At 48.1% G+C, this 243,793-nt stretch overlaps 2 protein-coding genes across 9 annotated transcripts; both read right to left on the reverse strand.

Moving 5' to 3' along the window:
• Positions 1 to 79,801: 79,801 nt before the first annotated feature.
• saal1 (serum amyloid A-like 1) lies at positions 79,802 to 115,441 on the reverse strand. Of its 5 annotated transcripts, none has more exons than XM_072518981.1 (13): positions 115,359 to 115,441; positions 113,763 to 113,918; positions 113,098 to 113,211; positions 104,419 to 104,502; positions 102,127 to 102,206; positions 99,124 to 99,183; positions 98,031 to 98,146; positions 96,985 to 97,162; positions 95,188 to 95,270; positions 93,157 to 93,345; positions 90,259 to 90,482; positions 89,597 to 89,689; positions 79,802 to 80,496 (listed from the first exon to the last, which is right to left on the reverse strand). In XM_072518981.1, the coding sequence occupies exons 2-13, from the start codon at positions 113,886 to 113,888 to the stop codon at positions 80,410 to 80,412; spliced, it is 1,434 nt and encodes a 477-aa protein (XP_072375082.1). In that variant the 5' UTR covers positions 113,889 to 113,918; positions 115,359 to 115,441; the 3' UTR covers positions 79,802 to 80,409. The 5 variants fall into 5 exon arrangements, with proteins under 5 accessions (XP_072375082.1, XP_072375080.1, XP_072375081.1 ...); XM_072518979.1 differs by having other exon boundaries at positions 115,267 to 115,389; XM_072518980.1 differs by having other exon boundaries at positions 115,273 to 115,388.
• A 16,808-nt stretch (positions 115,442 to 132,249) lies between these two features.
• On the reverse strand, positions 132,250 to 242,441 carry hps5 (HPS5 biogenesis of lysosomal organelles complex 2 subunit 2). 4 transcript variants are annotated; one of them, XM_072518983.1, is made up of 23 exons: positions 242,249 to 242,441; positions 221,550 to 221,757; positions 217,960 to 218,070; positions 216,522 to 216,586; positions 215,063 to 215,255; positions 212,602 to 212,732; positions 208,482 to 208,697; positions 193,266 to 193,337; positions 193,091 to 193,179; positions 185,371 to 185,549; positions 184,532 to 184,690; positions 179,070 to 179,226; positions 178,604 to 178,727; positions 174,785 to 174,931; positions 164,810 to 164,881; positions 158,605 to 159,440; positions 155,996 to 156,116; positions 155,276 to 155,431; positions 153,174 to 153,293; positions 136,701 to 136,814; positions 135,087 to 135,193; positions 133,251 to 133,361; positions 132,250 to 132,718 (listed from the first exon to the last, which is right to left on the reverse strand). In XM_072518983.1, the coding sequence occupies exons 2-23, from the start codon at positions 221,652 to 221,654 to the stop codon at positions 132,447 to 132,449; spliced, it is 3,657 nt and encodes a 1,218-aa protein (XP_072375084.1). In that variant the 5' UTR covers positions 221,655 to 221,757; positions 242,249 to 242,441; the 3' UTR covers positions 132,250 to 132,446. The 4 variants fall into 4 exon arrangements, with proteins under 4 accessions (XP_072375084.1, XP_072375083.1, XP_072375086.1 ...); XM_072518982.1 differs by having other exon boundaries at positions 242,227 to 242,441; XM_072518984.1 differs by having other exon boundaries at positions 132,419 to 132,718; positions 133,076 to 133,361; positions 242,227 to 242,440.
• Between the last annotated feature and the right edge of the window lie 1,352 nt (positions 242,442 to 243,793).

Genomic DNA, 243,793 nt, shown 5'->3' on the forward strand with positions numbered 1-243,793 from the left:
GAGCACATACGACGCTAGTGCGGATGAGTAGGTTTTTTGAGGGGGTAGAGGATAGGTGTGGGCGGTGAGCGGGGAGGCTCACGAATCACGTCCACATGTTCTGGGCATGTCTGAAGCTAAAGGGGCTCTGGCAGGGGTTTGTGAACGTAATGTCCGAGGTGTTAGGAATAAAGGTGACCCCAAGTCCAGAGATAGCAATATTTGGATTGTCGGAAGACCCGGGAGTCTGGGGAACGAGAGAGGCCGACGTTTTGGTCTTTGCCTCCCTGAGAGCTCGGAGACAGATCTTACTTGGATGAGGGACTCGGAGACACCGAAAGCGGGGGTTTGGGTGAATGACCTGGCAAAATTCCTGAGGCTGGACAAGGTCAAGTTAGTCCTGAGGGGGTCGGTGTGATGGGTTCCCTCGGAGGTAGAAGCCGTTCATGGACTTCTTTAAGGAGGATTGAGGAGTCAGCAAAAGGGGAGGGGGTGAAGGGGGGAATAAGGGGGTTACAATGAGGAAGGCAGGATGGGAGGAGGGGGCGAGAGTGGGGAGTAGGGGGGTAAGTGGGTGTTGGTTATTCATAATGTTGCATAATTCTGCTGCGGTTTTGTTTTTCATGAAAATGCCTGGATAAAATATTTTTTTAAAAGAGAGGTTCTGTAGCCCAGTCAGTTTAGGCTTTCATTAATCACATGGCTCGGTATCATCAGCAAAACCAAGGGTGATCTGCTGGTAATATATTAACACTTACTGATAATACCAGGTTCTGTAACTAGGTAAAGAACAGCATTAGGATATAGTACCTCCTCTTAAAGGGCGGATGGTAAGGACAGTCTCTATATTTTTCAATGTTCTCAAAAGATTGCACTGGATACAAAGACAGAAGTATTTAATCATGTAAACCATAGGTTATGTTAAAACGGAATTCTGTATCTAAGGCTTTCAAATGAAACTGTTAGATGAATAAAGACTGAAGGCCAAAAATTCATCTGCCCTGATTTTTGGGTGCAGGAATGGTGATTTGGGATGGGCACATGCCCATTCATGTCAAGGTGCGCAACGCCCAACATTTGTGTACCCACCTCATCTGAGTTATTGTGGCACCAGCTGTTGTGCTTCTAACACTGTTCTCTGCATTTTAATGCTGCTGGTGAGCTCCATACATAGGAGGCGGCCACAATAGCATTGTTTGCTGATCATGTGGTACAGACAGCTTGCTCTTCTTCAAGTTGTTATGAGCTCCATAGAGACTTATGACTTTTAAAAAGAGATTCAAATTTCCAGTCGATAGCTGGAAGAATGACACAACAAGATTTCACATTTTAAAACTTTTACTCCAACAAATTATTAAAAGCACCGATAACTAAACACTATTTTCTTCCTGAAGGCAACTTACGCTTTAAATTACAAAGGGGAACACTTCTCTTTGATACTTATCATATTTCACACTCTCCACAGAATTACAGTCCTTATAGTAAACAGTCCACAGTTGCTCCCAGTTTCCAATGGGTTCCCGTAACCCCATTTCACTGAATAGCAGCTTTGAGTGACCATAACCAGGCTCTTTTTGAAGAGCTTCCTAACTTCACGACCAGCACAACAGCTTGTCCTGGCAGATGCTGCCAGACCTGCTGAGATTTTCCAGCATTTTCTCTTTGGTTTCAGATTCCAGCACCCGCAGTAATAAACTGGGGCTGGTTTAGCACAGTGGGCTAAACAGCCGACTTGTAACGCAGAACAAGGACAGCAGCGTGCGTTCAATTCTCGTACCAGCCTCCCCGAACAGGCGCCGGAATGTGGCGACTAGGGGCTTTTCACAGTAACTTCATGCATACTGCCCGAGTATTGGGCGCAGACGTGCATGATGCGCAGCTGGTGGTCACATATCAGTTGCACGTTCATCAAATGGAACCCCTTTCAGTTGGTGTAGAGTGGCCTGTCATCTGCAGGTGCTTGTAGGGGGACATGCATCCCGTCGATCACCCCCTGGACCCGGGGTATTTTGGCGATGGCAGTGAACTCCGTTGCCCGGGCATCCTTGTGGGCTCAGACCACATGGAAATGAATGTATTGAACCGACTAGGAATATAGGGCCCCCATGACAGCACGGATGCACCGAGGTCTGTGAGATCCTGGAAAGGTCCCTATTCGGCATCTAGAAGGACCTGTCACATAGATGTTCAGGATGACCATCACCTTGACGGCTACCGGGAGCAGGTGTCACCCCATATACCCACGGTGCCAAGTGTGCCATCATCTGGCAGATATGTTGCACTGTCTCTTTGCTCAGCTGGAGTCTTCAACGGCATGCCCGGTCCAGCAGATCCTCGAATGACAGGCGGTGCTGGTACACACTAGGCCTCATGTGGCGCCTCCTTCTCCTCCTCGGCCTGTTGAACAGCTCACCCTCCATCCTGGGCAGCTGCCACCTGTCCCTCTGTTGCACGCTCCGCTGCTTCATTGTCCTCGAGCAGTGCCAACTTGTACAGCTGCAGGGCTTCCCCAAGGGCTGCGGCGACTGGCAGGAAGGCCACCATTGCTAGTTGAACTCCAATATCCATTGTCTGCAAGAGGTGAAAGGCCGTCATCTTAGCATGGTGCATACCCACCCATAATAATAATAATAAGCTTTTATTGTCACAAGTATGGCCCCGGTTGGCACTGTGGACTCTGCACCCACATGCATCCCCACCAACCTCGCACCCCTGGCCCCATCAGTGGCTGGCACTGTGGAGGCCTCTGGCCCTGGTGCCCATCCCCGATGCCAGGGATACTTTCGGCCAGAAAAATACAATTAAAGAACTGGAGGTCAGACCCGGGGCTTTAATTGCATGCTGGAACTTCAGGATTCTCTCAGGATTTCGCTAGTCGCGGTCCACCTCTGTAGCTAATGGGCTAGCATACGGCTCTCCATATTTATACTACATCCCCCTTGCCCTCCGTAGCTGCCCCACTGCCTTCCCCATCCTCAACCCATCGAACTGCCGCTGTAACGTCTTTGTCTCTGCCAACCCCTCCTTGGTGGGGGCACTCGAATATTTCCTGTCCACCTCGACTATCCCATCCCACAACCATCCACACGCCTCCCTCCTCCTTCCTGTCTCTGTATGCCTTGAATGAAACAATCTCCCCCCCCGAACCTCCGCCTTCAACATCTCCCAAAATGTAGCTGCTGATACCTCCCCATTCTGATTCAACTCCATATAGTGGGGTCGGTGATCAGAGACTTTCCTCACAGAACCCCTTGTCCGCCAAATGCCCCGAGTCGGACCTCCATCCTGGCTTCTGCTCCTACCTCAAGCTATGTCTAACCTCCAGTCAGGGTGGCACATTGTCTGAGAGCACGGTTCCCGCATACTCCGACCCTACCGCCCCAACAACACCTCTTAACTCACCACAAAAAAGTCAGTCAATTCTGGAGTATACCTTATACACATGCAAGAAGCAGCAATACTCCCTCTCCCCGGGTTCCTAAAACTCCACGGATCCACCATTCCCATCCTTTTGATAAACCCTCCCAGCTCTTTCGCCATTCTCAACTGATAACTAGCAGATATGCCAGTGCTTACCTTGCAGACACCTTTTCAATTCTAAATGAATTAAATTGCAAGGGAGGGATGATGATTGCTTTTGGCACGATGAAGAAATAGATTCTTTCCAAGTCATCGAAAGTTTGGCAAGTGCAAGTACAAAGCCAAAACTACTACTACGACACACCAAAGAAAAAAATGTTAGTAAGGGAACTGTCAATAGACTGGCAATCCTTTTTCAATCACATCTGGCTATGCTGATCAACAGTTTTTGTCACTACTGTCCAGAGGAGAAGTTTCAGATTTTGAAAGAGAAGAGGTGGGTGAAAAGTCCTTTTGAATTTGAGATCCCAGAGTCAATTATTAACTTACAGCTGACTCCAAATGAAGAGACTGAACTTCTGCCCCTCACCTGTGACAGCACATTAAAAACACACCACAATGCCATGAGGCTGTCAGCATTCTGGAGTAGTGTCTCTGAGGAGTATTTAGTGCTGAGTAAAACAAGTATTTTGTTGCTTTGCCCTTCACAACAACCTACATGTGCGAGGTTGAAACTTCTGTCCTCACAAATATAAGGACAGCACAAAGGAACCGGCTGAACTCTACACCTGATATGCGCATTGCCATCTCCTCCTGTGAACCTGATTGGAGTGACATCGTGAGGACCAAGCAGGCTCACACGTCACATTAAAGGTAAGCGAAAATAGTGTGTTATGAAGGTCGACTGGCGTGGGTCGCGACGGTCGGCCAGCATGGGTCCCAGAGGTCGGTGGGTTGGTAAAACTGGGTCCCTGGGAAAAAACATATCTTGCGTCTTGAACAAATTCTTACTATGATCTTATTTGTTAACCATCTCCATAACTCCACAAACTTACCCTGCCCCACCTCCCCCTTCACTAGATCCCCCATCAAGGGGAATATTAACAAGATGTAGTAATTTGACAGTGATCCAACATCAAGCCCTATAAACTTGATTCTTGGTGAGTGTCATAACCCGCCCAGGATTCACGAGGTGGCAACGATTAAACTCCCATGAGCCTCCCAGAATATGAACTTCTCATTAAAAGGGATGGAGAACCCTAAACCGTGTATAGTTATCGTCTGCATAAAGTCGGACAGTTTGGGTACCGACAGGAGAGACACGGCTGGGATCTTTTGTGCTGTGTAAATAATAGTTGTTGTAATCAAACTTTATTTCCTTTCAACTACTCGTGTGAGCTTCTTTGTCGTCTACAAAAGTGAGGGACATTGGAGGAGCAGACAAGCTGTTTGTTTTCTAGCATAAAGCTATCCTAATGTTAACAATTGACAAGGAAGCTGAACTAACCTTGGCTATAGGAAATACTTACTACAATAACAGATAATCCATTTCCTACCTGCCTAGGGATGACAGATGGTTGCTCAACCTATTAACTGTTATTTAAAGATATGATATAAATACTTGGCTCTCGGTGCACAGCAACTGAAAAGCTGTCAGTAATCACAGGAAAATCCCATCGCAAATACACACAATGCTGCACGATTTAATAACTGCACCATCTGATAACTCCAGCTTAAATATTAAATTACCAACACACTACATCCATCACTTCCCTGTGTGATTCATTGTCCACTTCATAAACTCAGTTCTCTGCTTTCCCATTGAGTGAATTAGTAAAGATGATATGCAACTTCCCTGTATGCACTGAGTCAATGATCACAGTCAGAGCCACTGTAGGTGCACAGCATTTGCTATTGAGGGTCCAAGGGTGGTAGTGGGAACATTAGCCAGAGACCCTTCTCCTGATCAACCCTACTGATAGTGAATGTGTGGCTAATGGATGAGGAAATGATTGGGCTCAACTTGTGTCTCTGTGCAGAATTGAATATGGTGAAGGTGCTTTCTGCCTTGCAGAGCTGTTGACTTGAATTGGTGCCTTGGAATAGAGTCAAATATTTTTTGACTAGTGACTTAACTTGACAAAATTGACATGGTGAAATTCCTCAGTTGTTAATCTCAGCACAACACAGTCGATCAAAACTCTGGCACAAACCATGATGTATGTAATCCAGGAGAGGTTTGTTCTGCTGCCTGATCCCCCCATTGCCACCACTGATCAATTGCTTTGGAGACTGGGCTGCCAGATCCACAGCAGCAACTGACCGAGCAGCTTGTCAATCAGGATTCCCCATTCCCTCCTTTCTCACTGACCTTGTGGGAAAAGAGGTCTGTTTGTTGGCATCAATGGAAAAACCCCGAGGTAAAGGGTACAACTCCAAATCCTGAATTAAATAGGAGGTTTCAACCCAGTTCCCGTCAGCACATGCTGCCCACTCTGAAGTCCAAAGAAAAAGCTTTCCATCATTGTCCACAATCCAACCCTTCTGTGGCCACGCCCAGCCTGACAGTGAGCATCAATAGTAAACAGACTCACATAATCAAACACAGAACAACTGAAATAAAAATAGAACATGCTGGAAAAACTCAGCAGGTGGAGAGAGAAACAGAGTAAACGTTTTGAGTCTGTACAACTCTTCTTCAGAGCAATTGAACACTATGCAAAGGAAATGGATAGGGGTGAAGGACAGGGGAGTAAGTCATAAGCACACATCGTGAAACCTCAAGCCTGTTTCATGTATTACATGTACTAAGTGCATTAAATGCCAAAAGACTGAGGCCACTGTGATATCTTAGCATTATCTTTTTAACAAATTAAATGCAGTTTTTACATGTACCTACACTTGAAGAAACACCAATCTTTTCCGAATTTATAATTCTGAATGACTTCAGATATTAAGGGTGCAATTCTCCGGAATTTCTTTTTTATCTAGAAAATATTTTATTGAAGCATTTGTAATTTTCACAGTTTAACACATTCACATCTCTTAAACAACAGCGCGGGCCGAAACACGCAAAAACCATTAAAAAAACATCCCCTCCTACCCCCGCCCTATCTCCTGATTACCGTATACTAAGCTCCCTGTCCTTGTCTTACACAACCATGCCTCCCATTTTCCAACCCCCCCCCCCCCCCCCCCCCCCCCCTTGCTGCTGACGTTCAATTTTCCTTGAAGAAGTCGATGAACGGCTGCCACCTCCGGGCGAACCCCTGAATTGAGCCTCTCAAGGCGAACTTAATCTTTTCCAGCCTGAGAAACCCTGCCATGTCGCTGACCAACACTCCTGAATTTGGAGGCTCCGAGTCCCTCCATCTAAGCAAAACCCATCTCCGGGCCACAAGGGAGGAGAAGGCCAGAACATCGGCCTCCCCCCCCCCCCACACCCTCAGAAAATGTTTAAAGTGTGGTAGCGAGCAGAAATTGCCGCGAGCTTCCCGGCACATGGCCCAGCAAAACCGACAATGCAATTCAATGTTAATTCAAACTTAACTAGGCCTCACAGGCTTTTTGCCACAAATAATGCCTCACCAGCTGATTCACCGAGACCACGCTCACCAGCTCCTCGCTAACAAGGTGGAGCAGCACTTAAACTGCACTTGCTCAGCCAACCCCAGCCAGCTCACAACAATGGCGCTGAGGAGACCAGCCCCACGAATCGGGGACACTGACCTGGGAGGCTCCTGGACGCGGTGGAGACCAGGAGGGATGTCCTGTTCCCCCAGGGGTCCCGGAGGGCGAGCCACAAGGCAGCCAATGATGCCTAGAATGAGGTGGTGGCAGCTGTTCATTCGAACAGTATGACCAAGAGGACTGGCCAGCAGTGCAGGAAGAAGGTCAACGTTCTACACCGGGCAGCACGAGTGAGTAGGCACAAATGCCCCTCACCCCCTCCAAAGGGAGCATCCATCCCCAACTCTCCAAGTGACACTGAGTAGTCCCCCCCTCCCCTCTCTACCACCACTGAATCCCACATGTGGCTCACGATGCCTTCTCTGTTTCTCCTCAGGAAAAGCTCTCCCACAATCGGCGGGAGAGGGCCCAGACCGGCGGAGGGGTGCTAGACGTAAGAATCCTCACCTCATTCGAGGAGAGTGCCCTGGAGGTGACTGGGCTGGTTGAGGACAGGTCGGTCACCCATGCGGAGGCGAGGAACCACTGGGCTCCACCCGGAGGACCTGTCAAAAGTGAGTTGTTATTGCCTACTGTCTGACCCGTCCCTCCCACTGACCACATGTCCATTCCCCCGCATGTCCTCCAGCTGACGGCACCGGCCCATCCTGGGTGGTCCCGTCTCCTGACTCCGAGGAGAACACCTCGGAGAGGAGCTCCAAGGATGCCACCGTGATCTCGACACAGCTGTCATCCCCACCCTCCACCAGCGCAGAGACACACACCTCGGTGGGAAATGTCAGTGGTCAGGTTTCTGGGACACAATCTGGTGAGCACCACACTGCTGCTAATGTACATCTGGTGGAGACAGGAACTCCCAGGCGAGACAGCAGTCGGAGGTCTGCTGGATCCCAGGACCCAGCTGGGTCCCAGCCTGATGCTGAGCCTCTGGTAGTGGGTTACCCGGAGCTGATGGAGATGATAGGGAGCGGCCGGGACGATCAGAGGGAGCTGTCAGCGTCACTCCAGCAGATCCATAGCAGCTTGGAGGAGTCCCAGAGGCTACGGGCACTGGAGATGGCACCGGAAATGAGTGGCACCTAGGCCAACACTGCTAGGAGAGCCTGGTGCACAAAGTCGGCACCATGAGTGAAGGTGTCTGAGGCGTTGCACAGTCGTTAACAGTCATGGCTGAGGGTCTGGGCAGAATGACCGCCTCACTGGGGATGTGACCCAGTACTAGGCTAACCTTAATGAGGTTCTGCAGGACATGTCCCGCTCTCAGGTGGGAATGGCCGAGGTGCTGCGGAGCTTGGCCCAGTCGCAGGTGGGAATTGCCGAGGCGCTGCAGAGCATACCCCAGTCACTGAGGAGCATCGCTGAGGACGTCGACACAATGGTGCGGACCATGGGGAACCGCCAGGGCTGGCAGAGCCAGATGATGCAGGGGCAGCCGGGGCTCAAACCATCCCAAGGTGAACCCCAGGGCCCTATTTGCACCAATCGGGAGGAGCAGCCGAGTCCTATCCCCTGGGTGTTCAGATGTGGTGTTACCTCCCACAGTGTTCAACAACAGTGTCCAGGCATCAAGATGTGATTGGGATGCTAGGCAATAAATCCCACATGCTTCATGGCCAGTCCACCCACAGGAACCCACTTGGCATGTGCCAAGTGCTCACTTAACCACGATTGCCAATTCCCTATCAGCAAAAGCCTTCAGCCGCATAGCCAGAGGCGATAGTCAGTGGGAATTATGGATGATCAGTGGGGCAGATGGGCAGGGGGGGCAATAGTTGGTCCCGGAACGGATACACATGATCCAGGGGCTGGTATGGTGGTGCCGCAAGCGATTGCCCCCTGGTTGCCCCCCCCCCCCCAGCACCTCCCCCCACACCCCCATGGTGGCCCACTCCTGCGGAAGGTACCCCACCCCCCACAGTTCTGAGCACTGTGGTGGCAATCCTAGCACCCCTGGGCTCTTTGCCTGTGAGCAAAGATGGCTACTCACTTCCTCGGCTCCCCACAGAAGCCCTTCCGCCAGGTTTACGTTTTTCAAAGGGAGTACTAATCGGCGGCCGCGTGAGCACTTGCTGGGGAGGCTGCTGAATGATGGGAGGCTGTTGGATAAGGGGTGGCTCTCGTTGATTGTAAGGAAATGGGGCTTAAGTGGTGATAATTCATTTCTCGCCACGCTACGGCGAGATACCGATTTCGCCTACGGGAGTCGGCCGGTTGCATCGCAAAATGTTTTGTGCATGTGCCGGCTGGGAACAGGCCACACAAAAGCAGTTCAGTTATTCCATGTTCTTCAGGTTAAGGACCTGTGCAGAAGGAAGAAAGAAGAATGGCGCAAAAGGGCAGGTTAGATGACCTGGAAGGAAGAGCTTTTTGTTAAGTGTGTGTTCCGGGAGCGGGACAAAGGAGAGGGACAGGGAGAGTTCCCAAAAGGAAGTCCCAGGCAAGGGACAAAGATAGGGAACATAAATAGGTCCTACTAAGCAAAGTTAAAAGAAAGGAGCAGAGACATAGGCTCCAAATGGAAGGCCAAGCAGCAGGGAGCAGACTTTGAACGAAGCAGGCACAAGGAAAGCCCTGAAACCTGAGAAGTCTGCTAAAGGTTGGTGACTCCATTCCGCGGGCTATGGGTGCAAAGGTACCCCATTGAGACAGTGAAGTGCTGCTTGGCATGGCCGAAGATCTGGAATTGTGCTTGAAAGTTAATGCTCGAGTGTATTCAGAAATCCAGGGGAAAGGAATCTTGGAAGGTGATATAGAAACACTGTGAGGTAGATCAGTGTTGAAGCTGCCAGAGCTGGAGTAACCTTTGAAGAGAATTTTGAGGTGAGATCTTCAAAGGTGGAGACTGGAAGCCATCGTGTTAAAGATGAAGTTACAGTGAAATTGGTTGGCTCACAATATGCCAAACATCTGGGTGGGTTGTTGAGAAATCTATGGAACTTATTTTGGTTGCATCTGCAAACTATTGTGTGCCGTAGTGTGTCTGACCACAGTTCACCTGTTAATTCACATATATCTCATGCTAACCCTGAACATTAAGAGTATCAAATATATATTGCAAATTGTTTTATCTTTCTAAACATGTACAGTGTTTATTTTTGTTTGTTCAAATCCCGTGGAATCTTGTGACTTTATTCATTTAGTAAGTGTCCTGAATCTCAAACTTTATTTACTTAAAAAAAAACATTATTGGTCCTTAACCGGCTCGCCCCCATGTCCCATGCTCTGGCCAAGGATCGTAATGCTTGGGAAGAAATAACTTGTGATGACTTGGGGAAAAAATGACCTGGTTGCTATTATATGTCCCAAGTGCTTATGAACCAAACTGAAACAAGAATTTTTGACTTAAAAAGAGAGCAGGAAATTGGGGCTATCTAATTCTCTTGAAACACACTGGGCTGGATTCACCGTTTCTCAGGCTAAGTGCCGGCACTGCCATGGGAACTGTGGCGTTCACGAGGCCAAAATTGGGGGGCTAGCAGCCGCGCTGAGTAAAACTCCCGGCTCCCACAATATAAACGGTTGGAGAATGGCCGGGTCCGTGGCCACGCATGTGCAGGGTGACGGCCTGTAGCAGTGCCAGCCATGCGCAGACCAGACCAGCCAAATAGTGACGCCCTGGCCACCCCCTACCAGTCCCCCCCAGTCCTCGCTGAAGCCACCCACTGGCCAGCAGCAAACTATTCCTTCACCAGCAATCTGCAACCTTCTGAGACGACATGTCCCCCATGCGGTCAGGAACTCGGCCCATCGGGGGCAGGACATCAGGAGAGGGCCTTCAGGTGACGTGCCAATGCCGTTCCAATGGTGTGCGGTGTGCGACGCGATGACACCATTTCGGAGGGGACGGAGGAAAGAAAACCAGCGTCAAACCAGCACCGCCCCCGATTTGGGCCATACCCCCTGAACATGACATAAGAAAAGGTTTGTCTAATAGACCATACCCCTCTCAATTAATTGATGCAAATACGGCCAGTTGTACTTTGAGATTTTTTTTCTTGTTCTCATAGAATTATAGAATTTACAGTGCAGAAGGAGGCCATGCGGCCCATCGAGTCTGCACCGGCCCTTGGAAAGAGCACCCTACTTAAGCCCAGGTTACCACCCTATCCCTGTAATCCGACCTAATCTTTTGGACACTAAGGGGCAATTTAGCGTGGCCAAACCACCTACCCTGCATATCATTGGAAGGTGGAAGAAAACCGGGGCACCCAGAGGAAACCCACGCAGACATGGGGAGACAGTACAAACACCACGCAGACAGTCACCTGAGGCCGGCTTTGAACCTGGGAACCTGGAGCTGTGAGGCAGCAATACTAACCACTGTGTCACCATGCCGTTCTCCTAAATGTCCTCACACACAGGGCAGCACAGAGACGAAGTGGTTAGCACTGGTGCCTCACGCCGCCAAGGACCTGGGTTCGAGCCCAACCCCGGGTCACTGTCCGTGTGGAGTTTGCACATTCTCCCCGTGTCTGCATGGGTCTCACCCCCACAACCCAAAAAGATGTGCAGGGTAGGTGGATTGGCCACGCTAAATTCCCCCCTAATTGGAAAAAAAAATCGGGGAATCTAAATTTATACTAAAAATAAATAAATGTCCTCACAAACTCTCATCCTCTTCCTCTTCACCATACCCACTATGTTCAAATCAAGATTCAGCACATTGCTTTCTACTCCAATTCAATATTTCACAGGGTTTCTGAACTGTGGGACTCTATTTCACCTTCAAACTATTCCTTCACCAGCAATCTGCAATCTTTTAACACCAACTCTTCACATCATCGATCTATTTCCTAATTGACCTTGTATTCTGCTCCATTTCCACAGTTGCCTTTGATCTGCTCTAGTTATAGAACCTTGGTAAGGCCGCACTTGGAATATTGCGCACAATTCTGGTCACCACACAACCAGAAGTATGTAGAGGCTTTGGAGAGGGTGCAGAGGTGGTTTACCGGGATATTGCCTGGTCTGGAGGGTGTTAGCTATTCGGAGAGGCTGAATAGACTCAGATTGTTTTCATTAGAACAACGGAGGTTGAGGGGTGACCTGAAAGAGGTCTACAAGATTATGAGGGGCATGGATAGAGTGGATGGGCAGGCACTCTTTCTCAGGGTGGAGGGGTCAGTCACCAGGGAGCATAGGTTTAAGGTCTGAGCGGTAAAGTTAAGAGATGAGGGAGGCAGGTTTTTTACACAGAGGGTGGCGAGTGCCTGGAACGCATTGCCAGGGGAGGTTGTGGAAGCAGATACATTAACGGCATTCAAAAGGCATCTTGACAAATACATGGATAGGATGGGTACAGATGGGATAAGGCACTAGGAAATGCTGAGGGTTTTGACCAAGGGTGGTATCATGACCAGTACAGGCTTGGAGGGCCGAAGGGCCTGTTCCCGTGCTGTATTGTTCTGTGTTCCTTTGCCTTTTCACGTCGGTTTTGCGATTTTAAATAGTTCTTGATTTGAACGAGTTTTTGTTTGAGTTCCTGGTACTGTCTGATTGTCATAATGTAGCATTGCATTCACCACCAACAGCAAACAGCGTCTCCTAGCAATTTACTATTGTTATTGGATTAGTTTAAATTACAGAATATTTAATGAATCTTCATGTTTAAAAAGTGTTTGAATGCCCCAGCCCATTAATAAAAGGTGTCACGTACAAACTGTGACACTAATCCCACAATACGTGCTTGCCAATTATGTTCTATGTCTGTCCTCTCATTATTTGCACAATTGTTTCAATAAAAACTCTGATTGGATTGGGTGTTACGCTGCGTATCATCATGCCTCATCGAACAACATTCTGTTTACTGAAACTTCTTCTCCCAGAGGTGTATACCTAAAGATGCAGAGAGCAGGATAATGCAAGATGCAGAGAGCAGGATAATGCAAGATGCAGAGAGCAGGATAATGCAAGGCAGCAGAGTACTTGCACCTGGACCTCTCCAGGTACATCTTCAAGCCCAATTTCAGGTTACTATTCGGAAAGGAAGCAGGTCATCTTATGTTTAAAAGTGCCTTTCCAGTTTAGCTATTATACAGAGGCCAAGTAGGCTTCAAATGTGATCCTTACTGTGCTGAATTAGCTTAAGATCGTCTTGATCCGAGGTAATAAGGGTACTACAATTGTCCTTGACATTTCTGGGCTTGACAGGAGGCAAATCGATGTGTCCTGAATCCTGAGCAATCTCCAGGAGCTCATGCTGGAATGTTCAGTGTTTGGGTTTTGGGTGGATTTTTCTGACTTTTTCTCCCCAGTTCATAGTCATTTCCAATAATGCATAGATCATGGAACAATGACCTGTTTCATTAACTCTCTGCCCCTTTTTATATTGTCCTGTGATTGCCTTGGCTTCCTAGAGTGAGCAGGGAAGAGAGCTAGGCATACATCTGCAGGGGGCGCAGGCCCATCGCAGACAAGACTGTCCCTTCCTATCTCATTTTCTTGTCTGGGACTAACTGGTTTGTGGAAGTCAGGACAATTGTAGAAATGGGCAGAATCAACCTGAAACTAACCTAGAAGTAGTTGATGAAAATTTAAATAGGGTAGGGTGGGGTGGTGTGGAGATAAGATCTAGGGGGGAGGGGATTCTTTTCAGCTGCGAAGTTGTCTTGACCATTACTATTTGAGACAGCATTAACTCAAATTTTGAGCTCCAAAAGAGCAGCACAGATGACAAAACAATGTTACATGCTTATTGATGTCAAGATCACCTCTGCATTCTCCCAGGTAATGCTCACTGCACAGGCATGAGCATTCCCGCTGAAGTTGCACATGTGTGCAGCAACGTGGAAAGTATCACGCAGGACTTGTTCTGGAATAAATAATGTGTGCACAGCCACACAAAAACATTTAAAGGGACAGTGCACTCAAAAATTTGGCCACACACAATAAATGCGGAGTTCAACCTAGAGGTGAAGTTGAAACTATATTGTGGGAGGGTTAAATCGCTATATCACACTTTAAAACAGTCCTGTTTAGTGTAGCTGGAGAGGCCAAGAATATGGAGTGCCTATGTGACACGGGAGATCCATAATGCTTTATATGTCAGGGATATTCACCCATGCAGGGGGGAACAAAAAGTTTGAATGCTGAATAAGTGGCAGAGAAACAAGAGCCTGGAGGTTTCACGGGTGTTATACTTTAGGAAGCTAGGTGAAGGTTAGAGCTGGAATCAATCTTTACATATTTTATAAAGCATGTATGTTTACACCGATGTGCAATACGAGTAAGCACTTCCGAACCCAACAACCAAAGTTTCAGCCTGCTCCATTTTATATCTCCTTTGTAAATTCATTACCACATGCCCCGTTTGAAAGGGGCACTACTGACCAATGTAAAGGAAACTTAATGATTTCAATTAAAATGTAATTCCTGAGGTTCATAAAGCGCTCCAGCACCCTATGGCCCCCCTGTCACAGAAGGCCTCAAATGGTCCGGTGGGTGCAACGTGCTCCCTCACCGGGCACCTAGATGTGGATGTAGCTGGAGAAAAGAGGCAGGCAGTCAGGCTGAACAACCTCCTGGACTGCCTTCTGTCTGGACCTAATAATAACCACCTTGGCCAGGCAAGGAGCAATCCTATGAGGAGTGTTGTGTTGGGCGCTCTGGATCCGTGGAACACATACAGGTCACCAACACTTGAAATAGTGCAACACTATTTTATTGAGTCATTAACAGTTTAACATACTCTCACTGTGGGTTGACACGATACTAGCTTTAACTAAAGTCCTAACCAGTCGATGCACTCAGCACATGGTGAATGTCTGTGCTGCAGGCTGTGAGCTCTGTCCTACTAGGAAGCTGCAGCTCGAATGAGCGGGAACTCTGATGCCCCCTGTCTTTATAGTGCGTGTGCTCTAACTGGTGATTGGCTGCGGTGTTGTGTGTGTTGATTGGTCCCACTGTGTCCATCGGTGTGTGTGTCTGCACCATGATATACCTGTGTATATTATGACAAGGAGGGCCTCAGATCTGTACCCCCACCCCTCTCCTCCCCACACCAGATAACCAAAGATTAGGAGCATGGGTTGGAAATACAACAAAACATTGAGGAGCACCCCCTTTATATAATGGAAGAGGGGCTGAAACCTCACACACACTATGTAAATATGAATCATAGGCTGCAGAAAGTGAAGATGGCCTGGGCATCCAGGAATCCTGAGCACTCTATTGCACAAGACTGCTGTGTGCAAAACCCACCCAGCCAAATCCCCGATGGTCAAAGAGAGGTTTCTCGCATACTGAACCCTCCACCCCTGAGTCCCCGCAATGGCGTGTGCCTGGATGGTTGACGAGTGTGAGGAAATGGAGGTTGTGCAGCAGCCCATAGAGGAAACCGCTCCAAGTAGGGTGGAAAGACATGGACGGGATTTCCAAGAAACCACTCGGATTGTGCGGCTGAGGCTTCCGATGGAGATTATGGAGCCTGGCACCAATAGGAAGTTCCATCCAAATGGGGTCACCTCAATGGGAATGCTCGACATACCTGAGCCTCCTCTTCATCGCGAGTGCAGTCAAGGCCAAGCACCGCATTTTTAAGGCTCTTGCTGACTTTGGCCGTGAGCTAGACACTGCCCAACAGTGCACATTATGCTTGTTCTTCTGACGACATCCAGCCCACGCCTCCACCATCCAGTATGTTCCTGGCCCAGGTCACAAAGGTGGCCCACACCCGCTCTTCCACCACCTGCATGAACCTGTACTGATTGAGGTGCAGACTCCTGAATAGTGGTTCCTGGACAATAATTGCCACTCCCAGCAGGAAAGAAGTCTGGCTGAAAGTCCCCATAATCTAGACCCCAATCAGTTCCTGATAAAAGACAGACAGTACCTACAAGGATCCACAGAGACCCCAACCCCACCCCACCCCCAGGTTCCTAAATAGGAGCTGCATGTTGTGATCAAGGCCATATTGCTGGTGGAAGAAATATGTCACCAGCACACAACATCTAGGAGGACGCTAGGTGTATAGGTATCTCTGCAGGGTCAAAAAGTCACCACCCCGGGTGTAAAGAAACACCAGCATTTGATCTACCTCCCTAAATCGAAGATTCAACACTCCAGAAGAGGCCCAGAGCTCCCTTTTGTTCCAGAATTAAATCAACTAGTTTCTTCTCTAACTTAATGACAAAATCAGGGAAGCACCAAAGTGACCAGCCAGTACCATGACAGAGCTGCCACCAGTAGGTTTATGACTAATGCTTAACCCAGAAAGGACAACTCTCAGAGCAGTCCTATCCAGTGCCTTAGGCCTCCACCTCTTGCCAGTTTGCTGGCCTGGTTTCCCCAGCAGGACTGCCAGTTAGAGGAGACGGGTGGTGCTGTAGGGGAAAGGTCTGAGCTCCTCCAGCAGTGAGTCTAGCTACCACTGACCAACCAGGAAATGCAGGGCATTTTCTTAATTGATGGAGTAGATCTGCTGACACCCGCACATCCTCTGATGGTCAAAAGGATCCATTACCATGAGAAGTACATCAATCAACAAAAATCAAGAGGGTGCCACCTAAGCCCAGCCATGCTCAGCCAGTTTCCTCAATCTCCTCTGCAAGAGACACAGGAAAGGCTCCATGCAGATCACAATATCTGACCCCTGACAAACTCCTCTTGAGCGAAGGGGCATCATCAAGGAGTCTCAGTAGCATAAAAGCCAGACCTGGACAAAGAAATGCATCCCAAATCTGAATACCAGGGTCCCGAACATGTATTCCTGATTCACCCTGTTGAATGTGTTATCCTGACCAATGGACAGCAAGGCAGCCAATAGACCAGCCCTCGAGGAATGGTGGATCACGTCCCAGACCAAATGGATATTACCATGAATGGTTCAGCCTGGGACAGGTCAGAGTAAATCATGTGGGCCAGCATGATGCCATGCCACACAGCCATGGGTCTGTCAAAGTTCCTGTAGTCCATGCTGAGGAGGGAGTTGAGCAACAATGCTTAAGCAGGTGGAGATTGGCCCTATTGGGCACAAGGACAACGACAGCCAGGTGCCGAGAGAAGGACATCTTTCAGATGGCAGTCTTTCATTCAGGACCTGTGTGTCACTGTAGCATGCCTTCCCCACCAGTCTCCCTCACCTCCCATTTCTGGCATCTGGGATTCTGGACCCGCCTCCTTCAGTCCTTATGAAGGTGAATATGCTGGAGTCGGGATGGAGATTTTGCTAGCAGCCTACCAAGTCATAGGGCCTGACTCAGTCCCTCAACTCCCCCACCGTCGGCCTGTGGTGCAGGCTACCAAAGTGATCCCTCCCCATGGGGCTACAGTTGAAATCTCTCTCAAGGATTATTCCTGACCCCCACCCAAGACCCAAGCTTACATGACCCCGCCGGAGACCTGGGTTTGCGGAACCCACACACAATGCCTGGGTCTTGCCTGTGTCAGTGGAAGCCAGGTGAGTGGACATTTCTTCAAAGAAGTGCACTGTTTTAGTCCAGCTAAAGGAACATGCATGTTCACTAGAAGAAGCAGCCAATCCTCCAAGTGGTCAATGAGATAGAGCAAGAGGTCTAGCAAAGGCTCCTTGACACTGGGGCTAGCAAAATAACCACACAGCCCTACTTGGAGGCAGGTTGGCTGATGCAGACCCCTCCTTGTCATTCCAGAGGCCACATGTGTTTGTCTCCTATAATAGTGTGTGTTTCCTACAGGAAGCATACTGCATACTTACCATCCTTAAGGAGCAGGAATTTGGGAAATCTATGGTATGCCACCTTGCTGCCATTGATGCTGAGGTTGACAATGGTTACCTCCATGGCAAGAATAATGTGCAACCATCACCAACACCTTGCCAAGCAACCCCTCAGTCAAACCACTGCCACTTCCACATAGCCTGGCCTAGACCCAGCCTACCTGCCCTGTGCCCGAGATCTGGGCCTGCTGGACCACCACCTGAGACATGGACCTGCCGGACCCTGGGCTAAGTCCTGTGCCTGCCTGATTCCCAACTAAGACCTGGGTCTGCCGGACTCCTGACCAAGACCTGAGCTTGCCTGACTCCCGCACGAGACATGGGTCTTCCAGGCCCCTGCCCGATTCGTAGTCCTGCAGGACCCCCACCCAAGACCTGGGTCTGCTGGACACCTGCCCGAGATCTGGGCCTGCCGGATCCCTGTCCGCGTGACTTTGGCCCGCTGGACCTCCACCCAAAGCCTAGGCCTGCCAGACTGCCGCCCAAGGCCTGGCACTGCTTGACCCCCAGCAAAGACCTAGGACTGCATAACCCCCACCTGAGGCCTGGGACTGCCTAACCCCGACCATAGAGCTGGGCCTCCCTCACATTCGCCTGAGGCCTGGGCCTTCCTGACCCTCACCTGAGACCTTGGCCTGCCTGACCCCTGCCTGAGACTTGGGCTTGCTGGACTGCTGCCCAGGATCTGGGCCTGCCTGATCCCCGCCCATGACCTGTGCCTGCTTGGCCCCCAGGATTTATGGATCCCTGCTCGTGAGAGCCAGGCCTGCTTGACCGCTACCCAAAACCTAGACCTGTAGGGCCCCCGCCCAAGACGTAAGCCTGACGAACCTCTGCCCATGACCTGGGCCTGCCGGACCCCGTCCCATGACCTGGGTCTGCTTGAATCCAGCCTAAGACCTGGGTTTGCCAGACCCCTGTCTGGCACCTGGGCCTGCTGGATTCCTGCCCAAGACCTGAGCCTGCCGGATGCCTGCCTGAGACTTGGAACTGCTGGGTCCCCGCAAGAGTCCATGACTTGCCAGATCCCCAACTAAGACATGGACCTGCTGGGCCCCCCATCCGGGTCCAGGGCCTGCCAGATCCCTGCCTAACACATGAACCTGCTGGACCCCTGCCTCAGATCCAGGCCTGCCAGATACCTGACTGAGACTCGGGCCTGCTGAACCTCCACCCAAAACCTAGGTCTGCTGGCCACCACCCAAGACCTGGGCCTGGCATACGACCACCCATGACCTGGTCCTGTCTGACTCCCGCCTGGGACCTGTGCCTACCTGACACCCGTCCGAGATCGCGGCTTACCTGACCCCCACCCAAGACCCAAGCTTACATGACCCCGCCGGAGACCTGGGTTTGCGGAACCCACACACAATGCCTGGGTCTGCCAGACCCACGTGCAAGGCCTGCACCTGCTAGGCCCCGGCCCAACACCTGGGCCTGCTAGACCCCTGCCTGAGACCCGTCTCGTCAGTGTCCCACCAGCACCCGCATCCCGGGACACTCGTGCTCCGCAGCTCTCACTCCAAGTCCCACCCCCCAACAACCCACCTGCCAAACTCGATGGCTTCGGCATCAAACTTTCAGACGCTCAGAGCAGGGCCCTGTCCAGCCAGTCCTCCTGCAGAACCCTCGTAGTTGAGTTGGCACAGCAGCTCAGTGCACATAGACACCAAGGTATGAGGGCAGCGTCAATAAAATACCAGGCAGTTGGTCATCCTGAATTTTGCAGCAAGCACTACACATTTAGAGGCACAAAAAAGGAGGTCCATATGGTGGCGGTAACTTCTCCCTGAAGAGACCAAACAAGATCTTCAGCTCAGGGAAACTAGGGATGGACAATAAATGCTGGCATTGCCAGAAGCATTTTTTTCTCTACAAAATGGGGACTGGGGAGGGAATCTGCAATTTTATTCAACACCTCTACAAAAACATCATAAACAAATCTCTGGTTAAAGGGCAGCATGGTGGCACAGTGGTTAGCACTGCTGCCTCTGGCACCCAGGGCCCAGGTTCGATCCCACAGAACACCATTGCCGCAGCCTGCAAAGCAGTCATGCAGCTGCACATGCCGCTGAGTGCCCACTTGTGAACTTAGGCCACAGGTCATATGGGTGTCGCTCAGGCCACCCCCACTAGGTACCCTTGGGCGCCAGCTGACCCATCAGCTGTATGGACGCGCTCCAGCACAACCAGTGCCATTTTGTTAGCTGAGATGGTGTGTGGCGAGTTAAGTGTGTATATGTGGCTGCAGGTTGTCAGCCTCCTGAATATCGATCGCGTATCTGGCAAATCCAGCACCATTGCTCATAGGAGTCGCTGAATCAGTCCAGGTGCGGCGCCAGTTTTGCCGTCATGGAAGTCCAGGAATCCTGCGCCAGCATCAATACTTGCAATATGGAACAAAGTCCCATAGCGAGCACATTTAGCCCCGCGTTTCCTGGCTCTCGCAGTGCCGGGAAACACACGGCTATTGAACGTGACTCGCTTTGAATAAAGGGCCCGAATGGGGAATGTGCAGCCGAAGGCGCACATGGCCCCGTTTTTTTACAATGGGGAGCTTTGCTCACTGGAACTTCCCATTGTAGCGAGAGATCGGGAGCCATTTAAAAATGGCGTCCCGAACTCCGAGGCCCACAAAAAAATCCCCGACCTACCCTGAACCCAAATGTACTATGGGAGGGACCACCGGCCACTCCTCACACCTTCGATACCCACGCCAAGCAATCCAGTCCAATCGCGCATGCGCAATAAATGCCATCTTGACACTGCCAATCTGGCACCCTGGCAGTGCCCATGCCAGTTGGCAGTGCCTCAGCAATGCCAGGCTGGCACTGCCCAGTTGCCAGGCCAGCACTGCCAGGATACCCAGGTGGCACCAGCAGTGCCAGGACACCACCCTGCCCAAAGGGCATGCAGCTGTGGGCCTCCGATCCCTTTGAAGACCTCCACGAGCTGCTTTTCCAGTGCAGCGTGGTCAGAGGATCGCGCCCTTAGTCTCAAGAACGGAGAATCCAGCCACTCCCTCCAGGAGTATTGTGTGCAGTTTTGGTGTCCTTATCTGAGGAAGAATGTTCTTGCTATGGAGGGAATGCAGCGAAGGTTTACCAGACTGATTTATGGGATGGCAGGACTGTCATATCAGGAGAGACAAAGCAGGTTAGGATTATATTCATTGGAGTTTAAAAGAGTGAGAGAGGATCTCATAAGAACTTCCAAAATTCTAACAGGATTAGGTAGGGTAGATTCAGATGTTCCTGATGGTGGGAGAGCCAAGAACTAGGGATCATAGTTTGAGGATAAGGGGTAAACCTTTTAGGGCTGAGGTGAGGAGAAATGTCTTCACCCAGAGACGGCTGAATCTCTGGAATTCACTACCACAAAAAGTAGTTGAAGCCAAAATATTGTGTAATTTCAAGAAGGAATTAGATGTAACTCTTGGAGCTAAAGGGGTCAAGGGATATGGCGGGAAGGTGGGATCAGGGTATTGAACTTGATGATCAGCCATGATCATAATTGGTTAGCAGTGCTGCCTCACGGCATCGAGGTCCCAGCCCTGGGTCACTGTCCGTGTGGAGTTTGCACATTCTCCCCGTGTTTGTATGGGTTTTGCCCCCACAACCCAAAGTTGTGCAGGGTAGGTGGATTGGCCACGCTAAATTTCCCCAAATTGGAAAAAATGAATTGGGTACTCTAAATTTATTTTTTAAAAAGCCCTGATCATAATGAATGGTGCAGTAGGCTTGAAGGGCCGAGTGGCCTCCTCCTGTTTCTATTTTCTATGTTTCTAGTAATGGAGGTAGGTTACACCAGAAAGAAAGGAGGCGGGCCAGCCAAGGTTTGTAATTGGAGTTTCATCCCCTAATTTGAACAGGCTATTGGCACATTAAAAGCTTGTCCAAAGAACTTAGTCAGCAGGATGTTTTACTGTCAGCAATACATGTAGGGGGATGGTTTTCAGACAATTGTGGAGGTTCACTTGGAATTAGTGTACTCCAACAAGGCGTACTTGGGCAGTTCCCCAGGTGTATGGCCGTCTGGGTCTCCTGGGAGCTGATGGTGCTGCACTTGTTGTAATGGGCCAGGTGAGAGGCCTCACCCATGATCACTCAAAAATATTGTTCACCAACGAGTTCATGATGCTCATGTTCCTTGGAGGAGATGCCGGTGTCAGAGTGAACATGCTCCCTCATTGGTCGATGTAGATGGAGTAGCTCTCCTTCCTCGACCTTCACCGCTTCTTCCTGCCCTGTTCTGTCGGTTTCTTAATGACTTTCTTCGTTCCCTTCTTGGAAGCTGGTTTTGATCTTGGTTCTTCTCGTCAGCCATTTATGTGCTGTGAGAGACACAGTAAAGCAGACTAATAGTTCACAATGGCACAGCAGAGACCTGTAGGAAACAGGGAAGGTTGATTATCCTTGAAAAGAGAAAACTGAGTGTAATATATTAGATGTTTTAAAATTATGAAAAGTTTAGACAAACTGGATACAATAAAGTGTTTTTGTCACATACAAAATTTAGGCACAAGGAATTGCATTTTCAAATTGACAGCAGAAAATAATACAGGAGGAACATTTTAACCAACAGGCTGATAACTAAATGGAACATATAACCAGTACAGGTGATGAAACAAGAAACGTTAAGAAGGAAATAGACATTTTCTCATCGAATAGCTAGGGTTACTCCAAATACATCAAAGTGGAGAAATCAACCAAAACTGATGGCTGCCCAATTTCACTCTCCATTCAGCTTTGTCAGTTTGCAGGATGTAACAGACAGTAAAATTGATGTGCTTGGACAAGAAAAAGTGAGAGTAGGTGCGTGCATGCTGGAGAATGGGGAGGAGATATTTAATGATGTGAATGCATGTGAATGTGTCTTTGTGGACATTGTGTATACATTGAGATTCTACATCTGTGAGACTCTTAATTTCTGGCTGTTTAAATGCATGTATTTTATTAACCGACCAGCCTTAATGAAGGACCACAAACAAAGATTATTATTGAGATTGAAATTAGAAGATAAATTGTGGTTAAAAAGACTGCAGCTTTTCAGAGTAAGGAAAGACAGAATTCTAGACAAGGGGCGGAATTCGCTGTCTAGCGACGCTGGAAGCGTGAAACACGATTGGATGGAGAATCGCACGTCAGTTGACAATCGAGGCCGGCGCCAGGCATCCAATGGAATGCCATGCTCTGGTGCCCGGACAGCGCGGGAATGCGTTTCACGCTGCCATGGAAAGGCAAATTGTACAGCAATGGCCGTTAGCATATCAATAACAGGCCCGACCCGGTATTTCCGTCTCCCGCAATGCTCCACCTCCACCAGACAGAAACGACGCCTGTGTGGTTCACTTGTGGTATTTAAAATTGGGAACCTGGCGTCATGGCTGCTGAGGCTTTGAGAGGAAGTAAGCCGAGTACCCAAAGGCACAACTGTGGGCTGCCAGCTATGCTGCTGGCCGGGGTAGGGGGGCATCTGCCAGGGCTGGGGGAAGTTATGAGGAGCAACCAGGTTATGAGCCGTGTGTTCGGGGGTGTCTCCCCACCCCTCTTCCTGGGCACAGGGCGTTATTACCAAAGCCTGCAAGGTAGCCATCTGGCTGCACATCCTATTAATCGCCACTGAGTCCAGCAAATGTGCAGAGCGCCACTAGCCGGATGACTGATCCAACTGCACCTTGCAGGAGCTGCATGGTTGCTGACGGTGTAGGTGACAGCAGTGATGCAAAGTTGGTGTCATTCCCATACATGTCCTCCAGGGTGTTGCGGGGTTATCGCTCCAGATGGCCCCACCCTGTTGCCTGATGAGTCACAGAGTTGCAGCTCGGGACAGGGGTATGGCTGGTTCCTCATTGTCCAGTGGTGACCCTGCAAGACACAATAAAAGACGCATGCTTAGACACGAGTGGGCGGCTGTGGGGAGGACGGGTGACTCACGTGCCATTGGGACATTGCAATGAATCGAGAGCTCACCTGGCTGTCCCATGCCGATCTGTGGCTCGGCAACTGCCTGTTCTGCCATCCCGCCGACCAGATCCAATGCCCTCTGCTACGCCACGGTGAGGGGATACAGGTCCGGTGGGCCTCCTCTGGTCTGTTCTCGCTCCCGGCGATTGTGGTCTTCTCCTGGGAGAGGGGGACGGCAGATAATGCACAGTGTGAGATATTCAGATGCAGGTAGAGCAGGGAGTCCACAGCTGGTGACCTGTGTGTGTGCGGCACCCGGCCATGGCGGACAGTACGCATGTTAGCATGTGGTGCAAGGTGGGATGCGAGAGGGCTGTCGGTGGGTGGGGTTTAGTCACCCTATGGAGTGGGGTCTAGGGTGCTGACAGGGCACCAGGGTGGTGATACACCATGTCTGGCCTGGGGCGCCGCCCATCCTTACCATCGCTGCCCACCCACCTGCCTGGGTGGGTGAGGGTACAGGATGGTGAAACGGCACAGGAGTGGTGACTCACCCAGGTCGCCCTGAGGAGATTGTGCAGCTTCTTCCTGCACTGCTGCCCAGTCCTCGTGATGGGGCCTACGGCACTCGTGGCCTCTGACACTTGCGTCCAGGCCCGGTTGACATCTGCCCCGGGGAACAGAGTGCCCCACCTCTCCTCCAGCAGTGTCTCGCGCTCTGAGTCGGTGAACTGCGGGGCCACTCTTTGTGGTACTATTTTTGTGACTGGAATGAGAGTGTGTGGGTAGTGGGATGCTTCTGTGCAGCTCAGTATTGTCAGGCTCTTGAATGCCAATCCCGACAGCAACAAATTCGATGCCAGCTGGAATTGCACTAGTTCCACGTGGAGCCGGTGGTGGCCAATTTGCATGTCCTGAATTGCTTCGGGAGCGGCTCCACTATCGGAATCGTAGAACGGTAGGCACGGTAGCATTGTGGATAGCACAATTGCTTCACAGCTCCAGGATCCCAGGTTCGATTCTCGGCTTGGGTCGCTGTCTGTGCGGAGTCTGCACATTCTCCCCGTGTGTGCGTGGGTTTCCTCCGGGTGCTCCGGTTTCCTCCCACAGTCCAAAGATGTGCGGGTTAGGTGGATTGACCATGCTAAATTGCTAAAGTGTCCAAAATTGCCCTTAGTGTTGGGTGGGGTTACTGGGTTATGGGGATAGGGTGGAGGTGTGGACCTTGGGTAGGGTGCTCTTTCCAAGAGCCGGTGCAGACTCGATGGGCCGAATGGCCTCCTTCTGCACTGTATATTCTATGATTCTATGAACACCCGCGATTCAGTCCTTACGTAACTAGTCTCCAGAACGGAGAATCCAGCCCAAGGGGTTCCATGGTTTTGAGAAGTGATGAGTTGCAGTAGCAGACAGTGCAGATAATCTTGATTCAACATAGTGAAGAAGAAGGTTGCATGGAGTGACATGGAATGGAGCCCGGGACATACAAGGGGTGGGGGGGGGGGGGGGGGGGGATCCAGAAGGGTAGTAACTATACTCATATCAATAAAACAGAAAAACAATTTAGGTTGGAAGATACAAATGCAAAATGGCTCATGAAAATACTCAACTAGATTTTTATTGCAGGAGTACTAGAGTGAATTTTTAAAAAAAATATTTACAGGAGTGGGCATCGCTGGCTCGGCCAGCATTTGTTGCCCATCCCAAATTGCCCTTGAGAAGGTCATGGTGAGCTGCCTTTTTGAACTGCTGCCGTCCCTGTGCTGCAGGTATAGTTACAGTGCTGTTAGGGAGAGAGTTCCAGGATTTTAACCCAGCAACAGTGAAGGAACGGCGATATATTTCCAAGAAAGGCTAGGTAAATGACTTATAGGGAAACTTGCAGGTTATGATGTTCCTCTGTATTTACTGCCCTTGTCCTTTTGGTTGGTAATTGCCGTGGGTTTGGAAGGTGCTGCCTAAAGAGCCTTGGTGAGTTCCTGCAGTGCATCTTGTAAATGGCGCACACTGCTGCCATTGTCCGTCAATGGTGAAGGGAGTGAATGTTTGGAAGGGGTGTCAATCAAGCGGGTTGTTTAGTGCTGGATGGTATCAAGCTTCTTGAGTGTTTTTGGAACTGCACTCATCCAGACAAGTGAAGAGTATTCCATCAAATCCCTGACTTGTGCCTTGTAGATGATGAACAGTCTTTGGGGAGTCAGCTAATGAGTTAGTCACAGCTGGAGTCCTAGTCTCTGACCTACTTTTGTAGCACAGTATTTATATGGTTAGTCCAGTTCAGTTTCTGGTCAATGGTAACCCCCAGGATGTTGATAGGTGTTAGTGAAATCTCCCTGGATGCAAATCTTGGGTTTTATCAAATGCCAAGTTCAAATGCAGCCTAGACAATTTACCAAATACTTATAATTGTTCTCAGAACTCCTGTGGAAATTGTATTTGTGTGGTCTTTATCTAATGAATAAAGAAAAGCAGCAAATGGAATTCAATGAGAACTGTGAAGTAATGTTTTTGGGGAGAGCAAACAAGGCAAGGAAACGCACAATGAGTGGTAGGTCATGGTGAGGTGTACAGGAACAGAGGGCCCTTAGTGTGCATGTCCTTAAATTCCTGAAGAAAGCAGGAAAGTAGATACCGTGGTTAAGAAGTCCTTAAAGAAGTCCTTTGTTAGACACAACATAGAATATTAGAGCAGGGAGCGTATTCTAGAACTTTATAAAATACTAGGCCACAGCTAGCGTACCTGCACACAGTGCTGGTCATCAGATTAGAGGGAGGATGTAACCACACGAGAGATGGTACAGAAAATATCAAGGGGATGTTGCCGGGGATGAAGAATTTTTGCAATGAAGAAAGATTGAATAGGGTGAGGTTATTTCCTTTGGAACAGAGAAGGCCAAATGGAGATTTAATTTAGGTGCATAAAATTACGAGGGGCCTACTCAAGAGAGAGGATAGGAAGGACCTATTTCCTTTCGCGGAGAGGTCTCTAGCAAGAGGCATAGTTTTAAATTAGAGGATCAGTAGGAAGTAAAGAAAAAACTTTTTCACCCAGAAATTGGTGGGGCTCTGAAATCCACCGTCTGAAAGGGGTGTAAAAACAGAAACCCTTAACCCTTAAAATGTATTTAAATATTCATTTGAAAATTCTATATTCCACAAGACAATGGACCAAGAGCTGGAAAGTGGACCAATTGACCTAAATAGTTCTTTTTGGCCATTGTGAACACAATGGACCAAATTCTGCGCTGTAAATTTATATGGTTCTATAAAACCCAGCACACAATTGACCTAATTCATGTATGAAACTAGAAAGCCCAGGAAATAGAAATGTATTACAGATATATTGGGTCTACAAACTCCACACTTTCAGTACTTGGGCAGACAAGACAGTTGATTGTTGGTGTTGAACGCACAGCTATTTTCTACATTTGCGGAGCCCCCAGACAACACAAGTTAACATCCACTGAGTATGTCAAGCACAGAACAACAGTGGGAGTTTCCTTTACCATGAACAGTTAAACCTACAAATAAACAGCATCGCCATTGACAACTTATTTGCCCCGGAGGGACCGCTGAAATTTAATAATAATCGGGACTGTCAAACCATATTGTGTCTTCATACACATCAGTCAGGCTTGGTGCACCTGAGGTTTTGTACACTACAGTAAGCTTTTCACACAAGAATGATGCAGGATCTTCTGTTGCTTTAAAACAAATGATGTTCAATATGTTCAAAATGAGCACCCAATGCCTGAAGAGATCCCTCAAGGACCTGTCTCTTCATATAGTTCACTCTTCATCTCTGACTGAAAGAACTAAAGCTTCACAAGAAGCTGGATGGATAATACACATCTTTACAAGTTGATTGAGCATCATTGCCCGTACATTCATTTTAGATTTATCCCCCCCCCCCCCCCCCCCCCCCCCCCGACTGTGCTCTAGATAGTCTCTTTACTCACGGGGTCTTATTTGCCCATAGAAATCCCGAAATGATCTTGTTCACACGCTTAAAGAAGGACTTAGGGATGAAGATGGGAAGGCACTGGAAGGCAAACAAAAATCTGAGGAGGACCATCATCTTAACGGACTGCACCCTCCCCGCTAGAGAAAGCGGGAGCATGTCCCACCTTTTAAAGTCCCCCTCCATCTGCTCTACCAGCTGGGATAAGTTAAGCTTGTGCAGAGCATCCCAGTTTCGAGCCACCTATATGCCTAGGTACCGAAAGCTCTTCTCTACCATCTTAAGCAGAAGCTCTCCCAGTCTCTTCTCCTGCCCTTTAGCTTGGATCATGAAAATCTCGCTTTTCCTCTCGTTTAATTTATACCCCGAAAAGTTACCAAAGTCCCTCAGACTCTGCATGGCCTCCCCCATCCCTTCTAGTGGCAGATCATCCGTGTAGAGCGAGACCAGTTTTCCCTCTCCCCCCCGAACCAACCCCTGGCAGTTCTTTGAAGCCCTCAGCGCTATGGCCAACGGCTCTATTGCAAGGGCAAATGGTAACAGGGAGAGGGGGCACCCCTGCCTCGTCCCCCGGTGAAGCCTAGAATACTCCAACCTCACCCGGTTCGTGCATACACTTGCTACGGGGGCCTGATAAAGTAGTTTGACCCACCCTATGAATCCCTCACCGAATCCAAACCTTCTTAGCGTTTCCCACAGGTACTCCCATTCCACCCGGTCAAAAGCTTTCTCTGCATCCATCGCAGCCACTACTTCTGCCTCCCCTCCTTCTGAGGGCATCATAATAATGTTTAGGAGCCTCCGTACATTGGTGTTCAGTTGCCTGCCCTTAACGAAGCCTGTCTGATCCTCCCCTATCACCCCGGGGACACAGTCCTCTATTCTAGCGGCCAAAATCTTGGGCAGCAATTTGGCATCTATGTTCAAGAGCAATATCGGTCTGTAGGACCCACATTGTAGCAGCTCTTACTCCCATTTGAGAATGAGTGAGATCGAGGCCGGTGACATTGTTGGGGGGAGGGTCCCTCTCTCTTTAGCCTCGTTAAAGGTCCTTAGCAGGAGTGGACTCAACAGTTCCGAAAACTTCTTGTAGAATTCCACAGGATAGCTGTCCGGCCCCGGGGCCTTGCCCGACTGCATACTCCCTAGGCCCTTAACAATCTCCTCGAACTCAATTGGGGACCCCAGTCCCTCCACCAGATCCTCTTCCACCTTTTGGAAACCTCAATTGGTCCATGAATTGCTTCATCCCTTCCCCTCCCGCCGGGAGTTCTGACTCGTACAGTTTACCGTAAAACTCCTTAAAGACTTTGTTCACCTCCTCTGGGTCCAAGACCGTGTTACCTTCCTTATCCCTAACTCCCCCAATCTCCCTGGCCGCCTCTCTCCTACGAAGTTGGTGCGCCAGCATTCTACTCGCTTTCTCCCCATATTCATAGACTGCCCCTTTTGCCTTCCTCAGCTGTGCTACCGCTTTCCCTGTGGTCAGCAGATCAAACCTGCAGTCTCCGGCGCTCCTTCAGTAGCCCCGTCTCAGGGGTCTCCACGTAACTCCTGTCTACTCTGAGTGTCTCCTCAACTAGTCTCTCTCTCTCCGCTCTTTCTTTCTTCTCCCTATGGGATCTGATAGAAATTAACTCCCCTCTGATAACTGCTTCCAGAGCCTCCCAAACCGTAGTCGCCGTTACCTCTCCCGTATCATTTGTTTCCAAGTAGCTTTGGATGTTCCTATTTATCCGCCCACAAACCTCATCATCTGCTAGCAGTCCCACATCTAGCCTCCAGAGTGGGCGCTGCCCTCTCTCTTCACCGAGTCGCAAGTCCACCCAGTGCGGAGCATGGTCAGAGACTGCAATGGCCGAGTATTCCGTCTCCTCCACCCTTGGGATTAATGCCCTGCTCACAACAAAAACATTTATACGGGAATAAACTTTGTGGATGTGGGAGAAAAAGGAGAACTCCTTCGCCCTCGGCCGAGCGAACCTCCATGGGTCTACACCCCCCCACCTGTTCCATGAAACCCCTCAGTTCCATAGCCGCTGTTGGTCGCTTTCCTGACCTGGACTTTGACCGGTCCAATACAGGGTCAATGACTGTGTTAAAGTCACCCCCCCATGATCAAATTATGTGAGTCTAAGTCCGGAATTTTACCCAGCATGCATCTCCATGTCATCCCAGCTCGGGGCGTAGACGGGTTCCGCAGCAGCTCCAGTGCCACGGCGGTATCCGCGAAAACTGGCGGGCATTCCGGCAAAAGTTTGAAAACTTCCTGGTGGCATCCGAACGAGAAGAAGTGGCCGATCCTGAAATAACAGAGCTTCTCCTCACCATGGCCGGTGCCAGAGCAGAAGAAATCTTTAAAAAATTCAAGTTCTCCAAGGGGCAAAACAGGAGCGACTTCCAGGCAGTCCTGGACACATTTGGCAAATACTGTGAGGAAAACACATTCCAACCAGCAAGAAAAGGTAAGAGAAGTGCCAGTACTGACCACGAGGCCGAGATCCCGGAGCAGAGAACAATTTAGGTCAGCGGCCATCTTTCTACAGGGACTGCACTCAATCAGTTGCGCGGGAAGCACACAGAGCGGGGATGTCCGTTTGAGCATGCGCGAGAAGCCGCGCATGCGCAATCGCGAAAACGGCCCAATATAAAGGCACAGCGATCTGCGCATGCGCAAACGCTTCCTACGTGCTACGTCACGCGTGTCATGACGTCAGAGGCCCCGGACCACGCCTATTTAAAGGGGAAACGTCCCAAATCAAAGAAAAAATCTTTTAAAGCTGTAAAACAACCTTCCTTCACCTGGAATGACAGCACAATGCCGCAAATTGAACCAGGGAATGAAATTAACCTCCAAAGAACCCTGCAACAAGCAGTTACCTACTCCCAAACCGATGATTCCGACCTTGAATACTTCGATACCGACCTTTACATTTTCTCTGGACCTCACGAGCCCAATGCCAGCTCCAACGCAAACAGTGATGATATGGTCCTAGAAGACTACGACTCGGACGAACCTTTCACCTTGGGAGGCTACCCCAGTACCAAATCCGAACCTCAACTAGACGTGTTGCACATTGACGACCCCCGTATTGAATCCGATGTGGACGCGGATTCATTCTTCGGATTTGAGGATCGTCAGCCCAGAAGATATGACATCCCGACTCGTGAGTGCAGGATGATGCTGCAGCCTGAAACCAAGAGACAGAGAACGGTACAAGCCCACAGAGAGCGGCCTGCCGCCACACAGAGCGTGGTCCACGCACTGCTCCGGTTCCCGACTCTACGAAAGAAGACACGCAAGACTCCACACCGCAGTCCTTGCATGAACAAGAAGTGACTCCAGTGTCACAAGCCTCCGCAGCGAGCTCGTGGACAGCCTCCACGATAGAAGCAACGCAAGACTCCGACGCGCAGTCCTTGCAGGAACAAGACCATGAGTGTCTAGCAATCTCCTCTGACCAACTAGCGGCAGACGATGCAATTCTGTCATGCTCCAGTAAACAGCAAGAAGATTATGACAGTCTACCACGCTCCAGTGCACAGCAGGACGACCATGACGGTCTATCATGCTACAGTGAAGAACAAAGCGACAATGACAGTCCAAGCCCAAATGAAGGACAACAGCAAGGCAATGACAGTCCACCCACAGATGAAGACTCTGACAATTTACCCAACCCGAGTGAACAACAAGCAGCTACTGAGGATCTACCCACGGTATGTGAGACGAGTGACGACAGCATCCCACTTCCCATGCAAGATGTGCAAAGTGACAGATGTCAGCTAGTGTGTACAGAGGCACTCGACGATCTTTTTTCCTCTGGAAGGTAACTCAACAACTGATCTCAATTTTTAAGAATATCGTCGTTTCCCAATTTAATTTGAGAAATGTCAAATTCAAAGTCATCTGGATTTGGTTCTTCACTTTGAGTTAGAATCATTAAAACCTCCTCCTTTTGCTCTCCTTCCCTTTCAAAGTCTTTTAAGCATATTCACATGACACACTCGGTGAACTTTCCTTCTATCTGGCGTTCTTGCCACATAATTCACCTCACTTAATTTCCTTTCAATCTGATAAGGTCCACAAAACCTTGCGTTTAAAGGTTCACTGGTAATAATACTAAAACCTTATCTCCACTGACAAAATTACGAACTTTTGCTTTCTTGTCCGCTACCCGTTTCATCACATGTTGTGCAACCTTTAAATGTTGTCTAGCCAATTCCCCTGCTCTATTTAATTGTTTCACAAAATGTGACACGTAATCCAATAATGTAAGTTCCGACTGCTCACTCACCAATTTTTCCTTAATCAATTTAAGTGATCCTCTTACTACATGACCAAAAATTAGTTCAGAAGGACTGAATTTGGTTGACTCATTAGGTGCATCCCTAATTGCAAACAGTACGAATGGAATTCCTTTATCCCAATCCTCTGGATAATCTTGACAATAAGTCCTCAACATTGTCTTTAATGCCTGATGCCATCTTTCTCACGCTCCCTGCGATTCTGGATGGTACGCAGTTGATTTAAATAGTTTTATTCCTAAGATATCCATAACTTCTTTGAATAACCTTGAGGTAAAATTTGATCCTTGATCCGATTGTATTTCGGTGGGTAGTCGATATCTAGTAAAGAATTTAAGTAACTTCTCTACAATCTTTTTAGCTGTAATATTGTGTACTGGAATGGCCTCTGGAAATCTAGTAGACACATCCATTATAGTCAAAAGATATTGATTCCCACTTTATTTTTAGGAAGCTTATCAACCACAGTAGGCATCACTCCCACCTGCAATCCAGCTATATCATTACCCAAGATAAACTGTATTCCTGGACAAGATAGTTTCTCTATTGCTCCTACTACCACTTCACCACTCTTCACTGGACTTTCCAATCTTACCTTATCTAATGGAACACCGCTCTTCTCACCCTGAATTCCACATATTACCACCTTTTCTGGCAATATTCCACCCAAAATACATAACTCCTCATCTCTTACCATCAAAGATTGACTAGCTCCCATATCTCTCAAAATCGTGACTGCTTTACCTGCTCCTCCTGATACACATGAGTAAACTTTACCCACATGAAGGAATCTTTAATTTATGGGATCTTAACCTGTCAAACTACGCCAAGTTTGGGGGAAGCTTAGTTGATTAATCAAGTCCTGGCGCAATACGACAAGTTGTAAGATTTGTACTATTTGTAGACTATGTCAAGTTGTTCGATTCCTTGTATTATTCGACTGTGTATAGTTGAAGGAATTTATATCATCTCTGCTATTCGGTTATCAGTAGCACTTTGCGAATACTGGAACTCAGCAGAAATTTGCAGTATAAACTTCTCAGGTGCCAAAAGGAATTGTTTTATTTGTAGTCGCTTGATTACAATTTGAAAGTCATTTAAAAGGCAATTCGTAGACAATTCGAAGCTTTCAGAGAATTACAGACATTATCTTTCTTTGCTTAGGCAGACAGCTCGAAAGTAACTTTTAAAAGGTCAAAGTCTGGCAATGAAACATGAAGAGAGAGAGAAAGCTAATCTTCAGCTAAACTCAAACTCAAAGTCAAAAGTGGACTAACATCACTGACACAGACTGTTAGACTGACAGAAGCCCCAAAAGACATCTCTAAAATGGAGACTATAAAGGACAAAACTGACTAAACTAACAGAAAGACAACACAAAGACATCTCCTCAACACACACCCAAAGACAATACACCACAGACAACACACTAAAATGGCAGGCGGAAACTTTTCAGCTATACACTTTCATATCTGTCTTAAGTCATCTAATCACACCCCAATATAATCCTAATTGGTTTGGGTTAGACTCAAACACGTTTGATTTGATGGCAAGCCGTCCATCTTCAATGTGCAACATCAGCTTTTCTGACCCAGCTGTTATCTGCATTGTGAACAATGGTGCCTTCATGTTGCTGTGTATTCAGCCCTTGGCCTTGACAATTAGCACAAGCAGTGTCAAATTGTTTTGCAACTGTGCTGTTTTAATGTCACACTGTCTTTGAAAATATGCATTTGCCAGAACAACGGACCTCAGTAAAAGTGAATTATGCTGTATAAATGGGTATTTAAAACTGGGGCTCAACATTTATGCTTAAACAGCTATCTTTTACCTATACTAGTTGTATTCGAAATACCTGGCTTCTACACCACACAAGTAAATTCTTTAAAGAGATCTGGCACCTTCTTATCAATCACCTCCAGATCAGGCTGTACAATCTTTTTCATCTCCTTCGCTTCACTTGGGCTTATCTTTACCACTTTAACAAACCTCACTGTCTTATCCTGTTTTACCATATCAGCCTTCCCAGTGCTTTTCTTCAACCACCAACACTGTGACTTTACATGACCTAGTTTATTACAGTGAAAACATTTGAAACGTTTCATTTCTCTTTCACCCCCCAGGATTTCTTTTTTAATCTTAGGTACACTCTCCTTGTTATCTCCCATCAGACCACCTTGACCGCTACTACTTGAGTATTTCTCATGTCCCCAGTTTCTATCCCTCACAGGCTGAAACTGATGTCGGAAACCAAGCTTTGATTTATGAACTAATTCATAATCATCTGCCATTTCTGCTGCTAACCTTGCAGTTTTAACCCTCTGCTCTTCCACATGAGTTCTCACTACATCAGGAATTGAGTTTTTAAACTCCCTAAAAGTATAAATTTTCTGAGAGCATCCTACATTTGGTCAACTTTCAAAGCCCTTATCCACCTATCAAAATTGCTCTGTTTGATCCTTTCAAACGCCATGTATGTTTGACCAGGTTCTTTCTTTAAATTTCTAAACCTTTGTCTGCAGGCTTCAGGCACTAGTTCATATGCACCTAAGATGGATTTTTTCACCTCCTCATACTTCCCAGATACCTCCTCTGATGGTGATGCAAACACTTCACTAGCTCTACCTAGCAACTTTGTTTGAATCAGTAATATCCACATGTACTGTGGCCATTTCATTTGTTTAGCTGCTTTCTCAAATGAAATGAAAAAAGCTTCTACCTCCTTTTCATCAAACCTTGGCAGTGCGATTACATATTTAAATAGATCCCCACCAAGCCTTCGACTATGACGCTCCGGCTCATTATCCTCATCACTATCCTCAGACTGTACGTTTCCCTTTACCTCCGCCAATTTTAACTGACTGTCATATTTCATGGCCATTTTCCGAAGTTCAAACTCTCTCTGTTTCTCCCTTTCCTCTCTATCTCTTTCCCTTTTGTGGCCATCTAAAATGGCTGCCCGCAAAGAATAATGGGAATTGTGGCCAGATTTGGGACACAGACAAGCTGCAGCTTGTATCTTTGCAACCGGCAGCCCAGAAGTATGCAGGAATTCACATCTGCAAATGGGCCATTCAAGGCGATTAAAGTAACAATGGGACCATCAGGTCCATCACATCATCTTCCAGACTAGGCGGCACTGAGCTCCTGCTCGCCGCCCTCCCAGGATTGGCCACTGAGTGCCCACCCCAAAAGTGGAGAAGGTGGAGCCCTGAGAAGGTGGAACCCTGAGGAATTGATTGACAATGACCCAGAATCTGCCACAAAAGGGGCAGCAAAAACTCAAGCCAGTTAAAAGACAATGCAGCCATAATTTCTGTCTCTTTTGGGACCGGCCTGTGTCCACACCAACTGCAGAATAATGACCAGCCAAGTTCAAGACCCGCGATCACTACCTGGGAAAGACGAGCCGCAGCCGAGATGAACCTGACGATTTCCAGCCGACACACGTGGGGTCTCAGATAAAGGCCTTATCTACCTGCACAGAGCCGGTCATTCGGAAGTTAAGTAAAGGTCATCTTAGTTGATAGTGGTGCGTAGCCGCGTGTATCATTGCACATAGAGATAAGTCTTGTGCCTAACAATAAACTGTCTTTTGAACTAACATACTGGTTGTGTGGTCATTTGATCAATACAAGAAATGTACTCGCTGCTTGTGGTTTGATAATAGTGTGGCAACTCTGGTGGGACTCGATTAGAAGTGACTTGGTTACTCCGGGCGAGCCCACAACTTTGAATTAAGTTGGAAAAGGGAAAAGCGAACCACACGTGCAAGTTTTGTATCGACCAAATAACCGATTTTGGGAAGTGTGCACTAACCGCATGCGTAACTAACAGGGAAGGGTAAGGCAAACTCGTCAGACTTGCATGCAAATCTAGAGGGATTGCGAACCGGAATATAGCCATAAGCCGTACCCGTTGTTCGATCAACTCCTTATTCCCCTGTTCCAAATTAAAAGAAGAGAAGAGATGGCAGCGCAATTAGAGAAGATGATGAATCCGCAGCAGCAACCCAAGGTTACAGTAGTTGATAAGTCAGAGCAGTGCCCCGTATGGGAGGATGTGCTGAGGAAGTATTTAAAGGGGAAAGGATGGCCCCTTTGGTCGAATGTTTGTGCAAACACTGAGTCAGGCCCAGGAAAGATAGGACAAACTTGGTGGGAGGATCTATGTGAGATTTACAAGAAGAATGCAGTGAAATTTAGAAAGCCAATGGCAATAGTGTGTTGCTTGGCACAGTTACGAGGAACCGAGGAGATCGTAGAGACACTCGGCGGCCAATTAAGAGAGCAGAAGGAAGAAAATATGAGAAACAATGAGGAACTCCGGGAAATGTTAGCCGCTAAGGAAAGGGAAATTGCCGATGTTAAACGCGCCCATCAGTCCTGTATAGTACACCTTAGTAGCTTCTAAACCCAGTACGACAAGGCCTATCAAGACACACAACGTGCGGTCTTGGTAAGAGAGGAGACTGAACAAAAGGTCACTCAGCTAACAAACAGATGTGCCGATTTACAGGCAGCTTTAAGAGCACTCCACCAGGCCACTAAGGAGCTAAGGCAGAGTACCGCTGTCCACACCAAGTGCCAGTGAGAGATAGATAGACTCCAATCGCTACTTTCAGTTCAAAATGGCTTTATGTGTACCTCCGGGACAGTAGGGTCAGAGGAGGAAGAGATAGCCGATTGGGCAGAGTTAAAGGAAAGCGCGCAGATGCATGTAGATAGAACTGAAAGTCAAAAGCAACCGCCACCAATCCCAATAAGAAATGCACCAGAAGGACCGGCTACACAGGTCACACCAACCCCAGTGAGTAGTGAAACTTCCCCGGCACCCATGAATCCGGTCACTACAGAAAGGAGGGTAGGGAATGCCTTAGGTCCCATGATTACCGACACCACCCCGCTCACAGTAATCCAGTTAAGGGACGCGTGTAATGAAATCACCACATTTGAGCCTATTGCGGACCCGCATTGCTTCTTTGAAGAGGTTCGCCAACAGAAAATTATGTATGGCTTAGATGAAAGGGAAGAGGTTAAATTAATAGTGATGAGCCATAGCCCATCCATACGATCAGCTCTACCTGAGCCCCAAAATGTAGGAGGGGGGACCCTAGACAAAATGAAGGACGCCATACTAGCTGCTATCAGATACAATAAAGGGGATCCAATGGAGGGCTTGAACAAATGTAGACAGAGAAAAGGGGAACAACCAACTGCCTGTGCCGGTCGCCTGTGGATACATTTTAAGGCAGTATTTGGAGATTTAAACCGCGCTAACCTAGATGCTGAAGACACTACCAAATGGACCCGCACTTTAGTCTCCCACGCCACAGAAGCAGGTAAAAGGCTTGCGTAAACTTCGATCCCACCGAACAGGCACACAATGAAGCATGGGTACTGAGACATTTATCTAGGGCATGGTGGTGCGACCATCAATTCATTCAAAGACACGAGGAAAAGTAAACCGTGGTTTTAATCAGCTTAGAACAGTGCCTGCCTGCGACTGGTTCAATACTGGGAACTGCCTGCAGGTCAGCTGCTCTTTATACTTCCTCTTAAGGGGAGGAGCCATGGGCAGAGCCCGTAGATGCCCCAACATATCCCCCTGTGGGTGAAGCCACACAATGGCCCATAGGTGGAGCCCACAGGGTTAACAACATAACACAACAGCAGAACATGATACAAATGCACTGGTGAATTATTAGCACTATACATTCACCACATTCACCCCCTGTTAAAAAATGAAGCCCGGCGGGAGTGACGGGCTCATAGGTTCAGCCGGTCCGGTGCACGGATTGTGCGCTGCGATTGCCGAAGCACTGGTGTTGCAGCCGGTCCAGGTAGCTGTGGAAGTGGGTCCGGTGTGGGCACAGGCGTGGACTCCGGGAGCGGCTCTTCTGGAGTTTCATTCCTGTGGACCGGTGTGGCGGGTGGGAGGGAGCACGGGAGCCATGTAGGGATGGGGGCGCTGGACTTGGTAGGTTGGATGGGATATCGTGTGGGGGCTGCGGTGGTGGTGGTGGAGCCTGCGGGCGCCAGGTCCCGGAGAGAGACGGTATCTTGTCGGCCATCGGAGTGTTCGACATAAGCATATTGTGGGTTGGAGTGTAGGAGCTGGACCCTCTCTACCAGGGGGTCGGTCTTATGGCTCCGAACGTGTTTTCAGAGGAGGACTGGTCCCGGTGTCTTCAGCCAGGACAGAAGCGAGGCCCCTGAGCTAGCTCCCTTAGGGAAAACAAACAAGCGGTCATGAGAAGTCTGGTTTATTGCCGTGCAAAGGAGGGACCTGATAGAGTGGAGCGCATCGGGGAGGACCTCCTGCCAGTGAGAAACTGGGAGATTCCTGGATCGCAGCGTCAGTAGGACGGTCTTCCAGACCGCCGCATTCTCCCTCTCCACCTGCCCGTTTCCCCTGGGGTTATAACTGGTCGTCCTGCTCGAGGCGATGCCCTTACTGAGCAGGTACTGACGCAGTTCGTCGCTCATGAACGACGAGCCCCGGTCACTGTGGACATAACTGGGGAAACCAAACAGGGTGAAGACACTAAGCAGGGCTTTAATGACAGTGGGAGTGGTCATATCGGGGCAGGGGATGGCAAATGGGAAGCGGGAGAACTCATCTATGATTTTGAGAAAGTATGTATTGCGGTTATTGGAGGGGAGGGGCCCTTTGAAATCGATACTGAGGCGTTCAAAGGGCCGGGATGCCTTTACCAGGTGGGCCTTATCCGGTCGATAGAAGTGCAGTTTACACTCCGCACAGATTTGGCAGTCCCTGGTCATGGCTCTGACCTCCTCGGTGGAGTAGGGCAGGTTGCGGGCCTTGATATAATGGGCGAGCCGGGTTACCCCCGTGTGGCAGAGGTCATCGTGGATAGCCCATAGTCGGTCATCTTGCACGCTGGCGCATGTGCCGCGGGACAGGGCATCTGGGGGCTCATTGAGCTTGTTGTATTGTCGAACATGAAGGCTACTGATCGTTGGTCGGTGACGAGGGTAAACCTCCTACCAGTGAGGTAGTGCCTCCAGTGCCACGCGGCTTCCACGATGGCTTGGGCTTCTTTTTCGACCGAGGAGTGTCGAATTTCAGAGGTGGTGAGGGTGCGTGAAAAGAACGCTACCGGTCTGCCTGCTTGGTTGAGGGTGGCGGCGAGAGCGACCTCCGATGCGTCACTCTCCACCTGGAAGGGGACGGACTCGTCCACCGCGCGCATCGCGGCTTTGGCGATGTCCGCCTTGATGCAGCTGAAGGCCTGGCGGACCTCAGTTGCCAGTGGAAAAATGGTGGCCTTAATTAGTGGGCGGGCTTTGTCCGCATACTGGGGGACCCACTGGGCATAATAGGAGAAAAATCCAAGGCACCTCTTCAGGGCCTTGGGACAATGAGGGAGAGGGAGTTGCAGGAGGGCGCGCATACGATCAGGGTCGGGCCCTAGGACCCCGTTCTCCACGACGTAGCCGAGGATGGCTAGTCTGGTTGTGCGGAAAACGCATTTCTCCTTGTAGTTGAGGTTGAGTTTTTGGGCGGTTTTGAGAAATCGGTGGAGGTTGGCGTCATGGTCCTGCTGATCATGGCCGCAAATGGTAACATTGTCCAAGTACGGAAATGTGGCCCGCAGCCCGTACTGGTCCACCATTCGGTCCATTGCTCTTTGGAACACCGAAACCCCATTCGTGACACCAAAGGGGACCCGGAGGAAATGGAAAAGGCGGCCGTCTGCCTCAAAAGCCGTGTAGTAGTGGTCCTCCGGGCGGATTAGGAGCTGGTGGTATGCAGACTTCAGATCCACCGTGGAGAACACGAGTTCGTGTGCGATCTGATTTACCATGTCTGCAATCCGGGGAAGGGGGTGCGCATCGAGTTGCATGTACCGGTTAATGGTCTGGCTGTAATCAATTACCATCCGGAACTTTTCCCCGATCTTGACGACCACCACCCGAGCTCTCCAGGGGCTATTGCTGGACTCGATGACGCCCTCCCGCAAGAGACGCTGGACCTCGGACCTAATTAATGTCCTGTCCTGCATGCTATACCGCCTGCTTCTGGTGGCGACTGGCTTGCAGTCGGCGGTGAGGTTTGCGAAGAGAGGGGGAGGGTCGACATTTAGGGTCGCGAGGCTGCATATGGTGAGTGGGAGTAGGGACCCCACAAACTTAAGAGTAAGGCTCCTGAGGTTACATTGGAAGTCAAGTCCCAATAGGAGAGGAGCGCAGAGGTCTGGGAGCACACACAGTTTAAAATTACCGCACTCGGTGCCCTGTATCGCTAGGGTTGCAGTAGCGCACCCTTGGATTTGTACCGAGTGTGACCCAGAGGCGAGGGATACGGTTTGTTGCGTCGGGAATATTGGGAGCGAGCAGCGCCTTATCATGTCTGGGTGAATGAAGCTATCTGTGCTCCCGAGTCGAAAAGGCAGGACACGAGAGAGGGGCGACTGTAGGGGGCGTCGGTGGGTGGGAGGGCCTAGGCAGGAGCGGCGGGAGGACTGACCCTCCAGTGAGGTGCTGTGGGGGGGAGGGGGTAATGGTTCGGGCGCGCCTAGGGTTCCGGCGGGCACCAGGTCCCGAAGGGAGACTGTATCTTGCCGGCCGTCAGGGAACGCCACGTAGGCGTACTGGGGGTTAGTGTGCAGCAGGTGGACCCTCTCGACCAATGGGTCCGACTTGTGCGCCCGCACGTGCTTCCGAAGCAGGATGGGTCCGGGTGTTGCTAGCCAGGTTGGGAGCGAGGTCCTGGAGGAGGACTACCTGGGGAAGACAAGGAGACGTTCATGAGGTGTCTGGTTGGTATTTGTACAGAGCAGAGACCGGATGGCGTAGAGGGCCTCTGGGAGGACTTCTTGCCAGCGGGAGACTGGGAGATTCCTGGATTGTCGGGCCGTTCTGTTCTCCCTCTCTACCTGCCCATTTCCCGGGGGGGTTGTAACTGGTCATCCTGCTTGAGGCAATGCTCCTGTTGAGCAGGAATTGACGCAGTTCGTCGCTCATAAAGGAGGACCCCCTATCACTGTGTATGTACGCGGGGATACCAAACAGTATAAAGATACCCTGGAGGGCCTTGATGACGGTGGTTGCGGTCATGTCTGGGCAGGGGATGGCGAATAGGAGCCAGGAGTACACGTCGATCACGTTCAGGAAATACGCGTTGCGGTCGGTGGAGGGGAGGGGGCCTTTGAAGTCCATGTTGAGGCGTTTAAAAGGACGGGAAGCCTTTATCAGGTGCGCCCTCTCTGGCCGGTAGAAGTGCGGTTTGCACTCCACGCAGATTTGGCAGTCCCTGGTGACTGTCCTGACCTCCTCGATGGAGTAGGGCAGGTTGCGGAGGTCCTCGTGGAGGGCTCGGAGGCGGTCCACTTGTGCAGTGGCACATGTGCCGCGGGACAGGGCGTCAGGAGGCTCGTTTAGCTTCCCAGGACGGTACAAGATCTCGTAGTTGTAGGTGGAGAGTTCTATCCTCCACCGCAAGATCTTGTCGTTTTTTATCTTGCCCAGCTGTGCATTATCGAACATGAACACCACTGACCGTTGGTCAGTGAGGAGAGTGAATCTCCTGCCGGCCAGGTAATGCCTCCAATGTCGCACAGCTTCTACTATGGCTTGTGCCTCTTTTTCGACCGAGGAATGGCGAAGCATGGAGGGTACGGGAGAAGAAGACCATGGGTCTGCCCGCTTGGTTGAGGGTGGCGGCCAGAGCTATGTCGGACGCATTGCTCTCGACCTGGAAGGGGAGGAACTCGTCGATGGTGCGCATCGTGGCCTTTGCAATGTCTGCTTTGATGCGGCTGAAGGTCTGGCGGGCCTCCGTCGACAGGGGGAAAGTTATGGACTGGATTAGGGGTCGGGCTTTGTCTGCGTAGTAAGGGACCCACTGGGTAATAACTGAAAAACTCAAGGCAGCGCTTCAGGGCCTTGGGGCAGTGAGGGAGGGGGAAATTCCATAATGGGGTGCATGCGTTCAGGGTCAGGGCCTATAACTCCATTTCGCACCACGTAGCCGAGGATGGCTAGGCGGTCGGTGCTAAATACGCATTTATCCTTATTATACGTTAAGTTAAGGATTTTCGCGGTCTGGAGAAATTTTTGGAGGTTGTGTCTTGGTCCTGCTGGTCATGGCCGCAGATGATGACGTTATCAAGATACGGGAACGTTGCGCGTAAGCTGTCCCGGTCAACCATTCGGTCCATCTCACGTTGGAAGACCGAGACCCCATTAGTGACACCAAAGGGAACCCTTAATAATTGATAGAGCCGCCCATCTGCTTCGAAGGCAGTGTATTTGCGGTCACTCGTACGGAGGGGTAGCTGATGGTAAGCGGACTTGAGATCCACTGTGGAGAAGACCTTGTATTGCGCAATCCTGTTTCCCAGGTCGGATATGCGGGGGAGAGGGTACGCATCCAGCTGCGTAAACCTGTTGATGGTCTGATTGTAGTCAATGACCATCCTATGTTTCTCCCAGGTCTTTACCACCACTACTTGAGCTCTCCAGGGTCTGTTGCTAGCTTCAATGACCCCCTTCCCTCAGTAGCCTTTGGACCTCTGACCTGATGAAGGTCCGGTCCTGGGCACTATAACATCTGCTCCTGCTGGCGACGGGTTTGCAATCCGGGGTGAGGTTCGCAAACAGAGAAGGCGGGTCGACCTTAAGGGTCGCGAGGCCGCAGACAGTAAGGGGGGTATAGGGCCGCCGAATTTGAAGGTCAGGCTTTGCAAGTTACATTGGAAGTCCAACCCCAGGAGTGTAGCCGCGCAGAGGTGCGGCTGGACATAAAGGCGGAACTTGTTGAATTTCCTGCCTTGGACAGTGAGGTTTGCTATGCAAAACCCCTTTATCTCCACCGAGTGTGACCCGGAGGCCAGGGAGATTCTTTGGTTTACAGGGTGGGTAACAAGTGAACAGCGCCTTACCGTGTCAGGGTGTATAAAGCTTTCCGTGCTCCCAGAGTCGATCAGGCAGGACGTCTCGTGGCCATTGATGAAGACCGTCGTCGTTGCTGTTGCGAGTGTCCGAGTTCGATTTTGGTCCAGAGTCACCAAGGCCAGATGAAGCAGTTGCGGGTTTTGATCGGGCAGCGTGTAGTCGGCCATGCTGGGGGCCTGGGGCCCCATCCAAGATGGCGTCTCCCATGGGTCGCACATGGTGGTCGGGGATGGACAAAATGGCGGCGGGGATGGATAAAATGGCGGCGCCCATCCGACCAGCGTGGTGTCCGAGGGGCAAGATGGCCACGCCCGTGGGTCGCACGTGGCCCTTGGATAGGTGGGTGGTGGTGAGTGCTGGCCGCCTGGGGCCCGAAGCGAAGGTTGCCGCGCCGGTCCGGAGTCGCTGGAGACCGCGGCCACGGCTCGTGCCTGGCAGACCCCCACAAAATGGCCCATCTTGCCGCACCCTTTGCAGGTGGAGGTGCGGGCCGGACAGCGCTGGCAGGGGTGCTTCGCCTGCCTGCAGAGGAAACAGCGGGGCCCAACGGAGTTAGCGGGCCGTCTTACAGCGCAGGCCTGCGGGGACATGGGGAAGGTCTGTGGGGCTGCCGCTGCGGGATGCCACGCAGCCCAGGGGGCCACCGCACGGTCGGGCGCATAGGACTGTGTGTTTCTGGAGGCAACATCCATGGACCCTGCCAGGGCCCGTGCCTCTCTAAGTCCCAAGGTGTCTTTTTCTAAGAGTCTTTGGCGGATCTCTGAGGAGCTCATACCTGCTACAAAGGCATCCCAGATTAAAAGTTCCGTGTGCTCGCTCCCCGAAACTTGCGGGCAGCCACAGTTTCTGCCCAGCACCAGTAGCGCACGGTAGAACTCCTCCAACGATTCCCCGGGGCTTTGCCATCTGGTTGCAAGCAGGTGACGTGCCTAGACCTGGTTTACAGGGCAAATATAATGTCCTTTTAACAGTTTGATCGCAGCATCGAAGTCCTCCACCTCCTCGATGAGGGTGTAGATCCCAGGGCTTACCCTTGAGTGCAGGAGATGCAGTTTCTGTTCTCCTGAGGGGGTGCCTCCGGCCGTCTCGAGATAGCCTTTAAAGCATGCCAGCCAGTGCTTAAATATCGCCGCCGGGTTCTCTGCGTGGGGGCTAAGTTGTAGACACTCCGGCTTGATTCGGAGATCCATTCTTTCAGCTTAAGTCTAGTCTATTAAATTGATGCACGATCAATTACAATCAAAGACGAGGTAGTAACATAACATAGAGTACATAGAACATACAGTGCAGAAGGAGGCCATTCGGCCCATCGAGTCTGCACCGACCCACATTAATCCCTCACTTCCACCCAATAACCCCTCCCAACCCTTATGGACACTGCGGGTAATTTAGCATGGCCAATCCACCTAACCTGCACGTCTTTGGACTGTGGGAGGAAACCGGAGCACCCGGAGGAAACCCACGCGGACACGGGGAGAACGTGCAAACTCCGCACAGACAGTGACCCAGCGGGGAATCGAACCTGGGACCCTGGCGCTGTGAAGCCACAGTGCTAATCACTTGTGCTACCGTGCTGCCCTAAATGGAAGTCTTCTACATTTGAATAGCCCTTTGAAAATCGCTTATTGTCACAAGTAGGCTTCAATTAAGTTACTGTGAAAAGCCCCTAGTCACCACATTCCGGCGCCTGTTCGGGGAGGCTGGTACGGGAATTGAACCGAAGGCTTTAATAGACTAGAACTGTTCCCCAGCAGCTTCGGTACAGAAATGAGGGCTGCTGGAAAGGCACCGGTTCTTATACCGCGCCTGGCAGGGCGGAGCTACATACCAAACAGCCAATGGTAAACTCCTAGGTTTAACCAATGGTCTTCAGCCTCTCGGGTACTGTAATACCTGATAATACCACACTGCCACTGTCAGAGACATTTTTGCACAGACCCAGAGATTTCTCTTTCTCCACTCCTTTTAAAATTGTACTATTGAGTTTAGATTGCGTCCCCTCATATTTCCTACTTCGCCTCTTGGGAAGTTTCTGACCTCCATCCTACACGCATATCAAAGGTTTTTTGAATCAGAATGCCTGCTGCAATATGTTACTAATTTGTTGCTGGCTACAAAAACAAATCAGGAGCCTCTCCTGTTGTCAGGTGAACTGTTTAAATTGTTAAAAAGGCATTTTGGGGTTGGCGAGTGGGGTGGCCCTGGGAAGGTCCTTTTGAAATCGTGGATAAATTAGGAGAGGCCAACCTGGAATCGGCCATTCAAAAACAAGGAAAGAAAATTCAATACACATCATATTATGGGCATTAGAGTAAACCTTATTAAATGGATGCAGATGTTTAGAGATGTCATATTTTGTCTTGTGTCCATAGGTAAACAATGGCCACAATGGAGATTAAATTAAGAAGGAGAAAAGGGAAGCAGGTGTTGTGATGACAGAGGAAAAGCAAACAGTGCAATTTTTAAAAAAAGTATTGAAACAAAAGAACATAACAGAATCTAAAAGGAAAAAATATATGTCCAGCGCAACTAGCTAACCTCAGCATCAATGGACTGGAAGTGATAGAATCAGGAACTGTATTAGATAATGACGTGTAATGAGATTACAATGGTTGTGTTAGATGTGTGCTTGCATATGTCAACAGAATTGTCTCAATGGAGTTATTCACAATTAATAGACAAAATGATGTGAGAATTGTGAACAAAAGGTTGGAAACAGGTGCGGGGGAGGGGGGGGGGCGTGGAAAGATGGGTCTGAAGGGTGTAGGTCACAAAGAAAATGCAACCTGACAGAGAATGGCTAGGATTAGGGGCTCCAGCAGGCTTGGCAGGGATAAATATGATAGATATGGAAAACATGTGGGAGGGCGATGAGGGAATTAAGAGACAAATTAAAAGAATTATCAAACATAAACCAACAAGAGGATAGTAAGCTGAGAAAGCATCAGGACATGTTGGGTGTACATTAGGCACTGTTGTTGTACCTACACCCAATGGACTGCAGCGGGTCAAGAAGGTTGCTCACCACCACCTTCTCAAGGACAATTAGAGGTGGGCAATAAATGCTGGCCCAGCCAATGAAGCCCAGATCCTGTGAATGAATGGATAAATAAAACACTATTATCCACTGAAGGAGTAAAGAATCTTGAAATGATTTCAAGGTCTGATAAATTAAATAATATCTGTGAATAACAAGGCCAACCCAGAACCAAAATGTCATTAGATGCATCACATGCCGCATGTATATCATGAGATGAATACAATCCAAAAAGGACCAGATAATATGGAAAATAATCATATCCTCTACTTTATCCATGAAGACCAGTTGAAGAAGTTATTAGATTGAAAGGGATACACTGGTTACAATATGACATGCCAAAGTGGGAATGGCCAAACTTGGTCCCACTAAATGAGGGCAAGGGCATGATCATCAGCCTAGTGACATTGCACTTGCTGACAAAGAACTGAAATCATCCTTGAAAGTGTACAAGTTAGAGTCTAATTAAATTACTGAAGACTCTGGATTAGTCCCAATACACAAACAATGTGAAGAAGAACTATGCCATTTGAAGAATAGTGGAACTTGGACAGCACTGTATCTCGAATGCTGCACCCAAAAATAGATCACCTGGGTCAGTAGGGATGATGTGGTATCGAAAGAAACCACTTCAGACTCAGGTTAATGATTCATGAGGAATCATCAAATTATCAAGGATTCTGTTGTGGTAATATGTAAAGTGGCCTGTAATTTAGGCCCGATAAAATCAGACACTTTAAATTAAAAACTGGAAATTTTACATCAAGCCACAGCCAGCTCCAGCAAACAGCCTGATGGGAATTCGAACTTGGCCTAGTTCGAATACACAAACACAGATAAGCTGCCAGGACATGTCTGGATCTGTCCTACCAATCACCCAATTAGGTGAATTGAACATTCTGAATTCTCTCTCAGTGTACCCGAACAGGCGCCGGAGTGTGGCAACCAGGAGATTTTCACAATAACTTCATTGCAGTGTTGATGTAAGCATATTTGTGGCATTAATAAAGATTATTATTATGCAAATGCAACCAGTTGTCCTTGCTGCATTAGGGTTGCTCCAAGACCTGTCTCACTGGCATCATGCAAGGTGACTTCATCATTGACATCATGATACTTCAGCACTGGCATTTTCATCACTAGATGCCAGCAGGGGCTGGTTTAGCATAAAGGAGATTCTAAACAGCTGGCTTGTAATGCAGAACAATGCCACAATTCCCGTACCAGCCCTGGTTCAATTCCCGTACCAGCCTCCCCAAACAGGCGCCAGAGGTGGCGGCTAGGGGCTTTTCACAGTAACTTCATTGAAGCCTACTTGTGACAATAAGTGATTATTATTATTATTTTAGAGAATGCTGCTTCTTGTTCTGTGCCCCAATATAAATGCACGTCATTAGCAGTGAGCTTGCATAATCTTTCATACTCCCAACAACAAATTGGGCCAAAAATTTGCTAAATTGTTCATGATTCCAACAAATTGAAACCACAAGAGAAGAGGAAGGGTGCGGAAACCGATGGGGGGGGGGGGGGGGGGGTATCATCGACCGATCCAGAGGGCAGCAAAATGTACATACAGTTAGTCAAATGAAGGACAAAACAAACCTCTCTGTAAAATAAAGCAAATTAGCGCGGGTAAGAAAAATGTAATGTATATAAGCAACAACTGTTTATAAATATGAGAAAAGCCAATAAAAAGATTAAAAAAAAAAAAAAAAAAAATTGGGCTGTCAGACTAATTTGTCCTCTTGGTTTGAGTATCGTGCCATCACACAGTCTCAACCTTACTTTTGAGGGCTTTGCATTTGGATTGCCATGTTGAGCCACTTTGCACAGGCCTGTGAAGGTCATGATATTGCATGATGCACCAGTGTCCATCTGACACTTCTTGCTCACTTGATGTTCCCCTTCTGCGGTCATCATTCTAAGAGTCACAAACCATTTATCACCTATAGACCGAACAGACCCAGTGTTGTATGGTGTATAGTGCTCCATTAGACGCTTTGACTGACATTGGGCAGCACGGTAGCACAGTGGATAGCACTGTGGCTTTACAGCGCCAGGGTCCCAGGTTCGATTCCCCGCTGGGTCACTGTCTGTGTGGAGTCTGTACATTCTCCCCGTGTCTGCGTGGGTTTCCTCCGGGTGCTTCGTTTTCCTCCCACAGTCCAAAGACGTGCAGGTTAGGTGGATTGACCATGCTAAATTGCCCTTAGTGACCAAAAATGTTAGGAGGGGTTATTGTGTTACAGAAATAGGGTGGAAGTGAGGGCTTAAGTGGGTCGGTGCAGACTCGATGGGCCGAATGGCCTCCTTCTGCACTGTATGTTCTATGTTCTATCTCTTCAATGGCCATCTGTTTTGCTTCTTTCTAGCCAAACAGGTGTATGAAATGATTCAGCTTCTGGAATCTAAAATACCGATTTCCTCACATTGGACTATCCCACCTTTGTATGATGATCTTCGCAGTATGTTCATCATGCTTTTTGTCCGTGAACGTTCTGCTCTTTCAACATAACACAACTCTGCACATCTCAATTCAAAACTTCCCCAATACAACATGTGAAACACAATGCAATTTGTTATATTCTAGTAGTGTACAATCCAACATACTCCAACATAGCAGGCTAAATTAAGGAAAACCATTTCATTTACTTAAATCCTTTTTTTTTTGTTTTATTTCCACATGGACTCAATCAGCCTTCCTAGGGAGAACCCGGATATTTTTTATATTTGCAGGATATTGACTGAGCTTCACATAAACAGCTGTAAGGTTGGGGCATTTCAAATGATACTCGGTTTTAATTGAAGTCATGGAAAATATGAGATGTTTAATTAAAGATGAATTGATAGACTAGACGCTTTGTGATGCAGATAAACAAGGTGGTTGTCGAAAGATTAATGAAATGGAAAACTCAGTGAAAGATAAAGAATTTCAACAACAGTGCCGAGGTTGTTATTCAGGTACAAAAGTTGGGGTTGAAGAGACCCATCATTCTGAAGTGGCTATCTATACATAGAGGGGGAATTCTGAACTGAAATGGCTAACACTGAGCAGGGGGTGAATTCGGGACTGAGAGAAGCTGATCGTGAGGGTGGGGGGGTGGGGGGGGGGCATTGTGAACAAATGCTGGCTAATAGTTATGAGAGAGGGCTTTCAAAGCTGAGAATGTCTAATAGTGAGAACAGTCTGAATGGAGGCATCTGACTCCAGGAGAGCCAGCGGCACAACTATTAGCGACCTATGGCGATGTTGGACACTTTCTGCACCCCCGCTCTCTCCCTCAGCAGCCGCCACACTGGTTTCACAATTAAAAGCACAAGTGAACCATGTTGTCGGGAACTCGACCACACACGATGGAGGGTATACTCAATGTGAGACAGGAGTTTGTCTCCACAAGGACTGGTCACTTCTACCGATACTGTCATGGACAGATGCATCTGCAGCAGGCAGATTGGCGAGGATGAGGCCAAGTACGTTTTTTCCTCTTGTTGGTTCCCTCACCACCTGCTGCTGTTCCAGTCAAGCAACTATGTCCTTCAGGACCCGGCCAGCTCAGTCTGTGGTGGTACTACCAAGCCACTCTTGGTGATGGACATTGAAGTCCCCCACCCAGAGAGTATTCTGCGTCCTTGCCAACTTCAGTGCTTCCTCCAAGTGGTGTTCAACATGGAGGAGTACTGGTTCATCAGCTGATGGTGGTCGGTACGTGGTAATCAGCAGCAGGTTTCCTTGGCCATGTTTAACCTGAAGCCACAAAACTTAAAGGGGTCCAGAGTTGATGTGGAGGACTCCGAGGGTAACTCCCTCTTGACTGTATACCACTGTTCCACCACCTCTGCTGGGTTTTGTCCTGCCGGTGAGACAGGACATACCCAGAAATGGTGATAGTGGTGTCTGGGACATTGTCTGTAAGGTATGATTCTGTGAGTATGACTATGTCAGCCTGTTGCTTAACTTATGAAAGTTATATTGCGTGTACATTTTTGGCTATATGTATATTGCTGTTTATATTTGATCATTCAATAAAATGTTTATTATTTCTTAAATGAATCTTTTCTGCACCCTCTCTAATGCTTTTGTATCCTTCCTAAAGTGCAGCATCCACAACTGGATGCAATGCTCCAGCTGAGGCTAAACTAGTGACTTATACAAATGCTCTTGTCCATCATGTAATTCTAAAATAAGCAAGACAAATCTGCGCTATTTGCATGTGCGTAGCTATGAAAATAACAGACAAGGACCACTGACAAATCAAAACATGATGCATCAACTCATATGAATAGTGTAGTGGCTTTAAAATTAAGTCCGTAGGCCTCAAGAGATTCAAACAAACAAAGAGCTTTATTAGAAGATGTTAACACGACAGGCTGCGAGATTAGACTGCCTGTTTGCCCATGCAAATAGCCGATGATGTCATCTGCAATTAAGTCATGTGATCGGCCTCTTAAAGTGCCCCGTTCTACTGCAGGGCTGCTAGTGAGGAAACACTAGAAATACCATGAATACACAACACGTTCCTCCCCCTTTAAGTCAAAGGTCCTGTGGTAGTCACCACTGTTGTATTATATTGTATATACTGCACTGTATACGAGGGTATTACGGTAAGAGGCCCCTGTAAGAATCGGGGGTAGATCCCTGCCTGCTGGCTCCACCCAGTAGGCAAAGTATAAATGTGTGTGCTCTCCGAACTGCAGCCATTTTAGCAGCAGCTGTAGGAGGCCACACATCTCTGTGTAATAAAGCCTCGATTATTCTCTACTCTCGTCTCGTCGTAATTGATAGTGCATCAATTTATTACACAGAGATTTTACAAAGATGGATCTCCGCATCAAGCCGGATCGCCTGCAGCTGCATCCTCAAGCAGACAACGTCAAAAAGGACTTCGTACATTGGCTAGCTTGCTTTGAAGCACACATCGGATCTGCAACAGACCCAATCCCAGAAGCACAGAAGCTCCAGATTCTGTACACGCTGCTGAGCTCCGATGTCTGTCCCCTCATCCAGGACGCGCCTACCTACGCAGAGGACATGGCACTACTGGAGGAGAACTACGCTCAGCAGACCAACATGATCTACACCAGGCACCTCCTGTCCACGCGGCACCAAATTCCCGGTGGGTCTGTGGAAGATTTATGGCGTGCCCTGCTCGACCTGGTGAGAGACTGTGATTGCCAGGCCATTTCGACCGCTGAACATTCTAACCTGCTAATGAGAGACGCGTTCATTACGGGCAAAGGGTCGGCCTACATCCGCCAGCGCCTCTTAGAAGGGGCTACACTTGACCTCGCGGTGACCAAGAAACTAGCACTCTCACTCACAGTCACCTCACGCAACGTACAGGCGTATGCCCCCGACCGCACGGCCCACCCCTCCTGGGCATCGTGGATCCTGCCAGCGGCGACCCCATCGTGGACCCCATCAGTGACTACCCCCAGCCAACTCCACGCCTGCGCCGCGCGGCAGCCAACCAACCTCGGGGGACCCAAGTGCTACTTCTGCGGACAGACAAAACACCCCTGGCAGCGCTGCCCGGCGCAGAACGCGCTCTGCAAGGCCTGCGGCAAGAAAGGACATTTCGCTGCAGTGTGCCAGGCCCGCAATCTGCCCTACTCCATCGAGGAAGTCAGGGCTGTCACCAGAGACTGCCAGGTCTGCGCGGAGTGTAAACCGCACATCTACCGGCCAGACAATGCGTGCCTGAAGGCCTCCCGTCCCTTTGAATGCCTCAACGTGGACTTCAAAGGGCCCCTCCCCTCCACCGACCGCAACACGTATTTTCTCAATGGGGTCAACAAATATTCCAGATTCCCCTTCGCCATCCCATGCCCCGATATGACATCTGCCACCGTCATCAAAGCCCTCAACACCACCTTCGCTCTGTTCGGTTTCCCCACCTACGTCCACAGCGACCGGGGATCCTCATTTATGAGCAATGAGCTGCTCCAGTACCTGCTCAACAGGGGCATTGCCTCAAGCAGGACGACCAGCTACAACCCCCGGGGAAACGGGCAGGTGGAGCGGGTGAATGGGATGGTTTGGAAGGCCGTCCAGCTGGCCCTACGGTCCAGAAATCTCCCGGCCTCCCGCTGGCAGGAGGTCCTCCCCGATGCACTTCACTCCATTCGGTCGCTCCTGTGCACAGCGACTAACAAAACCCCCCATGAACGTCTCTTTGCCTTCCCCAGGAAGTCCACCTCTTGGGTTTCGCTCCCAATGTGTCTGGCAGCTCCAGGACCCGTTCTCCTCCGCAAGCACATGCGGCTCCAACAGGCGAACCCGTTGGTTGAGAGGGTACAGCTACTCCACGCAAACCCGCAGTACGTCTACGTAGCGGACCCCGACGGCCGCCAAGACACAATCTCCCTCAGGGACCTGGCACCAGCTGGGTCCCCACACACACCCCCCTCTGCCCCGGCACCACCCTCCCTTCCCCCAGCGCACCCCACCACAGCCCCCGCTCCAGGACAATCCGTCCTCCCCTTGGTCCCACCCGGGGATGAAGAGGATGTCAACACGCTCCCGGAGTCACTGACGACCGAGCCGACACCTGACTCGCCACCAGCACTGCGCCGCTCTCAACGACGGATCAAGGCGCCCGACCGTCTAAATTTGTAACCTTCTCTGAAATTTTAATGACAACCTGTATGTAAATAGTTTTCCACCACCCCCCGCTGGACTCATTTTTAACAGGGGGTGAATGTGGTAGTCACACTGTTGTATTATATTGTATATACTGCACTGCTTACAAGGGTATTACGGTAAGGCCCCTGTACTACAGGTATGGGGGTAGATTCCAGCCTGCTAGCTCCGCCCAGTAGACAGAGTATAAATGTGTGTGCTCTCTGAACTGCAGCCATTTTGGCAGCAGCTGTAGGACGCCACACATCTCTGTGTAAGTAAGCCTCGATTACTCTCTACTCTCGTCTCGTCGTAATTGATAGTGCATCAGGTCCCTGACACAATAAACAGTATAACATTAACAATAAATCAACAACAACAGTCAATAAATCAGACCTTCAGAGGCCATCATTCTGAACGTGGATGCCAGCAAACCTCAGGCGTCAGCCTTTTAGTGCTTGCTGCAAATTCTGGTGCCTTTTGCTTGTTTGGATGTCATCCGTGGTCATCTTAACTGGAAACAACATCGTGTTGAGGTTGACTCAGTGTCTGGTTCTCAACTGCTTTTGCCAATTGGATTGATTAGAGTCAGGTTGTCGAGAAGGTCCACAACGTCTCTTGACACAGCTTGATTTGGACTCTTGTCACCAAAACTTGATCCACATGTCTCCTCCATATTATATCATTTCAGGTTTGTACAGTGTAGGAGACTGGTCCTGTCTTTGCTAAAATAGTGGCAGGTATCCACTTTTTTCTTGTGGTAAGGTTCTTTTCCGAACTTCTTGACCCTGGTCGGATTCTCCATTTCTGAGACTAAGTGTTGACCCCAACGCAGAATTTGTGGACTTCCACGATAGCAAAACTGCCACCACACCTGGAACAATTCCGTTACTGTTAAGGGGCTAGCACCGGCGCCGTGTGGAACACAATCGATTCCAATGAAAAACGGTGCGGGATTCGCCGGGTCCGAGATTGACACTTGGGAAGCTGCAGCCGTATATACACATTACACTCCATACACACTCATCCTGCCAACAAAATGGCACTGGTTGTGCTGGGGCATGTCCTTACAGCTAATGAGGTGGTTGGGGCCAGAGGACACCTAGGAGGGGTGTCCTGGGGGGACATCCATACAACCTCTGGCCCCAAGTTCACAGTGGGCTGCAGCGGCGTATGTAGCTGCATGGCCGCCTTGCCAGCTGCGGCAATGGTGTTCCGAACCCGTCCACCCCGAGCCCACAGCCCACCACCTGCCACCCCCTGCTACTCCTCCCCTCCCTAGGCCTGGCAAAAGCCCCCCAGCGAGCAGGACAACCATCAGCAAACTATGATGATGTTGGACACTTTACGTACACTCTCTCCCTCCCTCAACACCCACGACGCCGGTTTCACGATTTTTAAAAGCACAACCGCGCCACCAGGAACTCGGCCGATCGGAGGAGGAGAATTGCAGAAGCCCCAGAGAATACCGGGTTGGTCCCCCTAATGGTATGCAACGGTGTTTACTGTACGTGTGTTCCGGAACGCATTGGCGCCGCTGTCGTGGTGATGGAGAATTGCGATTTGACGTCAAATCGGTGCCCACAGCAATTTTGGCGTTGGAACCGATTCTCCGGCCAATCGCGTTTTGCGATTTTGGCGTCGACCAACAGAGAATCCCGCCCACAATGTTTCGCCTTGTTCTCCCACCGTACGACCTGATCCCGCTGACGTTTCTCAACAACTTATTTTATCTTGGGTGGTTTTAGCAAATCGAATGCTGTGCGTAGACATCTAACCATTAGCAATACCAGAGAAACTGAGTTGCTGAGTGCGCAATATTCCTGTATGGGAGTTGGAATTGGCTCAAGCGTTTAGACAATAAACCTTATTATCTAGTTAGCTTAAATGAATGTTTCATCGTCTGTACAAAACTATCTGCCAGCTCATTTGTGGCATGATAAGGAGCGGATTGGATGTGTTCTCCTTCAAGTGTACAAACTCTTGCGAAATGAACTGTGGTCCATTATCACTCACGTGTTGATCAGGGTAACCAATCTGCTGAAGATTTCACCCAACCTCCCAACTGTTTTCTTTGCTGACGTTGTCTTCATGATGGCAACTTCAGGCCATTTCGAGTGAGCATTGATTAGAATGAGATACATACACTCTTCAAACGGTCCAACATGTACCCGTTACCAAGCCTCTTCTGACCATTGCCATGTGTGTAATGGAGCTAATGGTGGCAGGTTCCGTACTTTTGTGCAGGATGAACACATTTCCGCCTTCTCCTCAATTTCAGCTTCTAGCTCCAGACACCAAAAGTAGCTTCTGGCTATCTCCTTCATCCTTACAATACCACAGTGGTTTTCATGCAATTTATTTAACATACTTTTTCTTAGTACTGATGGAATGATGACTCTCATTTCCCAGTGGAGACAACCTGCCTGTACTGATAATTCACGGCTTCAAGTAGAATATCACTTTACCTCAGGGTTTGCTCCTTAAGTACTTCCTTGAAGCACTAATTCATAGAATTTACAGTGCAGGTCGGCGGCATTCGGTCCATCGAGCCTGCACTGGCCTTGGAAAGAGCACCCTACTTAACCCCACATCTCTTCCCCGTAACCTAACCTTTTGGACATAAGGGGCAATTTAGCATGGCCAATCCATCTAACCTGAACATCTTTGGACTGTGGGAGGAAACCGGAGCACCCAAAGGAAACCCACGCCGACAGGGGGTTGAAGTGCAAACTCCATAGTCACCTGAGGCCAGTATTGAATCCGGGATCCTGGAGCTGTGAGGCAGCAGTGCTAACCACTGTGCCACCGTGTCGCCCTCTGACCTCACTTGATAATTACTGGTATGCTTCTTAACTTGTCCTGCAGTTACAGGAGTATCTACTTGCTCAAAGTAGAAATGTTTCTACACAAACTGATCAGCGAACTACTTAATAAGGGTAGTCGGGAGAATCCATCTGCATTCCCATGAAGGTTTGAATGGTGATATCTGATTGTGTATGTGCTGACAAGAGCAATGCCCACCTCTGCATCCTGCTCACTGCCATTGATGGAACCCTGATATGAGGTCAAAGAGTTGTTGTTGGTGGACAACGGTCCGTCAATAAAGTAAATTTCCACCCATACAGGAATTGGTAGAACCGTTTTATGCCAAAAATATTTCCTATGGCTTCTTTCTCTGTCTGCATGTAATTGTTTTTGGTCGTATTCAAGGTCCTGGATGCGAAGGCTATCGACTTCTCTTCACCCATGGACGTTATGTGAAAAACCACCACCCCAACCCCATAAGGTAATGCGTCACATAACAATTGCAGGGGTAAATTTAGATCAAAGCGTGCCAGGACTATTGACTTGAGTAGCACCTCTTTGGCTTGCACAAATGCTCTCTCATGTTGATCCACCCATGTCCATCTTTTATTCTGACATAGTAAATTGTGTAGGTATTTTAGAATAGTAGCCAGATTGGGGCTTCTGTAATAATTTAGTAAGCCTAAGAAAGATCGAATTTGGTTGACATTTTGAGGTGCAGGTGCCTCGATAATGGCTTTGATTTTCAAAGACAACTTATGCAGTCCCTTGGCATCGATAGCTGACCCAGATATTCAATTGAAGATTGGAAAAATTCACATTTGCCTTTTTGGATTCTTAATCCACAATCTTCTCATTTCCAGAGCGTGGCAGATAAGTGGCAAAGATGATATTACTCATTCTTCCCAGAAACCAAGATGCCATTTAATTAACACTGGACATCATCTAATCTGCTTAAAATTTGGTCCATAGCTCATTGAAAAAATGCTGGTATAGAAGTGATACCAAATAGTAGTCTTTTACATCGAAAAAACCCTTTGTGTGTCACAATCATCAAGAACTATTGTGAATCTAGGTTCACGTTCATTTGAAGATATGCTTGACAAAGGTTAATTTTATTGAAGTGTTGGTCTCCAGCCAACCCAGCGAATAAGTCAATCAACCAAGAGCAGAGGGTACTGTTCTGCACATAGTACAGGATTAATAGTGACTTTAAAATTGCCACAAAAGTGTACAGATCCATCTTTTGTCACAGGTACGATCGGCATGGCTCAATCACTCACGTAACAGGTTTAAGGACTCCCGTTCTTCCCAGTCGTTTTAATTCTGCCTCTACCTTAGGTCTGATTGTGTACAATCAGCACCAATCTAGCCTTTAAGCATCTCATCTGACTTTTTTCCTTGATCTTCAGTTTTACTGAGATATCCCTCATGCTTTCCAGCTCATAGTTGAAGGCAATGGCATGCTTCTTCAAGATTTTGGCTAGACCTGATTCGGAATCGGTCATGAGATTTAATTTGGCCCAATTTAATCTGATCTTTTCCAGCCAAATTCTTCCCATTAGTAGTGGATAATTTCCTTTGACTATGTGCAAGAACAAATCCGCACTGTTGCATCAATATGATCCCTCAACAGTATATGTTTTTAACACTAATGTTGAGGGTTTCAGACCAAAATGTCGGAACAGTTTCTGGTACCAACAAATTGGCTGCCCAAGTGTCCACCTCCATCTTCACCAGCTGACCTTCCAGTAATGGAGTGACTCAGTAACGGTTTGTTTCACCAGCATTTCATTTTCAGACTGTGAATCAAGTTTCTTTTCACATCCTTTTTGTACCACATGGACGCTTTTTCCTTTATTGTTTCCCCACTTGACTTATTCAGCTTTTGACTTTTGCCTGAAGCTTGCTTCTTTTTCCAACAAATAAATTCATGTAGCCCTTTCTGTTACAATTCCTGCACGTCATCTTTGCACCAACAATCTGTTATTGAGTGCTCGGCTTTGGCACACCTATGGCAAGTGCAGGTCTGTGTTCAGGTTTCGGCCAACATCTTGTGAATTCTTGTGCTCAAACTCAACTTTTGAGCTTCTTTGGTTGCTAATTCCATGGATACAGCAATTTCCAAAGCTTTCTTGAAGGTCAGGTTGCTTTTGGTTAATAATCACTTTTGAATAGCTTCCCTCCTTAAACCACAAACAAATTTATTTCTGATGGCATCGTTTAACACATCCCTGAATTTGCAGTGTTCAGTCACTCATTTCATGGTAGCTACAGACTGTGCAATCAATTCACTTTCTTATAGGTTGTGCTTATGAAATCTAAACCTAAACCTTTCTGCAATGACTAAAGGTTTTGTGCAAATTGTGGCCCTGCAGTATTTCCACTATTTCATCGTAGGTTTTCATGCCTGGCTTTGCAAGACCAGTCAGGAGGTTAAACGCACCCCGCTCCCCCTCCCCCCAACACACTGATTATGCTCATGAAAGTTGTGACTTTTATATCTGCCGCTATCTTGTTTGCTTGGAGAAAATAGTTGAATCTCTGTGCATATGAGCTCCGTTGCTCTGAATTCTCATCAAACGGTCCCAAGGTGTCAAAAACTCCCGCCGTTTTTCACTATGGAAGGACCTGTGTGTGCACAATGTGCCACAAATTTTTAGCACTACGTTGTTTCCTCTTCCCCAAAACAAGGCAAACCTGAGCTCAGACTGTTTTTCCTTTCGTGTTTTATAACATTCCCAGCTCTATTTGTTGCTGCAGGGTACTTGCTACTCACAACTGCCAAGTTTGTTTCAGGCGGAGCATGTGGCGAGCTTATTTCCGAAGTTGTTTTCGTCAGATCCCTCGATGAATTTTCCTTTCCTCCGGTGGCTGCAACTTTTCTTTGACTTCCCCATCACCAGCTTTCATGTAGTAACAATTTTAATTATTTATTTTTCTCTTTGGGTGCCTATTAACGCTATTCGACTTTTTCAGGTGCCTACAAATTGTTTTTGCCTACCTAGCCGCCAGTTTTTATGTGGTGGTTTTAAAATTAAGTCTGCAGGCCTCAAAGATTCAAACAAATGAAGATCCTTGTTAGAAGATGTTAACGCATCTAAGATATTAGACTTCCCGTTGGCAAGCGCAAATGGCAGATGCAATAACGTCACTTGATTGGCCTCTTTGCCCCATTTCTACTGCATGACTGCTGGTGAGGAAACACTAGAAATACCATGAGCACACAACAGAGAACAGGACCCCAGCGCAAAAATTAAGTTTGAGCCTTGTTTATAATTAAATAATTATTAATTAATAAGTAGTGTTATCACAAGATTGGTCTTTAAACTCACACAAGTTAACACTAGGCATATTCCGAAAGGAATATAAAGTCCTCATGCAAACCTTAAGTTAAAAATGGCTACAAAAGAATGTATTTAAATCAGATTAGAGGAAAGTTTAGAAACCAAAGTTACACAAAATATATGGTTGTACGTCTGAAATAAGATTAAAGGAAAACATTAATAAGTTCATTGTTTGATTATCAAGATTAATTACATGAAAAGGTCAAAAATAATTAAGGCAAATTAAAGAATATGCCAGCAAATCAATGGGTGACGAGATCTGATTAACACGTGGAGAGGGAGTCTTGAACCTCTGCTAGAAGTTAAAAATCCCATCTCCAGAGACACTGTTAGCTAACCCTATTCTGACTAAAGATAAAAAGGTGCAGGCTTTCATGAAACTGATCGCCCATCAAAAGTCACAGAGGTCTTTGGGATCTAATGAGTATGCGTATGTTCTTTTGGGTTATCTACTTGAAATTAGTTTAAGTGTAGAAAGAAGTCAGAGATACTTATGAGAAGGCTTAATTGTATGGAGTTAAAATTCTTATACATTTTTAATTAACTAATTCTGTATTTATAATTCCATAATTCTTTATTACAACTCTACCAATTTATATTTTTCTTTAAATAAAACTATTTTGAATTCACTATCAGAAGTGCTTCGCCTTACTTGGCGGGTTTAAAGTCTCGTTCAAATCCTCAGTCAAAGTGAATTACTGGTGAATTGGGTTGAATTCATTTGGAATCTATCCAAAATTGCAACACTTTCGCTTTTGAGGGACTATACCTTGATTGTGCCCAAATCATCTCTTCTTTGAAGATCGCCCATTGTTAAAGTTCCCATTTTTCCTGCCAACCTTTGATTCCAATTTATTCAGCCCAGATTCATTGAAGTTGGCTTTCCCCCAGTTATTTTTCTTATCCTGGACTCTTATTTGTCCTTTTCCATAGTGTGCCTAAACGTACGATAATAGGATTATCATTTCCCCTTAAATGTTCGTCCAAGGACTGAGGTGAGGAGAAATTTCTTTACCCAGAGAGTGGTGAATCTGTGGAATTCACTACCACAGAAAGTAGTTAAGGCCAAAACATTGTGCAATTTCAAGAAGGAATTCGATATAGCTCTTGGGGATAAAGGAATCAAGGGATATGGGGGGAATCAGAGTATTGAATTTGATGAACCATTAATGGTGGAGCAGGCTCGAAGTGCTGAATAGCCTCCTCCTGCTTCTATTTTCTATGTATGTTTCTATCTATGTATGACACCTAATCCATCTAATTTCCAAGCAGTGCCTCCTTCGTCATTGGACTAGAAAAATACAGGAAAATTTTCCTGAACATACTCTCAAAACCATAGTGTCTATGTGTGCATGATGTTAACCTAACATCTATGCCCATATCCATTGTAACTATATAAAAGTATACCATGATATAAAGTTAAAAACTGGAATATAAATGAAAAATGACTAAATATCATACATCCGCTCTTTCCTTTTTGAAAGGAAAAAGCCCCAAACTATTCCTGATAGCTGTATCACTCAGCTTTTATACTCGCTCCGAGGCTCACAAAAAAATACCCGACCTCCCCCTCAGCCCGAAGACAACATGGGAGGGTCCCCCGGCCCCCACAACCAGGGAGAGATCAGATCAGCCTCATTATTTAAATTTTTATTTTCTGTGTACGACTGATATCTTTGTGCTTTCAGTGGCCTCTTTATGTGACTGTCAGTACCAATTATTCAATCCATTTTTATCCTTACATTATACACCAACTACACCTTGAAAACTGATCTATTATTGCAGGACCCAGAACTAGCAGTTAGGCGGTCCAAGAGTGCATCATTAACCAACGCGGCAGTTCCTTTATCACCATCTCTCATCTCACGGAGTAGCTTGCAACTTGAACTGTTGGCACTAACCTATGACATATATCAGTGCATCAAAGCATTTTCTTCCTCTATTCCAATACATATTACAAGACTTGAGGAGCTGCATCATGGTATTGCAAGTCTCTAACTGCTTCTTTCGGTTCAGCTTCATGGATGCACTCTCTAGAGGCTCAAGGCATCAGAACAGATATAACACAGCCCATGGTTTCACACCTTCTGATTATACAGTATAGACAAAAAGCCAAATCTTCTTCCTATTACTGGGCTATGAGTGGGCATGATCAAGCACAAAAACGGTTTATTAAGGCAGGACAACAGTTTGGAAACATAGTAGCTCCAATCTGGATAAAGTGTCAGAGTAAATCACAAATCAATTAAAATTGGAATCAGAGATACTAACATTTACAGATGTTGAAATTAAGCATATTCTGAGCTGCATCTTCCAGTCCAGTCAACATTATTTATGATACCAAGATAACAATACCTTCTGATTCCACCTGAACACATATCGGCATCTTTACATAATGTTCTATCATTTGCACCATTATCTTGGCCAATGACAGCAGCTTTTATCTTCTGAACCAATCTTCATGACACCGCAGAACTCCCAAAAAAAGAGATTATACATGCAATAGATGTGACAATCATCAGAGCCAGTGTCATTTCACCAAATCTGATTAAACCTGAGCAAAGTATCCTGGATACCTTACTTATAAAGTATCAAACATGCATTAGGAAGCAAGATAGTGAATGTTGGCCCGCTAATCCACCACGGTGATTAAGCAAGTTTTTCTCATCAATGTGACTTAGTACATCGCAATGAAGAGCAGGAACCTCCCACCACCCCCCCTCCGAGTTCACTTATTTCTTCCTGCCTGGTCCATACTGAAGGCAATTTGAGGTGCCCCACTGCCATGCTGACTGAGATCAGTTAACTAGGCAAGCAGGGGATTACTTTTAGAAGCTTCCTGTCTGTATAATTCAGTATTATAACAAGCAATGCACTTACCGATGACATCTTCAGAGAAAGTGGATTTCCTGGCCTCTAAGAGTAAACATGCACCAATTGAACTAGTATAACTGTACCACTCTTGCTTTACACAGGAGACCAGATTAGGCTTTCTGAAGACAGGCAGGGACAAAACAGACAGGATTACTTTTTACAGCCGTTTACACAGCTTTCTCAATAGCACTGCGTAATGCAGATATAGCCCTGGCAACATTGGCTGAATAATTAATTTAGAGTGATAGAAATTCTATATGAAATGTCACAGTGTGTTATATCTGTGCAGTGATATAAAATACACTAGAAGAAATTGGACTAGGCTACCATCTTGGATTTTAAAAATACTGATGCATTGTAAAATGTTTTTGCAACGGCTTGTTCCATTTGTCCACCACTTTAAAGCTTTCTACAACAAAGCTACTGTCTAACTTCCCACCGAGGCGTTAATGACATGTCATTCCTTCCCTTTTAGCATGCTTTTCAGTCAACTTTTCTGCAGGGGACTCCAGAACTTCCAGACCCCACCGGACTAAAGAACAGCTAATAAATAACATTTTTTTTCTAGTAGCCTGTGCTATTGAGATCCTGTGTTGGCATGCAGTACACCATTGAGAGAGAGCCTACATTGTCTGCTTTCTCTAATAGGCTGTGCACGGTCTACAGGCAAGCATTCTACTAGGTTCTTTCACCAATAGCAGTGCGTCACCCACAGGCAATTGTTATGTTCTGTCTACCTCCTCCAATCTAAAATAACTAGCAACAGGCAACAGTCCTGTTGGGAGTGATAAATACAAAGGAATCAGTTTTTTTTGAACAAGGAAGAACAAAAGGCATTTGGGGATGAATTTGTGTATCATGGGATCACTCAGGCTTGACCAAGTTGCTGGTTTAAGTTTTAAAAGTCATTGCAGTTAAAAAAAAACACAAGTGGATGTAGTAGAGAATGTGTCCTTTTGGCCGGTCCAGGAAGTTACCGTCTAACCTGTGGGCCAGCCCATGATAAGTTATGGAATGTGACCTTTGGATCAGGATAGAGTAAGTTGATGAACGATCTAGGAGTTATGTTGTGATAAAACTGATTGCCTGAACTCAAGGCAGGCTAAAATATACAGATGACTGAGCACTGCAGGAAAATTTCAGGAAAGAAAACAAATTTTGTGTGTTTTGGAATGAACCATGGGCATTTATTGTGTTAAAGGTCAGGATATTCCATGACAAATCTTTATTTGCGAACATACCAAACAAGGTATACAAGATAAAAATATTGTCAGTTAATTATGAGGCATCAGAAAGATGGTACAAATAACTGACAAAAACTGTGTATCTTTGGATTGCCTCTACATTGAGAGAGCAATCCCCTGGATGCATGCTTGAATGAATAAACTTTGCTTGTGTTAGCCACAGCTGACTCTGTGTCTTTGGATGCTTCACAATAGGGAACAGGTTAAAAATAAGGATTAGGGCTATAACAATATCTGGGAAGATTGAGAGGAGGTTCAATGGAGGCACTCAAAATTGAGGGATCTATACTGATAGTTAGCGGTTCCCAGTGACAGAAAGAATGAGAACCAGGTGATTGTCACACCGTTTGCAAGTCTCATCTCTTTTTTAGAAGAGTCATGAAGATTGGGTCAGAATTGAGCTCCAAGAGAGTATGGCGAAGTTGGATGGCCTCTGCTTCAATGCTAGGAGCCTTATAGGTAAGACTGAGATGTTAAGGGCATGGATTGACATGTGGATTTGTGACATTGTTGCCACCACAGAGGCATAGTTGAGGGAGGGGCAGGACTGGCAACTCAACAGTTCAGGATAAAGGACCTTCAAGCGAGACAGGGGAGGCTTTAAAAGAGGAGGTGGTGTTGCATTATTAAGGAGTAATTTCCTGCAGTAAGGAGGGACGATATCTTGTAATGATCTTCAACTGAGGCTTTGCGGCCAGAGTTTAGAAATAACAAAGGGGCAGTACAATGCTGGGAGCCCCCAAACAGTCAGCGGGCGATAGAGGAGCAGATAAGGAGATAATTCACTGAGGTGTGTAAAAATAGTAATATGGTAATTATATGAGGGGATTTCAACTTCCCCAACATTAATTGGGATAGTCATAGTGTAAAGGGTTTTGAGGGTGGATTTCTTGAAATGTATTCAGTAGAGCGTTTTATGTTGATATGTAGAAAGTCCATAAAGGGATGGTGCAGTGCTGGAGCTAAATCTTGGGAACAAAGCCAGACAGATGTTTTAGATGGCAGTGGGGGAGCATTTAAGTGATAGCGACCACAACACAGTACACCCTGTTTGTTATGGAAAAAGAAAATGATGGTCTCCAGAAAACGGGTTTTGAACTGGAGGAAAGCAGATTTTATTAAAATAAGGCAGGATTCTGCTAAGGTAGGCTGGTAACATCTTCTTGTGGGAAAATCTACAGCAGGGCAAGGGGGTGTTCCCTTTAGGTTGAAATGTAGGAGCAACAAGTCCAGACAACACTGGATGTCTAGGAATATTCAGGAATGGATAAGAAGGAAAAGAGGGGCTTTTAGCAGGTACAGAGGGAGCAAATTAGTGGGGGCCTTGGTGGAGTATATAAAGTGCATGGGGGAACTTAAGAAAGCAATTCGGACAGCAAAGCAGGCATTGACAGGTAAGATTAGGGAGAATCCCACGATAAAGGGAAGATAACCAGGGACATGCAGGGCCCATTTGGAACCAAGGTGACAATCTGCGCATGGAGCCGAGTGCAATGATAGGGTGCTAAACAAGCACATCACATCTTCATTTGGGAGGAGGTTGGAGGTCCAGAATTCAGGAGAGAGACTGTGAATTTCTTAGCATAGGGAGTGTGGAGGTATTGGAGGTTTTGGCAGGATGAGTTATATCCCAGGATGCTGTGGGAGACAAGGGAGGAAATTACAGGGGCTCGAACCCAAACTTTTAATTCCTCTCTGGCCACAGGGGAGGTGCCTGAGGTTTGGAGGACAGCTAATGTGGTTCTACTTTTCGAGAAGAGTGGTAGAGATACACCAGAGAATTACAGACCAGTCTCACATCTGTGGTAGGGAAACTATTAGGGAAAATTCTGAAGGAGAGAATTAATCTTCACTTGGAGAGGCAAAGTTTGATCATGACTTGGTCGGAGACGTCATGCCTAACACATTTGATTGAATTTTCGAGGTGGTGATTGAGTGTGTAGATGAGGGTAGCGCAGTTGATGTAGCTTATATGGATATTAGCAAAGCCTTTGACAAGGTCCCACATAGGAAAATGATAAAGAACCTAAAAGCATATGGAATCTAGGGCAACTTGGCAAGTTCCATCCAAAACTGGCTTAGTGGTTAGAGACAGAAGGTGGTGGTAGAAGGTTTTGTGTGTGACTGGAAGTCAGTGTCCAGTGGTATACCGCTGGGATCATTGCTAGATGAGAATTTTGGGTGTTGGTAAGTAACTTTGTGGATGGCACAAAAATTGGCAGGGTGGTTAATAGGGAAGAAGCAAACTGAACATGGGAAAAAACAAGTTGTTTGTGATCCAGGCCAAGGGGCAGGAGGAGAGACTGAAAGAGCTGCCGCTCAGGATGGTAGAGAAAAGTTTTTGTTACCTGGGTATACAGGTGGCCAGGAAATGGGATGCCCTGCACAGGCTCAACCTGACCTGGTTGGTGGAGCAAATGGAAGGGGACTTTAAAAGGTGGGACATGCTCCCGCTGTCACTGGTGGGAGGGTGCAGACCGTGAAAATGACTGTCCTCCCCAGATTTTTGTTTGTCTTTCAGTGCCTCCCCATCTTCATTCCCAAGGCCTTTTTTAAGCAGGTGAGTAGGATCATTACGGGCCTTGTGTGGACGAATAAGACCCCACGAATAAGGAGATCGCTGTTGGAGCGCAGTCGGGGAGTGGGGGGCCACTGAGGATACAGGACAGGGTGGTCTCCGGCACCTGGGTGGGGGAGTGGAAGTGTCGGATATCTACCAGGAACTACAGGAGGTGGAGGAAACCCAGGTGGAGGAGCTCATGGGCAAGTGGGATGAGGAGCTAGGTGAGGAGTTGGAAGCGGGTCTGTGGGCAGAGGTCCTGGGCAGGGTTAATTCCTCCTCATCATGTGCCAAGCTCAGCCTGATTCAATTTAAGGTGGTCCACCGGGCACACATGACGGCAGCGAGAATGAGCAAGTTTTGGGGGATAGAAGACAGTTGTATCAGGTGCAAGGGCAGCCCTGCAAACCATGTCCACATGGTTTAGAGAGTTCGGGCAAGGGTTCGCGAGGGCAATGTCCAAGGTGCTTAACACACGGGTGGTGCCGAGTCCAGAGATGGCGATCTTTGGAGTGTCAGAAAACCCGGAATTTCAGGGGGCGAAAGAGGCCGACGTCTTGGCCTTTGCCTCCCCAGTAGCCCGGAGACGGATTTTATTAATGTGGACGGACTCGAAGCCCCCGAGTGTAGAGACTTGGGTTAACGACATGGTTGGGTTTCTCAGCCTCGAGAAAATAAAGTTTGCCTTAAGAGGGTCTATGCTAGGGTTCTCTCGGAGGTGGCAGCCATTCGTCGACTTTCTCGGGGAAAATTAAAATGTCAGCAGCAGCAGCAATCCGTAGGGGGGTGCGGGGGGGGGGGGGGGTTGCTTCATTGGGATGGTGTGGGAAGACCGAGTTGCATGGGGTAATGTCTATTTAATTGTTATTGTATATTCCCTTTTTGCACTATGTAAATGTTCACTCTAGTTTGTTTTGTTATTATTGTTACTACTGTTTTATTATGAAAAATTCTGCAAAACCTTAATAAAAATACTTTTTTTTTTAAATAGTGAAGAAGGTCTTTGGTTGCACGAAGATATAGGCCCGTTGGTCAGATAGGTGGATCAGTGGCAGGTGGAATTTAACCCTGAAAAGTGCGAGGTGATGCACTTTGGAAGGAGTAACAAGATAAAGGAAAACTCATAGTCTGGCAGGACACCAGGAAGTTCAGTGAAACAGGGGATCTTGGGGTGCTTGCCCACAGATCCCTGAAAGCGGCAGGACAGGTTAATAGGGTACCTAAGAAGGCATATGGGACACTTGCTTTTATCAGTCGTGGCACAGATTATAAGAGCGGGAGGTTATGTTGAGGTGTTATAAAATATTGGTTAGGCCACAGCTGAAGTATGTGTGCAGTTCTCGTCGCCTTATAGGAAGGATTGGATTGGATGTGTTTATTGTCACGTGTACCGAGGTAGTGAAAAGTATTTTTCTGCGAGCAGCTCAACAGATCATTAAGTACATGGGAAGAAAAGGAAATAAAAGAAAATACATAATAGGGCAACACAACATATACAATGTAACTACATAAGCACTGGCATCGGATGAAGCATACAGGGGTGCAGTGTTAATGAGGTCAGTCCATAAGAGGGTAATTTAGGAGTCTGGTAACAGCGGGGAAGAAGCTGTTTTTGAGTCAGTTTGTGCGTGTTCTCAGACTTCTGTATCTCCTGCCCGATGGAAGAAGTTGGAAGAGTGAGTAAGCTAGGTGGGAGGGGTCTTTGATTATGGTGCCCGCTTTCCCCAGGCAGCGAGAGGTGTAAATGGAGTCAATGGATTGGAGGCAGGTTCGTGTGATGGACTGGGCGGTGTTCACGACTCTCTGACGTTTCTTGCGGTCCTGGGCTGAGCAGTTGCCATACCAGGCTGTGATGCAGCCAGATAGGTTGCTTTTTATGGTGCATCTGTAAAAGTTGGTAAGGGTTAATGTGGACATGCCGAATTTCCTTAGTTTCCTGAGGAACTTTAGGCACTGTTATACTTTCTCGGTGGTAGCATCAACGTGGGTGGACCAGGACAGATTTTTGGAGACGTGCACCCCTAGGAATTTGAAACTGCTAACCATCTCCACCTCGGCCCCGTTGATGCTGACAGGGGTGTGTACAGTACTTTACTTCCTGAAGTCAATAACCAGCTCTTTAGTTTTGCTGGCATTGAGGGAGAGATTGTGGCCGCTACACCACTCCACTAGGTTCTCTATCTCCTTCCTGTATTCTGACTTGTCGTTATTCGAGATCCGGCCCACTATGGTCGTATCATCAGCAAACTTGTAGATGGAGTTGGAACCAAATTTTGCCACGCAGTCGTGTGTGTACAGGGAGTAGAGTAGGGGGCTAAGTCCGCAGACTTGCAGGGCCCCGGTATTGAGGACTATTGTGGAGGAGGTGTGTTGTTTATTCTTACTGATTGTGGTCTGTTGGTCAGAAAATTGAGGATCCAGTTGCAGAGTGAGGAGCCAAGTCCTAGGTTTTGGAGCTTTGATATAAGCTTGGCTGGGATTATGGTGTTGAAGGCAGAGCTGTAATCAATAAATAGGAGTCTCACACTTCCGGGTGCGGCGATGACCAGCTAAGTCGCACGTTTCGGCAGCTCCCGGTGGAACGGACTTTTGGGCTCTTAATAAGAGCCCCAACGGCAATTTTAATGGCTAGAAGCACTGTGCGGTAAACCAGAAGGGAATCCCCCCTGGAAACGGATGGAAAAAGGAGAGGGAAGTGGCCAGATTGCAGTGGATCCTTTGGAGCAGCGGCAAGGAAGGCAAGCAAGAACCAAGATGGCGACGGAAGGTGGCAGTTTAACATGGGGCCTTGAACAACAAGAGTTTTTGAAAGGTTGCGTGGAAGAACTTAAAAAGGAAATGAAGAAGGAGCTGTTGGCCCCGATATTACAGGCGATCGAAGGGCTAAAGGATGAGCAAAAGACCCAGGAGCGGGAGCTTCGGGTCGTGAAGGCAAAGGCTGCCGAGAACGAGGACGATATACAGGGCCTGGTGGTGAAGACGGAGATGCACGAGGCACACCATAAATGATGTGTGGAAAGACTGGAGGTGCTGGAGAATAACGCGAGGAGGAATAATTTAAGGATTCTTGGTCTTCCTGAAGGTGCAGAAGGAGCAGACGTCGGGGCATATGTGAGCACGATGCTGCACTCGTTAATGGGAGCAGAGGCCCCGGCGGGTCCGCTGGAGGTGGAGGGAGCATACCGAGTGATGGCGCGAGGACCGAGAGCAGGAGAAATTCCTAGAGCCATAGTGGTGAGATTCCCCCGTTTTAAGGACAAAGAGATGGTCCTTAGATGGGCAAAGAAAACTCGGAGCAGTAGGTGGGAGAACGCGGTGATCCGCGTATATCAAGACTGGAGTGCGGAGGTGGCGAGAAGGAGGGCGAGCTTTAATCGGGCCAAGGCGGTGCTTCACAAAAAGAAGATAAAATTTGGAATGCTGCAACCGGCAAGACTGTGGGTCACATATCAAGGGAGGCACCACTACTTTCAGACGGCGGATGAGGCGTGGGCTTTTATTGTGGAAGAAAAACTGGAATAAGCGGGTTATTAAAAAAGAACGCTTGAAACAAAGTGGTGGGGCGAGTATGGGGGGCAAAGAGGGGGGGAAAAAGGGGGGGGAAAGATGAGTTTTATGTTATTAATCCTGCGATGCGGTAACTTTTCTCTCTTCCACAGGTGGTGGTGGAGGGAGGAAGGGAGGTGGAGGAGATGGGGCGTTGGCCATGGGGGGCGGGGCCAAAAGGGAAGCGCGGGCTTTGTTCCCGCGCTATGATAATCATGGCGGGAATAGGGAAGCAGGAAGGAGGGGGCGTCGCACGGTGCGAGCCGAGGTCACGGGGGGAAGCCGAGGTCAGCCAGAGTTTGCTGACTTCTGGGAGCAACATGGGGGGTGTAACTACGCTAGTGGGGGATCTAGCGGGGGGGGGGGGGGGTGGGAGGGGGGAGCTACTGGGTTGCTGCTGCTGGGGAGAGGGGGGAGCCGGAATGGGGTGGGGTGGGCGGGGGGGGCACCGCCTGGGGGGGACACAGCTGCGTGGGAACCGGATGAGGAGCTGGAAAAAGGGTATGGCTAATCGACAAGGGGGGGGGGGTAAAAAGCCCCCCAACCCGGTTGATCACGTGGAATGTGAGAGGGCTGAACGGGCCGATAAAGAGGGCACGAGTACTCGCACACCTTAAGAAACTTAAGGCAGACGTGGTTATGTTACAAGAGACGCACTTGAAACTTATAGACCAGGTTAGACTACGCAAAGGATGGGTGGGGCAGGTGTTTCATTCGGGGCTCGATGCGAAAAACAGGGGGGTGGCTATACTAGTGGGGAAGCGGGTTATGTTTGAGGCAAAGACCATAGTGGCGGATAGCGGGGGCAGATACGTGATGGTGAGTGGCAAATTACAGGGGGAGGCGGTGGTCTTGGTAAACGTATATGCCCCGAACTGGGATGATGCCAATTTTATGAGGCGCATGCTAGGACGCATCCCGGACCTAGAGGTGGGAAAGTTGGTAATGGGGGGAGATTTTAATACGGTGCTGGAGCCAGGGCTGGACAGGTCGAGATCCAGGACTGGAAGGAGGCCGGCTGCAGCCAAGGTGCTTAAAGATTTTATGGAGCAGATGGGAGGAGTAGACCCATGGAGATTTAGCAGACCTAGGAGTAAGGAGTTTTCGTTTTTCTCCTATGTCCACAAAGTTTATTCGCGAATAGACTTTTTTGTTTTGGGAAGGGCGTTGATCCCGAAGGTGAGCGGGACGGAGTATACGGCTATAGACATTTCGGATCACGCTCCACATTGGGTAGACTTGGAGATAGGGGAGGAAACAGAAGGGCGTCCACCCTGGAGAATGGACATGGGACTAATGGCAGATGAAGGGGTGTGTCTAAGGGTGAGGGGGTGCATTGAAAAATACTTGGAACTCAATGATAACGGGGAGGTCCAGGTGGGAGTGGTCTGGGAGGCGCTGAAGGCAGTGGTTAGAGGGGAGCTGATATCAATAAGGGCACATAAAGGAAAGCAGGAGAGTAGGGAACGGGAGCGGTTGCTGCAAGAACTTCTGAGGGTGGACAGGCAATGTGCGGAGGCACCGGAGGAGGGACTGCACAGGGAAAGGCAAAGGTTACACTTAGAATTTGATTTGCTGACAACGGGTACTGCAGAAGCACAGTGGAGGAAGGCACAGGGTGTACAGTATGAGTATGGGGAGAAGGCGAGCAGGTTGCTGGCCCATCAATTGAGGAAAAGGGGAGCAGCGAGGGAAATAGGGGGAGTGAGGGATGAGGAAGGAGAGATAGAGCGGGGAGCGGAGAGAGTGAATGGAGTGTTCAAGGCATTCTATAAAAGTTTATACGAAGCTCGGCCCCCGGATGGGAAGGAGAGAATGATGTGCTTCCTGGACCGGCTGGAATTTCCTAAGGTGGAGGAGCAGGAGAGGGTGGGACTGGGAGCACAGATCGAGATAGAGGAAGTAGTGAAAGGAATTAGGAGTATGCAGGCGGGGAAGGCTCCGGGACCGGATGGATTTCCAGTCGAATTTTATAGGAAATATGTGGACTTGCTTGCCCCGATACTGATGAGAAACTTTAATGAGGCGAAGGAAAGGGGACAGCTTCGATATCGCTTCTCCTAAAGGAAAAAGACCCGCTGCAATGCGGGTCCTATAGACCTATTTCCCTCCTAAATGTAGACGCTAAGATTCTGGCCAAGGTAATAGCAATGAGGATAGAGGATTGTGTCCCGGGGGTAGTCCATGAGGACCAAACTGGGTTTGTGAAGGGGAGACAGCTGAATACGAATATACGGAGGCTGCTAGGGGTAATGATGATGCCCCCACCAGAGGGGGAAGCGGAGATAGTGGTGGCGATGGATGCCGAGAAAGCATTTGATAGAGTGGAGTGGGATTATTTGTGGGAGGTGTTGAGGAGATTTGGCTTTGGAGATGAGCATATTAGATGGGTACAGCTGCTGTATAGGGCCCCGATGGCGAGCGTGGTCACGAATGGACGGGGGTCTGCGTATTTTCGGCTCCATAGAGGGACGAGGCAGGGATGTCCTCTGTCCCCATTATTGTTTGCACTGCCGATTGAGCCCCTGGCAATAGCATTGAGGGGTTCCAGGAAGTGGAGGGGAGTACTCAGGGGAGGAGAGGAACACCGGGTATCTCTTTACACGGACGATTTATTGGTGTATGTGGCAGACCCAGCGGAGGGGATGCCAGAGATAATGCGGATACTTGGGGAGTTTGGAGAATTTTCAGGATATAAGCTGAACATGGGGAAAAGTGAGCTGTTTGTGGTGCATCCAGGGGAGCAGAGCAGAGAAATAGAGGACTTACCGTTGAGGAAGGTAACAAGGGACTTTCGCTACTTGGGGATCCAGATAGCCAAGAATTGGGGTACATTGCATAGGTTAAACTTAACGCGGTTGGTGGAACAGATGGAGGAGGACTTCAAGAGATGGGACATGGTATCCCTGTCATTGGCAGGGAGGGTACAAGCGGTTAAAATGGTGGTCCTCCCGAGATTCCTCTTTGTGTTTCAGTGCCTCCCGGTGGTGATCACGAAGGCTTTTTTCGAAAGGATTGAGAAGAGTATCATGAGTTTTGTGTGGGCCGGGAAGACCCTGAGAGTGAGGGATTTCTGCAGCGTAGTAGGGATAGGGGGGGGCTGGCGCTACTAAGCCTGAGTGAGTACTACTGGGCCGCCAACATCTCAATGGTATGTAAGTGGATGGGAGAAGAGGAGGGAGCGGCGTGGAAGAGATTGGAGAAGGCGTCCTGTAGGGGGACTTGCCTACAAGCCATGGTGACGGCGCCGTTGCCGTTCTCACCGAAGAAATACACCACAAGCCCGGTGGTGGTGGCTACTCTGAAAATTTGGGGGCAATGGAGACGGCATAGGGGAAAGACGGGAGCCTCGGTGTGGTCCCCAATAAGAAATAATCATAGGTTTGCTCCGGGGAGAATGGATGGGGGATTTGGAACATGGCAAAGAGCAGGAGTAACACAATTGAGAGATCTGTTTGTAGATGGGACGTTTGCAAGTCTGGGAGCGCTGATCGAAAAATATGGGTTGCCCCAAGGGAATGCATTCCGGTATATGCAACTGAGGGCTTTTACGAGGCAACAGGTGAGGGAATTCCCGCAGCTCCCGACGCAGGAGGTGCAGGACAGAGTGATCTCAAAGACATGGGTGGGGAACGGTAAGGTGTCAGACATATATAGGGAGATGAGTGTGCCAGGCTAAGCCTGATACAATTTAAGGTGTTACACAGGGCGCATATGACTGGAACACGGCTTAGCAAATTTTTTGGAGTAGAGGATAGGTGTGCGAGATGCTCGAAAAGCCCAGCGAATCACACCCACATGTTCTGGTCATGTCCGGCACTACAGGGGTTTTGGGTGGGGGTGACAAAGGTGCTTTTGAAGGTAGTGGGGGTCCGGGTCGAACCAAGCTGGGGATTGGCTATATTTGGGGTTGCAGAAGAGCCGGGAGTGCAGGAGGCGAGAGAGGCTGATGTTTTGGCCTTTGCGTCCCTAGTAGCCTGGCGCAGGATATGTTGATGTGGAAGGAAGCCAAACCCCCGGGTGTGGAGACCTGGATAAATGACATGGCAGGGTTTATAAAGCTGGAACGGATCAAGTTCGTCCTAAGGGAATCGGCTCAAGGGTTCACCAGGCGGTGGCAACCGTTCGTCGAATACCTCACAGAAAGATAGAGGGAATGGAAAAGAAGAAGACAGCAGCAGCAGCCCGGGGGGAGAGGAGCCAGAGGGATTCTCAGGGATGTTAATATATAAGTATAATATGTATAGGTTATTGTTATAGATAATTGTATATTGGACTGTTAAAACATATTTTTGGAGAATATTTATCTGGGACAAGGCAGTTGCCATTTAGTTTTGTTTTTGTTTATATATTATTTATTTCTTGTTTATAAAACTGGCCATTGTTATTTATATTGTTATATTACTGTGTAAAGGATACACAATGTACTGTGATGGTCGGCCAAAAATTTTCAATAAAATATTTTTTTTTAAAAAATAAATAGGAGTCTGATATAGGAGTCCTTGTTGTCGAGATACTCTCAGGATGAGTGTAGGGCCAGGGAAATGGCGTCTGCTGTGGGCCGGTTGCGACGGTATGCGAATTGCAGTGGATCAAGGTTTTCTGGGAGTATGGAGGTGATGCGCTTCATGATCAACCTCTCGAAGCATTTCATTACGACTGAAGTCAGGGCCACCGGACGGTAGTCATTGAGGCACGTTGCCTGGTTCTTCTTTGGCACCGGTATAATGGTGGTCTTCTTGAAGGAGGTGGGGACCTCGGAGTGGAGTAGGGACAGGTTAAAGATGTCTGCGAATACCTCTGCCACCTGGTCCGCACAGGCTCTGAGTGCACGACCAGGGATCCCGTCTTCCGAGGGTTCACTTTCAGGAAGGCCGATCTGACTTCGGAAACTGTGATGGTGGGTATGGGTGAGTTATGGGCTGCTGGGGCACTCAACAGCGGATTGTTGGTTACCTGCTCGAACCGAGCATAGAATGCATTGAGTTCATCGGGGAGGGGTGCGCTGCTGCCAGAGATACTGCTCGGCTTCACTTTGTAGCCCGTTATGTTGTTTAGTCCTTGTCACAATCCCTTCTGGGATGTAATTCAGTGTTGCACATTATGATCTAGAATACACTATTTGAAAGAAGCAGACTCCACTGCAGCTTCCAAAAGTATCTGAATTTATTTCCGTAAACAGATATTTGGGGATTTAGTGGGACTAATGGATAGTGCTTTCAAAGATCCAGCATAACACAATGTGCCAAAAGACCTCCTTCTGTAAAAAGACTTTCATTTATACATTGGGTTTCACAAACACTTTACAGCCAATTAAGTGCTTTTTATTTGAAGTGTTGTTGTAGGAAACACGGCAGAAGATTTGTGCACCACAAGCTCCACAAACAGCAATGTTATAATGACCAGATAATCTGTTGCTTTGTGATACCGATACGGAGGGATAAATATTGGACAGGGCACCCTTTACAAATAGTGCCATGGGATCTTTAACAACTGCCCGAGGGGGCAGACAGGGCCTCATTTTAATGTCCCTACCGAAAGGCATGTAGTATTGTAAGAGACCATGATATTGCGCTGATACAAAAATCCTATTTCAGAGTCCTGCTGAGTCGATGAAGCCTCACTTGCTCTCAATGCTTTTCTTCATTGCAGCATGGTGGCTGCAATGAAAGCACTGCTCAATTCATGGCAAAGACTACAATCGTTTGAAGAAATGCAGTCCACAAATCAGTACCTACTTTAGAAAAACAGAATTTCTTGGTAGAACATTTAAAGACAAAAATATTGAAAGACATGGTTATGTGGGTCACCTCTCTAACCCCTGTGCTCATACTGCCCTCTAAAGGCAGCAACTTCCAACATAGTTTTGCAGCACTGAAGACATTTTCATCCACTTGTCTTCCATTCTTTTCTAAAAGGAGAGAACTCTTGCCGAGATGCAAATCCACCATATGTTGGCAGTCCTTTGCTACCTTGCTCAAGTAATTACTCTATACTTATGCACAGTGAGTGCTAGCACACCATTTGACTGTGAGACTAGCTCAATTATTTTCTCACACTTCACAGTATGAGTCACTTATCAGGAATAGGATCTCTACCTAGAGTTACATAGAACATAGAACAATACAGCGCAGTACAGGCCCTTCGGCCCACGATGTTGCACCAAAACAAAAGCCATCTAACCTACACTATACCATTATCATCCATATATTTATCCAATAAACTTTTAAATGCCCTCAATGTTGGCGAGTTCACTACTGTAGCAGGTAGGGCATTCCACGGCCTCACTACTCTTTGCGTAAAGAATCTACCTCTGACCTCTGTCCTATATCTATTACCCCTCAGTTTAAAGTTATGTCCCCTCGTGCCAGCCATTTCCATCCGCGGGAGAAGGCTCTCACTGTCCACCCTATCCAACCCCCTAATCATTTTGTATGCCTCTATTAAGTCTCCTCTTAACCTTCTTCTCTCCAACAAAAACAACCTCGAGTCCATCAGCCTTTCCTCATAAGATTTTCCCTCCATACCAGGCAACATCCTGGTAAATCTCCTCTGCACCCGCTCCAAAGCCTCCACGTCCTTCCTATAATGCGGTGACCAGAACTGTACGCAATACTCCAAATGCGGCCGTACCAGAGTTCTGTACAGCTGCAACATGACCTCCTGACTCCGGAACTCGATCCCTCTACCAATAAAGGCCAACACTCCATAGGCCTTCTTCACCACCCTATCAACCTGGGTGGCAACTTTCAGGGATCTATGTACATGGACACCTAGATCCCTCTGCTCATCCACACTTTCAAGAACTTTTCCATTAGCCAAATATTCCACATTCCTGTTATTCCTTCCAAAGTGAATCACCTCACACTTCTCTACATTAAACTCCATTTGCCACCTCTCAGCCCAGCTCTGCAGCTTATCTATATCCCGCTGTAACCTGCTTTCTTCCACACTATCGACAACACCACCGACTTTAGTATCGTCTGCAAATTTACTCACCCACCCTTCTGCGCCTTCCTCTAGGTCATTGATAAAAATGACAAACAGCAACGGCCCCAGAACAGATCCTTGTGGTACTCCACTTGTGACTGAACTCCATTCTGAACATTTCCCATCAACCACCACCCTCTGTCTTCTTTCAGCTAGCCAATTTCTGATCCACATCTCTAAATCACCCTCAATCCCCAGCCTCCGTATTTTCTGCAATAGCCTACCGTGGGGAACCTTATCAAACGCTTTGCTGAAATCCATATACACCACATCAACTGCTCTACCCTCATCTACCTGTTCAGTCACCTTCTCAAAGAACTCGATAAGGTTTGTGAGGCATGACCTACCCTTCACAAAGCCATGCTGACTATCCCTGATCATATTATTCCTATCTAGATGATTATAAATCTTGTCTCTTATAATCCCCTCCAAGACTTTACCCACTACAGACGTGAGGCTCACCGGTCTATAGTTGCCGGGATTGTCTCTGCTCCCCTTTTTGAACAAAGGGACCACATTTGCTATCCTCCAGTCCTCTGGCACTATTCCTGTAGCCAATGATGACATAAAAATCAAAGCCAATGGTCCAGCAATCTCTTCCCTGGCCTCCCAGAGAATCCTAGGATAAATCCCATCAGGTCCTGGGGACCTATCTATTTTCAGCCTGTCCAGAATTGCCAACACCTCTTCCCTACGTACCTCAATGCCATCTAATCTATTTACCTGGAGCTCAGCATTCTCCTCCACAACATTATCTTTTTCCTGAGTGAATACTGACGAAAAATATTCATTTAGTATCTCGCCTATCTCTTCAGACTCTACACACAACTTCCCATCCCTGTCCTTGACTGGTCCTACTCTTTCCCTAGTCATTCGCTTATTCCTGACATACCTATAGAAAGCTTTTGGGTTTTCCTTGATCCTTCCTGCCAAATACTTCTCATGTCCCCTCCTTGCTCGTCTTAGCTCTCTCTTTAGATCCTTCCTCGCTACCTTGTAACTATCCATCGCCCTAACTGAAACTTCACACCTCATCTTCACATAGGCCTCCTTCTTCCTCTTAACAAGAGATTCCACTTCTTTGGTAAACCACGGTTCCCTCGCTCGGCACCTTCCTCCCTGCCTGACCGGTACATACTTATCAAGAACACGCAGTAGCTGATCCTTGAACAAGCTCCACTTATCCAGTGTGTCCAACACTTGCAGCCTACTTCTCCACCTTATCCCCCCCAAGTCACGTCTAATGGCATCATAATTTCCCTTCCCCCAGCTGTAACTCTTGCCCTGCGGTGTATACTTATCCCTTTCCATCCCTAATGTAAACGTCACCGAATTGTGGTCACTGTCCCCAAAGTGCTCACCTACCTCCAAATCCAACACCTGGCCTGGTTCATTACCCAAAACCAAATCCAATGTGGCCTCGCCTCTTGTTGGCCTGTCAACAAACTGTGTCAGGAAACCCTCCTGCACACACTGTACAAAAAACGACCCATCTAATGTACTCGAACTATATCTTTTCCAGTCAATATTTGGAAAGTTAAAGTCTCCCATAATAACTACCCTGTTACTTTCGCTCTTATCCAGGATCATCCTCGCCATCCTTTCCTCTACATCCCTAGAACTATTTGGAGGCCTATAGAAGACTCCCAACAGTGTGACCTCTCCTTTCATGTTTCTAACCTCAGCCCATACTACCTCGGAAGATGAGTCCCCATCTGGCATCCTCTCCGCCACCGTAATACTGCTCTTGACTAGCAGCGCCACACCTCCTCCTCTTTTGCCTCCTTCTCTGAGCTTACTAAAACACCTAAACCCCGGAACCTGCAACATCCATTCCTGTCCCTGCTCCATCCATGTCTCCGAAATGGCCACAACATCGAAGTCCCAGGTATCAACCCATGCTGCCAGTTCCCCTACCTTATTTCGTATACTCCTGGCATTGAAGTAGACACACTTCAAACCACCTACCTGAACACTGGCCCCCTCCTGAGACGTCAAATCTGAGCTCCTGACCTCTATACTCTCATTCTCCCTTACCCTAAAACTACAATCCAGGTTCCCATGCCCCTGCTGCATTAGTTTAAACCCCCCCAAAGAGCACTAACAAATCTCCCCCCCAGGATATTTGTGCCCCGCAGGTTCAGATGTAGCCCATCCTGTCTGTAGAGGTCCCACCTTCCCCAGAAAGAGCCCCAGTTATCCAGAAATCTGAATCCCTCCCGCCTGTTCCTTTGCCCGAACGCAAGGATGTTGAGGCCATTTACCCAAATGCCACTCCAGTCAATATCCGTTAAGTCAGCACAGCAGGGAGCAAACCGGAGATCTGTTGTACAATTTACTTCTACACAAAGTAGTTCTTTTACTTATTAGGTCTTCATAAGACCTCTTTTCTAATTCATCACAGGTATTTCCTGTTCCATTTCACACTGCCTTGTGTCTGGCATGAACTTTGCACATCACATCAAATTCCTCACGCTATACTTTGACATTGTGCACGTATGCCTTAAAATCTCAAGCAGGTCACTCGTATTTTTTTATATTTCCTTGACACTACAATTATAATCTCAACACAGTCGCCACTAGAGGGAGAATATCTTTAGTAAGTTATGAGGATGTGGAAATTGCTACTATATGTAGTGGTTAAGGCGAATTGCAGAAGAACATTAAAAACTAAACAGTATATCGGGATAAAGAAATATGCTGATCGGGTGAGATGAAGTAGAGTGGAAGGAGGGTCACTGATATGCACCATTTGGGCCAAAGGGCCTGTTTCTGTACTGTCAATTTGTTGTAATTATAGTACAAGTTTACATAGACACTTTTCATCATAAATGCGGGCATTGAAATGTATGATGGCAAAAGCTAACAGGAGGTAACTGCAGAAATAATTTTTTTTTTTTAAGAAATGCTCATCCACGAGCTCTTACCCACCAATTTAATTTCTACAAAAGGTTTAAAGTTGTGACAGCATGAAATGCCTTCAGAATCAAATAGATAGAGGAACAAGATGAAGCTCCTTCTGAAATGTCTTTCTTGACACCAAACCTACCGTACCAATTTTCTGAAATAGAAAAATGTCACACTGATGCAGTAAAACCTCTGAAGTTGGAAATGAGCACATCAATAGGAAGTTAGAGTGAATCTTGGGTCTCCTTTCTGCTAAAACCAATGAGTTTGCTTGTGTTGACATATCTTCTGTTCACTTGGTTGCATTATGATAATCTGCAAGTACAGATTATTATACTATGTGTACACGTTATAACCTTCCCATTTCTATACTGAAAGCACTATTGTTGTGGTACAGTTCAAGGTTTCTAGTTACCTTCTTGCTCCTTAACAAGTGGCCATTTTTCACAAATGACTGTAAACAGACTATTTAATAATAATAATCGCTTATTGTCACAAGTAGGCTTCAATGAAGTTACTGTGAAAAGTCCCTAGTCGCCACATTCTGGCGCCTGTTCGGGGAGGCCGGTACGGGAATGCTGCTGTCCTTGTTCTGCATTGCAAGCCAACTATTTAGCCCACTGTGCTAAACCAGCCCCAGATGTATTTAGTTGCAGATGTCATCATTGCTAAACTCAATCCTGTTCTTACCAGATATTCAAATATATTTTATCGCAGGGGTGATTAGAAAGCCATGCAGAGGAGCATTAACTTAAATTTCGGCTTCCTTACCAAGAGGTGCGCGTCAATTGCAGCAGCCCAACTGTTTCCCTAGCCGAGATCAGCAAACTCAAATCACCCGGGATGGATACTGGAACCTTCTAGTTGCTAAGTGGTTCTTTTATCTAATATACAAATAAAAATGTTTTTGAAAATGTGATGTCACAAAAATGCTGCCATTCCTCTGCCATGGAAAGCTAGTTAAACACTAAAATTGGTGGAAACATCTCCCTGAGAGGCTTCAGCCAGTTAAAATGTTTTTTATAAGACTGCTAAATATACAGTAACCACTGGTTAAAACAATAAACAAACATTTATTGAAAAGTAAACTCTCTGTGCACAGTGTTATGTTCATCAGCATAGGTTAACTAATCAACAGCTAGTGCTGACAGTGCATATTTATAGCTCAACACCACATCATGGCTTCAGGAGGTTGCACATAGATGGAAGGTACAGGCGGCAGCTACTCCGAGCCTCAAAACCATGAAATGCCTTCAGAATCAAATAGATAGAGGAACAAGATGAAGCTCCTTCTGAAATGTCTTTCTTAATAGGCTAGATGTAGCAGAGCTCTGTTAGTAACTTCACTCAGTCTTGGAATTTCGCACCCGCTAGCCTCCTTTACAAGAGACAGCAAGAGGAAGAAATCTCAGATATTTTGCTTAAAGATCTTAATTCATATACAATCCTGTGATGCTCAGAATCTGCATTGGAATGACTGGAGTGGTTATAATTCTATCCAAATGCAGCTGTGTGTAGATGTGGTACCTCTGTAATTGACAAGGCTGCAGTTGCCAAGCAATGTTTGTCAGAGATACTTGTACTTAGACAGTTAAGGATTCTCTTGGCCAACTGACCCCACAAAGCATATTTTCCCCTTCAGTGGTGGCAACAGCTCCCAGTCAGGATCTGAGATTGGGGAATCCCAGTAATAATTGTTTCGCCGTGTCCGGTTGTACTTCTGTTACGATGGCGTGGAACCTTTCTACCTAGAAGACATTAAATGTATCGGTCAGCAAAGAGGACGGAGAACTGGATGAAATGCATACAATCATTTTATTAAATCTTTATTAGCTCAAATGGTTATGCCCATGAAATTGAAGGATGTTAGTACTGGGAAGTGAAACATTTTACACATCAGAAAAAATGTGAAAAATAAGTACTCCCAGGCAGGGTTCAACTAAACACAGATTAAAGCTTACCCCATAATGCTCCTTTATGTATACTTGGGCTAGATACAGAGGAAAGCTGCCTCTACACTGTTCCATCAAGATCACTCAGATCAGCTTTGGCACAACTGGACACGGAATAAAGTTGACTCTACTTTGCCCCAAAAATGTTAGCCAGTGTCAGATCTTTGAAAAAGTTTTCTCCACCTCCCAATCTCGGATGAGACACTGATGGGACATTGGTGAGCAGGAATAACTTCAGCAATACTCTGCTTCTAATCACTGATCTGCACTGGAAAGTGTGGATACGTGGACAGAATGAGGCAATGGATTTCCTATACTGCCCTCCAAGAATAAATGGCCTATCAACATTCATGTGAAAGGCTCTGTGTTGATGTACCAAAAGTTAGTTAATTAATATCCATAGAACCAAGATCCAGCAAAAAATTAACAGCTTCACGTGAGATGGGGCAAGTGCAGAAAATCAACAAGCAAATAAAAACATTCCAGCACTTTCAAACAAACTAGCAGGCTGCGCTAAACACATGGACGGCCCTCACACCATCAACACTTGCTTTCACTTTTTCCTACAACAACCCACTACAATTTTAGAGAAATGCAAGAGAATACAAAGCAGATCTGGGAACGTCTAAAATATGTTAATACGTCACATTGACAAAAAAGCTCAATCTAAGCCCATCTTCTTTCAGATCCTGATGAGCCTATGATCTGATTGCACTATTTTCTGTTTGAATTTAAGTCTGATCACTCCTGATGAAAAGTCAAAGCTGAAACTTCAACTTTTTTTCCTCTTTCACATGATCAACCTGTGATCTTGTGATGAAACAAGGACTTTTAATCAAATTTAGTCTAAAAGAGTAAAGGTTTGCTGGAACCTTCAGATGAAGAGACTGGGATGAGAACGACCAAAGACAAAAAGGCCTGAAATCGTTTTGTAACAAGGAATCATGTAATGATAGTACTTTTTACAATCTGTATTGTAAGTAAATGCATCTAAGGCCACTTCAAATGGGTGAATTATTAGACATGAAGTGGGTAGAAACATTAGCTTTCCCTTCTATACTTTCATGAGTATGGACCTATTTTTTTTGTGTAAAACCACCAAAGTGATCTCAGCATTTAAACAGTTCAGGATTTTTAATATTTTAAATGATTTTCATATTTTTATGATACATAGTCCAGCAATCACTGAAAGGGTAATGCTCACAAATTTACAGAGCTCCCTCAGAGAAACGAACAGTGACACACAAAACAGAAAGAGAAAATACACATATTCAAATCAGGAACCTTATGACTATTTACATGTGCCCCTCCCTCTTGTGGCTGCGGACACTATCTGGCCGTTCCACCCTGGTTGGGCGCCCGAATGTAACCCTGGTGTGTCACCTAGCATGCTGGGGTTTTCAGTTTCTCCCTCTTGCCCTCCACAGCTATGCCGCCTGTGTCCCGTGGTCCCCCACTGTGGGTTTTTTGTCACCCCTCCTCCTCTCGCTCCCTTTCTCCGCCCTCCCTCCCTTCCACTTTGCATTTTGTGGCTCGCCTGTTCCTCCCCCACCTCTGCAAGTCCTTTTTTACTTCTCCAACAGACTCGTCAGGTTCCACTTGTAGATCTGGGTCCAGTCACAGGAAATTTGGTTCCCCAGGTAGTGGAATTTGTTGTGGGCTTGTTTGAACTGTAATCCATCCAGCTCTGTCCCTCTTGTTTGCGGGTTCACTGGGAAGATTTCACTTTTGCTGAGTTTGTAGCTTGAGGAGGCTCCAAACTCCTTCAAGAGTTCATGATCCCTTCCATTAGCTTGAGAGCCCAAGATGCAGAGGAGATGATCATCTGCATAGGGTGAGATTCAATGTTTTCTGCCCCCTCTCTGGATATCTCTCCAGCCTTTTGCCGTTCTGAGGGCGATTGCCAGTGGTTCAATTGCCAGGGTGAGCTTCAGCGGGGAAAGCAGGCATCCTTGCTTTGTGCATCTGTAAGTATTTAGAGCTGGTATTAGTCTGCACCCTCGCCATGCGAGCGTTGTACAGGAGTTTCACCCAGGCAGTGAATCCTGATCCAAGCCCAAACTGCTCCAGTACCTCTATGAGGCATTTCAACTTGACTCTGTCTAGGCCTTTTCTGCGCCCTGGGAGATGATCATATCTGGTGTTCTCTCCCTGGATAGGGTAATTATCAGAACAGTTCAGCATTTAATGCAGTGAGCACACGTAATATAAATTCTAATTCAAGAACATGACCATGGAAGCGTATTCATAAATCTGCATCAAAGTTTTACAAACACTGTTAACTGACTGGTTTGCTTTTCCCTTTGGCAGATGAATGCTCAGCTACAAAATTAGGTAATTCTAGCTGTCTTTCTCCATTAAAATAATATTCTGCTTTTCAATTGTTATGATGGTTGGTCAGACCCCATGATCTCTCCCATGGGGAAATTGATTAGGGACCAATAAAGTTTTGTTTAAGATGGATAAACTTTGAGAGTCAAGGCACTTCCTCAGTGAATAAAGCCACAAGATTCAAAGATGTGCAGGTTAGGTGGATTGGACATGCTAAATTGCCCCTCTGTGTCCAGGGATGTACAGGTTAGGTTACGGGGATAGTGTGGGGGAAGTAGGCCTAGGTAGGGTGCTCTTTCAGAAGGTCGTTGCAAACTTGACGGATCGAATGGCTTCCTCCTGGACTGTAAGAATTCAATACCACAGGTTTTAAACAAACAAAAATAGACTTTACTATACAAGTTCAGAAAAATAAAACAATTTACAATAGCTATCTCATTCTCTACCTTATAGCTTCCCAGCCAATGCATGAACACAGTGCCCAACCTCCAAATTTCAAAAGAAGTATTTGAGTTTCTTAACAATCCTTCCCATCAAAGTGAATAACTTCAAACTTCCCCACATTATACGTCACCTTGATGCTCAATCTCTTAACCAGCCTATATCTTTTTTCAGCCTATTTACATCACAGCTTATTATCCCACGAAGGATGACTTCCGGTGGTGTCCATAGAATCATAGAATTTACGGTGCCAAAGGAGGCCATTCGGCCCATCTAGTCTGTACCGGCTCTCGGAAAGAGCACCCCACTTAAGCCCACACCTACACTCTTTCCCCATCACCCCACCTAACCCTTTTGGACACTAAGGGCAATTTATCATGGCCAATCACACCTAACCTGCTCATCTTTGGAGGAAAACGGAGCACCCGGAGGAAACCCACGCAGACACGGGGAGGACGTGCAGACTCCGCACAGACAGTGACCCAAGCCGGGAATCGAACCAGGGACCCTGGAGCTGTGAAGCAACTGTGATAATCACTGTGCTACCATGCTGCCCCATGGTGTAAGTGGTCGCACGCAGGCAGATCCTGCTTTAAGTCATAGAAATTAGCTCTTTTTACCTGAAAACGGGAGTAAATTTGGTGGAAAAGTGTAGCTGAAGGTTGGCGGAGAACTTCCCCCCTGGGTGTGGCCATGTCTGCTGGTTACCAAACGTGACAGAAGGTGAAAGACCTTGCCAAGGAGTTGGAAGAGACCTGTGACGCAGCAGCTATTGGAAAGTTGGCGGAGGGGGAAGGGTCAGTGCACGTTGGAAGGCCCCAGGTGGAACAGTTGATGGCTTTCATCAGGGAAGAGTAGTCAGCAAAGGAAGGCAGATCGAAGGCCATCGAAGGGGCTGTGGCACCCCTGAAGGGCTTGATGGAAAGGGTCAAAAAGTGTTTGGAGGTACAGGAGTCCCAGATTTGAGAGATTGAGAGGGTGATGTCGGACCACTGCAATCGGGTGGTGGCATTGGAGGCAGAGGTGGGGTTCTTAGGAGACCTTTGCAAGACGCTGAGTGCAAGAGCAAGAGAACAGGTCGAGAAGGCCGAGCTGCGTATTGTCAACCTGCCTGAAGGAGTGGAAGGCACGAGTGCCACGAGGTACGTCTCGAGGATGCTGGCGGAGCTGTTGGCGGAGGGGGTGCTGGACAAGGCCCCTGAGGTGGACCGAGCTCACAGGTCTCTGAGGCAAAAGCCAAGAGCTAGGGAGCCGCCATGGGCGGTGATCGTAAGACTCCACAAGTTTGTGGAAAAAGGGAAGATCCTGCAGTGGGCCAGGAAGAAGCGGAACTGCAAATGGGAGGGGAACAAGGTACAAATATACCAGGACATTGGAGCTGAACTGGCAAAATGGCGTGCTGGCTTCAACAGGGCCAAGTCATAGATTATCATAGAATTTACAGTGCAGAAGGCCATTCGGCCCATCGAGTCTGCACCGGCTCTTGGAAAGAGCACCCTATCCAATGTCAACACCTCCACCCTATCCCCATAACACAGTAACCCCACCCAACACTAAGGGCAATTTTGGACACTAAGGACAATTTATTATGGCCAATCCACCTAACCTGCACATCTTTGGACTGTGGGAGGAAACCGAAGCACCCGGAGGAAACCCACGCACACACGGGGAGGATGTGCAGACTCCGCACAGACAGTGACCCAAGCCGGAATAGAACCTGGGACCCTGGAGCTGTGAAGCAATTATACTACCCACAATGCTACCGTGCTGCCCCAAAGTCGGTGCTGTAACGACAGTGGATCAGATTTGGGGTACTCTAGCCGGTGAAACTCTGGGTGACTTATGAGGGCCGGGATATTATTTTGAGACCCAGAAGCTGCCATTGACTTTATGAAGGAGCACAAACTGGAGGAGAACTGAACTTTATTGGGAGACAGAGGTGCTGGCACGTTGGAGTAATGGAAGATACGGGTAGAGTGGAGATTGGAGGGAGGATTTTGTTTTTCTTTTCCTCTCAGGTGGAGGACTTTTCTATTTTCTGTTCAGTAGACAATGAGTAGCATGGGTGAAATGTTTGTAAGGGGATGGCCATTCTCTCCCCCCATCCCTATCCCTGTGGCAGTGTTTTACTACTGTGTTTGTCTTTGGGGGAGGTGACCTGTGGTCCGAGATGTGTCTTTGTTTAGGTGGGGGAGAGGGAGGTCCGCGAGGATCCTTCTGCACAGAACAAAGAGATGAGGGAGATGTGGGGGGGGGGGGGGTCAGTAGGAGGAGCCTTTGGGCAGGGGTTACCACATTGGCAGGTATTGCTGGTGAATGGAGAGTGGTAGGGGGAGATGGCCGCGCGGGATGGCCGGGGAGGATTGGGGGGGGGGAAAAGAGGTGAGGGGAAGGGAGGGAGATGCGACATGGCAGGGTTTGGGAAGCGTGGTCAGGGGAGAGAAGGGGGCCATCTTGGATGGGCCCAATACAGGAATAAATTAGAAGGGGCAGAGCCAAAAGGGGAGGATGACAGACGGTCGAGGGGAATGGAGGCGTAAGCCCCTGGTAAGGCTTATAACATGGAACGTGCAAGGGCACAATGGACCAGTGAAAAGATCTTGGATTTTCGCACACCTCAGGAGTTTGAAGGCGGAGGTGGTTTTTCTGCAGGAGACGCACCTCAGCACGAAGGACCAGGTTAGGCTGAGAAAGGGATGGGTGGGTCAGGTATTCCATTCAGGTTTTGACTCAAAGTCTCAGGGGGGAGGGGCTATCTTGATGAGCAAAAAGATGGGGTTTGTGAGTGTGAAGGAAGTGAGGGACCCATGGGAGATATGTGATGGTGAGCAGGGTATTGAAGGGGACGCCGGTGGTGTTGGTGAATGTGTATGCACCAAATTGGGATGATGTAGGGTTTATGGGGGGGTTGCTGGCAGCGATCCAGACTTGGCCGCACACCAGTTGATTATGGGAGGAGATTTCAATTGTGCCCCAGAGCCGAGGGCAGATAGGTCGAGCCCCGGGTCAATGGGAAGGATATGAATGGCAAAGGAGCTGGAAGGGTTCAAGGAAAAGAGGGGTGTGGTGGACCCGTGGTGCATGAAGAACCCAGGGGGAAGGGTTTATCTTACACGTTTACAGGGTCCAGAATTAATTTTTTTGTGGTGAGCTGGGAGGTGTTGGTAGGGGTGGAGGGGGCAGTGTATGCGGAGATAGCAATTTGGGACCATTCACCCCACTGGCTGTAGATTCGGCTTAGATCAGGACAGGAGCAGAGGCTGGGATGGAGGCTCAATTCCGGGTGGTTGGCAGACAGAGGGTTCTGTGATAAGATGCAGTCGGTGATCAAAGACTATGTAGAGATGAACCAGACTGGGGAGGCACAAAGGCAGTGGTCAGAAGGGAGATTATCCTGTTCAAGGCACGAGGATAGGAAACGGAGGCAGGAGTATGAACGAGATGGTTGAAATAGATGGGGCGTATTCGAAGGCGCCCACCACGGAGGGATTGGCGAGAAGGAAAACATTGCAGGAGCAATTTGATAGGTTGACGACGGGGAGGGCAGTGAGCCAGCTGTACAGGGCAAGGGGGGTGCAGTACGAGTACGGCGAGAGGCAAGCCGAGTGCTGGCACATCAATGACCAGGGAAATATTGAGTTTACGGACAGAGACAAGGAAGGTGGTGACAGAGCCGGGGAGAATAAATGAGACATTTAGGGAATGCTATAAAGGGCTGTATAGGGTGGACCCGGGGGTGAAGTAGGGAACATGGGGCGGTTTTTGGATGGGTTGGGAGTTTACGCAGTTGGAGGAAGAGAAGAGGCAGGCACTAGAGGAGCATATTGGGCTGAGAGATATTGGACAGTATAAGAGGTCTGAAGTCGGGAAAGGCCACAGGGCCCGATGGGCACCCGGCTGAATTTTATAAGGAGTTTGCAGCGGAACTGGCACCGCATCTGTTGGGGGCGTTCAGTGAGGCATTGGAGAAGGGGGAGCTGCCGGAGACGATGACGCAGAGAACGATCACATTGATACCAAAGGAGGAGACGGACCAGTTAGAATGTGGGTTGTACAGGCCCATATCGTTGTTAAACACAGATTTAAAAGTGCTGGCTAAACTGGTGGCGGGGAGGATGGAAGGTTGTGTCCCGGGGGTGGTCGGGGTGGGCCAGACAGGCTTCGTAAAGGGCAGGCAGCTCTCTAGTAATATAAGGAGGCTGTTAAATGTGATCATGACTCCATCTAGAGGTCGAGTATCGGAGGTAGTGGTGTCCATGGATGCGGAGAAGGCATTTGACCGGGTGGAATGGCAGTACCTGTTCAAGGACCTGGGAAGGTTCAGGTTTGGGACGTTTGTGGCGTGGGTGGGCCTGTTATATGTGACACTGGTGGTAAGTGTACGGACTAACGATATGGGCTCACAAAACTTTGGGTTACACAGGGGAACATTGCAGGGATAGCTAGTTCTCACTAGCCATAATCCGCCCCATGCTCTCCAGCGGGTCCGACACGTACAAAACAGGTTGTCCTCATATCACGACACCCAATGCTCCCTACTCTCCCTCATAATCCCTTGTCACTCTGCCGATCCCTTCAGGGTCATTGCTAGTGACTCCTTCAGGATACAAGTTGAACGTAGGGAAAAGTGAAGTGTTCCCGGTGAACGAGCTAGGTCAGAGAGACAACCTGGGGGGGGTTACCATTTAAAGTAGCCAGAGATAGGTTTCGATATTTGGGGATTCAGGTAACGGGAGAGTGGGCGACGCTGCATTAATGGAATTTAACAAAGCTGGTGGAGGAGGTAAGGAAGGACCTGAAGAGGTGGGACACGCAGCATCTTCTGACTCTGGCACGGAGGGCCCAAGTGGTGAAGATGAATGTCCTACCAAGGTTTCTATTCATATTCCAGATGCATCCAATTTTTGTACCAAAGGCCTTTTTCACAAAGCTGGACACGATTATCTCAGAGTTCGTGTGGACAGAGAAGGTACCACGGGTCAAGAAGACCCTGTTACAGAGGCAGAGATAGATGGCGTTGCCGAACCTGCCACATTATTATTGTGCGGTGAACATGGAGAAGGTGAGGTGGTGGTGGGAAGGAGAGATGGCAGAATGGGTTAGGATGGAGGAAGAATCCTGTCGTGGGCCCAGCTGGAGGGCTATGGTGACAGCAGCATTGCCACTAGCACCACAGAAATATACGGAGAGCCCAGTGGTGCAGTCCACAGTGAAGGTCTGGAACCAGTTGAGGAGGCACTTTTGGATAGAGGGGATGTCGGTGTTAACGCCGCTGTACGAGAACCATGGTTCAAGCCGCGGGGGACAGACGGTATGCATAGGAAGTGGAGAGAGGTGGGGCTGGACCTGGAAGAGAGGTTTGCCAGTACAGAGGAACTAAGGGAGAGGGTAGAGCTCCCGAGAGGAAGTGAGTTTAGACACTTTTTCTTATAAATTTCAAGTACCCAATTAACTTTTTCCAATTAAGGGGTAATTTAGCATGGCTAATCCACCTACCCTGCACATCTTTGGGTTGTGGGGGCGAAACCCACGCAAACACGGGGGGAGTGTGCAAACTCCACACGAACAGTGACCCAGAGCCGGGATCGAAGCTGGGACCTCGGTGCCATGAGGCAGCAGTGCTAACCACTGCACCACCGTGCTGCCCAGTGAGTTGAGATACTTGCAGGTAAGGGACTTCCCAAGCTACCAAAGTATTCCCTGCTGGAGCGACTGCTGCTTCTGGATGTGGAAGGGGTGGGCAGGATCAGAAACATAGCATGCGCGGATGACGTCATTTGCGCGGATTACATCATTTACGCGGCGCCGGCCGCATCATTTACGTGGCACCGCTTTTACGCGGCGCTAAGGCCCGGCGCGCGTAAATGACGCGACGTCGCTTCTAGCCCCCCGGGGGTGGGAGGCTAGGGGGCTGGGAGCGGGCTCCGGCGCCGGAGTGAAACACTCCTGTTTTCACTCCGGCGTCGGCACTTAGACTCCCGATGGGAGAATTGCGCCCAATATATTTCAAATATTCCTCTGCAAGGAATGAATAGCGAGGAATTCCATGATCCAAAAGTTGGAATTCTGCCAAATGGCAGAAATCTCTCATCACTGAAGAGAATAGTTATTTGAAAATACTCACCGCAGTGTGGTACAGAGGGAGAAGGTGCTGAAAGGCACAGGTACACATCGCCTGGCTCAAGACCCCTTCTTTAAAACTGTTTGACACAACCTCCTTTAAGCACAATAGAGAGAATCATAATTAACAGAGTGCAATGTGATTGTGCCAGCCCAAAACCTGAACAATTACATGAACTTGGGAGCTGTCGATCACACTGTCACTATTAGTTGGTTTATGAGCAACAGATTCAACATGCAAAAAGTTTCAAGAGATAATCTAGTGCAAGATTTCACTCACTGATCCCTACATCCATAGCCCCATGATCCCTTTTCCATTCTTACATGCAACCTCACCTTCCACACCCTCCATTAATTTACTCCACTCCCAGTAGGGCTCTCACTCAGTCCACTCTTTTTCCCCTTTCATTGTCACCTCCTCCTCCAGTATGCTATATTCCATTAAGCCAGTTAGTGAACGATAGAACTGGAGCCAATCTTTATACATTTTTAATAAGTTTTTAATTGACAGATTATAAGGACGTAGCTTCTAACCCCCAACAATCAGAGTCTCTATTTACAGAGGCACAAATTAATTCCCAATAAAGGCCATCATCTGTAAACAATTAAAATACAATTAATGCACTGCACTGTTAATCTTCTGATATTTCCAATAAACAACCATACCTTTGAGATGTCCATGAAGATTTCAGAGAGAAATTCAGAACAGATGCCCAGGAGAATTTTCAGGTGAAAGTCTCCTTCCCGCCGTTTCCCCTTCTGGGCACCAGATCTTGGAGATGGGACAGACGATTTGTCCACACTGGGTCTTCTGATTACCTCCGATGGTTTCTTCTGACTTTCCTCTGCATAGAGCAAAACTCGTAGCAGTGTACTGAGCAAAGGAAGATCTGGACCAAACATAATAAATACTGCTGAAGAATGTTACAACAAAACCAACCAAACTTAGCAAAGCAGACACTTCAGACTGTGGTGCCAATACAAGCACACACTTCAAAAAGTGGTCAAACTTGGATAAGTGGTACAAATGTTAAGCAGGAGATCGACTGGAGAGATTAATAGCAAATAGTCACAATTGCTATTCAGTCCTTTCTGTGGACTTTGCTTCAGCCAGTTTGAGATCAGTGGAGAATAAATTACATCAACAATAACTCACAAGGGTCTTTAACTTAGAATAATATTCCAAAGCATCTCAGGAACATAGGAACTGGAGCAGGCCATTCAGCCCCTTGAGCCTGTCCCACCATTCAATGAGATAATGGGTGATCTGTGGCTTCACTCCATATACCAACCTTTGGCCCATATCCCTCAATATCTTTGCTTAACAGAAATCTATCTATCTCAATTAACAACTGTTCTAGCTTCAATTGCTGTTTGTGGGAGAGAGAGTTCCAAACCTCTACCACTCTGAGTGAAGAAGTTCTTCCTAACATCTCTCCTGAATGGTCTGGTCCTAATTTTTAGACTATGCCCCCTAATTTTAGAATCTCCAACGAATGAAAATAGATTATATTTATCTACTTGTCTTTCCCTCTTAATATCTTGAATACTTCGATCAGATCACTCGTAACCGTCTAAATTTAAGCGGAAACTAACTGGTCTAATTTGAGTAATTTCTCCTCATAACTTATCCCCTGCAGACCAGGTATCATTTTTGTAAACTGACATTGCACTCCGGCTGAGGCCAAAATATCCTTCCAAAAGGTGTGGTGCCCAGAATTGCTCACAGTACTCCAAGTGGGGTCTAACCAGGGTTTTGTACAGCTGCAGCATAACCAGTGTCTTTATACTCCAATCCTCTAGATATAAAGGCTAGCATGCCACTTGTCGTTTTGATTATTTTCTGCACTTGTTTCTGGCATTTTAAGGATCTAAGCTCCTGAACACACAAGTCTCTTTGGATATCCACTGTGCCTAACCTCTTTCCATTTAGAAAGTACTCTGCTCCATCCTTTTTTGGTCCAAAATGGATAACCTCACACTTGCTAACATTGAATTCCATCTGCCACAATTTTGCCCATTCACCTTGTCTGTCAATATCTCCTTGCAATTTTATGCTATCATCTAGGCAGTCTTCAATGCCAGCTAACTTTGCATCATCTGCAAATTTGGATATATTATTTTCTATGCGATCACCCAAATCATTAATGAATAATGTAAATAATTGAGGCCCCAACACAGATCCCTGTGGTACACTACTAGTCACCACCTGCCAATTAGAGTAATTACTTATTATCCCCACTCTCTGTCACCTGCCACTCAACCAATTTCCTAACCATGTCAATAATTTGCCTCAACTCCATGGGTTTCAACTATAATTAACAGTCTCTCATGTGGAAGTTTCTCAAATGCCTTCTGGAAGTCCACATAAATAACATCCATAGACATTACCCTGTCCACTACCTTAGTCACCTCTTCAAAAAATTCAAGAAGATTAGTCAGGCATGACCTTCCTTTCACAAATTCATGCTGGCTCTCCCTGATCAACCAAAATTGTTTGAGGTGTTTAGTTTCCCCATTCCTTAGAGATGTAATCAAAAGAAAATTGACACAGAGTCAAAGGGGCCATAAGGAGTGATCACCAAACCCTTGGTCAAAGAGGTGGGTTTATTTAGAGGAATTGATGGAACCATACAGCACAGAAGACGGCCAGCATAGCTATGCTACGATTTGAAAGAGCTATTCAATTAGTTCCACTCTCCTGCTCTTTCCCAATCACCCTGCAAACCTTTTCTTTACATTATTTACTCTATGAAAATCATTCATAATTTAACACTTTTGTTAAATCAGTGGCACAGTGGTTAGTTAGCACTGCTGCCCCACAGTCAGGCACCCAGGTTCAATTCCAGCCTTGGGTGACTGTGTATGGAGTTTGCACATTCTCCCGGTGTCTGTGTGGGTTTCCCCCAGGTGCTCCGGTTTCCTCTCATAGTTCAAAGAAGTGTAGTTTAGGGGGATTGGCCATGCTAGATTTCCCCTTCATGTCCAAAGATGTGCAGGTTAGGTGGATTGGACATGATCAATGCATGGGGTTATGGGGATTGGGCGAGGGAGTGAGCCGAGGTAGAGTGCTATTTCAGAGGGTCAGTGTAGACTTAAAGGACCAAATGTCCTCCTTCTGCACTGTAGGGGCTCTATGGATTACTCCACCTTCCCTGTTCTAAGGAGAATAACACAAGTCCTTATCGTTGGTAACATTCCAGTAAATCGCTTCTGTATAATAATGTAATGAAGCTTGGTGATAAGTTGCTCCTTCTCATTGAGGTTAAATGTGCAGAGGTTGAGTGTTTACCAATTCCAAGATCAATATAGGTACAAGTGATTGTCCAAGGTCAGTAGTAGATTAGAGCTACAGAACAGAGATTATCAGTCAACGCGACTCAAGGGAACTAGGTAATAATATTCTGTTCTTATAACTATCGTTCAAGATTGCAATTATTTAAAATTTGACTTGGTTTGATCATCTCCGTAAAGAATCTCATCATCACCCACAAGATGTCATGGTTAAATTTATTATACCTTGTTCTCCCACCATCTTTTTCAGTATATGCTGAACTCACTCACTTTGCTCTATCTTGATGTAATTCTCTTCCATGTTTGAAGCAAACATCGCTGAAAGGACAGCCAGTGTAGAGGACAGCACGCTTGCCTGCTCCTCTACAATGATTGCTGGGTCATCATCTTGGCAAAGATCAGTGCAAACAATGTCATTCAGAAGAGTCCAAGTTGCCTCTCCCTTATCTGGCGTTTTCACTATAAGAAGATTCATTAGAAAGCAGTTAGCAAATGAAACGCTGTCTGATGCACAGTTAAAAAGCAAGGAAAGTCTCAACAGTACTTTTTGAACAAGTATCCCTCCATTATAAAATGAAAACTACACTGACAATTATCCCTTTTCGACATACTTTAAAACAAAAAGAAACATTTTCTGTCTTCCGTCACAATCAAGTTAGACTTCTCCGTGTTACTGGTGATGGGAATTATCCCAGTGTTGTTCCATTAACTACATGGGGAGAGACAGACTTCAGGCCAATTTGAGAGTTCACTCAGAACCTCTAGGTAACAAGAATAAAACACGTTTCATACTGCTGCTCATTTTGATCTAATTTGTAAGGCATTTCCCCCCTCACTCCCCTTCCATTCACATCATGGTCCACTACTCTCATTAATCCTGCAAAGCAGCAATTGGGATTAAAATAATCCAATTTTTGCACATAATCTTGGCATTTAGGAGGCATGGTTAATAAATTTGCAGATGACACAAAGATTGCAGTTGACACCAACAGTGAAGGTTATGTAGGATTGCAACGGAACCTTGATCAATTGGGCCAGTGGACCGATGAATGGCAGATGGAGTTTAATTTAGATAAATGTGAGGTGATGGATTTTGGTAGATCAAATCGGGGCAGGTCCTACTCAGTTAATGGTAGGGTGTTGGAGAGAGTTATAGAACAAAGAGATCGAGGGGTACAATGTTCATAGCTCCTTAAAAGTGGAGTCACAGGTGGACAGGGTGGTGAAGAAGGCATTCGGCATGCTTGGTTTCATTGGTCAGAACATTGAATACAGGAGTTGGGACGTCTTGCTGAAGTTGTACAAGACATTAGTAAGGCCACACTTGGAATACTGTGTTCAGTTCTGGTCTCCTTATTATAGAAAGGATATTATTAAACAAGAAAGAGTGCAGAAAAGATTTACTAGGATGCTACCGTGGTTCAAGGGTTTGAGTTATAAGGAGAGGCTGGATAGACTGGGACTTTTTTCCCTGGAGTGTAGGAGGCTTAATGGTGAAGAGGTCTATAAAATAATGAGGGGCATAGATAAGGTAGATAGTCAACATCTTTTCCCAAAGGTAGTTATTTCCCATTTAGTCAGTTATTTGGGAAAGATGGATATAGAGGGATATGGGCCAAATGCGAGCAATTGGGATTAGCTCAGTGGTAAAAACTGGGCAGCATGGACAGGTTCGGCTGAAGGGCCTGTTTTCATGCTGTAAACCTCTGACTATTCTAGATTTCAACTGGCACCCTCTAGTCTAATGGGACTGCCATAGCTTCAAACGAAAAATAGCTGGATCCCAGGAACTCTTGCTTTGGATGGCTTTCTGCTACTGTAATCAGTCATAGTGAACCTTACTGCAGTCAGAGAGAAGCACAAACAACAAACATATCAAAAACATTTGAAAACAAGGTTTCCACTGACACAAGAAGGATAGATAGAACCATTCAATCACATTTACACAATCAACACTCAAGAGAATGACCGGTCACCATTGACTGCTGCAAGAACCTAAATGCAGCTAAAATAATTCTGAAAGAAAATTTTTAATAATTCAATTTGCTTATTTTCTGCATTTTAAAAATAATGAGTGGATTTTCCTCAATTTTTGTGGTCAAAGTTCTGATTTGTTGAATGATTTCGGCTCAGTGTGACATACTTGCATAATTAAGTCATGACACAAGGATTAGGAACAGAAAGCATCCACACTATTTTAGTATTGAAAAGAAATTTGAACAAAGTGAATTTCACTATTAATAAATGTTAATAACACGGAATATGGAAGAACTGTAGATAAGACTGTGAAGAATAAGTTACCTATTGCTTGGATCCCTTCGTTTGCTGTAGTGAGCAGCTGTAGTATGTGCATGTAAACCTCTAAGCCATCAATATTGTCTGACCTAAACAACAGCAAACAGCAATGAGACCAAAACACATCAAACAGCATACTATGCATACAACAGAAACTACAGTCCTCAGTAACTGGATAGGTTAGGTGCCAGGAACACTTGGACGTTTAGTGCCTAAATCACGTGTCCACACTTCATCCCAGTTTTACATGCATGCAACCATACATTTCATAGATCCGCCAATCTGGGAACACCATCACCTGAAAGGAGCCAAGTCACTAACAACTTAACTTGGAATTACATGGGGGCAGCACGTGGCACAGTGGTTAGCACTGGGACTGAGGCGCTGAAGACCCGGGTTCAAATCCCGGCCCTGGGTCACTGTCCGTGTGCACATTCTCCCAGTGTCTGCGTGGGTTTCATCCCCACAACCCAAAGATATGCAGGTTAGGTGGATTGGCCATGCTAAATTGCCCCTTAATTGGGAAAAAAGAAAATGTTGTACTCTAAATTTTTAAAAAACTTGGAATTACATTGTCCTTCCTTCATCGTCGCTGGGACCAAAACCTGGAACCCCTCTCTAACAGCATCATGGGTATACCTACGCCACATGGACTGCAGTTGTTCAAGGCGGCGGCTCACCGCCACCTTCTCAAGGGCAATTAGGAATGAGCACTAAATGCTGACTCTGCCAATAACACTCACATTTCAAGATCAGACAAACAAGAACCTCAGTTATTATGATCTGACACCTCAGAACTCTCCAAACAGCACTGGCCAAGGTGAGTGGTGTTTCAATTCAGTGTCAGCAGGTTCTCCTACTGCGTGCAGCTTTTGGCTTTCTTTGCATTAATTTTTGTGTCCATCAAGATAATTGGTTTTGGTGCTGGAAAATGAATGCACTCCATCTGCGGCGTTCATCATTAGCATCAAGCACTCCAAGGTCAAGTTATAGTGCAGGTTCGATGTAGCTCCAACACCATGCCTCAGCATCAAACTCCCAACTTCACCAAGGTGACATTTTACCATTTTCTAAACTGACCACCATGTGGTCTCTCGGCAACATTGTCAATTCAGTATAGTTGTGAGCCATGCTTTCCTAAAACCCAAACAGTTAGCAGATAGGAGACTTCCACACTTCAAGCCAAGCTGCATGAGATCAATTCAGATGTGAAATGCCATTGTTCAACAAAACACTCATCCAACCCTGGAGAGAGATCTGCTTTTATCAATTTTAGCTGCCGTGCATTCTACTATTAATTTAATTTTCATACATATTTCAATTTCCATTTGATTTCATAAATCAATTCAATTGGTTGTTTAATCCTGGCTTGGAGTGTAATATTTTCTGTTATTGGGGTAGTTTGGAAACATAGCTGGCATTCTACAGAAGTTGCAGTTTAGCTGAAATAACAGTCTCTAGGTCATGGCAAAAAAGTGAAACAGCAGATATTTGTGATAGTTTAGTGACTGCTGAAGGAACTGCTGCCAATCCATTCAGTGAGAAAACTGCAAAAAGGTTCCAAGATTTTAATAGTATTTTTTTACATCGGTCATCTGGACCTGTATGAAAATTTCATACATCCTTTACTGAGATCCAAGCGACAAAAGTCCCCACCCTTTAAACTCAAACCCCAGATAAATCTTCAATCATTAGGATGGAGAAAGTTAAAACAGGACGAAAATGTCACGAGGTTTACATTCACTATACTAAACTACTCTGGAACCCTGGATACTGGGGTCACATCCCTTTTCTCAAACCTACCTGAGTTGTCTGGCTGCTTCCAATAAGCAGGGGACCACAGCAGTCTCAGCCATTTTCTCCTGTTCTGTAGTCGATGCATCAGGCAGCTCTTTCAAGTCACTGACCCACTTTAGCATTAGTTCCTTGTCCAAGTCGAAAAGTTTATCAACCATCTCTCCAATCTTCCCCAACAAGTCAGCTTAATCAGAGAAAAGACAAATTACCGGCACCCTCAAAAAACAGTGCTGTCCAGATTGATACCTTGTAACGCCACTCAGACGTAGTCAGCAAACACGACAGGTAAGATTGCAGCACTCAGGTTTGGGTAGTATACAACAAAAATTGTATACTGATAACACCACCGCCCAGAAAGAAAGACAGAAGGATTTATATTTATATATTTCTGTATTTATATACTGCCTTTCAAAGCCTCAGGTCATCCCAAAGTGTTTTACAAACAATGAAGTATTATCACTGTTGTAATGTAGGAAATACAGCAGCCAATCTGCGCACAGCTAGATTCCACAATCATTGATGTGAAAATAACCAGTTAACCCATTTTTTTGGGTGTAGGTTGAGGGATAAATATTGGTCAGGATACTGGGGAGAGCTCACCTGTTCTTTTTCAAAATAGTGATGTAGAATCTTTTATGATCACCTGAGAAGGCAGACATGGCCTTGATTAATTCCCTGCGCTACTGCACTGAAGTTTCAGCTTAGATTCTGTGCTGAAACCTCTGGCTTGAGCCTACAATCCTCTGACTCAACAGTGAGAGTGGTACCACTGAGCCGTGACTGAGTAGCTCCCACAGATCACATTAACACTTCAGGCTTGTCAAAAAATGCCAAGTCTACACTCCTCAATTTCACATGCATGCACATGCTGTGCACCTCCAACCTCAATCGTCCAACCAACCACCACCCACAAAACCTCAGACACAGGCACACATTGTCCATTGCAGATAAAAACTGAGAAAACAAAAAAAATAAGGCAAATAATGACACAGATGTTGCCATTCGAGTGGATTTTGGCTAGCTCATTTGCATGAAAACTAACCGTCACTTACCATTTGTGGAGCTCTGCATTATGAAGCATACATTCTCCCGAACAGAGCATTGCTTGTGTATTTGGTCAATCCAGATGTTGGACACATCTGGTTGAGATAGGCAGCTCAGTATTAACCTGCCAGAGATTAACCATAATAATTACCATTACTGAGAAGCCATAAGTGGTACAAACATATCATAATATTGTGACTGTTATCAATCCAGTGGCCTCAACTCATCACCAATAGCAGTAGACCTGTAGATACCAGTATTTCATTTGACAGTTTAAATTATTCTCTCCATATACAATCCTGGTGTAGAAGGATGATATTTAATTCTACTTTAGTTACTGCTCACAGTTCCAAGTCGGCACACATCAGGAGCTTTTACATTTTAATGAAAGCATGTCAGCCCATACTAATAAATAATGCCAATTATTTGCAACAAAGGAATCATGTCCATAATCAGGATCAAACCTACTGTGGCAATTGGCAATTATCTCCATGACCAGTAATATGTTGCCAGTCAGGATCAGCTAATGCACCCAATGCATACTGTCAATTGGTTCATATCAAAGTCAGACAACACAATACACATATAAAAAGACTAGAGATAAATTCTAAAAGTAACAGAAAATAAACAGATCAGTCAGTATACGAAAGAAAAAAAATTGATTCACACGTTCATTGGGCCGCTGCATATCTACCACTTTTGATTAAATGCCGCATCTAAAACATTAAATACATTTGGATACACTGACTGATTTGCTGCATATTTCTGGTTTTATATCAGATTTCCTTCCACCTCCATGACGTTAAAACAGGAACAAATGCAGCAACGCATGGGAATAACATTGGCTCCAACGTCTCATACAAGTCACTCACCATCTTGATTTGGATCCACATTTTTGGGTCAAAATCTTAGAATTCCCTACCTAACAGAATATTGCTGCCATAATAAAATGTTATGATTTTAGGTTTTCCTTACATGTAGAGCTAGCTAATTTATTAAATGTTCTGGCTAGAAAGTAATGAAGTAATATGTGATCTTCATAGCCCCAGCGCACAGAACATTACATGGTACAGCAACAGACAACTATTCCAAAGAAGCTACCTGCTGGTCTCCAAAAGAGTAGGTGGGTCAGTGTCTCCGAGTAGCAACAACAACACCTCACTGTGGAACAGGAAAGAAATAGGACAGTTAGCAAAACAGATCAATTAGTGCCAACTAAGACTCCCCTCAATCCCAACATAACATTTTCTCCCTTTCTTTCCTCTTCTTTTGAAAGCACCAGCTCACATCCAAAGGATTATTGTAATTATCATAGTCTTTAAAAATAACCAAACAGAACCATTAACGTAACAGCGAATTAAATCCCAAATTATTTCTCCCACAACTTCTGGGTTCAATAAATGTACTGCCTCCTTCCTTATTCAATATTTTATACTCTACAGCTCCAGATAGAAACTTATAGTTGCAAAAGATCTACAAATAAAATGAAGATTTCCAATGGAAGTTCGGATACAGCATGATTCTTAAACACCAATCATTTGTTGAGTGGATATTTAGAAGAGACACTTCAGAGTTCATTTTCAGGCATCAGGGGCAAAATTCTCCCCCAACGGCGCGATGTCCGCTGACTGGCGGCAAAAACGGCGCCAATCAGACGGGCATCGCGCCGGCCCAAAGGTGCGGAATGCTCCGCATCTTTGGGGGCCGAGCCCCAACATTGAGGGGCTAGGCCGGCGCCGGAGGGAGTTCAGCCCCGCCAGCTGGCGGAAATGGCGTTTGGTGCCCCGCCAGCTGGCGCGGAAATGCGGCGCATGCGCGGGAGCGTCAGCGGCCGCCGACAGTTTCCCGCGCATGCGCAGTGGGGAGAGTCTCTTCCGCCTCCTCCATGGTGGAGACCGTGGCGGAGGCGGAAGGGAAAGAGTGCCCCCACGGCACAGGCCTACCCGCGGATCGGTGGGCCCCGATCGCGGGCCAGGTCACCGTGGGGGCACCCCCCGGGGTCAGATCGCCCCGCGCCCCCCCCAGGACCCCGGAGCCCGCCCACGCCGCCTTGTCCCGCCGGTAAATACCAGCTTTGATTTACTCCGGCGGGACAGGCAATTTCTGGGCGGGACTTCGGCCCATTTGGGCCGGAGAATTGAGCGGGGGGTCCCGCCAACCGGCGCAGCCCGATTCCCGCCCCCGCCCAATCTCCGGTACCGGAGACTTCGGCGGGGGCGGGATTCACGGCAGCCAACGGCCATTCTCCGACCCCCCGCCGGGTCGGAGAATGACGCACCTGGTTTGTGGTGAAAATACAAAATAAACCCTTAAATGATGCAATGCCTGGTATCGCACCTCTTGTCAGCTCCAGGCAACTCCCATTTCATTTTTTAAAAATCATTCATGGGATGTGGGCATCGCTGGCTAGGCCAGCATTTATTGCCCATCCCTAATTGCCCCTGAGAAAGTGTTAGTAAGCTGCCTTTTCAAACTGTAGCAGTCCAGAGGGACATCCCAGAATGCTGGAATTCCAGGATTTTGACCCAGCGACAGTAAAGGAATAAAGTCAGGCTGGTGAGTGGCTTGAATGGGAGCTTCCAAGTGGTGGTGCTCCCATGTGTCAGCTGCCCTTGCCCTTCTAGATGGTAGCTGTCATGGGTTTGGAAGGTGCTATCTAAGGAACCTTGGTGAGTTCCTGCAGTGCATCGTGCAGATGGCTGTCACTGTGCATAAGTGGTGGAGGGAGTAAATGTCTGTAGATGGATGCCAATCAAGCGAGCTGCTTTATGCTGGATGGTGGCAAGTGTTATTGAAGCTGCACTCACCCAGGCAAGTGAGAGTATTCCATCACAATCCTGACTTGTGCCTTGTAGACTGTGGGCAGGTTCGGGGAGTCAGGAGGCGAGTTATTTGCCGGAGGATTTATAAACTCTAACCTGCTCTTGTAGCCACCGTATTTATATGGCCGATCCAGTTCCATTTCCAGTCAATGGTCGCCCCCAGGATGTTTTTTTTTTTTTTTTTTTTAAACTTGTTCATGAGATGGGGACGTCACTGGCTGAGCTAGCATGTATTGCCCATCCCTGAGGGCATTAAAGAGTCAGCCACACTGCTGTGGATCTAGTCACTTGTAGGTCAGACCAGGTAAGGACGACAGCTTTCCTTCCCTAAAGGACATTAGTGGACCAGATGGGTTTTTACGATAATCGACAATGGTTTCATGGTCATCATTAACCCAGGTCCCCAGAGTATTACTCTGGATTACTGGTCCAGTGACGTTACTACTGCTGCCCCCTGTTCATAATAGGACAAATACACTCCATCAAATATCATGGTCTAGATGCTTAATGCATGCCAATTGAAATATTTTTAGGTGTTGAAAGGGAAAATAGATATCACAATTATCTGACATGATCTACAGCTGGAGCAAAATTGCAAACCTGTCTCAGGGGCTTTTGTCTACACCTGTTTGGATATTTTAAAATTTCCCACACATCTGTTTGACAGATATCATGCACTGAAACAACTAATAATGTTTATAGAGAGCTTTCACACTTCTGATCACTTTTGGGGGCTTTGAATACAATTTTCACAGGTCAGCTACATCACAGAAAACTTCACTTCACATCGGCCCGTCAGCCACACAAGAAATAGATCCAGGTTAATGCGCTTTCTACTTTACCCTTCAATTAGAAATAGCAGGGTTTATTTGTTAACTGATTCTATCTAGAAAGTAGAAGGAACATTTTGGTGATAAACTACACATAGAAAGCGGCTACATGGAGACCATAAATCATTTAAAACATCAATTCTAAAATTTCACAAGCTTTTTGTGATTGTTGGAAGTTACAAGGGATTGCTTTTTTGATGTGAGATGAAGCATCTGGTGCATTACTGATCATTGAAATCTCAACTATGTTTGGCCTGCTCATGCTATCACACACTGTTCCATTTGTAGGGCAGCAGGGGAGATCATCAGAGTAAACAGAAAACAGAAGAGAATTCTGTTTTATTTAGTTTGCTCCAAAATCCATTGCACCAGGCTCACTGAGGATGGGAGTTAATGCTTTTGCTCATGCTTGATGCAACAATACACAGCATGGAACGTGTTCCAGTACTCACACAAGATTGTTGTTATTAGTGATTGACTGGCAGGTCTCCTTGTAACAAGCCATGTTTCCCAGGATACCAACGCAAATCTCCTAACCTCGAAAAACAAGAAACTTTATCAGCAATTCCACAACATTTTTGCAGAAGGAAAACATGGAATGAGAAATTACTATTTAGCTGACGGTCTCTCCTTCCTTAGCTATTTTCACACTATCCCAGTGTGAATTCTGCCCTGCCATTTTTTTCCTGAGTTAAATTTTTGTATAAATGCTCTCCAATCGCCAAAAATTATTTTTTTAAACTCAGGTAATACTCATCTCCAGAAACACAGAAAACACTGTCCTGTGCAGAATGTGATCATGAGCATTAATTCCATTCCCAGTGAGATAATTATACAGCTCATTCTTAACACAGCACTGTTTTTTTCCTCGGAGTCTACTCCATAGAAATACTATTGTGAGTGATGTATGTTTAGTTTAAACAGTTTTGAACATTACAACAAAACAGATTTATATGGCACCCTAAGCGTAATAAAACTCCCAAGGCGCTTCAAAGGAGCATTATAAAACAAAATATGACACCGAGCCACATAAGGAGATGCAAGGTCAGATGACCAAAAGCTTGATCAAAGAGCTAGATTTTAGGGAGTGTCATAATGGAAGAAAGAGGTACACAGACAGAGAGATGAAGTTCAGTGATCACAGGGGTGACAGGTAAATGGGGCTTGCTGCATGTTAAGACAAAGGCAGCAGACTGTTGGATTTATAGATAGTAGAATGTGGGAGGACAGGCAATGACAGCAACAAAATAGTTAAGTCGAGAGGTGACAATGGCATGATGAGGGTTTCAGCAGTAGAAGTTGAGGCAGAGGCCAAATAGGGCAATGTTACAGAAATGAACACTAAGGTTGTGAACGGTCTGGTTTAGTTCCAGACTGTTGCCAGGGAGAGGGATGGAATTGGTAGTTAGGGAATGGGCTTTGTTGGAGGGGACCAAAAACAATAGCTTCCATCATCCCAATATTCAATCAGAGGGAATTTATGCTCATCCAGTACTGGATGTCAGATAAGCAGTCAGATAATTTAGCAACAGTGGAGTAGAAAGAGAAGTAATGTCGAGATAGAGCTGAATGTCATAGCGTGCATGCGAAAACTAATGCTATGCTTTTGAATGAATGCAGGAAGAGAAAGACAGGCCATTGCAGGTGATACTCTGGATATGCTTAGCCTTATGATCAAAATGACACCAGGCTAAGCGCAGTCCCACCCAGGTGGGCAACAGGACAAGATGAGGGGAGGTTAATTTATCTTTGTTAAAGTTACACAGAGTTACAGTTACACTTGTGACTTTGGTAAGAGCCCTTTTAGACCTGTGGTATGGGCAGAAACCTGATTGGAGAGATTCATAAATGGAGTTCTGGGAAAGATTGACATGGATTTAGGAAGCATCAACACAATAAATGACTTTTAAGAGGAAAGGAAGGTTTACGATGGGACAGTAGTTTGCAAGCATGGTAAGGTCAAGAATTTTGTTTTTTGAGGGGAGGGATGATGACAATATTTGAAGATGGAACCATTAACAATATCAACCAATATGGAGACCAGGAGGGGTGGTTGTGTGGTATTTAGAGCAAATAAGGTCAAAGGAGGCAGAAGGTGAGTCTCCGGGTTAAGATCAACCCAGAGCTGGTATGAGAGGAGATAAGAGAAAAAGATTTTATTGGGGACTAGAGCATTGAAGGTGGAGTAAGAGTGCAGTTGAGCAAACCAGCAGCAGAAATGTGGCATGGGAAAGTATTTTCAGAGTGAAATACACCACCTTTTAACATATATTCTAACGTTGTTGTTCTGCTCATAACTATTTTCCCCACAGAGCTACAGAACAGATAATTGGGAAAGATGTTCAACTCATGTCAGTAGAAACCATCCAGGCAGATGTCTCCATAATCAGGGACAATCAGAGTTCTTTTTGATCTGGAACATAAACTAACTGCTAGTTGGGCACCAGCCAATTATTTGGTCATAAATAAGCGAGAGGGGAACCACATCATATTAAAAACCAGAAGCTTGCTATGCCCAATCGCTGGAAGATATAAACAATCGAATACTCGTATCTGGGAAAGCATTATTACAAATTAGATATGATTGCCGGCGATATTCTAAAATTAGATACCTAGGCTGGAGAAATTTGATTGACAGGTCACACTCTACCAACAACCCAAAGTATTGAGACTACCATACATCTGGCTGGACAGGAATGCATAACATTACAAGTAACCCCTCACTTAATGCATCTTTCACTCACCGTTAGTCGGGGACACTTGGATTTACCAATGATCCCTAACAAAATGTCTGTAGCATTGAATTCCTGCAGAAATACAGCAACATCCTGCAACACAAAACTAAAGTTTAATCAGCAGACAATGGTGACATTCATCCGAGTCAGGGGACAGTGACAATGCACCTCATAGAGAACAGTGATACATCTCATAGGGTCAAGTACGGTGACCGTGTAGCTCAAAGGGATAGGCTTGTGTAGCAACAATCACAAAATCTCTTCATCTCACAGGCACCAATCACTCACATCTTAGAGAACATGACCTGACAAGCATCAGTTCTTTCAGAATATAAACTGTGAATCTATTACTGCAAAACAAAATTTACATACTATTACTCCAGAGCAGAGAGTCTTCTCAGTTGTAAGGGCCCTTCAGTTGATTCCCTTATTTCCCCTTTCTTTATTTTTGCCATGGATGTTTAATGGACATACATCTTTAAGTCAAGCAGAGGAAGTGAGGAATTCAAAAGTTACAAGACAGCAACATTGTGCTAGCCCTTTGATCAGCAGAACTCAAGACATTTTGACACCCGAGAGATCGGTAGGACTCGGTTCGGTGGCCAATGAATTGGCCAAAATACCGTATTCTGCCTGGTAACAGGCAGTGATTGGGTCCGACCCGAGTGAGATTATTTTCAGAGAACCACGGAAAGGACAGTGGGGTCCTGGACGCTCAGAGGAAAGAAACTGCTCTCTCTTGTTCTCCAGAAAAGCTGCATAGCAACTGCATTTCTGAAACTAAAGAGAACCTGAATGAATCTACAGTGAAAACTATTACAAACTGAAAGCAGAAACCTCGAACTGAAAGCCTAGATTAAAGGAAGGGGTGTTAGAAGTCAACCATCTGAAACCAGGGGCGGGATTCTCCCCTACCCGGGGGGCGCGGGGGGTCCCGGTGGGACAGAGTGGCGTGAACCACTTCGGCGTCGGGCCGCCCCAAAGGTGCGGAATTCTCCGCACCTTCAGGGGCTAGGCCCGCCCCGGAGTGGTTGGCGCCCCACCGGCCGGCGGGATAGGGGCTTGGCGCCACGCCAACCGGCGCCGAAGGGCCTCCGCCGGCCGGCGCGAGTCGGTGCATGCGAGGGAGCGCCAGCGCGTACTGGCCACCGTGGGAGCACCTTCCGGGGCCAGATCCCCCCCGCGACCCCCCAGGAACCCTGGAGCCCGCCCGCGCCGCCAGGTCCCGCCGGTAAGGGACCTATTCTAATTTACGCTGGCAGGACCAGCTACAGACGGGCGGGACTTCGGCCCATCGCGGGCCGTAAAATTCGGGCGCCCCGGCGCCCATTGAGTCGCTCCAGACCCCGCCATTCTCTTTTTTAAAAAAATATTTTTATTCAAATGTCTTCATATTTTCAACAACCCCGCCCCCCTCACAGAAAAAAGAAAAACAAAGAACACATAAATAAACATCTTCCAACTACCTCACGAATTCCCCCAATATACAAACACCCCATTAAGCAGTAATAAACACAGTAGAAAACACAAAGTACACCCCCCCCCCCCCCCCCCCCCCTCCGGGTTGCTGCTGCTGCTGACCACCTCCTAATGCTCCGCCTGAAGAACCCTTGCACAGACCCTCTCAAGGCAAATTTTACCCTCTCCAATTTAATGAACCCTGCCATGTCGCTGATCTAGGCTTCCACGCTTGGGGGCCTCGCATCCTTCCACTGTAGCAGAATCCTCCGCCGGGCTACCAGGGACGCAAAGGCCAGAATACCGGCCTCTTTCGCCTCCTGCACTCCCGGTTCGTCCGATACCCCAAATAGTGCTAACCCCCAGCTGGGCTTAACCCGGACGTTCACCACCTTTCACACCATCCTCGCAATACCCCTCCAGAACCCATCCAGCGCCGGGCACGCCCAGAACATGTGGGTGTGATTTGCTGGGCTCCCCGAGCACCTCCCACACCTGTCTTCCACCCCAAAGAATCTGCTCAGCCTTGATCCTGTCATATGCGCTCTGTGAAGAACCTTAAATTGTATCAGGCTAAGCCTGGCGCAAGAGGAGGAAGCTCCTCCTCCCATTTACCCTTTAGCTCCCCCATAGAGGTCTCCTCTTCCTCCTGCATCTCCTGGTGGATCGCCAAGACCCTGCCCCCTCCAACCCACACCCCCGAGAGCACCCTATCCTGGATCCTGAGTGCTGGAAGCCCAAATTTTTCCTCCAGCACTTCAAGGCTCGCAAACATCCCATCTAAAAACAGGACCCCATCCTTCTAATTCCTGCCCTGTGCCAGCTCAGGAACTCTCCATCCATTCTCCCCGGGACAACCGATGGTTCTCCCGGATTGGGGACCAAGCCGAAGCCTCTACCTCACCATCACCTCCGGCATCCCTCCCACTGGGTCCGCCACATACAGTAACAGGTCATCGGCATACAACGATACCCGGTGTTCCTCCCCTCCCTGGACTAGCCCCCTCCAGTTCCTGGACTCCCTTAGAGCCATAGACAAAGGCTCAATTGCCAATGCAAATAGCAAGGGGGATATGGGGCACCCCTGCCTCGTCCCCCAGTACTGCCGAAAGTATTCCGACCTCCTCCGATTCGGGGCCACACTCGCCACCGGGGCTTCGTAAAGTAGCCTAACCCAACTAATGAACCCCTCCCCGAACCCAAACCACCTCAACACTTCCCAAAGATACCCCCACTCCACCCTATCGAAGGACTTCTCCACATCCATCGCCGCCACTATCTCCGCTTCCCCCTCCACTGCAGGCATCATGATTACGTTAAGGAGCCTCCGCACATTGGTATTCAGCTGCCTTCCCTTAACATAACCCGTCTGGTCCTCGTGAATCACCCCCGGGACACAGTCCTCAATTCTGGTAGCCAACACCTTCGCTAACAGCTTTGCATCCACGTTGAGGAGAGAGATTGGCCTATACGACCCACACTTGTAATGGGTCCTGTCCCGCTTCAAGATCAGCGCCCTGGACATCGTCGGGGGTAGGCCCCCCCCCTCACCTCATTGAAAGTCCTCACTAATACAGGGCCCAGCAGGTCCATGTACTTCTGGTAAAATTCCACCGGGAACCCATCTGGCCCCGGTGCCTTCCCCGCCTGCATACTCCCCAGCCCCTTAGTCAGCTCCTCCAGCCCTACCGGTGCCCAAAGCCCAGCCACCTGCTCCTCCTCCACCCTCGGGAACCTCAGCCTATCCAAAAATCGATGCATCCCCCCCCCCCCCCCTCCTCCGTCGGGGGCTCAGACCTATACAGCCCCTCATAAAAGTCTCTAAATACCCCATTTATTCCCACCGCACTCCGCACCGTGTTCCCCCCTTTGTCCCTAACTCCCCCAATCTCCCTCGCTGCCTCCCGCTTCCGAAGCTGGTGTGCCAACATCCGGCTAGCCTTCTCCCCGTACTCATACACCGCCCCTTGCGCTTTCCTCCACTGCACCTCTGCCTTCTTGGTGGTCAACAGGTCGAACTCGGCCTAGAGGCTTCATCGCTCCTCGAGTAGTCCCTCCTCGGGGACCTCTGCATACCTCCTATCCACCCTTAAAATCTTCCCAATCTCTCCCTCTCCTTCTTCTCCTTGTGGGCCCTAGTGGAGATTAGCTCTCCCCTAATCACCACCTTCAGCGCCTCCCAGACCACCCCCACCTGCACCTCCCATTATCATTAGCCTCTAGATAGCTTTCAATGCACCCCCGGATCCGCCCGCTCACCTCCTCATCCGCCAGCAAGCCCACATCCAGGCGCCACAGCGGGCACTGGTCCCTCTCCTCCCCTAGCTCCAGTTCCACCCAATGCGGGGCATGGTCTGAGATGGCTATGGCCGAATACTCCGTGTCCTCCACCCTTGGGATTAGTGTCCTGCTCATAACAAAGAAGTCTATCCGGGAGTAGGCTTTATGGACGTGGGGAAAAAAAGAAAATTCTCTGGCCCCCGGCCTGACAAACCTCCATGGGTCCACTCCTCCCAGCTGGGTCCATAAAGCCCCTCAGCACCTTGGCCGCCGCCGGCCTCTTACCCGTCCTGGACCTGGAGCGGTCCAATGCTGGATCCAGTACCGTGTTGAAGTCCCCCCCCATTATCAAGCTCCATGCCTCCAGGTCCGGAATACGGCCCAACATGTGCCGCATAAATCCGGCATCGTCCCAATTCGGGGCATATACATTCACTAATACCACCTGCACCCCCTGCAGCTTACCACTCACCATCACATACCTACCTCCATTGTCTGCCACGATGATCAGCGCCTCAAACGACACCCGCTTCCCCACCAAAATCGGCACCCCTCGATTCTTTGCATCCAACCCAGAGTGGAAAACCTGCCCTACCCACGCCTTTCTCAGCCTAACCTGATCTGCCACCCTCAAATACGTCTCATAGAACATAGAAAATACAGCACAGAACAGGCCCTTCGGCCCACGATGTTGTGCCAAACCTTTGTCCTAGATTAATCGTAGATTATCATTGAATTTACAGTGCAGAAGGAGGCCATTCGGCCCTTTGAGCCTGCACCGGCTCCTGGAAAGAGCACCCTACCCAAACTCAACACCTCCACCCAACACCAAGGGCAATTTTGGACATTAAGGGCAATTTATCATTGGCCAATTCACCTAACCTGCACATCTTTGGACTGTGGGAGGAAACCGGAGCATCCGGAGGAAACCCACGCAGACACGGGGAGGACGTGCAGACTCCGCACAGACAGTGACCCAAGCCGGAATCGAACCTGGGACCCTGGAGCTGTGAAGCATTGTGCTATCCACAATGCTACCGTGCTGCCCTTAAGAACAAATAAATCTACACTATATCATTTTACCGTAATCCATGTACCTATCCAATAGCTGCATGAAGGTCACTAATGTTTCCGACTCAACTACTTCCACAGGCAGTGCATTCCATGCCCCCCCTACTCTCTGGGTAAAGAACCTACCTCTGATATCCCTCCTATATCTTCCACCTTTCACCTTAAATTTATGTCCCCTTGTAATGGTTTGTTCCACCCGGGGAAAAAGTCTCTGACTGTCTACTCTATCTATTCCCCTGATCATCTTATAAACCTCTATCAAGTCGCCCCTCATCCTTCTCCGTTCTAATGAGAAAAGGCCTAGCACCCTCAACCTTTCCTCGTAAGACTTACTCTCCATTCCAGGCAACATCCTGGTAAATCTTCTTTGCACCTTTTCCAAAGCTTCCACATCCTTCCTAAAATGAGGCGACCAGAACTGTACACAGTACTCCAAATGTGGCCTTACCAAAGTTTTGTACAGCTGCATCATCACCTCACGGCTCTTAAATTCAATCCCTCTGTTAATGAACGCGAGCACACCATAGGCCTTCTTCACAGCTCTATCCACTTGAGTGGCAACTTTCAAAGATGTATGAACATAGACCCCAAGATCTCTCTGCTCCTCCACATTGCCAAGAACTCTACCGTTAACCCTGTATTCCGCATTCATATTTGTCCTTCCAAAATGGACAACCTCACACTTTTCAGGGTTAAACTCCATCTGCCACTTCTCAGCCCAGCTCTGCATCCTATCTATGTCTCTTTGCAGCCGACAACAGCCCTCCTCACTATCCACAACTCCACCAATCTTCGTATCGTCTGCAAATTTACTGACCCACCCTTCAACTCCCTCATCCAAGTCATTAATGAAAATCACAAACAGCAGAGGACCCAGAACTGATCCCTGCGGTACGCCATGGTAACTGGGATCCAGGCTGAATATTTACCATCCACCACCACTCTCTGACTTCTATCGGTTAGCCAGTTCGTTATCCAACTGGCCAAATTTCCCACTATCCCATGCCTCCTTACTTTCTGCATAAGCCTACCATGGGGAACCTTATCAAATGCCTTACTAAAATCCATGTACACTACATCCACTGCTTTACCTTCATCCACATGCTTGGTCACCTCCTCAAAGAATTCAATAAGACTTGTAAGGCAAGACCTACCCCTCACAAATCCGTGCTGACTATCCCTAATCAAGCAATGTCTTTCCAGAGTGACTATCCCTAATCAAGCAGTGTCTCCTGGAGCATAACCACATCTGCCTTTAGTCCCTTCAGGTGCGCGAACACACGGGCCCTCTTGACCGGCCCGTTCAGGCCTCTCACATTCCAAGCTATCAGCCGGATCAGGGGGCTTACCGCCCCCCCCCTGCCGATTAGCCATTCCCTTTTCTAGGCCAGCCACGTGCCCGTGCCTCCCGCACTCTCCATTCCCCCCCAGCGGCAGACCCCCGCCCCCGACTCTCTCTCCGAGCTCCCCTTTGGCCAATGCAGCAGCATCCCAGTTCCCCCCTCCCCTCCCCTCCTCCCCCCTCCAAACTAGGACCCCCCCTAGCTGCGTTGCTCCCCCCATAGCACTCCCATAAGTCAGCTGACTCCTGCTGACCCCGGCCACTCCATCAACCCCCCAGTGTGGTGCTCTGCCCCCCCCCCCCTCCCCTCCTCCCCCTCCTGTCCATCAGCTCCTCTCCAACACCGCCCTTCCCTTCCGGCCCCGCCTCCTTCATTCCCTAGCATGGGAAAAAGCCCGCGCTTTCCATCAAACAGGCCCCGCCCTCGCTGGCGCAGCTCCCTTTTGCGGCCTAATCCCAGCTCCCCCACTTCGGGCCTCCCATCTCCCCTCCCCCCAACGGGGCCCCGTCCTTCCAACCACCGACGCCCACACTCTCTCAAAACCCCCACTTCGAACCATTTCACCCTACCCCACCCAGCACCCAAGGAAACAATACAGAACAGAACAGAACGTCCCCCAAAGCACAGTAACCACAGTAGTCCCCCACGACCTACCCTCACAACCGACCCTCAGTCCGTGTCCAACTTTTCGGCCTGAATAAAGGTCCACGCCTCCTCCGGCGTCTCAAAGTAATGGTGCCAGTCCTTAAACGTGACCCACAGTTGCGCCGGCTGCAGCATCCCGAATTTCACCCCCTTCCGATGCAGAACCGCCTTAGCCCGATTGTACCTGGCCCAACATAGAGGGCTGAAGGGCCTGTACTGTGCTGTAATGTTCTATGTTCTTCTTGGCCACCTCCGCGCTCCAGTCCTGGTATGTACGGACCTCTGCATTTTCCCACCTGCTGCTCCTCTCCTTTTTTGCCCATCTTAGGACACACTCCCTGTCCACCAAGCGGTGGAACCGCACCAATACCGCCCGCGGCGACTCGTTAGACTTAGGCCTCCTCGCCAGGACTCGGTGGGCCCCATCCAGCTCCAGGGGCCTCGGGAAGGCACCCGCGCCCATCAACATGTTCAGCTTCGTGACCACATATGCTCCAGCATCCGACCCCTCCACTCCCTCTGGGAGACCCAGAATCCGCAGGTTCTTCCTCCTCGACTGATTCTCCATGTCCTCGAACTTCTCCTGCCATTTCTTACGCAGCACCTCGACCTTCACCGCCAGGCCCAATATCTTGTCCTCAATCTCCAAGGCTTTTTGCCGCACCTCCCGGATCGCCGCCCCTTGGGCCTTCTGGGTCTCAACCAGCTTGTCGATCAAAGCCTTCATCGGCTCCAGCAGCTCTGCTTTCAATTCCGTGAAGCAGCGCTTGAGAAACTCTTGCTGCTCTTGCGACCACTGCGCCCACGCTGCCTGGTCTCCACCCGCCGCCATTTTGGCTTTCCTCCCTCGCACTTTTCGCTGCACCAGAATTACTTTTTTCACCGCTCCAATCCTGGTCCAATCCATACAGTGCCGGGGAAATTGTACTGTCACCTTCCCACACTGGGAACCGTCGAACAAATGCCGCTGGGGCCCCTAAAAAGAGCCCAAAAGTCAGTTTCTGGCGGGAGCTGCCGAACGTGTGACTTAGCTCAGCATAGCTGCAACCGGAAGTCGGACCCCGCCATTCTCCAAGGCGGGCGGCGTGACTCATGCCAGGCCGGTTTTTTGGGGGGGCGGAAGAATTGGAAGGGTGGCGGGGGCGGGATTCACACTGACCCCCGGCGATTCTCCCACCCGGCAGGGGGTCGGAGAATCCCGCTGAAAGACTCTTATCCTTTTATCATTATTTTTAACTCCCTCTTTTTCCGTGTTTGTTTGTCTTGTGTGTATAAAAGATGGGGGGCAGTTAAAGAGGGGGTTAGGAATTAGATAATAGTTAACATGTTGTATTTACTGCATATTTAATTATCGTAATTGTTATTAATAAAATAGCATTTAAATTTACAAACCTGATGACTGTAGTTTTTGGTCAGCCAAGGACCTTTGGGTGTTTTTCTAAGAATTATTTATTAATTTAAATTCTGTTGCAACTCTGGATCAAGTGGGGCTAGAATTGACTGCACATTAGCCCAGGGGGTCGTAACACAATGAAGAGTTCTTCTGGGTTTTCAATGCGCCGTACTACAGTGCAAGAGGGAAAATAAGTGACTGGTGAAGTTGCTCATCTCACTTGAACCTTCCCTGGGGAAGTGAAGCAACAGTAAGTAGAGAAAAATCAGAAGCATCAGAGTAAGCGATATTCTTATTTACCTACAGAGTAAATTATCTAATTTTGCTTTGTCACTGCAGTGATAAGAGTTCAGAGCCAGCGAATGGAATTAACAGAGAGAACAGCAAATAGCAACGGGATTTTGAGATTTGGGACATAATAGTTGGAATAGCATCACCTATTTCCAACAGATAACCATCACCATCATATTCAAGGTCTCCACTGAGCCCTATGGTTACCTCATCCATTGACATGTCCCATACTTTACAAATCTCATTCTCCAGATCTTCATCCAGCTCTGTCTCTGCTCTGGAATCAGACACTTCTGTATCTTCACCTTCTGGAGAGACAAGCTGAGAAGACAAAACAGTTAATATATTTTGCGTCCCCCATAAAATTCAGCTATACGTTATGCATACCCTTCCATGCTATATACCCTGGTAAAAACCTGCAGCTATAATAAAAACTTTGTGCCTGGGGACACATAAGCAATGATATCTCATATATATGGTTCAATTGCATTTGCAACCTCTGCATTGCCTTGATATGCTTCCTACCAATCGGCTCCTCAATCTGTAGGACATTACTGTCATGGTAATTCAGTCACACACACATCCCCTTTTCTCAAGGATTACTCGACATTGAACTGCAGCATGAACTCTAGCTGACATTCCCCTTCTACCCACATCCCCACACCACTTAAGGTTAGGTGGTTCAGCACACACCAAGACTTTAACCCACAGCTTTACAATTTCCAGTTGAGTCAAGGATCATTCAATTCATCTGCCATCTGAGTTTCCAGTGGATACAAATGGTCCAAATGTAACTGGTCAAATCTGCATTAGTCATTTTAAAATGGGTCCATTTTTGCATACCCCACACAAGCAAAGGATGTAGATGTTACCTCAATCAGCCGCATGAGCGTACTGAACAACCAGTGTTTGCTGTAGACTGTGTTTCCTATTGCATCGACTCTGGTCGTCTCTTCATCGCTCTCATCACTTGGTGGTGGGGATGGGTTGCGATCCATCGCAACATTCAAACTGTCCAGACAATGCTACTGTGGAAAGCACAGAAACCACTACATTAATCCATCAGGAGGGTATAATAAATAGAAAGAAAAACTGGGGGTCAATCCACACAGACTCCCCAGACATTACACAAAGCAACCATAGCATGCACACATAAAACCATGTGTCATATAGGAAAATTAAGGCTGGATAACAAAAATATGCTGCCACAGTTTAACCAATTAAAACTACTCGGTTTAACAAAGTAGCTTCCCATTACTTCTTTAACCAAGATGTGGAGATGCCAGTAAGAAATCTAACAATACCAGGTTAAAGTCCAACAGGTTTGTTTCAAATCACTAGCTTTCAGAGCACTGCTCCTTCCTCAGGTGAAGGAGCAGTGCTCCGAAAGCTAGTGATTTGAAACAAACCAGTTGGACTTTAACCTGGTGTTGTAAGACTTCTTACCATAGATAATTGCCACAGAGGGTTTACGTCGTTCCAAAGTTTCATTGACAAGTTTATCATCTTGCAGCCAGCTCAAATTAGGAACAGAAATTAGGAGCCTGCTCCACCATTCAAAAATATCATGGCTGATCTAATTGTAACATCTACCCCATATTTCTGCCTACCCAGTGACTTATTGGGTCATTAGAGGTTACAGATATCTCGAGCAACACAACTCACCAGAAAATGTGCTGTAAACACCCAGCTGCAACTGTAGAGGAGGAAACAGTTCAGGTTTCAGGTCTGTAGCCATTCAGCAGACTACAGACCTGAAATGTTAAAATAAAGGAAAATTATTTTGGGCAGCACGATAGCACAAGTGGATAGCACTGTAGCTTCACAGCGCCAGGGTCCCAGGTTCGATTCCCCGCTGGGTCACTGTCTGTGCGGAGTCTGCACGTTCTCCCCGTGTCTGCATGGGTTTCCTCCGGGTGCTCCGGTTTCCTCCCACAGTCCAAAGACGTGCAGGTTAGGTGGATTGGCTATGCTAAATTGCCCTTAGTGACCAAAAAGGATAGGAGAGGTTATTGTGTTATGGGGATAGGGTGGAAGTGAGGGTTTAAATGGATCGGTGCAGTCTCGATGGGCCGAATGGCCTCCTTCTGCACTCTATGTTCTATTGCGGATGCTGACAATCGGGGAAAAAAAGTATTTTCTGTTTTAATTTCAGATTACCAACACCCACATTTTTTGCCCGTTTGCCCCATAAAATGTACTCCTTACCATTAAATATAGAAATAAACACACACCAAAGATAACTATGATAAACAGTTTCTGAATGAAGCGACAGAACTGAAGATCACACAAGTATACACAGGGGCATTCAGACTGGCTCAGTGCAGGGCTACGCACATCCATGGCAGCAATCACCACACAAAGAATTGAACTCACACAGACCCACTCTCTGCAGCAACTGTTTCTCTCTCCCAGGCTCAGGCTGGCTCATAAACCAGAGCAAATGCTAAATTCAAACTGTGACCAACCATTAACGCAGTCCCGATCGAAACATGACAGACACTGGTAACCGTTTCACCCTCCCCTCACACCGCCACCCAACGGCTGGGAGTCCATTCAAAAAAAAAAACCCTCCCCCCCTCCCCGGAGTCAATAAACACCCTCCTTTTACAACGCCACCCACCGTCTGGGAGTCAATTAACACGCTCCCTTTACAACGCCACCCTCCGGCTGGGAGTCAATTAACACCCTCACATCCCATCGGCTGGGAGTCAATTCACACCCTCCCCTCAAAGCGCCACCCATTGGTTGAGAGTTAATCCACACCCTCCCCTCACACCGCCAGCCCCTGGCTAAGTCAATTCACAACCTGCTCTCACAGTGACATCCCTCCCCCCCCCCCCCCCCCCCATACCACACACAGGTCGGCAAATTGCATCCTACCGTCAGAGCGCCGACCCCTCCCCCCCCCCCAAAGCACCGGCTGGGAGTCCTATTCCGAGCCTCCTCTCACAGCGACATCTCCCGACAGGTCGGCAACTTGCACTCTCCCCTCAGCCGCACCACCAGGCTCGACGTTGCAGTTATTTTACTCGATCTTGCGTCTGGTTTGTTCTCAGGTCACGATTGCTGGTACCATAAATATCTCAATTCTGGCTAATTATTTCTTGGATGCAAACTGTGGAGGCTGCAATGCTTTGTTTCGTTCAAAGCACAGCAAGGTAGCAAGAGTCACCGCAAAGCAAACCAGATCCGCATAATTGCCGCCTGACAAATATTGCAGACGTTTGCCTGCCTAGCTTGGCCAAGGCAACTAACTCTCCCAGTAAAACCTATTCTTAATTTAACTATAAATCTACATTACATAAAGCTGAATGCAGTTTGATGTGTTATATACTCTGGGATAACGCAGGCTGCAACTCGATGCAGCTTTGATCAAAAGATACTCCAGACTTTGAAGTAAGATCAATGTGATTTATTGAACCATTAGCACAGTTCTCTGAGTTCCACTCTCCTGCTAATCTTGCTATAGTAACTCAGTCTAACTAACCAGTCTGACCTAAGCCACGTGGTGGGTGTGATGCTTCTGAGTTGACCCTGTCCTCTCTAAGTGTCACCTGTGGAAAGAGACAGAGCATTTATGCCCTGTTCCTCTATACATGGATTGTGCAATGCCCCCCCCCCATCCCATGGCAGTGTCATACCTGGTCGTTCCGACTATGAGAAATGAGCATTTTATGTTGATTTTACATGTATAACTCTGGTTCACAATTAAGATGTCAACAATAGGGCTTGATGGGAAATTAAAATGTCAAGTTCTGTGTAAGCTACAGTGAGCAAGTTGTTGTAACTATGTACAGGACTGACCTTCGGGGAAGAACGGGATGTACAATAACAGAAACCACTAAGCAAGGGGGAAGATAGCAGGTGCAAGCAGGGGGCCTCATTCTTATCTTTTAATTGACGGTCCAAGGATATACCAGGAGCTAACAGAAACCACTATGCAAGGGGGAAGACAAAATGAACATAACAAGTCCAAATAAGGAATCACTGATAAGGAAACTGCCCTTTCTGCAGTTTGTGGGATGTGTTTCTCACAGATTGTATATAACAAAGTGATGCTGTGTGAATTCTTTGTGTCTGCTATTGCTTAACGGCGGCACCCACTCTTGCAAGATCGATTGAAATAAATACTTCTTCAGAATTTGACTAAGTGTAAATTATTATCAAGTGAGCGGTGTTTCTCACAATTGGGGGCGCGTGGCCGGGATAGTTTTTATTGATCGAGGGGGGCGGCTCAAGAGGAACCGAGAAGACGCGTCCCGTTATTTAAACGGTCTCGTACTTTGTCTTGAGTAGTCACCCACGGTCAACTGAACACGTTCCTAGGGTAGTCATTCTGAAGAAGCAAATAACGGAGTATAGTGGCAGGCACGCCGTGGAAGTGAAAGTCAGGCAACTCTGCACGGAGCAAGGTAAGAAAAATGACTTTTAAGTATTACCTTGTTGACTTGGGTTCGTATCTAGACATCCGCAGGGGCGGGTTGATGATATAAGGACTCTGGAGTTTATATCTAGACATCCGTATAAGTGTATGGGCGGATTGATGATATAAGTACTTTCAGAATTGAGATTGTTTTGGCAGACCAATCATAACTAGACACTTTACTTAGAAATAAGTGAAAGTTGATACATTACAATGGGAAGTAAAAACTCGAAACAAGGAGACGGCGCCGATAAGAAAATCCCTAAGAATATCCCACCAGAAAGTCCAGTGGGTCAGATGTTAGTGAATTGGGATTTTGAGAGTTGTACAAAAAATAAGGACAGGAAAACAATGATAAAATTTTGTTGCTTCATATGGGCAAAAGAAGCAATCCGTAAACCCTCAGTCTTTTGGCTGAAATACGGTTCGGACGAAGATTGGGTGTGCCAAATTTTGAATATATATGTCAATGATAAAAAACCCTGTTCCGATAAAGAAGTAAGTTACGCAAGTTGTTGGCTTCCTAGCAGGAACGCCACCCGAATATATCCATTAATCCCACAGGGCGAAGACGTTCCCACCGCCCCTCTTAAACAATGGGACGTCCTGGATAATTTGCCACCCCCTTATAAGAATAAGTCAAACGACGATAACTCGCCAAATGACCAACAAGTGAATAAAGGCAAATCAGAGGAAGCCCCTGAAGAAGGAGAGAGTAAAATGATATTATGATCCACAAAAGGACAGGGAAAGGAACCAGAAATAACAAAACTGAACCCCCTTCAGGAAGTCCCAATTGGAGATGGAGATGTAGGATTTGTAAATTCTCCTTTAAATTCAGGAGAAGTCAGAGCATTCAAAAAAGAAATGAAAACGTTAATGGAAGACCCCTTAGGACTGGCGGAACAATTCAATCAGTTCTTAGGTCCTAATATATACACATGGACCGAATTAATGTCCATTATGAGTATCCTATTCACGGGGGAAGAAAGGGGTATGATTAGAAGAGCAGGCATGCGACTGTGGGAGAATAAACACCCGACAGGGGGAAGCGAACCAGACAGAGAGAGAGAGACAGAGACAGAGAGAGACAGACAGAGAGAGAAAGGCAGAGAGAGACAGAGAGAGAGACAGAGATACAGAGAGAGACAGAGAGATACAGACAGAGAGAGAAAGAGACAGAGAGAGAGAGAGAGAGCCAGGCAGAGAGAGAGAGATACAGAGACAGAGAGAGAGAACAGAGAGACTGAGAGATACAGAGAGAGAGACAGAGAGAGAGAGACAGAGAGATAGAGAGAGGGAGAGAGACAGGCAGAGAGAGAGATACAGAGAACAGAGAGAGAGAGAGAGAGACAGAGAGATACAGAGAGAGAGAGAGACAGGCAGAGAGAGAGATACAGAGACAGAGAGAGAGAGACAGAGAGTGACAGAGACTGAGAGAGATACAGAGAGAGACAGAGACAGAGAGATAGATAGAGAGAGAGAGAGACAGGCAGAGAGAGAGACAGAGATACAGAGAGAACAGAGAGACAGAGACAGAGAGATACAGAGAGGCAGAAAGAGAGATACAGAGAGAGAGAGAGACAGAGAGAGGCAGAGAGAGACAGAGAGACAGAGAGAGGCAGAGAGATACAGAGATACAGAGAGAGAGAGAGAGAGAGAGACAGAGAAGGCTGTAACATGCCTGGAGTCACTGTTTCAATACAGAGAGAGAGAGAGAGAGAGAGTTTGTTACAGAGAAGGCTGCAAATACTGAACTACCACCCGTGGGAAGGCTGAAATACGTATTAGTCCTGGTAGACCACCTTACGGGTTGGGTAGAAGCTTACCCTACAACCACCCGCCACCGCAGGCGGAGTCTCTAAAATCATTCTAGAGCAAATAGTTCCCGATACGGGTTGGTAGAAAATATAGACTCGGACAGGGGAAGTCACTTTACCTCTAAGGTCTTATCAACCGCAGTGTCAGTTCCCCATCCGGCAAGTTCCCAATATAGCATACAACCCTGCCAACCGCAGGGGCCCAACAACCAGGCATTTCAAAATAATTATTATAATTAATAAATTAATCAAATTTGATACTACTGATTCAGTAACATTTCAATAATAGTATTTCAGCTCAAATTCATCGACTGGGAGTACAAGTTGGATTGCTGCCAAATTCCCGTTATCAAATGTCCTTGAACGATCTGTTCTTTTTAATCAAAGTTGTTTTGGTTTTTTTAAGACCAGCTTCCACATCATTTTAAGTTTTAATTTCCAGGCTAATTCTAAACATTTATTTTAAAATATCAAACACAATAACTTATTAAACATATAGGTTTTCTGTAGATGAATTCGTCGATTCTATTAAAGAAGGCACTACTAGAAGTTTGGAGATAAATTGGGACTTCCACACTCCTTGGCACCCCCCCTCATCGGGAAGGGTGGAAAGGATGAATCAAACTCTTAAAAATCATTTGTCAAAAATAATACTAGAAACTAGGCTCCCCTGGACAAAATGCTTACCGATAGCCCTTCTAAGAATCAGAACGGCTCCAAGAAAAGATTTGGGGCTGTCCCCATACGAAATGTTGTTCGGATTGCCATACCTTGGAACCATGGGAGAATTGCCCATTGCAGAATGTAAAGATATCCATGTAAAGAAATATATACTGGCACTGTTCCTCATTATCATTCCTCAGGAGACAAGGACTGCTAGCGCAGACACCTCCCCTTGAATTCGCAGTCCACAAATTTAAACCAGGAGATTGGGTACTGGTGAAATCGTGGAAGGAAACCAAGCTTCAACCCACTTGGGACGGACCGTTCCTGGTTTTGTTAACCACAGAGACTGCCATACGAACCGCGGAAAAAGGTTGGACTCATTACAGCAGAACGAAGGGTCCCGTTAAATCACCACCTGAACAGGAACAATGGCATGTGGAGGCCACTGAGGAACCATTAAAGATAAGATTGAAAAGACACTAAATCCTGAACTGTTCAATAATATGACGAAACTACAGCTAAAATGGACTATGCAATGTATAATAATATTAATGATGTGGGAGTTCGGAATCGGTCGTATGGTTACATTGACAATCCCAGAAAGTCGGTACCAACAAAGAACAAAGAAATGTACAGCACAGGAACAGGCCCTTCGGCCCTCCAAGCCCGTACCGACCATGCTGCCCGACTAAACTACAATCTTCTACACTTCCTGGGTCCGTATCCCTCTATTCCCATCCTATTCATGTATGCCCCTTAAATGTCACTATCGTCCCTGCTTCCACCACATCCTCCGGTAGCGAGTTCCAGGCACCCACTACCCTCTGCGTAAAAAACTTGCCTCGTACATCTACTCTAAACCTTGCCCCTCTCACCTTAAACCTATGCCCCCTAGTAATTGACCCCTCTACCCTGGGGAAAAGCCTCTGACTATCCACTCTGTCTATGCCCCTCATAATTTTGTAGACCTCTATCAGGTCTCCCCTCAACCTCCTTCGTTCCAGTGAGAACAAACCGAGTTTATTCAACCGCTCCTCATAGCTAATGCCCTCCATACCAGGCAACATTCTGGTAAATCTCTTCTGCACCCTCTCTAAAGCCTCCACATCCTTCTGGTAGTGTGGCGACCAGAATTGGACACTATACTCCAAGTGTGGCCTAACTAAGGTTCTATACAGCTGCAACATGACTTGCCAATTCTTATACTCAATGCCCCGGCCAATGAAGGCAAGCATGCCGTATGCCTTCTTGACTACCTTCTCCACCTGTGTTGCCCCTTTCAGTGACCTGTGGACCTGTACTCGTAGATCTTTTTGACTTTCAATACTCTTGAGGGTTCTACCATTCACTGTATATTCCCTACCTGCATTAGACCTTCCAAAATGCATTACCTCACATTTGTCCGGATTAAACTCCATCTGCCATCTCTCCGCCCAAGTCTCCAAACAATCTAAATCCTGCTGTATCCTCTGACAGTCCTCATCGCTATCCGCAATTCCACCAACCTTTGTGTCGTCTGCAAACTTACTAATCAGACCAGTTACATTTTCCTCCAAATCATTTATTTATACTACAAAGAGCAAAGGTCCCAGCACTGATCCCTGTGGAACACCACTGGTCACAGCCCTCCAATTAGAAAAGCATCCTTCCATTGCTACTCTCTGCCTTCTATGACCTAGCCAGTTCTGTATCCACCTTGCCAGCTCACCCCTGATCCCGTGTGACTTCACCTTTTGTACTAGTCTACCATGAGGGACCTTGTCGAAGGCCTTACTGAAGTCCATATAGACAACATCCACTGCCCTACCTGCATCAATCATCTTAGTGACCTCCTCGAAAAACTCTATCAAGTTAGTGAGACACGACCTCCCCTTCACAAAACCATGCTGCCTCTCACTAATACGTCCATTTGCTTCCAAATGGGAGTAGATCCTGTCTCGAAGAATTCTCTCCAGTAATTTCCCTACCACTGAAGTAAGGCTCACCGGCCTGTAGTTCCCTGGATTATCCTTGCTACCCTTCTTAAACAGAGGAACAACATTGGCTATTCTCCAGTCCTCCGGGACATCCCTTGAAGACAGCGAGGATCCAAAGATTTCTGTCAAGGCCTCAGCAATTTCCTCTCCAGCCTCCTTCAGTATTCTGGGGTAGATCCCATCAGGCCCTGGGGACTTATCTACCTTAATATTTTTTAAGACACCCAACACCTCTTCTTTTTGGATCTCAATGTGACCCAAGCTATCTACACACCCTTCTCCAGACTCAACATCTACCAATTTCTTCTCTTTGGTGAATACTGATGCAAAGTATTCATTTAGTACCTCGCCCATTTCCTCTGGCTCCACACATAGATTCCCTTGCCTATCCTTCAGTGGGCCAACCCTTTCCCTGGCTACCCTCTTGCTATTTATGTACGTGTAAAAAGCCTTGGGATTTTCCTTAACCCTATTTGCCAATGACTTTTCGTGACCCCTTCTAGCCCTCCTGACTCCTTGCTTAAGTTCCTTCCTACTTTCCTTATATTCCACGCAGGCTTCGTCTGTTCCCAGCCTTTTAGCCCTGACAAATGCCTCCTTTTTCTTTTTGACGAGGCCTACAATATCTCTCGTTATCCAAGGTTCCCGAAAATTGCCGTATTTATCCTTCTTCCTCACAGGAACATGCCGGTCCTGAATTCCTTTCAACTGACACTTGAAAGCCTCCCACATGTCAGATGTTGATTTGCCCTCAAACATCCGCCCCCAATCTATGTTCTTCAGTTCCCGCCTAATATTGTTATAATTAGCCTTCCCCCAATTTAGCACATTCATCCTAGGACCACTCTTATCCTTGTCCACCAGTACTTTAAAACTTACTGAATTGTGGTCACTGTTACCGAAATGCTCCCCTACTGAAACATCTACCACCTGGCCGGGCTCATTCCCCAATACCAGGTCCAGTCCCGCCCCTTCCCTAGAAGGACTGTCTACATATTGTTTTAAGAAGCCCTCCTGGATGCTCCTTACAAACTCCGCCCCGTCTAAGCCCCTGGCACTAAGTGAGTCCCAGTCAATATTGGGGAAGTTGAAGTCTCCCATCACCACAACCCTGTTGTTTTTACTCTTTTCCCAAATCTGTCTACTTATCTGCTCCTCTATCTCCCGCTGGCTGTTGGGAGGCCTGTAGTAAACCCCCAACATTGTGACTGCACCCTTCTTATTCCTGATCTCTACCCATATAGCCTCACTGCCCTCTGAGGTGTCCTCCCGCAGTACATCTGTGATATTCTCCCGAACCAGTAGCGCAACTCCGCCGCCCCTTTTACATCCCCCTCTATCCCGCCTGAAACGTTTAGCTGCCAATCCTGCCCTTCCCTCAACCAGGTCTCTGTAATGGCAACAACATCATAGTTCCAAGTACTAATCCAAGCTCTAAGTTCATCTGCCTTACCCGTAATACTTCTTGCATTAAAACATATGCACTTCAGGCCACCAGACCCGCTGTGTTCAGCAACTTCTCCCTGTCTGCTCTGCCTCAGAGCCCCACTGTCCCTATTCCCTAGTTCTCCCTCAATGCTCTCACCTTCTGACCTATTGCTCCCATGCCCACCCCCCTGCCATACTAGTTTAAACCCTCCCGTGTGACACTAGCAAACCTCGCGGCCAGGATATTTATGCCTCTCCGGTTTAGATGCAACCCGTCCTTCTTATATAGGTCACACCTGCCCCGGAAGAGCTCCCAGTGGTCCAGATAACGGAAACCCTCCCTCCTACACCAGCTGTTTAGCCACGTGTTTAGCTGCTCTATCTTCCTATTTCTAGCCTCACTGGCACGTGGCACAGGGAGTAATCCCGAGATTACAACCCTCGAGGTCCTGTCTTTTAACTTTCTGCCTAGCTCCCTGAACTCCTGCTGCAGGACCTCATGCCCCTTCCTGCCTATGTCGTTAGTACCAATATGTACAATGACCTCTGCCTGTTTGCCCTCCCCCTTCAGGATGCCCTCTACCCGTTCAGAGACATCCTGGACCCTGGCACCAGGGAGGCAACATACCATCCTGGAGTCTCTTTCACGTCCACAGAAGCGCCTATCTGTGCCCCTGACTATAGAGTCCCCTATTACTATTGCTCTTCTGCGCTTTGACCCTCCCTTCTGAACATCAGAGCCAGCCGTGGTGCCACTGCTCTGGCTGCTGCTGTTTTCCCCTGATAGGCTATCCCCCCCCCCCCGACAGTATCCAAAGGGGTATACCTGTTCGAGAGGGGGACAACCACAGGGGATTCCTGCACTGACTGCCTGCCCTTTCTGGTGGTCACGCATTTCTCTGCCTGCACCTTGGGTGTGACCACATTTACATAACTGCGATCTATGACGCTTTCCGCCACCTGCATGCTCCTAAGTGCATCCAATTGCCGCTCCAACCGAACCATGCAGTCTGTGAGGAGCTCCAGTTGGGTGCACTTTCTGCAGATGAAGCCATCCGGGAGGCTTCCAGCCTCCCGGACCTGCCACATCTCACAGTCAGAGCACTGCACCCCTCCAACTGAAGTGTTTTTTTTAAAAAGGATACTTACCTCCCTGAAATCACTTGCGCACCGCTCCCGCTGAAATCGACTGGCCTGCTCCTGTGAAGGTAAGAGTTTTTAAAGGATACACTTACCTCCCAGAAATCACTTGCGCACCACTCCCGCTGAAATCGACTGGCCTGCTCCTGTGAAGGTAACTAAGAGTTTTTAAAGGATACACTTACCTCCCAGAAATCACTAGCGCACCGCTCCCGCTGAAATCGACTGGCCTGCTCCTGCGAAGGTAAGAGTTTTTAAAGGATACACTTACCTCCCAGAAATCACTTAACTCCCAGAAATCACTTGCGCACTGCTCCCGCTGAGGTAATACGGACTGATCTATGCACCCTCATAGACTGCGAGTCAGCGGGGAATGGAAAGGAGTTTAGGGTAGATTCTCTTCATTATTACCGAGGGGGGATGATTACGGAGAGCGAAGGTTGGCTGAAAAGGTTCTGCCAATTGCCCAGAGGGGCACCACCGGTCGTATCCATTCACCAGATTAATGGAAATTCCCCCTCAACGTGCAAGGCTGGAACTTGTCACCCCAAAAAAAGATCACCGTAAAACACACGGCCTGGGTCGAGACAGGCAATAGGGTTTGTTCACTTAGACATGAGATATTCGGGGTAAAAATGAGAAATGGCGAGACTGAATGCTGCTTCCGTATCTCATTCGACCAGAGGGCAACTCCCACTAATGGAACTAGGAACGACAATGCGGAGGAAGGACAGGGAGTCAAAATAATTGAAGAAAAAGATTTAGAGCAAGCCTTTGAGATAGAGACTGGCTATGAGGAACAGAATGCGTGGATTGAGTGGGTGAGGTATTCGGCCAGACGCTGAAGAAAGACAATTGTTATGCTTGCGCATCAGGTAGACCACAGGCCCATATGGAGCCCTTTCCAATGGGGTGGACAGAAAATAGAGGGAGCATGGAATGCATGATGGCCTTGTACCAAGATGAGACAGCCTGGGGCAACAAGACCTGCACTGCCCTATCTCTGATGTTTCCTCCTGTTAATAAGAAACTATCAGCAAACCCTCCCTCCTTCTTGGTTTCCGTGACGCATCACAAATCATGTATAAGTCGTTCTGATACGGGGCTAAGTAAAGATATGGGAGACCTCAAGACTTGTATTGAGACTAAGAACGTGACCACCCAGGGCAATTACTCATCACTAAAAATACCACGTGCGGATATATGGTGGTATTGCGGACGAAAGATTCTGAGACCCACTCTACCCCCTCCAATGGAAAGGGACATGCGCATTAGTTCAGCTCGCCATTCCGTTCAGTATAGCCAATGAAAGACAAGAGGGGAGGGGGAGTGTAAAAGGGGAATGATATAAACGGGGCATACCTACCTCATTTGATGACAGGATTTACCTGGACTCCGTTGGCATTCCCAGAGGAGTACCAGATGAGTTCAAAGCCCAAAATCAGATTGCAGCTGGGTTCGAGTCCCTCTTCTGGTGGGTTACGATCAATAAGAATGTGGATTCGATAAACTATATATACTATAATCAACAGAGGTTCATCAATTATACCAGGGACGCCGTAAAGGGCATAGCAGAACAACTAGACGCAACCAGTAGAATGGCCTGGGAGACTAGATTGGCTCTGGATATGATTTTGGCAGAGAAAGGGGGTGTATGCGTTATGCTCAAGGGACAGTGTTGCACGTTTATCCCCAACAACACGGCACCCGACGGATCGATTACCCGTGCGCTACAAGGGTTAACCACTCTGGATGTGGAAATGGCACACAATTCAGGGGCAGACACATCCATGACTGGGTGGCTTGAATCAATGTTTGGGAAATGGAAAGGGTAAATTGTATCCATCCTCACCTCCATCATCGTGGTGATAGGAGCATTGGCGGCAATAGGCTGCTGCACCATCCCGTGTGTAAGAGGCTTGGTGCAGAGGCTCATCGAAACAGCCTTGACCAAGCAGATGCCATTACCCCTGGGTAAGGGAGGCCAGGATACAATTTGCCTACTAGAAAGAGGAAAGACTGAAGGAGAGGACGACCCCATAGAAAGAGAGGTTGAGAGGATGTTGGACAATTTTGGGGTAGGTTAGAAGGGGCTACATAGTGTAAAAAGCAACAAGAGTAAAAAGAAAAAAAAGGGGGAATGAGAAATTAGCATTTTATGTTGTTTTTACATGTATAACTCTGGTTCACAATTAAGATGTCAACAATAGGGCTTGATGGGAAATTAAAATGTCAAGTTCTGTGTAAGTTACAGTGAGCAAGTTGTTGTAACTATGTACAGGACTGACCTTCGGGGAAGAACGGGATGTACAATAACAGAAACCACTAAGCAAGGGGAAAGATAGCAGGTGCAAGCAGGGGGCCTCATTCTTATCTTTTAATTGACGGTCCAAAGATATACCAGGAGCTAACAGAAACCACTATGCAAGGGGGAAGAAAAAATGAACATAAGTCCAAATAAGGAATCACTGATAAGGAAACTGCCCTTTCTGCAGTTTGTGGTATGTGTTTCTCACAGATTGTATATAACAAAGTGATGCTGTGTGAATTCTTTGTGTCTGCTATTGCTTACCGGCGGCACCCATTCTTGCAAGGTCTATTGAAATAAATACTTCTTCAGAATTTGACTAAGTGTAAATTATTATCAAGTGAGCGGTGTTTCTCACACAACCGCCCATTGGTCATGTCCCACTCTATGTGCTCATCAGCTACACGTCTACATGTCATGACATCTCCGGTGCTCCCTCTAATGTTTACTTAGTTGTAGTGTATTTACATCAACCTCTTGTGTATTTAGTGATGCATATCACCACATACCCCCTTTTTTCATGTTACATATTTTCTGTACTTTGTTAAAGAAAATTGAACAAAATAGGTAGATAAGTGATGACATGTACAAGTTATGACAGTGATGATTATACAATACCAAATAATATGTAAGAGTCCAAAGTTCATGAATTTATACCGTCGAATGGCTTTCTTGTTCTGTTTTTGAAGTGTCGATGTTGATGTTGTCATTTCCTTGTGAACGCCGTCAGTGTCCCTGTGCTTAAAGAATCAAGAAGTCATCAGGAGGTGTTCAAGTGGTCAATTCACTTCGTTGTCTGATTTGGACTCTTTTTTTCGGTGCTTGTGGTAGTGATTCTTGATGTCATCTTTCCTGTCTGACCTGGATTGGTGCCTGTGTTTGCAGTATTGATGACGCATGTCAGCTGCCTTGAAAGCTGGTCTGCTTGTTTGTAGTGGAGCAAACGTGAATTTGTAAGTTGCGTTATCATGCCATGGTATGTCTGCACACTTGCCATTGTCTTGAGCTGTGCTGTCAGTGTCCTGCATTTGCAGAGTTGTACCATGTCGTGCCAGTCGTTGTTGGTTTTGCCGTGCTTGTTGTTGGTGTGTTTGGTACGCTTCTTGTGTCGTTGTTGTTTTTGTAGGTTTTGTTGTTGTGCTTGTTGCGCTCAATGACCACCCCGAGTGGATAATGCGAATCCTTCACAAAGTTACTTATTTTATTTTTTTTATGTTTTTATTCTCCATTTTCACATTTTCCTTCAGAATTTACACCCCTCCCACAAACAGTAAACGGTAACAAATACAAAATCAATCCCCTTAACAATACCAACGATCCCATCCTCCCACCACCCCAAACAACGGCCCACCTGTCAATATATATATCCAATAAAACAAACCCCCCCACGGTGGCAACAAAAAACAAAGGAGAAAAAGAGAAACAAGTCCGGGACCGCCCATGGTCACCATTGACCTATAGAGTCCACTCCCCCTCCCCCCCTACACTCAACGCCATCCAACCTCTGAAAGAGTACCGTACATGATACCCAAGAGTTGTACACCCCCCCCCCCCCCCCCAAGTCTCCAACTCCTCCCGTCCACGGCCTCTTGTAAAACCCCTCCCCCCAACCTCGGTTCCTTCCCCCCAACTTTCCACCCCGGCTAGACCACTCGGACCCTGTTCTGCCAGGCTACTATGGCCGCAGCCCCTCCCCCCACCTTACTCCCATTCACTGCCAGCTTAAACCGGCCAGCGTGGAGGCCCCCGCCCAGGTCCCTTTCCCCATTGCCCGGCCCCAGGAAAGCCCAGAAATCCCCTTTTAGCACACAAACCCCGCATATCCATCAACACCCCAAAGAGCCCTCATTTCAAGTGAAAGTCCCATCACTTCCCTTGTCCAAATATATACAACATTGGTTCCTTTAGCCTATACACCCGCAAAACAAAAAAAAGAAAATACAGTCAGTCATGAGGTTACATCGGCACATGGCCATTTCTCAATTTGTCAGTTCTGCCACAGTCCTTCTGCCTTCGCAAACTCCTCCGCTGCTTCCGCCGTTCCAAAATAAAAGTCCCTGAGCTTGTAAGTCACCCTCAGCTTCACTGGATATACAATGCCGCACTGCACCTTGCTAAGGTACAGTGCCCTCTTCACCCGGTTGAAGGCTACCCGCCTCCTCGCCAGCTCCACCGTAAAGTCCTGATATACACGTATACCAGCTCCAGCCCACTGCACCACCCGCTTCTGCTTGGCCCAGCTCAGGACCTTCTCCTTCACACTGTACCTACGGAAGCACAGAGTCACTACCCTTGGCGGCTCACTCGCCATTGGTACAGGCCTCCACGACCGATGAGCCCGATCCAGTTCATATCGGGAGGGATCCTCCCCCTCCCCCAATAGTTTCGCCAGCATCGCGGCAAAATACTCAATCGGCCTCGGTCCTTCAACTCCTTCGGGCAGCCCCACAATCCTCAAATTCTGTCGCCTAGATCTGTTTTCCAGGTCTTCCATTTTTCCGCACAGATCTTTGTTAATGTCCATCACCTTCCGCATCTCCTTCCCCATCAAGGCAAGTTGACCACCATGCTGCAATAATGTCTCCTCCACTTCCTTCAGCGCCTCCCCTTGCTCTCGCACCTCCGCCACTGCGCTCGCCACCGCAGTCATCACCGGGGAAATCGCCTCCTCCACCAGCGCACTCAAAACCTCCCTCATCTCCTTCCTCATTGTCTCCATGTATCCTGTAAACTACCTTTCGAATTCCGCAGTCATCACCTTAGTTATTTCTTCAGCCGTAAGCAATGCGGCCTCCACTGGTGCTCCAGCCTCCATTTTCCTTGGTGACCCCGCGGTGAACTTTCCACTCCCCGACGGACCTTCAGCTGTTTTCTTTACGTATGATTTTTTGCTTACCCTCGACATTTTTCTTCTTCTTCACTGTGCCTTCACGGTTTCTTCCTGCTTTTGCCGCCTCCGTGGACCCTGGGACCGGGCTTAAAGCCCTGAAAATGCCGTTCACGAACGGGAGCCCTCCATTGTGCAGCCGCCTCCCGCCCGCCGTCAACGGAAGTTCCCACAAAGTTACTTATGTCAGTGTCCTTTGTAGCATCTGCTGTTTCATTGAGCGTGCCGTCTCGGATTCCTCGGCACTCCCCGTCTGGAGTCATGTCCGGTTCACTTGAATCATCTTTGGCTTGTCGATGCTCCCCATCTGGAGCCCTTTCTGGTTCACCTGAATCACCTTTGGTTTCTTGATGTCCACTGTCGGAGTCATTTCAGGTTCACGTGAATCATCTTTGGTTTCTTGATGCTCCTCGTCTGGAGTCAAAATGTTCAAGATTTCATTTTGTTGTGGAGAGGCTCGAGTGGATGAGGTTTGAATTAACGTGGTGTCACTGGAGTCACTAGTAGTCTCACTTTGATTGTCGAGTGCCTTTGTACATACTAGCTGAGATCTGTCAGTCTCGCTGAGATGTCGCACATCTTGTATGGGAATTGTGAAGCCTTTGTCACTTGTTGCACATACAGTGGGTAGACCTTCAGTGTCTTCTTGTTGGTTAGATGAGCTGGGTAGACTGTCAGAGTCTTCTTCTGGTGGCTCAAATAATCTGGGTAGACTGTCATAGTCTTTTTGTTGTTCACGTGAGCGTGGTAGACTGTCATAGTCATCTTGCTGTGCACTTGAGCGTGGCAGACTTGCATCGTCTGCTGCTGGTTGCTCAGATAAGGTTGCTAGACCTTCATGGTCTTGTTCATGCAAGGACTGCACTCTGGAGTCTTGAGTCGTGGAGCCTGTCAACGAGCTCACTGTGGAGGCTTGTATCGTTCTCTCTGTGGAGTCTGACATTGTTCCCTGTGTGGAGTCGTGCAGTGGTCTCGCTGTGGAGTCGATTTGTGCGCTCTCAATGGAGGCATGCAGTGGAGTCTGTCATCGCTTTCTTTGCGGAGTCGGGGACTCTTCGTGGTGCGTGGACCACTCTCCTGGCGTCAGGCCGCTCTCTGTGGGCTCGTACCACTCTCTGTCTCGTGGTGTCAGGCCGCTCTCTGTGGGCTTGTACCGCTCTCGGTCTCTTGGCATCAGAATCCTGTACTCATGGGTCGGGATATCGTCTATGCTGGGCTGAGGATCCTCAAATCCGAAGACCTCGTCCATTACTGTGTCGGATGCTTCAATGTACAACACATCTCGTTGCGGTTCGGATTTGGTACTGAGGTCGCCACGTCCAATGATGAAATCATCGCCTGAGTCGTAGTCTTCAAGGACTAAATTTTCTCTTAGGGCGGTGCTCTCTTGTTGCAGGGGTTCTGCGCAGGTTACTTTCAGCTACTAGTCAAAGTTCAGGCATTGTGCTGTCGTTCCAGGTGAAAGAATTGTGTTTTCTGGCTTTAACATTTTTTTCCCCCACTATTTTCAAACATTTCCCCTTTAAGTGGGTGTGGCCCGGGGCCTCTGATGTCATGACGCTTGTGACGTAGAGCGTAGGAATGGACTGCACATGCACAAATTGCTTTTCATTTACTGTGCAACTGTGCATGCGCGGCTTGTCGCGCATGCGCAAAACAGTTTTGCCGGTTTGCGTCTTCTCGGGAACTGCGCATGTGCAGCTCTTGCGCAAGATGGCTGCCAATCAAAATTGCCGTTTACTTCTGTTGCAAACCTACCTTTGCCTCTTGGTGCGTATAGGCGCCGGTTTTACCGATTTCTTTTGTGTTCACCTCGCAGTAGTTTTCAAACTTGTCCAGGACTGTCTGGAAGTCTCTCCTGTCCTGACCTTTGGAGTACTTGAAGGAGTTGAAGATTTCTGTTGCACTTTCACCAGCAATGGTGAGTAGATGATCTATATTCTCAGAATTGGCCACACCATCTGGGTCGGATGCCACCATATAAATCTCAAATCTCTGCTTGAATGCACGCCAGTTGGCACTGAGATTGCTGTGGTACCTGAGCTGCTGAGGAACTGGAATCTCGATCATCTTGCCTGGGTGCTGTTGCTGGTAGTCACGGATCTTGCTGAGTTGAAATATACAGATTCAACAGGCACTACTGGTACCGTGATGTGTTATGTACTCTGGGAGATCACAGGCTGCAACGCGATGCAGCTTTGACCAAAAGATATTACAGACTTTGAAGTAAGTTGAATGTGATTTATTGAACCATTAGCGCAGTTCTGTTATGAGTTCGACGCTCCTGCTAATCTTGCTATAGTAACTCAGTCTAACTAACCAGTCTGCTCTAAGCCACATGATGGGTGTGATGCTTCTGATCTGCCCTGAGTGTCGCCTGTGGAAAGAGACAGAGCATATGTGCCCTGTCCTTCTATACATGGGTTGTGCAATGCCCCCCCCTGTTGCAGTGTCACCCCTGGGCGTCCCGACCGCCCATTGGTCATGTCCCACTCTATGTGCTCATCAGCTGCATGTCTGCATGTCATGACATCTCTGGTGCTCCCTCTAGTGTTTACTTAGTTGTAGTGTATTTACAGTGATGCATATCACCACACAATTCTCCAGACATCTGACCTAGCTTCCCCAAAGGCAATTAGTGATGGGCAACAAATGCTGCTCTGGACAGTGATTCTCTCATGCCATGAATGAAAAAAAACGGCTTCAAATTAGAGTTTAGACATTTTTATTCAAAAGTCCTTGACAAAGATTTTCTCTCCCCCAATAAAGAAAGTGTAACTTGTGCTATTTGCAATTAGTCAGTGCCCAGAGCATCTGGTGTTTAAAGCAAAACACAAGCAAAATCCCAAACACAACGACGCGATCGTGAGCCCAGTGAACAGGTTATCCAATCCTCCGCTTATTTTTAATTATAAGGCACGGGTAAACTGTTACATTTCTGCACAAGTCTCTTTGGCAGACAAGCATCATGGAATAAATCAGCTACAGAGCAAATCACTTGAGTTAGCACTCCCAAAACAGAATCGGGAAACTTGAATGAGTAGATTTTTGCACATTGGAGATCAGCAGGAATCAAAGCTGTACAAAACTGGCAGCTTTTTCTCTGCAAGGTTCCATTATGCTTGCTGAGACAATAGGAAACGATCGCATCGCTCCAGCATTGATTGGACAAGGGCCCTGCAACAACAAAAAAACAGGCAGTCAATGACAACACAGGCCATATCATCACATGGATTTTTGGTTTATCCCCTTTTTAACCTGTCCTTTTTGGACCGTGGGAGGAAACTAGAGCACTCAGAGAAAACCCCTGCAGACACAAGGTGAACATGCAAACTCCACACAGTCACCCAAGGCCAGAATCAAACCTGTGTCCCTGACGCTGTGAGGCAGCTGTGCTGACCACTGTGCTTCGAGAAATCCAGATCTCTTCAACTCTGCATGGACTAATGACACACTAGAAAGTACTTTAACCCACTAGGACAGTAAAACATAGATAAACAGGTTTATCTAATCTGGGATTGGAACCCCTCTCACCTCTGTCTTTTCTCTGCAATTCTGAGGATGTCACATACTCTGCCAAATCTCTCAGACATGTTCCCATGCAGGCCTCTGTCCTGTAACACTGAGAGTGCTCGATCTGGGCCAACCGTCTTTGCAAGAAGAAGAGCTACATTCTCCAGGTTGATACCACTTGAACAATCAGAGTCACCTTTGACAATGCTGTCTCCATTCTGCATAGCGGGAGAACGAGTGATGTCGCAGTGATTCTGAACCAGCTCCAGAACAAAATTCCACTCTTCCAGGGTCTCAGGCATCAGACCTAAACAAGAGAACAATGACTTTTAAAATTTTCCCGCAAGCGCTTCAGTTAGTTGATATTGGAATAGGACAGCACAAGAGCCATACTCTCTCTTCAGCCTGTTACGCAAGACAATTCATGCAGGTTTATTCAAAGACAATATACTCTGGGCAGACTTGGTCAAACCGCGGATACTCAGGACACTGCAAAACTGCAATGGGATAGACTGAGTCCAGTTAAGAGTTATTCCGACAGGATAGTAGTAGGACAGATTTCTTGTGTCCAGAATAATGCAGACTCAGGACAACACAAGAGGAGCACAGTGACACAGTGGTTAGCACTACCACCTCATTGCACCAAGGACCCTGGTTCAATTCTGGTCTTTGGTGACAGTTTGTTTGGAATGTGCACGTTCTCCCTGTGTCTGTCTGGGTTTCCTCCGGGTGCTCTGGTTTCCTCCCACAGTCCAAAGACGTGCAGGTTAGGTGGGGTTACCGGGGTAGGCCGGGGATGGACCCAGGTAGAGTGTTCTTTCAGAGGGTCAGTGCAGACTCGATGGGCCGAATGACCTCCTTCTGCACTATAGGGATTGTATGGATAACATGGACAGATGGAGTCTGTCCAGATACCCAAGACAGAGCACTGCACTAGGATTGCGAGCAAAGCTAAGCAGCCACATTTCAGCACTTCAGTCACCTCTCACCTCTGAGTCACAAGGCTCCTGGTTCAAATCCTATTCCAGGACTGAGCATAAAAATGAAGCCTGACACTCCAGTGCAGGACCAAGCAAGGCTTTATCAGATGGACAACACTGGCAGAGATGTTGTCTTTCATATGAGACGTTAAACCAAGGCGCCATCTGCTGGTGAATGTGAAAGAGCCCATGGCAACTAATTCCAAACAGAGCAGTGGGGTTCCTGCCATTGTCTGGGCCAATATCTGCCCCTCAATCAACATCATGAAAATTAATCATCTGGTCATTGTCACATTGTTATGTGTGAGAGCTTACTTTGTGCACATTTTAACTGTCTTTTACCATTTCTTTCTCTTGTCTTTCTTTACATATATTTAACCCCCCCCATCTTAGCCAACCTTCCTTACCCTTTCTCCCCTTTGCGTCCCCCTTCCCTTCCCCTCCACATCTACATCTGTCACAGTTTATCCTCTGATGTTAGTTTCTCTGCTGTTTGGTCTTTCACACCTTTTGTCCTCTCTGGGACTGCCATTAGCACTCTTTCCCCGTGATTTCTGTGGCTAATGGTACCCCGTTTACCTGGGTTTCTGTGGCTATGACTCATCTTTCATTCTCACTCCACAGTATAAATATTTCCCACTTTCTGTCTTATAGTCATCGGACTCGAAACGTTAACTCTTTTCTCTCCCTCAGATGCTGCCAGATCTGCTGAGATTTCCCAGCATTTTCTCTTTGGTTTCAGATTCCAGCATCCGCAGTAATTTGCTTTTATAAAGCATTATATAAGTCTTTCTTTTTTATTCGTTTTCTCTCTACTGTCTGGCTTCATTGCCTGATTAGAACTCGTAAATGAAAACAAAGCTGAGTATCTCTCAATCTGCTTCAGCCTTGAATGGTACAGCAAATCTGCTGGGGAACCTGTGAATATCCAAAATCCTCAACGATTGATAAAGAAAGTTTGTTGAAATGGAAAGACTTTGGGGAATGTATTTAAAGATACAAACTCATTAAAAAAAAATCAAAGCAATTTGATTAGAGAGTGAAATACGAACCATTCTGTTCATCAAATAGGCTGATATCATCCAGGTAAATAATAACAGTGAAAGCTTCAATTCTGCAGCCCAGCTGCCGACACAGAGACAAGTAAGCAGGCCAGAACCTGTGAATGTAAATAAGCTCACATTAATATACACTTGTCCACCTAGAGTTCTGGAATAAGCTGCTTGTTGACTGATTCCTCCTCCTTTGCCTTTCCCAACACGTGTCTTCCTCCCCTTACTTATCCTACAACCCCAGCCTGTCTGCTCTACCACCGCCCACACTTACTGATTCTGCTTTCTTCCTTTTACACAGCCTATTCCATCTCCCCATCACCACACTTCCTCTTTCTGTTACTCACCATGGAACTCATCCTGTTCTCTCCAATACCCTTCCCTTGTACTTCCACACTTCCCTCCATTACCCAACTACAGTACTCTGTGCTTCCCCTCAATGCACACCCTAGGGTACTCCTGACTTGCTACTTATACTTGGAGTTTGAGTCTGAAAGTTTTTACATAGTTCAGAAGCTGCGAATGATGTAAAATGAGGCCATTGGTGTTCAGGATTACCACTCTCAATCTGCCGACATCAGCTTTGGTGACGCTGCAGCTGAAGAATGACTCTGATGAGACTTATCCACATCTCCAAGCCATCAGCCATCTGTTCTCCAATGCACTGTGAATGACCTGTATTTATGGCCTATTGCAGTTCTCATTTCCTTTATCCCGTAATGGTCAGCAAGATCTAACTCAGCACATTTTGGATTACCTTCCTTTCTTAACGATCAATTGACAGTTTGTGACATTTGCACATGATCCCTTCTCACAGGAAGCAACAAACTTTGACTATCGCTCTCAACAGTGCTGTTTCCTGCAGGACGCAGCTTCACAGATACAGATTTTCAGTACTTCAGACAATTAGTGATTCTTTACCCAAGCCTAGACGGTGAGTGTGTTATGGGACAATTCAGCAGCTGCAACATTACAGCTGCCATCCACACCCATATTCCAGTCGGATAATGATATGGAAAGTACACAGAAATGATGGGCAGGAAAAAAAAAACATTGGTCCATTGAGAGCAGGGATCTTTTATTTTTTCTGATCTAATCCAGGGCACAAAGTGGGCACAATGATGGGCAGCACTGTAGCACAAGTGATTAGCACAGTTGCTTCACAGCTCCAGGGTCCCAGGTTCGATTGCCGGCTGGGTCACTGTCTGTGCGGAGTCTGCACGTTCTCCCCGTGTCTGCATGGGTTTCCTCCGGGTGCTCTGGTTTCCTCCCACGGTCCAAAGATGTGCAGGTTAGGTGGATTGGCCATGATAGATTGGCCTTAGTGACCAAAAAAGGTTTCGGAGGGGTTATTGGGTTACGGGGATAGAGTGGAAGTGAGGGCTTAAGTGGGTCGGTGCAGACTCGATGGGCCAAATGGCCTCCTTCTGCACTGTATGTTCCATGTTCAAAGCTAATTATAGTGCTCTGTAGAGATAGACCAATTTAGCATAAGACTGGAACTCTCCGACCCGTACAGTTGAGTATTACCCACAGCACCACGTAAACCAATTAAATCATTCTCACTCTCGTATGAGCAGAGATACAGCAGCACAGTACCGAGGGTGAACTTACCCATAGGAATGACAGATGTCTAACATTTTCTTTTTTGTTTCAAGATCTCCTGGAAGCTGAGTAAAGTAACTGATCAGCTGAGCGTAGCCCCAAGTAAATCGATGGGAGTGAGGCCTGAGGAGTACATCCACAACAGCAATTATTTAAACTTCAAACGCACATTGTTAGTTTGGATTTTCCATTCTCCTATTCTTATTTACTCGGCAAAGTGGTAACGCCCCCATCTCTTGAGTAAGAAGTTGTGAGCCTATGACCCACTCTCGGGACTCGAGTACAAAACCCAGTCTGACACTCCAGGGAGTGCTGCTCTGTCAGAGGCGCCATCTTTCAGATGAGATGTTAAATGGTTTCTCAGGTGGACATATAACATCCCAAGACACTTTTTTAATGCCTATTTATTGGCATTTTAAATTTTTAAATAACAAATTTGCATCAAATAAACGAAAGCAGAAAGATAGCTATAAGTATCGATGTACAGTCAAAACAATAATCATTTATAATTGAGAACAAATAAGACCCGATGAATCAGGGAGAAAAATCGCCACAGATTAATGATCTGTCTGCGCCCAAACAGGATACAGGCATCATTCTAGACCTACATCTCACCCAGAGCTTCAAACCAAAATGGCAAAAGAAAACAATATCCTGAGAACCCCAGTGCTAAGGGGAATCAACTAATCTTACAGCGCAATTTAAACTTGCCTCCAGATTCAGACTGGAACAGGCAGACCTCCTGTGCCGGATTCTCTGTTTCTGAGTCTAAGTACAGACGCCAACGGAGAATCCGTGGGCTTTCGGCACGCACGGGGTGCGATTTCGGCGTCGGGAGCTATTCCTTGGCCGATAAAACAAACAAACAACAAACACACCAGGACCAATCAGAAGAAGAAAGGATTAGGCCACCCAAAAGCCAACGTAGATCTGTATCTGAGTGCCCATGATATCAAGGCTGACCATCCAACACCATCACAAACAGCTCTCACAGACACAAGTACTAAGAGAGAAATAGAAACAATGGCCCCAAAACCTCTCAAAGTCGGAAGAGAGGTGAAGAACAGCAACAAGAACCGTCAGAATCAACCCCTCGGTCCACAAACCACTTGAAGATATTACTACTAGTCGAGAACCGGTCAACTTTCTGCCAAGTTCCAACTCAAGACGAAAAGAAGAAGGATAACTGCTGGACACAGCCTTCAGACCCTTCCCCAGCCTTCACCTCTCCGGATGTGGACCCATCCACACCAGACTCTCCCAAGGGAGGCACCCCCATCCAAGGGAAAACATGACACTAACCGCAAAGCTGAGTCTGGCCCAGCCCAGCACCGTCACAAGGAAAAAAGATCTTGTGACACAGCAGTTCTTGCACCCCTGCAAAGGTAAGCCAATTCGGTCACGTACAGGATACCACCTCTGCTCCCCCACATAAACCATGCAATACACATATGAACAACAGAACCAACACCCCATGTCCCAACAGGGGAAGAGAAAAAAAAAGAAACCCTCTTGGGAAGGACCACCTACCACCAAATAAAGGATATTCAGACCATCCTCACTCATAGGAGCTCTGTTAGAACAGTCAAAGAGTGAGATCCACATGAGGAGAAACAACCGACTCCCCGTTAAAGGGGAGTCCAACAAACCCCAGTCCTCAACAGGATAATACACAATTCGCCTGGGCCTGAAGAAAAGGCACAGCCCAAAATAAAATTTAAAAAACACTGACTATGGGGGACCTTCCCCCAACTTAGTGAGGACAGAACTAACCTTACCACCCACACCCTCCACCCCTGCTCATCCTTCCCCCAAGGATATATTACGATAAAGAAATGGTGCACAAATCACAAAATCAATACTCAGCTTAACATGATAAAACCTTATTAAATCAGGATAACCAAAGGTGCAGGACATCACACCCAAAATATTCACTTCTTTGTAAACATATGAATTGACAACATTAACAGGCAACAGCATGATTATCAGGGAGCAAAGTCCAGGATGACAACTGAGGAACAAGGCACTCATCAGGATAAAGACCACTCCTCTGGCCTACGAAGAAAGTGTCCAGGATAAAGCAGGATCTGAAACGGAGAGCACTCTTCAGGATCTTCTCAGGATTTCAATAATCAGAACATGAAACTCATTACTTCCAACATGTCAACTCAAACGAGACCAGGCGGTCAACTACATGGGCTTCAGCAGTGGGGGGTTTGACCCAGCCGGCTCAGGTGATCCCAATGCCCCTTGACCAAAAACAGAGACAAGGTCACACAAAATCAGAGGTCAGAAGACCAATCAAACCCAGGCCTCGGAAACAGGATTAAATCTGATCCATCAAATTTGAACTGCTCGGCCTCCAGATTTAGATTCCTGAAACATGGCAGCCAGTTTTCAAACTTGGTTGGGAACTTCTCCACACCTCACAGGAGACACCAGGCGCTTCACCAGGTCCCCTTCATCCACACTCAAATTCCTCCGGATGGATGACAGGCTATGCAACAGGAACCTAACTGTGCAGAGGCAGGCTTCCACCAGAGACAGTGCTATCTCTGCTACAAGAGCCTCCTCATGCGCCACCACTGCCTCCAGAGAGACTCCTCGCAACTCTTAAAATAGGGATTTAATGTCCTGCACCGCAGAGCTCAGACTATCAGCAGGATCACCTTCACCGCTCGCAGCCGTATCGTCCAGGCGCCAAACCTCTTAAAGGCAGCTGCTTCACCAAAGACGAGGCCCCGTCTCAACTTCCTCCAACTACCACCAATCAACAAGGATTAAAGCATATTGTCTGATCTCAAAGTGCTAAAACATTAACCAACAAGTCTCAGAACATAATAAAAGCCATGTAAACCGAAAAAAGACAGACATGTGATGTGCACAAGGATAAAAACTATGATTGAAAGATCAGCAGAGCTGGAGCTGTCGAAAATGCAGCCACTCCTGCATTCACATCACATGATCCCCCCCTGGCACTATTTCAAAGAGCAAGGGGGTTGAATCCATCGTTTATCCCTCAACTAACAACTGAAAAAATATTATTTGGTCATTACCACATTCAAGTCTGTGGACATGTTTGTATCTGCGCACAAATTGATTGCTGTGTTTTTAAACTTATAACAACAGTGTTACAGATAGGGACAGATGTGAGATAATTTCCCCATTTTCTCACCTCTCGGCCGACCTCAACAAGACATATTTTTGAGAAAGTGTTTTTCCCTTTTTAGTGCTGTGACACAAAACAGTTTCTTGTAAAATCAAAAAAGATAAATATTTATTCTTCATAACACCCAAAAAAAGTAAACTACACTCACTCCCCAAGCATACATACAAACACACAAAGAAAAGATGATTTCTATAGATTTACATGCACTTACATTATTAACAGAGTAAAAAGAAACAAGACCCTTGTTTATACAGTCCTTATGTTGGAGAGCGGGTGTGGTAGTATGCATTAGGGGTCATGTGGGACTGTGAAGCCATGATGTCATTGGCTGACAGATCCCGGGTCCTGGTTGGACGTTGACCTCTAGCTCCGCCCTGAAGGCGGAGTATAAGTACCTGGAGTCCTCCCCCGCAGGCAGTCTACGACTGAACTGCGGGGGAACAGTCACGCTTAATAAAGCCTCATCGACTTCACTCTATTCGTCTCTCGGAGTCTTTGTGCGCTACAATTTATTAAGCGTGACTAAAGGCCTATGGAGCTCAGGATCATCCCGGAATGCCTGAGGATCAGCCCCCACGCAGTGAACGCGGCAGCAGCTTTCAAGCACTGGCAGACTTGTTTCGAGGCCTACCTCAGAACGGCCACCGGCCGGGTCACAGAAGACCAAAAACTACAGGTCCTGCACTCGAGGTTAAGCACGGAGATTTTCTCTCTCATCGAAGACGCAGAGGATTTCCAGACGGCGTTCGCAGCACTAAAAAGTCTCTATGTCCGCCCAGTAAACCAGATCTACGCTCGCTATCAACTCGCAACGAGACGGCAAAGTCCCGTAGAATCGATAGATGAATTCTACGCCGCGCTACTAATTTTGGGACGAGCCTGCAGCTGCCCGTCGGTGAACGCAAATGAACACACGGACATGTTAATGCGCGATGCTTTTGTGGCAGGTATGAACTCCTCCCAAATCCGCCAAAGACTTCTAGAAAAAAGTCGCTAGGACTCTCAGAGGCACGGGCCCCAGCAGCCTCCCTAGACGTGGCCGCGCAAAATACCCGCGCCTACGGCCCCGACCGCGTGGCAGCCCATTGGGCTCCGTACGTACCCGTCGCGACAAACCCACCCCCCCCCCCCGGACACCCCACAGGCTTGCGCGGTCCAAACGCCAAGTCGCACCGGGGGCGCCCGCTGCTATTTCTGCGACCAGGCGAAACACCCCTGGCAGCGCTGCCCGGCCCGCGCAGCGATCTGTAAGAGCTGCGGGAAAAAGGGCCATTTCGCGGCTGTGTGCCGGTCCCGCGAGGTCGCCGCTGTCCCGGGAGAACAGGGAGCCCTGCACGCCGTTTACGCTCCCCAACCCCCCCAGCGCCCCATGTACGACCCGCAGGCGCAGCCACTCTGGGTCCCGACCACCGCTGTCCCGGGAGAACAGGGAGCCCTGCACGCCGTTTACGCTCCCCAACCCCCCCCCCCCCCCCCCCCCGCCCCCCGTGTATGACCTGCCGGCGCTACCACTTTGGGTCCCGACCACCGCTCTCCCCAGAGAAGAGGGAGTTCCGCGCGTCTCTAACGCCCCCCCAACCCCCCCCCCCCCCCCCCCCCGCGCCCCACCTATGTCCCGCCGCCGCTACCAATTTGGGTCCCGACCACCGCTGTCCCCAGAGAAGAGGGAGCCCCGCGCGTTCCTAACGCTCCCCAACCCCCCCAGCGCCCCATGTGCGACCCGCAGACGCGAGCCATTTTGGGTCCCGGCCACCCCGAGAGGAGGAAGGGCGCCGCCATCTTGGACTACCCCAGACCTGTACGACGCATGGGGGCGGCCATTTTGTCCACCCCCGCCGCCATCTTGTGACCCCCCAGCCATGTGCGATGCATGGGGGCAGCCATCTTGTTCACCCCCGACGCCATCTTGGACGGCAACAACGGACCCCAGTGTCGACGGCTCCACGGGGTTCGAAGAAGACGCTCAACCACTACAACCACGTCTCGCTTCTATGACGCTGGACCAAGCTTGGCCCCGGACACTCCAGACAACGACGACAACGGTGCTGATAAACGGGCACGAGACACCATGCCTAGTCGACTCCGGGAGCACGGAGAGCTTTATCCACCCCGACACGGTAAGACGCTGTTCTTTGACCATCCATCCCAGCGCACAAAAGATTTCCCTAGCTGCAGGATCCCACTCCGTAATGATCAAAGGCTTCTGCATAGTTACCCTAACGGTGCAAGGGAGGGAGTTCAAAAACTACAGGCTCTACGTCCTTCCCCAACTCTGCGCCCCCACATTACTGGGATTAGACTTCCAGTGCAATCTACAGAGCCTAACCTTCAAATTCGGCGGCCCAATACCCCCACTCACTATCTGCGGCCTCGCAACCCTCAAGGTGCAACCCCCGTCCTGGTTTGCAAACCTCACCCCGGATTGCAAACCCGTCGCCACTAGGAGCAGACGGTACAGCGCCCAGGACCGGACCTTCATTCGGTCCGAAGTCCAGCGGCTACTAAAGGAAGGCATAATCCAGGCCAGCAATAGTCCCTGGAGAGCACAGGTGGTAGTAGTAAAGACAGGGGAGAAGCAAAGGATGGTCATAGACTATAGCCAGACCATCAACAGGTACACACAACTAGACGCGTACCCTCTCCCCCGTATATCCGACATGGTCAATCGGATTTTCCAATATAAGGTCTTCTCCACCGTGGACCTCAAGTCCGCCTACCATCAGCTCCCCATCCGCCCAAGTGACCGCAAGTACACAGCCTTCGAGGCAGACGGGCGATTATACCATTTCCTAAGGGTCCCATTTGGCGTCACAAACGGGGTCTCGGTCTTCCAACGAGAGATGGACCGAATGGTTGATCAACACGGGTTGCGGGCCACGTTCCCGTATCTCGACAATGTAACCATCTGCGGCCACGATCAGCAGGACCACGACGCCAACCTCCAAAAATTCCTCCAGACCGCTAAAGCCTTGAACCTCACGTACAACGAGGACAAGTGCGTTTTTAGCACCAACCGGCTAGCCATCCTGGGCTACGTAGTGCGCAATGGGATAATAGGCCCCGACCCCGAACGTATGCGCGCCCTCATGGAATTTCCCCTCCCGCACTGCTCAAAAGCCCTAAAACGCTGCCTGGGGTTCTTTTCATACTACGCCCAGTGGGTCCCCCAGTACGCAGACAAGGCCCGCCCCCTAATACAGACCACGACCTTCCCTCTGTCGACAGAGGCTTGCCAGGCCTTCAGCCGCATCAAAGCAGATATCGCAAAGGCCACGATGCGCGCCATCGACGAGTCCCTCCCCTTCCAGGTCGAGAGCGACGCCTCCGACGTAGCTCTAGCGGCCACCCTTAACCAATCGGGCAGACCCGTGGCCTTTTTCTCCCGAACCCTCCACGCTTCAGAAATCCGCCACTCCTCAGTGGAAAAGGAAGCCCAAGCCATAGTGGAAGCTGTGCAACATTGGAGGCATTACCTGGCCGGCAGGAGATTCACTCTCCTCACGGACCAACGGTCGGTAGCCTTCATGTTCGATAATGCACAGCGGGGCAAAATCAAAAACGACAAGATCTTAAGGTGGAGGATCGAGCTCTCCACCTTCAACTACGAGATCTTGTATCGTCCCGGAAAGCTGAACGAGCCGTCCGATGCCCTATCCCGCGGCACATGTGCCAACGCACAAATTAACCGCCTCCAAACCCTCCACGAGGACCTCTGCCACCCGGGGGTCACTCGGTTTTACCACTTTATCAAGTCCCGCAACCTCCCATACTCTTTAGAGGAGGTCCATACAGTCACAAGGAACTGCCACATCTGCGCAGAGTGCAAACCGCATTTTTTCAGGCCGGATGGTGCGCACCTGATTAAGGCTTCCCGTCCCTTTGAACGCCTTAGTCTGGATTTCAAAGGACCCCTCCCCTCCACCGACCGCAACATATACTTCCTTAATGTGGTGGACGAGTACTCCCGCTTCCCATTCGCCATCCCCTGTTCTGACATGACCGCGGCCACAGTCATTAAAGCCCTGAACACCATATTCACACTGTTCGGTTGCCCCGCATACGTCCACAGCGACAGGGGGTCCTCCTTCATGAGTGACGAGCTGCGCCAGTTCCTGCTCAGCAACGGTATAGCCTCGAGCAGGACGACCAGCTACAACCCCCGGGGGAACGGGCAAGTAGAGAGGGAGAACGGCACGGTCTGGAAGACCGTCCTACTGGCCCTACGGTCCAGGCACCTCCCAGTTTCACGGTGGCAGGAGGTCCTCCCGGACGCCCTCCACTCCATCCGGTCACTACTGTGTACTAGCACTAACCAAACGCCTCATGAGCGCCTCCTTGTCTTCCCCAGGAAGTCCTCCTCTGGAACGTCGCTGCCGACCTGGCTGGCGGCCCCAGGACCCATCTTGCTCCGAAAGCATGTGCGGGCGCACAAGTCGGACCCGTTGGTCGAGAGGGTTCACCTCCTCCACGCGAACCCGCAGTACGCTTACGTGGAGTACCCCGACGGCCGACAGGACACGGTCTCCCTGCGAGATCTGGCGCCCGCCGGCAACACACACACCCCCCCGACACCAATCACCCAACCCCCCCTTTCCTGCTACCGCCGCACCCCGCAACCGCCCCCTTCCCAGGAGGATCAGTCCTCCTCCCAGGCCCGACCAGGAATGAAGCCCAAGCTGAAACCGTAAGGCTCCCGGAGACGACAACACCGGAACAAGCACCACCACCACCACCGGGGCCGAGGCGATCGACACGGACGACCAGACCGCCCGACCGACTCGTGGCGTCGATCTAACAGTACAATATGTGGACTTTTAACGAGAACATTGTCTTTTCCTGACGATTACTGTAAATAGTTTGAAACAAAAAAAAAAAACCTTGTACATACTGTAATAACATGCGAAGGTTTTTCTCCCAGGACCAGCCTTGTAAACCCTGACCACCATGCGAAGCATCACCCCGCCGGGTTCATTTTTAACAAGGGGTGAATGTGGTAGAATGCATTAGGGGTCATGTGGGACTGTGAAGCCATGATGTCATTGGCTGACGGATCCCGGGTCCTGGTTGGACGTTGACCTCTAGCTCCGCCCTGAAGGCGGAGTATAAGTACCTGGAATCCTCCCCCGCAGGCAGTCTACTACTGAACTGCGGGGGAACAGTCACGCTTAATAAAGCCTCATCGACTTCACTCTATTCGTCTCTCGGAGTCTTTGTGCGCTACAGCGGGCTCTTTTGATTCACTAGAGACAATGGAAGTTGGAAGGTTTAGACTGTTTCAAATGAAATTGTGGCTGCCTTCCAGCAGTAAAGAAATATAGTCGTGCAGATGAAACAAATAAACCTCTTTCCTCCAAGGTGACCTTTGAGGTAGGATCTTCCTTGTGTCAGGCAAGAGATGGTTTCCCCTTTGGTCTTTGCATCCCAGATTGACCTGCCGGGTTTCCCTTCGGTCTTTGTCTCCCAGAATGACCCACTGGGAAACCCTTGTAGATCAATAAGGCAGTGACCATCTCCAATCTGTTTCTATCATGTGGCAACAGTATCTATGTACTTCATTGTCCAGACAATGGGCTGATGGCAGATGTAAATGACTCACAATGGTGAATGAATGATTTTCCAGCAACATTGCAGCTACAGTTAGCCTCTGAAGAGTCTTCATTTGAAATTCCCTCTTTGTGGGGCCAGCCAGTCTGGTAGCGATTGTCATTTCATGTGGCTTCCATTGGAATGGTGAGAAGTGGTCAATCAGCATCTGCGAAGTTCCGGTGGCGGCTATGAGGGAATAAGTCGCACATTTGGTGACTCTCGATCCGGTCGGACTTTTGGACCTTTTTCCCCGACGTTTTTTGTACTTTTAAGCGCTGGATCTGAAGGCATAGGCACTCAGGCACTGACTCCAGATATAGATGTATGGAATGAAGGAGCAGAAAGAATCGCAAACAGTTGAAGAAGTGGGCAAACAAGGGCAGTGTAGAAGCTGCTGCTGAAGACAATATGGCCGATGTCCGGACCCCGGTGCAGACAGCCCAGCCAACAACGCAGCATCTGCTGAAGGTCATTCAAGAAGGCTTCACCGCGCTGAAACGGGACAGTTTAGACCCGATCCAGAAATCAATCGAGCGCCTTGAGCATAGGCTGGATGCCCAGGAGGCTGGATGCCCAGGATCGGACGATCCAGAAGATGGAAAAGGCGCTGGAGGAGCAGGAGGATCACCAAACGATGGCGGAGGTGGAGATGGAGAGGCTGAAAGACCAACAAAAAAGGCTTCTGGAAAAGGTGGAGGACCTGGAAAATAGGTCCCGTCGGCAGAATTTGAGAATCATTTGGTCTCCCGGACGGGTCTGAGGGAGAGGATGCCGCGGCGTATGTGGCAGACATGTTCCAGAAGCTGTTGGGGGATGATGTCTTCCCTCGCCCGTTAGAGATGGACAGGGCTCACAGAGCTCTGGCGAGGCTGCCGCGAGCGCCCCCCCCCCCCCCCAACCAACCCCCCGAGCGATGGTGGTCAGGTTCCACAGGTTCCTGCACAAGGAGCGGGTGCTACAGTGGGCCAAGCGCACGCAGAGCTGCCATTGGAACAATAGTGTCTTGCGCATCTACCAGGACCTGAGTGTGGAGGTGGCCAGGCTATAGGCAAGTCAAAGAGGTTCTGTGTAAGAAGCAGGTGAAGTTTGGGCTGCTGTACCCGGCGCGCCTTTGGGTCACGCACGAGGGACGGCACCATTACTTTGAGTAGTCCGAGGACGCAATGGACTTCGCCAAGAGAGAACGGCTGGTGTCGAACTGAGGACTTTTTGGACCTAAGTTAAAAACTAACTAAGCGATGTTTACACGTTTTTCTTGTGTTGTGTTGGGGTTTTTTTTCTCTTCTGTACTCGAGTTTTCACTAGAAAAAGAGGGTAGTTAAGGTATTTGGTGCTTTTTGTGTTCTGATCGGGGTGGTTGGAAGTGCCTATTATTTATTTTGTTTTATTCGATTTGCACCAGCCTCGGGGTTTTCTTTGTTCCTTGTTTTTTTTTTCTTCAGCGCATTTGCTCGAGGATGGCTGGTTTGGGGAAGTGGTGTTAATGGGGGGGGGGGGGGGGGGGGGTCAGAGGGAATAATAGGTGGGAGACTTGTTGGCGCTGGAGTCGAGAGTCACCAGACTAGCTGGGTGAGCTGGTCTACGGAAGCCAGGTGGGGAGTGTGTACATAGCTAGTTTATGGCAGGGATTAGGTTACAGGGTGTTGTTGCTAAGGGGCGGGGAGGAGGGTTGTAGTTGATCTGCTGACGTGGGAAGGATTTGGGTTTGGTAACATGGAGGAGGTCGGAGGTGGGGGCTGCCAGGAGGCAGGCCAGGGGAAGCGCGACACAGGGGCTAGGGGCGGCCCCAAGAAAGGAGATGGCTGATCGGCGAGGGGGGTGGGCACGGTGCCCCTCAACCAGGCTGATCACCCTGTACTTAGAGGGTTAAACGGGCCAGTAAAAAGTGCACGTGTGTTCGCGCATCTGAGGGCGCTGAAGGCAGACGTAATAATGCTTCAGGAGACTCATCTGAAGGTAGCTGACCAGATCAGATTAAGGAAGGGCTGAATTAGCCAGGTCTTCCATTCGGGGCTGGACACTAAAACCAGGGGGGGGGGTCGCAATTTTGGTTAACAAACGGGTGCAATTCGAGGGGGGGTAGTACAATCTCGGATGGGGGAGGCAGATTTGTTATGGCGAGTGGTAAGCTCGAGGGGATGAGGGTAGTTTTGGTCAATGTATATATGCCCCAAATTGGGATGATGTGGATTTTATTAAGAGACTTCTGGGGAAGATACCTGACCTGGACTCGCACAGGCTGATTATGGGAGGTGATTTTAACACAGTCCTTGACCCCGGCCTAGACCGGTCGTGTTCAAAAATGGGTACGGTGCAGGCAATGGCAAAAGAACTGAGGGGGCTGATGGAGCAAATGGGGGGGGGGGGGGGGGGGGGGGCTGATCCATGGAGGGCTAGTCGGCCAACGGGGAAGGAGTTTTTGTTCTAGTCACATGTTCATAAGGTGTATTCCCGAATCAATTTTTTCATCATGAGCAGGGATTTGCTGGCGGGGATGATGGACGTAGAATATTCGGCAATCGCTATTTCGGACCATGCCCCGCACTGGGTTGATCTGCAGGTCTGCAAGGAAAGTTTTCAGCGACCCCAATGGAGGCTGGAGGTCGGTTTGTTGGCGGATGAGGCGGTGTGTGAGAGGGTGAGGAAATGTATGCAAAACTACCTGCAGGTCAATGACACAGGAGAAGTCTCAGCTGCGATGCTCTGGGAGGCACTGAAGGCAGTGGTGAGAGGGGGAGCTGATATCGATTCGAGCACGTAAGGACAGGACGGACAGGGCAGAAACGGACCGACTGGTAAAGGAGATCATACAGACAGACAGGAGATATGCAGAGACCCCAAGGGCAGAGCTATTAAGGGAATGACGAAGGCTACAGGTTGAGTTTGGGGTGTTGTCCACAGGTAAGGCTGTGGAGCAGCTTAGGAAGGCGAGGGGTGCGATCTACAAGCACAGGGAGAAAGCCAGTAGAATGCTGGCACAGCAACTGAGGAAGAGGGAGGCGGCCAGGGAAATAGGGAAGGTAGTCGACGGGACGGGACGGGGACGGGGGGGGTCTTGGTAGGAGATCCGACAGGGCTGAACAAGGTGTTCAGGGACTTCTATAGTCAGCTTTACACCTCGGAACCCCCTGCGGGGCCGGATGAGGTGCTTTCTGGATGGACTTACCTTCCCAAAAGTGGGTAGGGGGTTGGTGGATGGGCTGGGGAGCCCGATTAGGACCGAAGAAATATTGGGGGGCTTGAGGGCCATGCAATCGGGTAAAGCCCCGGGGCCGGATGGGTATCCAGTGGAGTTTTATAAAAAGTTCTCTGAGATAGTGGGGCCAGTGCTGGTTAGGGTTTTCAATGAGGCAAGAGACAGAGGGGTTTTACCCCCGACGATGTCACAGGCCACAATCTCCCTGATATTGAAACGGGACAAAGACCCGGAGGCATGTGGGTCCTATAGGCCCATCTCTCTGCTCAATGTAGATGCTAAAATACTGGCCAAGTTCCTGGCGGCTAGGATTGAGGACTGTGTGCTGGACGTCATTATGGAAGACCAAACCGGGTTCGTCAAGGGAGGCAGCTGGTGACCAATCTAAGAAGGTTGCTAAATGTGATCATGATGCCCTCGGAGAGTAGGGAGGTAGAGGTAGTTGTGGCAATGGATGCAGAGAAGGCTTTCGACCGGGTTGAGTGTTGACTGGGACTATTTATGGGAGGTGCTGGGACGATTTGGGTTCGGGGAGGGCTTTACTGACTGGGTTAGACTGCTGTATCAGGCTCCGGAGGCTAGTGTTAGGACGAATAGGACGACGTCTGACTATTTCAGACTGTACCGAGGGACGAGGCAGGGGTGTCCCCTCTCCCCACTGCTGTTTGTGCTAGCAATAGAGCGCTGGCAATTGCCCTGAGAGCTTCTAGGGGTTGGAAGGGGCTGGTACGAGGGGGGGGGGGGGTTTCGCTGTATGCCGACGACCTGCTCTTATACATCACGGATCCAGTGGCTGGGATGGATGGAATCATGGGAACCCTGAGGGAATCTGGCCGGTTCTCGGGCTATAAACTGAACATGGCAAAAAGTAAGTTGTTTGTAGTCCAGGCAAGGGGCCAGGAAGGCAGGTTGAGGGGGCTGCCGTTTAGGTTAGTAGGGGACAGTTTTAGATACTTAGGGACACAGGTGTCGCGGGACTGGGGCCGGTTGCACAAGTTGAACTTATCCGGGTTGGTGGAGCAAATGAGGGCTGAGTTCCGGAGGTGGGATGCGCTCCCACTGACACAAGCGGGGAGAGTGCAGACGGTTAAAATGACGATCCTCCCGAGATTCCTGTTCGTATTCCAGTGTCTCCCCATTTTCATTCCGCGTTCTTTTTTCAAGAAGGTCAATAAAATGATTATGGGATTTGTGTAGGCAGGGAAGTCCCGGCGGGTGAGGGGAAGGGGGACTGGCGCTGCCAAATTTTAGTAATTACTATTGGGAGGCCAACATAGCCATGATAAGGAAGTGGATGGTGGGTGCGGGGTCGGTTTGGGGGCGGATGGAGGCCACTTCGTGCAGGGGCACCAGTTTGGCAGCCCTGGTTACGGCGTCCCTGCCGGCACGGTACTCCACCAGCCCTATAGTGGTGCCGACCTTGCGGATCTGGGGCCAATGGAGAAGGCATGTGGGGGAAGTGAGAGCATCAGTTTGGTCCCCAATTTGCGACAATCACCGGTTTACCCCGGGGAATATGGACGGTGGGTTCCGAGCATGGCAGAGGGCTGGGATTGAGAGGATGGGGGATCTGTTCTTGGAAGGGAGCTTCCCGAACATGAGGGCGCCAGAGAAGAAATTTGGGCTGGCGAGAGGGAATGATTTCAGGTACTTGCAGGTGCGTGACTTTCTACGCAGACAGATTCCATCCTTCCCACGCCTGCCGCTTAGGGGTTCCAGGACAGGTTAGTGTCCAGTGGATGGGTGGGGGAGGAGAGGGTCTCAGAAATAATCAAAGAACTTATGGGGGCAGAGGAGTCGCAGACCGAAGAGCTGAAGCTTAAGTGGAAGAGGAGCTCGGAGGTGAGATAGAAGAGGGCTCATGGGCAGAGGGGTTGAGCAGGATAAACGCGACCGCAACATGCGCTAAGCTCAGCCTGATTCAATTTAAGGTCGTCCACCGGGCCCACATGACAGTGGCCCGGATGAGTAAATTCTTTGGATCAGAGGACATGTGCGGCAGATGTTCGGGAGGACCAGCGAACCATGTCCACATGTTCTGGGCATGTCCAAAACTCAGGGGGTACTGGCAGGGATTCACAGATGTTATATCCTGGGTACTGAAAACGAGGGTAGTGAGGAGTCCAGAGGTGGCAATTTTTGGAGTTTCGGAGGACCCGGAAGTCCAGGAGGAGAGAGAGGCCGACGTTTTGGCCTTTGCTTCCCTGGTAGCCCGGCGACGAATTCGGCTGGCATGGAGGGACTCAAAGCCCCCGAAGTCGGAGGCCTGGCTATCGGATATGGCGAGCTTTCTCGGTCTGGAGAAAATTAAGTTCGCTCTGAGAGGGTCACTGTCAGGGTTCGCCCGGAGGTGGCAACCATTTATCGACTTCTTCGCGGAAAATTAATCATCAGCCGGGGGGGGGGGGGGGGGGGGGGGTTAGGGCAACGTAGATTAGGGGGGTAGTTAGACAGGTCCTTGTAGGAGGGGAGCTGGTTTTTGCACTATGTTGATTGTTTTGTATTGTTGTTTACTGTGCAAAAATGCCTCAATAAAATTGTTTGATCAAAAAAAAAAAATCAGCATCTGGGAAGACCATTTATATATTACATAACTTCCCAGAAACAAGTTCAGGAATGAATGCCTGCCTGTACAGAAACCCCCCAAAAAGTAACCTGCCTCTCCGGGTTTCATTTTCTGAAGGTACAATGCCTATATCTCTTGTTGCTTTTTAAAAGTAGAATGTCGATCTCATAATAAGCCCAATGACCACAACAGCAGTCACCACACTGAAACATGGAGTTAATTAGCAGTAAAGCACTCTGGGCACCCCAAAAGATTTATATTACATGATTTTCCCTTTCCTGCTTGGGTGCTTGACTAATGTTGCTCTGAAAATTCAAAAGATGCACCAAAGTGCATGGTTTTGAATCAATCACTCTCTCCTTTGCCCATCCTCTGGAAAAATGTGAATTGCCAAGGATGATGGGGCTTCAACAGAAATAGAGACAAAAGTTTCAAAATGGATGATTAGAAATAATTTATCTGCTTGTAATGGAGCAATCCTGCGTCTTTGCAATCAACAAAGATAAAGTTCCTTGAATGTATGATGAGGCCTTCTCGGAAGGCTGATATATGCAGTTGGATAGATGGAAATCTAATTTCCAGTCACAAATGGTTTTGAAGGCAAGTCTTGACAAAATATGTTCAGAAAGCCTATATTTCTAGTTCGAGTCTCAAAAAATTAACTAGCTGATTAACAAACTATCTGGCATAGTTAGAATTCAAATAAGTTACTTCTTCATCAAAGAAAAAAGGTCCCATTATAAATGATCTTCAATCTTATTTCCTATAGTACAATTTAAAGAACTTGATTGGCTTCAAAGCACTTTGGGACACCAAGGTTGTGAAAGGTGCTACATAAATGCAAGTCTTTATTTTCTTTCAAGCCTCTTTTGTGTGAAGTTGGGAACAGGAACTCAGAAGTTCTCTCTCAAAACACCATCAAAGTTCATGTTTCTGAGAATTCCCCAATAAGAGATCATAAGACAAAAGGACAGATTAATGTCTTCTGCAATGATTCCAAACTTATAGTGGAAGTATTTTGTTGTTTAGTGTCTTTCCATATCATTCTGCTTCTATGTTACTTTAGTTGCTGTAAATAAATCAGACTAAGTAGTTTTGTTTTCCTGTATGCTATTGTTCTGAGCAAACATAAACGGCATGTGGGCAAATCCATCCATTCACCAGCAAGTGATTTGCTACAAGTTCAGGGTTGCATTGCTAAACTTACAGCAGAGAATAAAGTCAGAAGTTTCAGTTGACAGGAGACTCAGCCTGCTCAGTGAAACAGGTTGGTTAGCTCAGTTGGCTGGGTGGCTGATTCGTGATGCGGAGCAACAGCAAGGGTTCAATTCCCATACTGGCTGAAGACTCCTGCCTTCTCAACCTTGCCCACACCCGAGGTGTGGTGACACTCAGGTTAAATCACCACCAGTCAGCTCTCTCTCAAAGAGAGCAGTCTATGGGTCCTCTGGGACTGCAGCAACATTTTTTCTTTCCTGAAACTATAACCTAGCAGGGAATAAGGAGAAAGGTACCAAGGAGAAAATACAAATTGTGGCAAGGAGAATCAGTATCCTCAGCTCTGCACCAAATTCACAAATCAAACACCTGACAGCTTTTCTCTGAGCAACCATTAAACACACCCTCACCAACCCCTTCCTTTAATTTGCCATTTGAAAGTCATTAAGAGTTATAATGAAGTATTACAGGATTTTATGCAGTTCACAAATTAGACATGTTGTGGCAAATGATTAGTTACCGCTCAGAACTTCCAACTTTTAGGAATTTGAAGCAAAATTGCATAATCTGAGAAACAAGTCACACAAGCACACCTCTGCAGAATGTACAGCAAATCGCACAACCCGTCAAATCATTTACCTTGTGCATTCTGCTGCATGTCTTTGCGAAATGCACATTATAACAGAGGGCACCGTGTACTACATGTGACAGCGAGCTTCAGAGCAGGTAAATGTCTCCCTTTCTTACCTGGGATTACCATCAATATCAGTGGTGTCAGTCCTCTGTGGAGCATCATGAGACACAGCAAGTCGCAGCCAATCCAATTTTCGTGACTTTGGCTGAAGAATGGTCTCTAACAGATGCAATCTGCTCACAGAAAACATACAAGAAAGTCTTTAGTTCAGCGTCAAACAATTAGTAGCAGAGAACACAATTTCTCTGACCTCCACAGTGTCTGAAGACCGCTTCCATTATATATTTTTTTAATCCCCCTAATGATGCCCTGTTCTCTTTTAAAAGCTGGGTAGAGTTCCACAGCACTTTGTCCTCAGGGCCAGTTTTCACACAAAAGGTTTTCACAGTGGGGGAGAAAGAGGCATTATTGGACAAGTCATCCTTTATACCTCTCTCCCAATTTTGATTTCCACTCAGGGCTAACCTTAAATTGCCCAAAGACAAAATTAGCTCCAATGAACTCTGGCAGGAATTTTGACTGTGGACAATATAGCCTAGTCGAGCATGATCCTCCCTTAACCCAAGGTGAAAACACACAGCTTTGTGTGGGGGGCCAATGAGGAGCGTAATGAGGAGCAGGGACACGGATTGATTTTGCCTCTCCCTTACTCAAATTTAGCATACTTTTTTTTGGAAAAACGTATTATTGAAGGTATTTTCAATATATACGTAACCAAGAAATACATAAGCCAACCACGGCAACAGGAAACAACCCCCCCCCCCCCCAAACAAACACCCCCCGCTCACCCTGCTACCACCCCGGCACCCGGCCTCCTTTTCCATTTTTTCACCCCATCCCCCCACCCAAACTGGAAGTAAAACTAAAACCACCGCCCCCCCCCCCCCCGGCCCAATGACTCAAAACTGCTTAAAGAAGTCAATGTACAGCTTCCACCTCAAGGTGAACCCCTCCTCCATACCTTGAATGGCAAGCTTGATCTTTTCCAAATGGAGGAACCTTGACAAATTGCTCACCCATACCCCTGCCTTCAGCGGCTCGGAGTTCCCCCAGTACATCAAAATCTGTCTACGGGCTATCAGGGAGGCGAGGCCAACACGTCACCCTCTCTTCCCACCTGTATTGCCAGATTCTCCGACACTCCAAATATCGCCACCTCCGGATTCGGGCTACCTCTACCCCTAAAACTATTGACATTATATCCAAAAATCCCCTCCAAAACCCCCTCAACCTCAAAACACACCCAAAACATATGCACTTCAGTCACCATCCTCCCCGCACAGCACCCACACCGATCCTCCATCCCTGGAAAGAACAGACTCATCCTGGAAACCGTCATGTGGGCCCGGTGTACCACCTTAAATTGGATACAACCTATTCTTGCACATGACGAGGATGCATTCATCCTCCGCAGAGCTTCCCTTCACACTTCGGCCTTATACAGCAGCCAAACCCAATCCACAAAACCCCTGCCCAAACCCAAATCACCCCAATATCTCGAACAAATACGCCCAGTCGAATGCCCTCTCCACGTCCATTGTCACAACCACTTCCACTTCTCGGCCCTCCGAGGGCATCATTGTTACATTAAGCAACCTCCATACATTCACCGACAACTGCCGCCCCTTCACAGACCCGGTCTGGTCATCACCTATCACCCCCGGCACACAATCCTCTATCCCCACCGGCAGCATCTTTGCCAACAACTTTGTTTTTACATTCAACAGCAAGGTTGGGCAGTACGATCCACACTGCTCCAAGTCAAATTTAGCATACCTGACGTCACCAAAGCTGACACCACCTAATAGCAGGGAGCAGGAACTGAACAAGGAAATTCACTAAACCTTGCTACCAAGGTGGCTCTTCAGCTTTTTGCAACACATTTGACATTCTTGAGACTGCCAGAATGATCAGAAAGGAAAAGATTGAATTTAGCACTCCTGAAGAATGTGTACAGAATGCACGTTATAGTCTTTTAGCAGATATGGAATTGCTGCACAGTTCAAAGGAACTGATCTGCAAAGCTTTTAATGATTACAGAGTACTAACTGAAGCAACTGGAAACCACAGTACATAGCACACACAGTGTAGATACAAACAATATTGTTACATGTATACATCAAGCCTAAGAGAATCCGACTGATCAAACACTAACCTCTGGTCCTCAGGCTTGGATTTTACCAGGTTGTCGATATACGCCAAGAAGTGAGCTGGTTGTTTCTGGCACAACTCCTTGATGTCAGACGGGAGAATGTGGGGGTGGAACTGGACAAGAGATCTCAGTGCAATTTCACCAAATTTCTTGTACATTCTGCAGAGATAACACGTACAGTTCATCAGGGAGGCATGGCCAATAACAGTCTTAAATGTGGTCCTCCACAGAAGACCAAAATCTCAATCAGAAACCCAGAGGGGCCAATCTCTGGATTGCTGCAACAGATTACATCAGTGATTCTCTAAACAACATTGCTTCCATGCATGAAGAGAAAGAACAAGAATAGGACCAATAGTTCTATCACTTTACTTCTAGAGGGTCTTTTTCATTTCCTGTAAGGAAGCTGGCTCTTAATAGGATTCACTTGTCTTCATTTTGTGGGAAGCAAGTAAAGGATGACAAGCAGCACAGAAACCCAATATCCTATAGCCAGAAATGGAGGCCCAACAACACCCTCAAAACTCAGGAAGAGTTATATTCTGACACTGTAATTGGTGATTAATAGCATGGTAATAGTGCATTAATAGTAGATTAGACTGCAGTCACGGTGTGCTCATGATGAAAGGAGAGAAAGTTTCCTATGAAATTCCAGAAGAGTGACAGGGAGTGAAACGACTATATTACATACAATGATATCATAGCATAATAGTGCAGGTTTACCTGGCTGCATGTGCCAGTAGGAAAGGACTCCCTGACTGCTTCTCACCACCCAGTAACTTCAGCACTCTCCGCAGATCTCCATCTCTAATGGTATTGGAAATTGGGTGCGACTGTGTTATCTCTGTAACAGAAATTGATCAAATCATAGTCCGTACAGGGTTACAGTCTGCCCTAGCCCCAGTACCTGCCGGTGCAACACCTAGCACCTGAATCAAACCAGCTCAGCAGTGATTGAACTTTCCACCCGTCAGCAACCTAACTATGACGAACTGCAACGGGCCAGTTTCGTATTACTGCCCTTCCTGCCTCGAGTCACTCCAGTTATAGTCTGGGCTCCAAGCAGCTCCACACAAGCCTGATTCACAGCAACTGGTGACGGGAAGTCCTTCTTCCACCATCACCACTGCAATCTTTGGAAATCCCGTGAAATAATTTTTTTAAACGTCAATCAGATAGACCCACCACACCAGCATATCAACCAGTTAGTTCTTTTTCTACTGTCAGTGGCTGTGAATCTGGATATCTATATGTGTTGGTAATGCTGACATAGAACATAGAACAGCACAGTACACACTGGCATTACGTTCCCAAACCAGATCCCAACAGTGGCCAGGATACTGGACCGAAACCCCAATATTTTAATTTATTTGTAAGACTGTGGATAGAATGATTCACTCCAGGAATGATTGCATGAAGAATTAGGGCTTTGGTATTATTTAAAACAAAACTTTATGACTACAATATTAAACTTTTAACTTCACAACCAAAAAGAACAGCTTAAAATGACCCCATCCACTACTATTCAATTTCCCATTAAACAACAAGAAAATAAACATACAGCTCTCAATCTATCTTAAAATCCTCACAGCATAGAGTAATACTTGCATCACAGATCAGATTTGGACTCCTGTTAGAACCCCTCCAGACTTTGGTTGAATATCTTCAAAAAGCTGGTTCACCTGGTGTGTTTTCTTCCTTGTCTACAGACAAGACTGTTCTGCTTTACATATTACTCTTTATAACTATATTACTGTGGGAGTATTGTGGACTCAGCGTCAGGTAGATCAGAATCCAACTCCTCTCTTCAAAGCTTTCTCCAAAAACTGTCTCTTTAAAGCTTTTCAAAATGTCTCTCTGCATTTCTTGGCTCCATCCAGCAATGACCTCATTGCCCCAAGATGAAAAACAAATGATCTCTGCAGGCTGCAAAGCGCGTTATCTGCACAGGGGCTTTCCCAGTCAAACCACAGTCCATTTGCCCAGACTGAAAACCACATTCCTTTTGTCAATTTTACCTTCTGGCTGCTAAAAGCATCCAGGCACTGCAAAACAGAATTATTCTTTAAAAGTCATGACCACTGCAGTTAAACACACTAACCCCAAGCTTTTAACCCTTAAATTTCCCAATACTTAGAATACAACATTCCTAAAATCTTCCAGTCGGCACACTGGTCACTGTAACAATCAGGAGCAGGAACTTTGACTGATTTTCCTTTTCCTAAATCATGGTACAAAAGTCAACTGTAGCACAAACTGCCAAAATGTAGCACAAACTGCGAAAATGCAGCAAGCCAACAGACATTTCCAGCAAAGATTGAACCCAGAATTCTCCTGGTCTGTATGGTGCAGCTATTCAGTGGAAACGTTTGCCATGGTTCAACTGGTATTTTCAATCAAAATAACTCCATCAGTGTCCACAGGGAGTCAATGTAGGCACCAAAGTCAGAAGGTGCCTTTGATTCACATTGAGGCAGGAAATTGAAGACAGGTGCTGCCCTAATCAGTGGTGGTGAGGAAAAGCTTTTTGTGTCAAATTAAGAGGAACTGTTGAGCCAAGCTGCTCTCCTCGGGCGGGATTCCCTGACCCCCCCCGCCGGGTCGGAGAATCGCCGGGGGCGGTGTGAATCCCGCCCCGCCGCTCCGACGCCGGCTGCCGAATTCTCCGGTGCTGGTTTTTGGGCAGGGGCAGAGATCACGTCGCGCTGGTCGGGGGCCGTTGGCAGCAGCCCCCCGGCAATTCTCCTGGCCCCGATGGGCCGAGCGGCTGCGAGTTCCTGGCTAGTCCCACCAGCGTGAAATGGACATGGTCCATCCAGACGGGACCTGGCTTGTCGGACGTCTAGCAGGGTCCTTGGGGGGGGCACGGGGGGGATCTGATCCCAGGGAGGGCCCACCGATCTGCGGGCGGGCCTGTGCCGTGGGGGCACTCTTTCCCTCCGCGCCGGCCTCTGTAAGGCTCCGCGATGGCCGGCGTAGAGAGGAAACCCCCTGCGCTGCGCAGGAAACACGCTGGCTGTTCTGCGCATGCGCCAGAGCACAACAGCGGTTCTGCGCATGTGCCAACTCGCGCCAGCCTGCGGCGGCCCTTTGGCGCAACGCCAAACCCTCCAGCGCCGGCCTAGCCCCTGGAAGTGCGGAGGATTCCGCAACTTCCGGGTTGCCCCACGCCGCTCTTGGCACTGGTACAGGCCGCCCCGGCCCTGGTGTCTGTATGGTCACACAACATGGATCAATAGGTGGCTAGAAGCATATGGTAAATAAGGGAGAGCAAAGGCACAACAAGAATGAACAGCACAGGTATAAAATCAGTGTGTAGAAATTCAAGTTACCTTGTAATCCAAGGACAAGTGTCTGCCACACCAGAGGAGTGCACCAGTTACCAGAAGTAATGCTGCGCTTTACTCGCATTAAGTCCAACAAGAAGAAGTAATTTCGCAGAAAAAGACAGGCCTGAATCGCAGTGCCAATTTCAGGCAATTCTGTTGCTGAGAATTTACCTTGAGTCATACTTTCAAATATCCCCATCTCAAAACACAAAGTGCACAGTTCTGTCATGTCCTTAAAGAGGTCTGCCGGTATGCTGTAGAAAGGGACCGTCACATAGGGCACATTGTGCAACTCAGCTAAAACTGCCTCATCATCTACCACTGGACCCTTGGGTGTGACTCCCTCCTCCATCATTTCCTCGCCATGTTTTAGGATTGGTCCCTCCTTCTGCTCTTGATGGGCAAATGGTGCTGACTCTTCTCTCTGCTCTTGATGACCAATCGAGTCTGAATCCACCTCTGGTTCACGATGGTTAGTGAGGGATGTTGGCTCTTCCTCATTTTCTCGAAAACATAGTGACGGTGACCCCTCTTCTCGTTGAAGGAATGCTGCTGGTTCCTCCTCATCTTTTCGATGGCTAAAGGCTGCTAACTCCTCTTCACCACCTTGGTGACTGAGTACTGTTGGCACCTCCATCTCCCTATGGTCGAATGCTGGTATCTTCTGTTCCTCTCGATGGCTGAATACTGTTGACTCCTCCTCTGAACTGCTAACGTCATTCTCAGCTGGAGTTTTCACCTTGAAATGAAATGTTTTTTCCAAATGAGGGAGCCAGCATTGGAGTGTTTCCTTCAGAAGGAAAGTGTCAAACAAAACAAGAGGATCCTGCAGCTTAACACTGTAAAACAAAAGGACAATCATCAACTCAGACTAGTCAGAGACCAGCCAGCCAAACCCAGTCACAGTTACAAATGATCCAAGTGATTACACTTCGTATTACACTTTAAACTTAAGTGACGCTAAGTCTTTCAGCAAATTCATATTAATCTGCCATATTTAGTAGAATTTACCATTAATCAATAAAGAAAATCTCTGGTTCAAATAGCTGTCTGTAGCAAATTAACTGACCTCAGTCAAGGCAGCAATAGGGATGCTACACTGGCACCAGTATTTTTGATGAGAGCTGGTGAAGGAAAGTGAATAAAGGTGGGGAAGGTGTGGGGAGAGAAAATCAGTCAAGGTTCCTACTCCTGATTAATATCCTGTGGTTCACGTTAGAATGCCATTTCATGTGGATATCAGACAGGGGGAGATTTAGTTCAGCCACAATGTCCCCTATTGATCAAGCCTCTGATGCATCCTGTCCATGATTACACGGTGGAGAAGGGGCCGACAGCGTACTGGACGCAACAAGGAGGAAATGGGAGGAGGACCTGGAGATCGAGATAGGGTGGAGACTCTGGAGCGAAGCACTGCAGAGGATCAACTCCACCTCCACAAGGCTCAGCCTGACGCAGCTAAAAGTGGTACATAGAGACCACTTAACAAGAACCCGTATGAGTAGGTTCTTCCCGGAGGTGGAGGATAGGTGCGAACGGTGCCAAGGAGGCCCGGCCAACCACGCCCACATGTTCTGGTCCTGCCCCAGACATGTGGAGTACTGGACAGCCTTCTTCGAGGAAATGTCAAGGTGGTGGAGGTGAGGGTGGAGCCATGCCCGAAAGTGGCGGTCTTCGGGGTTTAAAACCAGCCAGATCTATTTCTGGGGAGGAGGGCAGACGCCCTTGCCTTTGCCTCACTGATCGCCCGTCGTAGAATCCTGTTCGGCTGGCGGTCAGCAGCACCACCCAAAGCTGCAGACTGGCTGTCTGACCTCTCGGAATCTCTCTAAATGGAGAAAATCAAATTCGCCATCCGAGGGTCAGACAACGGCTTCCACAGAACGTGGGAGCCATTCATCCAATTGTTCCGGGACCTGTTTGTGGCCAACAAACAAGCAGAAGAATAGCCAGGAACCAGAGGAAAACAGCCAAAGCATGAGAGGGGGAGATAGAACGGAGGGGGGTGGGGAACAACTCAGTCCAAGAGGAACCACTTGGAGGGGGGGGGGGGGGGGGGGGAGAGAGAAGAGACAGGGAACAATAGAGGAGAGCCAGGGAGGGGGGGGTAGGCAGGGAAACGTTAACTAACCTGACATCCACAGGAACAGAGAAAAAGGAGAATACAGGTGGAGGACAGGAGGGTCGGCTGAAGCGGCAGCGTGCACGAGAAGACAATCGGGAGAAGCGAGGGGCAGCACCGGCTCCAGACCCACTCGAGGAGTGCCCTCCGGAAGTGCCTCACCGGCACAAACGGATGCCTACTTACATATTTAAGAGGATCTCGGATCGTATTTTCGGGATCCTTAAGGGGGAGGGGGAGCAGCCCCAAGTTGTGGTCCACAGGTGTACCAACGACATAGGTAGGAAAAGGGATAGGGATGTAAGGCAGGAATTCAGGGAGCTAGGGTGGAAACTTAGATCTAGGACAAACAGAGTTATTATCTCTGGGTTGTTACCCGTGCCACGTGCTAGCGAGACGAGGAATAGGGAGAGAGAGCAGTTGAACACGTGGCTACAGGGATGGTGCAGGAGGGAGGGTTTCAGATTCCTGGATAATTGGGGCTCATTCTGGAGTAGGTGGGACCTCTACAAACGGAATGGTCTACACCTGGACCAGAGGGGTACCAATATCCTGGTGGGGATATTTGCTAATGCTCTTCGGGAGGGTTTAAACTAGATCAGCAGGGGATTGGGAACCTGAATTGTAGCTCCAGTATACAGGAGGTTGAGAGTAGTGGGGTCATGAGTAAGGTTTCAAAGTTGCAGGAGAGTACCGGCAGGCAGGAAGGTAGTTTAGTGTGTATACTTCAATGCCAGGAGCATCCGGAATAAGGTGGGTGAACCTGCGGCATGGGTTGGTACCTGGGACTTCCATGTTGTGGCCATCTTGGAGACAGGGATAGAGCAGGGGCAGGAATGGTTGTTACAGGTGCCGGGGTTTAGATATTTCAGTAAGCTTAGGGAAGGTGGTAAAAGAGTGGGAGGGGTGGCATTGTTAGTCAAGGACAGTATTACGGTGGCAGAAAGAATGTTTGATGAGGACTCATCTACTGAGGTAGTATGGGCTGAGGTTAGAAACAGGAAAGGTGAGGTCACCCTGTTAGGAGTTTTCTGTAGGCCTCCGAAAAGTTCCAGAGATGTAGAGGAAAGGATTGCAAAGATGATTCTGGATAGGAGCGAAAGTAACAGGGTAGTTGTTATGGGGGGCTTTAACTTTCCAAATATTGACTAGAAACGCTATAGTTACAGTACTTTAGATGGGTCCGTTTTTGTCCAATGTGTGCAGGAGGGTTTCCTGACGCAGTATGTAGATAGGCCAACGAGAGGCAAAGCCATATTGGATTTGGTACTGGGTAATGAACCAGGACAGGTGTTAGATTTGGAGGTAGGTGAGCACTTTGGTGATAGTGACCACAATTCGATTACGTTAACTTTAGTGATGGAAAGGGATAGGTATATACCGCAGGGCAAGACTTAGATCTGGGGGAAAGGCAATTATGATGCGATGAGGCAAGATGCATCTGATGGAGAGGAAAACTGCAGGGGATGGGCACAATGGAAATGTGGAGCTTGTTCAAGGAACAGCTACTGCGTGTCCTTGATAAGTATGTACCCCGTCAGGCAGGGAAGAAGTGGTCGAGCGAGGGAACCGTGGTTTACTAAAGCAGTCGAAACACTTGTCAAGAGGAAGGAGGCGGCTTATGTAAAGATGAGACGTGAAGGTTCAGTTAGGGCGCTCGAGAGTTACAAGTTAGCTAGGAAGTACCTAAAGAGAGAGCTAAGAAGAGCCAGGAGGGGACATGAGAAGTCTTTGGCAGGTAGGATCAAGGATAACCCTAAAGCTTTCTATAGATATGTCAGGAATAAAAGAATGACTAGGGTAAGAGTAGGGCCAAAGGACAGTAGTGGGAGTTGTGCGTGGAGTCCGAGGAGATAGGAGAGGTGCTGAATGAATATTTTTCATCAGTATTCACACAGGAAAAGGACAATGTTGTCGAGGAGAATACTGAGATACAGGCTACTAGACTAGAAGGGCTTGAGGTTCATAAGGAGAAGGTGTTAGCAATTCTAGAAAGTGTGAAAATAGATAAGTCCCCTGGGTCGGATGGGATTTATCCTCGGATTCTCTGGGAAGCTAGCGAGATTGTTGAGCCTTTGGCTTTGATCTTTAAGTCATCTTTGTCTACAGGAATAGTGCCAGAAGACTGGAGGATAGCAAATGTTGTCCCCTTGATCAAGAAGGGGAGTAGAGACAACCCCGGTAACTATAGACCAGTGAGCCTTACTTCTGTTGTGGGCAAAGTCTTGGAAAGGTTTATAAGAGATAGGATGTATAATCATCTGGAAAGGAATAATTTGATCAGAGATAGTCAACACGGTTTTGTGAAAGGTAGGTTGTGCCTCACAAACCTTATTGAGTTCTTTGAGAAGGTGACCAAACAGGTGGATGAGGGTAAAGCAGTTGGTGTGGTGTATATGGATTTCAGTAAAGCATTTAATAAGGTTCCCCACGGTAGGCTATTGCAGAAAATACGGAGGTATGGGATTCAGGGTGATTTAGCAGTTTGGATCAGAAATTGGCTAGCTGGAAGAAGACAAAGGGTGGTGGTTGATGGGAAGTGTTCAGACTGAAGTCCAGTTACTAGTGGTGTACCACAAGGATCTGTTTTGGGGCCACGCTGTTTGTCATTTTTATAAATGACCTGAACGAGGGCGTAGAAGGATGGGTGAGTAAATTTGCAGATGACACTAAAGTCGGTGGAGTTGTGGATAGTGCGGAAGGATGTTACAGGTTACAGAGGGACATAGATAAGCTGCAGAGCTGGGCTGAGAGGTGGCAAATGCAGTTTAATGCAGAAAAGTGTGAGGTGATTCTTTTTGGAAGGAATAACAGGAAGACAGAGCACTGGGCTAATGGTAAGATTCTTGGCAGTGTGGATGAGCAGAGAGATCTCGGTGTCCATGTACATAGATCCCTGAAAGTTGCCACCCAGATTGAGAGGGTTGTTAAGAAGGCGTACGGTGTGGTAGCTTTTATTGGTAGAGGGATTGAGTTTCGGAGCCATGAGGTAATGTTGCAGCTGTACAAAACTCTGGTACAGCCGCATTTGGAGTATTGCGTGCAATTCTGGTCGCCGCATTATAGGAAGGATGTGGAAGCATTGGAAAGGGTGCAGAGGAGATTTACCAGAATGTCGCCTGGTATGGAGGGAAGATCTTATGAGGGAAGGCTGAGGGACTTGAGGCTGTTTTCGTTAGAGAGAAGGTTAAGAGGTGAGTTAATTGAGGCATACAAGATGATCAGTGGATTGGATAGGGTGGACAGTGAGAGCCTTTTTCCTCGGATGGTGATGTCTAGCACGAGGGGACATAGCTTTAAATTGAGGGGAGATAGATATAGGACAGATGTCAGAGGTGGGCTCTTTACTCAGAGAGTAGTAAGGGCGTGGAATGCCCTGCCTGCAACAGTAGTGGACTCGCCAACACTAAGGGCATTCAAATGGTCACTGGAGACACATCTGGACAATAAGGGAATAGTGTAGATGGGCTTTAGAGTGGTTTCACAGGTCGGCGCAACATAGAGGGCCGAAGGGCCTGTACTGCGCTGTAATGTTCTTTGTTCTATTTTCTATATTTATAGATATATCATATCCTGTGTACATAACTGCAAAAATCCAATAAAATCATTTTTTTTAAATTTTTTTTTAAATGATTGCACGGTGGAATTTTCCTCCACTAAGACAAAATTGCAGTGGGAAAAACAGAACTGTACTGTTTGATGTACAGAGTATATGCAGGGGGCACTTTGAATGTACTGTATCATATCTTGCTTGATCATGTTCATCTGCACTGGAATTGAATAATAGAGCAGGATAAATTCCCTCTACATTGCCCTAAAAATGCTGCATCTGTTCTGGGACTGACTGATGGGGCAGGGTAAATAAGGGTTTTGTCCTAATTCGAACCGTGCTGTATCAGTCCTGGGAGTTACTGAACAGTGCAGAGGGAGGCTTACTTTCCATAAAACCTGTGCCATAAAAATTAACGAGAGTGCTTGATACTGACAGTGAATGCCCAAAATGGAAAGGCTTTCCTTCTTCGGTGCTCATTCAACATATCCATTCACAGACAAATCGAAGAGAGAAATACCCGTATTCACACTCACACAGCCTCTGCTGTTGCCAGTTGCAGTTCCTGCAGTTTGTTCACCTCCTGAGGCTGGTCATCAATACTCAAGCTGTGGTGAGACAGCAAATCAGAGTCGAATTAGCATCCATCACTACATTCAGGCAAGTTTAACCCTTACATTTTTGGCTTTGCCCTGATCCTGCTCTCTATCCCCATTTCTGGCTTCTCAGCTTCTTTCAATAATTATACTGGAATTTAAATAATTTTTCCCAAACTTAAGAGTCAGATTATTACAACAAACCTTTGCCTTCTGGCTGTGTAAACAGCATTCGGGATCATGGATACATCTGAAGCTTTGAAGGATGTCAGCTGCCGATGGTTCATAGATAAAAGGGATGGAAAAGGCCCTTTCCTTGATGGCTTACTAACAAAGACATCATTTACATACAAACAAATTTACAAATTAGGAGTAGGCCACTACGCCTTCGAGCCTGCTCTGCCATTTAATGAGATCTGACCGATCTGATTGTAACCACAACGTCACACTCCTGCCCACTTCCAAAAACCTTTCATTTCCTTGCTTACCAAAAATCTATCTACCTCTGCCTTAAAAACATTCAAAGACTCTGCTTCCAGTGATTTTTGAGGAAGAGAGTCCTAAAGACTCACTACCCTCAGAAAAGATTTCTCCTCATCTCTGTCCTAAATCAAGTTGGCTCTTATTGTTCAAAACTCCAGCAGTTTCAAGCCTAGTCTGTACTTTTCCCCACAAGATAGCCTAACACAGGTGTTTGTTCAGTCAACCTTCTCTGAACTGCTTCCATTGTAATATACCCTTCCTTTTATAAGGAGACCAACACTGTACAAAGTAGGCCAAGAAGTTGGACACAGATTGAGGGTCGGGACGGGCGATTGGGGACTGCGGTTGATATGCTATGCTTATTTTTGTTTCGAGGGGGGGGGCCTTTGTATTGCTCAGGGTTTCTTTTTCTTTGTGTTTTTTGTCTTTTGGGTTGGTGAGGGTGGCTGGGGCGGGTTGGGCACTGTTTTGGTTGGGTTGGTCGGGGGGCTCTTGGAGGTGAGATAGGGCCCCGTGGAGGAGGGGGAGGCTCGAGTCAGAGGTGAGGGGACCGGGCCTGTAAAAGGAGCTGCGTCAGAGGTGGCAGGGCCTCGTAGGTGGAAAGAGCGGGCTTTTTCCCACGCTGAAGACTGGAGGGGGCGGGGCCAGGGCAGGGAAGCGAGGGTTGTTTCCCGCGCTTAGAACGGAAATCAGCTAGGATGGGTCCTAGCCCGGGGGGGGGGAGATGGGATCGAGTTGCTGCTGCTATGGTCAAGGAAGAGCTGGAGCGAGGTCGAGACGGGGGTATGTCACTGTGGGGAACGGGCCGGGTGTGGGGTGCGGGCGGTTTCTGGCCGAGGAGGGGTCATGGCTAGCCCCCTAATCCGGCTGATAACCTGGAATGTAAGGGGACTGAATGGGCCGGTTAAGCGGGCCCGCGTGTTCGCGCACTTGAAGGGGCTGAAGGCGGATGTGGCGATGCTTCAGGAGACACACCTGAAGGTGGCAGACCAGGTAAGACTGAGGAAAGGGTGGATAGGTCAGGTGTTTCACTCGGGGCTAGATGCCAAAAATCGAGGGGTGCCGATCTTGGTGGGAAAGAAGGTGTCGTTTGAGGCGTCGAGCATTGTGGCAGATAATGGTGGCAGGTACATAATGGTAAGTGGTAAGTTGCAGGGAGAGAGGGTGGTACTGGTCAATGTGTATGCCCCGAACTGAGACGATGCGAGTTTTATGCGGCGTATGTTGGGTCAGATCCCAGACTTGGAAGTGGGGGGCCTGCGAATGGGGGGAGACTTTAACACGTTGCTGGATCTGGCACTGGATCGCTCCAGGTCTAGGACGGGTAGGAAGCTGGCGGCGGCTAGAGTGCTGAGGGGGTTTATGGACCAGATGGGAGGGGTGGACCCTTGGAGATTTGCAAGGCCAGGGCTAGGGAATTTTCATTCTCTTCACATGTCCAAAAGGCTTATTCCCGAATCGACTTTTTCATTTTGAGTAGGACGCTGATAGCGAGAGTAGAGGATACTGAGTATTCGGCAATAGCCATTTCGGACCACGCCCCGCATTGGGTGGACTTGGAGATGGGGGAGGAGAGGGACCAGCGCCCGCTGTGGCGCTTGGAGGTGGGGCTGTTGGCGGATGAGGAGGTGAGCGAGCGGGTCAGAGGAAGTATAGAGAGGTACCTGGAGACCAGCGACAACGGGGAGGTCAGAGTGGGGATAGTGTGGGAGGCCCTGAAGGCGCTGGTGAGGGGACAGCTGATCTCCATTAGGGCCCACAAGGAGCGGAGGGAGCGGGGGGGCCCGAGGAAGGATTGTTGAGGAAGAGGCGTAGCCTCCAGGCCGAATTCGACCTGGTGACCACCAGGAAGGCGGAGGTGCAGTGGAGGATCAGCTGGCGCATCAGCTTTGGAAGCGGGGCGCAGCTAGGGAGATCGGGGGAGTTAAGGACAGGGGAGGGAGTGTGGTGCGGAGTGGAGCTGGCATCAATGGGGTCTTCAGGGACTTCTACGAGGAATTGTACCGATCCAAGCCCCCACGGGAGGAGGGAGGGATGGGCCGCTTCCTGGACCAATTGAGGTTTCCATGGGTGGAAGAGGGACTGGTGGCGGGATTGGGGGCCCTGATTGGGCTGGAGGAGCTGATCAAAGGGATAGGAAGCATGCAGGCGGGGAAGGCACCGGGGCCAGACGGTCTCCCGGTCGAATTCTATAAAAAATATATAGACCTGTTGGGCCCGCTGTTAGTTAGGACCTTCAATGAGGCAAGAGAGAGGGGGGCTTTGCCCCCGACGATGTCCCGGGCACTGACGTCCTTGATCCCCTGCAGTGTGGGTCTTACAGGCCGATTTTGTTGCTAAACGTAGATGCCAAGGTGCTGGCGAAGGTCTTAGCCACGAGGATTGAGGATTGTGTGGCGCAGATTATCCACGAAGACCAGACGGGGCTTGTGAAGGGGAGACAGTTGAACACGAATGTGCGGAGGCTTTTGAACGTTATCATGATGCCGGCGAGGGAAGGGGAGGCGGAGATAGTGGTGCCGATGGACGCCGAGAAAGCCTTCGATAGGGTAGAGTGGGGGTACCTGGGGGAGGTGCTGAAGAGGTTCGGGTTTGGGGAGGGGTTTGTCAGATGGGTTAGGCTGTTGCATGAGGTCCCGATGGCGAGTGTAGCCACAAACAGGAGGAGGTCCGAATACTTTTGGTTGCACCGAGGGACGAGACAGGGGTGTCCCTTAGCCCCCCTGCTCTTCGCACTGGCGATTGAACCCCTGGCTATGGCACTGAGGGAGTCAAGGAACTGGAGGGGGTTGGTGCGGGGTGGGGAGGAGCACAGGGTGTCACTTTATGCAGACGACCTGCTGCTGTGTGTGGCGGACCCGGTGGGAGGAATGCCGGAGGTAATCAGGATTCTTAGGGAATTCGGGGACTTTTCGGGGTACAAGCTCAACATGGGGAAGAGTGAGCTGTTCGTAGTTCATCCAGGGGACCAGGAGAGGGGGATTGGCGAGCTCCCACTAAAAAAGGCGGAGAGGTGCTTCAGGTATCTGGCAGTCCAGGTGGCCAGGAGCTGGGGGGCCCTGCACAGGCTTAATTTCACAAGGCTGGTGGAGCAAATGGAGGAGGAGTTCAAGAGGTGAGATGCGCTGCCGCTGTCCTTGGTGGGTAGGGTGCAGTCAATCAAAATGACGGTGCTCCCAAGGCTTTTGTTCCTGTTCCAGTGCCTTCCCGTGTTTATCCCGAAGGCTTTTTTCAGGCAGGTTAACAGGATAATAATGAGGTTTGTGTGGGCGCAAGGCACTCCGAGGGTGAGAAGGGTGTTCCTGGAGCGGAGTAGAGATAGGGGGGGACTGGCGCTGCCCAACCTCTGTGGATACTACTGGGCCGCCAATGCGACGGTGGTGCGCAAGTGGGTGATGGAGGGGGAGGGGGCTGCATGGAGGAGGCGTCTTGTGTGGATACAAGTCTGGGGGCGCTGGCAACGACGCCGCTGCCACTCCCTCCAAGGAGGTATACCACGAGCCCGGAGGTGGTGGCTGCCCTCAAAATATGGGGGCAGTGGAGGCAGCACAGGGGGGGGGCAAGTGGGGGCCTCGGCGGGGACCCCATTACGGGGGAACCACCGGTTCGCCCCAGGAAGAACAGGTGGAGGGTTTTCGGTGTGGCACAGGGCAGGGATACGAAAGTTGGGGGACCTGTTTGTGGACGGGAAGTCCGCAAGCTTGGGTGAGCTGGAGAAGTACAGGCTCCCCCCGGGGAACACCTTCAGGTACTTACAGGTAAGGGCGTTTGCCAGACTGCAGGTGGCGGAATTCCCGCGGCTACGGCCACACAGGAGGAGGCCTCGGTGGTGGAGGTAAAAGGGAGGAGGAGTTGGGAGAGGAAATTGAGGAAGGGACGTGGGCAGATGCCCTGGGGAGGGTGAACTCTTCCTCATCGTGCGCGAGGCTCCGCCTCATACAGTTTAAGGTGCCGCACAGGGCACACATGACCGGGACAAGGATGAGTCGGTTTTTGGGGAGTGAGGACAGGTGTGTTAGGTGCTCAGGGAGCCCAGCAAATCACACCCATATGTTCTGGGCATGCCCAGCGCTGGAGGAATTTTGGAAGGGCATAGCGAGGACGGTGTCGAGGGTGGTAGGATCCATGGTCAAGCCGGGCTGGGGGCTCGCAATATTTGGGGTGGCAGAGGAGTGCAGGAGGCGAAAGAGGCTGGTATTCTGGCCTTTGCGTTCCTGGTAGCCCGGCGAAGGATTCTTCTTCAGTGGAAGGATGCGAGGCCCCCAAGCGTGGAATCCTGGATCAACGATATGGCGGGGTTTATTAAGTTGGAGAGGGTGAAATTCGCCTTGAGAGGGTCGGTACAAGGGTTCTTTAGGCGGTGGCAACCGTTCTTAGACTTCCTGGCAGAGCGGTAGACATTGGTCAATGGCAGCAGCAACTCGGGGGGGACATTGGTCAATGGCAGCAGCAACTCGGGGGGGGGGGGGGGGGGGTCACTTTATTATTTTTTGTTGTTTACACTGGAGGGTCTGAGGGGGTGTATATACTTGTTGTATTAAGTCGGGGTGTGTTAATGTTAATTTATTATTTATGTACAGGGGGGAGGGGGGTATGAAGGGTTGTTTTTCTGGACTGTGTTTTGTACTTAACCCTGTTGGGTTCCTTTTTCATTTTGTTATTGATATTTTATGAAAACCTTTAATAACATTTTTTTTTAAAAACTGTACAAAGTACTCCAGATGTGATCACATCTGTGTAACCGAAGCATAGCCTCCATATTTTTATATTCAATTCCCTTTGAAATAAAGTTTTCCTAATTTCTTGTACCTGCATACTAGCCTTTTGTAATTCATGCACTAGGACCCATAAATCCCTCTGCATCTCAGAGCTCTTCAGTCTCTCATCATTTAGATAATACGTTTCTTTTTTTATTCTTCCTCCAAAATGGACAATTTCCCAAATTATACTTTGTTTGCTAGGCCGTTGCCCACTCATTCAACCCTTCTATATCCCTTTGTGGCCTCCTCGTATCCTCTTCATATCTTACTATCATACCTATCTTTGTGTCACCAACAAATTTAGCAGCCATACCTCCAGGGCCTTCATCAAGTCATTTCTATCAATTGTAAAAAGCTGAGGCCCCAGCACTGATCCCTGTGGCACACCACTCGCTATATATTGCCAACCAGAAAAAGGCCCATTTATGCCTCGCCTCTGTCTTCTGTTAGCTAGCCAATTGTCTATCCATGCCAACATGTTAACCCCTACACAAGCTTTCGTCTTTCGTAATAACCTTTCATGTGGTACCTTATCAATTGCCTTCTGAAAATCTAAATACATATATAGAAATATACATAGAAAATAGAAGCAGGAGAAGGCCATTTGGCCTGCTCTGCCATTCATTATGATCATGGCTGATCATCAAGCTCAATACCCTGATTCCCCATCCATATCCCTTGATCCCTTTAGCCCCAAGAGCTATATCTAATTCTCAAAATTACACGTTTTGGCCTCAACTACTTTCTGTGGTAGTGAATTCCACAGATTCACCACTCTCTGGGTGAAGACATTTCTCCTCACCTCAGTCCTAAATGTTTTATCCCTTATCCTCAAACAATGATCCCTAGTTCTGGACTCCCTCACCATCGGGAACATTCTTCCCGAATCTACTCTATCTAATCCTGTTAGAATTTGTAAGTTTCTATAAGAAGTCCTCTCACTCTTCTAAACTCCAATGAACATAATCCTAACCGACTTAGTATGACAGTCCCACCATCCCAGACCTGGTAAACCTTCGCTGCACTCCCTCTATAGCAAGAACATCCTTCCTCAGATAAGGACACCAAAACTGCACACAATTGGCCTCACCAATGCCCTCTACAATTGCAGTAAAATATCTCTATTCCTATGTAGGGAAGTTGTTTCCATTAGCAGGGGAGACTAGGACCTGGGGGCACAGCCTTAGAATAAAAGGGAGTCACTTTAGAACAGAGATGAGGAGAAATTTCTTCAGCCAGAGTGGTGGGTCTGTGGAATTCATTGCCACAGAGGGCGGTGGAGGCCGGGACGTTGAGTGTCTTTAAGACAGAAGTTGATAAATTCTTGATTTCTCGAGGAATTAAGGGCTATGGAGAGAGAGCGGGTAAATGGAGTTGAAATCAGCCATGATTGAATGGTGGAGTGGACTCGATGGGCCGAATGGCCTTACTTCCGCTCCTATGTCTTATGGTCTATACTCAAATCCTCTCACTATGAGGTCAACATACCACTTGCCTTCTTTACTGCCTGCTGTACCTGCACGCTTACTTTAAGCGACTGATGCACGAGGACACCAAGATCTCGCTGAGTATCCACCTCTCAATTTACATCCATTCAAATAATAGTCTGCCTTTCTATTTTTGCTACAGATGTGGATAGCCTCACATTTATCCACATTATACCACATCTGCCATGCATATGTCCACTCACTCAGCCTGTCCAAATCCCGCTGAAGGATTTCTGCATCCTCCTCAACAGCTCCTCCTCCCACTCTACTTTGCATCATCTGCAATAACATATAACGTGAACAGTTGGGATCCTAACACAGATCTCTGTGGTGCCCCACTAGTCACTGCCTGATATTCGGAAAATTACCTATTTATTCCAACTTTTTGCTTCCTGTTTGCTAACCATCTTTCAATCCATTTCAAGACACTACCGTAATTCCACGTGCTTTAACTTTACATAGTAATCTGCTTTGTGAGACCTTGTCAAAGACCTTCTGAAAGTCTAAATAAACCACATCTACCAGTTCTCCCCAGTCAACTCTACTAGTTACATCTTCAAAAAATTCTAGTAGATTTGTCAAGCACGAGTTTCCTTTTGTAAATCTACACTGACTTCGTCTGATTACACCACTGCTTTCCACATGCTGTGCTAGGAAATTCTTGATAATGGACTCCAGCAACTTCCTACTACTGACCTTAGGCTCACTGGTCTATAGCTCCCTGTTTTCTCTTTACCTCTCTTTTTGAATAATGGGGTTATATTAGATACCCTTCAATCTGTAGGAACCATTCCAGAGTCCAAAATATTTTGGAAAATGACCACCAATGGATCTACTCTTTCTAGGACCATTTCCTTAACTACTCTGGGATGAAGATTATCAGACCCTGGAGATTTGTCCAACTTCAATCCCATTAATTCCCAAAACCATTTCTTTACGAATACTAATTTCCTTCAGCTCCTCACTAAAACTTGTGCTTCTCAGAACTTCCGGTACATTATTCATGTCTTACTTTGTGGAGACAGAAGCAAAGTATGAATTTAGTTCCTCAGTTATTTCTTTGTTCCCGGTTATGAATTCCCTGGTTTCTGACTGCAAGAGGCCTACATTAGTTTTTAATCAATCTTTTTCTCTTTACACACCTATAGAAACATTTACAGTCAGTTTTTATGTTCCCCACTGGCTTACTTTCAGACCATATTTTCCCCTTCTTAATCAATCCCTTGGCCGCCTTTGCTGAATTTTAAAATGTTCCCGATCTTCAGGTCTATTGTTTTTTCTTGCTAATTTGTATGCCTCTTCTTTTAATCTAATACTATCTCTAATTTCTCTTATAAGCATGGTTTTGACACAGCTCCCTTTCTACTCTTGCGCCAAATAAAAATAAACAACTTTTGGAGTTCACCTATTTGTTCCTTGAAAGATTAACATTGCCTGTCCACTGTCCTTCCTTTCAGTAATGTTCCCCAGTTCATCCTAGCCAGCTGATTCCTCATACCATCATAGTTATCTTTATTGAGGTTCAGGACACTGGTCTCAGAATCAACGAACTCACTATCCACTTTGACAAAGAATTCTATCATATTATGGTCACTCATCCCCAAGAGTCCTTTCACTAGATTGCCAACTATCCTTTCTCATTGCACAACACCCAGTCCAAGATGGCCTGTTCCCTTGTTGGTTCTTCAACATATTGGTCCAGAAAACCATCGTGTATACATTCCAGAAATTCCTCCTCTATTGTATTGTGACTAATTTGGCTCACCCAATCTATATGCAAATACAGTACATCCACCGGTCCTCCTTTATCCACAGCACATGTTACTTCTTCAAAGTACTGCAATTAGTTGGTTAAACATGATTTCCCTTTCACCAAACCATGTTGACTCTGCCTGATTACCCTGAATTTTTCCAAGTACCCTGCTGTGAAATCTTTAAGAATAGTTTTTAACATTTTCCCTCTGACAGACATTAAGCTAACTGGCCTGTAGTCTCCTGCTTTATGTCTCCCTTCCTTTTTGAATAAAGGAGCTACATTCACTTCTTTCCAGTCGAATGGAACCTTCCCCAAATCTAGGGAATATTGGAAAATTAATCCATTGCATCAACCATTTACCTGCCACTTCTTTTAAGACCCTAGGATGAAGTCCATCAGGACCCGAGGATTTGGCACTCGCAGCTCCATTTTCTCAGTACTACTTCTCTGGCGATTGTAATTTTCCCAAGTTCATTCTTCCCTTCCATTTCCTGAATTACAGCTCTATCTGGGATGTTGCTTGCATCCTCGACAGTGAAGACGAATGCGAAACACTGGTTCAATTTATCTGCTAACTCCTTATTTTCCATGATAAATTCCCCAGACACACTTTCTATAGGATGAATGCTCAATTTGTTAACTCTTTTCTTTTTAAAATATCTATAGAAACTCTTACTATCTGTCTTTATATTTCTAACTAGCTTTCCCTTATCCTCTAATCCATCCTTCCTCATCAATTTCTTGGTCATTTTTGCTTTTTTTAATATTCCATCTAATCTTCTTACCTTCATTTGTTTTACTAGTTGAGTATGAAGTAAAAAGAACTCACAATAGTATTTATATTACTCAATAAATTAGTTTACCTTTACAAGAAGACTTCGACTCATTTCAACAACTCAGCTGGTTCAAAAAAGTAATATATATATTACACAAAGTAATATAACACAGAACACCTGCTCTACTCACATCTTTTGTTTCTTTTCTTGCCCCATTACCTTTCCCTTTGGCCCTGGGGACCAACCTGTTTTCCACTCTACCACAGGTCTTCCTTTATTCTTGTCTCACTTAGAAAACCTATGACCTCTCTCACTTTTCCCAATTCTGATGAAAGCTCACAGACCTGAAGGTTAACTGTTTCTCTATCCTTACACAGATGCTGCCCAACTGCTGAGTATTTTCCCAGTGTTTTCTGTTTCTATATTGGATTTCCTGCAGGATTCTACTTTTCGATGAGGAGGATAGAAATCCTGACTTGTAGCAAGATCAAAGCCAGAAGTGGTGACCCATGTTTCCGTAGCTGAGAGTGAGGGAAGAGTAGTAACTTTGCGACCAAATGAATCTTTTGGTTCCAGATCAATATTGGTAAACAATATGATGTTGAGACAATAAGAGTTGCTAAATTGTTCATGAGAAAAAAATACTTTCTTACTCGTGCTCCAGACCCTGTCTACGTGTTGGAGTGACCAGAACTTCACACTGTGGCTCGCCGTCTTTTATTTCTGGTTTGAATCGGAAGTCAGAGTTTGGATGAAGCGTACTGATTGTTTCTTTCGTTTTCCTGACAAAGCTGGAGACACTGTAAAACAGGTCAAAAGGTTCAAGACAAACGTACAAATTATTGCTCCTGCAGAGACACAGGGCAGCTGATCAGACATGTTGTTAGGTTTCTCGGTGGCCACAAACTTACCTTGCTAGCTCCCACAGCAATCATCACAAGATCGCTTTGGATGAAGGCAACCCTTTAGCCACCTATGGCTAGCCCCCTATCAAGCCTACTCCTCCCTCCCCCACAGCAGTCTATCATCTCATTTCCATTTCTCTCTAGCTTTAACGAAGAGTCATCTGGACTTGAAACATTAGCTTCGTTTTCTCTCCGGGTGGCAGTGCCAAGGTGCCTGGGTGTCAGTGAGCCCGATTCAATGGCCTTGATGCGCCTGACTAGGGACGCGACGAGCTGTTAAATCTTGCGGGAGGCCTCGCAAGATTTGCGACATTTGGGGCGCCTCGTCAGATGCTGTCAGACCTGCTGAGATTGTCCAGCATTTTCTGTTTTTGTTCCCTACTCTGCCTGCTGTCTAGCACAAATGAAATTATTGTCCTGGGTTTACCTTTCCTGGACTGTCCTGATCTTTCTCTATCACAGAGAACTGGAGATGCTCAATTGTTCGGTATATTCAAGACAAAGATTGATAAAGAATGAAGGGAAACGAGAAACTGCTATTAGTTGCACTAAGGGCTGCTTCTGCCTCATGGGAGCCTTCCTGTCACCATAAAAAATAGGAGCTGGAGTGGATCATCTGTCCCTTCATGCGTGCACAGCTATTCAATAAAATCACAGCTGGACGAGGTTTGTGGGGGGATAAGGAGGAACATCAAGAATTACCTGGAAACTAATGATATGGGGGAGGTAGCGGCGTCCACGGTGTGGGAGGCCCTGAAGGCAGTTATCAGAGGGGAGTTGATCTCTATCAGGTCTCATAGAGAGAAGAAAGAGCAGAGAGAGAAAGGCTAGTCGGGGAGATACTCAGAGTAGACCGGTGCTATGCGGAGACCACCGAGACGGGGCTACTGAAAGAGCACCGGTGGCTGCAGGCGGAATTCGACCTGCTGACCACTGGGAAGGCGGTAGCACAGCTGAGGTACGCCAAAGGGGCTGTCTACGAATACGGGGACAAAGCGAGTAGAATGCTGGCGCATCAACTTCGCAAGAGGGAGGCAGCCAGGGAAATTGGGGAAGTACGGGATAAGGAGGGCAACACGGTCATAGACCCAGAGGGGGTGAACAAAGTCTTTAGGGCGTTTTACTGTAAATTGTATGAGTCAGAGCCCCCGCCGGGGGTGAGGGGATGATGCAATTCATAGACCAACTGAGATTCCCAAAGGTGGAAGAGGATCTGGTGGAGGGACTGGGGGCCCCGATAGAGCTGGAGGAGATGATAAAGAGTTTAGGGGACATGCAGTTGGGCAAAGCCCCGGGGCCGGACGGCTACCCTGTAGAATTCTACAATAAATTTTCGGAACTGCTGTGCCCACTCCTGCTAAGGACCTTCAATGAGGCCAAAGAGAGAAGGACCCTCCCCCCAACAATGTCACAGGCTTCGATTTCACTCATCCTCAAACGAAAGAAAGATCCGCTACAGTCTGGATCCTATAGACCGATATCGCTCCTGAATGTAGATGCCAAACTGCTGGCCAAGATCTTAGCTGCTAGGATTGATTACTGTGTCCCTGGGGTGATAGGGGAGGATTAGACAGGCTTTGTCAAAGGCAGGCAATTGAACTCCAATGTACGGAGGCTCCTAAACATCATCATGATGCCCTCAGAGGAAGGGGAGGCAGAAGTGGTGACGGCAATGGACGCGGAGAAAGCCTTTGACCGGATGGAATGGGAGTACCTGTGGGTTTCAAAGCTGGCATAGGGCAGGCATTAAAAGGATGGGGGACCTGTTCATAGACGGGACCTTCCCCAACTAAAAACGCTGGAGGGGAAATTCAGCTTGCCCTCTGGAAATGCTTTCAGGTACCTTCAGGTACGCGCCTTTCTGAAAAAGCAGGTGGTATTAATTGGTATTATGCTGCCCCCACGCAGGATACAGGATAGGGTGGTCTCCGGCACCTGGGTAGGGGAGGGGAAGGTTTCGGACATTTACCGGGAGCTTCAGGAGGCGGAGGAAGCCCCAGTGGAGGAGCTGAAGGACAAATGGGAGGAGCTAGGTGGGGAGCTGGATGCGGGCCTGTGGGCGGACGCCCTAAACAGGGTCAATTCCTCCTCATCATGTGCCAGGCTTAGCTTAATCCAATTTAAGGTGGTCCACCGGGCACACATGACGGCAACCAGGATGAGCAAGCTCTTTGGGGTGGAGGATAAATGTGCGAGGTGTGCGGGAAGCCCTGCAGATCATGTCCATATGTTCTGGGCATGCCCGGCTCTTGAGGGATTCTGGCAGGGATTTGCTAAGGCAATGTCCAAGATCTTAGGCACGTGGGTGGTGCCGAGTCCAGAGATAGCGATCTTTGGTGTGTCAGATGATCCGGGAGTTCAGGAAGCGAAAGAGGCCGACGTATTGGCCTTGGCCTCCCTGGTAGCCCGGAGACGGATCCTTTTAATGTGGAGAGACTCAAAGCCCCCGGGTGTAGAGGCCTGGGTTAGTGACATGGATGGGTTTCTCAGTCTTGAGAAAATAAAGTTTGCCTTGAGGGTCCATGGCGGGGTTCTCTCGGAGGTGGCAGCTGTTCCTCGACTTTCTAGGAGAGCAGCAACAGCATCCCAGGGGGGGTAATCGTTAAGTTGTATTGTTCCTTTCTTTGTACATACGGTTAACATTTCTTTTTCTCTTTGTTCTGTTAATTGTTGCGTACGGTTATGCAGAAATTATGTTTTTTGACAAATTTGAATAAAAATAATTTTTAAAAAATAATAAAATCACAGCTGATCTCCAACAGTGGGCTGAACAGCTGGCTTGTAATGCAGAACAATGCCAGCAGTGTGGGTTCAATTCCCGTACCAGCCCCCCGAACAGGCGCCGGAATGTAGCGTCTAGGGTCTACTTCATTGAAGCCTACTTGTGACAATAAGCGATTATCTCAATACCTTCCCCTGCACTGTCCCAAAGTTTTCCTCAATTCTCTATCAATCTTTTGTCTTGAACTTACTGAACAATTGAGAATCCACAGCTCCTCTGTGTAGAGAATTCCAAGATTCACATTCCTGCAAGTAAAGAAAATCCAGGGAACCTAGGCATAGTCTGCTTAATCTCTCTTTAAAGCTAAAGAGAATTTAAATGGAAAATAATATATATTGACTTCATGAATGAAGTGCAGTGAACACAAAACAAGGATTGGTGGGGTTTTTTGGCAATGTTTTCCCGTCCTCCTCATTCCTACGGGGAATACAACTCCACAATCAGTCACCTTTCGTAGCCCATGCAACCTAGTCTAATGTGAAGATTGGAAGTACTTATGGGCTATTTGGTCATTGGGGTGCCTCAGCACAAGCCAGTCCTGTCCTCACCCAATGTCATTCATGTAGTGGTCAATGGCTGATATTTTTCCACCTCAGCTCAGTCTGCTGAAACAAAATTACCTAAATGTTATCTACTCTCCCCAGGAGATACAGCTGAGGAACCAATTCCAGGATCTCATACTTATCTGATTCTGCTGCACAGTTTTTACCAGGAGTAATGGTGTTTATCAGTATTTTATGTTAGCATTTGCACTAATGGTGGTGGTAATCAGTTGTTGAGGTTACCTTTCCTTCATAGCCTGCAGAGAGACTCGTGGAGATGCGGAACGAAATGACAATGGAAGATGGAATGGAATCAGTGTCTCACTCCGATCACCTTCAATATTCAAGGAAGAGTGGGAGACATTGTCTAACAAATGAAAACAGAAACAAAATGGCATCAATGGAAACAGCACGCCTCCCATTTGGCACAGGTCCAATGCAGACACCAGATGATGGGCTACAAAACCGAAAGAAATGCAACAAATGAATGTTCCAAGTAGTATTCTCATTAATCTGTCGAGTTCTGTAAAGTTGGATATAGGGTAAACATTTGGTGCCAATGCAGGTTTCTATTGAACTGACAAGTGGGTTAATTTTGTGCAAGGCGTGTCTCACTGGCGTTGTCCTTATTTAAGTAAATCAAGCAAAGTTCCAGAGGAGATTTAGACAAGGATTATTTGTCCTGCCCAAGGGCATCATCTGTCCTTACCCTGCTCTCCTTGCTCTTCCTCCTGTACTGAAGTAAATTCCCTCAGTCTCTCCTCTTCAGATAGATGGCTGTGCAATGAACCAGAGTCTTCATCCGAATGGCTGCCTCGGCGACTAATCACACGATAAATGCCTGAATCTAGGACATTAAAACTCTCCTGAAGGAAAAAACACATCAAGATTTGGACGTAACCAGCTTCTCACTATTTTAAGTTGCAATGCATAAATTCACTTGGGTAAAGAGGGGGCCCAGCAAACTCATGGTCACAGGAAGCTCCAATCTCAGACCCGGAGGTGGAGAGCCCACATGTCCCCAATCTCAGACTCACGGCTGGAGAGCACGTTCCCCTTCCCCAATGTCCCCAATCTCAGACTCGGAGCTGGAGAGTACATTCCCCTTCCCCACATGTCCCCAATCTGAGACACGGAGCTGGAGAGCACGTTCCCCTTCCCGACATGTCCCCAATCTCAGACACGCGCCTGGAGAGCACGTTCCCCTTCCCCACATGTCACAAATCCCAGACTCGGAGCTGGTGAGCACGTTCCCCTTCCCCACATGTCCCCAATCTCAGACTCGGAGCTGGAGAGCACGTTCCCCTTCCCCAATGTCCCCAATCTCAGACTCGGAGCTGGAGAGTACATTCCCCTTCCCCACATGTCCCCAATCTGAGACACGGAGCTGGAGAGCACGTTCCCCTTCCCGACATGTCCCCAATCTCAGACACGCGCCTGGAGAGCACGTTCCCCTTCCCCACATGTCACAAATCCCAGACTCGGAGCTGGTGAGTACGTTCGCATTCCCCACATGTCCTCAATCTCAGACACGGAGCTGGAGAGCATATGTCCCCAATCACAGACACGGAGCTGGAGTATACGTTTCCCTTCTCCACATGTCCTCTATCTCAGACACGCGACTGGAGAGCACGTTCCCCTTCCCCACATGTCCCCAATCTCAGACACGCGCCTGGAGAGCACGTTCCCCTTCCCCACATGTCCCCAATGTCAGGCTCTGAACTGGAGAGCGCGTTCCCCTTCCCCACATGTCCCCAATCTCAGACTCTGAGCTGGAGAGTACGTTCCCCTTCCCCACATGTCCCCTATCTCAGACTCGGAGCTGGAGAGCATGTTCCCCTTCCCCACATGTCCCCAATCTCAGGCTCACGGCTGGAGAGCACGTGTCCCCACATGTCCCCAATGTCAGACTCTGAGCTGGAGAGCACGTTCCCCTTCCCCACATGCCCCCAATCTCAGACTCTGAGCTGGAGAGCACATTCCCCTTCCCCACATGTTTCCAATCTCAGACACGCGACTGGAGAGCACGTTCCCCTTCCCCACGGGTCCCCAATCTCAGATTCGCGACTGGAGAGCACGTTCCCCTTCCCACATGTCCCCAATCTCAGACTCGGAGCTGGAGAACACGTGTCCCCAATCTCAGACACGCGACTGGAGAGCACGTTCCCCTTCCCCACATGTCCCCAATCTCAGACCCATGACTGGAGAGCATGTTCCCCTTCCCCACATGTCCCCAATCTCAGACTCATGCTGGAGAGTACGTTCCCCTTCCCCACATGTCCCCAATCTCAGACACGGAGCTGGAGAGCACGTTCCCCTTCCCGACATGTCCCCAATCTCAGACACGCGCCTGGAGAGCACGTTCCACTTCCCCACGTCACAAATCCCAGGCTCGGAGCTGGAGAGTACGTTCGCATTCCCCACATGTCCTCAATCTCAGACTCGGAGCTGGAGAGCACGTTCCCCTTCCCACATGTCCCCAATCTCAGACACGCGACTGGAGAGCACGTGTCCCCACATGTCCCCAATCTCCGACACGCGACTGGAGAGCACGTTCCCCTTTCCCACATGTCTCCAATCTCAGACTCGTAACTGGAGAGCACGTTCCCATTCTCCACATGTTCCCAATCTCAGACTAGGAGCTGGAGAATACGATCCCCTTCCCCACATTTCCCCAATCTCAGACTCGCGACTGGAGAGTATGTTACCCTTCCCCACATGTCCCCAATCTCAGACTCGGAGCTGGAAAGCACGTTCCCCTTCCCCACATGTCCCAATCTCAGACCCATGACTGGAGAGTATGTTCCCCTTCCCCAAATGTCCCCAATCTCAGACACGCGACTGGAGAGCACGTTCCCCTTCCCACATGTCCCCAATCTCAGACTCGTGACTGGAGAGCACGTTCCCCTTCCCCACGTGTCCCCAATCTCAGACTAGGAGCTGGAGAATACGTTCCCCTTCCCCACATGTCCCAATCTCAGACTCGTGACTGGAGAGCACGTTCCCCTTCCCCACGTGTCCCCAATCTCAGACTAGGAGCTGGAGAATACGTTCCCCTTCCCCACATGTCCCCAATCTCAGACACGGAGCTGGAGAGCACGTTCCCCTTCCCCACATTTCCCCAATCTCAGACTCGGAGCTGGAGAGCACGTTCCCCTTCCCACAAGTCCCCAATCTCAGACTCGCGACTGGAGAGCACGTTCCCATTCTCCACATGTTCCCAATCTCAGACTAGGAGCTGGAGAATACGTTCCCCTTCCCCACATGTCCCAATCTCAGACTCGTGACTGGAGAGCACGTTCCCATTCTCCACATGTTCCAATCTCAGACTAGGAGCTGGAGAATACGTTCCCCTTCCCCACATGTTCCCAATCTCAGACTCGTGTCTGGAGAGCACGTTCCCCTTCCCCACATGTCCCCAATCTCAGACCCGGAGCTGGAGAGCACGTTCCCCTTCCCCACATGTCCCAATCTCAGACCCATGACTGGAGAGCATGTTCCCCTTCCCGACATTTCCCCAATCTCAGACTCACGATGGAGAGTACGTTCCCCTTCCCCACATGTCCCCAATCTCAGACTCGCGACTGGAGAGCACGTTCCCCTTCCCCACGTGTCCCCAATCTCAGACTCGGAGCTAGAGAGCACGTGTCCCCACATGTCCCCAATCTCAGACTCGGAGCTGGAGAGCACATTCCCATTCTCCACATGTCCCCAATCTCAGACTCATGCTGGAGAGTACGTTCCCCTTCCCCACATGTCCCCAATCTCAGACACGGAGCTGGAGAGCACGTTCCCCTTCCCGACATGTCCCCAACCTCAGACACGCGCCTGGAGAGCACGTTCCACTTCCCCACATGTCACAAATCCCAGACTCGGAGCTGGAGAGTACGTTCGCATTCCCCACATGTCCTCAATCTCAGACTCGGAGCTGGAGAGCACGTTCCCCTTCCCACATGTCCCCAATCTCCGACACGCGACTGGAGAGCACGTTCCCCTTTCCCACATGTCTCCAATCTCAGACTCGTAACTGGAGAGCACGTTCCCATTCTCCACATGTTCCCAATCTCAGACTAGGAGCTGGAGAATACGATCCCCTTCCCCACATTTCCCCAATCTCAGACTCGCGACTGGAGAGTATGTTACCCTTCCCCACATGTCCCCAATCTCAGACTCGGAGCTGGAAAGCACGTTCCCCTTCCCCACATGTCCCAATCTTAGACCCATGACTGGAGAGTATGTTCCCCTTCCCCAAATGTCCCCAATCTCAGACACGCGACTGGAGAGCACGTTCCCCTTCCCACATGTCCCCAATCTCAGACTCGTGACTGGAGAGCACGTTCCCCTTCTCCACGTGTCCCCAATCTCAGACTAGGAGCTGGAGAATACGTTCCCCTTCCCCACATGTCCCCAATCTCAGACTCGGAGCTGGAGAGCACGTTCCACTTCCCCACAGGTCTCATCAGCTAACAGAAAGAAACGGTAGACTTCAGTGTCAAATAGAAAGGCCAAGCAGGGAGGGGCAGTCGGTTAAAAAATGTTTAAAAATACTGCTCCGCATTCCTCATCAGACCGCTTTGCAGATACATTTTCCTGGGCATTGGTACATCATTCAAGTGGTCACTGTTTCTGGATGAATCGAGATCAGCGTTTCAAAAGAACAAATTAGCTAGGCATCTGGCAAATTGATGCTGCCATTTTTAGAGCCACCTATTCCTGAATTATGCTGAAGTTGCTGAAGTGGGTGTGAGCCTGGGTGTCACTCGCGTGAGCACTTTGTTGTTAGACGGAGTCACATACCAGTCAGACTGATAATGTTTATAGTATCTGTTCTTATGGAAGGTTATTCTCACCACATATGCTACTTGACCTGTTGAGTATTTTCAGCAGTTTCGGTTTCTATTTTTTTAAAAATCAGAATGTAGTTCAGTTGTTAGGCTTCTCGTGACCTGGAACACGAAAGCTCACTATCAGTGAATCAAGAAAGCTATTTGGCCATTTGTTACCTTCTGTCTCTGTTCTCAGTGGGGGGCCTGCATTTAGAGCACTGGGCGAGCTGCTAAGAAAGAAGGGCAGGCCTTCAGAAGGCCAGCAGTGCGATTGTTTTTGAAAGTTTCTTGAGAAACCTAGTGACATGGGATGCAAACTGAAGAACTCGGTTTTGCTTCGCTGGTAGTTGGTGGTTTTCACAAAATAGGTGCGTTGCACAAGCAACAGACAGCATAGCATGGCTGCCAAGGAGTTCTGAAATGTACAGCTTTAGCAAGCTGGGATGGTACCATTGAAATGTGTTCAGCTTTCGTCCTAATAAAAGTGTGGAAATGAGTGATTGAAAGATGTACAGCACTTTGGCTTAAAAGGAGAGATTACAGGTGGTTTTCCACGAGCCAAAGATCTATTAATTGTCTGGACAATGTGTTCAGAAATGGCAGGGAACTGAGGTAGGCGAGAGTCAGAATGCAGAGTTAATAGGTAAAGATTTGGCAATTCTTTTCCCTCACTGTGTCTCCTAACATATTAATTCTGACTAAATAGAGACAGTTTACTCTTTAAGAAATGTATTTTTGGTAATAAACTGGAACACGGTCAGAAACAGAACACATCAGTTAACAGATTGTCACCACCCTTAAGAGTGTAAACAGCAGGCTTGCTTTGTGAAATGGTTGGATTGCAAAATCCTTTTGATGCTGGCTCTGGCAATGAGTGAATCTGTATTGATTGCTGACGGCTTAAAACCAGAGACCTACATCAAAAGGTTATGCATTATTTTTATCAATAATGCATATATTTTGTATCAGGAGGTGAATATGGGAACCGGATCACAACAAATATGGCAAGCGCTAAAAACCTTATTGGACAACACTCACCTAGGTAATGTATGTTAGTAGGCTGCTTAAACCCTACGAGCAACACTGTCAAGCTGAAATTCACAACCACTGTCCATTTACCCAGTAAATCAGTTCTGAAAACAACAGATAGGTTTCAAGAGCTAAAGTTGACCAACTACAGGATATTTAAGGTATACTGCACATTAATCCGCACCAGCTATCCACCACCACGACACGCTCACCCAGAGTTGAAAGCCAATAATCTCAACAGATATCTTGTACTCGAATAATGCATACTGCATTAGGCTATTCGATCTAGGTTGAAAGGTCATCATAAACCACATACATGAGAGGAAAAGCTGCTCCTGCGACTGCTGCAGGCTGAGTCAAAGGGCTCCAGCTTCAGCAATACTTCTTCCAATCGGGCAACAAGATGGCTCTGTGTGGTAGCATCTAGCTGTGACTTCAGGTGATCCAGTCTGTCCACAGGCAACAGCTTACGAGTCTGTGAAGGCGAGCATCAACAATAAGGCCACTGTCACAAGACAATGTGGCTCAATCAAAACTACATTTTGAAGGCTATTTGTACACACAATCCTAATTTCTCAACTCCTCAAACACTGTCATCCTCCAAACACTGTCATCCCCCAGGATTTTTTTTGAACAAAAACTGTCAAAGCAATCCCACCTATGAAATAGTGACCATATTACACCATATTTCTCACTTCCCAGAATAGTGAGTATATTATATCACGCAGTCCTTCCCACACGAGGGAATTCATTACTCTGCCCACTTTCGCCATGTAAGGGCTACTACATCATACTTGGGCCCCTATGTAACAGTGGCCCATATAATGATATCCTTCTTCACATTACAACTGCATAACAGAAAAACAAGTATTAAGATAAGGTCAACGGTGATCATTAAGACTCTAACTGAGCAGAAGAACCCTTGGGTTTGCACCGTAAAAAAAAAAAACCCTCCCATGTGTCAACAACCCTCAAACTGCAGACTCGGAATATTTAGCATAAATCCTGTCTCCGTTTCAAGGATTTTGCATTAGTCTGTTATTAAAATGGTTCTTTGAAATTGCTTCAAGAGCTCAAATATCATGCATTACAGGCATCTTGCAAGTTCAAGGTATCAACAAGCATTCGACTGTAACACTGGCAGCAGGTGCTCACCCTGCTTGCAGTAATGCAGTGCTGGAAGAGGCAGCAGACTTGTGCAGCCAGGGTCCACATGTCTCGCCGCAGCAGACGCTCTATGCACCGCTCTCCTGACAAGAGGCACAGGTGAGTTATCCGCCCATCAGCATGGAGACAGAACAGTTCATTCTTGTAAACAGCTATATTCTGCACATCTGAAAAGAAGAGAGAAGCAGGGACAAATCAGAGACCGAACGGCCTGGTGCTCCAAGAATCTTTGCACAACACAACAGCTTCAGGTGTATTACATTCACAGAGAGAAACCAGCTGGAATATTTGTGTTCATCCTATCCGGTGCAATAAAAATATCCACACTCCATATGCGAACCACACCGAGCTGGTGAGGGGGCCTCTCAAAAGATTCAGCTCATAGAGATTTCGCTGAAAGTCTCTTAAATTGGAGTAGTCGGCTTCAAAGGGCATCGCATTAATACACTTCAAGATAACTAAGCCAAGTAGAAACCAACCCCATTGGAAAATCAACTGAACTGCACATTACTGGCCCTATGAAGAGACAGCCACTCTCCCGTTAATGCAGCTATCAGAAATTTTTACTTTACCATCACCAACAGGAACTGCTTCGTTCTGTAAGTATGACTAAGCAAGAGCAACACAGGATATTTACTCCAGTCATGCTCCATGTTGTATGCAAGCCTTTTGATTGGAGTTCTCCAGTCAACAAGCTCTCTGCCAACGTTGGGAGTTAGAATGTCCCGGGTTATTGGACCAGGAGGGGGGGCGGACAAAATATAGGGTGCGTGTACAAGATTTAGCTGGTTGACTCAGTATCAGGCAGGAGGGGAACGGGCCCCAAGACTAATTTTGCTGATTAACAGTCAAATGCAGTAGATCATGTTTTAAAAAGTAATTTAGAGTGCCAAATTATTTTTGTCCCAATCTTTTTGGGTTGTGGGGGTGAGACCCACGCAGACATGGGGAGAATGTGCAAACTCCACATGGACAGTGACCTGGGGCCAGGATTGAACCCAGGGCCTCCCTGCTTGAGGCAGCAGTGCTAACCACTGCACCACTGTGCTGCCTCTACTGCAGTAGATCATGGAGAATAAGGCAAGCTTATTTTTCTTTAGTGCCAAAAATCCTGTATAGGCCTACTTTTGCTGTACAAGTCTACTCACCTTTACTAAGAAATGCTATTCACATATTAGGAGTTGGCCTCAATTTTTCACCTCAGACATTCTCATTTTTAAGTCAAATTTGGGGAGGTGGTGGCAGAGTGGTATTGTCACTAGACTAATAATCCAAAGACCCAGGATAATGACCTGGGGATCCAGGTTCGAACCCCACCACGGCAGATAATGGAATTTAAACTCAATAAAATATCTGGAGTTAAAAGTCTAATGATGACCATGAAACCATTGTCTATTGTCGGAAAAACCCATCTAGTTCACTAATGTCCTTTTGGGAAGGAAATCTGCCATCCTTACCTGGTCTGGACTACATGTGACTCCAGACCCACAGCCATGTGGTTGACTCTTAACTGCCCCCTCAAGGGCAATTAGGGATGGACACTAAATGCTGCCACAGCCTGCAGCGCCCACATCCCATGAATGACTTTTAAAAAAACATTGAATCAAGCAGGCGATACAGACCTTGTTGCCAAGATACTGTACAAGAGCTTCAGACATGCCCAGAACATACCGCGTGCGACAATCAGCAAACAGAAATTAGTCCTCCGGCAAACAGTACAAAGCTTGTTTCAAGCTAAAAATCATAACATTTGCTACCTCATAAGAACTGTGCTGCAGTGAGGCAATTCAATGTTAGTGAAAAACTGGTGCAAGAATTCAAGGAGGAGGAATCCACCCTGAAGAAGATGCCTAATACCAAATACGTCATCACAATAGAGACAAGCCACTACCCTTGAGAAGCATGTTGGAATAATAATGATAATCGCTTGACACAAGTAGGCGTCAATGAAGTTACTGTGAAAAGCCCCTAGTCGCCACATTCCGGCACCTGTTCAGGGAGGCCGGTATGGGAATTGAACCCGCGCTGCTGCCTTGTTCTGCATTACAAGCCAGCTATTTAGACCATTGTGCTAAACCAGCCCCTATGCCAGCTCCTACAAGGAATGGGTCCTCGGAAATAGTCAGAATGAATACATTGTCACCTGAACTGCATTGTTTATACATGCACTCAAGCAGACCAAATAAAACCCAAAGATTTCACAGCAACAGCTTTCAGAATCATCCAGCAACAGCTAGTTGGTGCAGCCGTTTTAAGAAGCAGAAATGTTCAGTGTTGCGACTAAAGACCAAAATCGCTCGGAGACTACCAATAGATCGTGATATCAAACTGGACCCGGGCCCTCGGGTGGCCATATTCGGGGTGTCGGACCAGCTGGGGTTGGAAACGGGTGTGGAGGCAGATGTTGTAGCCTTCGCCTCATTAATTGCCCGAAGGCGGATCCTGATGGGATGGAGAGCAATCTCGCCACCCTGTGCCCTGGCGTGGCAGGGGGGACCTGTTGGAATTCTTGACTCTTGAGAAGGTTACGTTTGAACGGAGGGGAAGGATGGAGGGGTTCTACAATTCATGGGCATTATTCATTATGCACTTTCAAGAACTAGATAACATCGAACATTAGTTGGGGGGGGGGGGGGTTGGGAGGGTTCGGGAGAGGGGGGCTGTGAGTGTTAATGGTGACTATGGGTGATTCCTGATTCCTTTTTGTCATTTGTTTATGTGAACATGCAGGCTAATATTTGGGGTTTGGTGGGAGGATGGGATCGTTGTTATTGATATGGGGATTGACATATTTGTTACTGATAATTGTTTATTGTTGGTGGGTGTAAATTTGGGAGAAAATGTGAAAACGGAGAATACATTTCTTTTTTTTTTAAATAGATCATGATATCAAAGTCACCAGCTTCCAGCGATTCTATAGACAGAAGAAAAAACACTAATACCCATTATGTCACATCTAGAACATGAATAAAACACCCAAGAATTTTGACATGCCCAGCAACTGCATCTTGGACCAAATAATGTTCCAAAACAGTTCTCGTGAAATCATGAAACATGAGAAATCATGAAAGACGAGATTCAGTGGTACTAGCCTGCATGACCAATAGAACAAACTTCAGGCCTGTTACAACACTCTGGGAGGGTGCGCAGTCAGTTCCAGCCCCACAGACCCCGGAGTCCCAACAGAAGTGAATTAACCATGTCGGCACAGTGGCCCAGCAGTGGTTAGCACTGCTGCCTGCGGCGCTGAGGACCCATGTTCGATCCTGGCCATGGGTCAGTGTGTAGAGTTTGTACATTCTCCCCATGTCTGCGTGGGTCCAACCCCCACAAACCCAAAGATGTGCAGGTTAGGTGGATTGGCCACGCTAAATTCCCCCTTAATTGGAAAATAATAATTGGATACTTTAAATTTTTTTTTTTTTTTTTTTTTTAAAGTGAATTAACCAATAATTTATGTATTTTCTGGAGATCTCCAACCCTTGACTGCTCCAGTGAGTTATAGGCACCAGATTTATAAGTAAAACATTAAGAAACTGCTTATTTATAACAAGAGTAAAAGATGTACATATAATGGAAATAATGAAACAATGGCGTACTAATTCCTAAAATCCCGTCCCACCCTCTACCCAGACACACAAAAGACAGACACATGGTGAAGCGGATAGGAAAGGCACAAAATAACAGGGATTAAGAGGTCTGAGAGATTTGAGGAACTTCGCTGCTGGGATTCAGGTCTTTGTAGGCAGTGACCTCTTCAGCATGCAAGGTGTTGGATCTTTCAAGGACTACCATCCATTAGAACTCTCAGACTGTAGGTCTTCCTCTGGGGAGGCGCCTTCACACAGGAGATTCAAATCTGTGCAAGTCTATCATGCAACCACCAGATGGACTCTCAGCCTCCCTGAGATATTGCTGGAGTTTTCAACCTGAAAGTTTACAACAGATTTTACATTCACCCTGCCTTCCAACTGCTTGGTTGGTATCTGTGCAGAGATTCTGGCTGCATCATGAAGAGAGTTCTCAGACTGGGCTTTTCCCAGCCATTCAGTCAGAGGATTAAACTGTTACACACCTGGTGGGATAACCTGCTTGCAGACTTTCAAACTAGTAGCCCCCTTCAGAGGTATGACCACTGCCTGCAGTTTTTTAAACAAGAGTGCCTTCCACAGGTCTGGCTGGGAGCCTATTAAATCACCTGGCAGGGAGAAAGCGGTGAGAGATTGCCTTAAAGCTGCCTCATGCTTGGATCTTTCACAAAACTGACAACATGGAGCTTGCTTCTCCTGTTCCACAAGTTTCTGAAAAGCTCCACCAATCCCAAACGAGAATCAATCCAAGGCCCGGATTTCAAATGAGCTGATTGGCTGCTTGCCAAGTCCATCAGCATGACATCACTGGCTGTGCCACAGAGCATACTGAATCAGAGGAGATCTGTCGGATCAGTCCACACAGCAGCTTGCGGGGGGGGGGTCAATTCAGAACCAAACGTTAGTGATTTTTAAACCAGCAGGCAGGACAGGCATTCAATGAGAAACAAAAAACAGACTAGGATTTAGCAAGTTCCTTACAAGCCTATGGTAATTTTCAAACATAAAACCATGTCAAAATTCCCTGCATGCGTTTCTGTGCACATTCATTTTTTGTTTATAAATTCAGAGCACCCAATTCATTTTTTCCAATTAAGGGGCAATTTAGCATGGCCAATCCACCTGCACATCTTTGGGTTGTGGGGGCGAAACCCAGGCAAACACGGGGAGAATGTTGAAACTCCACACGGACAGTGACCCAGAGCCGGGATCGAACCTGGAACCTTGGCGCCGTGAGACAGCAGCGCTAACCACTGTGCCACCGTGCTGCCGTTTGTGTACATTCATGACCACGTTGGATGAATGGAGGGTAGAGCGAAATTGTTGATGTATGGAATAGGTGTCCCGGTTGCATACTCAGAAAACGTAACTTATTAATGTGGGACATGACCAGATCCCATATAATCAGTGAAATCAAGAGGAGCCTATCAACCGTAGTTCAATTTTTGGATTTGTGCCTCAACAAGCTATTTGAGGAACATCCGCACCAAATAGAGTAGATGGATATTTGATAGAGAAACAAACCTCCATAAAGAATGGAAACATATATGCTGCCCTTTTGATTTTTGTGAGCTTTAGCTATCAAATCGTGGGATACCATTAACGCATCAACTATCATCAGATCATTTGAAAAATGCAGAATATCCAATTCAATGGATGGAGGGGAAAATTATTTGTTATGGATGGATGATTTTGAAAGTGAAAGCAGCAAATCTGATCCATAGTGGCATCCGTATGGTGATGCATTAGCCAGAATGAATTCAATAACCGGATGTCAAAGACGATGAATATTTTATACTTGGCATATAAGTCGACCCTCGCTTTTGATGGGATTTTGAGGTTTCAATGGGTGACTTATGCGCCGCAATCTAAGGTGGTCCAAAGCCAGTTGGTCCAAAGCCATCGCTCCATCTAGAGACAGAAGTGCCTCTTTCTGAGGTGTCCACCATCACAGGTCTTCAGACAATCTGTTGCCTTCCACGGTGACATTAAGATATGGTTGAAAGCATTGGATACAGCCAACACTACAGGGCCTGACAACATCTCTGCTATAGCGAAGACTCATGTTCCAGAACTAGGTGCATCCATAGCCCAGCTATTTCAGCATAGTTACAACACTGCATAACAATGTGCAAAATTGGCACTGTATGGCCTGTCCAGAAAAGGCAGGACAATCCAAGCAGACCAATTCTACCCCATCAGTCTACTCTCAAATCCAGTGATGGAAAGTCCTTGACAGTGCTATCAAGCAGAATTTTCAGAGCAATAACATGCTATTCAGTATTCAGTTTAGGTCCCACTAGGACCATTCAAGTTTTAGTCCAAACATAGAGAAAAGAGCTGAATTCCAGAGATAGGATAAAAGTGACTTTACCTTGACATCAGGAAAACAAAGCATTTGACTGGGTGTGGGAAGCCCCCACCCACAAGATCCTGGGAGTCACCATTGACCAGAAACCTACCTGGACCTGCAGTACAAGTACTGTGGGCATAAGAAAAGATCAGAGGCTGGGAATTCTGTGGCAATTAATTTCACCTCCCAACTTCCTAAATTCTATCTATCATTTACAAAACATGACTCAGGCGTGTGATTGGTACTTTCCACTTGCCTGGATGTGAGCAGCTTTAGTAATACTGAAGTATCTCGACAATTGTTATGAATACAGTATCCAAATCATAAGTTTTTAAATATAACTTTTAATAATTAAAAATTCTACTGTAGAAAATGGAGGCATAGGATTGAAAAATTGATCAGCAACCCTGAAGTAAATGCAATTTAAACAAGCTAAGTGTTTGTAACACTTAAAAAGGTTGAGGTCACATTGATTTAAGAAGCCATTGCTGGCAATTCTAGGAAAGGGGATCATAAAACTCCAATAACGGTAGAAATTATTCATATGGGTACAGAATTGCTTTGCGTTAAAGGTGAAATAATTTGTTAGCATTTATGTTTTAATCATCCCTAAGCATGCCACATCATCATGGAGAAGGGATGTGAGGTTAGAAGGTCTGTTTAATTTATCTGTTCCTTATGTGTTTGCAAACTGAAGCATGTTGTCCAGTTTGGGAACAAACAGAGGTAGTTGTGACTTTGCTTTAGTGAATACCACATCTCACTGGATTGAGAGTGCCACAGGAGGCTACAATCAGTTAGACATGCATTTTGAGCAGAGAAAATACTAACTTCCATCATTCACTGCATGGAGGAGGGTAGGGCTTTCCATCAGTTTGGATTTTGAGAGGGAAAAGCAGCTACGTAATTTGCTCTAATTTGCATCTAGGTGGGAGAAATCTACAGTGGTCCTCATGAAGCCTTGTGACAAAAAGCATACGAACAACCCAAGGAGTTGAGGCATCCACAGTTGAGAGGTCTGAAAAGAAAAGTGGAGGGTCATGTAGCCAAAAGCTAATGGAAGGGCCAAAATCGAAGCTTAGTCCAGAAGAATAGTTGGAATACTAGGGAGAATTAAAGTAAAGTCTGGGGAATTTGGGGGGGGGGTAGTAAAAATTAAAACGAGTTCATAGCATAAATAATAATTCTAAACTATAGTGTCAAGTTAATAGTGATTACCTCATCTAATTCTTGGTGATATACAAATAAATTTGTTCTTGCTTAAAAAGGTGAAATCTCATGGTGTAGTTTGATCGATTAATTGCTTGGTGTTTGGATTTCTTGTTAGCCGTCCCCAACTGGATCGTAGCACACCATTCAGAACAAAGCAATCCGCTTGCAAAGAACTCCCTCCATCACCAGTGCACAGTCGCAACGTGTCTTCTACAAACGCACTGCAGCCTTCTTCAACATCAAAACCGAACATCACTACCGCCTAGAAGGACATGGGTAGCAGATACATGTAGCTGCAAGTTCCCTAACAAATCCAACATCCTGACTCGACTATGTAGTATCCAGAGTGGAATGACCAACTATCTATGCCACATCTCAAGAATTTCTATTTGGAAGAGGTAATGGGTGGCTCCTAGTTTAAGCGAACAATGCCCCAGCAACACACCGACTTGGGGAGAGCAAGAAGTGAACGGGAAGAATTTATACCAAGACATTTGTTTTTAAAAATTGCATCACAACTCGCAATAGAAGTGTAGATTCTTCAATCTCTCACCTTTCAGCTCACTCCACAACAACATCTGAACACTCTGTGGAATAAACACATAGATCCCTCGGTCTGTCCAGCTCAGAACATAATTCTCACTATGGAAGAAGAAAAAAATTAAATGTTAATGTTGGTGTCTAATAACGATTCAGCATTGTGCTATATTCTTTTCTCTATTTCTCACCTTAAGCATAAGAGCCTGGGAAAAGAGATGGATTGTGGAGAGTAGGAAGTCATGTTGTAGTGCAGCTCAGACCTGGAAAGGAAATTAACATTTTGCTGAATAAAGCGTAAATGAAAATGAACAACAGCAGCAGAAGCTGGAACAGTGCTTCCTGAACTTTTACAGAGTAAACATACCATTGGAGGCAAACAACTCAGACAACAAAGCTGCTCCTGGAAGCAACCTTCCTGAAGCATCAACAAAACCTGGGTTGGATCACCCACAACAAGTTTCCACTAATGTGCAAGAAAATCTCTGCCATGACTGTCGCCAATAACACACACACACATTTTGTCCCTTACTGTTGAATCAATTCCACAGTATAAATGGGACAGATCGAGTACCAAGAGAATTGAATGTTATGAATTGCTTTCAACTGAAATATCTCTGATATAAATGGAATGATAGACCTACTAGTCAAAGGGAACTCAATGCATGTTATATATTTAGATTTGACCATGGCGCATGGGAGAATGAGTTCACAAAGTCAGAGGCACAGCTTCTGGAGTGGATCAGAAATTGGACCAAAGTACATCAAGCTGCAGCAGACTGATCAAGGTGCCTTTGTATATTGTTAAAATTACAGATGCGTGATTAGAAATAGAACAAAACTGGGCGAGGGTAATTGTACATTCTAATACCCGCGCTGGCCCGGATATCCACCTCTTGCACAGCCAGCTGGAATCTAAAAATAACGTTGCTGGAATTCACCAAGACAGGTCATTTAGTTTCATTTCAGGTTGTGGCTTTTGCATTGTATAAGACCAACACATCAGAGTTGGGGGCCTACCAGCCAGCACCTTGTGGTTCTATAAAAATAGCTGTCATGCCTTTAAGAAATGGATGTGTAAGCAATGTACCTTTAAGAAAACAGTGATGTCAGAGAGTGGGTGGAGCTCAGCTCAGTTCAGCCATTTTGCAGTTTGGTTTTGCAGTTTAAAAAGTGCTTGGCTGGTTTTGCGGAGAGCAGCTAAAAAGTGCCTGGCTGGTTTTGCTGAGAGCAGTTTAAAAGTAGAAAGCCAGTTTGAGACAGCAGCTTGAGAAGTTCTGGTTTGCTGTGATCTGCTTGAAGGGAGAAAGCCAGGTTTGAGAAAGCGGCTTGGGTGTGTCTGCGTGTTTCCAGAGAGTTTGGAGGAAGAAAGCAAGGTGCTGGAGCTGAAGTCAACCAAGCGTATATATCTCTGCCATAAAACAGAAAAAATATATATCCTTTAACCTGATGTGATACTGTTTAAAGGTGTTAAGTCTCTTGGAAGTTTGAAAGAACATTTTAAGGAGTTATTTACTGTTGCAATATTTTCTGAGTTATCTTTGAAGTAAGGGGTGTTAAGAGATCCAATGTTTATTTAAGATGTTGAGTTCATGGAATAAACATTGTTTTGTGTTTAAAAGCCCACGTGTCCATAATTGTAATCCCACACCTAGGAAGAAAAGCCGTGTGCTAGGAAAAGCAACAAATCCATGAAAAGGAGAAATTGGTTGAACTCCATGATACATTTTGGGGTTCTGAAAACACAGCCCCCATAACAATTGGGGGCTCGAGGGGGATAAAAGTCTATCTATTGGATTGGCTTTTGTGAACTTAAAGACAGTGAAGGATTGTTGCTTTTCCAGTGTGGTATTTTAGTTTAAGTGAGGAGAGTGTTGTGAACAATGGCTCTTTCAGAGGCTCAGAAGTTTTTTGGGCTGGAGAATGTCACACGTAGTACTTTACGGACAGAAACGAAAAGCAGACTGTTAGATTTGGCAAGAACATTGCAGTTAACATTACCTGACAAAATGCAAAACGTTGAGGTAATTATGGCGGTGGTTAAGCATTTAAAGTTGCCTGATATAGAGTTTGACTCATTGGAAATGGCAAAAATTCAGTTACAAATTAAACAAATGGAACATCAGAAAGAATTAAAGCGGCTGGCATACTAGAGTGAGAGAGAAAAAAGAAAGAGAAAGAGAGAGAGAGAGAGAGAGAGAGGAAAAAGACAGAGAAACAGAGGGAGAGGAAAACGAAAGGAGAGAGAAGAAAGGAGAAAAGAAAGAATAGCCCTAGCAGAACGAAAAGAAAAAGAAAGGGAGCTACAGACCAGGGAAAAAGATAAAGAGCGGTAGTTTGAACTTCAGAAAGTGGCCATGAAACATGACAACCAGTTAAAATTGGCAGACGTAAAGGGAAACGTACAGTTGGATGATAGTGATGAGGATAGTGAGAAAGAGCGTCATAGTCGAAGGCTTGGTGGGAATCGATTTAAATATGTCCAAGCATTGCCAAGGTTTGACGAGAAGGAAGTGGAAACCTTTTTCATTTCATTTGAGAAGGTAGCTAAACAAATGAAATGGCCACAGGACATGTGGGTGTTACTGATTCAAACAAAGCTGGTAGGTAGAGCTAGTGAAGTGTTTGCATCACTACCGGAGGAGGTATCTGGAACGTATGAGGAGGTGAAGAAATCCATCTTAAGTGCATATGAGCTAGTGCCTGAAGCTTACAGACAAAGGTTTAGAAATTTAAGGAAAGAATTTGGTCAAACATACATGGAGTTTGAAAGGCTCAAAGAGAGTAATTTTGATAGGTGGATAAGGGCTTTGAAAATAGACCAAACGTATGAAGCTCTCAGAGAAATTATACTTTTGGAGGAGTTTAAAAATTCAATTCCTGATGTAGTGAGAACTTATGTGGAAGAACAGAGGGTTAAAACTGCGAGGTTAGCAACGGAAATGGCAGATGATTATGAATTAGTTCATAAATCAAAGATTGGTTTCTGACATCAGTTTCAGCCGGTGAGGGATAGAAACTGGGGACATGAGAAATACTCAAGTGGTAACGGTAAAGGTGATCTGATGGGAGACAATAAAGAGAGTGCACCTCAGATTAAAAAAGAAATCCAGGAGGGTGGAAAACAAATGAAAAGTTTCAGATGTTTTCACTGTAATAAACTAGGCCATGTAAAGTCACAGTGTTGGTGGTTGAAGAAAAGCATTGGGAAGGCTGATGTGGTAAAACAGGATAAGACAGTGGGGTTTGTCAGAGTGGTAAAGGAAAGCCCAAGGGAAACGAAGGAGGTGCAAACGATTGTACAGCCTGTTCAAGAAGTAATTGTGAAGAAGGTGCCAGATGTCTTTAAAGAATTTACTTGTGTGGGTAAAGTTTTCTCATGTGTATCAGGAGGAGCAGGTAAAGAAGTCACAATTTTAAGAGATACAGGGGCTAGTCAATCTTTAATGGTAAGAGATGAGGAATTGTGTAGTTTGGGAAGAATGTTGCCAGAAAAGGTGGTGATATGTGGAATTCAGGGTGAGAGGAGTAGTGTCCCATTATATAAGGTAAGGTTAAAAGTCCAGCGAAGAGTGGTGAAGTGGTAGTAGGAGTAATAGAGAAACTATCTTGTCCAGGAATACAGTTTATCTTGGGTAATGATATAGCTGGATTGCAGGTGGGAGTGATGCCTACTGTGGTTGATAAGCCAGTGGAAAATCAGACAACTGAAGGGTTGAAGGACGAATATCCTGGGATTTTTCTGGATTGTGTAGTAACAAGGTCGCAAAGTCACAGGTTAAGACAAGAGGAGAAATCAAAGAGGGAAGATGAAGTTGAAGAGCAATTATCAGAAACGATTTTTGATCAGATGGTTGAAAAAGAACAAGAACAGGTGGAGGATGAGGCGGATATTTTTAGTTCAGGAAAATTGGCAGAGTTACAACAGAAAGATGTAGAAATAAAACGGATATATCAGAAAGTCTATACGGAAGAGGAATCTGAGAGTATACCAGAGTGTTATTACCGTAAAAATGATGTCTTGATGAGAAAATGGAGACCTGTACATATGCAGGCGGATGAAATGTGGGCAGAAGTTCATCAAGTAGTTTTGCCAGTAGGGTATAGAAAGGAGGTGTTGCGAGTTGCACACGAGGTACCAGTGGGAGGTCATTTGGGAATAAGGAAAACTCAAGCTAAAATCCAGAAACATTTTTATTGGCCTGGACTACATAAAGATGTAGTTAAGTTTTGTCAATCATGTCACACATGTCAAGTGATAGGGAAACCTCAAGCAGTGATAAAACCAGCGCCCTTAATACCCATTCCAGCAGTTGAGGAATCTTTTACAAGGGTCCTAATCGATTGTGTAGGACCGCTTCCTAAAACAAAAAGTGGGAATCAATATCTTTTGACGATAATGGATGTGTCTACTAGGTTTCCAGAGGCCATTCCAGTACGTAATATGACAGCTAAAATGATTGTGGAGGAGTTACTTAAATTCTTTACTAGATATGGACTCCCCACAGAAATTCAATCGGATCAAGGATCAAATTTTACTTCAAAGTTATTCAAAGAAGTTATGTATAGCTTAGGAAAACAATTTAAATCAACTGCGTAACATCCAGAATCGCAGGGAGCGTTAGAAAGGTGGCATCAGACATTAAAGACAATGTTGAGGGCATATTGTCAAGATTATCCAGAGGATTGGGATAAAGGAATCCCATTCGTATTGTTTGCAATTAGGGATGCACCTAATGAGTCTACCAAATTTAGTCCTTTTGAACTAATTTTTGGTCATGAGGTAAGAGGACAACTTAAATTGATTAAGGAAAAATTGGTGGGTGAGAAATCGGAAATTACACTATTGGATTACGTGTCAAATTTTAGGGAACGATTAAATAGAGGTGAATTGGCTAGACAACATTTGAAAGTTGCACAATGTGTTGAAACGGGTAGTAGCCAAGAAATCCAAAGTTCGTAGTTTTGCCAGTGGGGATAAAGTTTTAATGTTGTTACCAGTGGTAGGTGAGCCTTTAAAAGCTAGGTTTTGTGGACCGTATATGATTGAAAGGAAATTAAGTGAGGTTCATTATATGGTAAAAACACCAGATAGAAGGAAGACTCACCGAGTGTGTCATGTGAATATGCTTAAAAGGTCTATGCAGTCGATTTCGGTGGCGTGAGAGCAGCTGGTTAGTCAATTTCAGCGGGAGCATTGCGGAAGGAGGTTACTGGGAGGTAAGTCAACCTTTAAAAGCACTTCTCTTTGCAGGGGCAGGCCAGTCGATTTCGGTGGCGTGAGAGCAGCTGGTTAGTCAATTTCAGCGGGAGCATTGCGGAAGGAGGTTGCTGGGAGGTAAGTCAACCTTTAAAAGCACTTCTCTTTGCAGGGGCAGGCCAGTCGATTTCGGTGGCGTGAGAGCAGCTGGTTAGTCAATTTCAGCGGGAGCATTGCGGAAGGAGGTTGCTGGGAGGTAAGTCAACCTTTAAAAGCACTTCTCTTTGCAGGGGCAGGCCAGTCGATTTCGGTGGCGTGAGAGCAGCTGGTTAGTCAATTTCAGCGGGAGCATTGCGGAAGGAGGTTGCTGGGAGGTAAGTCAACCTTTAAAAGCACTTCTCTTTGCAGGGGCAGGCCAGTCGATTTCGGCGGGAGTGGAGCTGGCTGGTTAGTCAATTTCAGCAGGAGCTGAGAATTTTTCTTTTTTTTTAAATTAGTTTTTTAGGCGGGATCAGGAAGTCGACCCGCGGACGTCTGGGAAGACCCTCACCAATAAATTCTGGTGGAGAGGAAACCCGAGACACTACACGTGTAGTGTCTCCCACCCGCCCTCCTCCTCTAACCTAATAATAAAACCCATTGGTCTGAGGTAAGTACCATATTTTTATTATATTATTATTATTTTTTATAAAAATTTAATTTAGTTGTTAGCCAGATCTTGGTAGAAAGTTAGAGGAATGGCAGGGAAGGGAGTGCAATGTTCCTCCGGCAGAATGTTTGAGGTGAGGGATACAGTTAGTGTCCCTGCTGATTTTACCTGCAGGAAGTGCTGCCATCTCCAGCTCCTCCAAGACCGAGTTAGGGAAATGGAGCTGGAGTTGGAAGAACTTCGGATCATTCGGGAGGCAGAAGGGGTCATAGATCATAGATAGCAGCTTCAGGGAATTAGTTACACCAAAGATTGGAGATAGGTGGGTAACTGTAAGAGGGACTGGGAAAAAACAGTCAGTGCAGGGATCCCCTGCGGTCGTTCCCCTGAGAAACAAGTATACCGCTTTGGATACTTGTGGGGGGGACGACTTACCAGGGGTAAGCCATGGGGTACGGGCCTCTGGCACGGAGTCTGTCCCTGTTGCTCAGAAGGGAAGGGGGGAGAGGAGCAGAGCATTAGTAATTGGGGACTCTATAGTCAGGGGCACAGATAGGAGATTTTGTGGGAGCGTGAGAGACTCACGTTTGGTATGTTGCCTCCCAGGTGCAAGGGTACGTGATGTCTCGGATCGTGTTTTCCGGGTCCTTAGGGGGGAGGGGGAGCAGCCCCAAGTCGTGGTCCACATTGGCACCAACGACATAGGTAGGAAAGGGGACAAGGATGTCAGGCAGGCTTTCAGGGAGCTAGGATGGAAGCTCAGAACTAGAACAAACAGAGTTGTTATCTCTGGGTTGTTGCCCGTGCCACGTGATAGTGAGATGAGGAATAGGGAGAGAGAGCATTTAAACACGTGGCTACAGGGATGGTGCAGGCGGGAGGGTTTCAGATTTTTGGATAACTGGGGCTCTTTCTGGGGAAGGTGGGACCTCTACAGACAGGATGGTCTACATCTGAACCTGAGGGGCACAAATATCCTGGGGGGGAGATTTGTTAGTGCTCTTTGGGGGGGTTTAAACTAATGCAGCAGGGGCATGGGAACCTGGATTGTAGTTTTAGGGTAAGGGAGAATGAGAGTATAGAGGTCAGGAGCACAGATTTGACGTCGCAGGAGGGGGCCAGCGTTCAGGTAGGCGGTTTGAAGTGTGTCTACTTCAATGCCAGGAGTATACGAAACAAGGTAGGGGAACTGGCAGCGTGGGTTGGTACCTGGGACTTCGATGTTGTGGCCATTTCGGAGACATGGATAGAGCAGGGACAGGAATGGATGTTGCAGGTTCCGGGGTTTAGGTGTTTTAGTAAGCTCAGAGAAGGAGGCAAAAGAGGGGGAGGTGTGGCGCTGCTAGTCAAGAGCAGTATTACGGTGGCGGAGAGGATGCTAGATGGGGACTCTTCTTCCGAGGTAGTATTGGCTGAAGTTAGAAACAGGAAAGGCGAGGTCACCCTGTTGGGAGTTTTTTATAGGCCTCCTAATAGTTCTAGGGATGTAGAGGAAAGGATGGCGAAGATGATTCTGGATATGAGCGAAAGTAACAGGGTAGTTATTATGGGAGACTTTAACTTTCCAAATATTGACTGGAAAAGATATAGTTCGAGTACAATAGATGGGTCGTTTTTTGTACAGTGTGTGCAGGAGGGTTTCCTGAAACAATATGTTGACAGGCCAACAAGAGGCGAGGCCACGTTGGATTTGGTTTTGGGTAATGAACCAGGCCAGGTGTTGGATTTGGAGGTAGGAGAGCACTTTGGGGACAGTGACCACAATTCGGTGACGTTTACGTTAATGATGGAAAGGGATAAGTATACACCGCAGGGCAAGAGTTATAGCTGGGGGAAGGGCAATTATGATGCCATTAGACGTGACTTGGGGGGGATAAGGTGGAGAAGTAGGCTGCAAGTGTTGGGCACACTGGATAAGTGGGGCTTGTTCAAGGATCAGCTACTGCGTGTTCTTGATAAGTATGTACCGGTCAGACAGGGAGGAAGGCGTCGAGCGAGGGAAGCGTGGTTTACCAAGGAAGTGGAATCTCTTGTTAAGAGGAAGAAGAAGGCCTATGTGAAGATGAAGTGTGAAGTTTCGGTTGGGGCGATGGATAGTTACAAGGTAGCGAGGAAGGATCTAAAGAGAGAGCTAAGACGAGCAAGGAGGGGACATGAGAAGTATTTGGCAGGAAGGATCAAGGAAAACCCAAAAGCTTTCTATAGGTATGTCAGGAATAAGCGAATGACTAGGGAAAGAGTAGGACCAGTCAAGGACAGGGATGGGAAATTGTGTGTGGAGTCTGAAGAGATAGGCGAGATACTAAATGAATATTTTTCGTCAGTATTCACTCAGGAAAAAGATAATGTTGTGGATGAGAATGCTGAGCCCCAGGCTAATAGAATAGATGGCATTGAGGTACGTAGGGAAGAGGTGTTGGCAATTCTGGACAGGCTGAAAATAGATAAGTCCCCGGGACCTGATGGGATTTATCCTAGGATTCTATGGGAGGCCAGGGAAGAGATTGCTGGACCTTTGGCTTTGATTTTTATGTCATCATTGGCTACAGGAATAGTGCCAGAGGACTGGAGGACAGCAAATGTGGTCCCTTTGTTCAAAAAGGGGAGCAGAGACAACCCCGGCAACTATAGACCGGTGAGCCTCACGTCTGTAGTGGGTAAAGTCTTGGAGGGGATTATAAGGGACAAGATTTATAATCATCTAGATAGGAATAATATGATCAGGGATAGTCAGCATGGCTTTGTGAAAGGTAGGTCATGCCTCACAAACCTTATTGAGTTCTTTGAGAAGGTGACTGAACAGGTAGACGAGGGTAGAGCAGTTGATGTGGTGTATATGGATTTCAGCAAAGCGTTTGATAAGGTTCCCCACGGTAGGCTATTGCAAAAAATACGGAGGCGGGGGATTGAGGGTGATTTAGAGATGTGGATCAGAAATTGGCTAGCTGAAAGAAGACAGAGGGTGGTGGTTGATGGGAAATGTTCAGAATGGAGTACAGTCACAAGTGGAGTACCACAAGGATCTGTTCTGGGGCCGTTGCTGTTTGTCATTTTTATCAATGACCTAGAGGAAGGCGCAGAAGGGTGGGTGAGTAAATTTGCAGACGATACTAAAGTCGGTGGTGTTGTCGATAGTGTGGAAGGATGTAGCAGGTTACAGAGGGATATAGATAAGCTGCAGAGCTGGGCTGAGAGGTGGCAAATGGAGTTTAATGTAGAGAAGTGTGAGGTGATTCACTTTGGAAGGAATAACAGGAATGCGGAATATTTGGCTAATGGTAAAGATCTTGAAAGTGTGGCTGAGCAGAGGGATCTAGGTGTCCATGTACATAGATCCCTGAAAGTTGCCACCCAGGTTGATAGGGTTGTGAAGAAGGCCTATGGAGTGTTGGCCTTTATTGGTAGAGGGATTGAGTTCCGGAGTCGGGAGGTCATGTTGCAGCTGTACAGAACTCTGGTCCGGCCGCATTTGGAGTATTGCGTACAGTTCTGGTCACCGCATTATAGGAAGGACGTGGAGGCTTTGGAGCGGATGCAGAGGAGATTTACCAGGATGTTGCCTGGTATGGAGGGAAAATCTTATGAGGAAAGGCTGACGGACTTGAGGTTGTTTTCGTTGGAGAGAAGAAGGTTAAGAGGAGACTTAATAGAGGCATACAAAATGATCAGGGGGTTGGATAGGGTGGACAGTGAGAGCCTTCTCCCGCGGATGGATATGGCTAGCACGAGGGGACATAGCCTTAAACTGAGGGGTAATAGATATAGGACAGAGGTCAGAGGTAGGTTCTTTACGCAAAGAGTAGTGAGGCCGTGGAATGCCCTACCTGCTACAGTAGTGAACTCGCCAACATTGAGGGCATTTAAAAGTTTATTGGATAAACATATGGATGATAATGGCATAGTGTAGGTTAGATGGCTTTTGTTTTGGTGCAACATCGTGGGCCGAAGGGCCTGTACTGCGCTGTATTGTTCTATGTTCTATGTTCTAGGTACTTTGAAAGGGAAGGAGAGAAAAAGGCGGTTTTAATGATTCTAACTCAAAGTGACGAACCAAATCCAGATGACTGTGAATTTGACCTACCTCAAATTAAATTTGAAAATGAGGATGTTCTTAAAAATTGGGATGAATTGTTAAATTACCTTCCAGAGGAAAAACAAACTGACCTGAAAGAGTTATTGATATCACATGGGCAAGTTTGTAGAGATAAATTGGGAAGTACTAAAATGGCTGTACATGATGTAGATGTGGGAAATGCTGTTCCTATCAAACAACATCCAGATAGACTCAACCCTTTAGAATTGGCACAGGTTAACAGAGAGATTGAGAGTATGTTGAAGAATAGCATAATTGAAGTGGGTTGCAGCCAATGGAGCTCACCCATAGTGATGGTACCTAAACCAGACGGTACCCAACAGTTGTGTGTGGACTATCGAAAGGTGAATGCAGTTACAAGAACGGACTCATATCCTGTCCCACCATTGAAGGATTGCATTGAGAAAGTGGGACAATCTGCTTTTATTTCCAACTTCCAGTCATGGAAAGAACCTTTAAAACATCGTATGGAGTTCTTCGATTGACTTCAGGAGGCGGGTTTGGTGATGAACCTAGCCGATAGTGAATTTGGAGAAGCCCGAATCACTTTCCTTGAGGAGTTTCCGATAACCTCAAGACGAAGGGAGGCAATGCGATCTCTTAACATGAATGAATTTGATCGAACAGCTGTGCAAAATTTTGTGGCGTGATTACTCCACTGATGGAATTGCTAAAGAAACCTAAAAAATTTCAATGGACAGCGTTTTTCAACAGGCATTTGACTGCCTGAAAGCTGTGGTCACCAATGCTCCTGTATTGGAGAATTGCAAGGGGTTCTGTGGTCAGATTGAACGCAAGTATCTGATTCTAAAGAGAAATGCCGGGGAGTAGAGGAATGGATGGATCGTGCAGAGACTTTGTTCAAAGAGACTGTCAATCAAGAAGGATTTTGGTTGGAGGAAGAAGAACAAAGAACAATGGACTATATTATTATACCTGTTTGCACGTGTTGTTTTTTTTTAAAACGAAAAGGTATATTTACTGTGTACATTTCTTAGTGGATGGTGCAAAAGTGAAAAATGAAACCATCTTGAAGTTGATGGTTTCTTTTTTTTTCTTGGGGGGAGGTGTCATGCAAGAGTGCCTTTAAGAAATGGATGTGTAAGCAATGTACCTTTAAGAAAACAGTGATGTCAGAGAATGGGTGGAGCTCAGTTCAGCCATTTTGCAGTTTGGTTTTGGAGTTTAAAAAGTGCTTGGCTGGTTTTGCAGAGAGAAGCTAAAAAGCGCCTGGCTGGTTTTGCTGAGAGCAGTTTAAAAGTAGAAAGCCAGTTTGAGACAGCAGCTTGAGAAGTTCTGGTTTGCTGTGATCTGCTTGAAGGGAGAAAGCCAGGTTTGAGAAAGCAGCTTGGGTGTGTCTGCGTGTTTCCAGAGAGTTTGGAGGAAGAAAGCAAGGTGCTGGAGCTGAAGTCAACCAAGCGTATATATCTCTGCCATAAAACAGAAAATATATATATCCTTTAACCTGATGTGATACTGTTTAAAGGTGTTAAGTCTCTTGGAAGTTTGAAGGAACATTTTAAGGAGTTATTTACTGTTGCAATATTTTCTAAGTTATCTTTGAAGTAAGGGGTGTTAAGAGATGTTTATTTAATGTTTATTTAAGATGTTAAGTTGAGTTCATGGAATAAACATCGTTTTGTGTTTAAAAGCCCACGTGTCCATAATTGTAATCCCACACCTAGGAAGAAAACCAGTGTGCTAAGAAAAGCAAAAAATCCATTAAAGGGAGAGGTTGGTTGAACTCTATGATACATTTTGGGGTTCTGAAAACGCCTCGCCCATAACACAGCTTAAATTTTACAATATATAATCGAAGTGGAGGGGATGGTCTGCAAAAGCAGCAATCAATAAAACCAGATAGATGAAGTCATCTAGATTAGGTCTTACAAAACAGAGCAGATAACCAAGGACTCTGGCAGGTGGCTCTGAAGACCTTTGCAGCACATGGCCAGAGGTATAAAACATGAATCACCAGGGGGAATAAATTGTAAAGAGCACTTTTTTGACCCCACCTGCAATTCTGTGTGTATCATACTGTAGTATTAGAGGGCAAATAAGATCTTCAATAGAATTGATACAAAGGATTGGGGACCTAACGTGTGAGAAAAGCTGGAAATGTTGACATAGAGAATAAACAAACTTGGAAATGCCTTAGCAAAGTTTTCAAAATTCAATTTTCATTATTCTAAGGGGTGCAGATCAACTGAACCCTAATAATTCTTTGACATAACAACAAATTCTATATACTGGAAGTACAGACTTACCTTGAGAAGAGGAAAAGTGAACAGGCTTAATGATTTAAATACTTTATCAAGGGTGAAACAAACATGTAACAAGCTGCTCAGGGAAGAAATGGAGCCAGTTAGCTTTGTGAAATTGTAAAAGATGCTAGATAGTTCATCTGAATGTAAGATTTAAAAGACAGGTTATAAGATGATATTTTTAGAACTTTGCAGTGGTCATTACAGAGCTGTACATTTCTCTTTAGCCAAATTACACAAATAACATGCAGACCAACAAAAACATGGAGGACCAGTGAATAATGCAGTGCAGTAATAAGTGTCCAAGAATGGGCAATCATGAAATGAACAGCAATAAAACATTGCACTTCAATGACAAATACAGCAAACACATATTTAAAAAAATAGATGAGAAAATTGCAATTATATTAGTCATAATTGTACATTGCCCCCACGATTGAGGAACTGTGCCATTACATTGAAACTGTCAAATGGCACTATTTTTTTAAAGAAGTGAAAGAGAGAAGCCCATTAAGAATTATGGGTAAGTTAAATTGAATTAATCAAAGGCAGAGAAACAGTGACTGAGCACTTGGGTAGATATCACAAGACCATAAGGCGTAAAAGCAGAAGTGGACCATTCGGCCTGCTCTGCCATTCAATGAGATCATGACCATGACTGATCTGATCTTCCTCAACCCCACTTTCTCGTCTTATCTCCATATACCTGAATTTCTTTACTGATAGAAAATCTGTCCATCTCAGCCTTGGACATACTTAACGACCCAGCCTCTACAGCCCTCTGTGGTAAGCATTCCACAGATTCCTGTGAGAGAAGAAATTCCTCCTCATCTCGGTCTTAAATGGACGACCCCTTACTCTGATCCTAGACCCTCCCACAAGGGGAAACAACCTCTCAGCATCTACCCTGCCGAGCCCCCTGAGAATCCTATATATTGCAATAAGGTCACATCTCAATCTTCTAAACTCCAGTCCCAGCCTACTCAACCTCTCCTCAAGAAAATCCCTCCATACCCGGGATCAACCTTGTAAATCTTCTATGGATTGCATCCAATGCCAGTTTATCTTTCCTCAGAGAAGGGGACCAAAACTGTTCATAGTCTTCCAGGTGTGGTATCATTTTAGCAAGACTTCCCTATTTTTCTACTCCATTCCCTTTGAAATAAAAGCCAACATTACATTTGCCATCCCGATAATCTGCTGAACTTGCATGCTAGCTTGTGATTTATGCGCAAGGAACCCCAAATCCCTCTGTGCTGCAGTTTTCTGCACTTTCTCCATTTAAATAACATTCTTCCTCCTAAAGTGCATAATTTCACATTTTCCTACATAATATTCCATTTGTCAAGTTTTTGCCCAGTTACATGGCCATTCTACATCCTTCTGTAGACTCTTTGTATCATCCTGACTACTTGCCTTCCCATCTATTTTTGTGCCATCCGCAAATTAGGCAGTTCATCAAAGAAAGACAACCTGAATTTGTGAAGGTTGGGTCATTTCTGATTAATAATAATCTTTTAGTGTCACACGTAGACTTACATTCACACTGCAATGAAGTTACTGTGAAACTCCCCTAGTCGCCACACTGCGGCGCATGTTCGGGTACGCATGTTAGGGAGAATTCAGAATGTGTAATTCACCTAACAAGCTAATTTTTTGAGATTTGTGGAAGGAAACCCGAGCACCTGGAGGAAACCCACGCAGACACGGGGAGAACGTGCAGACTCCACACAGACAGTGACGCAATCTGGGAATTGAACTCGGTCCCTGGCACCGTAAAGCCACTGTGCCGCCCTAAAAATAAAGGACTGACCTCTTATTGATCTGTGATTTGAGGGGGGTCACCACATGAGGGAAAGGGGAATGTCAAAGGACACGATGGCCTTCCAGAAAATGGTCCTGCATACAGGATTGTTAGCAAAATTGAAAATTACAGATATCCTTTGACAATTATTGATCATTAATGGGGAGGTAGGGGACAGATAGTAGGGGTAAAGGTCTAGTTCTGTGGAGAGATGTGACAAGTTCCATTCCCCTTGGATCTGTACTGAGGCCTCAACTTTTCACCATTTACACTAATGATTCAGATGAAGGACAAGAGAGTTGTATATCGAAATTCACCGATGGCAAAAGTTGGAAAGTGCAGGTAATTGAAGAAACAGACAGACTAACTAAATGGGCAAAACTATGGCAGATATTGAAATAGTATTTTCTCCAATTAGAAACTAAGAGCTGTGGAGGAGTAAAGCAATAGTGCCCATGTACATAAGTTACTATAAGCTAGTGCATTAGACACTAAAAATAATTGAAATGACCAATGGAATGCTTGCTTGCCTTTTTATAAAGGGGATTGGAATTCAGAAATGAGTAAGCAATGCTTCTGTTGTACAGAGCCACGTCAGACCCCATCTGGAGTACAGTTTTCAATGTTAGGTACCAAACCAGAAATAAGTTATACTGTATTTGGAAGGAATACTGTGCAGATTCATCATAATTTCTACCACAAATGAAGTTGCATAAACTTGGCTTATATTGCCTTGAGTTTTGTTCGGAGATTTGAGTCGTGATTAGGGGTTTTGGTACTGTAAAAAGAGATAGCCTATTTCTTCTGGAGGGGAAATTTGAAAATTAGGTAATGGTTTTCAGGAAGCTCTTTTTCCACCCACACAAAACAGGACTGGAAATCTGAAATGATCACGCCCAAAAAGATGAATCACATCAATTGAAATCCCCAAAACGGAGATCACCAGATTTTTTTAATTGCACAATGGCATCAAGCGATGAGGAGGACAAGTGGGTAAATGGAGTTAAAGTACTGATCAGCCATGATCTAAATGGCCTATATCTGTCCCTGTTAGGAATAACAGAACAAAATGACAGACAACTAAGAAGACAAAGAAATTGTGTCAGTGAGAACTTCAGAAATTTCAGTAATGGCAGCAAATAAATAAGACAAATGCTATTCGATGATCAATGACAAGGAGCATAGAAAACACAATACAGGAGCCAATAGAAATTTGTAAAATAATCAAGGAGTAGTAGAGTCAGAGACATTCAAAAAACAGCTGGAAGCCTGGCTAGGGTGGTTAGAATACTAGAGGGATGGGTTTGGTGGCCTTTTCTCACTCTGAACATTTATTATTTTCTTATGTGCAATGATAGCAAATGAAGGAGACACTTAAAATATATGCAGCTGGATACCTGTGAGTGATGATGGGAAGTGGAGGTGATCCCAATAACTGTTTGAATTGGTGTGTGCTCAGTACCTCCCCTTCAAAGTTCACCTCCCACATACGTGAACCAGGCCGTGCACAGAATATCAGAGGCTGTGGGAATCCGACATTCTTTGATCCTGGTAAGAAACAGGCTCCAAATTCTCCATCCCGCTCCTTGTTCCCGATTTTCCAGAACTTCTCTCTGCCATCCAAGAAGAATTTGAAAAAGTTGATCTGATTTTGCTAAATTCCTTGCGGTTTTATTGACTGTGTAATGATTGTAAACCTCATCCATCCAATAAAGTTACAGGCCCTAAATTGGCATATAACCATGTCTAATCAGTTTATAGCAGCACCACTCAGTCAAATTTACATCTCATTTCTCTGACATCAAAAACTTATTTTGTGCTTTCTTTTTTCTTCAACTTGGGAGTGTACAATAAAATACTTTGTGGAGGCAGAGCTAATGCAGTAACCAACGTCAGCACTGCTTCAAAATCAGCCTTCCCCAGCAAAGGAAAACTGGAGCCAGATCATGACCCTGAATATGAAAAATGATGAGAATTTGTGATGCACGAGAGATCAGTCCAGCATCCACCTGGCAGTGTAAAAGTCAACATTGTCAGAACATGAGGGAATAACCACATTTATTCAGCTTTTTTTAGTCTTACTGTTTATGAAAAACATCTTTAGAATTTTTATAAACTGAAAAGCTCTAATTTCTTAAATATAAGGTGCAGTTTCAGTTGATCTTCCAATGAACCACCTTAAGCAATTGGCAACTAGAGCGACTATCCACTCGAACATTGGTTACATATAAAGATTGCTATAGCACTGAAGCCTTGCAGACCAGAAAGATTCCTGGTTCAATTTCTGATCTGTTCAGAATTAGTTAATAATGCTACACAATTAGCCTCAGTGTTCTTGGATTAGGAGTGAGGAATAGAAAATTGGTAAGCCTTTTGAGCACTAATCAATTAACTTTGCTAAAAAGTGTAGTTATCTGTTATGTTTCAGAGAATACATTCCTGCTGGTTAGGTGTGTAGTCACATCAGCAGGGTGTCTGCGCACACTTTAACATATCACCATCTTTGATTGTATGAGTAACATCTCTGAATAAATCTCTCTTTGTGTTTTACAAGAACACACACCTCCATACCTTTTATCTTTGCGGCAACAAAGAAATATAACAGAAGAGAAAACTGGCAACGAGGATTGAGGCAAGTGAATCACATACGTGATCATACACTGTGGACTCCGCAGTGAAGCTATTCAGAAGAAGCTGCTCTGATTTAACTCTAAAAGCTACTGTGGAAGCTGCCACTTCTATGGAGCTAGCAACAAGAGAAGCTTCACAGGTGGGGCTGGAGCGAAGATCCCCAAACTTGATACCACAAGAAACAAAGCTGCAACGATGCATCCATGTTACCACAGAGGGATGCTGGAGTAAAACAAGGTGTGGTAAGAAGGGCTATGTTGGCAAGACATGTTGGGCTCAGGTATACCTGCACATTCTTTTTGGGTGCAAACTCCGGTCATTTTCTTTTGACAGATCATCGACCTTTGGCTACAATCTTTGGGCTGTATAAAGGTATTCCTTCTTTGGTAGCTAATAGATTATAAAAATGGTCTTTGATATTGTCGGCACAAACTTACGATGTCCAATATCGCAAGTCAGAGCAGCATGCAAATGCTGATGCTTGCCGTTAAAAGTCATTTTGAAGAACATTTTGTCAATATTTTGTATTTCTGGGGTGACAAGGTGGAGCAGTGGTTAGCACTGCTGCTTCACGGCACCGAGGACCCGTTTCGATCCCAGCCCCAGGTCACTGTCCACGTAGAGTTTGCACATTCTCCCCGTGTCTGCATGGATCTCACCCCTACAACACAAAATATGCAAGGTAGGTGGATTGGCCACGCTGAATTGCCCCTTAATTGGAAACATTTAAAAAATAAATTAAAATATTTTTTATTTCTTGCTCGTGGGTAGTGTACCAGTGACTTCATCTCAAGTTCAAAGATATACAATGGACATGGTCCAAAAAGGAACACCGTGAGATGTTCATAATTAAAATCCAGACCTCAAGCCCGACATTACACAAAGGCTTGAGTTGAAAGTGCAGAATGGAATTCTATTACGGGGAATTGTGTGATTATTCTTCCATGCTTGCGTAGTAGAGTCCTTGACTAATTGCATGAGGGACATCCTGGTGTGGTGAGGATTGGCACGCAGTGATTTTTGGTGGCCAGGGTTAGACGCTCTAACTGGAGAGAAAGTTGAACAATGTCAGTCCTGTGCAAAACTAAGGAACACTCCACCATTACAACCATTATACCCATGGGAATGGTCGACGACAGAGAATACACATCGATTATGCTGGCCCATTGGAGGGTCACATGTTCTTAGTGATTGTGAACGCACACCTCAAATGGCCAGAAGTCGCGATAATGAAGTCCATGACAACTGAGCAGACCACTGCAAAACTAGGTGAAATATTCACAAGATTTGGAACACCCGAGCAGATTGTTAGTGATAATGGTACGCAGTTTACTTCGAAAGACTGAGGACTACTTGAAAGGGAACGGCATATACTGCATCAAGTCAGCTCCACATCATCCAGTAATGAATGGATTTTGCGGACGCTTTAGCATTCTACCAAAGCGTCAAAGAACATGGGGACATTGGCAAGAGTAAACAAATTCCTATTATCTAACTGGAACACTGTACATATTACCGTGCACAGTTCATCGGCAATGCTGTTACTCAAGAAGAAACTACGAAAACAGTTTGATTTGTTAACTCCAACTGATACTTCAGAGATTGCCAAATTACAACAACTAACACAAATTGCAAGGAGGGAGAAAAACTTTAAAGAGCGAGTATTCAACCAGGGAGAGAGAGTGTTAGTTAGGAGCTACACCACCAACGAGAAATCGGTACCAGCTATGATCCAAGCAAAGACTCATACATCATACAGACTGATGATGAAAGAGTTTGGCGATGTTATGCCGAACAGTTACTTGCTGCACAAAGTGAGTACGCGGAAACTTCTGGAGAGGTTCTTCCTTCAGAAAATTTAGAGAGCTATACTTTGCAATGGAGACGAGAGACAGTGACAAGTCCAGATTCTGTTTCTGAGGACTTTTCAATACCTACAGTGTCAGATTCTGAAATAACTACAAAAGAAATACCATCTACAGAAAGAAATGAGGACATCTCTGAGGTCTCAAAAAGCCAAGTTCCAGCCAGCGTGTGGGCACCTCCATACCGTTTCTCTTTGTGGTAATAAAGAAATAACATAATCAGTGTATCATAAGGCAAGGACAAGCTCAGACTCTGATGGTCAAACAGCCTCCAGCATTAACCACATAGGTTTACATGTGAAGAATGGCCATCTAGATGAAGCAGAGACAGCTGAATGGCACTCATGAAATGTATTAGAGCAGAAATCAGGACTGCCTGGAGAGAAAACTGGTGATGGGGTACAGGTTGGGGGAAACTTTATTTTTAAAAGAAAAGACTGGTAAATTGACCAGGATGGTTGAAATCTCCCAGCTAAAATACACTGTCAATTGTTCTGTCATTCTTCTCCTTGGTATCACCTTCATTGCCAGAGGCAAGAACAAGCGCAACAGTTTATCCATCAGACCATCTGCAAATTGACTAATTCACTGTTAGTTATATATTAATTGTGTTTAATTGTAAGATGGTGGGCATTATCCTAGAATTTATTTGTGTCCTTGAAAATAGATACTGGCATCACACTGGTTGTGGGGTTAGGAGGTATTTACTTGTAATTTGTAACTGTGTAAATAAATGTTTATAAAAGTATGTAAAAATTGGCTCCAGTTATATCCATCAAACTGGTTTTCTATAATAAGTACCCCCTGCAAAGCCAGCCAGCGACCTGCCATATACTAGAGGAAGACAGCAAAAGCTGTACCGCCCAGTTAGAGGTGAATGGTGAAGACAGCAGGGCCTCACCTCCAGCAATCTTAACAGAGGCAATCTGCAGGTATATTTCATGTTCAAAACAAGAAAAAAGTCACCTAACCCAGAAGTACAATGCAGAAGTGTGAAAGTATGTAGGATATTGGCAAATACCTGTCAGTGTCACACAGATAGCAGCGAGTGAGAGATGAGACCAACAACCTTCCATCTAGATAGTCAAGTTGCACCACTCTTGAGTCCACTGTCGTAATCACCTGAACTGGAAACATCACAAATGCAGCAGCCTGTGGCAGAATTGAAAGCAATCAGTAAAGCAGCTCTACATAGCCCTTGCACCACCAAGTCTTCCACCTGGAGTACTCTTTATTATGATCCCAAACCAGACCCCAACAGTGCCTAGGATACTGGTCCGAAACCCCAATATTTTAGTTTATTTGTAAGACTGCGTGGAAAGAATGATTTGTTCTAGGAGTGATTACACAAAGAAATAGGGATTTGGTATTTTTAAAACAAAACTTCATTAGGAATACAATATTAAACTCTTTAACTTCACACCGGAAAAGAACATCTTACAATTACCCTTTAAACACCATTACCCTTTAAACACCATTACTCAATTCCCCATTAAACAACAAGAAAAGAAACGTACAATTCTCAATCCATCTTTAAACATGGCATAGAGTAATACTTGCTTTACAGAACAGATGTGGCTCCTGTTAAAACCCCTTCAGATTCTGGCTGAATATCTTCAAAAAAACTGGTTCACCTGGCATGTTTCAGCTTCTTCCTTGTCCTCAGACAAGACTGTTCTGCTTTAAATATTACTCTTTTTTTTTTTAAACTATCCTACTGTGAGAGAATTGTGGACTCAGTGTCAACAGGTCAATCTTCAACTTTTCCAAAATGTCTCTGCATCCCTTAGCTCCACCTAGCAACGACATAATTGCCCCAAGCTGCAAAACAACTTAACACTCCAGGATGAAAATACATCAACTCCCGAAGGACTTTCCCCAGTCAATCATTAGTACATTAACCAAGGCTGAAAACCACATTCCTCTGGTCATTTTCATCTTCTAGTTTCTAAAAGCGCCCAGGCCTTGCAAAATAAAATCATTTTTAAAATAAGACCACTGCAGTCAAACACACTATAACCCCAAACTTTTAACCCTTAAATTGCCCCAATATTTAGAAGCCAATTTTCCTAAAGTCCTCCATTCGTCACATCTTTCGGAATATAAAGTTTAGAGCAGGTTCATGGCCCAATAACCGTTCCTTTTCTCATCTTCAACCTCTCTCCATGGTAGTGGAGTATAATTTATACTAATTTGCACATCTCTCGTATACTATTGGTAAACCACCTCGCCTCAAATTTTTCTTCTTACTTTAAGAGTTAAGCTGGGCATTGGCCTAATCACTAAAAAAAGAGCCATAATAATAATCACTACTATTTCAATTATTCCCTCAATTACATTTATTTCAACCTTTGCAGCATCCTGCATTGTGTCTTTTCCCTTCACCTAGGTTTCTGAATTTAAAAATTGAATGCAACTCAGTAGAAATCACAGCAACATTTGCAGGTCACACTGGCAAAAATCAGCACTTCACCAATAACTTTGTGCTCACGCATCCTTGCAAATGCCCTCCAAATGCACTGGCATACATTCAATGTACAGGTTCACCACATACACCCATCTGCCTATTTTCCATTAATCAGGATGCTCAAATGCCAATCACTATCTCATACATTAACACGTGGCACAGTCTAATCTAAACCCAATCATGTTTAGCCAGAACTCAACCCAACCCACTGATTCTCACCCTGTCATCTGTATGGCTATGCCAAGCACCAGCATATTAGTGCCCAACTGCTGCCAGTTTACATATTACCAGTTTTTTTTCTCAACTTCTTCTCTTGAACCCATCAACTCTTTGCGGAGTACTATTCGACAGGCAGGTTCTGTACCCTCCAAAGTTCAATAAGCATAGTTCAATAAGCCTCAACAGCAAATGCCGGCAGGCTCTTCAAACTGGAATTGTCACATAACTTAATCTGATCTCCCTTCATGTATGTCCACATACACGTCTTTCTGCAGGAGTCACTGGATAACAATCCAGAACCCCCAACTTATTTTTTTCTCCCTATCTCAGGCATTGGGGTCAACTGGAGCGCCACACAGCAAAGGCTTTTGTTATAAATTTAGAGCACCCAATTCTATTTTTTCCAATTAAGGGGCAATTTAGCATGGCCTATCCACCTACCCTGCACATCTTTGGGTTATGGAGGTGAGATCCACGCAGACAAGGGGAGAATGTGCAAACTCCACACAGACAGCAACCCGGCGCCGGGATCAAACCAGGGTCCCTGACGACATGAGGCAGCAGTGCTAACCACTGCGCCACCGTCCGCCCCCACCCACCATACAGCAAAGATAACTTGATGGCCTGCTGGTCCATATGGCTCAGTTATATCATGAATTTACCAACAAAGTCATCAATAAGTCTTTTCGAAATGTGAGCAATAATGTTGGGCTTTGCAATTTGGGTAAAATGATTTGTGCATCCCACTCCATTCCGACATTATAGGAGTACCATCACGTAAAAGAAAAACACAGACCTTTCCCTGTTTGGAGGAATTAACCTTCAGACCAGAAACTTTTCCCAGATTGTCTCCCACAAAGACGCGGAGGGCAGAGTTATCCCAGCAAAGAGCCGTGATCTGTCTGCCTTTGTGTTCTGATGACACATAGATGCGCTCAGGTTTCCCACGACGCTCCTGATGCAGCTCCCACACAATCACATGTCCCTGGCTAAACAAGGAAACAAACCAAAAAAATGAGGACTTGGTCACCCAAGGGATTTATTTAATGGAGACCAACATCTCTCTCTGTAGTGGATAATTTCCAGTATGCAGAATACGTGTCTCTGCAGCATAAATCAGTTGCAACATGCATGCTTGCTGACACTCTCCAGCAATGTTCATATTCCCTGCAAAGATGTTCTATCTCAGTCACTCTGCAGTACTCGTCATTCAGCACATACATTTTCTCTGCCCTTTTATACAGGTCTCTCTTTCTCCGAAACAGGGCAACATCTGTTATGCATCCAATGGTGGAGTCATATCTTTCAATTTGTAGTGATTTTAAAATACTAAATTGGACAACTCTTCCAAACAGCTGGCACAGGTAATGTGACCCAAACAGTCTCTTCTGTGCTGTAAAATTCGATGATTTAGCTGGGTTCTAGTCAAATAACCGGAGAGAGAAGAGTTAAGCCATTTAATTCAAATAACTTTAAATGATTTGTTCACGCGTATTGGACAGGTTTATCTCCTCTTGAAAAGATTTAAATTGACTGGGTTCCGATCAATGTTCTGAAGTAATTTCTCAATTTTATTTTAAATCAGTGTAGCTGAAAGCTTTCAAGGAAATTAATCAAACTAGCTGGCTTTAGTAGTTGATGAAAGAGAGGAAAGAATAACCACTACATAAGAAAATTACCTCTGTTTATCATCCCTGAAATGAGAGGGTTGTCCTAAGGTTGTCTTCAAGTGAATGAAGAGGTATGTTCCAGAAACATAGATATAGACAGATTCAAAGATGCCAGACAACGCTTGGAATGAGTACGGCCTCAACCGGGACCTGGGATTCATGCCGCATTACATTCATCCCCCACCATCTGGCCTGCAAAATCCGACCAACTGTCCTGGCTTGGTACAATTCACACCTCTTTAACCTGGGGTTACCCCACCTCTGGATCTGTAAAGATTTAATCACCTGCTAATGCTCGCATTCCAAGCATTGTCTGGCATCTTTGAATCTGTCTATATATATGTTTCTGGAACATACCTCTTCATTCACCTGAGGAAGGAGCAGCGCTCCAAAAGCTAGTGATATCGAAACAAACCTGTTGGACTTCAACCTGGTGTTGTAAGACTCCTTACTGTGTTTATAAAAAGAAAGTGATATAAAAATATGTAAGAAAAATAAATCTAGATTGAAAAAGTGGGTAAAGAAAATAAAAGTGTAAAGTAATGGAGACGGCTACAGGAAGAATGTCAAACTGAGTATACGTACCTAGTTGCTACAGCAACATGGTCCTCATCATGCTGACAGCAAGCAACGTGAGTGAGAGCACCTTCCTGAATGACAAAAGGTTTATTATTCATCCACATTATTCAGATGCCAATGTAGAGCTTCTCAAAAGCCCTCACCTTTCCTTAAGCATTTGTATTATTTGGTTTTCTCGACTGACCCCTCATGCAGCTCTCTAGTAGGCCGAGTAAAAGTGCTGCTTAAGGCAGTGGGAAAGGTGAAGAGAGGAACACACAGCAGAACCTACATCAACATAAAATACTTTTTGCTAAAGAACTAATCCTTAGGCCGGGCCAAGTCAATAGAATGGTTAAGTTGAGAGATTGGAAATGTCTAAACTTACAAACTAGTCCGGTGTAATTTTTCTTACTTGCCACATTTTTTTCTCCTGTTTGAAAGAATGACCTTGCATTTGTATATCAACCCTTCAATGCTCAAATTCACCACTTTTGAACAGTTATTGCTGCTTAGCACGCAAACGCAGTGGGCAATTTGCTCACAAGGTTCCTCAAATGATAAACAAATTAAATCACCACTTAGTTGAGGAAAGAATGTTAACTAGGATACTAATCCTCACTCTTTGAATAATATCAATCTTTGACGTTCAGCAGGTTCGCTCTTAGTTTAACATCTCATCAAAAATACAGTTCCAGAAATACAGCACTGTCTTGATACTGCACTGAAGTATAAATCCAGATTATCTGCGCAGACCACAGTGAAGTTTTGATTTTCTCTATTTAAAGGACCTTAGTGTTGGGTGGGGTTACTGTGTTATGGGGATAGGATGGAGGTATGGATCTTGGGTAGGGTGCAGCTGGTGCAGGCTCGATGGGCCTAATGGCCTCTTTCTGCACTGTAAATTCTATGAAATCTATGAGAGCACAAGCTGTGACCCTGATGCATACTTGTTGGGATACAGTACGGTCACAGTAGTTCACCTGCGACCATTCTTCATGTTTGAACCTAGACAATGAACATTGGCAGGTTATTCAACCATGGAGGTCATTACAGTCTGATAACGTCTTCCTATATCTGCAAGAAAATATTTTCTAGCAGAAGTCATCTCGGTGTCAAAGAGCAAGGAGACTGGTTTCTTTAATTGGTCAAGGATAGTTGTAGTAGCCCTACTGCTGGCCTTAAAACAAGCAAATGCAGTAAAAACTGAGAACCAGAACTGCACAGCTATGCACTGCCTTTAATAAATAATCTATCAGAGCAGTAAAGACGATGCAAGTGTTCCCAAACTATGAGATACTTCAGTGTTCTATTATTCAAGTTTGCCTTCGCAGTGTTGGAATGTATTCTACAAGATTATACACAAATATTCAATATTTTTTGCATTTTGTGTCTCATATACAATATCCTAAGAAAATAGGACCGTGCAACAGGCTTTTCATGTTCAACCTTTTCCAGTCCTCACCTTGTGTGTTAACATGACTCTCTGTTTCCAGCCTTCTTTCTGAATGAGATGGAGTCCGCCTGCGGAGCTGCCCAGTGCCAGCCATTTCCGACACACCGACAAACATGTACACTGAGAAAAGACGTTTCAAACCCACATTTTAATATTTCCACAACCACAATGGCAAAGTCATCGTTCCACTTTCCAGCCCCCTCCCTTCCCAACTGATCCCTATTCGAATCTCACTCCATTTACTCTTGGGAACCTATCCTGTCTGTAACCAGTTTCCATCAGTTTGATGGGCGGCACAGTAGCACAGTGGTTAGCAATGTTGCTTCACAGCACCAGGGTCCCAGGTTCGATTCCTGCTTGGGTCACTGCCTGTGTGGAGTCTGCATGTTCTCCCTGTGTCTGCGTGGGGTTCCTCTGGGTTTCCCCCCCCCCAAAAAAAAAGTCCAGAAAGACATGCGGTTAGGTAATTTGGACATTCTGCATTCTCCCTCAGTGTACCCGAACAGGTGCCGGAATGTGGCAACTAAGGGCTTTTCCCAGTAACTTCATTGCAGTGTTAAAGTAAGCCTACTTGTGACAATAAAAATTATTATAAACGCTTCCTGATCTTACTTCTAAATGGTTTTGCTCTGTTTTAAGATTAGGATTATGTTATTTTGCAGTGAAATCCCCCATTAAAAGAAATGATTTCAACACAGCAATCCTATTAATTCTCTTGATATTCTAATTACCGCAATCAGATCACCTTCTAAACTCAAGGAAATAAAACAAAGTTTATGCGGCTTGCCCTTAAACTGTAATCTTTTAAGCTTGGTAACATTCTTATGAATGAATGGGAACACAGGGAATACAGAGCCCAATATATCTTTCCTGATGTTCGTGCCCAATTGAATTCTGTATTCAAGATGGAATTGTAGGAGGAGTGGTCCACAGGGCCCCTAAAAATAACCACAATGTCGGACAAAGTATATAAGAAATAATATTGGTGCTTGTGATGAAGGGACAGCAACAATCATACACATAAACTGGAAAAATCAGAATGGCAGTGAGATCCTCTGGCAGAGATAGCCTGGATGAGGAGTCCATAGAATGCTTTTGAGATAGTCCCCTAGAACAGTATGTCTGGAGCCAGCCAGAGGGCAGTTCATATTAGACTTGCTATTGTATAATATGACTGGATAAACTAATGAACTCAGAATAAAGACATTCTTGGGTAGCAATGGTCATAATATGATTGAATTTTATATCCAGTTTGAATGGGAGAAGAGTGGGTCTAAAACCAGTATATTAAACTTAAATAAGGGTGACTATGTGGGCATAAAAGTCGAGCTAGCTAAAGTGAACTGGGATACTAGGCTATGGGATAGGTCAACAAAGAAGTAGTGGCTGACATTTAAGGGGATATTTCAGAATACCCAGAATAAGTATATTCTTCTATAATAAAAATTCTAATGAGGTGACCCAGTGGCGGCCATGGATTGAGTGGGCGCACATTTGGTGGCTCCAGCTCAAGATGGATTTTTTCGGTCTTTACCTGCTCGATGGGTGTGGTACTTGAGAGCAAAAGGTGCAGGTGTGCCTAGCGAAGATAATACTCCTCTGGTGCATGGATCAGTGGACAAGGAGCACCACGAGAAAGAAAGAAAGTTGGAGCAGGAGCATTTTGGTGGTGCGCCACAGATAAAGATGGCGGAGGGCAAAGGGGTGCGCTGCCTGCACAGTGCTCGGAGTTCTTGAATAACAAGGTCCAGCAGCAGGGGAAAGTGGCCCTGGAAAACCTGGCCAAGGTGGTGGAGGCGCTGAGATCTGGGATTGAGCGAGTGGAGCAGAGGATGGAGTCCCAGGGTCGGGTGATACAGAGTGGAGGAAGTGGTGGGGGAGCATAAGGAGCAGATGGCCTTGTTGGCAACGGAGTTGGGACTGATGCGGGAAAGCCATAAGAGGTTGAGGGAGAAGGTGAAAGACCTGGAGAATCACTTTCTCCCCGTGTCTGCGTGGGTTTCCTACAGGTGCTCCGGTTTCTTCCCACAGTCCAAAGATGTGAAGGTTAGGTGGGTTGACCATGTTAAATTGCCCATAATGTCCAGAAATGTTAGGTGGGGTTACTGGGATAGGGTGGCGGCGTGGGCTTAAATAGGGTGCTTTTTCCAAGGGCCGGTGCAGACTAGATGGGCCGAATGGTCTCCTTCTGCACTATAAATTCTATTGGTCTCCTTCTGCACTATAAATTCTATTGGTCTCCTTCTGCACTATAAATTCTATGATTCTATGAGTTACTTGATTGAAGTACATAAGATTCTGAATGCTCTTGACAAGGTGGATGTGGAAAGGATATTTCCTCTTTTGTGTGTCCAAAATTAGGGGGAATTCTTTTAAAATTAGGCGTTGTCCTTATAGGAGAAATGTCTTCTCTCGGAGAGTTGTGCGACTTTGGAACTCTCGCCCTCAAAAGGCTATGGAGATAGATATTTTTGAGGCAGGGATAGGTTGATTCCCTTGGCGATCAAGAAACTAAGGTTGTCGGGTTTAGATGGAAATGTGGAACTTGAAACAACCAGATCGGCCATGATCTTATTGAATGGTGGAGAAGGCTCACAAGGCCAATGTGGCCTAACTTGTGCTCCTATTTCGTATGGAATGTGACCAGGACTCTGGACAACTGAAGCACCATGTTCATCGCTTTGTATGCAAGTCCCATTGAGATAAAGGCACACATTATTTTTGCCTTTTTGATTATTTATACCTCTGCACTAGCTTTTAGTGATGCATGTACACAGACTCTTAAATCCCATTGACCCCCAGCTCCCCAATTAATATTCTAATCGTCTTTTCAGATTCAAAATGGATAACTTCAAACTTCCAGACATCTGCCAGTTTTGCTCATTAACTTGCCTACATTCCACCATAACTTGCTACGCCCATCCATGCAACTTTTGTATCACCTAACTTAAGAGTCACCTGCAATAATGGATATATAAACTTAAAAGCATTAATGGACATTAACCTTTATAATATAAATTGTGAAAGGCTCATGCCCCAGTACAGGTCATTGGGAGTTACCACTTGTCACATCTCACCAATCAGAAAATGGACCCGTTTTCTCTCCTTTCCATATCACAATCTTTAACAGAGGGAGTATGGTACACTCCATACCTTTACTTGTAAAAGGAGGCTGTAAGATTCATGAGCACCAATAGCAATTAGTGTGGTCAGTTCAGCAACCCACCCTTCTACTTCCACAGAGGGGTACAGACTCATCTCTATCTGTAAGAAGAGCACTTTGCTACTTTGCTGTCACTGCAGGCGAATTATTTCACGGACCCAGAGTATCGGATCTAAAGAAAAGGTAGTTGCAAACTATTGCACCTGTGGAGTTGATCTGAAATGCTGCCGCTACAAATCCCATTTTTCCTGACAGTCGCTCGTGACAAAAACCCAGAGCTTTAGCAACACAAAACAGATCACTGCATTACCCAACAACCTGATCAGTTAAACACAGCTTCAGCCTCGATCAACATAATCACCAATTTCCGTCCCATGAAAATATAAAACATCAGCCCTTCCATTTAATGGGAGGACTGTGTCCTTCTCTCACTCACCTTCAATCTGCTTGAATCTAACCGGAGAGCAGATAATAGGGGATCCAGTGAGTCCAGCTCAGCCAGGACATGGGTACATGATTCTGGGATCATTGGCAGTGACATTGCAACGGTGCACAAAAATTGGAAATAACAAAACTGGCAAAAGATACGATTTACAACCTCTGCAATCTTGTTCACAGTCTCTTATGGATACTTCATGTTCATACTGTGGATAGTAAACAGACACAATAACTTGTAACCAATTTGACTTTAGTCAGAAAATCTACTCAGTCTCCAGAATAATGCAATTTTACAATGTGTCAGACATGATTGTTTTAAAATGTGTAAAAGTTGCTATTGCTAGCTCGTGGTCACACAGAAAGTAGCAAAATTGAAGGAGGGCATGAATGGCATTCGCCCCGGCTCCCAAACTGGAAAGGAATAGCACCCCATTCCCAGTCATGAGTATACAAATAGATAAACCCATGACTTCCAATCGGAAGCACACAAATACTCATGTCCCAGGGAAAGGGTATATGGGTGATATTTGAGATGGCTAGTGCCTTTAGTCCCCTGCCAGACACCCACATCAGAAGGGGTGAGAGTAGGGAAAATTGGTATCTTATAACTCTCCAACTCTTACGTTGCTAGTTCTGCACACCAGCAGCCATAACCTGGTCTCAACTCAGCAATCATGCAAAACTAAGCAAGGGGCCCATCAGTTTTGGCTGGTGTAGTGCAGGGATGCATCTTTGAATTGCACAATAGGAATGGCAGAAGAGGAAGGAAATCTGAGCAAGTTAGTAGAATAATGGCTCAAAAGGGGGAGACCAGTGAACTGTGTGGTACACCCAAGTCGTGATGCTTAGTAAGATACATGGTCAGGCACCTGTGACGAGTCTGGGACTGTTCAGCTCCATAGCCATGGAAAGTCACAGAGCAGTATTCAATGACAGCAACACCCCTGGTAGCAGCTACAGGCAGGCATACCCATGCAATAGGGCCTGCAAGAACAGGGCACTCACTATCCTGGTATATGTGCAGAGATAAGTTTGCCCATTCAGACATCAGTATTCATGTACTTTCAATTTTTGGTTTCAGTGTCAACCAAGTGATGTTGAATTGGTCACCAATCGCACCGTTTCCCCACCTTTCCCTAAAGTTACATTATTGCCAAAAGTTAAAATAACACGCAGTGAATGCAGTTGGAGCACAGGGAATGCAACAGGAGCTTGGAATAGGCTTAATGTCGAACCCCAGCATCATTGTCAAAGCAGTCAGGCATGGGTCAGATACAACCAATATTTAGATTCCCAGCCTTAACATGCTATGTAATAAGGTGGAATTTTGTGGAATGGCAGGCTGATCTTGTATTGAATAAGGAATTATTTACATTCTCTGAAGTAGAAAATTGTTATTATTGGTAGTAGTTGTGTGTGTAGTCATATGGGGAGCCCCAAAGGGATCAATGTCAGGTCTACTGCTCTTCACAATCTTTGTTAACCACCTGCATGAAAGTGTTGTGAATATCACCTATAAGCAATTCTTCTGGTGAAAAAAGGCTAAAATCAGATCCAGATGTGGCAGCACATATCTGGAGCCACATCTGGCAGGTGACATTTAAAATCGATAATTGTAGTGTTACGCACATGGATAGGGCTAACACCAAGCATACTGTGCAGGGCTCTGAACAAAAGTCAGAGTCGGAAAGAAACTTGGGTGTAAAGAGTCTCTAAAGGCTCATGATCAGTGCTGTGAGCATAGAGAAAATAAACATAGCATTGATAAGTCTTGCAAGGATGACAGTGAGGTAAAAAGGTCACCTGTGCTGCCCATACTAAGTTATGTAAATATAGAATAGATGAGATGTTTAGGAGTTTGTTTTCCAGGCGGTCATTCTTGACCTTTGGAACAAGTGCTAATCTGGTGCATGCATTCAACAAACAGCTAGATGTCTCCTACATTTAGTGATATCACAGCATGTAAAAAGGAGTATACGAGTAAAACTCCTGGAGCCGCTTTTTTAAAAATATATTTTATTCAAGTTTTTTGGCCAAACATAACAATACGTAGTGTTTCTTTTACACAACAATAAGGCAATATAAATAACCTTGGCCAGTTTTAAACAAATAAATAAATAATATATAAACAAAAACAAAAAACAAAACTACATGGCAACTGCCTTGTCCAAAATAAATACTCTCCAAAAATACAATCCAACAATCCAATATACAATTACATATACCAAATACCTATACATATACAATAACATCCCTGAGAGTCCGTCCAATTCCTCCCCCCCCCCCTCCCTCCCCCCTGCGTTGCTGCTGTTGTCTACTTCTTTTCCATTCCCTCTATCTTTCTGTGAGGTAGTCGACGAACGGTTGCCACCGCCTGGTGAACCCCTGAGCCGAACCCCTTAACACGAACTTAATCCTTTCTAACTTTATGAACCCTGCCATATCGTTTATCCAGGTCTTCACCCCCGGGGGTTTGGCTTCCTTCCACATTAACAATATCCTGCACCGGGCTACAAGGGACGCAAAGGCCAACACGTCAGCCTCTCTCGCCTCCTGCACTCCCGGCTCTTCTGCAGCCCCAAATATAGCCAACACCTAGCTTGGTTCGACCCGGACCCCCACCACCTTCGAAAGCACCTTTGCCACCCCCACCCAGAACCCCTGTAGTGCCGGGCATGACCAGAACATGTGTGTGTGATTCGCTGGGCCTCTCGAGCATCTCGCACACCTATCCTCTACCCAAAAAAATTTACTAAGCCGTGCTCCAGTCATATGCGCCCTGTGTAGCACCTTAAATTGTATCAGGCTTAGCCTGGCACACGAGGACGATGAGTTTACCCCACGTAGGGCATCAGCCCACAGCCCCTCCTCAATCTCCTCCCCCAGTTCTTCTTCCCATTTCCCTTTCAGCTCATCTACCATGATCGCCCCCTCGTCCCTCATCCCCCTGTATATGTCCGCCACCTTACCGTCCCCCACCCATGTCTCTGAGATCACTCTATCCTGCACTTCCTGCGTCGGGAGCTGCGGGAATTCCCTCACCTGTTGCCTCGCAAAAGCCCTCAATTGCATATACCGAAATGCATTCCCTTGGGGCAACCCATATTTCTCCGTCAGCGCTCCCAGACTCGCAAACGTCCCATCTACAAATAGATCTCTTAGTTGTACTACCCCAGCTCTTTGCCATGCTCCAAATCCCCCATCCATTCTCCCCGGAACAAACCTATGATTGTTCCTTATCGGGGACCGCACCGAAGCTCCCATCCCTCCCCTATGCCGTCTCCACTGCCCCCAAATTTTTAATGTAGCCACCACCACCGGGCTTGTGGCGTATTTCTTTGGTGAGAACGGCAACGGCGCCGTCACCATTGCTTGCAGGCTAGTCCCCCTGCAGGACGCCCTCTCCAAACTCTTCCACGCAGCTCCCTCCCCTTCTCCCATCCACTTACACACCATTGAAACATTGGCGGCCCAGTAGTACTCACTGAGGCTCGGTAGTGCCAGCTCCCCCCTGTCCCTACTACGCTGCAAGAATCCCCGCCTCACTCTCGGGGTCTTCCCAGCCCACACAAAACTCAATGCTCTTCTCAATTCTTTTGAAAAAAGCCTTCGTGATCACCACCGGGAGGCACTGGAACACAAAAAGGAATCTCGGGAGGACCACCATTTTAACTGCCAGCACCCTACCTGCCAATGACAGGGACACCATGTCCCATCTCTTGAAATCCTCCTCCATCTGTTCCACCAACCGTGTTAAATTAAGCCTATGTAATGTACCCCAATTCCTGGCTATCTGGATCCCCAGGTACCGGAAGTCCCTTGTTACCTTCCTCAACGGTAAATCCTCTATCTCTCTGCTCTGCTCCCCCGGATGCACCACAAATAGCTCACTTTTCCCCATGTTCAGTTTATACCCTGAAAAATCCCCAAACTCCCCAAGTATCCGCATTATGTCTGGCATCCCCTCCGCCGGGTCCGCCACATATAGCAACAAATCATCCGCATACAGAGATACCCGGTGTTCTTCTCCCCCCCGAAGTACTCCCCTCCACTTCCTGGAACCCCTCAGTGCCATGGCCAGGGGTTCAATCACCAGTGCAAACAATAACGGGGACAGAGGACATCCCTGCCTCGTCCCTCTATGGAGCCGAAAATAGTCAGACCCCCGTCCATTCGTGACCACGCTCGCCATCGGGGCCCTATACAGCAACTGTACCCACCTGATATACCCGTCCCCAAAGCCAAATCTCCTCAACACCTCCCACAAATAATCCCACTCCACTTTATCAAATGCTTTCTCGGCATCCATCGCCACCACTATCTCCGCTTCCCCCTCTGGTGGGGGCATCATCATTACCCCTAGCAGCCTCCGTATATTTGTATTTAGCTGTCTCCCCTTCACAAACCCAGTTTGGTCCTCATGGACCACCCCCGGGACACAATCCTCTATCCTCATTGCCATTACCTTGGCCAGAATCTTAGCATCCACATTCAGGAGGGAAATGGGCCTGTATGACCCGCATTGCAGCGGGTCTTTTTCCTTCTTTAGGAGGAGCGATATCGTTGCCTCTGACATAGTCGGGGGGCAGCTGCCCCCTTTCCCTCGCCACATTATAGGTTCTCATCAGTAGCGGGGCCAGCAAGTCCAAATATTTCTTATAGAATTCAACTGGGAATCCGTCTGGTCCCGGGGCCTTCCCCGCCTGCATGCTTCCAATCCCTTTCACTACTTCCTCCGTCTCAATCTGTGCTCCCAGCCCCACTCTCTCCTGTTCCTCCACCTTAGGAAATTCCAGCTGATCCAGAAAGCACATCATTCTCTCCTTCCCGTCCGGGGGCTGCGCTTCATATAATCTTTCATAAAATGCCTTGAACACTCCATTCACTCTCTCCGCTCCCCGCTCCATCTCCCCCTCCTCATCTCTCACCCCCCCCCTATCTCCCTCGCTGCTCCCCTTTTCCTCAGTTGGTGGGCCAACAACCTACTCGCCTTCTCCCCATATTCGTACTGTACACCCTGTGCCTTCCTCCATTGTGCCTCTGCCTTACCCGTAGTCAACAAGTCAAATTCTATATGTAGCCTTTGCCTTTCCCTGTATAGTCCCTCCTCCGGTGCCTCCGCGTATTGTCTGTCCACCCTCAGCAGTTCTTTCAACAACTGCTCCCTTTCCCTACCCTCCTGCTTTCCTTTATGTGCCCTAATAGATATCAGCTCCCCTCTAACCACTGCCTTCAGTGCCTCCCAGACCACTCCTACCTGTACCTCCCCATTATCATTAATTTCCAAGTACCTTTCAATACACCACCTCACCCTTAAACACACACCCTCATCTGCCAATAATCCCATGTCCATTCTCCAGGGTGGAAGCTGTTGTTTTTCTTCCCCTATCTCCAGGTCCACCCAGCGTGGAGCATGATCCGAGATGGCTATAGCCGTGTACTCCGTCCCCGTCACCTTTGGGATCAGTGCCCTTCCCAAAACAAAAAAATCTATTCGTGAAAATACTTTATGTACATAGGAGAAAAACGAAAACTCCTTACTCCTAGGTCTACTAAATCTCCAGGGATCTACTCCTCCCATCTGCACCATAAAATCCTTAAGCACCCTAGCTGCAGCCGGCCTCCTTCCGGTCCTGGACCTCGATCTGTCCAGCTCTGGGTCCAGCACCGTATTAAAGTCTCCACCCATTACCAACTTCCCCACTTCTAGGTCCGGGATTCGTCCTAACATACGCCTCATAAAATTGGCATCATCCCAGTTCGGGGCATACACGTTCACTAATACCACCGCCTCCCCTTGCAGTTTGCCACTCACCATCACGTATCTGCCCCCACTATCTGCCACTATAGTCTTTGCCTCAAACATTACCCGCTTCCCCACTAGTATGGCCACCCCCCTGTTTTTTGCATCTAGCCCCGAATGAAACACCTGCCCCACCCATCCTTTGCGAAGTCTAACCTGGTCTGTCAGATTCAGATGCGTCTCCTGAAGCATAACCACATCTGCCTTAAGCTTCTTTAGGTGTGCGAGTACCCGTGCCCTCTTAATCGGCCCGTTCAGCCCTCTCACATTCCACATGATCAACCGGGTTGGGGGGCTCTTTACCCCCCCCCCCCTTGACGACTAGCCATTTCCTTTTTCAATCCAGCTCCTCACCCGGTTCCCACGTAGCTGTATCCCCCCCCCAGGCGGCGCCCCCCCGCCCCGACCCCCCCTCCCATACCAGCTCCCCCTTCTCCCCAGCAGCAGCAACCCAGTTAACCCCCCCACCCCCGCTAGATCCCAAGCTAGCGTAATTGCACCCCCCATGTTGCTCCCAGAAGTCAGCAAACTCTGGCTGACCTCGGCTTCCCCCCGTGACCTCGGCTCACACTGTGCGAGGCCCCCTCCTTCCTGCTTCCCTGTTCCCGCCATGATTACCATAGCGCGGGAACAAAGCCCACACTTCCCCTTTTGGCCCCGCCCCCAATGTCCGGCGCCCACAGCTCCTCATCCTCCCTCACCCCCTCCCCCACGACATGGGGAAGAGAGAGAAGTTACAGGGTCGCAGGTTTAACAATCTGGGAAGTCTTCTCTTCCCCCTTTTCCCCCCCTTCATCCCACAAATTCACCCCCCCACTTTTGTCCCAAATGTTCTTTTTCTGGCCCGCTCACTCCAGCTTCTCCTCGACAATAAATGCCCACGCTTCGTCTGCCGTTTCGAAATAGCGGTGTTTCCCTAGACGTGTGACCCACAGTCTTGCCGGTTGCAACATTCCGAATTTGACCTTCCTTTTATGCAACACCGCCTTGGCCCGATTAAAGCTTGCCCTCCTTCTCGCAACCTCCGCACTCCAATCTTGATACACGCGGATCACCGCATTCTCCCACCTACTGTTCCGAGTTTTCTTGGCCCATCTGAGGACCATCTCTCTGTCCTTGTATCGGAGAAATCTCACAACTATTGCTCGAGGAATTTCTCCAGCCCTCGGTCTTCGCGCCATAACTCGATAGGCTCCCTCCACCTCCAGCGGATCCGTCGGGGCCTCCGATCCCATTAACGAGTGCAGCATCGTGCTCACATATGCCCCGACGTCCGCCCCTTCGGGAAGACCAAGAATCCTTAGGTTCTTCCTCCTCGCATTATTCTCCAGCACCTCCAGCCTTTCCACACATCTTTTGTGTTGTGCCTCGTGGATCTCCGTTTTCACCACCAGGCCCTGTATGTCGTCCTCATTCTCAGCAGCCTTTGCCTTCACGACCCGAAGCTCCTGTTCCTGGGTCTTTTGCTCCTCCTTTAGCCCCTCAATCGCTTGTAATATCGGGGCCAACAGCTCCTTCTTCATCTCCTTTTTGAGTTCATCTGTGCAACGCCTCAGGAACTCTTGTTGGTCCGGGCCCCATATTAAACTGCCTCCTTCCGACGCCATCTTGCTTTGTGCCTGCCTTCCTGGCCGCTGCTCGAGGATCCACCGCAATCCGGCTACTTTCCTCTCTTTTTTCCATCCGTGTCCAGGGGGGATTCCCTTCTGGATTACCACACAGTGTTATTTGCCGTTAAAATTGCCGATGGGGCTCCTATTAAGAGCCCAAAAGTCCGTTCCACCGGGAGCTGCAGAAACGTGCGACTTAGCTGGTCATCGCCGCACCCGGAAGTCTCCTGGAGCCGCTTTGATCGGCCTCGGGATTAGAGAGGAAATTCCAGATTTAATTTTACCCTAAATTATTTAATTTTTCCCACAATTATTCACAATATATATTACTGACTTGGTCAAGGGAAGTGAATGTACTATTGCCAATTTTGCAGATGACACAAAAATAGATGGGAAGGTAAGTGGTGCGAATGACACAAAAAGAGTCTACAGACAGATGTAGACAGGATGAGTACAGGGCCAAAACTTGGCAGATGGAATATAACATAGGACAATGTGACATTATGTACCTTGGGAGGAAGAATCAAGGAGCTGAATATTATTTAAATGGAGAAAGACTACAGCAAGGGGCAGTACGGAGGGATTTGGGGGTCCCTGTGCATAAATCACAAAAAGCTAGCATGCAGGTTCAGCAAGAGGGAAGGCAAATGGAAAGTTGGCCTTATTTGAAAGGGTATGGTGGAGTATAGAAACTGGGAAGTCTTACAAAAATTTTACAAGGCACTAGTTAGGCCACACCTGGAATACTGTGAACAGTTTTGGTCCCCTTATCTAAGGAAAGATATACTGGAATTGAGGGCAGAGAAGGTTCACTCGTTGATCCTGGGTATGGAGGGAGTTTCTCATGAGGAGAGGTTGAGTAGGTATTATAATAATAATAATCTTCATTGTCACAAGTAGGCTTACATTGCAATGAGGTTGTGAAAAAACCCTAGTCGTCACATTCCGCCATCTGTTCGGGTACACAGGGAGAATTCAGAAAGTCCGAATTACCTAACAGCACGTCTTTCGGGACTTGTGGGTGAAACCAGAGCACCTGGAGGAAACCCACGCAGACACAGGGAGAACGTGCAGACTCCATACAGTGACCCAGCTGGGAATCAAACCTGGCGCTGTGATGCCACAGTGCTAACCACTGTGCTGCCCCAGGTTGAGCCTGTACTCATTGGAATGAGTGGTAACCTTATTGTGACATCGAGGATTTTCAGGGGGTTTGATATGCTGAGAGGAGGTTCCCCCTTGTGGGAAGGTGTAGGACCTGATGGTATAATCTCAGATGAGGGTAAAACTAAATCTACCCATTTATGACAGAGATGAGGGTAGTGAATCCGTGGAATTCTTTACCACAGAATGTTGTGGAGGCTGAGTTTTTAAGTATACACAAGGCTGAGATAGGCAGATTTTTAATCAATAAGGGAATCAAGGGTTAAGGGGACAAGGCGGTAAAGTGGAGTTGAGGATTATCATATCAATTCAGTCATCATCGTGTTGAACGGCAGAGCAGCCTACTTCAAATCCTATGGCGTATATTGGCATTTTTTAAAAATGCTGTCCTTTTATTGAAAGGAAAGGGGGGGGGATCACATTGGAATGCTGATGCTCAGTTGAAGCATCATTGTTTGGAATATGTTTTGGGACCAACTGCCCTTCCTTGTCTGCCATATTCATGTGACTTGAGGTTCTGGGTAACAGGGTCTTATGATTCTCGTTTTAGAAGAGTAATTGGTAGATGTGAAAAGCCCTTGAGACTAAATTTGGCTTCTGCAGCAGCTGCATGTGACATCCATTTTCTTCCTCATACTGGTTACACAGCTTGCATCCTCACATTGCATCCTCTTTGCAATGAGATGGGTGTTAAACATTATCGCACTGTAAAAACTGACTAACAGAAAATAACACAGTGCAGGGACATTCAAACCAGTCCTATGCAGGCCCACAGCAGCTGATCCAACATTACCCCAAGGTGTCCAATGAACCAGCAGAAGTTTTAATAAACCAAATTGGCAAATGCAGCTAACACCAACCAAACACACCAGCTAAAAGGGAAATTATAATACCATCTAAACACCAACAAGCACAGTGTGGGAACAATCACAATAATCACAAAGACAGGATGAGTGGCAAAATATGATACACATTGCAGCAGAGGGAGAGCAAGTGAACATGGTGATGTACAATATCACAAGTCAATGACAAGCCTGGATATACCCCAAAATCAATGACCAAGAATGGGATGGCTGACAGTTGAACAGAGGGAGAAATTAAATCCCACCGCTGGTAAAGGAGAGAGTGGAATATCCACTGAGAGTTAAGAAGGCAGGGTATCCCACAGTGATTAGGTTGGATATATCACAAGGCCATTACCCCAAGGTGTCCAATGAACCAGCAGAAGTTTTAATAAACCAAATTGGCAAATGCAGCTAACACCAACCAAACACACCAGCTAAAAGGGAAATTATAATACCATCTAAACACCAACAAGCACAGTGTGGGAACAATCACAATAATCACAAAGACAGGATGAGTGGCAAAATATGATACACATTGCAGCAGAGGGAGAGCAAGTGAACATGGTGATGTACAATATCACAAGTCAATGACAAGCCTGGATATACCCCAAAATCAATGACCAAGAATGGGATGGCTGACAGTTGAACAGAGGGAGAAATTAAATCCCACCGCTGGTAAAGGAGAGAGTGGAATATCCACTGAGAGTTAAGAAGGCAGGGTATCCCACAGTGATTAGGTTGGATATATCACAAGGCCATTGGGAGGAGCTAAGGGAATATCTGACAGCTGGTGACTGCGCAGACACACACACGCACACCCAGGGTAAATGTAGAGGGTTGGGATTCCCACCTGGGGAGCAGATGGGAACAGCAGGGACAATAGGACGGTGGGGGGAGGTTAGCTGGTACAAGGGGATGGGCCACATGCAAGGCACAGTGGGTGCCCACCTGGCACTGGGAGGAGGGGGACGGACATCTGGCACCAGGAGGTGGATGGTCACCTGTCACCGGGAGCAGGGGGACAGACACCTGGCACCAGGAGCAGGAGAGGGACACATGACACCAGAAGCAGGAGGAGGGAGGTGGACACCTAGCACTGGGTGCAACGGGGCGGACATCTGGCAGCGGGAGCAGGGGGGCCGGCACGTGGCAGCGGGAGCAGGGGGGCCGGCACCTTGCAGCAGGAGGAGGGGGGGGGACACCTGTTAGTGCAAGCAGGGGGGCAGACACCTAGCAGCGGGAGCAGGGGGGCCGACACATGGCAGCGGGCGGAGGGGGGCCGACACATGGCAGCGGGAGCAGGGGGGCAGACACCTAGCAGCGGGAGCAGGGGGGGCCAACACCTGGCAGCGGGAGCAGGAGGAGGGGACACCCGTTAGCAGGAGGGCAGACACCTGGCAGCGGGCGCTGGGGGACCAAAACGTGGCAGCGGGAGCAGGAGGAGGGGACACCCGTTAGCAGGAGGGCAGACACCTGGCAGCGGGAGCAGGGGGACCAACACCTGGCAGCGGGAGCAACAACTGGCAGCGGAAGCAGGAGGAGGGGACACCAGGCAGCGGGAGCAGGAGACACCTGGCAGCGGGAGCAGGAGGAGGGGACAGCTGGCAGCGGGAGCAGGTGGATGGGACACTTGGCAGCGGGAGCAGGTGGATGGGACACTTAGCAGCGGGAGCAGGAGGAGGGGACACCTGGCAGCGGGGCAGAGATCTGGCAGCGGGAGCAGGGGGGGTGACACCTGGCAGCGGGAGCAGGAGGAGGGGACACCTGGGAGCAGGAGGAGGGGACACGTGGCAGCGGGAGCAGGAGGAGGGGACACCTGGCAGCGGGAGCAGGAGGAGGGGACACCTGACAGCGGGAGCAGGGGGGGGGGGCACCTGGCAGCGGGAGCAGGGGGGGGGGGGACACCTGGCAGCGGGAGCAGGGTGGGGGGGGGGGACACCTGGCTGCGGGAGCAGGGGGAGGGGACACCTGGCAGCGGGAGCAGGAGGAGGGGACACCTGGGAGCGGGAGCAGGAGGAGGGGACACCTGGCAGCGGGAGGAGGGGACACCTGGCAGCGGGAGGAGGGGACACCTGGCAGCGGGAGGAGGGGGGGGACACCTGGCAGCGGGAGCAGGAGGAGGGGACACCTGGCAGAGGGGCTGAGATCTGGCAGCGGGAGCAGGGGGTGTGACACCTGGCAGCGGGAGCAGGGGGGATGACACCTGGCAGCGGGAGCAGGAGGAGGTGACACCTGGCAGCGGGAGCAGGGGGGGGGAACACCTGGCAGCGGGAGCGGGGGGGGGGGGGACACCTGGCAGCGGGAGCAGGGTGAGGGGACACCTGGCAGCGGGGGCAGGGGGAGGGGACACCTGGCAGCGGGGGCAGGGGGAGGGGACACCTGGCAGCGGGGGCAGGGGGAGGGGACACCTGGCAGCGGGGGCAGGGGGAGGGGACACCTGGCAGCGGGAGCAGGAGGAGGGGACACCTGGCAGCGGGAGCAGGAGGAGGGGACACCTGGCAGTGGGAGCAGGAGGAGGGGACACCTGGCAGCGGGAGCAGGGGGGGGGGACACCTGGCAGCGGGAGCGGGGGGGGGGACACCTGGCAGCGGGAGCAGGGGGGGGGACACCTGGCTGCGGGAGCAGGGGGAGGGGACACATGGCAGCGGGAGCAGGAGGAGGGGACACTTGGCAGCGGGAGCAGGAGGAGGGGACACCTGGCAGCGGGAGCAGGAGGGGGGGACACCTCTGAGTGGGAGCAGGAGGGGGGGACACCTGGCAGCTGGAGCAGGAGGAGGGGACACCTGGAGCGGGAGCAGGAGGAGGGGACACCTGGCAGCATGAGCAGGTGGATGGGACACTTGGCAGCGGGAGCAGGAGGAGGGGACACCTGGCAGAGGGGCTGAGATCTGGCAGCGGGAGCAGGGGGGTGACACCTGGCAGCGGGAGCAGGGGGGATGACACCTGGCAGCGGGAGCAGGAGGAGGTGACACCTGGCAGCGGGAGCAGGGGTGGGGGGACACCTGGCAGCGGGAGCAGGGGTGGGGGGACACCTGGCAGCGGGAGCAGGGTGACAGGACACCTGGCAGTGGGAGCAGGGGGAGGGGACACCTGGCAGCGGGGGCAGGGGGAGGGGACACCTGGCAGCGGGAGCAGGGGGGGGGACACCTGGCTGCGGGAGCAGGGGGAGGGGACACCTGGCAGCGAGAGCAGGAGGAGGGGACACTTGGCAGCGGGAGCAGGAGGAGGGGACACCTGGCAGCGGGAGCAGGAGGGGGGACACCTGGGAGTGGGAGCAGGAGGGGGGGACACCTGGCAGCGGGAGCAGGGGGAGGGGACACCTGGCAGCAAGAGCAGGTGGATGGGACACTTGGCAGCGGGAGCAGGAGGAGGGGACACCTGGCAGAGGGGCAGAGATCTGGCAGCGGGAGCAGGGGGGGTGACACCTGGCAGCGGGAGCAGGAGGAGGGGACACCTGGCAGCGGGAGCAGGAGGAGGGGACACCTGGCAGCGGGAGCAGGAGGAGGGGACACCTGGCAGCGGGAGCAGGGTGAGGGGACACCTGGCAGCGGAAGCAGGTGGAGGGGACACCTGGCAGCGGGAGCAGGAGGAGGGGACACCTGGCAGCGGGAGCAGTGTGGGGGGGGACACCTGGCAGCGGGAGCAGGGGGAGGGGACACCTGGCAGCGGGAGCATGGTGGGGGGGGACACCTGGGAGCGGGAGCAGGGGGGGGACACCTGGGAGCAGGAGGAGGGGACACCTGGCAGCGGGAGCAGGAGGAGGGGACACTTGGCAGCGGGAGCAGGAGGAGGGGACACCTGGCAGCGGGAGCAGGAGGGGGGACACCTGGGAGTGGGAGCAGGAGGAGGGGACACCTGGCAGCGGGAGGGGACACCTGGCAGCGGGAGCAGAGGGGGGGGGCACCTGGCAGCGGGAGCAGGGGGGGGGGGGCACCTGGCAGCGGGAGCAGGGGGGGGGACACCTGGCAGCGGGAGCAGGGGGGGGGGGACACCTGGCAGCGGGAGCATGGTGGGGGGGGACACCTGGCAGCGGGAGCAGGGTGGGGGGGGGGACACCTGGCAGCGGGAGCAGGGGGAGGGGACACCTGGCAGTGGGAGCAGGGGGAGGGGACACCTGGCAGCGGGAGCAGGGGGAGGGGACACCTGGCAGCGGGAGCAGGAGGAGGGGACACCTGGCTGCGGGAGCAGGGGGAGGGGACACCTGGCAGCGGGAGCAGGAGGAGGGGACACCTGGCAGCGTGAGCAGGAGGAGGGGACACCTTGCAGCGGGAGCAGGGGGGGGACACCTGGCAGCGGGAGCAGGAGGAGGGGACACCTGGCAGCGGGAGCAGGAGGAGGGAACACCTGGCAGCGGGAGCAGGAGGAGGGGACACCTGGCAGCGGGAGCAGGAGGAGGGGACACCTGGCAGCGGGAGCAGGAGGAGGGGACACCTGGCAGCGGGAGCAGGGGGACACACACACCGAACAGCGGGAGCAGGAGGAGGGGACACCTGGCAGTGGGAGCGGGGGGGGGGGGGGGGAGCTGGCAGTGGGAGCGGGGGGGGGGGAGCTGGCAGTGGGAGCGGGGGGGGGAACACCTGGCAGCGGGAGCGGGGGGGGGGGACACCTGGCAGCGGGAGCGGGGGACACCTGGCAGCGGGAGCGGGGGGGCTCACACCTGGCAGCGGCGGGGGGACGGGACACCTGGCAGCGGGACGGGGGGGGGGGAGAACACCTGGCAGCGGGAGCGTGGGGGGGGGGGAACACCTGGCAGTTGGAGGAGACCTGGCAGCGGGAGCGGGGACGACGACGGCACCTGGCAGTGGGAGCGGTGGGGGGGGGGGACACCTGGCAGCGGGAGCGGAGACGACGACACCTGGCAGCGGGGGGGGGGGGCACCTGGCAGCGGGAGCAGGGGGGGGAAACACCTGGCAGCGGGAGGGGGAACACCTGGCAGCAGGAGGAGACCTGGCAGCGGGAGGGGGGGGGGCGGAGATCTGGCAGTGGGAGGGGGAGGGGAGAGACCTGGCAGTGGGAGGGGGGAGATCTGGCAGTGGGAGGGGGGAGATCTGGCAGTGGGAGGGGTGGGGGGAGATCTGGCAGTGGGAGGGGTGGGGGAGATCTGGCAGTGGGAGGGGGGGAGAGATCTGGCAGTGGGAGGGGGAGGGGAGAGACCTGGCAGTGGGAGGGGGGAGATCTGGCAGTGGGAGGGGGGAGATCTGGCAGTGGGATGAGGGGGGGGGAGATCTGGCAGTGGGATGAGGGGGGGGAGATCTGGCAGTGGGAGGGGGGAGAACTGGCAGTGGGAGGGGGGAGAACTGGCAGTGGGAGGGGGAGAACTGGCAGTGGGAGGGGGAGAACTGGCAGTGGGAGGGGGAGAACTGGCAGTGGGAGGGGGTGAGATCTGGCAGTGGGAGGGGAGATCTGGCAGTGGGAGGGGGAGATCTGGCAGTGGGAGGGGGAGATCTGGCAGTGGGACGGGGAGATCTGGCAGTGGGGGGGAGATCTGGCAGTGGGAGGGGGAGAACTGGCAGTGGGGGGGGAGATCTGGCTGTGGGAGGGGGAGATCTGGCAGTGGGAGGGGGAGATCTGGCAGTGGGAGGGGGAGATCTGGCAGTGGGAGGGGGAGATCTGGCAGTGGGAGGGGGGAGATCTGGCAGTGGGGGGGAGATCTGGCAGTGGGAGGGGGAGAGATCTGGCAGTGGGGGGAGATCTGGCAGTGGGGGGGGAGATCTGGCAGTGGGGGAGATCTGGCAGTGGGGGGGAGATCTGGCAGTGGGGGGGGGAGATCTGGCAGTGGGGGGAGATCTGGCAGTGGGGGGAGATCTGGAAGTGGGAGGGGGGAGATCTGGCAATGGGAGGGGGGAAATCTGGCAGTGGGAGGGGGAGATCTGACAGTGGGAGGGGGAGATCTGACAGTGGGAGGGGGGAGATCTGGCAGTGGGAGGGGGAGATCTGGCAATGGGAGGGGGAGATCTGGCAATGGGAGGGGGAGATCTGGCAGTGGGAGGTGGGGGAGATCTGGCAGTGGGGGGGTGATCTGGCAGTGGGAGGGGAGATCTGGCAGTGGGAGGGGGAGATCTGGCAGTGGGAGGGGGGAGATCTGGCAGTGGGAGGGGGAGATCTGGCAGTGGGAGGGGGAGATCTGGCAGTGGAGGGGGCGATCTGGCAGTGGGAGGGGGAGATCTGGCAGTGGGAGGGGGAGATCTGGCAGTGGGAGGGGGAGATCTGGCAGTGGGAGGGGGAGATCTGGCAGTGGGAGGGGGAGATCTGGCAGTGGGAGGGGGAGATCTGGCAGTGGGAGGGGGAGATCTGGCAGTGGGAGGGGGAGATCTGGCAGTGAGAGAGGGGAGATCTGGAAGTGGGAGGGGGAGATCTGGCAGTGGGAGGGGGAGATCTGGCAGTGGGAGGGGGAGATCTGGCAGTGGGAGGGGGAGATCTGGCAGTGGGAGGGGGGAGATCTGGCAGTGGGAGGGGGAGGGGTGGAGATCTGGCAGTGGGAGGGGGGAGATCTGGCAGTGGGAGGGGGAGATCTGGCAGTGGGAGGTGGGGAGATCTGGCAGTGGGGGGAGATCTGGCAGTGGGAGGGGGAGATCTGGCAGTGGGAGGGGGAGATCTGGCAGTGGGAGGGGGAGATCTGGCAGTGGGAGGGGGAGATCTGGCAGTGGGAGGGGGAGATCTGGCAGTGGGAGGGGGAGATCTGGCAGTGGCAGGGGTGGGGGGAGATTAGGCAGTGGGAGGGGTGGGGGAGATCTGGCAGTGGGAGGGGTGGGGAGATCTGGCAGTGGGAGGGTGGGGGAGATCTGGCAGTGGGAGGGGTGGGGGAGATCTGGCAGTGGGAGGGGTGGGGGAGATCTGGCAGTGGGAGGGGGGAGATCTGGCAGTGGGAGGGGGAGATCTGGCAGTGGGAGGGGGAGATCTGGCAGTGGGAGGGGGAGATCTGGCAGTGGGAGGGGGAGATCTGGCAGTGGGAGGGGGAGATCTGGCAGTGGGAGGGGAGATCTGGCAGTGGGAGGGGGAGATCTGGCAGTGGGAGGGGAGAACTGGCAGTGGGAGGGGGGAGAACTGGCAGTGGGAGGGGGAGAACTGGCAGTGGGAGGGGAGAACTGGCAGGGGGAGGGGGAGATCTGGCAGTGGGAGGGGGGAGATCTGACAGTGGGAGGGGGAGATCTGGCAGTGGGAGGGGTGGGGGGAGATCTGGCAGTGGGAGGGGGAGATCTGGCAGTGGCAGGGGGGGATCTGGCAGTGGGAGGGGAGATCTGGCAGGGGGAGGGGGAGATCTGGTAGTGGGAGGGCGGGGAGAACTGGCAGTGGGAGAGGGGAGAACTGGCAGTGGGAGGGGGGAGATCTGGCAGTGGGAGGGGGAGATCTGGCAGTGGGAGGGGTGGGGGAGATCTGGCAGTGGGAGGGGGGAGATCTGGCAGTGGCAGGGGGGGATCTGGCAGTGGGAGGGGAGATCTGGCAGGGGGAGGGGGAGATCTGGCAGGGGAGGGGGAGATCTGGCAGTGGGAGGGCGGGGGAGAACTGGCAGTGGAGAGGGGAGAACTGGCAGTGGGAGGGGAGAACTGGCAGTGGGAGGGGGGGGAGAACTGGCAGTGGGAGGGGGAGAGCTGGCAGTGGGAGGGGGGTGAGATCTGGCAGTGGAGGGGGGTGAGATCTGGCAGTGGGAGGGGGGTGAGATCTGGCAGTGGGAGGGGGAGATCTGGCAGTGGGAGGGGGAGATCTGGCAGTGGGAGGGGGGAGATCTGGCAGTGGGAGGGGGAGATCTGGCAGTGGGAGGGGAGATCTGGCAGTGGGAGGGGTGGGGAGATCTGGCAGTGGGAGGGGTGGGGGAGAGCTGGCAGTGGGAGGGGGAGAGCTGGCAGTGGGAGGGGGAGAGCTGGCAGTGGGAGGGGGAGAGCTGGCAGTGGGAGGGGGGAGATCTGGCAGTGGGAGGGGGAGATCTGGCAGTGGGAGGGGGAGATCTGGCAGTGGGAGGGGGAGATCTGGCAGTGGGGGGGGAGATCTGGCAGTGGGAGGGGGAGATCTGGCAGTGGGGGGAGATCTGGCAGTGGGAGGGGGAGATCTGGCAGTGGGGGGAGATCTGGCAGTGGGAGGGGGGAGAGATCTGGCAGTGGGAGGAGGGGGAGATCTGGGCAGTGGGAGGAGGGGGAGATCTGGCAGTGTGAGGGGGTGGGAGAGATCTGGCAGTGGGAGGGGGGAGATCTGGCAGTGGGAGGGGGTGGGAGAGGTCTGGCAGTGGGAGGGGGGGACCTGGCAGCGGGAGAAGACCTGGCAGCGGGAGGAGACCTGGCAGCGGGAGGAGACCTGGCAGCGGGAGGAGACCTGGCAGCGGGAGGAGACCTGGCAGCGGGAGGAGACCTGGCAGCGGGAGGAGACCTGGCAGCGGGAGGAGACCTGGCAGCGGGAGGAGACCTGGCAGCGGGCGCAAGGGGAGGGGACACCTGGCAGCGGGAGCAGGGGGGGGGGGAGACACACCTGGCAGCGGGAGCAGGGGGGGGGGGGAAGGGGGGCCACACCTGGCAGCGGGAGCAGAGAGGGGGGAGGGACACACCTGGCAGCGGGAGCAGGGAGGGGAGAGGGACACACCTGGCAGCGGGAGCGGGGGGGGGGGACACACACCTGGCAGCGGGAGCGGGGAGGGGACACACACCTGGCAGCGTGAGCAGGGGGGGGGACACCTGGCAGCGGGAGCAGGGGGGGGGGGACACCTGGCAGCGGGAGCAGGGGGGGGGGCAGCGGGTGCGGGGGGGGGCAGCGGGAGCGGAGGGGGGCAGCGGGAGCGGGGGGCAGCGGGAGCGGGGGGCAGCGGGAGCGGGGGGAGATCTGGCAGTGGGAGGGGAGATCTGGCAGTGGAAGGGGGGGAGATCTGGCAGTGGGAGGGGGGGAGATCTGGCAGTGGGATGGGGAGATCTGGCAGTGGAGGGGGAGATCTGGCAGTGGAGGGGGGAGATCTGGCAGTGGGAGGGGGGGGGAGATCTGGCAGTGGAGGGGGGAGATCTGGCAGTGGAGGGGGGGGGGAGATCTGGCAGTGGGGGGGGAGATCTGGCAGTGGGAGGGGGGGAGATCTGGAAGTGGGGGGGGAGATCTGGCAGTGGGGGGGGGAGATCTGGCAGTGGGAGGGGGGGGGAGATCTGGCAGTGGGAGGGGGGGGGAGAGATCTGGCAGTGGGAGGGGGGGGGGAGAGATCTGGCAGTGGGAGGGGGAGATCTGGCAGTGGGAGGGGGGGAGATCTGGCAGTGGGAGGGGGGGGTGGGAGTGATCTGGCAGTGGGAGGGGGGGTGGGAGAGATCTGGCAGTGGGAGGGGGGGGACCTGGCAGCGGTGGGGGACCTGGCAGCGGGAGGAGACTTGGTAGCGGGAGGAGACCTGGCAGCGGGAGCAGGGGGAGGGGACACCTGGCAGCGGGAGCAGGGGGGGGGGCAGCGGGTGCGGGGGGGCAGCGGGTGCGGGGGGGGCAGTGGGAGCGGAGGGGGGCAGCGGGAGCGAGGGGGGCAGCGGGAGCGGGGGGGCAGCGGGAGCGGGGGGGCAGCGGGAGCGGGGGAGATCTGGCAGTGGGATGGGGAGATCTGGCAGTGTGAGGGGGGAGATCTGGCAGTGGGAGGGGGGGGAGATCTGGCAGTGGAGGGGGGGGGAGATCTGGCAGTGGGAGGAGGGGAGATCTGGCAGTGGAGGGGGGAGATCTGGCAGTGGGGGGAGATCTGGCAGTGGGGGGGGAGATCTGGCAGTGCGGTGGGGGGAGATCTGGCAGTGGGAGGGGGGGAGATCTGGAAGTGGGAGGGGGGAGATCTGGCAGTGGGGGGGGGAGATCTGGCAGTGGGGGGGGAGATCTGGCAGTGGGAGGGGGGGAAGAGATCTGGCAGTGGGAGGGGGGGAGATCTGGCAGTGGGAGGGGGGAGATCTGGCAGTGGGAGGGGGAGATCTGGCAGTGGGAGGGGGGGGGTGGGAGAGATCTGGCAGTGGAGGGGGGGGTGGGAGAGATCTGGCAGTGGGAGGGGGGGACCTGGCAGCGGGGGGGACCTGGCAGCGGGAGGAGACCTGGTAGCGGGAGGAGACCTGGCAGCGGGAGCAGGGGGAGGGGACACCTGGCAGCGGGAGCAGGGGGGGGGGGGGGAGACACACCTGCAGCGGGAGCATGGGGGGGGGGAAGGGGGACACACACCTGGCATCGGGAGCAGGGAGGGGGGAGGGACACACCTGGCAGCGGGAGCAGGGAGGGGAGAGGGACACACCTGGCAGCGGGAGCGGGGACACACACACACACACCTGGCAGCGGGAGCGGGGGGGGGGGACACCTGGCAGCAGGAGCAGGGGGGGGACCTGGCAGCGGGAGCGGGGGGGGGGACCTGGCAGCGGGAGCGGGGGGGGGGGGACACCTGGCAGCGGGAGCAGGGGGGGCAGCGGGGAGCGGGGGGGGTCAGCGGGAGCGGGGGGGGCAGCGGGAGCGGGGGGGGGCAGCGGGAGCGGGGGGGGCAGCGGGAGCGGGGGGGGGCAGCGGGAGCGGGGGGGGCAGCGGGAGCGGGGGGGGGCAGCGGGAGCGGGGGGGGGCAGCGGGAGCAGGAGATCTGGCAGTGGGAGGGGTGGGGGAGATCTGGCAGTGGGAGGGGTGGGGGAGATCTGGCAGTGGGAGGGGTGGGGGGAGATCTGGCAGTGGGAGGGGTGGGGGAGATCTGGCAGTGGGAGGGGTGGGGGGGAGATCTGGCAGTGGGAGGGGTGGGGGGGGAGATCTGGGAGGGGTGGGGGAGATCTGGCAGTGGGAGGGGGGGAGATCTGGCAGTGGGAGGGGGGGAGATCTGGCAGTGGGAGGGGGGGGAAAGATCTGGCAGGTGGGAGGGGGGGGAGATCTGGCAGTGGGAGGGGGGGAGATCTGGCAGTGGGAGGGGGGGGGAGATCTGGCAGTGGGAGGGGGGGAGATCTGGCAGTGGGAGGGGGGGGAGATCTGGCAGTGGGAGGGGGGGAGATCTGGCAGTGGGGGGGGGGGGGAGATCTGGCAGTGGGAGGGGGGGGGGGGAGATCTAGCAGTGGGGGGGGGGAGATCTGGCAGTGGGAGGGGGGGGGGGGAGATCTGCAGTGGGAGGGGGGGGAGATCTGGCAGTGGGAGCAGGGGGGGGGGGGGCACCTGATGCTGGCGGTTGGGATATGGGGGTCGGACAGCTGGGGGGGGGGGGGGCGGTGATGAAAAGGCCGCGGGTCCGGACAACAGGCACAACTTCCCCGGGATGGTTCCTCCCGAGCTGGACACGGTAACCAACACCGGCCCCAAAGCCACTTCTACCTGAAACAGGGCCGCAAATCACCTGACTCTGACCGGACCGCTCATCACTGCCGAGCCTCCTGACTCTGACCGGCACTCAAACCCGGCTGAGGGCCCGCCCCAAGCCGCGGACTTCCCCAGTCAGGCCCCGCCCCTGGGGGCCCGGCCTGGGAGCCGATAAACTGATCAGAAGGTTAAATGTCCGACCAAGACTGTAAGAGTGGAGGGAGAGGCGGGGGTTTGTATCCATGGTGGCACCAGTACCAGTGAAAGGCAGAGCTGTCCCAGTGCGATGACTGCACTTAGACTGATTTCGACCAGTGTCCTGGCAACAAATCATTTACTCGGGCAGTAAATAGGGCTTCAAACTAATTAAAGGGATGTCAGATTCCAGCTCTTACAGGTCCAGTTTTCCAATGCTACCAAAGCTCAGGACGGCATCCCAGTATTGCAAAACTTGAACCCTGAACCTAATCCTTGGCACTGTTATATACCCCAAATACCGCCACATTCCGGCGCCTGTTCAGGTACACCGAGGGAGAATTCAAAATGTCCAATTCACCTTACAAGTACGTCTTTCGGGACTTGTGGGAGGAAACCGGAGCACCCGGCCGAAACCCACACAGATTTGGAGAGAATGCGCAGACTCCGCACAGATAATGACCAAAGCCAGGAATCGAACCCCGGTCCCTGGTGCTGTGAAGCAACAGTGCTAACCACTATGTTACCGTGGAATCAGACTTCAGTATTTCTGATGTTAAACCCTACAAGGAATAAGTCCCCTACTATAAAACTGCATCTCCTCTGACTTCCCATGAGCAATGCCACAAAAGAGTTAGTAATAAAGGAAGATAGCAATTCTCATACATGCTTCATTATCCTTGGACTGCCCCAAAGTACTTAACAATAATGTTTTCTGTTTGTGAAAGCATACTTATGAAAATTAGCTGGCTACTGGTGTATGACATTAACTACAAAAAGTATTTCAATGGTTGTGAAATGCTTTGGCACAACCTGAAAATGTTCAACACACTATATAAAAGCAAGTTCTACCTTTATTCCTTTCTTTCCCTCATGCCAACTGTGCTGACATATTCTCCAAATATACTAGAATGAAACTGTACAGTAACAATATAGGATGTTTACTCAATGTACAAACAATAATAGACACGGCATGAGTTGGGATCTGAAAGATTTTTTTACTTTTTAAATAATTTTTATTAAAGTTTTCACAAAATATCAACAACAAAATGTAAAAGGAACCCAATAGAATTAAATACAAAACAAAACAACCCAGTGCCCCCCTCCCCCCTATACATAAATAATATATTAACACCCGCCGAAACACATAGCAAATATATACACACCCTCAGATCCCCCAGTATAGACAAACAAAAATAAATAAAATTAAATTAAATAAAATAGAACCCACCCACCGCTCCCCCCCGGGTTGCTGCTGCTGACCATTGTCTACCATTCTGCCAGGAAGTCCAAGAACGGTTGCCACTGCCTTAAGAACCCTTGCACCAATCCCCTTAAGGCAAATTTCACCCTCTCCAATTTAATAAGCCCCGCCATATCATTGATC

The sequence above is a fragment of the Scyliorhinus torazame genome, chromosome 10 (assembly GCF_047496885.1).
Source record: "Scyliorhinus torazame isolate Kashiwa2021f chromosome 10, sScyTor2.1, whole genome shotgun sequence".
Taxonomy (NCBI): Eukaryota; Metazoa; Chordata; class Chondrichthyes; order Carcharhiniformes; family Scyliorhinidae; genus Scyliorhinus; species Scyliorhinus torazame.

Coding starts and splice junctions, on each gene's coding strand:
- saal1 (XM_072518981.1), bottom strand. CDS start 113,888: ATGGATCGCAACCCATCCCCACCACCAAGTGATGAGAGCGATGAAGAG. Junction 104,503..113,097: donor GGGACATGTCAATGGATGAG/GTAACCATAGGG, acceptor TTTGTGTTGCAG/GATGTTGCTGTATTTCTGCA. Junction 93,346..95,187: donor CGAAGGGATCCAAGCAATAG/GTAACTTATTCT, acceptor ATCTTCTTATAG/TGAAAACGCCAGATAAGGGA.
- hps5 (XM_072518983.1), bottom strand. CDS start 221,654: ATGTCACTGCCAATGATCCCAGAATCATGTACCCATGTCCTGGCTGAG. Junction 216,587..217,959: donor GAGTCATGTTAACACACAAG/GTGAGGACTGGA, acceptor TTTGTCATTCAG/GAAGGTGCTCTCACTCACGT. Junction 156,117..158,604: donor ACTTGTCCTTGGATTACAAG/GTAACTTGAATT, acceptor TTTCTGTTACAG/AGATAACACAGTCGCACCCA.